The sequence below is a fragment of the Lynx canadensis genome, chromosome D4 (assembly GCF_007474595.2).
Source record: "Lynx canadensis isolate LIC74 chromosome D4, mLynCan4.pri.v2, whole genome shotgun sequence".
NCBI lineage: Eukaryota > Metazoa > Chordata > Mammalia > Carnivora > Felidae > Lynx > Lynx canadensis.
Window position 1 is genome coordinate 83778122 of NC_044315.2, and position 243209 is coordinate 84021330.

The following is a 243209-nucleotide window of genomic DNA, read 5'->3' on the forward strand; positions in this document are numbered from 1 at the left end:
CAGACTGCGTTGATCACCGGGAAAGCAAAACCTCAGATAAGGGATCTACGGTATAACACAAATCCAGGACCCTGCAGCCCACATTTGCAGAAGGCACAGCCATTCCAAGGACAGTGCAGCGTTTGCAACAAGTGACCACATACTGGGAAATAAAGCAAGGGGGTGAAATCATTCTGAGAGTGGTGTGACCACATGCATTCAATCTGGAAATAAAGAGACCCACTTGGGGCCTGGGGGAGGGCAGCCGCCTAGGCACCCCATCAGTCTTGGTTGTGGGAACAATGGGATGTGTGGCCATCTTGCCTCATTGTTGCTGAGTTGTTTTTCAAAGCCAGCATTTTTTGAGCATCTCCTGTGTGCCAGGTCTGTGCGCTCTCTTGTGACTTCCCTCCAGAATGTGGTAGGTCCCGTTATCATCTCCACTCCATAGAGGACAAAGTTGGGGTTAGAGAGCTCAAGCGACTTGCCCAAAATCACCCAAGTATAAAGCAGCCCAGGGCTGTAAGATTCCATGATTTTAATTACCTCTGAGGCTGGTAGAATTAATAACCCCATTTTTCAGATGACTAAACAGAGGCATATGGCACAAGGCCAATAAGGGATAGATTTAAACTGGGGATTAGAGCACAGGTGTAGAGTGTCAAGACTTTACAGAGTGGGAAACTGAGGCTGAGGGCTGCTGGGACTTGAATGGGAACACACAGATGGGGGTGGCAGGAGGCTGAGATTCAGGCCTGAGCTTCCAGAAAGGGAAACAAGTCTGAGAGGAAATGACCACAAATGCCTCCCACCCCCACCCAGACAGGAAGGGAAGGACAATGCCCCAGACAGACTGAAGGAGAGGGCTTCTCACCCCCCAGGCCCCAGACACAGGGGCCCCAAGGCTGACAGGCGTCCATTATCGTGAGGTCTCAGGGTTGGGGCAGCTGAGCAAACAGCAGTCCCCTGGCAACGACACAAAATGGCCATTGAGGAAGATCGGGGGCCTGGGGGAGGGGTGGGGCTGCTGTGACCAGCTCCCAAGTGGAGGAGGGAGGGGCTGCCTGCAGGGCATCCCAGTCACCAGCCCTCTCAACTGGAGGACAAGGAAGCTAAGACACTGGCCCCGGGATCACACGGCTGGTCAGTTCCACTGCTTCACTCTGGAGGGGGGTGGAGGGCTGGGTGGTTGCCCCATGAGGGTCGGTGCGCTCGCTGTTCCAGGCACGAAGAGACGAGCCCAGGAGGCCACAAGCTGCCTATAGTCAACACTAGAGCCCTAGCTCCAGGTGGCTCAGAGCAGCCCTAGCCCAAGGAGCTCAAGGTCACACAGCGAATGGGGGCCGCTGGTCTTTCCTTGCCCTGCTGGCTCCTGCTTGCTGGCAGGGGCTCTGTTTCCCACCCTACCCCTGTCTCCCATCCCCCATCTCCCAGCTGTCTCCCCGGAAGGCAGCACAAGGCCGGTCAGACTGCCACGGGGCATGTGGGTGCCAGGTGTGGCTGAGACAGCTGGGAGGGCAGGTGGGCAGAGAGGGCTGTAGCCGGACTGGACACCACAGCAGCTGCTCCAGGCTGCCCAAGGGGCCCGATGCTCTGTGGCCGACCGGCCCCTGGGGTGGCATCCTGACTCTGCCACTGAGGCTGGTTGGTGATACTGGTTTTGAGTCTCTTCCTCTGCCAGGCCCTCGATGTCCCCGGCTGCAGACGCATTTGCCTGGTGTGAAAATGTAATGTGGTCTGCAGAGCATGGCGCCTGCTCGCGCTGTGATGGTTGGGTTGTGACCATTGTCATTGCCTCCTGATGGCCTGAGGAAAAAAGATCAGGGGGCCAGAGGACCTCTGCACAAAGGCCTGGTGGGTCACTTGACTCCCGGAGTTCAGTTCTCCCTCTCCCGCAGTCAGCCTGGTTCCCAAAGCCCAATTTGGGCCATTCCCTTGTCCCTACTGAATACCCTTCCCAGCTCCCCATTGCTCACCCACAGTTTATGGCAGCATGGTCCATAAATGTGAGATTAGAGTCACTCTGCTGGAGCAGCACCAGAGGCCCAGAGTTCCACCCTTGGGTCTCTTCTTCCCACCCTTTTATTTGCCCCATCAAGGAATTCCAGGGTTCCTTCTTGCACCCTCCGGGTTCCATGACAGCTAGTTTGAGAGCCACCGTCCAGGGGAAGGGAGCCAAGCCCCTTACTCTGGCACTCAAGGCTTCCATTTCTGGAGCCTCTTTCTCAGCTTCCTATTCTTGTTTCCCACAGATGTCCCCCCAGGTGGCCCACACCCTATTCCTGCCTTTCAGATCTTCTCCCCGTTTTGCATCTGACAGATACCTCCTTAACTCCAGAAGCCTAGAACCCATAGTCTCCTCCCAGATGACCTCTCCGACTGTCCCAAAGGGACCCAGCCCCCTCCCTGAGCTCTCTCAGGTCCTGAGCTCAAGTGGCAGACTCACAGGGATTGAGGGGCAGGATTTGGCAAGAGCAGGAGAAAAGGATCTCACTCAGAGGAAGGCGATGTGGGTGGAGGACAGAAACAAAGGAAGAATGAAAAAGGGGGGGAAGGAAGAGAAGAGGCTGGTGTGGGGTCTGGCAGCGTGCCCATCGCCTCCCCCTTATTTCCCACTTTGCCCTGAAGCCAAGCCCATCGCCCCCAGCTCCAGTGGGATTCCAGAAGCCCCATTCAGGGCCCAAGGTGGATTAGCAGCCCAGGGACAAGGGGACTAACAGGGGATGAGCCACTACCCATCCTGGGGCTCTCGTCCCTCGGTCCTCTGGGTCGAGTGTCAGGCCAGGGCTGGTCCAGGTCCCACCTGGGGCCACACAGGGAGGACTCAATGAAGCAAGAAAGGGTTTAGTCCAACTCCATGAGCAGACCTGTGGCCATGGTTGTCTCTCTGATGCCGTTGGGTCAGCTAGGCTGGGTGCAACTGGTTCCATCTCTCAGGGCTCTGTTCCTAGATGATCTGTCCTCCTGGGTACATTCCAGGGTAGGGTCAAGTTCCCCCAAAAACCCAGGAGGTGAGGGGAAGGCCACCAGATGCTGACCTTGGTCTGCTACCTTTACAGATGCCCCAGAGTCTGGGCCAGACCTCATCCTTCTCCCCAACTCTTTTCCCCCAGAGCCAAGATGGACACACGGAGACCAAGGAGCCAGATGCCAGCTTCGTCTGGAACCTGCAGGATTCAGGGGAGGGTGAACCCAGCTAGGGTAGGGATAGGCATCCGGAGGACTTGGGCAAGTGTTCCAAGGTCTCACCATTTATTTGGTTCCAAAAAAACAAGTAATTCAGAACTTTTATCAGGGCATTCATGCAAGCATCTGGTGGTTCAATATCTCCTGAGCGCATGCTAGGCTCCAGAGGCTCCCGAGCTGGTGCTGGCACCATGGAGACAGCTGTGGGGACCAGTGGAAACAGTTCACCGTGGCTCTGAGTTCAGACAGTTGGGACTTGAGTTCTGGTTCTGTCTCCTTCTCATGCTAAGGCTAAAGCCTGGGGCAAATTGAATCTCAGTTTCCCCATCTGTGAAACGGGGGTGAAGCTTCCTGCCAGGTAGGGTCATTGTGAAAAAAAAATCATAGGAAATAAAGGATATGAAAGGGAGTAGAGATCAGAGCACCATATAATATACATAATGTAGCCACCGATTCATTTATTCATGCATCCAATCACTCAAAAAAGCATTGTCAAGACCTCCTCTGGGCCTGGGCTGAGCACAGGGATGAATGACTGATTTGCAGTCAGTGTGGCAGGGCAGGAAGAACGTGAGTTTGGGACTCAGGCCTGGCCTCCGTTCTGACTCTCCCGCCCACCCATCACTCTGGCTGGGGGAAGTTACCTCCCCACTCAGACTCTGGTCTCCCCATCTGTGCAAAATAAGATTGTAGTCAGGTGGCAGAATCGACTGAGATCAGTCACCCCAAGCAGGCCCTGGAGTGTTGTTTCACTCCCTTTCCTTCTTCCCTAATTTTTGTTGGCTTGGGGCTAATTTCTTCTGGATGCATTTAGAAGGCAGTGGGTGGTGCTTGGCCCCAGGTTGCAAGCTGGGGAGACTGATGGAGTGACTGAGGCCTGAGGGGGCACACCACTGGGAAACCAACAGCCATTTCCTGAGCACCTATTCTGTGCGAGGCCCCAGGCCAGGTTCTGTTAACTTTGTCTCATTTGACTAGGCAACCCCTCACCTCTGGGAGCCTCTTGGACCAAGCATCGCTGTTTCCACTTTACAGAGGGAAAACGGGGTTCAAAGGAGAAGTCACTGAAAGGTTGCTCCCCTATCCCTCACCGCCACTGTTCACAGTTGCCTCCTCTGGAGAGAGGCTAGAGGTATGGGGGAGTGAATGGCCACTTGTGTCTTTTATTTTTCAGACTTCTATATATACATATATATTTTTTGCAACCAGCATGTAATTTAAAATATTTTTTAAACTAAAAACTGGTTTGTGTGCTAGGAATAAAGCTGTGTAGAAATGTGAGAGCGTCCAGACTGAGGCATAGAGAAGTCAGAGAGACCCAGGTTCGATCCCCAAGGCGTGGACCCAACCCTTCCATCTCCACGAGAACCTCAGGGTCATGGCGGGGGTTGTGGAGGGGCCGGCAAGTGCTGTCTGAAATCATCAGAGATGCAGGCACAGACCTCATAGATCTGGAAAAACAGGTGACTGTCCCTCTGTCCTCAGACTGCTGTTTAACATCTTTGTGTCCAGGCTGTTTTGAGAATGTAAAAAATTAAATAAATATGCAAACTGGTGCAGCCACTCTGGGAAACAGTATGGAGTTTCCTCAAAAAGTTAAAAATAGAACTACCCTATGACCCAGCAATTGCACTACTAGGCATTTATCCAAGGGATACAGGTGTGCAGTTTCGAAGGGACACGTGCACCCCCATGTTTATAGCAGCGCTATTGACAATAGCCAAAGTATGGAAAGAGCCCAAATGTCCACCGACGGATGAATGGGTAAAGAAGATGTGGTATATATATATAATGGAGTATTACTCGGCAATCAAAAAGAAGGAAATCTTGCCATTTGCATCTATGTGGATGGAACTGGAGGGTATTATTCTAAGTGAAATAAGTCAGAGAAAGACAAATAGCAGATAGCTTCACTCATATGTGGAATTTAAGTTACAAAACAGATGAACATAAAGGAAGGGAAGTAAAAATAATATAAAAACAGGGAGGGAGACAAAACATAAGAGATTCTTAAATACAGAGAACAAGCTGAGGGTTGCTGGAGGGGTTGTGGTTGGGGGGGTGGGCTAAATAGGTAAGAGGCATTAAGGAGGACACTTGTTGGGATGAGCACTGGGTGTCATATGTAGGGGATGAATCACTGGGTTCTACTCCTGAAATCATTATTGCACTATATGCTAACGAACTTGGATGTAAATTAAAAACAAATAAATAAGAAACTTAAAAAAAATAAACTCATTTTTTACTGCAAAAAAAAAAAAATTACATATTAAATAAAATGCCATAAAAGTCCTCTCTGGCTAGGCTGTGGCCCCATTTCCACAAGTTGGATGGGCCTGTCACAGAGGCCCTGCCAGGGCACCCACCCCTGGCCCCCTCATTTGGTCCTAATCCGGTCCTGGCATCAGGAAGGTGGTATGTTCATGACCTTCGTGGTGCTTGTCCCACGGCCTAGGAGGTTTCTCTTTCTCTGTAAGCGTTACTGGAACGTGGGACTGGCTGAAGAGGGCTGTGGGGAAGAGTCCCTGAACCTGAGAGCTTGGAACACAGGCACGGGGCCACAGCCCACGCCGGGGACACTGGAGGGTGGGCAGGCCCCCTGAGCTTCTCAGGTTCCTTCTGGCGTCCGGGTCACTCTACCCAAACGGAAAGATGGTTTTAGAAAAGAACATGCTAAAAATATAATAAGATAAATAAATACAACCAAGTTTCTAGCTCTAGCAAATCATAGCCCAACAGAGCCAGAGTGGAAGGCGGAACTCTGACACCACAGAGCACTGCCAGAGGCCAGGGGCCAGGAGAGAAGAAAGCACTGCGGTCCTACTTTTCCAGAAAGGGTGAGTCCAGCAATCAAGGACTAGTTAGCACAACACTGATTGCCAAGCAGTCCTGGACAGATTATCCAGCCGTGATCTGAGAGTGCTCAGAAAAGGCCGTGCTCTACCAATGCCAATGGCGGTCATTGGGAAGTAAACCACTCTATGCTCTTGCCTGTCTCCTTTGCCAGCAGGGCAACAGTGCCCTATGCAGATACACCTACCTGAGTTTCTCTAAGACATGGGAGTTTATCTTCATATCTTTCGGGCTACACTAGAAAACTGTGGATTCACGATATAATACTTCAGTAACACAGCTGACCAACACAGAGCACTTACTGTGCACCAGACGCTGTTCTAAGCACTTTGCATGTATTAAAACTCAATCTTCAGAGCAGACCCTATGAGGTGAGTATTAATCATTATCCTAATTGTAGACACGAGGAAAAGGAAGCACAGAACAGTTAGACAACTTCCCGAGGTCACAGCGGATGGGTGGTAGAACCCAATTTGAATGCACCCCTCCGGCTCCTGACTCCAATGTGCACAGCAGGTACTAAGCCTAGAGATCCCTGATTGATTAGTAGAGGAGGGTGGAGGTCGAGGTAAAACCCCAGGTCATACCAGGATTGCCAATCAAGGTCCCCGCCCCTGGCGTGACCCATGCTGGACCAATCATATGGTCTTCAAGGATCCTGTGCTTGGGCATCGTAGTGGCTTAGCAGCCCTGCTTCCTGTACTTCCTGGGTGTTACTGCGTTGCCATCTTTAATTCCCACTCCCCCCCACCGCCCAGTCCCTTCCCATATGATCTCTTTTGGCCATAGGTGGGTTTGTGTTGTTTGCAATCAGAGAGCCATGGTGGAGGTAGGAGCTCATCACTCTCCTCCCCACCCAGACCCCGCTCCTAAGGGAGTGGACCCTCCTTCCCCTCACAATTAGTTCATGATCCTGATGGGTGCGGATGGGTGCAAAAGAAGGTGAAAATCAGTGGAAGTCTCTAGTGGTAGTCCCCATTGATCATCATTTTCACAATTTGGATTTAGAACACAGAAGGCCTGCTCATAAAATTCCCAGCTGCCACGGTGAGGAAATCAAAGTTCTATGCAATGGAAGCCACACTTACAATACTTTCAAGATTAGATGGGTGGATGGGATCCAGAAAATGACATTTAACCAGCATAGTGTAAGGTTTTGTGTGTTTCCAAAGAATCCATTGTGCAAGGACTCTATAGGGGAGGGAGAGTTGCCTGGACAGTAGTTTGTGGGAAAAAGCTCTCACTGCAGATTCATTGAGTCACCAGAATAACGTAGCTGTTGAAAAGACAAATGCCTCTAGCAATGCAGGCTGCATTGCTAGAGATTGAATGTCTAGAAAATTGGAGATGACAGTATCTTTCAACTTGGCATTTGTTGGCCCATACAGAGAGTATGTTTCCAGTTCCGGTCTCCACACTTTAGGAAGGACAATGACAACTACAGTGCATTCCAATAAAGGTGTTGATCACACTTGGGGAGCTAGGATCCCAGAATGCAAGCAGCTGCAGAGGAAGCAGAGGAAGCCCAGAGGAGAAGCCCGAGAGGCATAATCATAGGGGACCAGCTGTGAAAATTACAGAAATGTTTTAGTCAAAGCCCTTTGGGAGGCAAGTGAGCAAAAACACAAAAAGAGAGAAGAAAGCACTGCGGTCCTACTTTTCCAGAAAGGGTGAGTCCAGCTAGTTAGTACAACTAGTGGTTGTGGTTCAGTTGGTTAAGCATCCGATTCCTGATCTCGGCTGAGATCATGATCTCACGGTTTGTGAGTTTCAGCTCCGCATGGGGCTCCACACTGACAGTGCAGAGCCTACTTGGAATTCTCTCTCCCTTTCTCTCTGTCCCTACCCCACTCATGCTCTCTCTTTTTCTCTCTCTCAAAAATAAATAAACTTAAAAAAAAAAACATTTAAAAAACAAAAACCATCCTGGAGCCGACTCAGCAGAAGTAGGAAATAGGTGCAGTTTGGGATGACAGCTTCTAGGATCAGAGCTGGGAGCTAGAAAGCTGGTAGGAAGCAGGGCAGTCTGACTCTCCACCTTTCCTCTACCTGCTCTCTTGCTACAAGAGGGCTTTCCTTGTTTCTCGGGGTACCATCAGAAAGCACATCCTAGCCTTGGCATTTTATGATCCACTAACCTGCTCAGGACTGGGGGTGGTGGGCAGAAGGTGTGGAGGAAGGGGTGAGGAAGCCTGAAGCAGGCAGGAGAGGTGGGCAGGGGCCGGACAGGCAGGGCTGGTTATTAAAGAATAATCCACCGGGGCGCCTGGGTGGCGCAGTCGGTTAAGCGTCCGACTTCAGCCAGGTCACGATCTCGCGGTCCGTGAGTTCGAGCCCCGCGTCAGGCTCTGGGCTGATGGCTCAGAGCCTGGAGCCTGTTTCCGATTCTGTGTCTCCCTCTCTCTCTGCCCCTCCCCCGTTCATGCTCTGTCTCTCTCTGTCCCAAAAAAAAAAAAAAAAAAAAAAAAAAGAATAATCCACCAAATTATGGAAAGAGCCTAAATGTCCATCAACTGATGAATGGATAAAGAAATTGTGGTTTATATACACAATGGAGTACTACAGGGCAATGAGAAAGAACGAAATATGGCCCTTTGTAGCAACGTGGATGGAACTGGAGAGTGTGATGCTAAGTGAAATAAGCCATACAGAGAAAGACAGATACCATATGGTTTCACTCTTATGTGGATCCTGAGAAACTTAACAGAAACCCATGCGGGAGGGGAAGGAAAAAAAAAAAAAAAGAGGTGAGAGTGGGAGAGAGCCAAAGCATAAGAGATTCTTAAAAACTGAGAACTGAGGGTTGATGGGGGGTGGGAGGGAGGGGAGGGGGGGTGATGGGTATTGAGGAGGGCACCTTTTGGGATGAGCACTGGGTGTTGTATGGAAACCATTTTGACAATAAATTTCATATATTGAAAAAATAATTAAAAAAAAAAAAGAATAATCCAACAAACACCTGGATTCCCACTGCCCAGCTTTGAGCCAGAATATCACCAGGAGCAAGTACTACTGCAGGGCCCCTGTGTCCCCTCCCCTCCTCTCCCCATAGTTAACCACTCTGGTTATTTGAGAGTTTGTCACTCCCTGCTTTTTCTTCAAGTTTCAGTGCGTGCAGATGTATGCCTGAGTAATGGAGGGTTTGCCTTTGGCACGTCCTGACTTTTATATGAGGGGTTCTGGCCTATAGCATCTTTGGCCACATTGCTTTTTGTGGAGCATGTTTTGTGAGATGTTTGCATGTTGGTATGCAGAGCTGTATTCTGTCCATTTCCCTGGCTGGGTAGCTGTCATTGTTCAACTATGCAATCATGTATTTCTACAGTTTTTGCCTTTTTGAGTTGTTTCTAGCCTTTCAGAACTAGCTGGCTGTGACCCTGGAGTGGAGTTGCAGGGATGCAGGCTGGGCCCATTGTCCACTCTGCTGGACAGTACAGGGCAGATTCCAACTCATCCAGGACCTTCCAGTAATAGGAGTTTCTTACGATGGGATAGGCTGTCCTGAGGGGTAGTGAGGTCCCATTCACAGGGGTAAGATATGTTGGGAGGTGGGCAGGGGCTGATACCCCAACTTTCCCACGCTATATTGAAAGAATGTCTGGTACAAGCAATAAGCTGAAGTCTTTGGGGTTATTGGACATAGACTTGAATCTCAGGTTTCCTACTTTCTAGCTGTGTGACCTTGAGCAAGTCATTTCCTTCTCTGTTTCCTCTTTATTTTTATTTTTATTTATTTTATATTTATTTTATTTTTAAAAAGAGTTTTACTTTTGGGTGCCTGGGTGGCTCAGTCAGTTGAGTGTCCAACTCTTGATTTCGGCTCAGGTCATGATCCCAGGGTGTGGGGATAGAGCCCTGCATCAGGCTCCACGTTGGGTGTGGAGCCTGCTTGAGATTCTCTCTCTCCCCGACTCTGCCCCTCTCCCTTGCTTGTGCATTCTATCTCTCTAAAAATAAATTAAAAAAAAAAATTAAAAGATTTTTACTTTTAAGTAATCTCTACACCCAACATGGGGCTCGAACCCACAACCCTGAGAAATCAAGAGTTGCATGCTCTACCAATTGAGTCGGCCAGGCACCCCTCCAGTTTCCTCTTTAAAGTGACTGCATACCCATGGCAATTTCAGAGAGAACAAAGAGGCCCGGGAAGGCAGGTAATTTGGGATAGTGAAGAGGGGCAAGGCTGGTTCCAAGACCCTGGGTCACCTTCAAGAGATAGAGTGACAGTAGGAAAGGCCAGAAAAACAAAACTAAACAAAACACCTCCCCAGACAATCTGGGCTGGGGGAAGAGAGAAGGCGGTGGGCTCTCTGAGAAGGAATATAGTCAAGGGGTGGAAGACATCCTCTGAGGACCCTCTTGGAGAGGTAAGGATCTGTGTCCCCTAATCTCATGGGCAGAACCCCGGGCCAGTGAAATACTTCTGCTGCCAAGGTGACTGTGACCCATGTCCTCCCTTTCCCTGTGGACCGTGGACCATCCCTTGTTGCAGGTGCAGCCTCTGCCCAAATCCTCAGCCCCTGCTGAGCATGGAGACAGGCTACCCCCGACCACCAGGCCCTCTCTACATCATGAGGTATCCCTGGGTGGTGGGCCCCTTGGGTGAGCCTGGCAAAGGGCATTCAGAGCTTTGTGTCTAGATTTGAGGCTTGTGGATGTCACAGCCTCACCCCCACTTCTTTGCGTGCTTGCTGCACACCAGGTGCCCTCGATGGCACCATCTCACTGACTCCTCACAAGGCAACCGCTGTGAGTACACTCATTTTACACATGAGGAAACGAGGCACTGAGTGATCGGGTGACTTGCCCAAGATCGCAGAGCTGGTAGCTGGCAGGACTCAGGTTCAACCCAGACCGGTGGCTCTAATGCCCTATTTCTGGGGTAGGAGCTCTGACTTGTCTGGGGGATGGGCAAGGGAAGGCACCTCGGGGAAGTGATATTTGAGGTAGATCCCAAGGTAAGCAGGTAAGAGGATGGGGAACCCTGTGTGCACAGGCCCAGAGTGGGAGTGAAGGTGGAGGGGATGGAAAAAAGGGCCCTGTGGCTGAGTTCAGGGAGCAAGGTGGGGGTGGGAGAGCAGGAGGTCAAGGACAGGATGGCCCCCAAGGCCCCTAGAATTCATGGTGGGTAGTTCCAACCACCAGCTTTGGTGTCAAGCAAAAAGGTTTAAACTCAGTCAGCAGAGCATGCAACTCTTGATCTTGGGGGTGTGAGTAGTTCAAGCCCCATGTTGGGCATAGAGCTTACTTAGAAAAGAAAAGAAAAGATTTTAACCATAGCTCCACCTCTACCAGCTGAGTAGTCACCGGGCCTGGTGGACAAGGTCTGTTCACAGGGGTCTGGGAGTGATGGGCTGCACGAGGTTAGGTGGTTCTGGGCCCTCCAGGTAAAGCAAGAGCAGTCAGGTGGCTGGGGAGATGCGAGATGGGGCATGGACTGGGAGGGGGTTGCCTACGCAGAGGGAGTGGGGAGGGCCTGGGGGGCCAGATAGCTCTGAGGAACTGTGTTCGGCACCCATGTCCAGGGATGGGGTGGTGGCCTCACAGGCCCAACCCAGACGGGTCCTTGAGGAGCCAACTCAGTGACCTGGGCCCTCTTGGAGTTAGGATGGGGGTGGCGCCGCCTCAAAGCCACCATTGTCGCCCCCTCTCCCGCCTGACTGTCTGAGACCTAAAATAGAGAGCAGTGGATCTCGTGAGAAGAATCTGGGAAAGAGGTCTGGGGGGAGGGGTGTGAGTCACTGCTGGGAATCCTTGAGTTTGAGGCTCCCAAAGCGGCGCTCCCCCACCCCACCCCCAAGGAGACTGGAATCCATTGGACAGTGGCAGACAGGGTGTCTCTGTTCCACCCCTGTGCCTTGTTGGGGAGGGACTGAGTCCTGGCCCCAGCTCTGCCATAGAAGTACTGGATGACTGGGCCAAATCTGCCCTCTCAGGGCCTCAGTTTCCCAGATGTACCAGGAGTTAAGGACCTTGGCATCTGCTTGAGACCCCTGGAATTCATGGCAGATGGTCCTAATATAGGCCCTCAAAGTCAGACAGTCATGGGTTAAGTCCCAGTTCGTTTCCTACCGCCTGAGTGACCTCGGGGAAAGTCCCTCTACCTATGAGGCTTCTATTTCCTCATCTGCAAAATGAACATTGAAACCAAGTCCTGTTCCTGCCTGGTTTCAGCTTCAACTATCCAACAAGGAACTTGACACCTCCTGGGGCCTCCTACCATGGCCTCCACATCCTCCACATCCTCAGATGGCCACATTTTGTGCTGCCAGAATGTTAACGGGGACTCCACTTTCTAATGCCCTGTGCCTTACACACACTACCTCAGGCTCGCCCCATTCTGGAGGGCAGATAGCATCGTTTCCAGCCCCCTTCATGGGAACTTCTCAGCCTCAGTACTGGGCACTCCAGGAGGAAAGGGGTCTTGGAACCAGAGCGGGCTTTCCTGGGCACCTATAATGTGCCACCCCACTGCGCACATGGGGAAAGCGGCTCCTCTCAAAGGGGTCTGGGAGCTTGCACGCTCTGCAGCGGGGAGGCAGTGGCGGTGTGCGGGGCTGGCGTGCCCTCTAGCGGTCGCCGTGCTCGTGGCCTGGCCCCGAGGTCGGAGCTGCACAAGGTCTGGAAGCAGCGGCCAGGAGGGGAAGTAAGTACCTTCTCAGAGCCGCGGACGGTCCTGCCCGCCGCGGCCCCCCCCCTCCCCCCGGAGGCTGAGAACAGTCTCTCCCAACCTGTCTCTCCTCGTGGCTTCCCAGAGACCCCGCAGTGGCTGCGTGCTCCGCCCCGATTTCCATGGAGACCCCTTGTACACAGCTTCCTCCATCTACTCCACCTCAAGTGGGGCCGGCTGGCTGGACCAGCGCCCTGGGGCCCATGAACAGCGGGTCCGCAGGAAGGCTGGCCGTGGGGAGAGTGAAATTCTTCGGCCAGCACCGCGGGGAGGTAAGGTCCGGTTGGGCTCTGCTGACTCTAGGGTCCTGGCTCTGGGTCTAGAGTGGTTCCTTATTCTGTCTAGTGTTCTCTGGCCCCCACCCAGCTCCAGAATGGGCTACAGATTCTAAGCTCTTGGTTCTAGAGAGGGTGCAAACTCCTGGATGACACCAGTGTTTTGACTTTGGCTTTAAAATGAATTCGGGGCTTAGATTTTGAACTCCTAGTTCTGGGCTCCAGCTCTAGAATGGGCTCTTGGCTCTGGGGTGCCAGGCTCTGGTTCTAGAGAAGGCTCCAGCCTCTACCTTCAGTGAGGACTCTCGGGCTTCAGGCCCAGGTTTTACAGGATTCCAGAGAAGGCTCCAAGCTCTTGGCTCTGACTGCAAGGGTGGTTCCTGCATTCTGAGCTCTAGTTGTAGAGTGAGGCTTGAAGTCTAAGCTCCAACCCCAGGCCCGTGGGGCAGTGTTTGGGGCTGGCCCAGGAGTCTGGGGTCAGGCATGAGCAGACAGGTGTCTCTTGCCCCAGGATGGGACTACTTCTGTGCTCTCCTTCCAGGTCAACTCCTCAGCCTTCTCTCCCGACGGCCAGAGGCTGCTCACAGCCTCTGAGGATGGCTATGTGTACGGCTGGGAGACCCAGAGCGGGCGGCTGCTGTGGAGGCTGGGTGGCCATGCAGGTGGGGCTCCTGAGGCTGGATGTGGAGACCAAGGCCCACGGGTCTGCTGGCATTCTGCAGAGCCTATCACTCTGACATCTGAGCTGGGCATTCATGCCAGACAGCCTGGGCAGGGCTGGGGCAGGAGGGCAAGGACACAGGGCCTCTGACAGACCTGGACTCAGACCCTATTGCTGTTTTTTTTTTTTTTTTTAAGTTTTAATTAAAAATTGGTAGTCTCTACACCCAACATGGGACTCAAACTCACAACCAAGATCAAGAGTCACATGCTCTACTGGTTGAGAGTCAAGTCCCCATTCCTACTGTTAAAAATTGTTTAAAAATATATTTACCATCTTAACCATTTTTAAATGTTCAGTTAAGTATGTTCATTGTGCAGCTAGTCTCCTGAACTCATCTTGCAAAACGGAAACTCCATCTATACCCATTAAACTCCCCATTCATCCCTTCCTCCAGTCTGACAACCACCAATTTTTCTAGCTCAATGAATTAAGTACCTTCCTTTTCATGACTTACTTCACTTAGCAGAATGTTCAGCTGTTTAACCACTTTGTGATCGTTATGTCATCTCTCTGAGCCTCTATTTCCTTCTCTTTAGAATGGGGACAGTTGCTCCCCTGTGGGATGAGATAATGCAAAGTGCCTCGCGCCCAGTAAGAACTCAGTAGATAGAACTATTATAATTATTACTGAAACAAGAAAAAAAATCTGGTAATTACAGGGCAGATCGACTAATGTTAATAGGTAAAGTCCAGGGCTGGGGAGCTCAAAGGAGGCAACAAACCCAGGTTGGGCTCTCAAAAAGTTTCTGGAAGGTGCCTGCATTTGCTTTTGGCATTGATTTTACAAATGGGCAAAATAAAGTTGGGTGTTTCAGGTCAAGTCATGGAAGCTCAACTTGCTAGATGGCTGGAGGGTGAGAGAGTTAGGAGGGAGGAGGGTAGGTAGGCGATAAGGCTAGAGAGATTAGCAGGGGTTGGCCTGCAAGGTGGAAGGCAGCACCCCATTCCCTGACCATGCCTGCTTACCCAGGCCCCATCAAGTTCTGCCGCTTCTCCCCTGATGGCCACCTTTTTGCCACGACCTCTGGTGACTGTACCATCCGCCTGTGGGATGTAGCAGAAGCCAAGTGTCTGCATGTCCTGAAGGGTGAGTGCACTGGGTGGGACTAGGACCAAGCAGCCAGGCCTATGTTCCTTTCTAGACCCTGCCGTATCCTGTTCCACCAGGTCACCAGAGGAGCGTGGAGACGGTTAGCTTTAGCCCTGACTCAAAGCAGCTGGCATCGGGTGGCTGGGACAAGCGGGTGGTGCTCTGGGAGGTGCAGGTATGTGGAGGGGCGGCCAGAGCGAGACCTGGGACCTGGAGGAGACAACCCCCACCCCAGTGCCCCAGAAAGGTTGTTCCATTTTCCCCACTGCCCATGCCCACACCTGGCATCCAAGACCCCCTTACATCTGGCTGCAGCTACATCCCCAGCCACACCAGCCCTCTGTGCCTCAAGATCTCTGCCTGTGAGGGTCATGCGGCCTGGATTGCCCTCTCCTCCCCTCAAGGACCAGGTAACCTCCCCAGACCCTGTGTGATCACGTTACCCAGGCAGCCCTGCAAGGAGGGGAGGTCTGACCCCTCCTTGGTCTGACCCATTCCTGGTCTGATCCATCTGAGGCCTAGAACCTAGCACAAGGCTCTGGGCTACCCTCCAAAGCTCAGGGCTCTCTCCTGCAGTCTGGCCAGATGCTGCGCCACTTAGGAGGGCACCGAGACTCTGTCCAGAGCAGTGACTTCGCACCCAGCTCAGACTGCCTGGTGAGCCACATCCACTTACTTGCTTGGGGGCTGAGCAGTGGTCAGAATTTCAGACCTTAACTGGGTGACTCTGCTCTTCTGAGCCACTCCCCTTATCTATAAGATGGGGAATTCAGCAGGGCTCACAAACTGCCTGCTTCCTGAGCCTGGCCAGCCTAAGAACCACAAAGGTGGGCATGGGCTCGCTAGTTCATGCTCACAGCAGATGTCTGCAGGCCACTGGCTCCTGGGACTCTGCTATCTGCATCTGGGACCTGCGGACGGGGACCCCAGTGACCTCCCACCAAGAGCTGGAGGGCCACAGTGGCAACATCAGCTGCCTGTGCTACTCAGCATCTGGCCTCCTGGTGAGCTAGGTCGCCCTGGGTTCCAGGCTGGCCCTCTGCTGGCTCCAAACCCATGGGCTTAGAGCTGTTTGCTGTCCAGGCTTCCGGCTCCTGGGACAAGACCATCCACATCTGGAAGCCTTCCACCAGAAACCTGCTTGTTCAGCTCAAGGGCCATGTCACCTGGGTGAAGAGCATAGCTTTCTCCCCTGATGGGTCACAGCTAGCCAGCGCTGGCTACTCCCATATGGTAAGCCCACCACCCCCCGCCGCCCGCCCCAGGCCTGTCCTCCTGGTGAACTCCTAACCCAACATCCTCCTTTACCACAGCCCTCAGCATGGTCTAGAAAGGGCCACATCCTATTTGCCCTGAACAGGAAGGTGACAAGGACAGAACCCAGGTGCCCACCACTTCTGGGCACTAAGGTCTAAACTGGCCCAGAAGCTGCTAGTGACAATAACATTTCTAAGACACACCATAGCTTCAGGGAAAAGGAAACTGCACTGCGCTGAATTTTCGCATCAGATTTTTATGCTGGGCATGTTAAATACACCTCACAGACAACAAAACCCAGACCAGGAGGTAAAGAGGTTGGCTGGGACTCACTCCAAAGTGGTTTCAAGGATGCCAGACTTGTGGCGTGAGGCCTCCCTCCCTTCTGCTTATATGATTTTCCAGGTCAAAGTCTGGGACTGCAACACAGGAAAGTGCATGGAGACTCTGAAGGTAAGTAAGGTCCACGGATGTAGCACCCAAGGGTGTAGGAAAAGGCCTGCCAGGGGAGGTTGGGGGCAGGCAGGACTCGCGTTCCCAGAGCCCAGTGAAGTGCTTTCGGCAGGGAGTCCTGGATGTGGCCCACGCCTGTGCCTTCACCCCAGATGGGAAACTCTTAGTGTCTGGAGCTGCTGATCAGGCAAGATGCCAACTCCGATGCCCGATCAAATCACCCAGAGCCTCTCAGATATAACATCACCACAAATGGCTCTTTGATCTCAAGCCTGTCTCTCCCTGCCCAGGGCGCATGGGACCTGGCAGAACGAGCCCCTGAAAGGACAGTGAGGGCAGCTGCACGCCACAGGCCCAAAGTAACCTTAACAGAGCACCCAACAGATCCCTGTGACCAGGATTGGTCACGGTCCCGCGCCGGGGCTGCCAATAGCCGCAGGCAGGCCTGCCAAAGCCCCCAGGCCCCTAGTAACCACAACCAGGGCACGCCAGCCCACCTCTCCAGCACGGTTCGCTGAAACACCCGCAAACATGAAGCAATGCCAGCCAGTTTGTTTGTGTTTTATTGATGCCGGTGCTCAGGCCTTGACCGCATACTTCCGCAGTGGGTACAGCCGCTCCTTCCGCTGCTGCTTCTTGGTCTTCAGGTTTTCCTCGTGCTTGTTTAGCCGGCGGCGCATGGCACGTGTCTTCTTGGGCCGCAGATCCAGGGGCTTATACTTCTTACCCTGGGTGATGGGAGAGCGCGGGGAATCTGAGCACCAGGGTTTTGGAGCTACTGCGGCAGTTAACGAAGCCTCCGAGGCTGGAACTAAGTGGCTAGGGGGCACGGGGAAGATGCTGGAAGTGCCTGAAGGGGGCCACTGGGATGCGAAGGTTAACGTGTAGACCTGAGCATGAGGAGGTATAGGACCAGCCCAGTAGGGGACTGAGGCCCTGTGCTGGGTGCTACCATAGTGAAGAATCAGACCTGCTTAAGGAGCTCCCAGCCCAGTGGGTAAGACCGGGCAGCTAACAAGCGGCCCATCAGTGGGGAAGAGGAGAAAAGATAAAGGAAGCTTCCACCTAATGACTGGAAATAGCCTACAAAGCAAGCAATCGGAGCGAACACCAGTTCCAAGGGGGAGAAAACGGGGCGCACAAATACCCTGAAGAATGCCGGCTCAGGCGCTTTCTGGGAACTGCCAATAGTCCAGAGGCGGTACAGGCACAGGGCAGTGGTGTGAGAGCTAAGAGGGGGAACAGCCTCAGGGCAGAGAAGCGCAGAAACAGAAACGAGCTGCGCAGAGGAGGGTAAGCTCGAAGACGGGGGATTTGGAGGCATGAGTCTCTGTCCACCCATATCCATGTTATCCACAGCACAGGTCAGGGCCTCATCCATTTCAAGTTTCCTAAGCCCTCAGAGCTCTGCTGGCCAATACAGGCACTGGCCACGCGAGGCCTACGTTACAAATCCAGGCCTTCAGCCACCACAGCCACATGTGGCCATCTGTGACCATGCCGACAGCACTAACCTAGAGACAGAGACCTCACCTTGACCCTTCCCCCCACCACCCCTGGACTGAGTGGTGCCTGGCAGGGGGTGAACTCACTGGAAGACCACCCACCACCTCTGCCATGGTCCCTCTGGAGCCTGATCAAAGTTTCAAGCCTGGGGCGCCTGGGTGACTTAATCGGTTAAGTGTCCGACTCCGGCTCGGGACATGACCTCAGAGTTCATGAGTTTGAGCCCCGCGTCGGGCTCTGTGCTGACAGCTCAGAACCTGGAGCCTGCTTCCGATTCTGTGTCTCCCTCTCTGCCCCTGCCCCGCGGTCTCTCTCAAAAATAAAAAACATCAAAGTTTCAAGCCCAATTCTCAGAAAACATTCCCACACACACAACGTACACACATTCAGGGATGGCGGCACCCTTGCCTGTCCCCCCGCACGTGCTACTATCCCTGGGGGCAGCTAACCCAGGAACACATGGCGGCTTTCAGCTGAAAGGCTTTAAAGCAGGGCTGAGGATCTCCCCAAGAAATCCCACCGGAGGACAGGGGCTTCAACCTGTGTCATGTGAGTTCCGGCCTGCCCATGACCTTCTCTTCCTGATAGCCAGCCCTGCTGATTTTGGACTTATCAGCTAGCCCCCACGATCACATAAGCCAATTCTCTGTAATAAGTCAAGTGCATGTCTACACACACATGAAGTTTCCAACTGGTTCTGCTTCACAGCTTGAGCCCTGATAACCTTGCTCAGACTTACTCAGCTGGTGAGGCTAGATTCAAAACCCAAGGCTCCAGCCAGACTCTCACCACGCTGATTTCTTGACCAGTGCAGCCCCGAGGAAATGCAGACTAGTGCCAAGATGCTGGTTTGGAAGCGAAACCAGCTACAAGTTGGGAAGGCTCTGGAAAGCCTGCTGCCATGCACCCCAGCAGAAAAGAGCCTCTTCATACCACCCTTTTGGCCAAGGAAGAGCTGGAACTTTGCCCCTGCAGCTAAGCATCCCTCCAACTCCCCCCAGCCCAGACTCACCTTATAGAATTTCCTGAGGTTCTCTTTCTGAGTCTGGTTGATGACGGTGAGAACACGGGCGATGGATTTACGAACAACCCGGCTACAAAACAGAGACATCAGTGAAGATGGTGGAGAGATACAGTGCCCCGCCCCCCCTCAGGCATTTCATTCAGGACCCCAGATGTCCTAAGACAGGAGTGGTATTATTCCCCACCAGCTTGTCCATATTCACCCAAGAGGTGCCTAACCCAGCCCAGAAGGTGGTTCTGGGGGTGAGGTCTGAAGACTCTAGAAGATGGGTATCCCTTGAGTGGGGACAGGGAAGGGCTGGCATGCCCAGTGCTTCTGAGAAGCTGTGAAGTATTCATTCACTGAGCAGAAGCAGAAGGGAGATCAGGAAAGACCTTCCACCCCAGGCCATATATCCTGACAGCTACAAAGACCTAACCAAAGTCAAAGTCGACTATGGGAAATCATGCCACAAGCCAGGCAACAAGTATAAGGAGTCACAGGAAGAGCCACTTGGCGGGGAGCAACAAGACGTAGGCCATGGGGGGGAGAGGATGAACATAGGAAGAAGCTGGGAATAAGTGATTTGTGGTCAATGTTGAACACGAGGCATGCTGGGGGATGAAGGAGGGCCACTCAGTAGACAGCTGGTAAACAGTCTTGAGGGCTCAGCATGCAACTTGCTTGCGTGTTCCCCAACTCATCCAATCCCCTCCCAGCACTGCGAGTTGGTTGATGGGGGCCCATTTTACAGAAAAGCAAAACAAACAAAAACAACAAACCAACTCTGAGTGGTGAGTCAGCACACCCATCGGGTAGGATGTGGCAAAAGTGGAATCTGCGCCCAGTTCCACAGACTCCAAACCCATGTTCCTTTCACAAGTCCTGATTCTTGATTCATGTAACTAAGCTAACTCCAACTTAAGGGAGAGGTGGGCGCAAGGCACTGATCTACCAAGTGAGGGGGGAGGGCAGGGAGGACCAAGTGCTGGTGGGAGAAAAGGGTCCGGTTAGGCTTTTCAAGGCAGCGTTAAAATGGGGCTTCAGGGGGGCCCCTAGGTGGCTTAGTCCATTAACAATCTGACTTTGGCTCAGGTCATGATCTCACAGTTGCTGGGTTCAAGTCCTGCCTCTGGCTCTGTGCTAACAGCTCTGAGTCTGGAGCCTGCTTGGGATTCTGTGTCTCCCGCTTTCTCTGTCTCTCCCCTGCTCTCTCTCAAAAGTAAATAAACATTAAAAAGAGATTAAAAAAATAAAAAAGGGGCTTCGGGGACAACCTGTTCTTTCTTCAACCAGAGAAGCTGAGCAAGGGCACTCCAGGCAAAAGGACAAAATGGTCAAATGCAGAGAAGAAGAAAACCACACAGCGGGTCTCCCATGCGGCTGGGTGTGAGCAAGGTGAGCCTGGAAAGGCTGGTTAGGAAGGGCATGACATTCCAACCCACGGGTCCATGAAACGGACATTTCCTTTAGCCAGCTTCGAAAACTCTACAAATGCTTCCAACGCACAGGTGTCCCCCACACCCAGAAAACCGTGGTCCTGCCACCCCTCACTCACATCTTGGAGAGTTTGGAGGCCGCCCCGCCTGTCACTTTGGCGACGCGCAGCTGGGACAATTCCACCTTCAGGTCTTCCAGCTGTTTAAGCAGCTCCTCCTTCTTCTTGCCGCGAAGGTCTCGAGCCTTAATTTTGGCCTGTGCGCAATCAAGGGTTTGGGTCAAACACCCAGCAAGGCTGTCTCCCCTTCCCAGCGGCCATCCTCCCTTCCGCCTGCGTCGTGGCCAGCCCCCGGAGGACGCGCTGCGAGCCCAGCATCCCTCCCCTAGTCTGTGCCTTGGGCAAGGAAACTGAGGCCCCCGCAGGCGCGCCCTCGCCCAGGTCCCCTACGAGGCTGGGCCGCTGCTCCCATTCAGCAGACAGAAAGACGGAGGCGTCGGCAGCGCGGGCTCACCTCTCCAGGCCCAGGCCAACAAGGGAGAGGGCGGGAGACCTGCTGTGGCGGCGCTAGGCCACTCGACACGGCGCCTTACAGGCCCGGCTGACAGATGGAACCCCAGTGCTCACCTCGAGCTCCCCACCCCAGGCCCCGAGCCCCACAGCGCGGGGATGGCACCCGATTCCACCGCCCTCACCATGTCTACACAATCAGCCGCCGCGCCGATGGAAAGAGGCCGAAGGGAAGAGGAAGCGGGCGGGGCTGACCTCCACAACTACTGCCGGGTGGCGGTGGGCGCGGCCAATGGCTCCGCCCCTGACTCCAACCCCTACCCCGCCGCGGGGAGCGCCGAGGTACCGCCCGCCTAGTTTCGCCCCGAGGAGCCCCGCACCTGGGATTACTCAGGTCTTCCTGTCTCCGGAGCAGAGCAGTTGGGGAAACCGAGGCCCAGGGTGACTGGCAGCTTCCCGGAGATGGCACAGTGAGGACTCGAATTCGTCCATTCAGTCATTTACTCGTTCATTCATTCATTCAGTAGACCTTTGCAGGTCGCTCCATTTGTGCTGCTTTGATCTGGGCGCCAGTGTCCTGGGGTTGGAGGGGATGAGGGTTTCAAAGATGAATGAACCCGACTTCTGCCTTGAAGGAATTTAAAATCCGAAGAGGGCAGGGAGAGGCGGGATCAGACAGCTATACTCCCAACTCCATAAACGTTCCAGTGGAGGCAGCATGTGGCAAGGGAAAGCATTCAGGGCCCTTTTTTTTTTTTTTTTTTTTTTTTTTTTTTTTGTTCGCTGGGACTCTTGGCAGATCCCTTCCCCTTTCTGAGTCTCAGTTTTCTCACCTGTGAAATGGGTATTTTTTGAGGCTTACGAACACGAGAAACTCTTAGCACAAGATCTAATGCACAACAGTCGTTCAAAGTATCATTGACATTAATATTCCCTGTGGAATGAACACTTGAGTTGGACCCTGAAAGTTAAAGGAGAATTCACAAAGCGGGGAAGGTGCTCAGGCTTTCTGACCAGGCAGTTGCCCCAACCAGCAAACGTGAATCACTCCAGTGTCACTCCATTGCCATGTACAAATATGAACCAACACCTTTTAGAGCACTAGTTAAAGCCAGGTTGCCCCCTTGTTACTGTCAGGTTCCAGGGAGGCTTCTTCCATCCCTTTATTGGGTTCTAGCCATGAGCCTTAGCTTTTCACTAAATTAGTATATTATCTCCCTTTTGTGTCCCAAGCTTTCTGTTTTTGTTTTGTTGTAGTCGTTGTCTTCGTCGTCATTTAATTAATTAATTAATTAATTTTCTAGCAATTGTTAACCCAATGTGGAGCTTGAACTCACAACCCTGAGATCAAGAGTCATGCTCTTCCAACTGAGCCAGCCAAGTGCTTGATGTCCCAAGCGTTCTGTGCAATCCTTTATTTAGCCCCAAATATACTGAACTAAAATGTTTACAGGTCCAGGGGGTGTCAGGATGGCTCAGTCAGTTAAACGACCGTCTCTTGATTTCAACTGAGGCCATGATCTCAGGGTCCTGAGATTGAGCCCTGCCTCCGGTTCCATACTGAGATTCTCTCTCTCTCTCTCTCTCTCCCTCCCTCGCTCTCCCTCTGCCCCTCCCGTACTGGCGCACGCGCTTTCTCTCAAAAAAAAAAAAAAAAAAAAAAAAAGTTATAAGTCTGTCTCCACAACCAGCCTGTAAGTTTCCTCTGGGTAGAAACTTGGCTGACACTTGATTTAGTTTATCTAGTCTCCAGGCCCAGCACATGGATGCTTGTTGGATGAATGAATTAATAAGCCTTGCACAGACCACGGCTTCCAAGAAGTAGATGGGTATGAGGAAGAGAGGGCAGACGGAAGGCAATCTTGGCATGGATTAGTCTTGAAAGAAAGTTGAATGGTGCGAGGGGACTTTGCTGTCATATTTTCCAAATGCTTATAGGTCTTTTAGAAATAATGATTATGTGCATCTTTCTGAACTTGGAAGTCATCTGTTACTCCCTTGTTTCCTTTCATGCCACATCCAAACACCAGCAGATTCTGCAGCCTCTGCTTTCACAATAACCTAACATCTTCCCACGACTCTTATTGGCACCTGTCTGGCCTGAGCTAACCATTGCCTGTCACCTGGACCGTTGGTGTCACCTTTTTTTTTTTTTTTTTTTTTTATTATTTATTTTTGGGACAGAGAGAGACAGAGCATGAACGGGGGAGGGGCAGAGAGAGAGGGAGACACAGAATCGGAAACAGGCTCCAGGCTCTGAGCCATCAGCCCAGAGCCCGACGCGGGGCTCGAACTCACGGACCGCGAGATCGTGACCTGGCTGAAGTCGGACGCTTAACCGACTGCGCCACCCAGGCGCCCCCATTGGTGTCACCTTTTAAGTCACTTCTCTAGCTCTTATTCCCATATATTCTCAATACAGCTGTTAGAGGGACACTTTTCAAGCTTAAGTCAGATCACGTCACTGCCCATAATCTCTAGTGTTGTCCCATGACTTTGACCACGTCCTTCCCTCAGCCTACAAAACCTCTCCTGCTTCCGTCTCTTCTCACTCTTGTGCCCCAGTACGACCTGTTTCCGGAATATGCCACACCTGCCCTGTCTCTGGGCCTTTGCTTGGCTTCCTCCTTCACTTCCTTCAGGTCTCTGATGTGTCACCTCCTCAGAGAAATCTCTCCTGACCACTTTACCTAAGGTACTGTGAGGCCCTGCATGGTTTTATACCCTCAGCAGTCATCCCTGACATAGTATAGATTAAAAAAATTTTTTTAATGTTTATTCATTTTTTGAAAGCAAGAGAGACAGAGCGCAAGCAAGGAAGCAGCAGAGAGGGAGGGAGACACAGAATCTGAAGCAGGCTCCAGGATCTGAGCTGTCAGCACAGAGCTCCATGCGGTGATCAAACCCACAAACTGAGAGAACATGGCCTGAGCTGAAGTCAGCGGCTCAACCAACTGAACCACCCAGGTGCGCCAGGATAGTATAGATTTATTAAATTCTGACTCCCTGCCTGGGAGATCCAGTCATAAGCAGGGCCATTATTTCAGTCACCAGTTTATTTGGGGGCTATTTCCTTACATATAAATTAGGCATTTAAGAAAAGGTTTATTTATTTTTGAGAGAGAGAGTGCAAGGTGGGGAGGGGCAGAGAGAGAGGAAGGGAATCCAAAGCAGGTTCCAGCTGTCAGCATAGAGCCTGACTTGGGGCTTGATCTGATCTTACAGTTTGTGAGATCATGGCTTGAGCCCAAATCAAGAGCCAGATGCTTGACCGACTGAGCCACCCAGGCACCCCTAAAATGGGCATTTCTGGCTTAAAGTTCCTTCTCCCCAGGCTGTTCTGGGGATATGAATTTCTGCTGTCACGTGGCCTGCCTGGGTCACAAATATTCCTTTCAAGGTATGGAGCTGAAAGGCAGGAGGGCTTTGCCTGTTTCCAGGACCTCTGAGACTTTTATTCAGCACTTACTTCCCAGTGTAAGAGTCTGGATCTTTAGCACCTGAGATTAAGAAGTATCATAGTCTGGCAATATTTTTTTATCTATAGACACAGTTCAATGAAAAGCATTTGAAACAATAAACACGAGTCATACTTCTTGAACTATTGACCTTTATCAAAAACAGTGCAATTAGGGGTGCCTGGCTGGCTCTGTCAGTAGAGCATGCAACTCTTGATCTCCAGGTTCTAAGTTTCAGCCCCCCGCTGGGTATAGAGATTAATGTGGTTTGAAGTATTGGGTTTTGGAGCCCACAGCCAAGAAAGAATTCTTGAGATGTCTTCAGTGCAAAAAGGTGGTTTTATTAAAGCACAGGGACAGGACCTGCAGGCAGAGTTGCACTGGGATTGCGAGGAGTGACTGATTACACACTTGGGAGCTCGGGGAGGTAAAGGCGAGGGGAAGTTTTGGAAAGGATTTTCATATGCTAAGAGACTCACAGGATCCTGGAGACCTACCTGTGGTCAAGCTAAGGTTGTTTGACCCTCCAGCAAAGTATTAATTGGGTTTCTGGTAGAATGTAGTACTTTGCCTGCCTCAAGTATTTGTTAATGGGCTGCAAGTTATAAGGAAATTTAAATTTATCTACATTTCCTTTTGCCTGTTTCCCACATAAGAGATTACTTAAAATCTTAAACAACAACAAAAAAGTACAACTCTATGAAAACAAAGACCCAATTTAATCTAAGGTTAAGGCCTGTTAACAGAATCCCTCAGCCAACAGCCCACTCAATCTTGGCACCACAAAGTCATTCTTGACTCCGCACTACGTCCCCCTAGCCCCATCTTTCCCCATCTCTTACTCTGGGGATTCAGCTTTCCATCAGAATATGCCTTTCCAGCCAGGACCGGCTTCTCAGCCCCCAGGACCTCGCCCTTCCTGTCAGGATGGGGATCACAGGATCATGTCCCTCACCTCCCACCCACCAGGCCAATGTGACTGCTACACCCGAGGTTGCCTAGTCCAAATATTTTCATTGTCTTGTCTGCCTTCTGGATACACTTTAAACGTCTGTAAAGTCTCCCAATTAACAATAGAATCACTATGTACAAAGCAGAGGCGACTTCCTCCGAGCAAAGTGGTGGCGTTCAAGGCTCCTAAGATTGTAGAATTAGGATCCCCCTCCCCGCCTGCCCCCCCATTCCGTCACTTCCAGAGGTAGAACTACTACTCATCCCTCAGCTCGAAGGTTTTTTTCTCAAAGAAGCCTGCCCAGCACCGGACAGCCAGGAGCCTTATCCTCAGGGCCCCGTGCCGCAACCCCCTCCCCCCGCGTCCGCGACTATGCCGCGCAGGCCCCTTCCAAGGCCAGGGGCTCTTCGGATTCAGGAGAAGCCTTAGAAGGAGCGCAGTTATAGCGTCCACGATGTTGGGACCTGCGTGGGGACAGGGCGCCCACTCAGACAGCAGGACTGGGGCTCCCCGAAGATGAAAGTCCCGCTGAAGGCCGTGGGAACGACTATAAGGTGGATTCTCCAGCGCTTCCAGCCAGTCTCCTACAGGGCTCCGCCCCTCCCGCCCACCGGCACTTCCGGTTCCGGCGCGGCCCGGAAGTGGGCGGACAGCGGCGTCTGCGCGCGGAGGAGGTGGAGGAGGCGCCCGGCGGCCGCTTCCCGCCCCCGAGCCTCAGCCGGTGCCGAACGGAGTAGAGCCGAGGTCGGACCCGGAGAGGAGCCGGCTGAGCGGGCGCCGACTCCCCGCCATGGCCCGGAACACGCTGTCCTCGCGCTTCCGTCGGGTGGACATCGACGAGTTTGACGAGAACAAATTCGTGGACGAGCAGGAGGAGGCGGCGGCGGCGGCGGCCGAGCCAGGCCCGGACCCTAGCGAGGTGGACGGCCTTCTGCGGCAATATCCTTAACCGGCGCGGCGGGCCGCGCTCCCCTCAGGCGGGCCTCCCTACTCCTCTCACCCCGGGGCCCCTGAGGTCCGTCTCCCAAGTCCCTTCCGATGCGGCTCCCCTCGAACCGGGTTCCCTCAGCCCGGTATCCCCCACCGCCTTCCCTCCGACCCGGGCTCCGGCCCTCGGAGGTTCCCCCAGCAGCGTGGCCCCACGAGGCCCCTAGACCCTGGTGGACCCGCCGGCTCGCCAGGCTCCGAGGCACGCCCGACTCGCCTGCCGCCCGCAGGCCCCGCACTCCTCCGCGAGGCCTGCCCTCGTCTCCCCCGGTGTCCTCATCCCCTCTGACTGACCGTGGCTTGGGCTCCCTATCACTCCGTCCCTCCCTTGCAGGAAATGGGGCCATTCTCGAGCTTGATGGGAGGGAGGGGCAGAGGTGAGCCCCCGCTGAGTAATTGAGCAGCCTGGGTGGCTCCTGGGCACTGTCCTCTTGGGCCGGATTGCAGCACCACAGGAAAATAGGTGGGTGGATGGCTGTGGGGAAGAAGGGACCCAAGGGGGAGCGAAGGCTGCAGCCCTAGCCCAGCCCTGAGGTCAGAGATTGTCACCTCCGACCCCAGAATCAATCTGACCCTCCAGGTTAATGCCACTGTTTTGCACCTGTCCTCAGTTCCCTATGAACACCTTGAGCTGTGGACCTTGATGGTCTCAGCCACGTTCAACAAGTGAGTTTTGGCTTCCTACCCGCAATAGCCGCCTTGTGCAGGAAGCGGTGGGAAAAACTAGTAGTTTAGAGCTAAGAAAAACCAGACAGTATGAAGTGAAATGTAAAAGTAGAGCCTCATGACTGGAAATGACTATTCCTGTGACCACAGGGAGCAAGCATTTAGAAAACAAGATTAAAAATAGAGGTGGTTGTCACAGCCCGCTCGGTCCCTTAGCAGTTTGAGCACAGGAAACTGACTTATTCTCACAGGAAGGATTTTTCTTTATTCAAATGGTGTTACAGGAAGTGCCTGCCCCTCCCCCACACTTGCCAGGGCAGGGTTGGAGGCTCATGCTGTATATAAATCAGATTCTGAGTGTTTAATCAGTTGACTCAGCTTGGGAAGTCAGGCCCGTGGACTACCTTAGGGAGGAGTCCTGCAGTGTTCCTCCACCGTGCCTTTGAAACAAAAACCTTCAGACTTTCTTTGTTTGAACAGGAATGTGTTTTCAAAGGTGGGGATTCAAACTCGTATTTCCTGCCCCATCAGGATCACCCTGTTTACCCCACTGGTGAATCGGGGTCATGAGAAGGACCCCTCATGAGGGAAGATTGATTCTGCGTTCTGATGCAGAACCTGGCTCATGGGCAGGCAATGCCAAAAAGACTCCAGGGTCAGGCGTGTGGCCGAGAACTATCTACAGATGGGGAGAACAAGGTCTGGTTATCTGAGGTGTTGGTCCTGATGCTGCAGGGACTTGTTGAAAGTCCTCTCTTGCTATGCCCCTAATGATAGGTTTCTTGAGGCTGCTTGGAGGCCTAGGTTTAGCACATCCAGTGGGTGCAGTTTCTCCACTAGTGGCTGTGTCAGAAACCTTGTTACCATGGACAGTATACCTCTTGGGATTGGGGAAAGGGAGGTTAGCAATGAGAACTGAAATCCTGGCAAATGTGGGGCCCAGGGAAGGAGGAGGAAGGAGAACTAGTATTTACTGAGTCCCTATCATGTGCCAGATATTGGACTTATAGTGATATTACTGAGTTTAAACTATAGAACAGGCTTCTAATAGAAGAGTCTTAGAACAAAGTCCAGAGGAAGGGGTAGAGGTTGGTTGATTGGAGTGGGGAAATGTAGGGAGGAGGAGGAGGAGGCCTGTCCTACTGCTGCATAGGGAATTGAGTCATGGTAGGGAATCAGGCAGATGAAATAGAAAGAACATGGGTTGTGTATCAATGCAAACCTCACTCTGTCATGCTATAGCTATGTGACCTCGCACCTTCTCTGAACCTCAGCATCCTCTTCTGTGAAAAGGAGGGGAACCATGCTGGCCTTACAGGTTCCATGGGAGCATCACGGAACAACATTGCAAAAAACTTCACAGCACTGGGCACAAAGCGAGTGCCCTAGACGTGCAGCTTGGGTCTGTGGGTAGAGTGACAGCAGGGGATTAGAGAAAGAGCTTGGCTTTGGAGTTGGGCATCCTTGGGTTTGAAGGCCGGCTGGACAGCTTAACTTTGTGACCCTGGGCAGGTCATTTCCCTTTTCTGAGCTTCAAATCCATTGCCTTCCAAATGAGAATAATGATTCTTGTCACAGAGGGTTGATAGCAGTAATGAGAGGACATGTGAAAGCACCTGGTACAGGATAAGGATTTTAAAGTATTGCTTCCTTTTCTTCCTCACTGAAGAACTTTCTGGTCCTCAGGAACAGGTCCAAAGCAATGGTTTTGAGCAGTTTTGCACTCTTTCTTCCCCCTGAAGAAATTTGGCATTGTTTGGAGACACTTTGATTATCACAACTTGGAAATCCTGCTGGGATCTAGTGGGTAGCAGCCAGGGATGCTGCTAAATATCGTGTGATGCACAGGGCAGACCTCACATCAATCATGTGGTCTAGAATGTTAATGCTGTGGTTGAGGAGCCCTGATCTTTTTTTTAAAATTTTTTTTTTTTTCAACGTTTATTTATTTTTGGGACAGAGAGAGACAGAGCATGAACGGGCGAGGGGCAGAGAGAGAGGGAGACACAGAATGGGAAACAGGCTCCAGGCTCTGAGCCATCAGCCCAGAGCCTGACGCGGGGCTCGAACTCACGGACCGCGAGATCGTGACCTGGCTGAAGTCGGACGCTTAACCGACGGCGCCACCCAGGCGCCCCGAGGAGCCCTGATCTAAAGGAGACAAGGGGGCGCATTCCCCAGCCTGTTCTCTAAGCTGAGCCCTGAGGCCAGCTGGATAAATACTGTGCCCTCCCTCCTCCCCAGAACTCCCCAAGCTGCTAAAGGCCCTCCACCCATCAACATCTATAGCGAATGCTTGGTAGGTCGGCACTACAGAGGTAACTAAAGGGTGACTCTTTTTGTCCCTGGGGACTAGTTACCCTGCCCTTCCCCATCCATCTCCTGAGTGATTTTGTTTGCTAGCCATGCTGGTTAGCAAAGAGAGCCAGCCTACATTTCTTTAAGCTTCTGAGACTCTGCTCATTGTTCTGGGACGCCAAATCAGAACTGTTTTCTAAGGTAGAAGTTATCAGTGGCTGGTACCAGACTGGCCCTTGCTTGGCTGAGGGAAAGGAATTCCAAAGCCAACAGATATAGGGGGTGGGCCGTCTGTCCATTGTGGAAGGTGGATCAGGGCCCAGCAGGGGCCCGGGGAGCTCAGCCAGAGTGGCTCCTGAGTGGTGTGGGCCCAGCTCCGTCAAGATGGAGCCCACACTAGGGAAGATGGGACTAGGCGTTGCTCCGGAGTCTCTGTCTGTTCACACGTAGGTATCACTGCATGAACAGGAGTAGAGACCTGATTGGGTAGAAGCCATTCCTTGTTCTATTTTTGAAGCTTTTTGGCTGAAGCCAGTGTTTCAGATGAGGAAATGAAAGTTGGCTGATGTAATTCAGTTTAAAATAGGTGTCACCTTTGGGGACCTAACCCAGATTGTCATTTTCTTTTGAGTGTGGTATATTTGGAACTCAGCAAAGAAGGTGTCAGGATTGCAACTAAGGTTGCGGGGAGGGGAGAGGATCAACTGATATTTGGGGGAAAAGCTTCTTTTAGATTAATAAATCTCCCTCCTAGTAGCAGCTGGGACCTCACAGACCTAAGTAGGTCTTAGAAGATAGAAATTTTAGCACATCTTAATTTCTTTAGCAGTTTAACTGAGAAAACATTGGATTAAGAGGAGATCTCCGTTTGTGCCTTCATTCTTCTTTGAGAATGAGAAGATGAGAATGATAGCCGCGCACTGTTGTTGTCAGGACCCGATGGGGCAGACGTGGTGCCCAGGACCAAGCAGTTGTAAGCAAGCTCCGTCAGGTTTTGCTGCAGGTCACCCCAAGAGGGCACTTGTTTCCAGGGAGGGAAGGAGTGTCCAAATGTGTTTTAGGGGGCGGCAGAAGGAGGGGCTTGCACTGTTGGCAGAGGTGTCCTCTACTCTCTGTGGCTCAGGAAAGCCACAGGCTACTCTCTGAACGGGCTGTGGCCACCTGGAAGCTGCGGTGGGAGGTGGGTGAATGTGGATGTCTCTTGACTCCTCTCTTGAGCTGTTTTTGAAATGAGTTCATTAATAAAAGTGTGAACATGCTTGAGCCTAGCCATCCTTAACTGGTGGTGATGCACAGGGGACATGCTTCGGGCATTCCATGCAGCCTTGCGGAACTCTCCCGTCAACACCAAGAATCAGGCCGTGAAGGTAAAGGGGGCTCTGCTGCAGCTTTGCCGGGTGGTGTTGGGACCAGGGTTGTGGTTGTCCGTGTCCCCAGCTGAGCGTGACTTCCACGGGGCTTCAGACAGCATCTATTTAGTGTTAGCATCAGTGAGTATCTACTAAGGGAGTGGGTTGGCACTGGGCAGTGCTTCCATGGAAGCCTCCTGGCTGGCACTCCTGACATCAAAGCTGTCGGTGTTTATAGTAAAAGCTCCCCAAAGAAACATTCACTTCTCCCCAGAGCCTCATGGGGTGAGAAGTCGGCCCAGCCCTTGCTGCTTAGCAAAACTATAAATTAGCCTGCCACATGGGACTTAGCAGTTTCTGCTTTAAAGGTTATCGAATAGGCTTTATTTGCATAAGTATTTTCAGTGCTTTTAAAATTTCCTGCCTTTTAAAAACAAGGTGAGAAGATACATTTGTGTTTACTGCATCACAGCTGTTTAGAAGCTGTCTAAAATTTGGTCCAGGGAAAGGGGTCTCTCTCAAGCTGGCGTTTTGCTGTCTTGTCACAGCATCTTGATGTAATCAATGGCTACACCTCTCAGGCAGAGGGAAGTGGCTTCTGTGTTACTGGGGTGAACGCAGAGGGAAACTGCAGCCTAGTACACCTGTTCAGAAAGTAGATCTCCACAGTTAGGGTCTTGTGGAATCTGAGGCTTCGCAGGTATGCTTCTCTCTGACAAACCACTTACTCCCCCAAAATGAGTGGAATAACTTATTAGCATGAATAAGCGATGCTTGAAATTTAAATCAATAAAGGTATTTCAGCCCACTTAGTTTTTAACCATCCCAGACAAATTAGAAATTGGGCAGTGTTTCTAAGAGTTCTGACCACTCGGTTTGGTATTTCTGTGCCGGTCTTGGAGGACATGGATGTGCCTGGGCTGTGGCTCTGGGTGTCACTCCCTTTCTCTTTCCTTTATAGGAACGAGCCCAGGGCGTGGTGCTGAAAGTGCTTACAAATTTTAAGAGCAGTGAAATTGAGCAGGCTGTGCAGTCACTGGACAGAAATGGCATTGACTTGCTAATGAAGTACATTTATAAAGGGTTTGAGAAGCCCACAGAAAACAGCAGTGCGGTGTTACTCCAATGGCATGAAAAGGTAGGTGAACACACTGCTCATGCGGGCAGCTCACGGACTCGCCCCAGTTCTAGGGTTCAGATCCGCGGGCTAGAGTTCCCACAATAACATAGGACAGTCTGATTGTCATAATAATAAGGGGCCACGCCTAAAGCAACCTGGGACATCTGATCACTTCTCCCGTGGAAGCACTTGGTAGGGGTTCACTGTCTCTGGTAATTGCAATTACTTTAGCTGCTGATTTATGCCGGGCATGTCGTGGGGACAGGTGACTTGGCATGGGAAAAGGGACAGGGAGTCCCAGGTGGGAGGGAGGCAGGCTTGAAGCTGGAGCTTCATAAGACTTTAGTGGAGGCAGCTGCTTTGCATTGGCGGAGGTGGCGGTTGGGGGGCTCTTAAGGATGCAGGCTGAGCCCCTCGATAACTCTAGGGGCTTCCTGCTGTGCTGCAGCTTCGCTAGGCCAGAGAAGGCAGTGGCAGAAACCTGAATGTTTACTTAACAGGGCCTTCATCCACCTGAAGCATAAAAAGCTGTGCCTGTCCTTTGTTCAGGTCGTTAGAAGAGCAAGCCGTTTCATCTAGCCCGTGTCCTGCCTATGTACCAATGTCCCCCTGCCCTGTAGAGCTACAGGAAGCTCGCTTGTCAGTATAGGAGACCAGGCTATTACCAACACGGTATCTAAAACTCTCCATAAAAGTTTTGAGGGGTCAGCCACTTGGGCAGCCTTGGTGCTGTGCCGCGGTGGTGGCCTTTGGTCCTGCTGTGGGGTGTGCTGTGCCTGCTCCGTCGGGAGGTGAACTCCTGGGCTTGGTGGGGGTGGCTCTGGTACTCGGGAGCTGAGCAAGCCCTCTGTGTGGTGGGGAGGCCAGGCCCTTTGGTCCCTTTAAGGCAACTTGGTGCCGAGCCCTGCTGGCATTTCTAAGGAGGCCTCAGGGAGGCAGCTATAATGAGCTCGTGTCTATTTAAGCGTCTAGGGCAGTACCGGCAGGCCGGAAACAGCTTGTCAAAAAGGGAAACTTGGGGGGCTGTGCTGTGTATGTGCTTGGTAACAGTGTTCTCAAGCCCAGCTCTGCTGTCTCGAGCTAGCAGCTCTTCGGGACCCCTGGCTCCAGGACAGGGCTCCACGCCTAGAATGGGGGCTCTCTCGTCACCTCCTTAACTGTGCTGTTGCAGGAACCCTTTTTCGAGAGGGTCCGTGACGCGGTGGGACCTAGGTCTGGGAATGCTTGGTCCCTTCTTCCCTGGCAAGCCAGGCTTCCACGTGGCCAGCCATGTCTCATTTCACTCCTTTCCTTTTCCTGCCCCCACAGGCATTAGCAGTAGGAGGACTAGGCTCCATTATAAGAGTTCTTACAGCAAGAAAGACTGTTTAAAAAAAAAAAAAAAAAAGGACTCATGTTACCTTGAGAAGAATTTTGGATGCACAGGCTGATGAAGAAGGGATTGACAATGGACCATCTTCCTAGGAACTCCCAGCTAAACTATTTCAGGACATGCATCAGCTGAAGTGTATTTTATTTTCAAGGTGGAGGGAGAAATCGTCTGTTTCCTAAATCCTTTGCAGGATCTGATAGTCTATGCCTTTGTCCACAAGTAACACAGAACTGACATTGTAACTGTCTCCTGGAGTGGCTGGCCAGCGTTGGTCAGGTGTACCTGTGTGCTCTGCCTCTTTAAAATGGGGGAGGGACGACTTGGGCAGGTACAGATCCAAGGGCTGTGGTAAAAGGGAGAGCTTGTTTTTTTGAAGTAGTAAAAACTTCAAGGGTTTGTACAGACATCCCGTCTTCCCAGAGAAGACGGGCTCTCTTGGGTTCATTGTAAAGTGCCTGCTGCATCAATAAAGCTCTTGGCTTATTAGTATGTACTTTGCGGTGTGTTTCATGTATGTAAAATGAGTAATGAATGGGACGGAAACGAATGAGAACTGATGTGGAGGGGTGGGCGTGTCCCTGGGGCGCTGTCCCCAGGGAGTGAGCATGGCAGTCCAGCCCTCTTGCCACAGCAGGACCTCAGGCCTGGGCTCGGCACTGCTGGCTGCTGTGGAGAGAGATTTTGCCGAATAACTATTTATTGGTTTTACTCCTTTTGATTTGTATGTAATTTTGGAGCTTATTTAATTTAATAAAGTGCCGAACATTCAATAATTGGTCTAGGCTTCCAAAGTCTTTAGTTTGTGTGACTGCACTTGGAATCTTTTGGGAGCGCGCCCCAGAAAGGCCCGGTCACCATCTCCTGACTCTGACTTGGGCTGTGTGGCAGGAACACTCTTAAACAAGTTTTTTTGCTTTTATCCTTTTTGTTTTGTTTTGAGAGAGCGAGCGAGCAGTGGAGGGACAAAGAGAGGAGACAGGATCTGAAGTGGGCTCTGTGCTGACAGCAGAGAGCCAGATGTGGGGCTTCAACTCACAAACTGTGAGATCATGACCTGAGCTGAAGTCAGATGCCTAACTGAGCCACCCAGGCGCCCCATTAAACAGGTTCTTTTAAAGGATTAAAAGCCAGAAACAGGTAGCAATCAGTCTATACAAAAGGAACATTTTGTTCCCTATAACCACTAACAGCCAGCTTCTTTGAAGAGCAAAGATGTCTTTCTGGCCTTTTTAGCACGTGTAACTGCAGTCTGCATTCTATTAAAGGACCCCGTTGAGATTTCTGAAGCTCTTCCTGGTCCTGTGGGCCTCGTCGATAGACATTGACCAAAGTGACACAATCCTTTCAATTCCTCTGCAGAAGCTCCACTGTTCTGGGAGGTAGGACTAGGCTGCAGGTTTCATTACATATACTTAAACCTAATCTGGGGAGATTCTGAAAGAAAGGCTCTATAGCCATCCCCCCGCCCCCGCAGTCCCCTTCCCTTTTTTACTTACTAGGTTGCTGGTTTAGCATAAAAGGATATACTCAGAAACAGCCAGATGGAAGAGATGCATAGGGAACTTGGGAAAGGGCATGGAGCTTCCATGCTCTCTGAGCGTGCCATTCTCCCCACATCTCTGTGCTCACCAACACGGAAGCCACTCTCCCCACATCTCTGTGCTCCCACCTGGAAGCTCTGTACTGTAGTCTTCGAAGTTCGCCTTGAAGTATTAAATATGAGACACGATGTACTAAATTTCATTAGACTATCAAGTAAAACCCACTGTAGTTGCATCTGGATTAAAGAGCTTTAATCAAAAAGTGACACCACAAATGAATTTTCTACAGCAGTCTTAGATAATACAGTTCCTATTTACAACCGGAGAGAAATCCAAATCCAATGCTCATATAAAGGGCTATACATACTGTCTATCACAGAACTTTTTATACAAGTAAAAGTGCATTAAATCACTTAGAATATTTACTCCACTCTTCCTCTTAAAGCTGAAGGAAATTCAACATGCAGGAGGAAAGCCTAATCAGAATGAATCCTCCCGAGGCAAGTATAGGCCGAGTGATGGGTCCCACAACTACACCTAAAGCTGCCGGGGACGTGGCTGGGGCAGCGTGAGACCAGCTCAAGGGCTGGAGAGGCCACGGCAGAGTGGGACGGGGCTCCCGCTGCCGTGTGGTAGCCGTCTGGTGAGCCCTGGACCACCCAATCTTGGGGAGTCTCCTGGAAAAGCTAAGAAAAGTTACCTGTTCTCCAAATTACAGAACGGAAGGCATTCCTATTGTGTGTCCCCACCAGGTAAGTGGAAAATATATTCTCCACGAGGGAAAGCCATCTGCAGGGAGGAGCCACGGGAGGAGGTAGGTAACTGGAGAATGGGCCAGTGGGTGGCAGACAACCTGGCTGGGATGAGGGTGACGCTGCCCTTGCTTGGTACTTCCAGGTCTGTGGAAATGTACTAGGTTAACTCTGCAAATCCGTGTTTCGCCGTGAGATAGATATTATAGATTATAACCCTAAGCATTTTTGAGAAACACTGAATAACTGACAATAAATTTTAGGAGCTCCAGTTATTAACTTATTTTATTTAGCCGGTAAAACTTTTGTCAAACGAAATCAACAGTTTCTCTTTAGATTCCATAGAGTTTTTAAAGGTCCCTACCCGAGCCATCTGCACGCCATCAAGTACTGTAGCCGTCTGGGGCCGTCTGGATGCCATATATGGGTGTAGTGTCATCCTAAGTATACAGGGGCAGCGTTAGGGAGAGAGACGGTAGCTCCACGTACAAGGCAGACCGCTTCCCATGTTTTGGTCAAGAACCGGGAGGGGGGCGGGGGGCGGGGGCGGCTGCTGCTTCCTCCGAACGGAGCAGACTGTCCAGGCTGTCCTTAACCGTAGCGAACGTGTGATTAGCATTTGCTCCGTCTTACAACACGGAATTAAGAGCAAAGCAAATGAAATACCACCACTGCTTCAGAGGGAAGCAGAGACCACAGAATGCTGCGGTGAAATTAAAAAAGGGAAAGGATTCCCAATCTTAGAAATAATTTCCTCTTGATGCTCTGATTTGCCTTTAAGAACACCAGTTAAATGGATTTTATAATACAGAGACATGTTTATAATAGCGAAGAATCTTAGCTATAAAAAATAGTTTAAAATGGTTTACCAGCAACCTATCCAAGACAAGTACATTCATTAAAAAGGCAATTGAGTGTATTTGGTGCTAAGGATTTTTTTTTTTTTTTTTTTAATATATCTGCTAGTTTTCTTCAGGAAAATGAGATACTGTCAGAAAGTTGCATATTCATTAATCCACACTGGCCCCAGAGTACCTTAAAGATGTACACATCTGAAGTTCTGGGTGGTCTGACAAACAGGGTGAAATAATGTTTTCTTGAGAGGAAGGGTTAAAAAGCCTCGTCTAACTCATCTGAACCCAAACATGCTGACGGGGAAGGGGAATTTTTAAAAGCCACCCCCAACAAGCTGGCTGTCTGTGGCAGAAGCAGGTGGGTCTGGCCTGCCGGGCACCATTTCAAAGGGCTGTCTTTCCGTCCAGCGTCAGCACTCCGTGGTGGGCCGGTGCCTCCTCTCTGCCCGATGCCGCCGGCTTCAGCTTCAAGTGCTAACGTGAACAGTTAGAGGGTTCAGGTGCAGACGGGTGCTGGCCAGAGCTGGGAATGTAGCAGCACTGTGGAAACGCGGGTAGTGCCAGGACCCTCCCGTTTGGTGAGCACAATGACACAGGATCAGCCACCTCCTGAGCTTCAGATCAGTCTGTCGGGAAGGGGGCCTTAAGTCTTGTAAACAATGCTCTGACGCTTGTACAAAATACTGCGGTTACAGTGATTAAAAACCCACCCAGACTGGTGTGTCAGTGTTCTTTTCACAGAAAAAGTGTCATCGCATGGAGATCCATCTGCCGGATTTCCACCTAGGACCACGGGATCCGAGGGTTGGAGATGGACGGCCGGATGCTGCCCTTGGGAGCTGGCTTGGACCCAAACCACGACATCTGCGTTGGAAGCAGAGAGGGCTTCTGAGCATCGGGACTAGGCGCAGAGGAAGCTGAAAGCGCCCCCTCCCTGTCCCGCAAGCACCCAGCGAAGATGCTGGACGTGGCAACCCGTCTACGGGGCCCCGAGCCCATTCTAAGTATGGGAGGGAAGCAGGAGGAAACAGAGTTGACAAGAACAAGGTAGTGGAATTGTACCTAATTCTTCCAGAAAATATTTCTTTGTTCTATCAATTCTGAATATTTTATTTTTTAGTTTGTAAACTTTTTTGGTATTTATTATTTGTTTTTTGAGAGAGACAGAGTAAGAGCAGGGGTGGGGGGCAGAGAGAGGGAGACACAGACTCTGAAGCAGGCTCCAGGCTCTGAGCTGTCAGCACAGAGCCCGACATGGTGCTCAAACCCACAAACCGTGAGACCATGACCCGAGCCGAAGTTGGACACTCAACCGACTGAGCCACCCAGGTTTCTTTCTTCTCTTTTTCTTCCTCCCTCCCTCCCTTTCTTCCTTTCTTTTTTCTTTCTTTCTCTTTCTCTCTTTCTTTGAGAGCGAGCGAGCGAGCATGCAAGCGAGTGTGCACAGTGAAGGAGGGGCAGAGAGAAGGAGAGACGGAATCCCAAGCAGGCTCCACGCTGCCAGTGCAGAGCCTGATGTGGGGCTTGAACTCACGAACTGTGAGGTCATGACCTGAGCCAAGATCAAGAGTCGGACACTTAACCGACTGTGCCACCCAGGCACCCCTGAATATTTTATTTAAAAAAAAAATCTGGACGTTGGGCCAGACCTGGGGCTGTTGACGTTAATGACATCAGTGAAAGCGCGGTGGAAACATAAGGCCTGTCGGTGGGTACCGCGTAGACACGTGTGCACAAAGCACGTCCTCAGTAAATACGGCCCAACAGGAGTCCACTATCCCGCAGCACTTTCTCGGCGGATGATGCAGCTGTGGATGGGCTCACCCGCCAGTGCTGGGATTACTAGCTAGTTCCTAAGAACCAGACAGCAGGCCAGGGAACCCTACCTTATACTCCAGGGTTTCTTTGAGCATGTTCTCTTCCTCTTGTGAGAAGTTCAGCAACACTGACACAGCTTTTATAAGGTGGAAAGCCTGAAACAAAGTTGAGTTTCGCTGCCGTGGGCCCTGGGGTGGTGGACGGTGGGGGAGGATCAGGGGGCTTAACTGGAGCACTCCCTGGGTCTCTTCCCGGTGTGTGCTCCCCACGGGTTAGCAAGGACCACGTGGAGGGGGACGTTGGGCTTCCTCGGGTCTGACGACAGCGACAGACTTTTCTCCCCTCCATCTTTTCCTCTGGGAACCGGCAAGATCCCCAGGACATCCACGGCAGCCACCCTGCCCTTCAGCAGGATGCGGGAGTGCGGGGCAGACCGTTCCCGGACGGCAGCCTCAGCCTCCAACCCGCGCGGCCTCCCCGGAGTGGACTCCCTTCTTGGCCCCCACCTGCCGGCTGCACCGTCAGCAGGTCAGTGCCAGCTGGAGAAATAACCGTTACGTGTCCACACTGGTGGCCAAATGGGAACGCGGGAGAGGAAGAAAGCAATGTACTTGGTGGGAAGCCACACGAGGCTTGGACAAAGGAACCAGACGCTCAGGACCCAAAAGGCAACTCAGAAACCCTTTACCTCAGACTCTCGACAGGACATGAATTTTAAAACCACGTGTTTAAGGTACTCAAAGTTGATCTCGCGGGCATCAGTCAGGTCAGCATTATTCGTGACGGAAGGAGCCATGTTGGGCATCTCGGGGCCAGGCTTCTCTCGGACCTCAAAGAGCTCACTGTCGGGTCTGATTTTCTAAAAACCCAATGGAAAGATGCTGTGCCAAAGCCCTCAAGACAGGTCTGAAATCACCCGGAGAGTCACCCGGCTTGAGCTGTGCTCACCCGCCGTTCCTTGGCCTCACCTGCACCACAGTAGGGTGAAAGGGCCCCCACTGGGAAGGAAGTGCCTGAAGGAGGCTCAGCCACCCCCCCCCCCGCCCCATCCCGGCAGACGGGGCGGCCCGAGAGGAAGGAGGGGGTTGTCTGGGGAAGTTTGGACGATCCCCGTCCCGGTGTCAGGATGTCTGTGGGGCGGCGAGCACCCCAAACTGGGCAGAGGTGCCGCTCTCCTGTCTGGGCCTGGCGCTCTGCTGCTCACCTGGCGCACAGGTCGCTGACTTCTCAGCCCACAGAAGGGCTTGGAGAAGAACCGCACGTGCCCCGAGTCACACAGTTACTTTTCAGAGACAGGTTCGAGCTGGCAGGGCTACCGTCCCACCAGCCAACATCTGGCTTCCCAGGGACCTCTCGCAATCAACCAGTGGGGGGAGAGCATTGTCAAGCGGTGAGGGAACCCGGGAGGGCCAGAGAGCCAGGAAGGGCACAGGCAGTGGGGAGAAGAGGGGAACTTACCAGTTCCTTCTGGAGAGTCTTTTTGAGTTCCAGCATCCTCTGCTGCATCTGCTTTATGGTCTGAGACAAAACCCACCCCCCGCAAAAAGCCATCTGTTACATGCACATTCCACCATCTTTAAGGTGCCAAGGACAACAGAACAGCCAGCCACCCCCTTGGGACCCTATACACCTGTTATAAGACACTGTCCCGTCTCCTGAGGGGCTCGTGTTGTCACACCTGTGTGCCTCCTGCCCGGGGCCCTCTTCCCTCCTTCTCGCTGCTCTGCACGCACATGCTCTCCAGGCCCCACAAGGGCCACTGAAGCTGTCACATACCCTCTGTGGAGCGCTCGTGCCCCAGGGCTGCCCCGGCCTCCCCACGGGCTCAGCCCTCAGGACTGCTTCAGGTGCCTGCGTCTGGAAACACCTCTGTACAGCAGACTTGTCCTTCAGAATGAGATTTACGTGCTATGATCCCTCACCACTGCTCCGGAAATACCATTTTCTTTTTTTTTAATTTTTTTTTTTCAACGTTTTTTATTTATTTTTGGGACAGAGAGAGACAGAGCATGAACGGGGGAGGGGCAGAGAGAGAGGGAGACACAGAATCGGAAACAGGCTCCAGGCTCTGAGCCATCAGCCCAGAGCCCGACGCGGGGCTCGAACTCCCGGACCGCGAGATCGTGACCTGGCTGAAGTCGGACGCTTAACCGACTGCGCCACCCAGGCGCCCCATGGAAATACCATTTTCAATGCTTATGTGGAACAGTGTAAATGGTCATGGTTTTTCTGTACTTCTCTATTTTATTTTATTTTTAGTTTAATTAGCATTGAGCTTTAAGTGTAATTTATTACACACTCCGTTAATCACTAAAAAGGCTAATCTGTTTTCCCAATGAAAAAATTTACTGTATAATGAGCAATACAGGAAAAAACATTAAACATTTCTCCAAAGTCTCACAAACTTAGTCTTTCCTGTGACCTTCAGGTCTGAGTCACTGATCTTGCACCAAGTAGCTGGAATTGTGAATAGTGCGTGTTTTTCATTTATCACAGTTTTCATAGCTTTCCACGGTTTCCCTAACTTCTTTTTTTTTTTTTAAGTAGGCTCTGTGCCCAACGTGGGGCTTGAACTCATGACCCTGAGAGCAAGAGTCGTGTGCACCACCTACTGAGCCAACTAGGTGCCCCCTTAATTTTAACTTCTAATGTGACAGTAACTCGAGGGGATGGCCCATGCCTTAGGGCGGCGCTGAGCCTCCATTTTTGAACACGGCAGTAATAGCAGCTTCCCTTTCTCCAACGTGTGTCCAGTCTCTCCGCAGGACTGAGATGGCTCTACCACAGACCCAGCTCCCGTCAAGCACATTAAATGGCCTCCAACACATCCCATTTTATAAATGATAATGTGTTGTTTCAATCTGTATTCTCTTGGCTGACCACGAGGCTGGCATTCACCCAAAAGTACATTTGCTATTTTATGTATTTTAAATTTTACCTGATTTTCTAGGATTTTGGTTCACTGATTAACTCATCTAACAAATACTGATTAAATCCCTACTACAGGCAGACGCTGTCCTAGAGGCTGGGGAAAAGCAAGAAGCAAAAGAAGAAAAATGCTCAGGGGCACGTGGGTGGTTCAGTTGGTTAAGCATCCAACTCTTAATCTCTGCTCAGGTCATGATCTCACGGTTGTGAGATCGAGTCCCACGTCAGACTCCGCAATGAGCACAGAGCCCGCTTGGATTCTCTCTCCCCCTCCCCCGTGTGCTTGTTCTCTTTGTCTCTTGCTTTCTCTCAAAATAAATAAACATTAAGTTTAATTTTTTTAAATGTTTACTTCTATTTGAGAGAGACAGAGCATGAGTGGGGGAGGGGCAGAGAGAGGTGGAAACAGAATCCAAGGGGGCTCCAGGCTCTGAGCTGTCAGCACAGAGCCTGACATGAGGCCCAAACTCATGAGTCGTGAAATTGTGACCTGAGCCAAAGTCGGATGCTCAACCGACTGCGCCACCCAGGCACCCCAACAAATAAACATTTAAAAAAAAAAAAAAAGTGGGGCGCCTGGGTGGCGCAGTCGGTTAAGCGTCCGACTTCAGCCAGGTCACGATCTCGCGGTCCGGGAGTTCGAGCCCCGCGTCGGGCTCTGGGCTGATGGCTCAGAGCCTGGAGCCTGTTTCCGATTCTGTGTCTCCCTCTCTTTCTGCCCCTCCCCTGTTCATGCTCTGTCTCTCTCTGTCCCCCCAAAAAATAAATAAACGTTGAAAAAAAAAAAAGAAAGAAAAAAATGAAAAATATCTGCTCTCAGGAGGAGAAAATGTCAGTGACCGTACATTACATAAGAAGGTATTAAGAGGCCTGGTTAGGGGACAGGACGTTCTGGTGGTGATGGTGAGGGCTGCCAAGCATAGTGGGGAGGGGGGTGGGGAGGTGGAGGGGGGCCCTCCTTAACAAAATGACATCACAAAGGAAGTGAGGGGATTATAGGAAGGATATTCCAGACAGAAGGCTCAGCAAGTACAAAGGTCCTGCGGCGGGAGGGTGCTTGACAGTCACAGAAAGGCAAGGCCAATGTGGCTAAGAGGGGGTGCAGTACAAAGGTACTAAGGGGCCAAACCACACAGGGCTTTGTGGGCCACTGCAAGGATGTGGCTTATATTTACAGAGACAGGGGAAGTCATCAGAGGGCTGGTACAGAGGTGGTGACAGGGAAACCATTAGAAGCCCAACACCAGCCTGCAGGGAAGAAATGGTAACCCCACCTACGGTGGCAGCAGTGGTGGGGATGAGATGCAGCCCATTGGGGTATAGTCTGAAGGGAGAGCCAGAAGGATTTGTTAATGGTTTGGATGTTGCTTGTGTAAGAAACAAGGGCGTTGAGAATGATACTGAGATTTTTACTTTTTACGTTTACTGAGACAAGAGCAGACCCCATTAGGCAGCATGGTGAATGTGAAGTTGGGTTTTGGACAGTTTACGCAGATGCCTTGTAGACACTGCCACGGAGACAGACACAATCTAGAGCTCCAGGGAGCCGTCTGGCCTTGAGATAAGGATGTGGGCGCCCAAAGTGGGCAGTAGAGGCAGGACTCTGAGGGAGTGAATGCCACTTAGAGAGGAGGTCTGAGGGCTGGGTCCTGGGCACAGGGAGTTTGTGCGCTTTTCTGTAGTTTACATTTCACAGTAAGATTAAATGCACATGTGTAAGTGAGAATGAGCATTTTTTCCTTTTGTTATAGATTTAAAAAAATACACACCCACAATCACACTTTGGAGGCCAGAGCAGTGACCAGCCAGCACCCTTAACTTCCCAGCGCACTTGGAAACCAGGATCAAAGGAGACCCTGCACTTGCAGGTGCAGGGGCCTGAGGAGTGGTTGAATGGGGACATTTATTAAGCCTCTACCAAATACGCGAAATTTCACAGGACAGCTAACAAACTTTCATTTCATACCCCAATGCCCTCCCCTGCCAGTAAAACCGCTAGAAGACAGGCGTCACTGGGTCATTTCACAGCCATAGAAAGGAAGTGAGAGGTAAGGTGATGGGTCCAATATGACCCAGCTGGTGACAGCAGCACCTGTGACATCTGGCCTCACTACTGCCTGAGCGCAAATACTCTGGACATTATCTCAAGCGTGGGGGAGGTGTGAAAGGAAGACTGCACAGGTGGAAGTCCAGGAAGAAGCCCTTCTGGTGAAGAGGTAAGATCTCTCCCAAGAGGGGCCCGGGGGCATCAGCCAAACTCTCGGACAAGGGACCGAACGGTTTTAGGCCCAGAACAGGGAGAGGGCGGGGAGATCAACAGCTGAGGTAAAGTGCACTCTCACCTTGTTTTTCTCCACGAGTTGCTGCTCCAAGTCCTGTTTTTCCTTCTGCAGCTGCCCTAGGTCCACAGCCCCCACCTCACCATTTGGGATTCCCTCTGCAGCCGGAAGCTGGTACGCGGGGTCCTGCGTGGCCCTCGAGGCCGCCTACAGGATGGACAAGGCAATGGTCAAGCTAAGCCACAGGTCCATGGGGAAAGGGGCCCAGACTGGTTCCAAAGGTGCGGGCTGATGTGCCGGAACAGGCAGCTAGCTGGCCAGGAACCAAACCTGGGCTGTAGAGATCCTGTCCAGCGCCTTCCAGGGGGACAGGCAGCTTTCCGTGCAGCGAGCGTGCTTGGAAGGAAAGGGCTCTACTGAACACGGACACGTGGCGCCACATCCGACGGGCTCCTCAATACCCACGAGCTCCTAGTCAGGTAGGCACCCCTACTTTAAAGAAAGGGAGGTGACCTGCCCAACATCCCGCAGCTAGTGAGCGCCAGCTCTCCTCCCCTCTTCCCACCGCCTCCTACTGGCAAACTACGGCAGGCAGCCCCGTCCTGCTGCCGTCACACTGGCCTGCGGCTCAGATGGGGACTTACGTGAGGCTCGGGAACTGAGCGTGTCAACCCCTGCTCCGGGACGGCCAGTCTCAGCACGTCGTCGAACCCCGCGGCAGCCTCGGACTCCTCCGCCCTGAGGCTCTGCAGGGCTTCCAGCTCGCTCTGAAGCTGGTGCATTTGCAACAGGGCAGAGTCGTGACCTAGGCCGGGCAGAGGGGAGCACCAGTGACTCCTGCTGGCCACTTCAGGGCAGGGGTACTGGGTGGGAGCAGGTGAGAGGGCTCGGCAGGGGCGGACTCCTCACCTTTCTTCAGTTGGAAAATTTCCTGCTCTTTCTGGAGAATCACTTCAGCTTTTTCCTGCAGACTCTGTTCCTTCTCATCTACTACAGCTGTGAGGTTAGCAGCCTGGACAGAAAAGCCAACATAAGAGAAGGCCGGCAGCAGTAACCGCATCTCCCCCAAAAGAAATCTCCACTTTTCCGCTACCCAGGGTCCCCCAGGAATCCCTCCCTGAAGTCTATAGCCTCGAACAAACCATAGGCTACCCTCTACTCCTACGGACATAGCACAATTCTGGGGCCAGGGCCCTGCACAGGCCGCCCGCCCCCCACCCCCCCAGCCTACCACTAGCGGGCCTACCATAGATGTGGTTGTTCTGCCCAGCCTTCCCCAAGCTGTCATAACCATGACTTCCGTGTCCTGAGTACCTGTGACATGCCTAGGATTTGATACACATGACCTCATTATGATCTGAAAGGTGTAATTATCCTAAAGTTTTGCAGATGCAACTGAGACTGGAATTTATGTTTAGGACTCACCGAAGGCCTAGAGTCCATTCCCTACAAGGTCTGGGGCCCGATGCTGAGTCTGTCTTGAAAGGAAGCTTTGCCCACCCTTCTCGCTGAGGGCTCAGCTGTACTGCGTTCTCCGGGGCCTGTGGGCAGCGATGCCCCTCACAGAGTCAGAGCCCAGGAGGCACCTGGATGCGGGCTTTTCCCCAGGTAAGGTTTACAACAGTAACCGGCCATCAGACATCCAAAAAGGCCATCCCGTGGGGTGAGGATTTCTTTATGACGTTTTTCTCCCACCTTCCTAGAGACCTCAGGGTCATCAATCACACAGTTCCTGGCATTCCTGACACCTGTGTCCAGCCCCTGGAGGGGGACACACGGGGAGGCAGGCTGGTCCTGCCCGAGGCTGGAACACACCACCCTTTGGCCCGTGCCTCAGGGTCAAACGGGGCCTACCTGTTGCTGGAACTCTTCCCTCTGCTTCCGCACCTCCTCCAGGGCTTGAGCCATTGCGACACTCACAATTTCTCTTTGGCTCCACTCTTCCTACAATCCAGAAAATGGGTGGGACACTGAGCCCCCAAACGCCTCTCACGGGTGTTTCACTGCACGTTATGTGCCGCCCACTGGGGGAATGCCATCCTCCATCCTACAGATTTTCTTCCTGCTGCCCGAGGGCCCTGGACTGCCCTCTCGCTGCGGTGCCGTCTGTATGCCTCTGAGAGCTGTCCTGGTGTACGACCCACCGACCTCTCCGCACAAGGGCAAACCGCCGAGGCTCGGGGATCCCATGGGCACACCAGCCAGTCCTCGGGCCACGGTTAGGGGACCCAGAACTCCAAGAGAAGAGCTGGTCTGATGAAATCAACACAGAATAGGAAGGAAGATTCTCAGGCCATGTGAATGGACTAGTGGACCGGAACAACCCAATTATGGGAAAAATAATCAGCAATTACTGAATTAAATAGGGCAGGGCAAAATGCCACAGACTCATCAAAATTATCCATTTTATAAGAGAAAAATGCTCTGGTCCCACAGCTAGTAAGTGGCATTGCCAGGTCTGAAGCCAGCATCTGAGCTTAGAGCCAAGCCTCTGGATGTTAGGCTGTACCACCCAGAAAATTTTCTACATGGAGCCGGGCTGCCTCCCTGGCCTGCCCCACAGCACAGGAACCACCTCCTGACAGACAGACACATCGGTCCTCTTCCCGGAGAAGAATGCCGTGCTCACCGATCAACCCCTAGACTTCTCAGGTGCCTACATTCTGGTCAGGGACATCTGTGGTTTGTGTCTACCCCAGATCACACCGTTTTGGGGGATAAGAGCCTCATCACTGCTATTCCCCACTTCCACCCTGCAGTTCTGGAGGGCTGCCCATGTTGCGGCTACAAGGAGAAGCATGGGACTCAGGCCTGGCCAACTGAAGTACTGCAGCCCCCCCGGCCAAACTGATTTGTTCAAGGGGTGGCTCTGTCACCTAAGATGGACCAATCAGAATCCCTTCTTACATCAGAAGCCTTTTTGATAAGCCAAGGAGAAGCCCTCTTTCCTAAGCTGGCATGTCACCAGCTTGGAGCTGCTGCTGTGATGACCACCCGATTTGAAGGCCGCCATCTGTATCGTGGGGAAAAGCAAGGCCAAGCGTCTGGGTAACTGACAGGGCAAGAAACAGCATGATGCAGGAAGGAAAGAGACCTGAGGCGCCCCCCACCCCCAAGTTCCAGTCGGACAAGTCTTTCTGGTTCTGGGAGCTACTCAACTCCCCTATGACACCTTTCAATTTGTGTCCGTACAAGTGAGTTGATGGAAGGAGACGCCAGCCTCCTGGCCAGGGGAATTCTGGCTCCTACTGTGGAGTTGTCAGAATTGACCTTTCTTTGAGTCCATCTCTAGTAGAGATGAGGAAACCCAGCGTCTGAATTCAAAAGGCAGGAGCCCGCGCTGCGCCAGACAATACCCCTCATCGGGGGAGGCAGTGTTGATACAGGAGAAGCAGCTACGGAAACGTGGCCCTGTGAGTCCAAGCGGCAGGTGGCAGAAGGCTTTTCCGGGGAGGTTTAGAAGAGCTCGGACTGCTGGTGTCTAAGAGGACGGCCAGCAGACAGAGCGCGAGGCAGGAAAGCAGGTCAGGGCAGGAACCAGAGACTCAAAGCACCTCCATGCCAGGAACTGCATGGGATACTTTTTATCCACCGTCACGCTCGAGCCTCGGGGCAATCCTCTCGAGGTCAAGGGTTATTATCTTCACTTTTGAAAAAAGGGAAACTAGACTCCCTCAAGAGTCAGCCAGTGAGGGGCTAGGCTGGCACACAGAACGGGGTCTATGTGGCTCTGAAGTCTGCTACCGCCAGAGCCGCATGCAACCCAGGACTGTGGGATTCGAGGTTGCCCGGCACAGTCTGGGTTGGCCGCAGGAGCCACCAGGCTACCCACGTGTGGCAGCTCCCCGCACCTAGGAGTGTGTTCCCTGACAGCAGTCTAAATAGGTATGCACCTAAAAATAGTGCTTCAAAACACTTGAGGCAAAGACTGACAACCGGCAGGATTAAAGAGAGAGACAAATCTGTGATCACAGTTGAAGATTTAACACATCACTCTTACTAACTGATGGAACAAGGAGACAAAAAAGAAACATCAGAAAACATAAAAGATTTGGACAACACCATCACCCAACTTGATCTAATTAGCATTTACAGAATGCTTTCCCCTCACAGCAGCAGCGCACTGAAACATTTACCAAAATAGACTCTGTATGACAGGCTGGGCCATAAAACAAACCTCAGTAAACATCAAAGGGCTGAAATCATTTAGTGTATGATCTGATCATAATAGTATTAAACTAGAAATCCAAGATCGAGAACATTCTGCAAACACTTGAAAATTAACCACACTTCTAAACAGCCTGTGTGCGCCAGTTTTTATTCCCGCCTATCGGCCCCACTGCCCCTTTCATCCTCTGCTTTGCCACGATTCTACATCTGGTCTGAGGCTCTGCAAATGACATTTCTGCTCGTCCAGCTGGTTCCATGTGAGCCTCTGCCAACAGGAGGAGCTCGAGGCAGACTGGAAAGCAGGAGAACACAGCAAAAGCCTTGCTCCTTCCTGTCCGCTTCTGCGAGCAGTCTGCACTGCCCTGGCGGTGGCAAGAAGGCAATTTCTTCCCGCAGCCACATCTGCATCCGCTCTGCAGGTTCCTCAGCCCCCGGGGCTGATTTCACTGGCTGCCCTGTCCCCCAGCACACCAGCGCCCGCTCAACAGCATCCCCTGCTCAGAGGCCCAAGTGCCAGACCTGTGGGGCCCTTTGTCTTAATGCCTAAGTTTAATAATTCAACCTTCTTTGTTTTGTTCCCTTAGTTGTAGCTGTTTCTGCAGTGGCTACCTTCACAGTATCTTTTGCCTGTTTCAGCGCTGGACTAAAAACTTTACATGAGATCACGAATTCTCACTTCAATAAATGGGTCTGGTTCCTTTATCCTGACTGGACCGTGATGGACACACTGTAGGACAGATCTTCTGGTTCTTTTTGTGTACCTTTATTCTTTCTTATTGCCTTTTATCTTCTGTCCTCCTATCTAGAATCTTCCTCCACCTGAATGATGCTCTCTAGCACTTCCTTTAGGGCAAATCTGTTGGTGACTAATTCCTCGTTTCTGGGTGTTTTTTTTGTTTTTTTAATATGAAATTTATTGTCAATTGGTTTCCACTCCTCGTTTCTGTTTTATTGGTTTTTATAGTTCTACTACCATACTGTGTCTGGGTACAGACTTCAAAACTTATCTTGGGAGAGCCTGCCTGGCTCAGTTGGAAGAGTATGTGACTCTTGATCTTGGGGGGTCATGAATTTGAACCCTACATCAGGTGTAGAGATTACTAAAAAAAAATAAACTTAGGGGTGCCTGGGTGGCTTAGTCAGTTGAGCACCCGACTTGGGCCCAGGTTCATGAGTTCGAGCCCTGCGTTGGGCTCTGTGCTGACAGCTCAGAGCCTGGAGCCTGCTTCAGATCCTGTGTCTCCTTCTTCCTCTGCCCCTCCCCAGCTTGCATTCTGTCTGTCTGTCTGTCTCTCTCTCAAAAAAACAGAGAAAAAAAAAAACCAAAAAAAAAAAAAATAAAGAAAAAGGAAAAATAACATTTATCCCATTTGGATTTGTAAGAATTCTCACACCTGTACCTGTGAACTGACAGCTTTCAGCTATTTGGAAAATTCTCAGCTACTGTTGCTTCAATAATTGCTTCGACCTCACATTTGCATTCCCTTCTGGGCCTCCACTGACAGGTGATCAAACACCTTGCAGCATCCTGTCTTTTTTCATGTTTTCTCTGTATTTCATTCTGCCTTTTCTTCTGTCTCACTAATTCTCTTATGAGTGCTAATCTGTTGTTTAACATATTATTTTTTAAAACAACTTTCCTGAAGTATAACTGACACTATGCTGCACATATTTTAAGTGTGGAATGTGATGGCTTATGGTGAAACCATCACCATACTAACAACCGTGAAAATACTCATTACCCTCAAAAGTTTCCTTATGCCTTTAGGGTGCCTACTGCATTGGGGTCTCAGCTCTACACTTTCCAGCTCCCACACTCTAATTTGTTTCCCTTTTAAAACTGCTTCCATTTAGTACAGTTTCCAAATCTCTGCTGAAATTTGTGATTTTGTCTTTTATTCCTTTAAACATGGTAAACAATGTAATATCTGAGCCTCTGAACAGGACTTCCTGCTTCTGTACTTGCCTCCTTTCCAGAACATGCTCCACAAAGAACCAGAATAATGATTTTAAGACTTCTCCCATCACTTCTTTGCTTAAAACTCCCAAAGTCTGCTTGCCTGGCTCCTCTCCTCTTCTCCCTGAGCCCATTGAGCAGCAGCCACACTGGCCTTGGTGCTGTTTTCTGAACTAAGTGTTTTTTCTGCCTCAAAGTTTTTCTTTTGTTTTTTAATTTTTTTTAATGTTTATTTTTGAGAGAGACAGAGAGTGAGACAGAGTGCAAGTAGGGGAGGGGCAGAGAGAGAGGGAGACACAGAATCTGAAGCAGGCTCCAGGCTCTGAGCTGTCAGCACAGAGCCCGATGCAGGGCTCAAACCCATGAACCGTGAGATCATGACCTGAGCCAAAATCGGACACCCAACCAACTGAGCCACCCAGGCGTCCCTGCCTCAGAGCTTTTCTATTTGCTATTTCTTTCTTTTTTTTTTTAATTTTTAATTTTTTAAAATTTACATCCAAATTACTTAGCATATAGTGCAACAATGATTTCAGAAGTAGATTCCTTAGTGCCCTTTACCAGTTAGCCCATCCCCCCTCCCACAACCCCTCCCATAACCCTCAGTTTGTTCTCCATATTTAGGAGTCTCTTCTGTTTTGTCCCCTCTATTTGCTATTTCTTCTGGAATATTTCCTTCCCAAACATTCACATTGCTGGCCCCTTCTCATGACTCAGAGCTTTTGCTCAAATATCACGGGAGCCCTCCCTAACCTCCACCTTAGAGCCCTCTCCTCTCTCCTCTTTGTCCTTCACACTTGCTTTACTTTCTGCACTGCACTTACGACTATTTATCAGTTGTTCATTTTCTAGTTACAAGCACCACTGGAGGGAAATTTTGCCTGTTTTGCTCAATGCCACATGCCAGCACCTACACTAGAGCCCACAGGTACTCCACTGTTTGCTGAAGGAATGCATGAAAAAATATCTGCCACCAAAGTACACGTTTCCCATGATACAGCACTACATCATTAGCGCCTAACTTAGCAGAGACTATTACTGAAAGCTTACTTAATGCAGACCCACAGCTTTGGGTGTTCTCAGAGAAGGTCTCTGCCAAAAGACCCACAAGATCTTTGTGTCGTGACCAAGTTGGGCAAGTACTGCAATGATCCATCATCTAAGGGCTCTTACGAACGGGGCCAGAGGAGGCTGGAGGCCTGTAAGAAAGTGGCAGAAACTCTCTGCATCCAGTTACGTGCAGGGAGTGAAGGGGGCAACGTCTGATTAAAGAATCTGATTGAAGAATCAAGTTCTCAGAAGGGAAAGGGTAACAACCCAGCAGACTGTTTCTCATCTCTGCATGTGGTCTCCGACATAAACAGATGGGGTCCTACGACAAGTTAAGCCCTTGTTTTGCTAACCTCGCTGGAACGATCAACACCACCAGTGGTTTGACAGCACGACTTTCAGGAAGCTGCTGACGATGACACAGAGGAAGGGCTGGATGCATGAAGTCAGACCAGCACCACCTGGAACTAACTGTGGAACTCAGACGAATTACTTATACGTGGAGCCTCAATGACGTTAATTGCACAGTGAGCATAATTCCTCCTCCCACCCTGGATCACGACAGGGCTTAATGAGGTGAGATTTCTAACAAATGTTTAAGGGACTGTTGAACAAATGCCAGTTCACGCCTTCTCCACTCTGAGTACAGGACTTTCACTGGCTTGCTCCCAATACACGTATAAAAGATGGGCCACTGCTGTGACACATGGACGCCGTTAGATAAATACCTTGAGCTTCTTTAGTTCAAGTTGGTGGTGTTGCAACGAACGTTCACACTCATTCTTACTTTCTTTAAGGGCTGCATTTTCTTGCTCCAGTTCTCTCTGCAAATTAAGAAAAGTATACATAAAACGGAAAGGGCGTTTCCCTATTTCCCCTGGGCATAGTCCTACAGACATGGAACCTTTACGAATGCACCCCACCTCCTGTGTCCCTGCAGGGGTGGGAGAGGAGAATGGAAAATTCTCAGCTACCCTCCTTACGAGAAGAAATATGGCACTTGACTCTGACGGTGAGGAATGAGAGAGAGGGAGAAGCCATGAGGGAGGAACAAGAACACTGCAGAAAGAGGGGAGGAGGCTGACAGGATTGGTCAGGAAGCACAAGTCCTTGCGCAGCCCAGAAGAAAAGAAAACCCATCTGTTTGGGGTTTTATAAAAAGCAGCCTTTTTACATCCATTCTCATGAGCAGGTGTCTCGATGGAAAGATAAAAACTGCTCCAAAAAGTGGTTCTCTGTTGAGAGGGAGGCTGGTCTTCTTCCTGTCAACAACCCGGCAGCCAAGCAACGTGTGAACCCGGTGCTCACAAAGCTCACTCCTTTCCTCACGTACCACCTCCCGCTCTGCGGCGGTCTGGTCGGCCACCCGGGCACTCTCCAGGGCAGCGAGCTGGGTCTCCAGTGTGTGGACGCGCTCCATGCACTGCCGTTCCAGGGCGAGGACCTGCTGCTGTGCCTGGCTGCTCTCCTTGTTTGCGGCGGCCTGCAGAGGACAGTATTCATGGTGACAGTGAGGACCTCATCCGTTCTGTCCCTCGGTGACCCAAAGATGGGTGTCCAGTGGAAACAACTCTCCTTCCTGCTCTCTGGCCTGGGCGCTGCTGAGGTCTCCACCTGCAGCCCTGCCGGGCACCCCTGGCCTATTCAGGAGCTAGAGTCTGGGACTGGTCTTGGTGCTGGGAGGACAGCTTAGGGCACCAGTCAGTCCTAAGACACAGCCCTCCTTCACCCTACTTGGTACTGCCCTCTATGGCTGAGGCTTTTCTTGGGGAGGCAATATGTATCTTCCTCAATTTACGATGGGGTTACAACCCGACAATCTCACTGTAAGTTGAAGGTATTAAGTCAAAACAAGCATCATAGCTCAGCCTAGCCTACTTTACTTTTTAAAGATTTTATTTTTAAGTAATGTCCACACCCAACGTAGAGCTTGAACTCACAACCCTAAGATCACGAGTTGCATGCTCTGCGGCCTGAGCCAGCCAGGTACCCCAGTTCTGAGCATTTAGAGTAGGCTAGGCCACGGGCGCCTGAGTGGCTCAGTTGGTTGAATGACTGATTTCAGCTTGGTCATGATCTCACGATTTGTGAGTCTGAGCCCCACATCGGGCTTTGCACTGATAGCACGGAGCCTGCTTTGGATTCTCTGTCTCCTTCTTTCTCTGCCCCTCCCCTGCTCACGTGCATTTTCTAAGATAAATAGATAAAATTAACAAATTAATAAAGTAGTCTAGGCTACTTAAAAAAAAAAAAGAGGGCCACCTGGCTGGCTCAGTTGGTGGAGCACGTGACTCTTGATCTCAGGGTTGTGAGTACAAGCCCCATGCTGGATGTAGGGATTACTATAAAATAAAATAAAATAAAATAAAATAAAATAAAATAAAATAAAATAAAATAAAATAAAATAAAAAAATAAAATAAAATAAAATAAAATAAATAAAATAAAATAAAATAAAATAAAAAATAAAATAAAATAAAATAAAATAAAATAAAATAAATGCATGCTCAGTACACTTACATTAGCCTACAATTGGGCTAAGTCTGTTTTATATTAAAGTGTTGGATATCTCCTGTAATTTACTGAATACTGCACTGAAAGTGACAAACAGAAAGTCTGCCCAGGGGCTGCGGCTCCCCACCACAGTCTGGTATCGAGGAAGAATATTGTATCGCACACCTTTAGTCCAGGAGAAGCTCAAACTTCACAATTTGAAGTATGGTTTCTACTCAGTGCGTACTGATTTCTCATCTCATAAAGCTGAAAATCCTTAAGTTGAGCCATTATAAATCATGGACGGTCTGTATAGTACAGTGATGACGAACAAGGGCTCTGACTGAAGAAAGATGCGGGTTCTGCCATTTACCAGCAGGGAGACCATGACCACTGGGTTAGTGACCCAGTCTTTCTGAACCAGCTTCCTCTAGGGAATGAGAATAGTACATACTTCTTAGGTCTATAGCAAGGACTAAATATAACACGTGCAGAATACTTAGCACAGTGACTGGCACGGCCCACATACAATAAATAATGCTTTCGTTTCTCTAGCTCCTAACTCAACACCCCACCTGGGGCTGCAATGGTTGGCCAAACCCCTTGCCAAGTTCTCCTCAGTCCTGGCCGCAAGCTGAGGTCTGATGGCCGGCAGAGTTACCGCCTCTAATGGTCCCAGAACTAGGCCGGGCCCCACGGCCAGCCATCAGATGGCAATTAGCCAGTCCCTCCCTCCTTGGGTAACTCAGATCCTTCAGTACGTAGTGCGTCCGGACTCCCTCTACCACAGTTGCCCTCCTGCTCACACCCAGTTCAACAAGCGTATCTGAGGTCAGGTCCTAGCGCCTCACCGGAGTGAGTCTGGGGTGACTGCAAAGGCGTAAAGGGCAAGCAAGCATCAAGGGCCTAGAGCCCAGCAGCCACAACCACCACTTACAAGCTCCCGAATCTGAGCTTCCTGAGCCGCCACAACGTCACCACTGTGCTTCAGCTTCTCCTCAGAAGCCTGCAAGCTGTGCTCGAGCTCTTGCACCTGAGGGGGAAAGGGAGCGTCTTCATTCAGAAGAAGGCACAGGGTGGGAACAAATGGCTTTAAAAATCAAATCCGTTTAAATATCATTACCACTATTCTACCATTCTTTTCCTCCAGTCTGTTTTTGTGACTTTTTAAAAAAAAATAATTCTAGGCAAACTTTGTATTTTTCCTCTTCACTCAAGTTTCCTTTTGTGTTTCAATGTAGCCTTGAGAACCTGGATTATTTCCTTAAGGGATGTTTCACAATCTACTGACCCACTGCCTCCTGTGCTGGCGCTCACGTTGTTTCCCGCTTTCCTGTCTGAGACAGTTAACGTCTTCACTCGACAGTTTTTGACCTGGTTTGAGCCACTTCCTTACGACAGATTCCAGGAAGTGGGATGACTGCTCACCGTACAAACTTTCACTCATTCCACAGACGTCAACCGAGTCTGACTGTGTACCCGGCACCGCACTAGGACGCTAGGCCGGCCCCGCAGATGGGACGACACCCTGTCCGCAGAGCCAGATCTTCCAACGGGCCATTTTTATCTGATTTGAGCTGTCTTTGCCAATTTCCCTTATAAAGTCCTCTTGTTCGCTGAATAACATTTGACCTTGAGGAAGCTTATCGTGAAAACAAACACAAGGAAGGTTGCAGCTTTGTCACGGAGAGGTAGGTACCCCATGGGTGGAGGACATTTTTAGGTCTCACGGCTCCTTATACATATTCACATGTAAGATTTAACTGCAACAACTCCCTGAGAACAGCATTATTTCCACAGATGAGAATAGCGTTACTTGTCCAATATCACAAATTTTATTAATGGTAGAGCCAGAACTGAAACCTAGCTTTTTAAACTCCTGAATTCAGAAAGGATCTACTCAGGTCCCAATTTAGAGGCAGAGCTCCAGAAAGATTCAGATCCACAAGAGGTTCAGCACAGAGTTATCATATGACCTGGGAATCCCACTCCTAGACAGAAACCCAACAGAAATCAAAGTAAAAGCTCACACAAAAACCTTGTTCACAGCACTACACTAATGTTCATTATTCACAATAGCCAAAAGGTGGAAATAACCCAAATGTCCGTCGACAAATGAATAGATAAACAAAATGTGGTACAGACATAAAAAAGAATGAAAGCCTTTTTTAAAAAGGCTTATTCAGCCTCAGGGCACCTGGCTGGCTCAGGCAGGAGGGCATGTGACTCTTGATCTTGGGGTCATGAGTTTGAGCCTCCATGGCATGGAGTTTACTTAAAATAAAAAAACTGAAAACAAAACAAAACAAAACCCTGGCTTATTTGGCCTCAAAAAGGAATGAAATTCAGACACATGCTACAACATGAATGAACCTTGAGGCCATATGTTAAATGAAATTAGCCAGACACAAAAGGACAAATATCGTAAGATTCCACTACTATGAGGTTTCTACAACCTCAAATTTATAGGGATAGAAAGTAGAATGGTGGCTGCCAGGGACTGGGGGTGGGAGAGAATGGGAAGTTAGTATTCAATGCAGACAGAATTTCAGTTTGAGACGATGCAAAAGTTCTGGACACGGATGGTGGTGGTGGATTCACAATAGACTGAATGTGCTTAATGCCACTAATTGTACACTAGAAACTATATTGAAATGGTAAATTTTATGTCACGTACTTTATTGCAATAAAAAATAGAAATTCAGAAATAGAAATGAATTCTAATAAAGCAAACAAAGCTGTGCTGACAAAAATAAACCTTTGAATATTTTTATCAGGAAATAAGATTTTTATTTTTTTTTAATTGTTTTTTTTTCAACTTTTATTTATTTTTGGGACAGAGAGAGACAGAGCATGAACGGGGGAGGGGCAGAGAGAGAGGGAGACACAGAATCGGAAACAGGCTCCAGGCTCTGAGCCACCAGCCCAGAGCCTGACGCGGGGCTCGAACTCACGGACCGCGAGATCGTGACCTGGCTGAAGTCGGACGCTTAACCGACTGCGCAGGAAATAAGATTTTTAAAATGAGCTAAGCAGGCGCCTGGGTGGCTCAGTCAGTTGAGCATCCCACTTCAGCTCAGGTCACGATCTCATGGCTCGTGAGTTTGAGCCCCGCATCAGGCTCTGTGTTGGCAGCTCAGAGCCTGGAGCCTGCTTCAGATTCTGTGTCTCCCTCTCTCTCTGCCCTCCCCCAGCTTGTATTCTATCTCTGTCTGTGTCTCTCAAAAATAATAAACATTAAAAAAAATTTTTTTTAAATGAGCTAAGCATTTGTGATAGTCTGAATGTTTGTGTCCCCCAAATTCATGTTGAAAATCTAATGTCTGATGTGATGGAGACAGGAGGTGATGATGCCTTTGGGAGGTGAGGTGTTCAGGTGATGCCTTTGGGAGGTGAGGCGCTCAAGTCCTGAGGGTTCCGCCCTCAGGATGGGATTAGTGCCCTTAAGAAAGAGGCTCCACGGAGATCCCTTACCCTTTCCACCATTTCGCACGCCATTAAACTGGCAAAATAAACACATAAATAAATGGCTGGAAAAGACAGCAAAGCAGGTATAGGACCCCTTCAAGCATGCTGGGGGAGTAGAGCCAAGCGCAGCCCTTGTAGGAACATTCTTGTCCTACTTAGTCACATTAGGTCATATGCATTCTCTACCCTCAAGGCGACAAGGACAGAGCTATTTGCTGCCATGTATTCTGTGGTGACAGGAAGAAGGTGGCAATCTGGACGTCCAGCGCCTGGCAGATGACTGCAATGTGGTGTAGTGAGCGCAATCCAGTGGACACAGCCAGAAGATGGGGCGGGTGAAAGGAACAGTGGATGTGGAACTACATCACTCACATAAATTAACACACATGCACACAAAACAAGGTCACCAATTTTAAGGTAACCCAACAACAAAAGGATCTCTATTAACCACATTAGAATGGCTTCCTGTGGGAAGGAAGGGACTGGGGATAAAAGGGAATGAACAAACGAGAACAATTTTGTGTGGAACAACGGTGGCAATGTGGCAAGAATGAAGAAAATGACTAACTCAACCATGTGTAAGTAAGATCCAAAACAGTCCCTTTAAAAGAAAACTTTTGGGGTGCTTGGGTGCCTCAGTCAGTTGAGCGTCTGACTTCCACTCGGGTCATGACCTTGTGGTTCATGGGTTTGAACCCCGTGTCGGGCTCTGTGCTCACAGCTCAGAGCCTGAAGCCTGCTTCAGATTCTGTGTCTCCCTCTCTCTCTGCCCCTCCTTGCTCATACTCTCTCTATCAAAAATAAACATTACAAAAGAAAAGAAAAGAAAACCTCTGACCCCAGGGGATTCTCCCACAACCACGTCATCCAACCAGGTTACCACCCAGACATGGGAATCACTAAGAGTCAGGTTAGTACCCGAGTCTCCAGGATGTCCATGGCCTTGGCCTGGCTGCTTCTGGCTGCCAAGAGCTGCTGTCTGGTATCCTCCAAATTCTGCTCAGCAACTGTTTTCTGTAAGTTGAAGGAAGAGTATAAGAAAATAGTCATTTTCCCACTGAATAAATACTCACCGATACCTACAATATACTGTGATTTGTGCAAGACACAAAGGACACAAATGCATTAACAAAAATAAGGGCTGATTGAGATAAATTTCACATTACATAAAGTATACACAGAGGGGCGCCTGGGTGGCTCAGTTAAGCATCCGACTTTGGCCTAGGTCATGATCTCGCTGTTCCCGAGTTCAAGCCCTGTGTCGAGCTCTGTGCTGACAGCTCAGAGCCTGGAGCCTGCTTCGGATTTTGTGTCTCCCTCTCTCTCTCTCTCTCTCTCTGCCCCTCTCCGGCTCATGCTCTCTCTCTCTCTCTCTCTCTCTCAAAAATAAATAAGTATTAAAATTTAATAAAAAAATATGCAATAAATTTGACACAGTCCTTAGTCCTTGAGGCTGGGGCAAAAGACTAACAAAAAGATTACAGAGTGCAGTAAGTACCCACAGAGGTGTCCTATGCAGGACACTCGCCGCCTCAGGAAAGTGGGTGGCTTCCTAATTCACAGGTGGCCAGGGGTGGGAGGGAGCACCCAGGCAGAGGGAAGGTCAGTGGAGTCATGAAATAGCCTGGGACACTCAGGGAACTACAACTTCCAAAAAGCTAAAGCAATGGTGGATTCAGGTCAAGAAACAAAACGAGAAAGTCAGGCAAAGGACCAGATCATGAGAAGCTTTTTATGCTGCAGAAAGGAGACTGAATTTAATTTTGCAGGCAATGTATTTTTTTTTAAGTGTATTTATGTATTTTAAGAGAGAACGAGCTGCAGAGGGGCAGAGAGGGGGACACAGGATCCGAAGCAGGCTCTGTGCTGACAGCAGAGAGCCCAATGTGGGGCTCAAACTCACAAACCATGAGATCGTGACCTGAGCTGAAGTCAGATGCTTAACCAACCTTGAGCCACCCAGGCACCCCTGTAGGCAATACATTTTAAAGTGGGGCTGTCCAAACACTGGCATTAGACTAACTTGATTGGCGGAGGGGTACCTGGCTGTTAAACTTGGAGGTCTACACCTGGCCTACTGAAAACAGGCTATCTGTGGGCAGGAATATACACTTTAAAAAAACTCCCCTTGGGGCGCCTGGGTGGCGCAGTCGGTTAAGCGTCCGACTTCAGCCAGGTCACGATCTCACGGTCCGTGAGTTCGAGCCCCGTGTCAGGCTCTGGGCTGATGGCTCAGAGCCTGGAGCCTGCTTCCGATTCTGTGTCTCCCTCTCTCTCTGCCCCTCCCCCATTCATGCTCTGTCTCTCTCTGTCTTAAAAATAAATAAACGTTGGAAAAAAAAAATTTAAAAACAAAAACAAAAAAAAACTCCCCAAGTTACTCCTATGCACACTAAGCTTTATAATGATGATGATGGCACAATAATGATTATAATATTACCAGCTGAAATACATTGAGACTTATGTTCTAGAGCTTCATTCTGAGCACTTCACATACTGTAACTCCTTGAAACCTGACAACAATTCTATTTGTTTGGTACAATTATCAACTCTATTTCAAAGAGGAGAAAACAAACACAAAGAGATTAAGTTACTCGCTCTAAGTCACAAACTGGTAAGTAGAACAGGCAAGACACAAACCTATGCAGTCTGATTCTAGAAATCAATACACTCCAGAACCCAGGGTATACACACTTGTAGACTGTAGGGGAGCTGGGGAAAATGGTTAAGGGAATGAGGCAGTCAGGAATATCAGCTAGGCAGGGAGCGTAGAAGATTGTCAGGGGCGAAGGACAGACTTATTTTGGGTAGGGCAGGCTGGAGACTTCCGATATGAACTCAGCTAGAGCAACTGGAAGCCCTGAAGGACGACGGTGGCAGTGGAGATGGAGACACTTAGTTGAAACTAAGTGCAGACAGACAGGGAGGGTCTAATCTGGGCCCAAGGTCTTGGCCGTGCCACCTTTGTCATGGTGAGGCCAGTCACTGGGATACAAAGGGAAGGAGGGATAGGATATGGGCAGACAGTGGGCTCAGGCCTGATGAGAAAGTGAGTTCACCTACACCACTGGGCAAAAGGCCAGTCCGCTCAACAGCCTCCCTCAGCGAAGGAGAGTCCCCTCACTGCTGAAGGCCATTCTTGTTCACACCACAGGCAGATGGTAAAAATTTTCCTTGGCCACCGGAAAGTGCAAAAGGGTGGAAGAGAACAGGGCGGTAAGATAAGATAGCCCAAGTGGCATATATCACCGGTGGAGTTTATTGGCGATTGGGAGGGATGCTGTTCATTCACAAGCATCTCTGAATGAAGCATGGTACACATGGGTGACAGGGCTGTTTTTGCTGGAAGCAGGACAATCAAAAGTTGGAGGGAGTGCTCTCCCACCCGGCTGCTTGTGGACTCTGGCCCTGCAGCTCTGTGACTGCATGAAATCTCCCGGTGTTACCATTCCCTTCCCAGCAGTGGCTGCCCTAACAGAGCCAGCTACCTCTTTTAGGAGCTCGTGCACGTGTTCTTCTCCTGACAGGTTCTGCTCTAGTCTCTTCTCCAAGGATGAGACTTTCTCCTGCAAGTGTGTGATGAGTTTTTCTTTTTCTTGAGTATCAGCAGTGGCCTGCAAGTGAAAGCAGAGATTACGTTACTCTATGACCCCTCTCCCACTTCCTGTATCCTCTTGGATCATTACGTTTCCCCGAAATTCTGTTCTCAACTGCCTCTCAGAAGAACAAACAGCCAAGATATCTTCCTTGAAAAGGGACACAGAAGATGCAAGATCAGGAGCCAGCACCACCCAGGCACTGGTTCAGACTGAGCACCGCAAGAGGTAATCAATCGTTCATACAACGTAAGCAACTGACAATGCGGGAAGGAACAAGGCTATTCCCTTAGTGGAATGCACCCAGGACGCTGAGAAGATGCGCCTCCTTTTTAAGACAATCAGATTATATTGTCATGATGTACAACCTTTTACTCTCATCAAGCACACGTTTAATCCTATTAATCTAGAGTCCAACAGGGCCCACAACAACTTTAGCTCACACGCCAAACTTGGCAGAACTAATCCCACTCAAGAAGGACCCCATAAGCTCTACAAACGACCAAAGAGAACAATGTTTCTGGACACATGGGGCTGGATGAAGGAGTAATGATGCCAACATAGCTGCCTTAATGAAGGCCTAAGAGAGAACTTCTAAAACAGGATGACATTCACCCTGGCCTCCCAGCACAGGGACCAGGGCAGATACACTGTGCATCTCACACCCTAGCCCCAAACCAACAGCTATCCCCTTTTCAGTCTATCCCTTTAGCAATGATGGTAGTTAGTGGTGGTGGCAACGGGTTGGGACTTGGTTCAACAGAGGATCCAGGGAACTTTGAACACACAAGTTCTTAGATCCCTAGTGGTCCTTGTATTCACTGAGGTTGCCCATTCTCCTCTCTTCAAAAAAAGTTCGTACAGCATCAACATCTTACTATGAAGACTTGTACATCCTCACGGATACTCTGCTTCCTCAAAATCCCCTACTTAATGCTTCTGTTGCTCCATTTCAAGCTACAGACTTTCATGTTCAGCTTGGAACCCAGTCAATCTCTCCTCAGAATAAAATGTAGCAACTTGGGCTTAGGGTTTTAGGAAGAAACACTTGCCATTCTACATTCTCACAGGGGTGATGGCATAGGTAGTAGAGGAGAAGTTTGAAGCATGGATTCAAGGTTCCATAGTTCAATAAACTTTTATCAAGTCTATACCGTATGTTGCCTTCTGAGGATACAACCAGACACAGTTCCTGATCCACAGATGGTGGCTGGTGGTGAAGACACATACACATGCAATCAATTATAAAACAATACAATCATACTGCAACAGAGGGACATATAAGGTGCTAGAGATATCAAAGAAAGGAGGGATTAACGGGGGAAATCACATCAGGCGTATCCAGATCAGGTAGAAGGGGGATGAAAGAGAACAAGCATTCTGGGTAAAGAACAGCACATGCAAAGAGGTGCCGGACACGTTCAGCATGACCATAAAGCCGGGAAAAGAGGTAAAGACAACTCCCACGTCTGTGACTCAGATGTCTGGCCAGAGGGAGAGAGAGAAAGAAAACAGTTTGGCCATGACGACCAATCATGAGGGGTCTCTTACTAATAATGCAATGATCAGAAAGTATAGCAGAGTGTAGCAGTGGCAGCTATAGTCTGCAGAACATGAGTAAGCACTTCCCATCATCCCTGGTCCTTTATGACCACCCTTCACTGTGTCCATTTATAAGGAAACTGAAGCTTAGAAAATAGCCCAAAAGCGCACACCTTATTGTGAAATTAAAGATTCAAACTCAGGTCTTCTGCAGCCAAAACCTGTACTCATTCTACTACATATCAATATGAACTTGAGATATATAGCTGACTCTTTATAGAGAAAACCAAAGACCAAACAAGTTTTGGTGTTAGGCAAAATTAGGGACACAAAAAGAATCAGTTACAATTTCTGTTTAGTCTTCCTGTGTGCCATATCCTACATGGATCCTCCCCTCCACTCCGGCTGCTTTATTTCAGGCCCCCAACACCTTATATGTTACAGCTAACATTATACTTAATGATGAGAAACTCAAAGCTTTTCCACTAATATCAGGTATAAGGCAAGGATGTCCCCTCTCATTAGTCCTTTCCAACATTGTATTAGAAGTCCTTGCTAATGTTAAAAAAAAAAAAAAAAAAGTCCTTGCTAATGTAATAAGGCAAGAAGAGGAAATATAAGTACATACATTAGTAAGGAAAACAAAACTGTCTTTGTTAGTAGACGACATGATCATTAATGTAGAAAATCCAAATAAACTGGCAAAAAAAAAAACCCTCCCAGAAATAACAAGTGATTATAGAATGGTTGCAGGATACAAGGCTGTTATACAAAAGTCAACTGCTTTTCTATGTACCAACAATAAAAAAGTGGAATCTGAAATTAAAAACACAATACCATTTACATTAGCACCCTAAAATGAAATACTCAGGTATAAGTCTAATAAAATATGTACAAGACCTATATGAGAAAAACTACAAAACTTTGATGAAATAAAAAAACAAAACAGAACTAAATAAATGGAATGAGAGTTCATTTTAATGGATAGGAAGACTCAATATTGTTAAGATATCAGTTCTTCCCAACTTGACCTATAGATTCAATGCAATACCAACCAAAATCCCAGCAAGTTATTTTATGGATATCAACAAAATGATTTTATATGGAGATCCAAAAGACCCACAATAGAGCCAACACAATACTGAAGGAGAAGAACGAAGTTGGAAGACTGATGCTACCCGACTTCAAGACTTACTATGAAACTACAATAATCAAGACAGGATGATATTGATAAAAGAACAAATTGGGGCGCCTGGGTGGCTCAGTTGGTTAAGCGTCCGACTTCAGCTCAGGTCATGATCTCACAGCCCGTGAGTTCGAGCCCCGTGTCGGGCTCTGTGCTGACAGCTCGGAGCCTGGAGCCTGCTTCAGATTCTGTGTCTCTCTCTCTCTGCCCCTCCCCTGCTCATGCTCTGTCTCTCTGTGTCTCAAAAATAAATAAAAACATTTTTAAAAAAATTAAAAAAAAAAAAGAATAGATCAATGAAACAGAATAGAGAGCCCAGAAATAGATGCCCATAAATAACTTGACTGATCTTTGACAAAGAAGCAAAGGCAATACAATAAAGCAAAGACAGCCTCTTCAGCAAATGGTGCTGGAACAAATGGGACATCCATATGAAAAAAAAAGAATCTAGACATAGAAACCTTACAACCTTCATAAAAATTAACTCAAATTGTATCACAGATATAAATGTCAAACTTAAAACTATAAAACTCATAGAAGATAACACAAGGAGAAAACCTCGATGACCATGGGGATAGCAATTATTTGTTAAATATACCACCAAGGGTGTGATGCATGAAAGAAATCATTGATAAACAGACTTCATCAACATTAGAAATGTCTACTCTGCTAAAGACAATGTCAAGAGAATAAGAAATCAAGCCACAGACTAGAGAAAATATTTGCAAAAGACACATCTGATAAAGAAGTGCTATCCAAAAGGTAAAAGAAACTCTTACAATTCAACAATAAGAAAACAAATAACAGAGTAAGACAAAGAAATAAAAGGTATAAGAATTTGAAACAAACAAAACCATCATTATTCACAGATGACTGCTATTTAAGAAACTAAAAAACATCTGTACGTTAGTTATTAAGCTTAATAAGAGCTAATAAGTTGTACAAAACAATATACAAAAATAATATCATTTCTATAGGCCAGCAACAAATACAAAAAGTAATTTTTTAAAAAATATTTTTAAGTTTATTTTGAGAGAGAGAGACAGACAGAGAGAGAGAGAGAGAGAGAGGGAGAGAGAGAGAGAGGGAGAGAGTAGGGAGCTAGAGGGAGTGGGAGAGGGGAGGTGTAGGGGAGTGTGGATAGGAGGGGAGAATAGGAGAGAGAGAACAAGGAGGGGAGGACCAAAGAGAGAGGGAGAGAATCCCAAGCAGGCTCTGCGCTGTCAGCACAGATTCTGATGAGGAGCTTGAACTCACGAACTGTGAGACCATGACCTGAGCTGAAGTCGAATGCTTAACCAACTGAGTTACCCAGATGTCCCTTAAGAGGTCCCATAATCTCTACACCCAATATGTGGCATGTTCCACTGACTGAGCCAGCCAAAAACCCCCAAACTTTCCATATCTTAAATATGCCCTAGAATAACCTGCACAGGTGGATGAAAGCTCATAGCAGCCTTGTATATAAGAGCAAAAGACCAGAAATACCCCAATGTTGACTGTCAATAAGATGGATAAATTTTGGTAACTTCATAATATGTAGCTGAGAAAAGAACAAGTTATAGCAGCATGTACCCATATGAAAGTTTTTTAGGAATACAATGTTGAGCACAAAAAACAAGATTTAGAATACCTACACCATGATTTATATAATTTTAACATGCATGAGAAACAAAAGAAGATATATACTGTTTAGGGATAAAATAATGGTAAAATTACAAAACAAAATGGAAGTTTCTTCCATTGTTTTATAAAACAAATGGAAGTTTCTAGATAGTGTTTACTTAGAAAAAGGAGGGGTGCCTGGATGGTTCAGTTGGTTAAGCGTCCTACTCTTGATCTTGGCTTAGGTCATGATCTCACAGTTTGTGGGTTCAAGCCCCACATCAGTCTCAGCACTGACAGCGCAGAGCCTGCTTGGGGTTCTGTCTCTTCCTCTTTCTGCCCTCCCTTCCTCACTCTGTCTCTGTCTCTCAAAATAAATAAGTAAACTTAAAAAAAATTAAAAAAAACTTAAAAAAAAAAAGAAAAAGGAATGGGATGGAACAGTGAATAGCACATGGGGAACCTCAAAGATAAACATATTACTCTTTTTTTTTTTATTAAAAAATTTTTTTTTAAACGTTTATTTATTTTTGGGACAGAGAGAGACAGAGCATGAACGGGGGAGGGGCAGAGAGAGAGGGAGACACAGAATCGGAAACAGGCTCCAGGCTCTGAGCCATCAGCCCAGAGCCCGACACGGGGCTCGAACTCACGGACCGCGAGATCGTGACCTGGCTGAAGTCGGACGCTTAACCGACTGCGCCACCCAGGCGCCCCATCATATTACTCTTTTTAACCCGGGGGTTAGCTACATAGGAGTTCACTGACTTGTTATACTCTCTACCTTACTTATCTTTGTAAATGTTACATCTATTCAATAATGATAAACAAAACAATGGACTCCAAACTCATGATCTTCATGATAAAACTGTCCTTCCTCTGGTGCTCTTAGCCCAATGATTGACACTATCAGCCACTCAGTCGATCACTCCAGAAACCCGAAACCATCACCAAAACTTTTCTCTTGCTCCTCTTCTACATCCATTGCAGTAGCAAGTAGGTCAGTGTCTTCACTGTTTCATAAAATGTCTAGTCCATTCTCTTCACCACCACTCTTGTCAAAGCCACCATGTTATGCCTGAACAGGTGTAAGAGCTTCCTAAATGGACGCCCACTCAACATTTCCTCCTAAATCAATCCATTCTCCTCTGTGTTCTTTCTTCCAGTTCCCTGAATGTGCTAATCCTTTTCCTGCCTCAAGGTTTCTGGGTTTCTGGTTCATACTGCTCCTTGCTTAAAATTCTCTCCCACTGTCTCTCCCCCTCCACAGCTGAAGTGTTACTTCCTCAAAGGAAATACTTGTTTGACCCCCAAGGCTAATCTGATGCCATTAAAAGATGCCACAATATCCTGTAGTTTTGCTTCACTGCATGCATCAGGGTTTGTAATTATATATTTATGTATATATTACCGATTAACATCTGACTTCCCCTCTAGACTAGAAGTTCCACAAAGGCAAGTGCGGTATCTGTCTTGCTCACCACGGTGTTTCTTTTTTTAAAGATTTTATTTTTAAGTAATCTCTACACCCACCGCGTGGCTTGAACCCACAACCTGAGATCAAGAGCCACACATTCCACTGACTGAGCCAGTCAGGCGCCCCTGTTCATCACAGTTTCTAACACTCAGCACAGAGCACTGAACCTGGCACACAGTAAGGCTCAAATCATATTTTTAGAATGAATGAGAGAACTTATTAGTATAACCACAATCTAAAAAATTAGTTTTTCCAATTATGAAATGGATGGATTTTTTTCAATGTTTGTTTATTTTTGAGAGAGAGAGAGAGAGAGAGAGGGAGAGAGAGAGAGGGACAGTGCAAGTGGGGGAGGAGAAGAGAGATGCAAAATCCTAAGCAGGCTCCAGTCTCTAAGCTGTCAGCACAGAGCCCGATGTGGCACCTAAGCTCAATGTGAGATCACGACCTTAGCCGAAGTCAGACGCTCAACCAACTGAGTCACCCAGCCGCCCCTGAAATGGACAGACGGTTCTAATTGATATCAAAGTGTCTCTTGAGTCCCAAAATTTGTGTGTTATCTCCGGTACTCCCATATGTTCTGTGCCCTTCTGCTTTCTCTGCCTCCTGCTGTACTACCCATCTTTGAAATTCCAGTTCCTCCAGGCAGAGTTCCTTGACTCCTGTGCTGGAAACACATACTCTCCCTATGGCCTATCTTTTGCAATGGAAAACCTATGTCACTTATTTGGGACTTGCTGAGTTGAGAATTTCTTTTCTTGTGGTCACAGGAGGTTTGAGTTCTATAATGAAACTGTAAGTTCCTGACAGAAAACACTAAGTCTCCAGATTTTCAGTTCACTGAGGGTAGAGACCTTATATCACACTCATTCATTTATGTAAGGTCTGTTTACTGGGTGAGGCAACAAAGTCCAGTAGCACAAGCATGAGTTTTGGAGTAAGACTTGGGTTAGAATCCAGCTTTGTCACTTATTGTGACTTAGTTTTAAATTCTTGAACAAAGTATATAACCTCTCTCAGGTTCCATTTGGGTATCTGTAGGTATGCGAAGACTCCTATTTACACAAATAGATGCTGTTAAGTCTTTTGTTGCACTTGAGATTAGCAGTTCTCAAGGGATGAGGGTAGAGTCTGTGGTACCACCTGCCAGGGGATGTTCTGTCATATGATGGGAAGGGCTGGATTGTCAATGCCTGAAGGATGCTGCTGGCATTAAGAACCCAGGGGCCAGAAAGCTAAATGTCCTGCAATGCAAGGGACAATCATACAATACAATTATTCTATTCAAAATGATGAGAAGAAACATACCACTGAGAAACACTACTCTATAGTCAATAATAATATTTTTTATTCTTCTTCTTTATAGTCTCAAGCTTAGCACACGCCTGTAATAGGAAGGCAATAAGTGTTGGCCAAATGAACAAATGAAGTGTAATGACTATCATTCTGAACAAACTGCATTAGGCCCCATCATCCATGATGGTTACATCTTCTTATGCTTGAGGTCCACCATGGAGTACTTTAGAACAAACGTGAGCAGATCAAATTGTGTGCTTTGAGAGTTCCTGCCAGTACAATACTGACCTCTTCTGTTAAGCAACCTTTGTTCAGCCATGTGGCCACTTACATGGGAATGTACCCTGGCTAGACCAGGAAGTAGGGCAGTGCAGACAGCATGAGAAATAGAAGTTTCAGCAGCCACCCTGAGACTGAAATTTCTGACAGATTCAGTTTCTACCCCATTCATGAATCCTAGCAACCTGGATCCGCTCCTAGTACTCTACTTACCTTCTGCAAATCCATGGAAAGCTGCTGAATGGATACTTGGAGCTCTTGTTCCTTTTGCTCCAGGGCTGCGATCTTATTTTCTGCACCTGTTTTTGAAGCTGTCACATGATCCCTTCATTGAAAGAAAGCAGACAATAAACACATTTGGAAATCTCATCTAAAGGACACTTTCTGACAGGAAAAATACAGATGGCTCTTTATATGTCAGGGCTGCAAACGTTAGCCACGTGAAGATTATCAATGGAGAAGACTCCTTGGCTCTTTCTGAAGTAGAAGACCAAAGAGAAAAATCCCACCCAGGTTTAAGCAAAAAATCCCAGTCTGCCTTTGGTTACTCAATAGCTTAGAAACAAAAACATACTTAATTGCTTGGTAGGCTTGGAAGCTGAGCTTAGGCAGGTGAAGGGGAATAAAGGTTTAGGGTGGGGGAGGTAGAGGGTCCTGAGCCCTGGGCTGGTAAGGACAATCCAGAAGCCTTTGCCAGAACTGAGATCAGAAAGTGTTGCAATGAACAGTGGGGAAAGGCAGGCGAGCTATAGCCAGAGCTACACTAACACCGCTTCCCATGGGCCCCACAGACCAAGCAAGAACCTCTGTTCTTCCAGCGCTGAGTAGCGTCTCTGCAATTCTTCTAGCTTCTGGCTTAAGTCTGAAGACATCTGATTGGAGGTCATCAACTCTTCCTGGATGTGAGTAAGTTCTCTGGTTCGCGCCTCCAACTCTTTTTCCATTTTCCCCAGACTTTCCTCTTTTTTCAAAAGCTGATACAAAGATACAAAGTTTCATTAGGCCACTATGAAGAAATACTACTAAGACATATTTTTAAAAATAGGGATCAACAAGCCAAACTTTTATAACATTTTTGTGAGCTTATAAGGGGACTTAAATGCCCAGTAGTAAAAAAAGAAAGAGAAAGGGAACGCATTTCAAACAGAACCTTCCCATTATAATAAATTGAAAAACATACAACTATGATTAATATCAAAGACTACTAGGGTATGTTTCTCAGTCATTAGAGAGTGAGGACTAGTAAAACCAGAGTAATTAATCATCTATTCAGTATTTAGCTATGAAAACAAAAATGCGTACCATGTGCTTTACTTTACTTAGTTCCTGCTGCTGGAACCCCTCTAATTCATCCATTTCATCCCTCCTTTGGAAAAGATTCAAACTCTGGTTCTTCATTTCCTGTAATTGAGCTGTCAGAAACCTTTTCTCCTATTTAGAGGAAGAAGACATCATCTCAGGCAATTAAGACACCAGAAATCCATATTATATAAGCAGATTTTTTTTTTAATCTACACAATGTTTTAATTTTTATTCGGGAGATTTTTTCCCCCTAAGATTTTAAGTATTCTCTATACCCAACATGGAGCTTAAATTTGTGACTCCGAGATAAAGAGTCACACCCTCCTCCGACTGAGCTGGCCAAGTACCCCCAGCAAAATCCTTAATAAATAAACACCATTAAAAAAATCTCTTGTCAGTAGACAATTTTAGATAATGGTAAGCTTTACAGTGATAGGACCAAAATGGCCTTATCTACAAATTTAAGTTAAAAATAAATATGTTTTTAAATTTTTTTTTTCAACGTTTATTTATTTTTGGGACAGAGAGAGACAGAGCATGAACGGGGGAGGGTCAGAGAGAGAGGGAGACACAGAATCGGAAACAGGCTCCAGGCTCTGAGCCATCAGCCCAGAGCCTGACACGGGGCTCGAACTCACGGACCGCGAGATCGTGACCTGGCTGAAGTCGGACGCTTAACCGACTGCGCCACCCAGGCGCCCCAATAAATATGTTTTTTAAAAAAAATTCTTCTTTTTTTAAGTAAACTTTACAGCCAGTATGGGGCTCAAACTCATGACCCTGAGATCCAGAGTTACACGCTCTAAGCCAGCCAGGTGCCCTCCAAAAACAAATGTTTTAAATGACACCTGTGAATAAAGGGAACAAGAGCAACCATTACTTAACACTTTAAAGTTCTTAAGTTTGATCAGGAATTACAGAGGGGCACCTGGGTGGCTCAGTCGGTTAAGCGTCCGACTTCGGTTCAGGTCATGATCTCTCGGTCCATGAGTTCGATCCCCGTGTCGGGCTGTGTGCTGACTGCTCAGAGCCTGGAGCCTGTTTCAGATTCTGTGTCTCCCTCTCTCTCTGACCCTCCCCCGTTCATGCTCTGTCTGTCTCTGTCTCAAAAAAAAAAAGTTAACAAAATAAAAAAAAAAAAAAGAAATTACAGATATCCATGTTACACATCTATTTTCAAGTGACATAGTGAACTGGCTGAATGGTGTGAATCACTATAGAGTAAGGCTGAATACTCTGAAAAAATGAGATGCATTTAAGTAGAACTGGTATCAGTTAGCAATTTCAGTTAGGACATCAACAAAAGTTAGACATGACTGTGACTGGTGTCAGCAGGTTACAATCTACTAAATAACAGCTTCCCAAGATAGATTCTCTTAAGGACAAACCCTGCCGCTGCAGTTTCCAATTCCTGATTGAAAAGAAATCAAAACAGTCTAAAAATAACATTTCCAAAAATTACAGGCTTCAAAGACCTACATAGATGTCTCATTGCTCTTTCTGGGTCTAAAATATTTCTCAATCCCTCCTTGGGCGGGGGAGTAGTGGGGGTAGGGGCTCGCCCCAGTGAGCGGAAGTAGGTTTTATTTAGTTCAGTCCTACATGTATCTCCCTGTACCATAATTTAAAAAGAAATCAATGAGAATTTCAATTGCTACAATCTTTGGAGTTTAGAACACTTGAACCTAACCCATACCTCCATATTTAAGAAGACTATCATTCATACCACGTTCAGATTTTTTTTTAATACATATTTTTGAGAAAGAGACAGAGTGTGAGAGGGGAAGGGGTAGAGGGAGGGAGACAGAATCTGAAGCAGGCTCCAGGCTCTGAGCTGTCAGCACAGAGCCTAACTCGGGGCTCAAACCCATGAACTGTGAGATCATGACCTGAGCCCAAGTCGGAAGCTTAACTGACTGAGCCACCCAGGCATTCTGGTCAAGCATTTTTTAACTGATAGCTTGATAATCAGATTTCTACAGAACAGACACACGAAATTGCTGGTTTAACTCGGTGTTTTCTCCCGAGAATGTAGCAACAATAAAACTCACCTGTTTAATAAAATAAACAGTAAATATATTGTGCAACTGAATCAATCAGTCTAAGAAATAATTTTTCTACCACGAAGAGTAACTTAGGAGTATTCAATGAAAACAAAAAAGTGAATTAGGTAGCGGCATATAATTTGGGCTGAGGGGGCTGATTTTGAAATTAAAATGTTTTTCTAACTGTAGGCTTGAAGCTTCATCTTCTGTTCATGTCTGGGAGCCAGGAATACATTACGTTAAGCACCTACACAGTGTTACACAAGCTATGGTGCTAAAGTAATCAATTTTCCTCATCGTGTTTAGTCAAGAAGTGCTCTTATCTACTTAACGCTGAGCCTTGAAAAATGCCCTCCTTCTCATTGCCTCTTCAAAAAGAATTCCTAATGTTACCACAGTGCCAATTAGGGCCCCAGTCGGAAACAGATGGCAGTCGCAAATGGAGTATTTTGAGAGGAGTTTAATAAAGGGACTTTTCAAAGCTGTGGGTGGGATAAGAAAACCCAAAGAGATAATGCGCTTGTAACAGTTGGGCATGAAGGGGCAAAGGGACGAGGAGATTCCAAGAGACCCCGGGATATCCAACTGAAGCTGTGACCTTTGGTCATGGGATGCAACCAACCTGGATGGATCCCACATGGAGAAGGCTGGAGGAATAAAAGCCTTCCGACCACACTCTTCTTCTGCCCGTCAGTCTTTTGGAGTTCCCCACTGGCAGAACCCAATCGGAAGCCAGAGGGCAAAGGAACCCTGCTGATGCAGTTTCTAACAGCCTTCAGGTACACAGAGAAAGGTAAGAGAGGGGTGGAGCGGATATTGCGAGGGGAAAACAAAAGGTATCTAGCATGCCCATCCAGAAAGGAGAACGCATGAGCTTTTCAAGTTAGTGTCTAATTATCCAGGACCTTGAGTCCAAGAGGTGGTAGAGCAATCTGTACACTGGGTACTGGAGAAACCATTTTCTAAGCCCCAAGAAGCCAACATTCATAGTGAGACAAAAATAAAAGATGAACTAACCTTTTCAAGCTGATCCATTTTTTCTGACCATTCCTAAAACAAAACAACAAAAAAAGTACAGTTTCCAGGGAAGACTATCAGTAACAAAGATTTTCAGAAAGCAAAACCACCTAATTGCCCCTGAAAAACAAGCAAGCAACCAACCAAAACAGCCAATTAAAAAAAAATCCCATAAAGTTGGCTTAGTATTAAGAAAGCCAAGAGTCCTAAAAGGAGAAGAAAATGAATTTTATAAAAAATTCTAGAACACAAATACAAGCCTGCAGATTTTTACTAAGTAGAGCACCAAACAAAGCTGTAATGTGGTGTTCTGGTGCAGCTTTTCAGTTTATTCCTACGTGTTTTTCCATGAGTATTGTTATTATTTCTTGGGAGTGGGTAGCTGGGACCAGCTGAGTTGGTAACTCTATAACTGATGTTTAGAAATTAATTTACTGAAGTTCAGGGGGACAGTCTTCACCAGCCCCTAATCATTATTTTCCTTCTTATCTTGATTTTACCAGTATGTTTTATGGTGTTTGGTATAAGGCATAAGTTAAAGGTAAAAGGATTATGCCCCTTATTCACAAATCAGAGAACAGGAGTAAAAATCACCATTTGTATAAAAAGCCATATTCCAACTGTCTACAATCAGAATCCACCAATTTTAGATGATTTCTTCATTTATATACATTCATACCATAGTTATCCACTAAGTATTGGGAATGAGGTCTTTTTCTGGCTAGCAAATGTCCCAGATGATGGATACTCACTTTAAAACCAACCAACAAGCCAACCACCCACCTACTGTAGATGAATTATATATTTTCTTAAGTGAAACATCATAAATTGACCCTGTCTTAATAAATCAAGATTATCATAATATCTTGATGTTTATCTTAAAATGCCACTAAATTAAATACTCTTCATAATTATTGTAACAGTTAGTAATAGTAATATTTTCCTTTCTTATTCCAGCCTCTGTCAATGAATGGTTCTAGTGAGATTACAGGAGTTCTTTTCTGTCTAGCTCACTGGGGTTGAAGAAACTGGGGAAGAGAGGTTGTTAAGAACTATGTACATCATAGAAGCTGGCTAGCTTGATAGCATTTTCCACGATTTATCATATTTGGGGACTAGGCTTTGAGACAGGTTTTTAGAGGACAGAGACCGTTTTCCTTCTCTTGGGATATGCCACCAGATTAGGACACATGATTTCCCTCTCCCTTTTACAAAGCTACACAGAATGATAGAATGATATTCTGGATGCATTCTCACATTCTGGATGCATTTCATGATTACAACTTCTCTCCTAGACTATAAATATTTTCTACCAGGTTTATTTCATGATTTTTGAAATCATGTCACGAAGTGAAATCTTTCCACCAGTCTTGGGCGTCACATATAAAATACCTGGTCCTTTCTGGCTAATGCCAAAGCCAGTCCTTCTGCCATTTTGGCTCTGTTGGCTTGGAATGTCTCATTCTGCTCTTGAAATTTCCGCATGGAAGCTGTTAACAAAGAGGCTCTATTTGAGATATGGAAATATTTCAGAAACGGCATGACAAATAGCCCAGTGATTACAATTGTCACCTAACAAAAAAGATCTAGGTCACGTAAGTGAATAACGAGACTGGGAAAAACCTGATCCATCTCAACTTTCCCAGAATCTTTTGGACCACAGTTGTTGTTTTTGTTGCTGGCATTATTATTATTATTATTATTATTATTATTATTATTTGCTTTCCATTGTTTTGTTTTTGTACTAAGCACATATATACATTTAGGAAGATGCCAAAAGGTAACTTTTTCAATGGCACAATGACAGAACATGATTTGAGTAGGTTGCCAGAAAACAATAATGCCTTTGCTAAGTGCTGATTACTACCACTTTCTCAGAATTAAAAAACTTAGCAAAACGAAGAAAACCTTCTTTCACTTTGTTTTCCTTTAAAAATTTTTTAGTATATATTACATCAACAGAAAATAACTTTCTATTTCTGTTAGCATCTTTCTTGGCTTGAATCCAAAGGAGAACATATAAGTTAGGATAGACTAAACAATATGTACCATTGTTGGAGGAGTGATGACAGCTTAAGATATCCCCCCATTACTGAATGCAGCAGCATGAAGCTACAGCTCAAACCAGTCTCCTAATCTAGGCCGAAGGGCCAGGCACACTATTTTACTAAAATCTAAGGGCAGCCAATATGCTGGATGAAGACAAGCTGATACACACGATGACCTTCTCCTAAGAAGCATGCCCATCATGTAACATAAATAGGAACTGTATGTTTATAAATATCAGACAAATGTTATATCAACCTGATTAAGAAGTACACTTACAAAGATTGGAGTTATGACGAAGGACAAACTTATCCATATGCTACTGTCTCATTTAAAAAAATATATAAACCCTAAGAAGATTGAAAAAAAAGCAGGAAAAAAATACGTACAATCCTGGTGTTTTTCTAACGCAATTTCAAGCTTCTCTTTTATCTTCTGCAAGTTTCGGACCTGTTCAGCATAGTCTTGGGTGAGGAGGGTGACGCACATACCAGGAATGGACAAACATCAGGAAAGGAAGTTAATTAAACAAAAAAATGAGTGAAAATGATGATGATTTTCTCAACCTGAAAACCATTGCTGTTAAGGAAAGCTAGGCAGACAGCCTCCCGTTAACAATGAACAACACAGGCAAACAGGTATAGTACAAACTATCCACGGTGTTAATGGTGCGTACAAACAGGCAGATTTGTTCAGCCTGGATAGGGAACAAGAACTGGGCCTGGACTGGTCATCAGAAATGCACTGCTCATTATTTAATTTCCAATCTCAGTTTTCATTTCCCCCTCCAGTATTAGCAATAGGAGAGGTCAAAGGGAACTCACTAGCTCACAGTCCATACACTGAGTAACAATGGTTAGGGCGATAGCAAACACCTTACCACAGTATGGTCTTTACCATGAAAGTACTTAATTCTCTAGAAAAGTCAGCTTCTTTTCTACACAGAAACTGAGCTTCCTATGCCATATTAAAGGTGAAAGTCAGAATTAATTACCTGGGTGGCCAAAGAAGATAGTATGGAATAGTGGAAAAGTAGGCAAGCTTTAGGTTCAAATCCCAACTCTGTCAGTCCTTAGCTGAGACCTTAAGCAAATTATTGAAGCAAATTATTTAACTCGGGACACAACTGGGCTAAGTGTCTGTTCTCTTCCCTGTCCCTCCTCTAACTTAAGTCAAGCCTAAACCATTCTTCCTTCTATATTAGGGAAGGCACATGGTATTTTACAGCTTTCTCCCCAACATTAAGCAAATGTGACGTTATTTCACCTCTGTTACTGATACTACTTACAGGTACGCATAACAGGATAGTCACAACTGAATTTAAGGAAGACTGTAGTTAAGAGCATGGACTCTAGCAAGCAAATCTGGGTCTGGATCTCAGCTCTACCACCTACTATTACTTGTGTGACCTTAACCTCGTTCAGCTTAATAAGGCTACAGTGAGGACAAAATGAGATAATGGATCAACTGGGAGCTGGGAGTTGTGCTACGGACCTTTGGTAACTCACACACACAAATACTTCACATACGATTTGGCGAATTCTGTAGTCTACTGCTTTCACTCCAAAAAAATGTGGATAAGGCCAAGGGACAAAAAGAAACACAGAAGCCATTGACCACTTCACAGGATGAAACTTTCAAAATGTATCCACTGGCAGAAACCAAAATAAGAACTCACAACTCTATCACAAACATGCCCTGTCAGGCAAGGATATGACGGAAGTTGTGTTAACTGTAAACTGCACACAAAAGACATAATGAGAGTTACAGCTTCTATACAGGTGTTGAATATCATTGAAAAGTGGCCTAAAGACCCAGAATGACATTTACACAGGTGATATGTAGCTGTAGCAGTGACCACATAGCACCAAACCTTCTTTGGTGCTGAAGAATCCACCTATTGGCCATTCCCTATAAATACTATTCCCTACCCCTCTCCATCTGAAAGTAGGCTATGCTAACGGGTAAAAAATGGTCATAGCTAGCCTATATACACTTTTAACACCTTTGATATCCATGGCTAGAAACCTCAGGAGCAGAAAAACCTAAGTTGTTGGGTTTGTTTGTTTGTTTTTTAACTTTAAAACTCAGTTTTGAATTTACACTATTCGGTACACTAATAAAAGGAGGGAACAAAAAGGGTACAAATTGCTCCAATGTGACTAAGAAATATATCAAAATATGTCAACATAACTATAAGGTTATACTACATGGCTATTTTATAAAAAGAGAGAGTTAACCAAGGCAAGTTTTCTTTGCTTGCTTTTTATGAGTTCTTTGACATACCAGAAAGTCTGGCTTCCAATTTCCGTATCTGTTCATTTCTTCTCAAAAGCTGAGATGAAAGATCTTCTCTGGAGCTGCTTCCGTCGGAAGCCTGTTGAAATTGACACAAGAAGAGGTCATATTCATACTTGGGTTTTCTGCAGTGTGAGACCCAGCACTGAACCAGAAAGCAGTAAGTCTTATGTTAGGTTTGGTTATACTTTGACTGTGATCATTGAAGAGCCTCTTAACGTACCCGGGCCCTAGTCTATCTACTTGTAAAGAAGAAGCAACACTAAAAGGAGATAGATGCTAAACAGATAGATTATGTTTGTGTGTGTGTATGCGGTACTGTGATAAGCAGTGATAAACAAATCCATTGTGGTCATATCACACCAAGTACATAAAATACAAAGAATATATTTTCAGTGATAAAAAAGAAAATCACTTTATTTTTTCCAAGGTAAAGTCCTGGGATAAAATGGAGAAGGTTCTTTAGCAAGGGAGCAAAGACTGGTAAAGAACTGATCACAGACGTTGAAAAAGTTTCAGTATAGGGGCTCCTGGGTGGCTCAGTCGGTTAAGCGTCCGACTTCGGCTCAGGTCATGATCTCACAGTCCATGAGTTCGAGCCCCGCGTCGGGGCTCTGTGCTGACAGCTCAGAGCCTGGAGCCTGTTTCAGATTCTGTGTCTCCCTCTCTCTTTGCCCCTCCCCTGTTCATGCTCTGTCTCTCTCTGTCTCAAAAAAAAATAAACGTTAAAAAAAAAAAAAAAAAAAAAGTTTCAGTATCTTTACCTAAAATGCATCAAGAACTTTAGTAGGTAGTATGGATTCAAGAATCAATATATTAATGAGACATCAATTTTCCCCAACAATCTATTTTAAAATATGTGAATATTCCTATTACTTTGAATACTGCTTACTATTGCTAATAAGTAACTTTTTTCTTTCAGTTATAAAAATTTTTATTTTTAAAAATACAGAAGACTAGGGAAAATGGTTTCATGAATGTTCTCCACCTACTTTAATAATTGCTAAAATTTCCCCATATTTCCTTCATTAAGTTTTATTTTACTGAGGTACTATAAATAAGATATGACATTTCATCCTAAATACTTTGAAAACCATTTCTAAAATTTAAGGTCATTTTCCTTTATAACCACAGTACCATTATCATGCTTAACAAAATTTAAAATATTACCTAACATCTAGTCTTTAGTCATGTTTCCCCATCTTATACTTTAAAGGTGGTTGAAAAATTCACTTTAAATATCCATTTATTTAGAATATTTAGACACTTGCCCAATCCAACATTGATTGAGACCTGGTAAAGTTTATAGCAGTCTCTGGAGGTGGAAGGCCTGGGTTAAAGTCCCGTCTTCACCACTTATTAAACAAGAACCTGGGCCAATTAGTCACTTTCTCTGTGCACTGATTTCCTCGTATGTAAACTATGACCACAAACAGGATCAATCTCACAGAGCTCTGATGAAGGTTAAATAAATCAAAACTTGTCAAGTCCCTAAACAGAGACTGGCACATAATTAGTTTTAAGACATATCACCTATTATTAGTAGCAGAAATTATGATTATTACTGTTAGTGAGACATCCTATTCCCAGCACTGTGCTAAGCACTGGGAACAGAGGTGAGACAGAGAGTCCCTACCCAAAACAGCAGCAGCTGAAGCAGCTACTATTATGAAATGCCTGTTAAGAGCCAGGCATTATGCTAAGTGTTTTATTCACTAGGCAGATAAGAGCTAACATTGCAGGCCTGCAATCACAATCCTTAACAAGGTCTGCTTGTAAGGCTGGCCCTGGACTGGCCTATGGGAACTTAACACTTAAAAGGGTTCCCACCACCCGACAAGAATGGTTCACTGTACCTGTGTTTGTTTAAAAAATATGGTTTATGCCGAACACCCATTTTCCTTCTGGGAGTCTGGAATTTTGGTAAATGGTTGGCAGTAGGTGCCTATGTGAAGGGCCTCCAATAAAATCCCTGGGCACTGAGTCTCTAATGAGCTTCCCTAAGAGACAATATTTTACATGTGCTGTCACAACTCATTGCTGGGGGAATTAAGTGTGTCCTATGTAACTATAGGGGGAGACGACTCTTAGAAGTTTGCACATGGTTTTCTCCAGACTTTGCCCCACGCACCTTTTCCTTTTGCTGATTATGCTTTGTATCCTTTCACTATAATAAATGACAGCAGTGAGTAAAACCATGCAGAGTCCTGTGAGCCCTCCTAGTAAATAACTGAATCTAGGGGTGAACCTTGGGGACCCCGACACATACATTTTAATAAAGACAGGTACAGTTCCTAAAGATGTGAAACTAAGACACAGAAATAAAATATAGGACCTTGCCTCAAGTCACATAATAACGATGCAGCTGGGAATCAAATCCAGGTCTAACTCCTTAAGCTGACCTTTTTTTTTTTTAAAGTAGGCTTCGTGTCCAGTGCAAAGCCCAACATGGGGTCTGAACTCATGACCCTGAGATCAAGACCAGAGCTGGGATCAAGACACTTAACTGAGTCACCCAGGCACCCCGTGACCTGAGTTTCTAACTGCTTCTCTCTACTGCCCTTCATAAGGCTCCCAATTTACTGAGAGACAAGCAAATCACCAACAATGCAATAGGTGCTATTACAGAGGTAAGTAGGAGACAAGGGACTAAACTCAGCTAGGAGGGATAAAGGGTAGAGGGGGTGACAAGGGCAGGTTGGGTCAAGGGGGCTTCCTGGAAGTAACATGTAAGCAAAGTTTTGAAAGATGCACAAGTCTGTCAGAGGAACTCAAGAGTGAAAGGAAGAGACAAGAGACATTCCAGAGAGAGGAAAGAGCAAGTGCAAAAATCTGTAGGCATGAAGGAATGTTGTCCATTCCAGAAATGCAGCAATTTCAACATGGATGGTGGACAGGTAAGCTGTGCCAAGACCATGAAAGTTTACTACTGCACCATGAGTTTGCACTTCATTGTGAAGGTGATGGGGAAACCACTGAGGAGCTGGACAGACATGAACACACAAGCAATGGAGAGACATGAACACATTTGCATTGGGGAGTTATTGGAGGCAAAGAGCCCAGACAAGCTACTGCATTTTTCCAAGAAAGAAAGACAGCTTGAAATAAAATGGAAGTAAATGTACTATTAGCAATGGAGTCAAGAGAGAAAGTTTGAGACATTTAGAAGACGGAAGCCACAATATTTGTTGACTGGACGCCAAGAAATGGAGGAAAGAGTCTAAAATGCTTCCAAAATTTCGTACTGGTGACTTAGGGGATGGAAGTGCACACCTGGAGATGGAGTTAACGAATTTGATTTGGTTCGTTTTAGAATTTGAGACACTAGGGGGCGCTTGGGTGGCTCAGTTGGTTAAGCCACTGACTCTGGCTCAGGTCATGATACCGTGGTTCTAGAGTTCCAGCTCCATGTCGGCCTCCAGGCTGACACCTCAGGGCCTGGAGCCTGCTTCAGATTCTGGGTCACTCTCTCTGTCCCTCCCCTGCTCACACTGTGTCTATCTCTCTCAAAAAAAGAAGTAAACATTAAAAAAATTTTTTTTAGAGTTTGAGACACTAGGGGCACCTGTATGGCTCAGTCGGTTCAGTGTCCAATTCTTGATTTTGCCCCAGGTCATGATCCCAGGGTTGTGGGACCAAGTATGGCATTGAGCGCCTCACTGACCATGGAGCCTGCTTGAGATTCTCTCTTTCTCCCTCTGCCCCTTCCCCGCATCTATACACGCTCTCTCTTAAAAAAAAAAAAAAAAAAGAATTTGAGACACTAGAGGAAAAACATCTCGTTGGAGAAATGTATGCAGTGGGATACACAGGCCTGGAGATAGGGAGTGAAGATCAAAATGCGCACACAGTCAGGACTCCTGGGTGGCTTACTTAGTTAAGCATCTGACTCCAGCTCAGGTCATGATCTCATGGTTCCGGAGTTCAAGTCTCACATCAGACTCTCTGCTGTCAGCACAGAGCCCACTTCAGATCCTCTGCCCCCTTTTCTCTGCCCCTCCCCAACTTGTATGTTCTCTCTCAAAAAAAAAAAAAAAAAAAAAATTAAAAAATGTATACACACTAATTTCAAATAGATTATTTAGAAGTCTCAAAGGAAAGTATTTCCTGAATTCAGACCAATATCTATAACTGGTATACCTTCAAGATGAAAGACTTCATTTAGCATGTTACCATGAAGGTAAAGCAGGTACTTCTGCCACAGAACTCAGCACTGGAACTATATCCTTCAGCCCGGGGATCAAATGTGCATAATATTTCCTGGTAAATATAGCAGCCAACAATTTCGATATGGTAATCTTATTGTTCCATCCCAATAACCTAATAGCTTTTGCCATGTAATCTGAGCCAGGACAGGTCGTATAAGAAAGGAGAAAGAAGACTCATATGACCATGGAAACAACTCAAGTGTCTATAATCAGGAAAAGACAGATAAATTGTGGCCTTGTCAAATGCTGAGTCTCAAACAAAATGAATCACAGCTTCATGGAACACAGCTTCACTGGAAACAAGGTGAATTTAAAAAAAAAAAAGTAAGTTCAAGAAGACTAAGGCATACTAGTTTTATAAAGTTCACAAATATGCAATATTAAACAAACTATTTATAAATATGTACATATAAAAAAATATATAAATATGTACATATCCTGGAGGACATTTTAAAAGTCAAGAGAATGATATATACAAAATTTAGGATGGGGTTATCTGGAGCGCAGGAAGGAAGAAAGGGAACTGGGAAGGAGCATACAAGTGGCTTCAACAGTATCCATAATGTTCTATTTCTTTGGATAGGTGGCAACTTAACAAGCATTCATTTTATTTTTATGTTTTATACTTTACATTTATATTACATACATTCTTTTACATATATGTCAAGCATTATAAATAATTTTTAAAGAAGTTATTTGACTTAAAGAGGATCCTATCATATGCCAAAAACACACTTCCAGTCCTAAGGCTTGACATCTACCTAACACAAGAGCATCTTCATTTTTTTGAAATCTTTCCAAAAACAAAGACACTTTACAAATAAGGGACATACTGCAGTCATCGGTGTCATCTTTTCATCAACTTTCCCCATAAAATAGTGCACTCTGGCTAACTCCACACCGTAACTCACAAACCATGTTAAGCAACAATGACTTAAAGGATATCTGTCTGCGGTGACAATAAGCCAAGTCTTTTTGAGAAATAAAATATAAAACAAGATGCACAAGGTATAAAAAGAGTATAAGAGGACGTTGTAGAGAATACGAAAAGGGACTTGAAAAAATTAGGAAAAAAGAAATAGAAAGCACCTTAGAGTAAGAAGAATCAGATATAAACCATACATAATCTTGCAATTTTAAAAAAAATATTTAAAAGAACATCCAGGTGTCCTGAGGATTCTCTGAATTATTTAAAAATGTATCAAGACTGTGCCAAATATTAGGAACTAGAGAAGATACTTACAAAGTCATCTCCTGAGTCGGCTCCCATAGAGGCAACCGATTCCTTGCTCACTGACCGTGGGATCCGAGTAGCACCTCCCGGCCTCTGGGCCACAGCAGTCTCTTCCGCTATTTTCTTCTTTAGCTTTGCAAACATTTTTGCTGTGTGGCTATCCTGCACTGATGACCAGCTTTTGAAACCACCACAGTAGTCTAGTCCTTAGGCCAGCAACCAGGACTTCAGAGACTGGTGCCTAAAAAGTTCCAGACATCCGAGATAGCTGCATTCCCACTTAAATGTGGGCCAACGGCTTACAGAACACAGTATCTAGAAATCAGATGAAGGAGAGATCTAAGTTAAACACAGGAGAGATTTCACAACTGACTTGCTATGTTAAGCTTCAGGTTTCAAAATTAAGTTTCCTAATTTTACATGTACATTTAACAGAACACAATTGCTAAACATTGAAAAAGCACTCGGGTACTTCATATGCATAAACAGGTAAGGAAATCCAGTCTTGAGAAGATGAGGTAATCTGCCAAAGAGTGTGTGGTTAAGTGGAAGGGCTGGTATTTGAACCAAGGACTCTGACTCACAAGTCCTTACTCTTTCTTTATTACACCACGTTGGCTATGGCATATAACACACTTTAGTAAAATTTCCCAGAGTACACATTAACATCACATCATGGCTTGGAATCCTTCCCCCAATATTAAGTTTAACTACAGTTTACTTTTTTTTTTTAAGATGAAGACAAAAATATGTAACTCAATATGGGGATAAAGGTGGAACATTCTAATGTTCTAAGATGGTTTGCAATCAGCTGTTCACTAGAAAAAGCCGACAACCTAGAAAAAAAACCCCGCAAGCCAGACAACTATACTATAAAGCACCAGATACCTTTACACATTTCCGGGAAATGCTGCACGGTTCTCTTTAAGGGTGATTAAAATGACCTGAAATCAGGGGCGCCTGGGTGGCTCAGTCGGTTGAACGTCCGACTTTGGCTCAGGTCATGATCTCACGGTTTGTGAGTTTGAGCCCCGCGTCGGGCTCTGTGCTGACAGCTCAGAGCCTGGAGCCTGCTTTAGATTCTGTGTCTCCCTGTCTCTGACCCTCCCACGTTCATGCTCTGTCTCTCTCTGTCTCAACAATAAATTTTAAAAAACATTTAAAAAAATTTTTAAAAGTTTGTTAAAAAAAAATTAATAAAAAAGGGGGGGGAGGCTGGGTGGTTCAGTCGGTTAAGTGTCCGACTTCAGCTCAGGTCATGATCTTGTGGTCCCTGAGTTCGAGCCCCACACTGGGCTCTGTGCTGACAGCTCAGAGCCTGGAGCCTGCTTCAGATTTTGTGTCCCCCTCTCTCTCTGCCCCTCCCTGCCCCTGCACACACTCTGCTTTCTCTCTCTATCAAAAATAAATAAACATTAAAAAAAATGACCTGAAATCGGTTTCTTCTTAAGAATGTTTTACATGAGATTCAAATGTTTTTTCCTCCCGGTGTTGTATAAAACACTAATATTCCGGTTCCAACCTTGACTTATATCCATGTTTTGTGGAGGATACCTAAGCTCTGCTCTAAGGTCTACAAATGACTTCTGAGCACTTCAGATTATCCATTTAAGTCTGTACAACTCTTCAATGTCTGTAAACCACCTACTCACCTGGCTTATCTGCCAGATTTAAAACAGCTTGGAGGTCAAAGCATTCTGTCCTGCATGAAAACAAAGATAAAACGCATTGGGTATTTCAAGTGTAAGGCCAAAATGTTGGGGGGGAAGTGGAAGAAGAGAGAGGGAGGATTAACCAGGGGACAGAAGGGAGAATCTGTCACTGCAACAATCCTCAGTGGGCGACCTTCCTTCACCCTGGTCTCCTTTGCATTTGTGATCTTTCCAAGACCTGCACTAACAGGCACAAAGAATAGAATCTCTCACTGGTGCCTAAATTCACTTCACCTTGGGAGCCCTAAGCAAAACCAACTTGAATGAAAGAAATTAAGGTTCCCCAGGGTATTTATTTCTCAGTTGATTCTGGCAGTCACACATTGTTTACCTGGCCACACCGGGGGCTGTCCAGTCACAGAGACTTGACTCACACTAAAAAGTCGCTGAGAAAAAGAATGGCTAAATTGGGTAAAAGACAGCTGCCTAACGCCCAGGGAGGCAGGCAGGTAACTTGCTAAGGGAGTCTGGATCCCACTCATTCAGGCTCCTTCGAGAACCTGCGTTTGGACTGTCAGAGAAAAGAGGGACCCAAACGTCTCTCCCATTTGACAGCAAGGAAACTGAGACCCAGAGAGGAGTGACTTGTCCAAGGTCGCTCAGGGGGGAATCCTGAAACTTATAGGTTCCAGACTCCCAGGCCCGGCAGCCCCTGTGCCCCCACCCCCGCCCTTTCAGAACCCTGGCACCGCCCCCCGCCTTGGGTCTTGGGCAACCCCGTCCGGGCCGCTCTGGGGGCAGACCGGGGCCACCGGGAAAATGAGGGGTCTGCTGGCATTTCCAGCCCCCGCCCGCGCACCTGCCGCTCTCTGGGCAGCCGGCAGAGCCCCGCCTCCGGGACCTCTCGCGAACGCCGGCCCGCGTCACCAGCCCCCACGGCCGGCCGGCTAGCAAGGCAGCGACCCGGAACCGCACCTCCACCAGCGCTCCGGAAGTGGCTGCGTGCGGGGCGGGCCTGCCGTGCGCATGCGCCCGCTCGCGGTCTCCGCGAACGACTTCCAGATCTTTGGGGCGGCGGTTGGGACGGAGCCGCTGGAGGGCGCGGGCGCGAGGCCGGGCGCTCCTTGAGGCCGGCCTGCCACGTCAGCCAGAGGACCGACATGTGAACGATGACTGGGTGGCCAAAGCCTTTCTTGTTGTTGTTGTTGTTGTTTTAAGGGGGCGGTGCGGAGCGGGGGGAGTGGGAGGAGCCTGTTGGTAGAAGGGGAATCCCCCAATTGGTGCCGTGGGGCCAGCGTGTGCTGTGAGGTTTAGAAACCCCGAAGCCGTGACTGCGCTCAGCCGACTGGGAGTTTCCGTTCCGCTCTCCGCATCCCAATCCCACTGCACCGTACACGGCCCTCTTGTCACTTTGTAGTAATCCCTGCAAGCCTGTGGCTCCAGAAACTAGAACTCGGTCTTCGCGCCTCATGACTGAGTGTTGTAACGTTTGTGCCTATGACCTACTGCAAGTTATACGATTTATATCGCAACCCAGGACACACATAATGTACCATTGATAGAAGCGCTTCCAGAATCAGGCCCTTACATAATGCACTTCGATATATTGCATTTCACTAATAAACAAGCTGGTGGCAGCCCACTACGTTCATTTCGGATCTGCTAATGGGCCTCCAACTTTCGACAGTTGAGCAAAGTCCAGAGAGGCAAAACTGCCTCGTTCAAAGTTACCCTGCAAATTGGTAGCGTACGTCGGGTCTCTGGACTCCTCAGTGCCAACCAAGACAGACATTCTACACTTAAGTCGCTCTTGTTCTCGACCAAGACCCAAAACCAGCCGGAAAGTCAGCAGCTTCCACCCTCCACCTCCCAAACAATCTTCCCTCCGCGTGTCTCAGTTTTGACCACCGCAAGCAGGGCGGTGGAACAAACCAAGACTAGGACTCCAAAGAAAAATTTATCAACTAGAAGATTAAACATTGAACCTACGGACTTCAAGACAGTCTGAAGTGTCTGAGGTGTTACCTGAAAGAAGCAAACCCTAATAGTTGAGCACGTATGTTGTTAACAATCCTGAAGAAGGACCAAAAATTTTAAGCAAATAATGTTTATTTTTATATTGATGATACACTTAATATACACGTGGATTCAAGATACAAAATTAATTTACAAGAGTTCACACCTGATGAATGTAGTCACATTCCTAAAGAACATTTATCAATGCAAAAATGTTTTCAATACACTGACAACAAAAATCAAATATTCTGTAATCTTATTTTTCAATAAACATCAAAACAACAATGTTTAACTTTCCATCCTCTAGCGTTTAAGTGCCCTTAAGGTGGCAGGCACTGTAACAGAAGAAAACATTGGAAAGACAAGGGCCTACTGAATCCACTCTGCAGAATCACAGTGTTTACTCTGAAATTCATTTAGTGAAGTAGTTAGTGAAAGGCTTGCTATCCTTTATGACAAATCACATATCATACAAGAGTCAAAAGTGATGAACTCAAGGAAATAACATGTTTCAGTAACTTCTCAGTTTCTAAAATCTATGAAGTACTAATCATAACAGACACAGCAGTAAAAGGCTACTGAAAAGGAACACAACAGGAAAACATCTTTAGGAGTATGTATGTATGGCTTAAGCAATTCAGAAACACAACAAATAAGACTTTCACAATACCACAAATGCTCAAGTCAAATGATAATTGACGATATAATTTTCCCCCTTAGTCATTGGTAGTAAACAGCCCCTTCAAAATTTATTCTACTGGTAACATATAAAACTAATGTATCCAAATGGTTTGCTGTCTCACAGAGCTGAGTTGATGAATTTTGATCTAAAATATTAACCCACAATACTAAAAATTTAATACAAATGAGCAACAAGACTATGTCTCAAGGATTACAGTGATTTATCAATAGCTAGATAGGCAACCGAATAGCTTCGTTATTTGCACACGGATTAGCAGCACTTGGATAAGAACTGTTACATGAAAATTATTGTGCTTCAATCTCTTGAGGAGAGCTAATAGATATAACTCTATAATCCCTATAGTGTTACAATTCTATAACATTTCAGTTACAGACAAGCACAATTTTTAAAAAGTATTTCACACTACCACAAAATCAAGTAATTGTATTCTCCAAATGTAATTTCTGCTATGATTGAAACAAGGGCATTTATGCCTGATATCCATAAGCTAGATAGTAGGTTCACCGTTATTTTCAGGGAAAAAGATCAAACACAACTTATTTTAACTCCTATTTGATTAGCTTAACTTTTAGTGATGATTTGAATAAAGAAAAAGGATATATTCAACTTGACAATGGAAACTGATCAGAGAAAATAACAATGTGGACTGAAATGACAATAATCTTTAAAGTAAGAAATGATTTATAACTGCTTCATCTGATTCAATGATTAATAAAACCACTATTTGTACTGGTGCTACACATGAAGATAACCTATTTGGATAATTTCCTTGACTTGTAAGCTCTACCTACTGTGAAAATGTTAGGGCATTGTATCTGCCTAAGTCCTGTCTACCTCAACTGGGAGAAGTGTCCAAAATATAAGACTCTCTGATTGTTAAACAGCAAGGTTTATTAAAAACAAACAAAAAAATCATTGGAGAACTAGCCATATGGTCTATGTGGCAAAAGGAATGTATCCAGAGAACTAGAAAAAGCTACAAAGTCCTCAAATATTTTACTGAACCGTTAAATTTATTTTTAATAAGATACTAAGAGCTAAAAAAAAAAAAAAAACACACACACACACACTCTCATTCTTCAGGAAATAATAAAAATTCTTATTGCCCTAAACATTCTAAGTAATTTTTTTTCTGCAGATCTTTAATACATCACAACACATAATTTAGGAGGAAGTCATGACATGCAAAGGAGGGCAGGAATAAAAAATTTTTAAATGCAGTGGTTATTTTTCTATGGTTTGGAAGTATTTACTTTGGGATTATCATAATATCATTTCACATTTTATAGTAGTTGATCATACTGATTTGATGTTTGAGAAAACAAATTTTAATGTTCACAAACCTTAATTTTCATCACAGACAAGTGTACATTCACAACAGCTTCAGAAAAGAATGCTAGTGATAAAAAAAATTTAAATACTGTTTACTTCAGACCTGTAGGAAGGCTAGCTATAATTCCTGATCTCATTCTGAAAGTGATAAAATCACTCCACTCTATTAACTTTCATTCCATAAGCCTATCAGAAAAGTAAAAGTCTGAACCCTGAAATTACCAGTATCTCAATAAACAATACTATGCCCAAAAAGATGATTGTCTAGGAAAATATTCCTAACATGTAGTATGTTTTACGATCAATTTCAGGCTTAAGTGAATCTGGAGTGCAGAATTAATAAGATATACTTCAAACTATTAAAAAACTCGGAATCTAACTGTTTGAATAATGTTTTTAAAAAATCACACTGCTGACAGTAGTTTGAGAAGTAATAACTTTTAAAGAAAACACAAAAGAAATTAACAAAAATATTTTAAAATTAAGAAATGGGGTTTCAGTGATTAATAACAATGTTATACAGAAATGGAATTCTCAAAAGCTACACCAACCTAATAAGTGAAAAATACCAATTTTAGCTTAAGAAAACATTTCATATTTACAGACTTCTATTTCTATGGCACCAACAAATTAGTTTAATTTAATGCATGTATCTTTGATCAATTTAAGGGTATGTCCCCCTACGTTATCCTGACATCCTTCCCTTCGATAGGTGATTGATTCCATTCACACATCAATTATTTTTCCCTAAACACAAGGCATGCTTAATTAGTCTGCTCAAAAACTCAGTGAAGCTGGAACACAGTGTAATAGAGTGTTTTGAAATTTTAGTTTGAGGAAGATGAATTGCCTTTTTTTTTAAAGGCAAAGTGGTCACGTTATCGAGGAAACACTGGGAGGTTCAGCATGAATAGGAATAGCATATCAATGTCTAAGAGCACAGAATGGGGGAAAGGGCTTGGCTTCCTAAGCATTCTTACCTTATTTAACTGCCAAGCAACTGGCTTTACGACTGTTAAAGACAGAGGTCATAGTCACAATGTCAATCTCATCTACTGCACTTTTTGTTGCTGCTCCTTTCCTCAAATTAACGTCCATACTGCGCCTGAGTCAGTTCTGTGAATTTTAAATAGCATAACATCTGCTCTGCTACTCCAACTGCAATAAATGATTTGGTTACTAAAACAACAGAATGTTAGACACTATGGACATTTTTCACTGATTTTTCAGAAATAGCACATTACCAAATTTTAAGATTTACTCAAGAAAAAGGCAATTATAACTTTATTTTAAATTTAATACTGTAATTGAGAAGTGTTATGAATAGTTGGGATTTTTATTACAAAATATAGTGAAGAGGCAAATGTGACATTTGTTGGGTGGTAAAACTAACTTCTCTATTTAAGAAAGTTTAATATTATATCAGATTCAGTCTCTGAAAAATAATGGAGCAAACAGTTGTTTTGCAGTTATATTTTATCATGCAAAAATAACCTCTACTTAATTTTTGCGGTGAATGTATTCAAGTGTGTATTAAACATCTCCCACACTCTTCCATGCAAATATACATGCCAGGTGAAGACAGGAGTAACTGAGAATCGATGCTCTATGATATTCCATAGGTTCACATGTTGGCACTGCACATATTTACTATCGTCTAAGAGGATATCCCCCCGCCCCCCCCCACCCCCATCATCCTTGGTAGCGGTTTGGAGGCCCGGATTTTATAGCACGCCATGCATCTAATATTAAGACTCCTATTTCATGTGTGAATATATCATCAATTTGCAGAACACAAGTGGTCTCATAGAGACAAAGAAATACGACTGGAGGCATTTTATTCACTGAAAGCCATTTCCTCAGATGAGCATACTCATCTCTGATATGCAACTCCGATAAGAAAAATCTAGAGTAGGAAATGCCAAGACAGGACTAAATTAATCACAGCTGCTGCAAATATACAGATTAATACTCTCCTGTTCCTTATTAAATCCCACCCCACCGAGGTAAAGCCTTCCCCTTGCTAATAATGCCCCTTTCTCTGCCTCACAGAGACAGATATAAAATGAGACACATTGGTGAAAAAACTGTTCCAAAATTAAAATTTAGCATCAGGTATGGGCATGGCAACTATAAAACAAATCTCTCAATTTAAAGGACAGTTTCCTATCTATCTTGAAATGTGATCAAAGTCATTTTTCCACAGCCCCTTAATTCTTAATATAAATACTACTCAGTAATAATACTCAACTATGGGTCAAGAAAATAAAGGACTAATATAGCTTAAGAACCTGCTGGTGTCTCCATTTCACACACTAAGGTTTTTCAGGTTTATATCACTAATTTGTCATCAGTTTAAATGGAAATTGGCAGATGATTTAAAGCTAAGAATATCCTGCTTTCTTTTAAGGTTTTCATATCCTAATTCCAACTCCAAATTAGCCAATTTTACCCAAACACAAGCCCCTCAAAATAGAGGCTCATGAATGAGATACAGCCACAACCTAATTACAGCAGCATGAACAATGCCACTATGATGTCCTCACAGAACTTAAATAAATTCAGCCCACAATGGGTATGGGTATATAATATACACATACTGTATCACTGCATACCAATATATTTACAAATATGTACATATATACAAAAAAGTATACACAGAGATTGCATTTAGCATCACAAAAATATACACATGCGATTACAAATAAAATAGGATTTTCAAATAAATAAGGTCAACAAAAGAGCCCTCAATGTAAATACCCTTTATACTCTCCAAACACACACAGCAACATACACACCCAAAATATCACCAGGAGATTCATACCATTCATATTCGTATCAAATCTTTTTACTCACTTAGGGTAGGGAGGTGGTTCTGAATCACTGGCACTAGCCAAGTCTACACACCTTGGCACCTTACTCTATTTCCAGTCCAGAATGTTCTGTATATATCAGGCTGATTACAAGTCCCCGTGGATTACTACAAGATTTTTCAACCGAGTCCAAATCCCTTCTAAGAGACAAAGTTACGAAGTCATACTGGTCAGAGATTCAAGTTGGAGAAGAAAGCTAAAGAAAACCCCACAATTGCTATATGAATCAGATTGGATGCTTTTTCCTCAATGAAACTCAGTACAATTACCACCTAATCTGTTTCAGAGAAATCTATTACAAGAAGAAAATAAGGGGCAGTAGCCACAAGTAAGGAAAAAAAGAAAACCCAGATCCTGTATCAGGAAAATTTCAGCCACGACTAGATTGCACTTTGCTTCTATAATCTCAAAACATTTCAACTTGGTAAAAATATAAGGGGTACAATAAATTCTATGTGCTTTGAGAGGTTTTGAGAGCACCACTTCCTAGGAGGAAAACACACACACACACATACAAAAAATATATCCTGGCTAGAATCAAGACTAAATTGTTTGGCTTGGGGATTTCTTATAATTAATAAAAATTTGCTAGGGATGACTGATTTCCTGGTTTCAATATTTGATATAATTTTAAAATACCATAACCTTTTGTGCCAAAATATAAATCTCTGATTATTCTTTTCTTGTTCATTATAGAAATCAACCTGAGCTACTAGTAAGACTGGGCTGAGGTTAGGAGATTTGAGTTTCAGCTCTAGCTCTGCCACTATGAATAAACCTATAGTTTTTTGGGGTCTCAGATTTCTCTTCTGAGAAAGAGATAAATTAGCTGCTTTACCAACTTCAGAAATACATAATTAATGAAAGAGAAAATAATTCCGTTGTGCTTAACATTGTTTTGTATGTAAGTGACTTCTCGCAATCTCACGCTTTGTTTCGTTTGCAGTGATTCTTAAGGGAGGTGAGAGACTATCAGAATCTCCAGGGGGAATTTGTGCAATTTGAAAACAAAGAAGTGCTTTTTCCCATTGCTTTGCTTTGTTCTTAGTTCCAATGTTTAAATTTCTATGAATTCTAAAATGAAATAAATAAAAGGCTTAATATTTTTATATTTATAAAGGGGAGCAGTATGCATTGAAAAAGAGATTATTTGCCATCGTCTATAGGTGATTGTCCTTTTATATTTCTTTTTCCTTGATTAAAGTAATGTCTTAAAATGTAGAAGCTGGGTGATGGGTATAAAACAATTTGCTAAATTCTAAGTTTGCCTAAAGTTTTCACAATAAAAAGTGTAAAAAAAAAAAAAAAACCATGAAGTGTTTGCACAAATGTAATCTCAATAAGGCCTACCCTGATCACTCAGACACTGTTCGTCCAGAAACAATTGAATCGTTTCCCTTACCATGCTCAAATTTTCCTCATACTATTTATAACTGTCTAATATAAATTTACTTACTTATTATGTTTATTGCCTGGCTTCTCCTCCTAAAATGTAAGCTTCATGAAGACAAGGAATTTTAAACCTAATTTGTTTGCTTTCCCAATGCCTAGACCAAAATCTGGAGTCTAGCTGTTGTTCAGTACCATGTTCTTTTGAAGGCATGAATGAAACAACAGTTTAGAATTTTCTAGCACAGTTTTCCTCTCTTGAAGATTCAAGATCACTTTGGCTCACTTTAGATTTTTAACTACCAATAGGAAATTACTATCAGCTCAAGAAACAATGTCATCATCTAAACTTGTGATTTCTAAGACCCCTTGTTCTTGGACAAACATGTTTCTAATTGCAAAAGCTCTAATTTCTTCAAGAGATTAGTTTTTACGTTAACTGAGACCCAAATACTTTCATGAATAAAGACAAGTTAAATATGACTTAGAAAAGAAAATATTTATGCTAAAATCACGGAAACTAGTTTTCCAGGTGGCAGGGGTAGAGAAATGAATTATTTGGAATCCAAATTTTAATTACAGAACCAGAGAACTGAATAGGACCTTGGGTCAATGTCTTTGCTTTATAGATGAGAATACTATAAAACAGAAACATGAAGACACTTGTCAAAAGGCATAAAGCTAGTTACCAAGAAAGCCAGGACAAGAACTCAGGTCTCCTAGTTCTCAGATCAGTGTTCTTTCTGCTGAAAACAGGTAAGAATAAAGCTCAGGAGGATAAATACTATTTTAAGCATCAGAAGTCAGAAAAGTACGTGTTGTTAGGTATGTCACTGGCACAGAACTTCAGGGGAATTGAAACAAGAGGTCAGTCTATTGCTGTAATCCAGGTGAACACTGTTATGGAAGGAAAGCTATTAAGTTTATTAAGGTACTGAAAAATGGGAAAAACAGTCTTTATCTGATAAAGAAAAACAACCCAATGGGCAAAGGAAATCTCCCTCCAGGATAAGTTTTCTAAAGCGTTCTGAAATAATGTTTAAAAGAACAAACAAAAATAATGAGAAAAAATTAATGAAATACCACAAAGTCCCCAAACCTAAGAACAACGATTTCAAGATTTCAGATGAAAAAAAATCATCAAATTGGAACAGGTATATGAATAAGTTAGACCCAAATAATTTCCTATGCCTGAAATGAAAACCAAGCTAAAAATATTACAGTAAAATTTCCCTAAGGACACAGGAAAGAGGCACCAAAAGCAATCACCTTATGTCCCCTGGAACTGCCAGAGGTAGCATGTGAGCCTGAAGAGAAAATTAGGTAGAAGGGCTTTTGATTCATAGATTTCGGAACTTGAATGCTGTCGAGTCAAAAGAAGGGGGAAAAAATCCAAAACATCATAGCTAATGCGTACGAAATTATGAAGGGGATGACAGAGAAGAAAGAACAAAAAATCTTTATATTATATACGGAGTCCTATTTAAAATAATAAAAAAAACTTGTGCATGAATATAAAATATAAAATATTAAATATAAGGAGTTCTTAAAAATCTTATTTCCAAATTGTCAATGCAAAAGTTACTTCCATTTTAAGTTAAACAATTCAGTTGCCCCCAACTAAAATTACTGACATCTCTGACTTTGAAGTTTCATAAATGTGAACTAGGCAAAAAGATTATAAACTCTGTACTATATGCCACAGCCTTCAATCTGGATAATCTTTAAACCTGATATCGTGAATTAAGAGTTTAAATAGAATTCCTCATGGAAAAATCGTATTATGAAACCAACAATCTGATTTTCTGACTGAAATACTTTTCGTCATTTCCAGTATTCAGATTATAAAGAAAACAAAATATGCCAGCATAGCTCATGATAACACAGGGATCACACATTCCAAGTGATATTTATCATCTTAAGACTCCAATTAAAAATTTAAGATGCAAATCGATCCTATACAGTTTCTGAAATTGTGACAGTATTTAATGAATTAAATGATTTCAAAAATTGCCTCGATTATTCTTCAAAGAATCATACATTTGACTACCCTACTAAGTTGGAATGAAAAGAAATATTATGGAAAGACTCTGTTCTTGATTTTTAATAGTCCATGCTGGCTAGTTTCATCTTTGTGAACAATGAGATATTTCCTAAATCCACACATTTAAGGTCCAAGTACAAGAGCTGGATTTTCCTCATTATATAAAAATAAATGATTTACTCTTCTGAGGGTGAGAACAGTGACTGTTTGTGTGTAGGGTTAAATGTTGGAGGTAAGCAGCTGTACCTCAAAACTGAAAAGTAAAAATTCCAAGATTAATTGAGTTTTTTAAAAGACTTGAAAGACTGTATTTTAAAACGGTTACCCTAAAAGTTTGACCAATTTTTTGTTTGTTTTTAAAATGGTGGCCTTAAATTAAAAAAATTAAAACTAAGTAACACCACTATGTGTCTGTCATCACATTATAAAACTGCACCATGTAAAATCTGTGGCAAATGAAAAACTGTTTCAACAAGAGGGTTTTTGTTTTAATAGTCATCTATGGTACTCTCGAGGAACACGTTTCGAACATCCAGAATGGACGCTAATTCCAGAATGTGCTTCTGGAGATGAGGGTTTTCCACTGTTTCATCCCTCGGCAGTTGTGGGTATGATTCTGGATAATTTCGCGTTTCCTGGTAGGCAAGGAAGAGAAAAGTCAAGTTTTACAGTTTAATGAAAGAAGTTATATACAACATTAACAAGTATTTCTAAGTATTAAGAAATAACTTAGTATGTATTTCTTTCCTTCATATTAGTATGATTCTTTTTTTTTTCTTTTTTTTAATTTTTTTTTCAACGTTTATTTATTTTTGGGACAGAGAGAGACACAGCATGAACGGGGGAGGGGCAGAGAGAGAGGGAGACACAGAATCGGAAACAGGCTCCAGGCTCTGAGCCATCAGCCCAGAGCCCGACGCGGGGCTCGAACTCACGGACCGTGAGATCGTGACCTGGCTGAAGTCGGACGCTTAACCGACTGCGCCACCCAGGCGCCCCTAGTATGATTCTTGATAGTAGTGTATCTGTTGGACATTTGAAATTGCTGACATTTGGCCACTGTGACCTTAAAAAATGACAGTTTCATATAGTTCAACCTAATATATTCATTTAGTGAGTCATTTCACAAGTACTTATTGGGTCCTATCATTTCTGAGCATTCTGTTATCTTGTAGAAATCATATAATTCCTACTTGTTATGGAAAAAGTCCCTGCACATACAGGATTTTAACAAGTAATGGTTAAATGAATGAATAAATAGATGTTACAGCAGAACTCAGAATGAGAGGAAAGACATGAGAAGCACTGAAAAAGGCAAATTAATGAGGCTTGGAAATTAATTATATGACGGAGGTGTCAAAGATGGCTGACTGTAAGGCTTTAGGAACAGGTGACATAAGACAAGAGCCGGGATCCACTGAGAGAAAAAGAGAAGAGAGGAAATAATTTGGAGAGAGTATAAAGCTTCAGGTTTTTGGTATATTTATTTGAAGTAATAGGGTAATACAAATTCCCTCAACAGGAATTCGAAAATTCAAGTCTGCATCTCGGAAGACAGGTGTGAGCAGTATATGTAAACACGCATATAATCCGCATGGAGATAAATATTAAACCAAGAAAATGGATGAGATGTCTAAGAATATTAGCAAAGAGAGTGATGAAAGAAAAAAAAGAGTCCCTAGAAAGGGAGAAGAAATAATAGCAGGAAAAAAAAAAAAGGAATAGTCAAAGAAAAAGTGAAAAAAACCAACTTTTTGTAATTGCATGGAAGCAAAAGAAAGAGAATTTTAAATATCAGGTTGTTCTTACTTGGAAATTCTTCTTTACTTGGTAATTTCTATATATTATAATTTTGCCACTCATTTAAAATTCCCTGGAGAAATAAGTCACTACTTTTCTATGCATCCCACATGACAGTTCATATACTCAAATGTCACTTTTATCTCTTTCAGCTTGCAGACTTTACTCATTACAATTATAAAGACCACATTTTTGTATTACCACACTAAATATTATGAGGAGAGACAAAAAAAGAAATGTTCTAAACCCCTAAAAGAAGAAAAAAACAAAAAACAAGAACTACTGGTGGACTATTGTAAGGTGAACAATTCTCTCAGCTCACACAGGGCTGAGAGATGTTTGAGTTCTGACCAAACACCTCCTAGAGTAGAGGAGATTTATCTGTGGAAACAGAGGACATATGAAAGACATCCCAGAAACATCATCCCTTGTCGTATATTGATAAGCTAACATTACTCTAAAAGCTACCTTAAAAAGCTTGAAAACAAGCCATGAAAAGTCAAAGAGGGGTGCTTGGGTGGCTCAGTTGGTTAAGGATCTGAGTTCAGCTCAGGTCATGATCTCATGGTTTGTTAGAATCCCATATGGGGTGAGTTCATGTCCCACTTTGGGTGAGCTTATGCCCTTCTTCAGGTGAGCTACAGCCCCACTTCAGGTGACCACAAGTAGTACCACATGGGGTGAACAAGAGCCCTGCTTTGGGTGAACATGAGTCCCACTTCAGGTGAGCCCTGCTTCTCTCTGTTTCTCTCCCTCTCTCTCTCTGCCCCTCATGGGAAGAATCCCTCTCTCTCTCTCCTTCTCCCTCTCTCCCTGCCCTTCATTCACTTGTGACCTCTCAAAAAAACAACAAAACAAAACAAAACAAGTCAAAGAAATATGCAAGTGATTTAACTCCTGCTAGAATAAAGTCCAACATTCTTTAAAGAAAGACAACAAAGTCTAGAATTCAACATCATAAAACCCACAATGCACACACTCTAAGAAAAATTACTAAACATACAAAAAATTAGTAATACAAAACCCCTAACCAGTAGGAAAAATCATAAAAACAAAGCTGTAAATGATAGAGAATATAGTATTAGCAGACAAGGACTTTAGCTCTTACACATACATTTAAGGGCACAAAGAAAACAAAATGAGAAGAGAAATGGAAAATATTAAAAGAATCAAACAGAACTTCTAGGAATGAGAAAAATGTAATTCCTGAAACGAAAAACTAAATGGAAAGGATTAACAGCATATTAGATGCTGTGGAAGAAAACATCAGTGAACTTGAAGACACAGCAATAGAAACTGAAACAGAAAGAGACTTTTTTTTAATGAGGAGCAAATGAAGTGATCTGAAGGTTAGTAACAGGTTGTCTAATATATATGTAACTAAGTTCTGGAGACAATGGAGGAAGAGAGAAAAATATTTGAATAAATCAAGTATTCTAAAATATTCCAAAACTATTCTATATATCCAAGATGCTCAAGGAACCCCAAGAAAAAAAGAAAGAATGAAAACCCTATCAAGGTACACAATTACCAAATTGTAGGAAATCAATATGAAGAGAAAAATCTTAAAATTACTCAGAGAAAAAAGAAAACACGAATTACAAATCACAGTAATTAATAGAACGGCATTCAGAAAATCAGTAACAATACAAAAACTGTGAACTACATTATAACAGATATTTACAGAACTCTTCATCTGACAATATGACAGTAGCAGCATGTATGTTTATTTCAAGTGCCCAGAGAACATTTACCATAATAGATGACAATCTGGATGATAAAGCAAGTCTCAGTAACTTAAAAGGACTCAAACCATAGTAGGTATATTACCTGACCACAAAGGAATTAACAGAGAAATCAGTAAGATAATGATAACTTGAATATTTAGATACAAAACAACATATTCCTACATAACCCATGGTTAAAAAAAAATCAAGAGTAACATAAGGACTGTTTCAGAGAAATAAATAATGAAAGAACTAATCACCACCAGAACTGCACTATAAGAAGTGATAAAAGGGGTGCCTGGGTAACTCAGTCAGTTGAGCATCCAACTTTGGCTCATGTCATGATCTCACGGTTCATGGGTTCAAGCCCCACATCAGGATCAGTGCTGATAGCTCAGAGCCTGGAGTCTGTTTCAGATTCTGTGTCTCCCTTTCCCTCTCTCTGTCCCTCCCCTGCTTGTGCTTACACTCTCTCTCAAAAATAAATAAATAAACATTAAAAAAAAAAAAGAAATGATAAAGAAATTCTATAGTAAGAAAAATGATATCAGATGGAAAATCGAGTACAGAAAGAAATAAAATAAGAAATAAATAAACACACACACAAAAAAGTAAAACAACAGAGATAAATCATTAGTGATGTTAACATAAAATTCTAAGACAAAAACCAAACCAAACCTCAATTAATTCAAATGAAGATAAAGGCAGCAGAGAAAGAAAAAAGGTACAAACCACAGTTAGGACAAATAGATAACAAATAATAACATATTTAAATTTTTTTTTTAATGTTTATTCTTGAGAGAGTGAGTGAGACAGAGCATGAGTAGGGGAGGGACAGAGAGAGGGGGGGACACAGAATCTGAAGCAGGCTCCAGGCTCCGAACTGTCACTACAGAGGCCGATGAAGGGCTCGAACTCACGAACCATGAGATCATGACCTGAGCCAAAGTCAGATGTTCAATTGACTGAGCCACATAGGCGCCCCTAAATAACAGCATTTATTTAAGTCAAGCTATGTTAAAAATTACATTTATTTATTTATTTAATGTTTATTTATTTTTGAGAGAGAGACAGAGTGCAAGTGGGGGAGGGGCAGACAGAGAGGGAGACACAGAATCTGAAGCAGGCTCCAGGCTCCAAGCTGTCAGCACAGAGCCCGACGTGGGGCTCGAACTCACAAACCGTGAGATCATGACCTGAGCTGAAGTTGAATGCTTAACTGACTGAGCCACCCCGGTGCCCCTAAAAATTACATTTAATATAAACATAATTCAAAACTAAAAAATGTCAAAGGAAAGGTAGAGATTGTCAAACTAGAAAAAAAAGCAAGACCTAACTAATGCTATTGAAAAGAAATCCACTTCAAATAAATATAAAGAGAGCCATAGGTTAAAGGATGAAAAAAGATTGGTCATGCAAACACAAACCAGGAGAAAACAGGTATGGTCATATTAATATAAACCAAATAGACTACAGATCAAGGAATACTGCCACACATAACAACAGACATTGCATAAATGAAGGGGTAATTTCAACAAGAAGATATAACAACCCTACATATGTATGAACTCAACTTCAGGGGCGCCTGGGTGGCTCAGTCAGTTAAGCGTCCAACTCATGGTTTCGGCTCAGGTCATGATCTCATTGTTCGCAAGCTCGAGCTCCACGTTGGGCTCTGCACTGTCAGCGCAGAGCCTGCTTGGGATACTCTCTCCCTCTCTCTCTGACCCTCCCGCACTTGTACTCTCTCTCCCAAAATAAATAAACATAAAACAAATAAAAATAAAAACAGCTTCAAAATGCACAAACAAAAAACAAAAGCAAAATGAGAAACCAACCAATTCACAATGATAATTAGAGGTTTAGATAGTCCCCTGTTAGGCATAGAACAAGCAGACAGAAAATCAGTGAGAATACAGAGGACTTAACACTGCTTCAAATAGTTCAATAACAAATTGAATGAACTGACATTTATATATAACTCCATCTAATAACAGAATACCCATTCTTTTCAAGCACAGATAGAACCTTCATCAAAATAATTCATATGCGGAGTCATAAACAAGTCTCAATGAACTTAAAATTATTTAATAACCGTATTTTTTATTTTTTTAATGTTTATTTTTGAGAGAGAGAGAGAGACTGAGCACGAATAGGGGGGTAGGGCAGAGAGAGAGGAAGACACAGAGTCTGAAGCAGGCTCCAGGCTCTGAGCTGTTAGCACAGAGCCTGACGTGGGGCTTGAACTCACAAACCACGGGATCATGACCTGAGCTGAAGTTGGACGTTTAACCCACTGAGCCAGCCAGGCGCCCCTAAACTTAAAATTATTTAAATCATACAACTAAAGCAGTGCTTTAAAGGTAAGTACTTGTATTAGAAGAGAAAAAAGGTTTCAGATCTAAGATAAAAAATACAGAAATTAAAAGGGCAACTTAAAATGAATGTACAGTTGGGGCACTTGGGTAGCTCACTCAGTTGAGCAGCCGATTTCGGCTCAGGTCATGATCTCCTGGTTTGTGAGTTCAAGCCCTGCATAGGGCTCTGTGCTGACAGCTCAGAGCCTGGAGTCTGCTTCAGATTCTGTGTCTCCCTCTTTCTCTGCCCCTCCCCTGCTGGTGCTCTGTCTCTCAAAGACAAACATTAAAAAAAATTTTTTTAAAAAGAAGAGAGAAAAGTTTTCAGATCTGAGCTTAAAAATATAGAAATTAAAAGAGGAACTTAAAATGAAAGTACAGTTGAGGCACTTGGGCAGCTCAGTGAGTTGAGTGCCCGACTTTGGCTCAGGTCATGATCTCATGGTTTGTGAGTTTGAGACCCACATTGGGCTCAATGCTGTCACTGTCAGTGCACAGCCTGCTTTGGATCCTCTGTCCCCTACTCTGTGCCCCTCCCCTGCTTGTGCTCTCCCAAAAGTAAATATTAAAAATAAATAAATAAATAAATAAATAAATAAATAAATAAATGTCAAAGTTATGACGGTCATTAAAAAAAAAAAGATAGATAAACCATAAAATACCTAGGAATAAATCTAACCAAAGAGGTGAAAAATCTATACACTGAAAACTATAGAAAGCTTATGAAAGAAATTGAAGAAGACACAAAGAAATGGAAAAAGATTCCATGCTCATGGATAGGAAGAACAAATATTGTTAAAATGTCGACATTACCCAAAGCAATCTACATATTCAACGCAATCCCTATCAAAGTAACACCAGCATTCTTCACAGAGCTAGAACAAATAATCCTAAAATTTGTATGGAATCAGAAAAGACCCCGAATAGCCAAAGCGATCTTGAAAAAGAAAACCAAAGCAGGAGGCATCACAATCCCAGACTTCAAGCTATACTACAAAGCTGTAATCATCAAGAAAGTATGGTACTGGCACAAGAACAGACACTCAGATCAATGGAATAGAATAGAGAACCCAGAAATGGACCCACAAACGTATGGGCAACTAATCTTTGACAAAGCAGGAAAGAATATCCAATGGAATAAAGACAGTCTCTTTAGCAAGTGGTGCTGGGAAAACTGGACAGCAACATGCAGAAGAATGAACCTGGACCACTTTCTTACACCATACACAAAAATAAACTCAAAGTGGATGAAAGACCTCAACGTAAGACAGGAAGCCATCAAAATCCTCGAAGAGAAAGCAGGCAAAAACCTCTTTGATCTTGCCCGCAGCAATTTCTTACTCAACACGTCTCCAGAGGCAAGGGAAACAAAAGCAAAAATGAACTCCTGGGACCTCATCAAAATAAAAAGCTTCTGCACAGTGAAGGAAACAATCAGCAAAACTAAAAGACAACCGACAGAATGGGAGAAGATATTTGCAAATGACGTATCAGATAAATGGTTAGTATCCAAAATCTATAAAGAACTTATCAAACTCAACACCCAAAAAACAAATAATCCAGTGAAGAAATGGGCAAAAGACATGAATGGACACTTCTCCAAAGAAGACATCCAGGTGGCCAACCGACACATGAAAAAAATGCTCAACAACACTCATCATCAGGGAAATACAAATCAAAACCACAATGAGATACCACTTTACACCTGTCAGAATGGCTAACATTAACAACTCAGGCAACAACAGATGTTGGCAAGGATGTGGAGAAAGAGGGTCTCTCTTGCATTGTTGGTGGGAATGCAAGCTGGTGCAGTCACTCTGGAAAGTAGTATGGAGGTTCCTCAAAAAACTAAAAATAGAACTACCCTACAACCCAGCAATTGCACTACTAGGCATTTATCCAAGGGATACAGGTATGCTGTTTCGAAGGGACACATGCACCCCCATGTTTATAGCAGCACTATCGACAATAGCCAAAGGATGGAAAGAGCCCATATGTCCATCGATGGATGAATGGATAAAGAAAATGTGGTATATATATACAATGGAGTATTACTTGGCAATCAAAAAGAATAAAATCTTGCCATTTGCAACTACGTGGATGGAACTGGAGGGTATTATGCTAAGAGAAATTAGTCATAGAAAGACAAAAATCATATGACTTCACTCATATGAGGACTTTAAGAGACAAAACAGATGAACATAAGGGAAGGGAAACAAAAATAATATAAAAACAGGGAGGGGGACAAAACAAGAGACTCATAAATATGGAGAACAAACTGAGGGTTGCTGGAGGGGTTGTGGGAGGGGGGATGGGCTAAATGGGTAAGGGGCATTAAGGAATCTACTCCTGAAATCATTGCTTCACTATATACTAATTTGGATGTAAATTTTAAAAAATAAAAAATAAAGTTAAATTAAAAAAAAGATAGCTGAATAAATAAATAAAATGAAAGTACAGTTGACTTTTTTTTTTAACAGTAAGTACCCAATTTAATCACTTTGCATCCATACACAGACCCACATATCTTCACTTACATATTTCATCACATAAAGGGTCCACAATTCTCTGCCTTGCTGAAATAGATGTCTCCTGCAAGGGTTTGTAGGTGATTTTCTTACTTATTTTCTGGTCGGTTAAATTCAGTGCTCATATTTCTGCTGTTTGCTTTATTTTTTTTAATATTTTATTTTTTATTTAATTAAAAAAATTTTTTTATAATTTACATCCAAATTAGTTAGCATACAGTTGACTCTTGAACAATGCTGGGGTTAGGAGTGTCAATGCCAGCATAGTTGAAAATTCATGTATAACTTTACAGGGTGCCTGGTTGGCTCAGTTAGAGCATGCAACTCTTTTTTTTTTTTTTTTTTTTGGATTTCGGAGTTGAAAGTTCGAGCTCCACACCGGATGTAGATATAACTTGAAAAATAAAATCTTAAAAAAAAGGAAAAAAAGAAATCCATGTACAATTTTAGAGTCCCTAAAATTAACCAATAAGAAAAACAGGGGAGCGTGGGTGGTTCATTTGGTTGATCATCCATCCGACTCTTGATTTTGGCTCAGGTTGTGATCTCATGGTTAGTGAGTTCAGAGCCCCACATGAGACTGTGCTGACAGCACGGAGTCTGCTTGAGATTCTGTCTCCCTCTCTCTCTCAAAAATAATTAAATAGGAGTGCCTGGGTGGCTCAGTTGGTTAAGCACCTGACTTCGGCTCAGGTCATGATCTCGTGGTCCGAGAGTTCAAGCCCTGCGTCGGGCTCTGTGCTGAAAGCTCAGAGTCTGGAGCCTGTTTCAGATTCTGTGTCTCCCTCTCTGCCCCTCCCCCACTCACATCTGTCTCTCTCTTTCTCAAAATAATAAATAAACATTAAAAACTTAAAAAGAAAACATTAAAAACAAAACTGGGGTGCCTGGGTGGCTCAGTCGATTAAGTGGCCAATTTCGGCTCAGGTCATGATGTCACAGTTTGTGAGTTTGAGCCCCCGTGTCAGGCTCTGTGCTGACAGTTCAGAGCCTGGAGCCTGCTTCAGATTCTGTGTCTCCCTCTGTCTCTGCCTCTCCCCTGCTTGTGCTCTATCTCTCTCTGTCTCTCAACAAATGAACAAATGTTAAAAAAAAAAAAAATTGAAAAAAAAAAAACAACTAAGAAAAACAGAAAACATGAACAGCTTTTGAAATTGAATTCATTAATTTAAAACCTTCCACAAAAGAAAACCCCAGGTCCAGATGGCTTCACTGATAAATGCTATCATCAATCTTTCAAGGAAGAAATAATATCAATCCTAAAGAAGCTTTAAGAAAGAGAGAAAAATGAAACACATCCCAACTCATTTTATTTATTTTTATTTTTTTAGTGTTTATTTATTTTTGAGAGAGAGAGAGACAGATTACGAGCAGGGGAGGAGCAGAGAGAGAGGGAGACACAGATTGGAAACGAAGAAGTAAAACTGTTCTTGGTTGGGGTGTGTGGGTGGCTCAGTTGGTTAGGCATTCAACTTCGGCTCAGGTCATGATCTAGTGGTTCATGAGATCGAGCCCTGCATTGGGTTCTGTGCTGACAGCTCAGAGCCCGGAGTCTGCTTCAGATTGTGGTCTCCCTCTCTCTTTGCCCCTCTCTGGCTCATACTCTATCTCCCTCTCAAAATAAATAAACATTAAAAAAATTTTTTTTAAACTGTTTTTACTTGATGGTGAGAGGATCATGTACATATGAAATCTTAACGAATGTATAAAAAAGCTAACGGAACTAATATTTCAATTCAGCAAGACTGCAAGGAAACAACAGTGTTAAAAACAGCAGTATTTCTATATATTAGCAAAAAATAATTCAAAATGAAATAAAAATACAATTCTATTTACAGTACATCACTAAACTTGAAATACTCTGGAATAAATTTATTTATTTATTTATTTATTTATTTAATTTTTTTTAATGTTTATTTATTTTTGAGACAGAGAGAGAGACAGAGCATGAACGGGGGAGGGTCAGAGAGACAGGGAGACACAGAATCCGAAGCAGGCTCCAGGCTCTGAGCTGTCAGCACAGAGCCCGACGCGGGGCTCGAACCCACGAACCGTGAGATCATGACCTGAGCCGAAGTCGGACGCCCAACCGACTGAGCCACCCCAGGCACCCCTGGAATAAATTTATTAAGATACATGTAAGACCTGTAAGACGAGAACCACAAAACGCTGCTGAGAGAAACTAAAGACCTAAATAAATGGGGCAATATACCACAGTCATTGACTGGAAGACTCAATATTATGAAAATACAATTCACCACAGATTGGTTAGAAAGATTAAATACAGTCCCATTCAAAATGTGAAGCTGATGCTAAATTTCAAATAGATATGCAAAGGAACCAGAACAACCAAAAGGCTTAAACTTTAGGGGGTTCACATATAGGATTTTAAGAATTAGTATAAAACTAGAATAACCAAGGCAGTAGTGTATTGCAGAAAAATGCTATAGGTCAATGGAACAGAATTTAGAGTCCAGAAATATCTCTATACATACATGGTTGACAGATTTTCAAAAATGTTACACCAGTAACTCAATGCAAAAAGGATAATCTTTTCAACAAACTATACTAAAATAGTTCATATCCATATGAAAGAAAGTACCATTAACCTTTACCTCACACTGTAAACTAAAGTAACTCAAATAGATCACAGACCTAAATGTAAACACTAAAGCTATTAAAACTAGAAGCACACTTAGAAAAAATCTTTGTGACTTTGGAATAGGCGAGCATTTCTTGGATAAAACAAGCCACAAAAAAAGAAAAAAAAATTGGTTAGTTGAAACTTCATCACAAATTTAAAAGTTTAGTCTTCAAAAGCCACTGTTAAGAAAAGAAAAAGGCAACCAGTGAATACAGCAAAATATAGCTGATAAGTACATGAAAAGATGTCTAATATCACATTATTAATGAATATCACATTATTCAGTGAAATGCAAATTGCAACTACAATGAGAAAACACTATAAATCCACAAAAATGGTTGAAATTTAAGACTGGCAACACCAAATGCTGGCAAGGATATAAAGAAACTTTTGTTATATACTGTTGCTGGAAATATAAAATGGTACAAATACTCTAAGAAGAAGTCTGGCAGTTTCTTACAAAAGTAAACACATACATACTCTATGACGAAGAAAATTCAAAACATATGTCTGAGCAGACTTGTACAAGAATGTTCATAGCCACTTTATTTATAGTAGTCAAAAATTTATTTATTTATTTATTTATTTATTTATTTTTTTTTTTTTTAAATTTTTTTTTTCAACGTTTATTTATTTTTGGGACAGAGAGAGGCAGAGCATGAACGGGGGAGGGGCAGAGAGAGAGGGAGACACAGAATCGGAAACCGGCTCCAGGCTCTGAGCCATCAGCCCAGAGCCTGACGCGGGGCTCGAACTCACGGACCGCGAGATCGTGACCTGGCTGAAGTCGGACGCTTAACCGACTGCGCCACCCAGGCGCCCCTATAGTAGTCAAAAATTTAAAACTGCCCAGGTATTCATCAAAGGGAGAAGGCCTAAATAAACTGTGGTATTTTCAGACAATGGATTACTACTCAGTAGTAAAGAGGAACGAGCTACTTATACATGAAACATGGATTAATCTCAAGAACAACATGTTTGGTCAAAGAAGGTTTACACAAAAGAATCTATACTGTATAATTCAACTTTATGAATAGGTAAAACTAAGTTAGAGTGAACATAATAAAAATAGCATTGCCTCTGGGGTAATGGGTACTGGACTGATTGGAAAAGGGTGTAGAGAGAATTATCTGGACTGGTGCTTGGTTTGAGTTACACAGGTATATGTATTTGTCAAAATGCACCTCATAGCACAGGTTAGTTTTGTGCACTTCAATGTATATGAACTTTACATTAAAGAAAGAATAGGGGTGCCCGAGTGGGTCAATCGGTTAAGTGTCCAACTTCGGCTCAGGTCATGATCTCATGGTTTGTGGGTTCAAGCCCCTTGTCGGGCTCTCTGCTGACAGCTTGGAGCCTGGAGCCTGCTTCAGATTCTTTGTCCCCCCAAGTCTCTCTACTCCTCCCCTGCTTGCACTCTGTCTCTGTCTCTCTGTTTCAAAAAATGAATAAGTATTACAAAAAAAAAAAAAGAATATATAGGGGCACCTGGGTGGTTCGGTTAGTTAACCATCCGACTCTTGATTTTGTCTCAGGTCATGATCCCACGGTTCATGAGTTCGAGCCCCACATTTGGCTCTTTGCTGACAGTGTGGAATTTGCTAGGGATTCTCTCTCTCCCTCTCTCTATCTGCCCCTCCTCTGCTTACTCTCTCTCAAAGTAAATAAATAAATTTAAAAAATTAAAAAGAAAGAGTATATATATGTCATTTACTTAATATTTTTTAATGTTTATTTATTCTTGAGAGAGACAGAGCATGAGCAGGGGAGGGGCAGAGTGAGAGAGGGACACTGAATCTGAAGCAGGCTCCTGGCTCTGTCAGCACAGAGCCTAATGCAGGGCTCAAACTCACGAGCTGTGAGATCATGACCTGAGCCGAAGTCAGACGCTTAATCTTAACTGACTGAGCCACCCAGGCACCCCTATGTCAGTTATTCATATGCATGATGAAGTGTTTGGAGGTAAAGGCTATTGATGTCTACCATTTATTTCAAAATGCATCAAAAAATGAGATAAACTGATGAATGGAAAGGGGAATCGGTAAATGGACAAATATTCCAAAGCAAATATACCAAAATGTTTAGCTGAAGAATCTAGCTAGTGTACATATATGGACATTCACTGTACAATTTTTTTCATGTTTAAAATCACCATAATAAAATGGAAAAAAATCAACATATTTTAAAACTAAAAGTTACAAGAGACTTAAAAATGTTCAGGCATATCTGAAAAAAACCCAAATGTTACTTATAGAAATGAAAAGTATAATGGCTAAAATTTTAAAAAAGTCAATGAACAGTGTTATGTTGTTACACGAATTCACAGAAAAAAAACCAAACCACTTAATAGCAAAATGGACCAAAGATCTGAACACACTCTTTACAAACAAGAACACAGAGGGGCACCTGGGTGGATCAGTCGGTTGAGCGTCCTACTTCAGCTCAGGTCATGACTGGTTTGTGAGTTTGAGCCCCGCATCAGGCTCAGAACCTGGAGCCTGCTTCGGATTCTGTGTCTACCTCTTTCTCTGTTCCTCCCCTGCTCACACTTTGTCTCTCACTCTCTCTCAAAAATAAACGAACACTGGGGCACCTGCGTGGCTCAGTCGGTTAAACGTCCGACTTCAGCTCAGGTCATGATCTCACACTCTGTGAGTTCGAGCCCCGCATCGGGCTCTGTGCTGGCAGCTCAGAGCCTAGAGCCTGCTTCGGATTCTGTGTCTCCCTCTCTCTCTGCCCCTCCCCTGCTCATGCTCTGTCTCTCTCTGTCTCAAAAATAAATAAAAACATTAAAAAAATAAAATAAATGAACATTAAAAAAAATTAAAGAAAAAGAACACAGAACAATATGTGAAAAGTTGCTCAACCTCAAAGCAATCTCAGAAATAAAAATTAAAGCCACAGTGAGCTATGACTTTATACCCATTAGGCATACATGATATAAAGTAAGACCGCAACCCGGGCTGGAGAGGACTAGAGCAACAATAACTCTTACATACTGCTGCTGAGCATAAACTGAGATGACCACTTTGCAAAACCGTCTGGCATCACCTAGTAAAGTTGAAGATACTTACATCATCTGACCTCATATTCCACTGTAGGTATAGTCCCCATAGAAAGTCTTACATGTGTGTACCAGGGAACTGATAGAAGGTTTTACAGTGGCATTGTTTACAATAATAAAAAACTGGAAACAACCTAAATGTCCATCATCAGTAGAATAGATGAGAAATTTATGATATACAGTCAAACAATGGAATCCTATAGGGCAGTGAAAACAAATGAATGAAAGCTACAGTTGTCATCAACTTGGCTCAGTCTCAGGAATAAAATAGCAGGTGAAAAAAGAGCAAGCTGTAGAAGAATACATACAACGTGGATCCATCCATATGCTGTGCAGGAATCCAAACACATGTGGCAAAACCATAAAGATGAATGCTAAGTATAAAGTTCAGGATTTTAATTTCATTTGAGAGAGAGAGAGGACCTGGAAAGGGCCTAAAAGGTAATGAAAATGTTCTACTTCTTAAACTGGATGTTGAGTTTTCAGATATATCTTATATTGGTCATCATCATATGTTACATATTCATTTGTAAAATGCCTTTGCATCTATTCAAATTGTATTTAATATAACATATTTAATAAAATATAATACATGATTCTTAAATTCCTAAAATGGTAAAATTGGTCATTAATAATATTCTTTGCCTACCCGAAAAATCTTGTGCATCCTCATGGTGGCTGAACAAAAGATAAATCTTGTGAGGAGCAAGCGAAGAAACTCATCTCCAAAAAACTGGAGAAATGCCTGATCTGCAAAAAGGAGAAAGATGACAGTAAAAAGATGCTTAAAAGGAAAACACATTTCAAGGGGAAGAAAGATCAGGAAAACCTTCTCAACTTTCCTGCCTTCAACAAATACCTTTAAAAATTCAAACAATTTCAAAAATTTAAGAACCGTTATAGTATGTTAAGTGTGCAGTTAGATTAGTAGGGTACCTATTGAACGTGAATGGGTCAGTAGCTGGGCAATATCGCGGTTGATTTTTCGAAGATATTCTTGACACTTTTCCCATAGGCCTCTGCGCATGCTTGACAATCCAGAGACAAATAGGAAGGCCATTAGAGGATTGTTCAAAAAGAGAGTGAAGAGGCTACCTCGTTGAGATTGATCTGTAATAACAAACATGTTATATATAGAGACAACAGTTTTGCAAAAAATAAGAGATGCATTTGAGGAGTAATTTAATATAGTGACAATGTATTAAATTTATATCATTAAATCACAACAAAGTAGATTCTGCATGTAACTACAAAAACATCCCAGGCACACTACTTTCTGCTGAACAAACTTACGATAGAGCCTAGTATAAACTTAAGAGAAATGGAAAAGGTACATATTCCTTTGCCTTTTTCACTCCAACTAACAAATTTCATCCAAATACGGCAAGTACGTGGGCACTTCATGATAGCATTCTCTGAGTACTAGAATTGGCAATCTTTTTCATTCTCCTTTAGTAGTTGCTCTTTCTCTGCCTATCCCTTAAATATCAGTATTTTCTTTCTTTCCCCCTACACAATGCTGATCTCACCTACTCCCATAATTTCAGTTATCACACGCCAACTAATTCCCAGTTCTCTTATCTGCAGCCTAGATTGAGCTTGCTAGGTCTAGGACTGCATTGTTCTGCTGTAGCTACTGGGCACTTAAAATGTGTCCAAACTGAGGTGCACCGTGAAGTATAAAATATATGTGGGATTTCAAAGCCTCAGTACAAAAAGATATATTAATGTTAATTTCGCCTGTTTCTTTCTACTTTTTTTGAAATGTGGCTACTAGAAAACTTAAAATTATAAGTGAATTACATTGTCTTTCTATTGAACAGAATTGCTCAAGACTACAATACTCAACCTAGGTCTCAAAGGTAACCTCCAACCCAACATGTCAGAAACTGAAAGCAAATTCTTCCCTCTTTTGTTCTCTACAAATCTGCTTCTTACCATCATTTCTACCAGCATCTCAGCCAGAAACCCGGAAGTCCATCCCTGCCTCCTTCCTCTCCCTTATTCTCTCATATCTAGTCCATCGCCAAATCCTGTTGGCTCTCTGGGTTTAGTATCTTTTGAAGCCACCACCATCTCCCTATTTCCATCAATGTTCTTCTCCAATTCATTCTCCACAAGGTGGCCTGAATGCTCTTCCAGGCTACTCTTCTGTTCACAATCTTTTGATGATACCCCACTGTCCTCCAGTTAAATTTCTTCACAAATCCTAAAAGGTTTTCCATGATTCGGCCACACAATCCCACACCCTACCCTTCCGCTAGCAGGAAGTACTTATATTTCTCTAAATATTTCATAAACTGGGGTGCCTGGCTGGCTCAGTCGGGAGAGCGTGTGACTCTTGATCTCAAGGTTGTAAGTTCGAACCCCACGTTGCGTGTAGAGATGACTTAAAAATAAAATCTTAAAAAAAAATGTTCCATAAGTTCTCATCACAGTGGTCTTATGTCGGGGCCCACACACTATTGCTCTGCTAGAACAAGCTTAATATAATTCAATATATCCTTCAACTTTAACATCTTTTTATCCACTTTCTTCACCTTCAAGGGCCAGTTAGGAGTTCCTCTATGTGTTCCATGTGCTTGCTCCTATGAAACACCTGCAAGAAATGCATCTTTGGTGTGATATTTGGCTGTGTGAGGAGCATACTGTGTTGTGTGGGTTAGAGTGTTATCCCCAGTGCCCAGCACAGGACCTCATAAATAAATGCTGAGTAAAGGTTTGTTGATAAATCATGCAACTCATGGTTACGGAGAGAACTCTACACTGTATTATTATTTTATTTATTTTTTATTGTTTATTTATTTTTGAGAGACAGAGCATGAATGGGAGAGGGCAGAGAGAGAGGGGGACAGAGAACTTCAAGCAGGCTCCAGGCTCTGAACTGTCAGCACAGAACCCGATGTGGGGCTTGGACTCATGAACCATGAGATCATGACCTGAGCCAAAGTCAGACACTTAACCGACTGAGCCACCCAGATGCCCCAGAACTGTATACTTTAGATACCCGAGGGGCACTAATCTAATTAGACCTTCCAAATACTTAGGTATCCGCTAGTTTTGTGTCCCAATAGGCCAAATTTGAGGGATTAAAGGTCTGAGCTTTCTAGCACAAAGATACGATACTAAACTAAAAACTGTTAAGGACATACACCACAACTGAGCAGAGTAGTAAGCATTAAGAATAATGATAGTTTAAAATGATAGTACATCCTGTATACTTACTATATATCCAGAATTATTTAACAAGGAGGTACTATTATTATCTCCATTTGATAGGAAAGAAACTGAGGCACAGAATGGCTAAGTAACTTCCCAAGGTCACATAGCGAGTAAGTGGTTAAGTTGGGATTTAAATTCAGTTTGCCTCCAGAGCCTGGTGTTTTTACCCTCTATACAGTAAAGCCTTTTGGACCAAATAATCTTGGTATTAACACATTAGATCATGCAATTTTAAACAAAGCTGCATCTTGATAGGACAAATTGGTAGGGAAACGCACTCTTAAATAACTGGAAAAGGTTATATTTCTCCAGAAATGATAACAAACACGTTAACAAAGTCCTCAAAGCAGGAGAATTTTACCGTTGTTTGAAGGTAAGTTTTATCCCTTAGTAATTTGGCTTTTGGATACATGAACTTAATATTTCTACATGTTCTTCCCTGTTAAATAGCAAAACTTACCTTAAAACAACGGTGAAAAGTCTCCAGCTTCTCTCAGGCTTTCAAATGCTGACCATCACTTCCTGTGTCAAACTATGTCAGCAGACAGGACTTCTGGCTGGGAAGTAGCAGTAAAATGCCATCTCCCACAGAGAGACATCAGCACTATTCGCAGTCAGGGAGATAGTGAAACAGTGACAAGAACTGCTAAAACAGTGTTAGGTTTGTTTAGTTTTTACCTAGCTTAATGACTGGGAGTTAGAACTCGATTTTAGTGTTGTTTATCGAGGATAAATTATTATTTTTTTTTTTAATTTTTTTTTTCAACATTTATTTTATTTTTGGGACAGAGAGAGACAGAGCATGAACGGGGGAGGGGCAGAGAGAGAGGGAGACACAGAATCGGAAACAGGCTCCAGGCTCCGAGCCATCAGCCCAGAGCCTGACGCGGGGCTCGAACTCACGGACCGCGAGATCGTGACCTGGCTGAAGTCGGACGCTTAACCGACTGCGCCACCCAGGCGCCCCGAGGATAAATTATTAAAGACAAAGTCTTTCATTTCTCAGCCATCTGAGAAACAGCCAAAACACTGGCACACTGTCTCCCTGGCACACTGAAAAGAGGTTCTTTTATTTCAAAAATACAACAAGGTAAAAATGTGAATAAAAGAAACCCTTAAGTTGTGCCAGGTGGGTTCTCCGAACTCTTAGGCAGAGGCTGAGAAGTTTTCTAGACCAGAAATCTCATGGTCTTAGAAGATGCCTAAATTAGGTAGCCAGAGATATAGGAAATCATGCTATATGAATGATGACAGGCAGACCAGAACAAAAAAAAAAACAAAACAATACCTGCCAAACAAACTGTAAAATTCACAAATCATGAATTCCCCAACAGTAAGGGACCACAAACCATATTTTTCTCAGGGATGATTTATCATTTCTTTCAGAATTATCTCAAGATCTAATGGTAGCACATTAAAGAAGTCTAGTCGTTGGCAAGACTTCTGGGTGTATTTCAGATTGAAAGCTGCCACATGAAATACTATAAAGCCACATGTGATCATTATAGGTTGGGAAGACAGAGATCAGTATTATTCAAAATGTACACAGTAGTTATCTGCAACCTACTGATATAACAGGTAACGACAACGTACCTTGTAAAGCCTTTGGATATGCTGTAGGAGAAAGCAAGCAGACTAGTGGCTGTCCAAATAAGTTTGTGAAATTCTGTAACATAAGAATTTAAAACTTTCATTAAAGATTTGGCCAAAGATAGTTACTTTTTGTAACAAAGATAGTAGTTTTTCAAAGTACATCGTTAGTGTACAGATAGGGCCCTTTTACTCATAGACAGTTGCAGAAACATCAGTAACAGCTGAAGAGACTGCCATCCGTGTATAACTACCGTGCAAAATAGGCTTTCTTTCTTTCTTTTGTTAACATTTATTTTTGAGAGACAGAGAGAGGCAGAGCATGAGCAGGGGAGAGGGAGAGAGAGACACACACAGAATCCGAAGCAGGCTCCAGGCTCTGAGCTGTTTGTTAGCACAGAGCCTGACACAGGGCTTGAACTCATGAACTGCAAGACCAGGACCTTGAGCCAAAGTCGGACGCTCAACCAACTGAGCCACCCAGGCGCCCCCAAAATAGGCTTTCTTAAAATAGTGCAGTTTACTAAGGAAACTACTGATTTTTAAAATTAAGGCATATACATGGTTGCAGTGTTACTGGGAGAGGTCATCTGGCTATCTACCAAGAGGCCACGTCATTGGGCAATATACACAAGCATGGATTTTCCAAGCTCTAGGATCTGGCTCTCAGCCTCACAGGCTCTAAAACCTGACTTACTGAGAAGTAATCAGGGAAGACTTGCAACCACTTCTCATTGTGAATCAAATCACTGCTCACACAGAATGACCTATAAAACCAGAATGTCAGTATGTTAATTTACAGTGGGAATGAAAGCTGATACTCAAACTAGACCACTCTTCGCTTAAGGATATGCTTTCTTTAAAGGATGTTCTTAGAGAGAAACCCATTCTAAAGATATCATTCCACTCATTTTTAAAATTTGAACCAACCTCAATAAAAATGGCCAGATATTTTTTCCTGCAACTGAAAAAAACAATTCTAAAGTTCATATGGAAAAAGTAGATTAGCCAGGAAAACTCTGAAAAAGAAGAACAAAGAGAGGCAACTAGACTCATGAGATACTGAAACATACTTTTAAGCCTCTGCAATTAAAAATATGTGGCACTGGCATAAGAGTGGGCAGAAGACCAATGGAAGAGAGCAAAGAGTCCAAAATTAGACCCCAAAACAGATAGGACTTGAGTATATATGATAAAGATGATAGTTCAAATTAGGAAGTAGAAGGGGCTCCTGGGTGGTTCGGTGGGTTACATGTCCGACTCTTGATTTTGGCTCAGGTCCTGATCTCATGGTTATCAGATCGAGCCTCGTGTCAGGCTCTGTGCTGGGTGTGGAGCCTGCTTAAGAGTCTTTCTCTGCTCCTCCCCCACTAGTTCTAGTTGTCTCTTTCCCTCCCCCTCTTTCCCTCCCTCCCTCTCTCAAAAGAAAAAAAAAAAAAGAATCAAATTATGAAGTAGGAAAATTTGGGGCACCTAGCTGGCTCAGTCGGAAGAGCATGTGTCTCTTGATCTCAGGGTCATGCGTTTGAGCCCATGTTGGGTATAGAGATTACTTAAAATAAATAATTAAAAATTGGGGAAAAAAAAAAAAAAGGAAGTAGGAAAATTTGATGGCTAGCTGGCTACCCAGTAGGAAAAAATTAAGATAGCCATCCAGAGAAAAGTTGGCTGTATACTTTGCACCACATATTTGGATAAATTCCTGATATATCAAAGATTTAAATATAAAATAAATAAATAAATAAATAAATAAATAAATAAAAGTGCAGAAAGAAAATGTAAGAAAATAAGGATGATTTTTATAACTTAGAAGATCATCCTAACTACTATGATCAAGATTAATAAACCCAGGGGCGCCTGGCTGGCTCAGTTGGAGGAGCATGTGACACTTGACCTTGGGGTTGTGAATTTGAGCCCCATGTTGAGCCCCATCTGGGTACACAGATTACTAAAAAATAAATAAATCAACTTAAAAAGATTAATAAGCCCAGTTACAAAACCAAAGGCTTGTGCATAGTAAAATACAGCATAAACTAAATCAAAAGCGAAATGATAAACTGGGGAAAATATCTGCAAGGCACATTACAAAGATTAATCTCAATATAGAAAGAGCTTCTCCAAATCCCTAAGTAAAAGACCACTGACCCAACAGAAAAATGGGTGGAAGATCACAGAAAATTCACAGAAAAGGGAACACAACTGGCTCAAAAACATGAAAAGAAGCTCAACCTTGCTGCTAATAAGAGCAATAAAACCAAAGCTATGCTGCAATATCATTTTTTAACCTACCAGTGTAGCAAAATTTACCAAAGCTTGAGAATATGCACTATTGGCAAGACTATAGGAAAACAAATACTCATATGTAGATGGTAGGAGTATACATTGGTACAAACTCGTTAGAAGACAATTTGGCAGTATCTATTAAATTCAGATGTATATTCCATTAGCAGCAATCCCACAACTAAAAATTGATGTTACTAATATATTCTCAAACCTATAATAACTTTGAGTCCCAAGTTACTCCTTGCAGTACTGTTAGCAATAGTAAAGGACTAAAAACAACCAAATGACCAGCAACAAGGGATTGGAAAAATAAATTATGGCACAACAATACAATGGAATACTATGCACATATAAAAAAGGAACAAAGAAGTTCTTTATGAAGGGATACGGAAAGATCACCAACATTTCTTTTTTTTTTTTTATGTTTTATTTATTTTTGAGACAGAAAGACAGAGCATAAGTGGAAGAGGGGCAGAGAGAGAGTAAGACACAGAATCTGAAGCAGGCTCCAGGCTCTGAGCTTCAGCACAGAGCCTGACGCGGGGCTCGAACCCATGTACTGTGTGATCATGACGTGAGCTGAAGTCAGACGCTTAACCAACAGAACCACCCAGGTGCCCCCACCAACATTTCTTACTAAGTGAAAACAAAGTAAGCTATAGAGACTTTGTGTATAGTATGTTAGTATTATTTATACAGCCAAGAAGACTAAAGACTATGTATTTGTTTTGGCTTATACATGCATTTTTTAAAAATTTCTAGAAAGGTAAACAAGAAACAGACAATAGTAATTCCCCATAGAGAGAGTAACTGAGTCAATTGGGAGTGGGAGAGCTAAAGAGATATCATAATAAAGCTTTTTTGAAATTTTTGATTTTGTGACTTTGTGAATATAGTAGCAATATAAAAAAAATTAAACAAATAAATTAGCAATTTCTTGCAATCAAAACAAAGGGAGTAAGATGAATGATATTAAGGAGCATTCTTCAGATAAGGCAGCTGGAGATATTTATCCACACTGCAGGAATGGCCTACTGGATCTTTGGCCATGATGCTCTTGATCTTGGATAGTGTTAAAATGCACATGGCTGTTATTTATGTCCCAAGGTCTCTCTTCTCTTTGTTTCTCTTGTTGACCAACCTTTCTCTTCTTTTTTTCTTTAAATATCGTGTGCAAAGAGTTAGTCATTTTTTCATTAAAGCCTGACAGCAATCCTTTGAAAGGCCTGCTTAAGAAAGTTGGTCGCAGGCTGGCTTCTGGGGACTTAGATTTGGGGAGGGTTCCCAACATTAGCAGAACTGGTAAGAGCAGCTCACTTTATCTAGACTGTAAACAAGATGGTTTATGCTGAGCACCTGCTTTCCTTCTAGGAGAATGGCATTTTGGAAGTGCCAGGCAGAAGGTGTCTACACAATGAGTCCCTAATAAAAACCCTGGGCACCGAGTTCCTAGTGAGCTTTCCTGGTAAACATTTCACCTGCATCGTCTCACTTGTTGCTACAGAAACTGAGGGCATCCACTGTGACTTTACTGGAGAGGGCTCTTGGAAGTTTGTGCCTGCTGTTCTCTAGACTTCATTACATGTGCCTTCTTACTTTGAGACTTTTACTGTGAGAAATCTCAGTACTGAGTGTGACTATAGGCTGAGAATTACCAGTCCTTGTGAACTGCTGAGCCTGGGGGTGACCTTGGGGACCTCTGATTCCCTTCAATCAGATTATATTTAAATTTTAGGCCTGGAAAACTGTTTCTTTAAAGATACCTCACATGTCTCTGGTTCTAACCCATTTGGTAATTAATTTTAGTTTAACTCCCTTATGATTCTTATTTTCTTTATTTGCAAGTTTTTGGGAATGTCTCATAATTGCCCCCATGTAGGGATTATATGATTTAATGCTATTATATCTAAGAAAAATTATGGCAAATGTATGTAAATAGAACATATGTTGAAGAAATTTTAACTTGCTATAGCTCATATATAACACTACTATTTATTTTTGTATATTCATCCCATATCTAACTACTTTGCTGGATCTATATGCATATTAAGTTGTTTTGTGATTCCTTAGGATTTTCTAAATATAAAATTGTATCATCTATAATTGAAGATTTTTATTTCTGGGGTGCCTGGGTGGCTCAGTCGGTTGAGCATCCGACTTCGGCTCAGATCATGATCTCATGGTCTGTGGGTTCGAGCCCCGCGTCAGGCTCTGTGCTGACAGCTCGGAGCCTGGAGTCTGCTTCAGATTTTGTGTCTCCCTTTCTCTCCCTCTGACCCTGCCCCGCTCATGCCCTGTCTCTCTCTGTCTCTCAAAAATAAATAAACATTAAAAAAAATTTTTTTTTAAAGATTTTTATTTCTTTCTTTTCAATATTTACACCTCTTATTAGTCTGGACAACCTTTTTCATTCTTTTATTTGGGGAATGTTAAACAATTCTGGTTAGGACTAAAACAAAATCAATCACAAAAATGACAGCAGGCATTCTCTTTTTCTCATTTTAACTAAGAATACTTTTAATGTTTCTCACTCAAAGTCCAAAATTGGCTACTTAATATAGAGGCTTTTCACATAAGCTGAGTTTTGTTTTTTTTTTCCATTAAGAATGGGTACTGAATTTTATTAGATTTCACAAAATGACCCCTGAGACAAGCATGTGATTTTTCTTACTTATCCTATTGGCATAGGATACAATATTGATTGATTTTCACAAAATACATACATGATTCAGATAAACTCTTTTGTTAGATTATTCTATTAATAAATAAGTCTATTTCCTAGTATTTTATTTAAAATTTTCTAATCTATAATGATTAACTAATCTGGGGTAGGGTTTTCTTTTGTGTGTATTATTTGTGCCTTGAAAGAGTCATCATCATAATAATTTCTATAATTTACTGAATGCTAATACTGCCTTTTAGGGATCATCCTAGACTTCTTAGATCCTAACTTGTAATCTTAACAATACTGTAAGATCAGTATTGCCAACTTATTTTGCAGAGAAAGAAAAAGTGGCACAGGTAAAACCAAGAACGTGCTCAAGGTCATACAAGCATCTTGTGACCTAATTGCTATAGAACGGATAGTTCTTTTTAATAATTTTATATATTTTAAAATGTTTATTTATTTTTGAGAGAGAGACAGAGTGCGAGCAGGGGAGGGGCAGAGAGAGAGGGAGACACAGAATCCAAAGCAATGTCCAGGCTCTGAGCTGTCAGCAGAGTCCGACGCGGGGCTCGAATTCATGGACTGTGAGGTTATGACCTGAGCTGAAGTTGGACGCTCAACCAGCTGAGCCACCCAGGCGCTCCTAGAATGGATAGTTCTGAACTTCATTGCTCTGGAATTGTGTATTTGATTCTAAAAGTTGAAAAATATTTACTGGTGGCAGCGCCTGGGTGGCTCAATCGGTTAAACGTCTGACTCTTGATTTCGGCTCAGGGCATGATCTCATGGTTCATGGGTTCGAGCCGTAGGTTGGGCTCTGCACTGACCGCGTGGAGCCTGCTTGGGATTCTCTGTCTCTCCCTCTCTATGCCCCCATACCCCGATGTGTGCTCTCTCTCTCTCTCAAAAATAAATGAAATAAAACATAACAAACAAACAAACAAATAAAAAGTATTTACTAGTGGGGCACCTAGCTGGCTCAGTTGGAGAATGTTCCTCTTGATTTCGAGGTCATGAGTTTGAGCCCCACATGGGATATAGAGATTACTAAAATAAATTTTAAAACTTAAAATATAATAACAGGGGCGCCTGGGTGGCTCAGTCGGTTAAGCGTCCAACTTCAGCTCAGGTCATGACCTCACAGTCCATGAATTCGAGCCCCGCGTCGGACTCTGCTGACAGCTCAGAGCCTGGACATTGCTTTGGATTCTGTGTCTCCCTCTCTCTCTGCTCCTCCCCTGCTCATGCTCTGTCTCTCTCTGTCTCAAAAATAAATAAAAACATTTTTAAAAATTAAAAAAATATATAATAAAAGTATTTACTGGTAAACCCCAAAGGGCTAGATTTTCTTGTGGGGAAAAAGGAGATAACTTTGATCATTTGCCTCTATCTCATACCCTATGATTATAATTTTCTGATTTCTTTTTTTAAGTTTATTTATTTATTTTAGAGAAAGAACAAGAGCAGAGGAAAGGCAGAGAGAGAGAGAGAGAGAGAGAGAGAGAGAGAGAGAGAGAGAGGAAGAGTGAGAGAATCCCAAGCTGACTCCATGCTCAACGCAGAGCCTGATGCGGGGCTGGATCTCAAAATCGTGAGATCATGACCTGAGCCAAAATTAAAAGAGTCGGACGCTCAACAGAGGGAGCCACCCAGGCACCGCTCTGATTTCCTTCTTATAGACAATAGCTCTTTTTCTCCCATAAAATTATCTATTTAATGATACTTTAAAACATCTCTGTAACTTTAAAATAGTACATAGTGTCCTTTTTAAAGATCTCTTTTCTTTAACAAATACTCCTTAAACCCACTGACTATACACTGTTCTAGGTGCTAGGAAGACAGCAGTAAACAAAACAGATTTTTTCTTTGAATCTTGTTTTCCAGGAGCTGGCATTTAGACAGGGTGGAGGTGGCCAGTAGAGACCCACAGTAAACCAAGTTGTTACACAATATCATAGAAGGTGGCAACTGCTACAAATGGAAAGACAGCAGAGTATGGTTAGCAGCCCAGACTTTACAATCAGATTGTTTAAATCCCAACTCAGCCACCTATCGTGTGTGTGACCTCGGGCAAATTACTGAACCTTTCTGTGCAGTGGTTTTCTTATCAGTAAAAAAATAGGAATAATAAAAGTAACACCTTGGGTTGTTGAGGATTAAACATTTTTTTTAAACTGATAAAGTGCTGGGTGCCTGGGTGGCTCAGTCGGTTAAGCATCAACTTTGGTTCAGGTCATGATCTTGCGGTGTATGAGTTCAAGCCCCACACTGGCTGTCTGCTGTCAGCACAGAGCCCGCTTTGGATCCTCTGTCCCGTCTCTGTCACTCCCCGTCTCTCTCTGTTCCTCCCCTGCTCTCTCTCAAAAATAAGTAAACACTTAAAAAATATCTTTGTAAAGTGCTTAGAATGGTGGATAGCACTATAAAGAAGCTGTCATGATAATTAAGAAAAAATAAAGAGGTGTATAAAGAATGCAAGGGTGCATATGATTTTATTTTTTATCTTATTTTTTAAAATATTTATTTATTTTTGGGGAGCGCACAAGCAGGGGAGGGGCAGAAAATCTGAAGTGGGCTCTGTGCTGACCGGCTAACATCAGTGAGCCTGATGTGGGGCTCGGACTCACGAGCTGCAAGATCATGACCTGAGCCGAAGTTGGACACTCAACTGACGAGTCACCCAGGCACCCTGGCATATGATTTTAAATTGGGCAATTAGGGGGGCACCTGGGTGACTCAGTCGGTTGAGCATCCAACTTTAGCTCAGGTCATGATCTCACGGTTCTTGAGTTCAAGCCCCACACTGGGCTTCTGCTGTCAGCACAGAGCCTGCTTCGGATCCTCTGTTCCCCTCTCTCTGCCCCTCACCTGCTCGTGCTCATCCAAAAACAAATAAATCTTTTCTTTTTAATTTTTTAAAATGTTTATTTATTTCTGAGACAGAGCATGAGTGGGGGAGGGGCGGAGAGAGAGGAAGACACAGAATCCAAAGCAGGCTCCAGGCTCTGAGCTGTCAGCACAGAGCCCGACGCAGGGCTCGAACTCACAAACCGTGAGATCGTGGCCTGAGCCAAAGTTGGTCGCTCAACCGACTGAGCCACCCAGGTGTCCCAAAATAAATAAATCTTTTAAAAAATAATAAAAATAATGCATAGGGCAATTAGGGAAGACTCTATGGAGAGGCTTCAATTTATCAAACACCTGAAGAACAACGTGGGTGTCTTTGGAAGAGGATTCAAGGCAGGGGGAATAGACACAAAGATCCAAAGCAGCAGACTGCCAGGTAAGTTAGAGGAATAGCAAGGTCAGTGTGGCTGAAGAGAACTGAACGATAGGGAGACGGGCAAGAGAAAAGGTCAGAGATGCATCTGAGGGGAGCGAGGAGGTGTGTGAGGGCAGATCACATGAAGCCTCCACTCTGAGTGAGATGAGGCGTCTCTGGAAATTCTGAGTAGAGAAGTGACGTCCTCTGACTTATAGACACACTTTGTAAGGAAGCAAGGACAGAAGGAGGAAGACTTGTTAAGGAAGCTCCTGTAAGAATTCAAGGGCCACACGATGATGGCATGGGTCAGGGTGATGGCAGTGGAGGTGGGACAATTCTGGATATATCATTTGCAGCCAAGAGGATTTCCTGAAATGGATGTGGGATGTGAGGGAAGGAGGAGGCAAGTATGAAACCAAGGATTTGGGCTGCGGCAACTGTCAAAGTATAGTAACAGTCATTAACTGCATTAACTGATCTGGGGAAAGCTGGAGGAGGAAGAGGTCTTAGGGATTTTGTCTTGGGCATGTGAAATTTGTGATCTTTATTGGAATCACCAATTAGATATGGAGCAGGTAGATTATACTTAAGTCTGGAGTAACAGAGAGAGGTCTGGCCAGAGGCAGGAATTCAGAAATTGTCAGCATAGAGATTGTAATTAAAGTCATGAAACTAAATGAGGGCTTCGGGGTGTCTGGTTGGCTCAGTCAGTGGAGCATGCGACGCTTGATCTTGGGCTTGTGATTCAAGGTCCGTGGTGAGTGCAGAGATTACTTAAATTAAAACAAAACAAAACCCAAATGTTAAATAAGGGCATCAAGAGAGTGAGTTGTAGCTGGAAAAGAAGAGGAAAAAGACAGAGCCCAGGGTACACCAATGATAAGACGTCACAGAAATGTGGAAAAACCAGTAGAAGAAACTGAGAAAATAAGTTGACTCCAGACATCTTTAGCCCCGAGGCAATCGAACAACGTGAATTCAGGTTTTAAAGGTCCTATCCAGAGAGGAGGACACAAGTCAGAGCTCAGGGTCTGCCTAAGACGGGAGTCTAACAGGAAACCAGCCCTGTTAAGCTGGGCTCCACCCTTAGTGTAAGGATGAACCCAAACCAAACTTTACCATCCTTCCCCCATGACCACTCCTCAAGGGGCCTGCAGGGAAGTTTCTCAGTACTGAACAGAACAGAGACAAACAAAACACAACAGTGCCTGAGTGTTCTAACTCTAAGCTACCCCTTTCACATGTTTGCAGCCCAAATTCATACCAGGGAGGTAATGGTAAAAACATGGTCACAGCTTGGTAGTGCCTCCAAGTGTTTAGCAGAAGCAAATGCAGACCCTCTCTGGATGAAAGTATCTTCATTCCAGGCCTCAGTCCATTTCCCATAAATAGTTTTAAGGATAACGAGAAGAAACTAGTCAAAGATCATCAAGCATATAAGAATACAAAAATACCAAAGGGTATCTTTCAGCAGCAAAAGCAGATTTCAGGTATAAGCCTAATCAGCTAGATAATAAAGAGTAAAATGAGTATGCTTATTAAGTTTAAAGAAATAAAGAACAAACCTGAAAATAGAAAAGAAGAAGCTATAAAAAAGGAAATGGAGAGGCACCTGAGTGGCTTAGTGGGTTAAGTGTCCAACTTTGGCTCAGGTCATGATTTCATGGTTCATGAGTTTGAGCCTCACATCAGGCTCTCTGCTGTCAGTGCAGAGCCCACTTCAGATTCTCTGTCTCCCTCTCACTGCCCCTCCCTTGCTCATGCACACACTCTCTCTCTCATAAAATAAATAAGGACTTTAAAAATTAAAAATTAAAAAGGCAATGGATTATTTGAAAAAGAACCAAACAGAATGTCTAGAAATGAAACACAACCAATATAAAACTCAACAAATGGGTTTAAAGGCAAGTTAATCGCAGCTAAAGTAAGAATTTAACTGAAAAACAGATCAGAAAAAATTATCCAAATCTCAACCAGATACACAAAAAGATGGAAAATGTAGAAGAGAAGTCAAGAGATGTGGAAGACACAGTGCAAATGCTAGGCTATTAAATATACATATATAATCAGAGTTTCAGAAGGGGATGAGAGAGAAGCTAGGGTACAGCAAATATCTGAAGAGATAATGGCTAGGAATTTTCCAGCAATAATGAAACACTCCAACGTACCAATTCAAGAAATCCAACAAATCCCAGTAAGTTAAATATAAAGAAACAAATCCTAGACATATCACGGTATAACTGCAGAAGGCCAAAAACAAAGAGATGGTCTTTCAAAGTAGCAAAAAAGAAATGGAATGAGTGCAACTGGCTGGCAGAAGAGTTCTCACATGCCCTGGTTAGGAAGGTGAACGTCTCGACAGCCTGCGGCAATCTGCATCCATCAGTCAAACGCTTTAGGATGGGGCTGTTTACATAAATATGACTGTTTTGACAAATGTGTAAGTTATGTTCACTGGCAGAGATCCAGCTCTGTCACAAATATTTAAATACTCAAAGGATTTTCTTCTTCCAAAGAAAAGAAAGCAGAACTGAAAAACGTGTTACCCAACATGACTGAGGGATTTTATTTTACTCTGTTAGTACTATGTGACCATAGATAGAAAACCACTTCAACCCGCCCATTCCCTAATGACAATTTGAGAGTGGAAGTTTGGGCCATACTTCCCATGTATATCTTGGTGTTTCAATCACTGTCCTCTGAAATGAGGTTAGGACTGGCATGCAAAACTCTTTTCCTAAATACGGACAGCGCTTGGGCTTTGGAATAACAAAGACTGGTGGAATCAATTAGGCAAAATACCTAACCTCCATTGGCGAAGTTTCTTCAACTACAAAATAAAGATAATAATGTGCACCTTCATTTAATCATTCAACATGCATTATTAAGAATATTTTAAGTGTAAGACAATGGAGACATAAAGATATATGTATATACAAATATAAACACACACACAGACTTTAGGGGAAACAAAGCATAGCACTGATAATCACATCCTGGTGCATCTGAGCAGACCATGAAAAAAGACCTAAAGATGCTGACATCAGAGGTTACCCAGCTAAATGGTCCAGCTAAACCATCACACTGAGCATGTCAGTGTGACAAGCCCTGCCCACAATCGCAGAGATTCCAATCACTGTGCTAGCTTCCTCTCTCAAACCTGAGCAGACAAGCAAGCATTATGATACTCTGAGAAAAGTCTCTAATAAGAAATATACAGACAAAACCAAAGAGAAACAAATCAACATGGAGGAAAAAGATAGCATGCAGGGAGAATTTTTTAAATGATCAAGTGGTATTTTCAAAGGTAAGAGAAGATATTTCAAACAAGATCAAAACCAAGACGATTGTATACATGTCCGCATATTTGTTGTATATACATACACGTATATTTATTTCTTTATGAAAGAAACATCTAGAAAACAAATAAGAAATCTCATAGGTTAGAAGTTAAAGGCAAGGGAATCTCCTAAACAGCAAGAGGAACAAAATATGGAAAACGAAGGGCAAGAAAACAGAGGACTAGACTAGAAGGTCCAATACAGGAATGACAGAAATTCCCGAAATACAGAACAGAGAAAATGGGGAGAGGAGATCAATGAGCAACTCAAGTAAATGGGCAGAGTTTCCACATTGAAAAAACTCAGGAAGTACATGCCATGTACCATGAAGTAAACCCAGACTGGGGCACACCGTAATGAAGGTGAAAACACTGGGGACAAACTGACAATCCCACACGTTTCCAGAGACTGAAAACAGGTCACAAAAAGAACCCAGAATGAGAATGCTTTTCTACTTCTTAAGAAGCATTGGAAGCTAGAAAGCAATATTAACAATCCCTTCCAAATTCTGAAGGGAAATAATTTCCAGTCTCTACCAAAACCATCATCAAAAGGTGAGGGTAGGGGCGCCTGGGTGGCGCAGTTGGTTAAGCGTCCGACTTCAGCCAGGTCACGATCTCACGGTCCGTGAGTTCGAGCCCCGCGTCAGGCTCTGGGCTGATGGCTCAGAGCCTGGAGCCTGTTCCGATTCTGTGTCTCCCTCTCTCTCTGCCCCTCCCCCGTTCATGCTCTGTCTCTCTCTGTCCCAAAAATAAATAAAAACGTTAAAAAAAATTTTTTTAAAAAGGTGAGAGTAAATTAAAGAACAATTGAAGGAGTGCAAGACCTCAGATATTTTACCTCCTGCTCAGCCTTTCTAGGAAGCTGCTCCTGGAGATGCTGCACCAAAGTGAGAGAGTACGTGAGAGTCCAAGAGGAAGACATGGGATTCAGGAAACAAAGGAGAGATAATGAATTCTCCGGATAACAATGAAGTGGAGTTCTGGGATGAGGGTTCTGCAGAGGGCACCAGTTCAGAGGCTCTGAGGGGTAATTCAGCACAAAGAAAAAATGAAGAGACAGATGAATCCCAACAACCTACAAGACGTAGGTGCCTGGTGAGAAGACCGGGGTTGAATCAGTGTGACATTCAGACAAAAACAAGGAACAAAGTCACATAATTATTTGCCCCAGGAAAAGCAGGAAGTTGCATGGGAAAGAAGAAGTTTACTATATGGCTTAACTGTTAGATGCATTTTACAGCCATCATAATATAAGCATGAAATATTCAGCGAACCAAAAATCATGATAGAAGAAATCTACTGTGGGGAGAAAAGGAGGTAAAAGGTATAAATGTGAGCAGAGGATAAGAAGAGGAAAGAGCTGAATTTCTCTTTCGCAATGGGACATCAGTACATAATGCCTGAAAATGAAGAACCAAGAAGTATCAACACGAGCATGTTATTTAGACAAATAATCAGCTACAAAAGATGTGACTGGTGGCCTCTGGGAAAAGGCAAACAGGGGTTTGGCAGGGGTATGGCAACCGCCGTTTCTGGTAACACCTTGCTGACTGAGTCGTCCCCACCCTGACAACACACTGGAATTGTACTGATACCTGAGACCGGCCCCAAGTCAAGTGATGCAGAGTCACAGGAGCTGGGGCCCAGGTACAAATGGTTTCGAGAAGGACTCAAATGTTTATGATACACAGAAAGAGTTGTGAGCGACAGTTTTAAGCTATATGCAGGAGCTTAATTCTCACAAAAATAAAAAAGTAATATTTAAATGAAGAAGTATACATGAAATGTTTGTATTTATATGAAAAAACATTAGCAAACATGCTCATGAAACATTCATATATGTGAAACATACACAGTAAAGTTGATCCTCAAGAAACAATGTATCAATCACACAGTTCTTTTTCACTACAAATATGTTAAATGGTTAAATTTAAGACTCTTCACACATGCTTTGTGGGAAAAGTAAATATCAGACACTTTCACATGTCAATACAGATGACTGCATACTTGATTTAGAGGTACCGAATAGTATTAATTTTTTTTTAATTTTTTTTTTTAACGTTTATTTATTTTGGAGATAGGGGGAGACAGCATGAACGGGGGAGGGTCAGAGAGAGAGGGAGACACAGAATCTGAAACAGGCTCCAGGCTCTGAGCTGTCAGCACAGAGCCTGACGCGGGGCTCAAACTCACGGACCGCGAGATCATGACCCGAGCTGAAGTCGGATGCTTAACCGACTGAGCCACCCAGGTGCCCCTAGTATTAATTTTTAAAAAGAACAAACTGGTCTTTGCCATGCTCTGACTTGCCTAATGCATATGTAGATAAGTATGTTCTGGACAATTTAATTTTTTAAAGGAGTGACATTGCATGTGCCATCAAGAGCAAATGAATAAACAAGAAAAGCTTTCTATTAGTCCACTGTCATTCTGGGTATCAGAATATTGAAATCTCAAATTAAATCATGATATATAATTAGGGAAATACATCTCCAACTATGCACAACAGTGTTTTTAAAAATCAGCATTCAAGGGGCGCTTGGTGGCTCAGTCGATTAAGTGTCCGACTTTGGCTCAGGTGATCATCTCACGGTTCCTGAGTTCAAGCCCCACGTTGGGCTCTGTGCTGACAGTTCAGAGCCTGGAGCCTATTTAGGATTCTATGCCTCCCTTTCCCTGTCCCTCCCCCACTCATGATGTCTCTCTCTCTCTCTCTCTCTCTCTCTCTCTCTCTCTCAAAAATAAATAAGCATTAAAAAAAATAAAATAACAAAAAAATAAAAATCAGCATTCAATACCCATTCTGTACCCAAACAGCACTTTGGAAATAGCAGGCACATACAATGAATGATATTCTTGAGATTATAAAAGGGGGTATCAAATATCCAATCAAACTGAGGGAAATTAATAGATTGCTAAAATACTCTAAACGCATGCTAGATCATATTCAGTAATACACTGGACCTAGTACATCAACATATTGTCACATCATTAAACTGTAGCAAATGATTCCTTGTCATTGACAAGGTCACAGAATGCTTCCTTTGAATTCTGTCAAGGCACAAAACTCTTCTGGTTTTATAGATTTGAATGAGGTAGTCAATAAACCTTTTCTTTCCTTCAGCAGCTTCCCATCCCTTCAAAGATTAAAAGCAACAACACACACATGATTTAATAAAGTTGACAGCTAATTTTCCTAAACATCAAGAGTTGTGAAACTTGACAAAATGGGTAGCAGGATATATGCTGAAAAATGTAGGGTGGATTGGATACTCTTGAAATTCAGACACTAACTCTGAAAAGTGAAACTAAACATAAAAATTAGATAGAAAACATATGTTTGGAGTCATCTCTTGGCTAGCAGACATTTTTTCCCTCGTTCTCCTAAAATAAATCTACTAATATTTGCTTCTCTATCTAATTGTACGAACACCCACAACAGAAATAGTTTTAATTGGCAGATCTGTGTTCCTAGCATATTTTTGAACATATTGTTGACTAATGAAATATTCCAACCACATACAAAGGACTCTAAAGATTCTGTTTTCATTTTCCTGTAAATTACTGTAGTTTGAATTCTAATATCCAACTTTAAAGTGTTTCACTATAGACATTCTTTGTACAGTCATTGAAACCCATTGCTTCAAGAGCAAAATATAAAACCACAAGTTTTTCACTTTAGTTCCCTGTTACTTATTTCAGCATTCAGGGCCATCTTTTTTTACTTAGTGTCACAAATTAAAAAAAAAAAAAAAAAAGTGCATCTAAAACAATTTATGTTGATATTCAGACTGTGACTATGTAAGATGGAATAGAAATTTCATTTAAACTATAGCAGCTCAGTGTGGAAAAGGAGAAACGTTTGAAAACTAGAAAATAAAACTTTCCTATATACTCCTACTCCTATAAAAGAAAATTACTCTGGGTTATATAACAAAAATAAACCTCCCACCAGAGATCTTGGAAATCTTGAATTTTTTTTTTCCTGCAGGAAGATTTATTATTTTCCACTGAGTGTCCATTCATGCGTTTTCTTCTTGTTTCTATTCATAGCACCAGATCCTGACTAGCATGCACAACCTCAAAAGAAAAGAAAGACTAAATACAAACTGCTAAAATGTAAAAAAATAAAGCAAAATAAAAAGGCACATGTTAAGACTGGTTACCTTGGAGTGGTGCCATAATGTCTAACATGCACAATGGTGCTGATGGAACTCACCTTGTATGCAACGCTGTTGGATGAATCCACGATAATAAACAGTGGCTTCCTTGTGAAAGGATAGAGGTCTCCAGGATGAAGGCTGGGAAAACAAAACAATGGTAACGATGAATAACTGTACAACTAAACTGGCCAAGTTTCAGAAATCTTATTCTTCAGTTTGGTCTGCTCACATCTCCTTTTCATCATGGCACTGAGCAAAAAACAAAGATTAACTCAGCAAGAGACAAAACACGTCTCTATTTACTGGGATAGACACGTTAGCAGTTTTATCTAGAAAAATGTTCAGAGATCATTATTATACAGGAATATTCAAGCTAAGAGAAGTCAACAGATATACAGATGGACAAAACATACAATAGGAAAATCCCACAAGTCAGCATTTAGGTGCTGGGTTAGTATTTAAAAGCTCCTTTTAAGAAAATGTTCTGAAAACAGGATATACTAACACAACCAGATTTGTATTTCAATGTATTTATTTTAAAGATATTTAATATTTCAAGCTATATCTTAACATTGCAGTAATAAGCACAGGCTCTCCTTTTACTATTCTTTACATTTCCTCTGTACCTCTGCATCAGAATCGGATGGGGTGCTTGTTAAACGTATAGATTCACTGGCCCACAGAAGACCTATGGCACCCAAAGGCTGAAGTCCCACAATATGCGTTTGGGAGCCAGTGCATAGGAAAAGATAACAATTTTGTGCATGCTCTCTTATCTGTAGCTTACTAGACAATGGGTGTATGTGTAAAAATATTAATGCAAATGTAAACATAAATATATAAAATGATGTGTCAATGAGTAACATCATCAAACCAATATGTTTCAAATGTAAGTTTTTCTTTGAAATAATACAGGTTTTTAAAAAAAGTTTATTTACTTTGAGGGAGAGAGAAACAGAGAGCTGGGGAGGGACAGAGACAGAGAGAGAGAGAGAGAGAGAGAGAGAGAGAGAGAAGGAATTCTAAGCAAGCTCTACACTGTCAGTGTGGAGCCCGATGTGAGACTCGAACTCACGAACCGCTAGATCGCGACTTGAACCGAAATCGAGAGTCGGACACTTAACCGACTAAGTCACCCAGGTGCCCCAAACATAAGTTTTTCTAATATAAATCATCTACAACTAAGGTCAATGACAGCACGAACATATGGCTTGGAGGAATCTTAGTTACTATACACATAATTTGAAATACCTCCCTCTCCGTCTTCCCTTTCTCATTAATATGAACAGCTATAACATTTTTGTGTAAAATGCGATTAGAAATGCAGTTTCAGAGAAGTCCAGTCTCCTTTGTAACAAGAAATTGCTATCTCTCAGCTAGAAAAATTCTAGAGCCAATAATGGCCCAAGCAGTGAATGTGTTGTACTTAGAAAAAGAGTGAACATTCATGGGTGAAATTTCTTTAAAATCATACACCTAAGTTCATTTATACTGTATCTAAACAACAGACTCTTATATTAAGAAAGCTTCTTGCATGGATGTTAACATGTATCATGTCTTGACATATTATTTATGTATACACGTAAAATTTCCTCCAACTTGAATGTTAATTTTGTTCGCTGACATATCCCCATGACTGAATAGTGCCTGACATATAATACTGAATGAAAAATTTAAAAACAAAGAACAGCCAAAAATTCTAATTTCCTAGGATAGTCAGAGCCTGAAATATTGCTAGAACCCAAATATGTGTTATACTGAGGGAATATTTCTAGTACTAAAAAAAGTCCCCATTCACTTAATGTTTTCTACAACAGACGTTTACTTTTATAATAAGGAGAGACACCAGAATACATACCAGTGCATCTCCTTGTGGGACTGATTTCGTTTGTGGATGGCATCTCCATTTATAATATCCCGGTTACTATTAGTAAGTACTCCGCCAAAATCATAAGGACCTATAAAAACAAGGGAAGAATCCTAGACTTCAGCTGGAGAATAACATTGATCTGATGCTCAAAATTCAAAGGTCTTGTGTGAATCTCTGATTGATACAAGTGGAAGATAATCACAAAACATTTTAAACATTTTAAAATTTAACATCCTAGTTTAATGCAATATTTAAATGATTTCAGCATGTTGCCTGTTTCAACATTTAAAAAAATCATTTAATTATTTGTCAGTTCTTCAAACAGAAGATAATGAGAAACAAAACAAGAATCTACTGCACCCCCTCATTCTGGGTAGTAAAAAGGATGGAGGGCTGGGATGTTCAAAATGATCTTTACATTTCAAGCAAAATCAAAATCTCACATTCAACCAAATTATCTAAGTGAGAAAGTTGCAGAAAGAAGACCTAATAATTTCTTAAATATAATTTTAAGTGAGCCACCAATTATAAAATTTAGGGAAAAACTTTGAGTGGGACTTGAAAATTCTCATTGATAAACACTTCATTTTTAGAAAAGGAATGCCAAATTTCTGTGTGTGAAAAAATCTGTTATTATCACTATTATGTCAGCCACTGTACTTTCGGTTTTAAAGTTAGCCTTTCCTACTGATCACATTGGTTAGTTGAACTCTTGTCTAAATGGAACAGCTATGGGATGTTAGGAATCATCTCTCCCAAAGGACCATTTAGTTAGTACCTCTTGTACTTTAAAAAAAGGAAGAGGTCAATATGTTAAATGGGAGCTCAGAAAACCTGATTCAACAGTTTATGTTATAAAACATGGAAAAAGGGGCACTGTGGTGGTTCAGTCGGTTAAGTGTCCGACTCTTGGTTTTAGCTCAGGTCATGATCTCATAGTTTGTGAGCTCGAGCCCACAATGGGCTCTGTGTTGAGAGCGCAGAGCTTGCCTGCGATTCTCTCTCCTCTCCTCTCCCTGCTGCTCCCCTGCTCGCTCACTCTCTCTCTCAAAATAAATAAATAAACTTAAAAAAATTACAAAATTTCCATTTATTTAAAAATAAAATTACTAGCTTTATTATAAAAAACTTCAAAGTAGTTTATGATTGTGTGTAACTTTTAATGTTGTATTATATTTTGCCCCTTAAAAATCACTTCAATGAAAAGACATTGAGATTTATTTTGTTTTGTTTTCATTTTAACACTTTAAGAGGACCTGTACGTCATGCAAGGAAGATGGCAGGGACATGCATTGTATAAAGGAATGCAAATTTCAACAAACAGATGAAGAGGAAAATGTTAAGGATGTTAAGAAAAAAAAATTTTTTTTGTCCAGACAAAGATCTAATTGCCTAATTTACATTCAAGTTACTCATCTATTCTGACCAATTTCATATATTCTGGACTCATATATTCTGAATAGTTTTAAAAAGTTTTCATTCTGAAATAGCATCCCAATATTCTTCAGGTTGAATCCATAAAACGAAATAAAGGACAGAAACAAAATCATGACAAGGACTTGAACTTTCACAGTTACAGCAATGCACTGATTTCTACAAAGACTTTCAGCCACAATGAAGCCGCTGACCAGATTCCCTGACACATTAACGGCCCAGAAAAATTCAATGATGTGAAGCAGAAAATTAGGCTCAGTTATTCCATACATATACAAATATATATGTGCCTTTGGCAAATTTGATAATGAGGCATGCATTCAGTATATGAATTGCTGATGATTCGTGGACTTCAAAGTATAATATTTCAGCAAATAAAGTAGACTGGGGTATCTACAAGATTGTCAATTCAACAAAGAGACCAGGCTTTAAATCTGGAAGCCTCTCTGGAAAGCTTGGGATGGTCTGTGGGCTATGGGCCATCATCTTGTAGAAAATAAAGAGAATTCAAGCCCTGCTCACGACAGGGAGCATTCCTTTATTGTACCTTCACTATCAGAACGACCTGTGGGGAAAACGCCAGTGGCTGACAGGTAAATCAGAAGTACACTATTGGCAGGCAGCTCCTGAAATTAAAGAAAATCACATATACAAAACAAAAAACAGTTTTATTCAAAGTTTCTGACATTTTAAAGTTGCAGGGACAAGAACCTAATGTAAGGTATCACTGTCTTCTCCAAGAGGACAGTCACTCTTGCTGGTTTCAACTCATAACTGTTTATACAACAAAGAGTCAATATGAATCAATAATCTATAACTATTGCCCAAAGTTTTGAAGACATTTTCTGCCTTAAAAATTTCATCATTTAGAGAATGTTCTTGGCAAACCTTGAAATGGTGAAGTAAAGATCCTGACTATGGGTCTACAAGATAAACTCCTGCCCATGGCTTCCTCTACATAAACTTTGGGAGGAATTCACTACTTCTCATGGTTCTTTCAGATGACCACAGGGCTTCCCAGAGCTGCCTAAATACATAACATGCCTGTGCAATCTGACTGTTATATCTACAGTAGGTTAGTAATAAAAACCTGGAGAAAGAAGAATGATAATTAATCAATACTCTCGTTAATTAATGGTAAGGAACATTCGTAACAACATAAGCAATTTCCATTCCTAAAATAGTTGTGATTAGGTATACTGAATGCAGATTTCATTTTCATATTTTATCTACATTCTTGACTCAAATATTCAAAGAAAAGAGTGACTCTCAGATTCTATTTAGGGCACACTTCCCCCCATACAATAAAAAGTATTGGATCATATATACCTTAAAAGATGCTGCTAAGAACGTGTAGAGTTGGCTGAAGGTTGGTTTGTAGAGCAGATACTTGTGGGGGTTTTCTCGTCTGGTAGGTTTATCAGCTGATTCCTATATTCACACACAGAAAACAAGACACATACAGGCTGATTTTGACAGATGAATTATCAATGCCTATTTTTACTATACTCTTCATCAAATATCTTTTTATTACTCCATGTTACTGTTATTGTGCTTATCTCTCCTGTGCCTCATCGAGAGAGTTCTTTATTCGCATGCATGGCATTTGTTGAATAACAGCATTCCATGAGGAGCAGAAGCAATGATGGTGTTACCAAAATTGCAAATGTGGAGAGAAGATCACCTGCATTCCTGGTTTATTCATCTGGGAAGCTAAATTCATTGGCTCCCTTTCCAGGGCTTGTAACATCCGGAACATGTCGACAGTCAGCTCACTAAACTTAACCTGCATGCAAAACAAACTTACCATTAATACAGTATACAGACCTAGAAGTCTCTGATCATAATATTACTCCTGACATTCATGTGTACTTAATGACACTGGGTAATTTATTCCCCAGTGTTTTATTATAAAAAATTTCAAAAGACAGAAAATTAAAAGAATTATATACATTGTATCATCTAAATTCTATACCATTAAAATTTTTTGTATTTGCTTTATCATGTATCTTTCCATTTATTTATATCTTTATCCATCAATTTCCTCGGGTATTTTTAAAAACATAAAAAGTAGTCATGAAAAACAACAAGACCTATATTAGCATCCTTAAAAAAAATGCTAAAAAAACAAAAACAAAAACAACTTTTTTTGGCAAGGCAGCCTGCTGAAATATGGCTATAGCCCGTATTTCATAACCTCTTCAGTACATTTTGGCCTTATACAATGTTTAAGACTGCATCCTTTTCTGTTTTGAATAATACTTGTATAGAACTTCAGGTAGGCAATGTTTATTATTACTATTATTATTATTATTAATCATGATTTATGCTTTAATCCCCATCATCTATTTCACCCTTCTCCCTACCCACCTCCCCTCTGGTAACCATCAGTTTCTTCTCTATAGTTAAGTGTCTTTTTTTTGGTTTGTCTCTCTCTCTTTTTTCCCTTTTATCATTTGTTTCGTTTCTTAAATTCCATATAAGAGTGAAATCAAATGGTATTTGTCTTTCCTTGACTTCCTTACTTCACTTAGCATTACACTCTCTAGCTCCATTCATGTTGTTGCAAATGGCAAGATTTCATTCTGTTTTAGGGGTGAAGAAAATTCCATTGTATATATATACCACCTCTTTTTTATACATTTATCTATTGATCAACACTTGGGCTGCTTCCACAGTGTGGCTATTGTAAATAAGGCTGCAAAAAATATAGGGGTGCATGTATCCCTTTGAAAATATGTTTTTGTATTCTTTGAGTAAATACCCAGTAATGCAATTACTGGACCATAGTGTAGTTCTATTTTGTAATTTTGTAAGGAACCTCCATACTGTTTTTCAAAGCGGCTGTACCAGTTTGCATTCCCAACAACAGTGCAAGAGGCTTCCTTTTTTTCCACATCCTTACCAACACTTGTGTCTTATGCTTTTGATTTTAGCCATTTTGATAGGTGTGAGGTGATATCTCATTGTAGTTTTGATTTGCATTTCCCTGATGATGAGTGATGTTGAGAATCTTTTCTTGTGTCTGTTGGCCATCTGTATGTCTTTGGAGAAATGTCTGTTCTGTCTTCTGCCCATAGGCAGGCAATGTTTTAATTTAAATTAAATTTGCAAACCAATGGCTTTTAACAGCTAAAACTGGAGAAGTACTAGAAAAAGTTAACGGTAACAAAAATGAAAAGTGTAAGAGAAGGATACAAAATTAAAACTTGTGTAAATAATGCATACAGAAAAATGTATTCATTCAAAGCGCCTGTGTGGTTTAGTCGGTTAAGCGTCTGACTTTGGCTCAGGTGATGATCTCACGGTTCGTGAGTTCGAGCCCCGCATTGGGCTCTGTGCTGACAGCTCAGAGCCTGGAGCCTGCTTCAGATTCTGTGTCTCCCTCTCTCACTCCGCATCTCCCACACTCATGCTGTCTCTCAAGAACGAATAAACATTAAAAAAAAAAAATTAAAAAAAAAAGAAAAATGTATTCACTTGACACTTTTCTGATATCCCATAATTTCCAGTAAATTTACATTTCTAGTACATTAAATCCTCATCATCATGGAATTATTCTGTCACCAAAAAAATCTGAAATTTGCTATGACAAATATGCTTAAAAATAATTCTTTTTTTTTTTTTGCCTGACCGTAAAAGTAATATACAGATTTAGAAAGTTGTAAAGAAGAAAATAAAAATTACTTATAATTCTGCTATTCAGAGATAAACCTTTTATGATAGTGGTAAATTTCTTCCTAGTCCTTTTGCCTGTGCATATATGTATACAGACATTTTAACATATATGAAATAATTCTGTTTACATATCTCCATACCAAGTTTACTTTTACTCACTATATCATGACTATATCTTCCTCTGTGATTACAAATTCTTTCTAAACCTTTAAATGCCTGTAATACAGCCCATATGTGGACACTGTGTTATTTAATCAAACATTTCCTCACAAATGGATTTAGGATATTTACAAGGAAACAGTAATTACGTGATGTTAATCTGTAATTCTGTAATAATAAGCACTATTTTTTAAATTGAATTTTAAGCACAATTCCTTCACGATTCTTTACCTGGTTATTACAATTACCAATAATGAGCGCATCAGCCAGAGACAACTGTCCCACAATCATGCCCTGTTCCAGCAATGGTGCTCCTGTCTCCGCAAGGCGATTAGATGTGATAACAATGGTATTATCATCATTCAATACCATTACGGGGTCCGCCTGGAGAAAAAAAGGAGTAGTTGATGGCCAAGGCAAAACGTCAACATGATAAATTATTCCTTCTTATTGACATATACACACAATAAAAACATATGCCACATAGGCATTTACTTCTCCATAATTATGACAATCTCTCTTGTCAAAAACTGACCTCAATGAAAGCTGCCACTTCTTGAAGCACCAAGTTCCATTCCACTTGATCTTCCGTATTAAAGCGGTGAGTATAATCTTCAATTTCATCTGACAATTCCTGATTTTAAATTTTTCACAAAGAAAAACAGTTATGGGGAAAATACACATATTTGCTATATTGTACCAAATTCTTGACAGAAATTGATAGAGTTAAGCCTGATTATTATTAAAAAAAGAAGCTTGATTATTATCAATATATGGTCCCAATTATAGCCCAAAATGAAGAAAACTACTTTATTTTGCTTTAAAATAAAAGACTCCAGAATGATACACATCAACAAGATCTTCATAAAGATCCAGAACAACTCATATCTACTCAATTCTACATCAGCAATTAATTTATTGAAGGTAAAACCCCAAGCTTTTAATGCTTAAAAACAAAGACTGTCTAGATGATTTTCTTTGGATTCATATCATACTGTGTTTTGGAAACAGTCTTATTAGTAACTAGAGGTGGAGGAAGACAGAGAAGGACTTGTCAAAACTAACATGTGATACTTGAGTACCAAAATTTAAGAGGTATCTTGTGGAAACAGCTGGCTGACTGCAGAGTGCAACCAGAACGGGGTGTGAATAATTAGAGACATTAAGTGAACCCACCTCTAATTTACCTGAGGTAACAAAGGACAGCGATGCAGACACAGTAAAAGGATGGAAAAACCCAAACTCATTCGCAATACCTTTGTAAAACATTAAATGTTTATTCTTGACCCAACCTTTCAATTATTTCCTCTTAAACCGGTTATTTTAACTTTTGTTTGCATTTTGCAACCATCCATTGATGTGTGGTGAGATGTAAAACACGCTTACGGGACAAAAACAAAGAATTAAGAGAAGTGTCTCTTGCTAGTGTGTATCTGAAATATGAAGAGGGCAGGAATATTCTTTTAGATTACCCTTGTCCGAAGTCACCACACTTTTGAATGTTTTAGATATAGATATACTAAATTTAGATATGCTAAAATTATTTTTATCTTAAATCTATTTTTAAAAAAGCAAAATTATCCATACACAATTACAGAGTAGGACTTTAATAATTTTATTTATTTATTTTTAAAATAATGATTTCTTTTTATTTTATTTTGAGTGAGAGAAACAGAGTATACATGGGAAGTGCACATGAGCACGTGTGCACACACACGTGGGGGAGGGGTAGAGAGATAGACAATCCCAAGGAGGCACCACATTGTCAGTAAAGAACCTGATGTAGGGCTTGATTTCCCAAACTGTGAGATCATGACCTGAGCCGAAATCAAGAGTCAGATGCTTAAATGACTGAGCCACCCAGGCACCCCAGGATTTTAATAATTTTAAAGTACATTTACCTTCACCAAATCCTTCACAACATCCATTTTGTTGAGAAGAAGACAAACTACAATAAATCTTGCATAGTATCGAAGCTTCTTAACGACCAACTCAGGTCTACGGCAGATAAATGGGAAATTACTCATTAGATTAAAAAAGAAAACATGCTCTTTGATTTTTCCAACTTTCTGACAGCTTTTAAACTTTTTTAGATCCTATTTTGCACAGTAACAAACATTTCTGCATATAGCCTACAGCTGCATTTAGCACATTTCTTACTCACAGATTCATTATGTTCATTCACAAATTCATTCATTGAACAAATACCCACTGAGAACTTAGATGCATCAAGCACCCTGGTTAAGTGCTAGAGAAATGATTAAATATAGACACAGCCTCTTCTTCATAGATCTCAAAGACAGGAAACTACCTAAAATGTACCGGAGACAGACAGACACTTAAAACACAGTGGAATAAGTACACTGAGAGGAGAAAGGATGCTATTTGAGCTCACAGAGAAGGCTTCCTAAAGAGAGCGATGTTTAAGGTGAGATGATAAAGAGTAGAAGACAACAGGCAGGAAAATACGAGGTGAAAAGAGTTCCAGGACAAACATTCTTTGTTTTGGAAACTTACTTTCTGATATTAATACAATCAAACCAGTTTTCCTAAGCTTACTGTCTGTATACCCTGTCTTTTTCTATTCCTTTACTTTCAAGTTCCTGTGACTTTTCACTTTGACCCATTTTCTCTTAATGTTTATTTATTTACTTTTGAGAGACAGAGAGAGACAGAGTGTGAGCAGGGGAGGGGCAGAGAAAGGGATACAGAATCCAAAGCAGGCTCCAGGCTCTAGGCTGTCAGTACAGAGCCTGATGTGGGGCTCGAACTCACAAACTGTGAGATGATGACCTTAGTTGAAACCAAGAGTCGAATGCTTAACTGACTGAGCCACCCAGATGCCCTGACCCATTTTTTGCAGACAATGTAGAGTTAGCTTTTTAATCCACTTTGACAGTGTCTGCCTCATAGACTCGGGTACTTGGACCATTTACATTTTATCTTACTGTTGCTTTGGCTAAGGGTTTGCATCTCTTACCGTGCTTTATGTTTTGTTTTGTTTTGTTTACAGAAAGAGAGCACAAGTGGGGGAGAGGGGCAGAGAGAGAGAGAGAGAGAGAGAGAGAGAGAGAGAGAGAGAGAGACAGGCTTAAGCACGCTGCCGGCTGAGCATGGAGGCTGGGGGCTAGATCCCACAACGCTGGGATCATGACCTGAGTCAAAAGTAAGTCAGATGCTAAACCAACTAAGCCACCCAGGTGCCTCTGTGCTGTTTTCTTTCTTTCTTTCTTTTTTTTTTTTTTAATGTTTATTTATTTTTGAGAGAGAGAGAGAGAGAGAGAGAGAGACAGAGTGTGAGCCAGGGAGGGGCAGAGAGAGAGGGAGACACAGAATCCAAAGCAGGGTCCAGGCTCTGAGCTGTCAGCACAGAGCCCGACGCGGGGCTCGAACCCATGAACTGTGAGATCATGACCTGAGCCGAAGTCAGACGCTTAACCGACTGAGCCACCCAGGCACCCCATCTTTTTTTTTTTTAATGTTTATTTATTTTTGGGAGTAACAGAGTAAAGCAGGGGAGGGGCAGAGAGAGAGGGAGACACCAAATCCAAAGCAGGCTCCAGGCTCTGAGCTGTCGACAAGGAGCCCGACACAGGGCTCGAACCCACCAACCGCGAGACCATGACCTGAGCTGAAGTCAGATGCTCAACTGACTGAGCCACCCTGTGCTGTTTGTTTTCCATTTGCCCCTTCTGCATCTGTGTTTTCTAGTGCTCTTTTCAGTTAATTATATTTTAGTATTCTACTTTATATATTCTATCAGTTTCTTACTTATACTTCTTCCTTATTATTCTTTTAGTGGTTGCTAGGAGTAGCAACCCATACTCTTAACTTATCAAAGGCTATTTACAATCAATATTGTAGCTCTTCACACCTGAACCTGTATACTCATCCCTATGAGGGATATCAAACCTGATATTTCTAATTTCCACAGCCTACATTACAATTATAATAACCCTACAACAGTATATTTTTTTATAGATGTTTGACATTTTCCATAATAAAATTTTAAAAAATTCCTCTTTGACCCAGGAGTTATTTAGAAATATGTCTACTAATTGATAGATTTATTGATTTTTTAGACAACTATGTTGTCATTCTTAATTTTTCATGGCACTGCACCATGGTTAGATATCATACACTTGAAAATAATTGAAACCTGTTTTGTGTCAGGTATAAGTCAATTTCACAAAAGTCCCATATAAGCTTGAAAATTATGTGCATTTGCTTATTGTTGTAGGCAGTTTTAAGCACATTAGAACAAGTTTTTAATTATGTTACATAAATCTCATTTCGTGTCTTCTCATTCATAAATATAGTACATTAAAAATCTCCTTATATATTGGACCATTTATCAATTTCTCCCAGAAAATAAGCTAATTTTTGTTATTTATTATAATGTTACATTACTGGGCATATAAAAAAGTTTAGAATTTATATATATACATATTTTTTTTAAAGGTTTTTTTTATCTTTGTTTTTGAGAGACAGAGTGTGAGCGGTGGAGGGGCAGAAAGAGAGGGATACACAGAATCTGAAGCAGGCTCCAGGCTCTGAGCTGTCAGCACAGAGCCCAACGCAGGGCTCAAACTCACGAACCGCATGTTCGTGACCTGAACGGAAGTCAGATGCTCAACTGACTGAGCCACCCAGGTGCCCCATAGAATTTTTATATTTTTTGAGTTGTTCCTTTTACCATTATGAAATAAACCTCTATCCTTAATAATGCTCTCTTGCCTTAAATACAGTGGCATTTCGGGATGCCTAGGTAGCTCAGTTGAGCATCTGTCTCTTGATTTCAACTCGTGTCATGATTTCACGGATTGTTCATGGCTCGTACCCCGTGTGGGGCTCCGTGCTGATGATGTGGAGGCTGCTTGGAATTCTCTCTCTCTCTCTTTCTCTCTGACCCTCCCCTACTCACTCTCTCTCTCAAAATAATAAGTAAACTTAAATATATCTCTATCTATCTATCTATCTATCTATCTATCTATCGTGGCATTTCTTCCCTTGGTATCTACTTTATCTTTTTCTGTGTACCTTGTATCTCTGGAAAATCTTTTGTAAACACTAGATTACTGGATTTTCTTTTAAAAGGCATACTCATGAGGGGGTGGTGGGAGGAGAAAAAAAGGCATACTGATAATCTCTGACTTCTACCTAGGAAGTTTAGACCACTTTCACTTACTATGATTACCAGTGTACTTGGATTTATTCCTACTTTGTTTTTTGTGTTAACTATACTTTTTTTTTTTAGTACACATTCCTTCCCTAACTTTTATTGTAATGATCATAATTTTATTATTCACTTTCTTCCCCCTTCTACCTGTTTAGAAATTACACATTCTCATTATGTTATTTAAAAATATTTTTCTTACTATTTTAAAAAGCAAACTTTACTTACTCTAAGCTTCTTCTGAACAATAAATGGATCTTATTGGTATGATTTAATTCTTGACTTTCTTTCTTCTTTCATGTTATTATTATCCAGAATTTGGCCCCATTTTATCTTGATAACCTCAATTAGTCATCCTTAAAATTACTGTCTTATGAAGTCCGTGATTTTTAGGAAACAAAGGGATAACTTTTTTCTTACCAATCCTTATATATCACCCCTTCCTTCCGGTTTCAATTTTCCTCTTCCTAAAGAAAACCTTACTAGCTCTTTCACATCACCAAAACCAAACACTCTCTTGTAAGGTTGTCACAGCACTGGTCACAGGGTTGATAATCTGAGGATTCTCCTTACTTTCTTGACAGCTAAACTGTCCATTTAGAAGGACAGGTGAGGGGCGCCTGGGTGGCTCAGTCGGTTGGGCGTCCGACTTCGGCTCAGGTCATGATCTCGCGGTCTGTGAGTTCGAGCCCCGCGTCGGGCTCTGTGCTGACAGCTCAGAGCCTGGAGCCTGTTTCGGATTCTGTGTCTCCCTCTCTCTCTGACCCTCCCCTGCTCATGCTCTGTCTCTCTGTCTCAAAAATAAATAAATGTAAAAAAAAAAAATAATAATAAAATAAAAGGACAGGGGATCTGTTCAGTCAGCATCTCTAGGTGTTTGGGGAACAGTATTTTAGATTATCCAGCCTGCCACATTGTCAGAAGTGGAATTCAAAACAGGAGGAAAATTTGTAGGAGGAAAATTTGTAGGATGATGTCAATTCACAGTTGAAATACTAATAAGACAACTCCTTTAATGTTTTGCTAAAATAAAATAGGTTCTATGAATCTATATCATAGATGATACAACTATGTAATGCAGATTACACAAACATACTGAACCAGGGATTAGCAAACTTTTGTAAATGGCCAGACAGTAAATGTTTTAGGCTCTGCAGGCCCATATGGCGTCTGTAGCATATTTTTCTGTTTTCGTAACACTTTAAAAATATAAAAAGGATTCTAAGCTACCAGACAGTTCAGAAACAGGCCACAGCGTGCCAACCCCTGTATTAAATAAACATACAGAAGTAGGTGGATGTATTCTATTTTGGAAACCACTGTGTTGGACTGCAGCAAAGCACAGATAAAAAAGTCAGTGCTGTCCACTTTATACACACGAGAGGTTGTCCCAGACAGGCCCACAGCCCACTGCCTGATAACACATGAAACTGTAGAAGAAAAAAATCATCCAATGAATCACACTGGAAAGGTCCACATCACATCCTCCCAATAAACACTACTAGGAAGCGCCAAGGTTCTCAAGTTTAGATTCACGTTTCCCACAATGTAAAACTTCCAACACTGTCACCGCTGAAGCTGACATCACGATCTTTTGACAAAGTTATTCTGGCACTCCAGAACTGTAGCTCTGTCCAGCCTGCCAGGCCCACTAGTTCTAAAACACTGACTCTTTATATGTTTGCCTGAGACACTATTTTCCGAGGTGGCTAACTGCAATGTGTCCCCAGGCTTCTGGGTACTCAGAAACTTCACCATCCCCACATCTAACTCCGACCAGGTTGAGCCTTAGCCATTTGCAATACTAGTCAGGGTTTGTGGCTCCTAGGACAAGTGATTATGTGGCAACGTCTCCTCTGCTAAATAGGACGGGCCCTTGGAATGAGCATTTGTTTATGCTTAGTGACAGGCAGTCACTTTGGTGACTGCTGAAATGTACCATGATTTCTGGCTTTAACACAGTCCTTAGGTACTGAGACAGTGCAGAGAGCAGTTGCCCTTTGAGGAGAGATTTTTGCTTTTAAAGCAATTGTGAAATTGTGCAATACTGTTACTTCTTAGTTTTAATCAACCAGCTGTTGATTTTAGCAGCTGTCACTAATAGCTACCCTGTCTCCCTGCTCTGTATGAACTAAGAAACAAACAACCCTACCAACTGAGTAAAGTCCTTCCTAAGGTACAGCGAACAAGGGCAAGATTTTGCACACAGGATTGTCCTTTGATTCTAATTTAGTGGCCTAAGGCAAGAGATTTTGTCATCCTGGTTCCAAATAATCCTGCCTCTGTTCATCTGCCTTGCTCTAGGAGGCAGCACAGGAAAACCATTCATATGTGGCATTTGCTATTAGGACAGAAAGTGATTTTCATAAATGAAACTGCTGGATTTGAAGCCAAGGGGCCCAAGGCCAAGTTCCCTTTGAGTGAATTAGAAAATGCAGAAATGTGAATTATACAAGGTGTTTCACTGTTGCTTAAAATAGTTCTTTCCTTATACGTCTTTTTCATACTGAGAAGATATCATATAGCCCTTCTGTGTATTTTTAGAAGTAAAACTTATCTCACCAAGAATTCAGACAAATTGTACAACATGAATAGAAAGAAAACGGGTGGGAGTCTGACGAAATGTAACTGTAGTGAAAATACGTGAAGGAAACCATAAGAAAATCTGAAGGAGAGGTGACTAACGGATCTTCCGATGGAAGAGTGAAGCACGGTGACGACTTCGGGGGGAAATGGAGTGTGTGCCTTTCTTGTATCAAGCAACCTCCTCTGGACAAGCCTGAACAGGATCTGCTAGGGAATGAAGGGGATTTACAAGAGTGGGGCTTTCCAAAACATGTTGCTGTTTAGCTGGAAGGCTTATGATAGCCAAACCACAAAGTGTTCTCTAGAAAAATATGTCAAAATTATGTTCTCTTCTACTGCTAAGAGAATATAATCTTTTCACTGTATAACAACTGTGAGTTCTGTTGCCGGTAGTAGGGAGAACATTCAGATCTACTACGCCTGAACTTTCTCTTCTAACAATTCCGGGAATACGAGTCACAAAGGTTCTCCAGCAGAACCCTGACTTGTTCAGCAATTCCGTCTTCATCTGGAATTAACATCACAGTCTACCTGGGCCCCAAATATGTCTGTAACTCCCATGAGAAGATAATCCTCTGAAAGGAAAAGAGAACACCTGTATACCTTCTTTTCTTTCTTCTTCTCCCACCCAAGCATCTACCACACTGCCAGATATGTAAGTGCTCAATAGATTATTATTTGGAATGAATGATTTCTATCTGATTTTTTTTTCCTACAGCTATGCAACTGTAACATAACGGGTTTATCAAATACAACGTAAACTGCACCGGCAGCCTTTTCTTTAGTCCCACGGACAGCTGTCAACAGGCTTCTGAATGCGTACGAATTCAAATTACCCAGGCTAAAAAGGACAAAGGTTATCAGCGAAGCCTCACTTTGGAGTTGTTTCTTTTCTATGAGAATTTGTGTGGCCTTAATCTTTCATATAGAAACAATCAGCCCCTTCTTTGTGCTCTGACTCCACTCTGGTACTGTGACATCTGCTAAACATATAACATTTATTGCTTTTAGGTAACATACCTCTGTATGCTTACGAAGGCCTAGTACATTGTAAGGCACTCAATAAAGCCCATTCAAGTGAATAAAAGTTATAAACAAATGTGTGTTTCTCTGCATAATTTCCACACAGACTAAAAATTCTGAGTGTTTTATCTCTTTCTAAAAACATAGTAGGGGCGTACCTGTCCTCTTTATTGACTTGAGAATAATATGATCTCTGTCTGATTGCCGAATAGAAGGAGAAAGCCTCATTCAGATAGCTGGTCTCAGATGTGCGTAGGCTATGGAAAAAAAAAATGTTCATATTTGACAGTGTCTCAAACCATTTATGATGAATACTTGTTTCATTCCTCTGCTATTCCTCTACACGAGGGGATGGGAATGACTAAACTAAATTTGAATCAGCAAAGCAATCATCACATCACCCTTACAATGTGTAAAAATAATGGTAATTAAAAAAAAAAAAAAAACCTCCCCACTGCTCCCAAGCCTTTTTTGATGGCAATCCAAAGTACATATTATTTTCGTTCTTTGAAGGGATTCTCCAAACAGCATTCCACCCAGTTACATCTTTCATGACCTTCCCCAAATCCATACACAGTCATTTGTCCTTTGGTTCATTTCTTCAGTTTTTTTTCTCACAGGACTCAGAAATGCGCTAATCAATGTGAACCTTCAGAGGGCGATGTATTCAGTTCTCTAACATCTTTAGTTTTACAAGGGACTTCTTAAGAAAATATTCTACCCGAAAGAGTGATTTTAACAGGGGAATGATGGATGGTATCTCAAAAGACAGGAAGAGGAAGAAGTTCTATATAGTCCAAGCTTTTTATGGTATAACTGATATTACTTTCTGAGACCTAGATTCCTAAAAGGAATGCTCTTCCTTGCTTGACTCATCACTAAGGATATAATCAAGATTATCTTTATCTGCTTCACAAAACCTTTTAGATATATCTTACAAGTGTGAGTTTTAAAGTATTCCCCCCAAAACCACTCATTCAAACATACAAGTTATGTATTAACATTTAAGTGAAGCGTTTATCTAAAACGGAGATCATAATCATTTAAGTTATAAATGCGTCTGCCCAAATAAACTGTTTGGAAGGTAAGCCTTTTAAGCAAATAATGTTACTTGGATTATGGAAGATCATTTCATAAGACTGTTTTGATTACTATGATCTGGGGTTTCATTTGTACCTCCTTAGTTTTCCCTCCTACCAAGTAAGTATACTTCTGCATGCTGTGTTTAAACCAGGATAACGCTTTATTTTTTTCCATATGCAATTCACTTACTAATAATGGTAGTATAGCTGCCCAATCTTAGAAGCAATTTCCCCTATTTGCCACCGCTTCAAGCCATACCGATTATCCAAGACTTGTCTGTTTTACATAGGAGATAAGAAAATAGAAATAAGAGACTATAAATTCCAAAAATAACCAAATCTGTAAATTTAATAGGATAAAATACCACCCAATTCAGAATTCAAATTCATGAATTTTTCATGAGATTTCAACATCATCATTCAATTAAATTCAAAAAGCAGTATTAAATGTCTATTTAAAGTAAGTTGAAATATGAAAAGAAACCGTTCTGAGCTAAGCTCATGAAAATTAAAAGCAACACCGCCAAATAGCTTTGACCAATAAACAATGCCTACATTAGAATGAAACCATGAATCAGCCTACCTATGTCACAGTTAATCTGAACCATTTAAGATATGACACTGTCTTTAAAAATCAGATGAGAACATTACATTTTAAAACCTTAAATAAAAAGGAAAAAAATCAATTCATTTTCATTTGCATCATGAAGAGGAAATATATTAAAATGCACCAAGAGATAAAAAGGTCAAAAGTGGGACTAATATAAAATGGACCTTCACTCTCCTGTAACTATAAAATTCCTTTACCGATGCTGCTGCTGGAACTTCCAGAGTTTGGTGTAAACATCAAAAGTTCTTCCAAAATAGGACTGCCACTGCTTCTGCCCATATTGTGGCAAATCTCTGTAATACAAACAAACATGTATTAAATCAATTTCTTATGCTATTTGGAAATTAGGTCTTGTGATGGTACAAACTGGATATATTTAAAACATTTGCATTCAGGCTTTCTTTTACTTAAGTTTATTCATCATTGAGAGACAGAGACAGAGACAGAGCACAAGCAGGGGAGGGTCAGAGAGAGGGAGACACAGAATCTGAAGCAGATTCCAGGCTCCAAGCTCTGACCTGTCAGCACAGAACCCGACGTGGAGCTTGAACCCGCAAAGCGTGAGATCATGACCTGAGCCAAAGTCGGACACTCACCCAACTGAGCCACCCAGGCACCCCCAGTCTTTCTTTTAAAAAAAAGTAACAATTTTGGGAGTGGAAATGGTTCTATAACAAGAGCTCAGGACATGTTCTTTCCTATTCTTCCCTCCTACCTCTGTTCATCCTTAGTCTCCTTTGTAGATGCCTGTTCCACGAGGTTTCTAGCACTCTCTTCCCTCTCCCTGGCTGATATTATTCACAGTCACTTATAGACTGATAATTCCAAATGTTTATTATCTTCATAGAAGAACTCAGCACTTTGAAAAACACTCCACTATCTAGAAGTGGATGTGCAGGTGGTATAGTTGTCCTCAATTCTTCTATCCTCTCCCTATGGGTGACATTATACATCCCTGTTCTTGGCCCTGGTGACTCACCGTCCACCCCTTAGAGAAAAACTCTTCCCTGTCATAAGGAACATGGGCCTGGCCTTAAGACTTGCTTTGGCCAGTGAAATACAATGGCAAGTTACCCACACCATGTCTGAGAAGATGACGTAAGAGATACTACATAGTTCAGCATTTTTACTTCCCAACAACCTAAGACCAAGATAGGGCTGTTCCTCAGCCTGGAACACAGAGTAAGACACACTTAATGGAGCCTCAGAACTGAAGACATCTTATAGCTAACATGGGAGCTAGAAATAAGTCTCTACTGTACTAACGCACTAAAATGTTGAAGTTGTTACGGCAGCCTTATTGAGAAAAAGCCGGTACAGAAATGGATACCAGGAATGGGCTATTTCCATAACAAATACACAACATATGCAACACTGGCATTGGAATTTAGCAGCACCAAACCGTTACTGAAGGCTGGAAAATGATGACACATAGAATACAGCGGCAAAACAGCATCTGCCTGCAATCACTTGGAAAGGAGATGAAGTGACTAACGAACTTACAGATTTATACAAAGAAACCGGGAAAAGTATGTTACTAGCCCTGGATGCTATTAGCTGCACTTAACAAAACATGAGAAAGATGAACTCAGAAAAGAACTAGCTACAAGCAGGGTTGAAAGGAAAAGGGATAGCCCACGAGTTCCAGAACTTTCAGAATTGAAAGATAACAACAATTTCTAATGCATACAAGTAAAAGATACAATTGAGAGATGCTGGCTATAAATGCCACTTACAACTGAGTCTCACTCTCAGGGCAAAACCTCTTCATTAAAGCCCAAGAATAAATCCATGAGGGATACCTGGGTGGTTCAGTCTGTTAAGCCTCCTACTTCAGCTCAGGGCATGATCTCACAGTTCGTGGGTTCGAGCCCCACGTCAGACTCTGTGCTGACAGCTCAGAGCCTGGATCCTGCTTCAGAGTCTGTGCCTCCCTCTCTCTCCCTGCCCCTCCCCAACTCACGCTCTGTCTCTCAAAAATGAACAAACATTAAAAAAATTTTTAATTAAAAATGTCATTTTTTTAATTAAAAAAATAAATCATTTGACTTGACTAATATGACAGAACTAGAATTGCAGTCATCAATTTTCCCTTATTCTTGAGACTCGGCTCTATTCTATTGGTTTTTCTATTTCCTTATTAACATTCTGTTAATTACTACAGCTTTATAAAAAGTGTGGCATCTTTCTTCTTTTTAAGGAACACCACGGCTGTTCTTGATTCCCTGTACTTGCCCATGACCTTTAACATTAGCTTATGAAAGTTCTACCAAAAAAAAAAAAAAAAAGTCCTAATGGGTTCTAATGAGACCTCAATGAATCTAGACATCCATTTGGAGAAATGCCATATTAAAAATAATTTTTAGTGTTGGGGCACCCGGGTGGCTCAGTCGGTTAAGCATCTGACTCTTGATTTCCACTCAGGTTACGATCTCACGTGCGGAGCCTACTTGGGATTTTCTCTCTCTTTCCCTCTCACCCTGCCCCTCCCTTGCTCACACTTGCACTCTCTCTCAAAATAAATAAATAAACATTAAAAAAAAATAACACAATTAAAAGAAGTAACTTTTAGTGTCAGTAGTATCTCTTTCCATTTATGTTGAAAATAATCACTAAATTTTACAATGCTTTGCACAAAGGTCTAATATTTAGTTCACATTACTACAATGTCTCATATTTTTATTGATTTGTGAAAAGTATCTGTATTTTTTAAGTTATGTCTTTAAATTATTTTTTGATGGTGGAAAGTTTCAGACATATACAAAAATAGAGAATAGTACAATGAATCCCCATATACCATCCCAAGCTTCAGAGATAATAAATTTGGGGCTGATCCCTTCTACCTGCGGTTGTCAGATAAAGTGTTTTTGTTTGGGGGCCCTCCACTCCTTTTCATTAATCTACCTGTCTGTGGTAATATAACTTTGTCTAAATCAATACCCCTCTGATCACCACTAGCACTATTTTCAATTAAGAAAAGGGCAGGCTATATTTTAGAATGATCCCTATAATCCAAATGTCTACTAAAATACTTAAAATAGAGAAACACTGAAATGTCCCATAGTAAAAGGAGAGACCTTTAAATACAAATTCTCTCATTTAACCTAAGTTCAACTTGTATAAAAGAAATCCTTTATTATTATTTTTTTAATGTTTATTATTTTTTTGAGAGAGAGCAAGTGAGCGAGCAGGGGAGGGGCAGAGAGAGGAGAGAGAGAGGAGAGAGAGAGAGAGAGAGAGAGAGAGAGAGAATCCCAAGCAGTCTCCGTGCTGTGAGCACAGAGCCCAACACAGGGCTCAGTCTCACAAATCGTGAGATCATGACTGGGGCTTTAATCAAGAATGCAACGCTCAACTGACTGAGCCACTCAGGCATCCCAGAAACCCTTTATTTATCTCACATAAGTAAGTAAGCTGAATGTTCTTGGTAAACTATACTAATATATAGAAATTTGAGGTAGTATTTTATTGTTTGGTTGTTAGGGGGTGGAGGGAGAAATCCTTCCAGATTTCATACATACACAGTATTTGTGTATACAGGCACAGTATTTATCTTGTTTTGTAATGTCAACTTTTTCACTTAATATACAATTAACACTTTTTCATGTTTAATATAAACATATGTAGCACGGTGTATAATACACATACGTATTTGAGATTAGAAGAAAGAGACCCCCCCACACACACACTCACACACAAAGCTGCTATATATTTTTTAATTTACTTAACAAAGGATACATAATTTCATGGAAATAAGACAGCTACAGAGCAGAAACAGATATAGCTTATGTTTGTAAAGCATTTCTCTTTTTTTAAATTTTTTTTTTAATTTTTTTTTTTCTTTTCCAACGTTTTTATTTATTCTTGGGACAGAGAGAGACAGAACATGAACGGGGGAGGGGCAGAGAAAGAGGGAGACACAGAATCGGAAACAGGCTCCAAGCTCTGAGCCATCAGCCCAGAGCCTGACGCGGGGCTCGAACTCCCGGACCGCGAGATCGTGACCTGGCTGAAGTCGGACGCTTAACCGACTGCGCCACCCAGGCGCCCCTTTTTTTAAATTTTTTAAAATTTATTTCTTTTGGGAGAGAGAGTGAGAGCACAGGGAAGGAAGAGAAAGAGAGGGGAGAGAGAATCGCAAGCAAGCTCTGTGCTGTCAGCACAGAGCCTGACGTGGGGCTCAAATCCACAAACTGTGAGATCATGACCTGAGCCGAAACCAAGAGTCGGGGGCTTAACCAGCTGAGCCACCCAGGCACCCCTGTATAGCATTTCTCCTGTCCCAGTCAGGTATCTTGCTATTGGTGACACTTGCCCTGCAATTAGACAAGGTATAATTACTACATATAATTCTACCAAGTGCTAAGAACTACAAAGGCCAGAGAATGTGATGTGAAATATGATTTCTACAATCAAAGAGCTTATTATTTAGTTAAATGGAAAAGACTAACACATGTACAGAAAAAGAAAAAATAGCACATAAGTATTAACTTATATGGTACTGAATAAAAATAACAGAAGACTGTAGAAAAGAGATATATTGGAGGGCTTGAGGAGTCAGGGAAAGCTGCTTAAAGAGAGAGATATGGATACGCAAAAGAGAAAGAAGAGATAATCAAAGAGAGAGAGAGAGAGAGAGAGAGAGAGAGAGAACTAAGATAATATGTAAGAGGAACAAAGGCAATTATCAGCTAATAAAACCGTAGCCAGACCTCATTCATGCAACTGTGGACAGCTAGTGGTGGATGGCCTCCCTCAGACATCTCACCGTTGCCTGGCTGGCAGCAAGGGTGCTGGGTCATGTGTTTCTCATCCAATAGGCTAGCTCAGTTTCCATGAGGTTGGTTGCAAGGATCCCAAAAGCAGCAAAAGAGAGGGCGGCTCTAATGTGCATCGTTCTTTTTTGATTCTTTGCATCATGTTTGCACCACCTCATTGGCTAAAGGAATCGTCATGGCCAAGCCCAGAGTCAGTGTGGGAGGGGATGACTCAGGGGCATGGATACGAGGAAGGGAATGATTTTTATAGGCAATCTACCACAGAGATCTTATATTTTTTTCTTTCTTTTTCAATTTTGAAAATAATAGAAGTCTCTTTTAAAACAAAAATGCTAGGGGCGCCTGGGTGGCGCAGTCGGTTGGGCGTCCGACTTCAGCCAGGTCACGATCTCGCGGTCCGTGAGTTCGAGCCCCGCGTCAGGCTCTGGGCTGATGGCTCAGAGCCTGGAGCCTGTTTCAGATTCTGTGTCTCCCTCTCTCTCTGCCCCTCCCCCGTTCATGCTCTGTCTCTCTCTGTCCCAAAAAAAAATAAAATTTGAAAAAAAAAAAAAAATTTAAAACAAAAATGCTAGACAGTATATAGAGTAAGAAGTAAAAAATACCCTATTGTTTTCCCCCTCAATTCTAGCCCCCAGAAATAACCACCATTAAGGATGCATTTTCTATGTACATTTAAGTAAATATGTGAGTTTTTCTATTATTTTACATAAATGGGATCAAACTACATATAATGTTCTATAACACGCCTTTTCACATGTCTTTTAAATTTAATAATATGTCAGGGTTTTTAAATACACACATAATTATATCAACATTTACTGTATACAATAAACAAACTATTTAACCAATCCCTTCTTAACATTTATATTGCCTCTAGTTTTTCCCTGTTATAAAAATGCTGCAGGGGCGCCTGGGTGGCTCAGTCGGTTGAGCATCCGACTTCGGATCAGGTCATGATCTCACAGTCTATGAGTTCGAGCCCCGTGTCGGGCTCTGTGCTGACAGCTCAGAGCCTGGAGCCTGCTTCAGATTCTGTGTCTCCCTCTCTCTCTCTCTCTCTCTCTGCCCCTCCTCCACTTGTGCTCTGTGTCTCTTTCTCTCTCTCTCAAAAATAAATAAACATTAAAAAAAGAAACGATAGCCAAGTTACGGAAGCAGCCCAAGTGTCCACGACTGATGAATGGATAAAAAACATACACTATGGAGGGGCGCCTGGGTGGTTCAGTCGGTTGGGCGGCCGACTTCGGCTCAGGTCATGATCTCACGGTCCGTGAGTTCGAGCCCCGCGTCGGGCTCTGTGCTGACAGCTCGACAGGCTTGGAGCCTGCTTCAGATTCTGTGTCTCCCTCTCTCTGACCCTCCCCCGTTCATGCTCTGTCTCTCTCTGTCTCAAAAATAAATAAACATTAAAAACAAATTTTTTTAAATGCTGCAATGAACACCTTCATACTAATAATTTTGAATAGTTATGTGATAACGAGTAAAAGGTAAATTCTGTAAGTAGAGTTAATAAGTGAAAGAAGATATGCATTTCTCTACCAGATGTTAAGACAACAAATAAAAAAGCAAAAGGTTTCCCTACATGAAATTTTCAGGTATACGTAACACGAATGAGCTCCTGACTGCATTTTAAAATCCATTTCCATTATCCTTATGATAAGGAGAAAGTCATTTCAGATTATAGAAATAGGTTAACTACAGACACCAGTTTCCACATTTATTGCAAGTTTTCCTCTTTTTTAACGTCTCCATGTACCTCCAGCGAGAAAGAGCTAATCAGATATTTTAAAATTGAAGTTGCCGCCAGAATCTTTAAGACTCTTATCACGTAGCTGCTGCTAGGAAGACTGTGTTATTACATAACAGCATTAAGTTGCAACATCACCATCACCTGCACGGGAACTGACAACTCTTGGGTGCTTCTTTACCGATACTGTGTGAAGTCTTTAGGCAAATTTTCAAGGAAGCATGTGCTTCCAAGTTCTTCCGAGTTTCCCAACTGACAGATTTAATAAACCTCAGTAATACATTCTGTTACGAGAGAAAACAGAACTAGATACAACTCGGTGCTTTGTGTCATGACTATGTATATAATTTCAAGTGTTCAGCGTAAAGGGCTTTAAGGAAGGGAATTTTGTATGAGGGCTGAAAGCACATAATTGGTGATCCAAAAGGCCAAAACAAGTAAGTTGTAGTATACAAATATTTCCTGATATAGCTATGAACAATGCTGGCCAAATTCTATAGTATTTTCCTCAAAATAATTTAGAACATCTGCCACCCCAGCCATAGGGGCACCTGGGGTGGCTCAGTCAGCTGAGTGCCAGACTCTGGATTTCGGCTCAGGTCATGATTCCAGGGTCGTGGGATTGGGCCCCACGTTGGGCTTTGCAGTGGGCATGAACTCTACTTAAGATTCTCTCTCTCTCTGCCACTCACCCCACTTGCATGCTCTCTCTCTAAAAATAAACAAACAAATAAATACATACATAAAAATAAAAACAAAAACTCAGGGGCACCTGGTTGGCTCAGTCGGTTAAGAGTCCAACTCTTGATTTCAGCTCATCCCATGATCTCGCTGTTACTGAGTTTGAGCACCTGCACTGTAAGTGCAGAGCCTGCTTGGGATTCTCTCTCTTTCTCTCTCTCTCTCTCTCTCTCTCTCTCTCCCTCTCCCTCTCTCCCTCTCTCCCTCTCTCCCTCTCTCCCTCTCTCCCTAACCCCACGCTCGCTCAAGCATGCACATCCTCTCTCTCTCTCTCTAAATAAACTTTAAAAAAAGTAATAATTAGAGGCACCTGAGTGGCTCAGTTGGTTAAGCATCCAACTTTGGCTCAGGTCATGATCTCCTGGTTTGTGAGTTCAAGTCGTACATCAGGCTCTCTGCTGTCAGTGCAGAGCCTGCTTAAATCCTGTCTCCCTCTCTCTCTCTCTGCCCCTCCCCTGCACATTCTCTCTCTCTCAAAATTAAGTAAACAAATATAAAAAAATAAAAAATAAAAAAATAGTAATAAAAAAATTAAAACGCAGCTATACAGACAGGAATTTCTTTTTCTTTTTTTTATTTAAAAAAAAATTTTTTAACGTTTATTTATTTTTGGGACAGAGAGAGACAGAGCATGAACTGGGAAGGGGCAGAGAGAGAGGGAGACACAGAATCGGAAGCAGGCTCCAGGCTCTGAGCCATCAGCCCAGAGCCCGACGCGGGGCTCGAACTCACGGACCGTGAGATCGTGACCTGAGCCGAAGTCGGACGCTTAACCGACTGAGCCACCCAGGCGCCCCAGGAATTTCTTTTTCAACACAGAGTTAAATTTTTGTTTAACTTCCTAAAGGCTAAGTCCTGTGACCACCCCTTCTCTAATAAGACCTATCACAGAAGCTAATATACATACCACTATAATTTGATTAGAGTCTAAAACTAACTAAGGTATTTTATAAAGAGGTTTAGACAAATTCCTCTGCTATTCAGAGCTTGACTATGGTTTTAAACTCTGAATACATCATTTGGTTATTAATACTGATGTCAGAGATGGGAAATTAATGGTCCATAGAATTAAATTAAATGGGGCTCTGTGAATTATCCTGTAAGCTAAATGACCTGATATTTCACTTTTTGCAAAGGCACCTATGTTATAAATTGACTGCTCATATTCTTCTTCCAAAGCGTTAGTAGAAATTGAAAGTATGACACTTATCTCGCTCCTTTTTTTTAAATCCTCAACTCTACCAACGAAAGTTCAGAGACTACAGTAGCAAAAAGTGTCGTGCAAATGATTAAACCTGGTTCTTATCTCAGAGATGTTTCCAATGTAACGCTGAGATGTCAAAACTTAGGAAACTTCTTCTGGGTTTCTATAAATCAACCATCCTAACTAAGCGAAATTAGCTAAGATGGCTGACACCCACCCACACCTGACATCCCAACCCGATAGCCACCCTTCCATCCTCACGTCTGTCCTCCCTGTGGCGTGCTGCTGTGCACCATGTCCACCATCTTGTAATTCTCTCCTTTCTGTCCTTCCTGTTCTCTTCTATTGGCTTCTCTTTCCTTAGTCCCATAGTTAAATGCTTGGCTTCTCTAGGGCATATATGTGTGTATGTAAACACATTTACACACACACACACACACACACACACACACACACACACAATAAGGATCAAGGACCTTAAGCGAGTTGTCTGGGAACTCATGACCAGTAAATTGTTGAACTACGATTCAAATTCAAACCTTCTAACCCCTAATCTAATGTTCTCTTCTTTGCACCATAAGGGAAAACAATTTAGATTTTGATTCTACATTAGTAATTTCTTCTCTGTGAGCTCATTCTGCTCCCCAGGTCATGGGATGCAATTGACCTCCAACAAAGCTATGACCAAAGCTCTAGTCAAAGGCATAACTCAACTCCTCTGAACAAGGTTTTCAGTCAAGGAGCACAGTGTCCCATCACACATTCTTGTTTACACGGAGAAGACTGTATTACATACAGTGACATCTTTGTTCTAATCCATGCCTCTGTGTTCATTTATACGCCAGACAAAATTGTGTTCAGGACTTGCAAGGCCAATCAGCAATTCCTTGTTTTAACACCGGTATGTTTGTTTTTTTTTAACCAACTGGCATACCTGGTTTCCAAATTTAGGTTTAAGAATCGATCTGTGAGTTGGAAGGTGTTGGGGGTATCCACAGGTCTAGACTGTTAAGGCTGAGTGTTTCCTTTGGGGAGGATATCTTAATGATACCACTATATCAACTTTTTAAAATTTTATTTATTTTTGAGAGTGAGAAAGAGTGCACACACGTGAGCACATGTGGGAGAGGGGCAGAGAGAGAGAGAGACAGAGAGAGAGACAGAGAATCCAAGCAGGCTCTGCACTGTCAGCACAGAACTCGACGTGGGGCTCAGTCTCACTAACCGAGAGCTTAATTGACTGAGCCACCCAGGCATCCCAACTCTTTTGTTTACTGAAGAGGGAGAAAAGCTTTTTTTGAATGAGAGATTGAGAAGAAATGCACAAGAGTGCTTGATTAGGTAGAAGGTGGACATTCCCTTTATCTCTGCATCCCGCTCCCATCGCTAGCCCTGTACCTAGAATGGTGTGGGCACACAGAAAGCACTTAGTACCTTGTTCCATTCCTAAGGATGGTTTATGAATTTGAATAACTTTGAATAATCACCCTTAGTTTGAATTTAGAAATGCCAAGCCAAATAAAGCTACGGAATGCTGTCTTCTCCTCCTGTGAACCAGCTCCAGGGGAAGTATACAAAATCTTACACTTAGAAATACATTTATTTTCCACTGGTCCCTTGCGCATAGAAAAAAAAGGTTGTCAAGTTTTGAAGTCCTCTAAGGTGTTGCTGCCTTGTCCCTCCAAAGGTCTGTGACTATTTTGTAGGTATGATGTTACCCAAAGGAGTTCTACAGATGTGGATTTCTCAGAGAACCAAGAAGATGAGTGCAAGAAGCCAGGAACTGCGTCATTCCTACATCATTAGAGTATTCTCCTGTGTCACCTCCAGAGAAGAGGCTATCAGAGCTTCCCTGTAAGTTTTGGGATCCTTACTCCTACACTAAGGAAAAACTTCTCTGAGGTAGCACTTCCCAAATTAGAACCCATTGTATTAACATAAGCTATTGCTTATCTGCCGAAGTTTTGTTTTTCTCATTTATGAGCCAAGAAAATAGGTGCTAATGAGGTTGTTTTGAGGATTTAGTGAAATCTATTATTCTTAAAATCTTTCCTTTTTCTCTTTACACTACTCCTGGAAGATCTTAGAAGATCACACACAAAAAGACAAAAACAAAACAAAACAAAAAAAGTAAACACAAATACCTTCCCCCTTACCAATCCCTGGTCTAACCCACTAGCAATTATAAAGGTGAAGATGTGTCGGGGCGCCTGGGTGGCTCAGCCGGTTAAGCTGAGACTTCGGCTCAGGTCACGATCTCACGGTTCATGAGCTCAAGCCCCGAGTCAGGCTCTGTGCTGACAGCTTGGAGCCTGGAGCCTGCTTCGGATTATCTGTCTTCCTCTCTCTCCGCCCCTCTCCTGCTCATGATCTGTCTCTCCAAAATAAATAAAAACTAAAAAAAAAAAAAAAGGTGAAGATGTGTATTTTTGTTCCTAGCCAGGCCTGACAATTAAGATCTCAGAAAACGGTAACTTTTTAGGTCAGGTTATACTGAACTTTGATAGTCAAAAAGAACTCATTAGAAATATACTCATCTATTTTAGTGTTTAAAATTTTGGTATATCATTTAAATAGCTGATTTTCTGGATTCTAGGGAAAGGACAGCAGCATAGTTTCAGCTACTCAGGTACATTCCAAAAACAGACAGAAACATTAGATAACAAAACCAAAACCCCAAACAACATCTTCAGCAAAAGTAAGTGTTATGTCACTTCAAAATTCATATGTTGAAGTCCTAACCCCCAGTACCTCGGAATGTGCATTTGGACATGGGACCTTTAAACAAATATAGTAATTAAATTGAGACAAGGCCTTTTGGGTGGGCACTAATATAATCTGACTTGTGTCCTATAAGGAGGAGATAAGGACACACACAGAGACACCAGGGATGCGCACGTATGGAGGGATGACTAGATTTAAGTACACAGTGAGAAAACAGCCATCTCCAAGCCAAGGAGTGAGGCCTCAGAAAGAGCCAACCTTGCTAGTACCTTGATCTGGGACTTTTAGCCTCCAGAACGGTGAGATAATAAATTTCTGTTGTTTAAGCAACCCAATCTGTGATATGTTGTTATGATAGTCCTAGCAAACTAAGAGTAAGTAATAAAGTATCCTTCAAATCCCCAGATACAGGTGGGTAGGGACAAATCACCAACAGCCAAAAGACCTGCAGGCTATTGGCATCTGTACAGGAAGAGACAGAAGAAACAAACAGGGACATCTGATGGACCTGTGAAGAAGAGAACCCCAAAACAGCCAGTATATATTCTCCAGAAAGCACAGTGGATCATTTTGTGAACAGAAGCTAAAAGTGGGAGGAATTGTGCCTGAGTCAATACCCATACATGGGAACTGAGTACCTGAAAAGTGGCTCATCTGAACTCAAATGTATGTTAAGTTTATATAAAATATTCAGGGGGCACCTTAGTGGCTCAGTTGGTTGAGCATCTGCCTTCAGCTCAGATCATGATCTTGTGATTCATGAGTTTAGGCCCCTCATGAGGCTGTCTGCTGTCAGCATGGAGCCTGCTTCGGGTCCTCTGTTCTCTCCTCCCTTCTCTCTGCTCCTTCCCCACTCATGTTTTTTCTCTCTCTCTCAAAAATAAAAAAATAAGCATTAAAAAAGTTAATAAAATATTCAGTGTACTTCAAGGACTAAGTATGAAAAAAAAGAATGCAAAAGATCTCAATAATTTTTCTATATTGATGACATGTTGAAATAAAGTATTTTAGATATATTAGATCAAACAAATTATTAACATTAATTTCATTTTTGCCTTTTTACATTTTTTAAGATCTGGCTACTAGACAATTAAAATCACATTTGTGGTTCATATTAAATTTTTATTAGTCCACACTTCTCTACATCATGTGACCAAGATATCCACTGCACTCTGGTGGCAGTCTACCTCAAATGCATGTGCAATTCTTTTGAGCAATAAGCCACAGAAAACCAAAATATTTATTACAAGCTTGTACAGCTACTTTAAGCATCATCTTTGAAATAACATATACTCTACTATGTTTTTAAACTTTTTAAAAATGTTTTTATTTATTTTTGAAAGACAGAGAGAGACAGAGGATGGGTGGGGGAGGGGCAGAGAGAGAGGGAGACACAGAATCTGAAGCAGGCTCCAGGGTCCGAGCTGTCAGCACAGAGCCCAAAGTGGGGCTCGAACTCACGAACCGTGAGATCATGACCTGAGCCAAAGTTGGATGCTCAACTGACTGAGCCACCCAGGCGCCCCACAGATACCCTACTATTACTGGTGTGCAGAGCTTTTGGGATACCAAGGAAGGTATGAATTTTTTGAGGAAAGAAGAGAAGGAAGAGGGAGGGGCAGAAAAAGAAGGAAGAAAGAGGAAGGAAGGGTTGCAGGAGGGGAGGAAAGGGACAAGGGAACAGACCGTTCATCTCCCAGTTACCCTTTCCTACTTAGGAACCGGGGCATCCTAAAAATAGGCTCTTCAAGGAAGTATTGTGGGGGATTTCTTCTTTAATTTGAAATATTAGAAGCCTATTTAATCAAAACAATTTCTGCAGTTATTTTTATTTAAGACCATTATACTTCACTTTGGCACACTTCTCTGTCAATGTATATTTGTGGCCTCCAGTGCTTATTTTGGCTATGTGTATTTGCTCTTCCAGAGTCAAATAATCAGTGATTTGGAGGCCTCTGCTGTCTCAAAGCACCAACAGTCATGGATATCACTGGCAGGGACAGCTGTGTATCTCAAATACATGTCTCAAGATGCTGTCTTATATAATCCCAGCAAGTATTCCATTCTGCTCCGGCAGTCTTAGTCACCATGGTAACTGGAACCCTGCAAGCACTGGGGCTTTTGATCATTTTCTGACAGTATTCAAAGATATTTCTAACATTATTCTCACTTCATTACTACTGTAACTAAATGCAAGAGCTATTAAAGGAAAAACACCATTCATTTTATCTATTTCTCACTCTCTTGGTCTATGTTTTCTTACACAGTGAGTGGAAACAGCTTATTTATTATGCACATAATATAAGGAGATATTTTCAGGCAAGAAAAACACTTCGTTAAGATATTCACATCTAGGGGCACCTGGGTGGCTCAGTCAGCTAAGCATCTGACTTCGGCTCAGGTCATGATCTCGTGGGTCGTGAGTTCGAGCCTCCCACAGGGCTTGCTGCTGTCAAAGCAGAGCCCGCTTCGGATCATCTGTCCTCCTCTCTCTCTCTCTCTCTCTCTCTCTCTCTCTGCCCCTCCCCCACTCACTCTTTCTCTCAAAAATAAAATAAACGTTATAAAAAATATTCATGCCTAGGAAAATTAAAAGGTTCTGAGAACTTAGATGAACGACATAATATAAGGTGGAAAGACACACCTTCAAGGGCAAAAAGGGAATTTATTACATCTAAGTAAGACATTATATAGAAACTCTGAAGCCTTTCATGAACTGAAATGCACTTTTTTGCTCATAAGGAGTTTAAAAGTCCAAGTGAGAGGGAACACAGGGGGTTGCTGAGGTGCTAAATGTTCTGTTGGTTTTTTTTTTTTTATGTTTACTTATCTATTTTGAGAGAAAAAGAGAGGGCGAGCAAGTAGGGGAGGGGCAGAGAGAGGGAGAGAGAGAATCTCAAGCAGGCTTTGCACTGTCAGCACAGAGCCCCGTGCAGGACTTGATCCCATGACCTTGAGATCATGACCTGAGCCAAAATCAAGAGTCAGACACTCAACCGTCTGAGCCACCCAGGCACCCCATATGTTCTATTTCTTTATCCAAGTACAAGCCACATGGATATGCTCCATTTGTAAAAAATACATTCATAATCTTTGTACTTTTCTGCAAGTCTATTACACTGCATTGTAAGTTTAATAATTAGTTTGTGAACTCAAGAAAAATAGAGAAAGCATGAAGGAAAGCTAGTCAAAATTGATAAACACTAACAGTGAGAGGAATGTCGGGAAGGAAGGGCCCCATGTTTAAGGCTATGCTACTCTAGCTGGGTCCCCACTTTCCCATTTCCCCAAGTCCCAAAACTGGTCCAGACCACCATCAATGTATTTCTTCTTCTCTATAAGCACTATGATCCTGTTTTCTATTCAGACCAACATAGATATAAAGAGGGAAAACAACCAAAAAAATTTTCTTTTCATTTTTCCCAAAGAAATCCTCTCTATTTCAAAAGAAATGCACTAAAACTGTATCACCCCTTGAAAAGCAGAGAAGTTTTTAATTCGCATAACTCAAAGAGCTACTTTGGAGAGGGAATGGGAGAGCAGGGTGGAGAAGAATGCCACACACCCCACAACCACCACCATGGGGAACTCAAACACAACCTACAGAACTGATAAATAGAGGCCTTTCCAACCAAGGCCTAATACTGAACAAAGCATTTTCATTTAGATAAACAAGCAGAGAAAATACACACCTCCATATGTACCAGACATTTTGAGAAAATCAACCCCCAAATATATTTGGTCTTTGGTTAGGGACCAAACTGGGCGGTAAAAGCAAACAGTCCCCGCTAAGAGCTACTAGGGTATACAGAACATCAATTTAATATAGAATTTTTGATAAATCAAGATCATGAAGAACATACTGTTTTTGTAATTCACTCTTTTTCATTTATTTATCCACCAAATCTTTTTAATAATTCTATATCATTCTGTTTGTGTGTGTGTATGTGTGTAAAACAGATGTTCTTAAAAAGTGAAAAAAAGGAAGAGAATCAAAGTACTAATCTCTCAGGAAACTTCACACTTGCACTGCCATTAGCTACATCTCTCTCAAACAGCAACCCAAAAGCATTCAGAGAATATATATATTCACCATATTCATTACAGAAATAATTAAGGCTGTTTAAAATAAAGAGGGCCCTGGGCGCACCTGGGTAGCTCAGTCGGTTAAGTGTTCAACTCTTGATTTCGGCTCAGGTCATGATCTCACAGTTCATGGGATTGAGCCCTGCATCAGGCTCTGTGCTGACACTGTAGAGCCTGCTTATGATTCATTCTCTCTCTCTCTCTCTCTCACTCTCTCTCTCTCTCTCTCTCTCTCTCTCCCTCTCTCTCTGTCTCTATCCCTCCCCTGATTCTGTGTTCTCTCTCTCTCTCAAAATAAATAAATATTTAAAAAAAAATAAAAAAAAATTTTTTTAAAGAGGGCCCTGTACACAAAACACTGAAAATAAATCCCTGATGAATTTGCTTATCCATTCCTCTAGGCCAAAATTTATTATTATTATTTTCAAATTTTATTTTATTTTATTTTTTAAATATTAATTTAAATGACTTATTTGATTTCTTTTTGGGAGAGTGCAAGCAGGGGAGGTGCAGAGAGAGGGGGGCAGAGGATCAGAAGCAGGCTCTGCACTGACAGGCTGACAGCAGGGAGCCTGATGTGGGGCTTGAACCCATGAACTGCAAGATCATGACCTGAGCTGATGTTGGACGCTCAACCGACTGAGCCACCCAGGCACCCCACGATTCTCAAATTTTAAAAATAGCACTTTGGGGAAGTACTACTCCACATCTGGGAGGCAATCAATATATTAATATAGAAAATACTGCTTTCAGGGATGTTTGGGCAGCTCAGTAGGTTGTGTCCAACTCTTGATTTTGGCTCAGGTCATTATCTTGCAGTTCATGGGATCAAGCTCTGCACTGGGCTCTGCTTGAGATTCTCTCTCTCCCTCTCTGCCCTTTCCCCGCTTGCACGTGTGTGGGCGTTCTCTCTCTAAATAAATAAATAAACATAAAAGAAAGAAAGAAAGAAAGAAAAAAAGAAAGAAAGAAAGAAAGAAAGCAAGCAAGCTGTGGCCACAGTGCCAGAGTGATATAATGTAAGTTAAGAAAAAAAAAATAGTGCTTTCTGGGTAGCAATTTATGGTATCTGCAAGTTACACATGTATACTGACAAAATTATTGACTTAACAAATGAAGAAGGGAAATTTCAAACTGGTGAAATTATGTACTGAATATTTCAGAAAACAAAGTCAAAAGGATTAATTCTTTATTTCTTTTTAAATGTTTATTTATTTATTTTTTTTAATTTTTTTTTCAACGTTTATTTATTTTTGGGACAGAGAGAGACAGAGCATGAACGGGGGAGGGGCAGAGAGAGAGGGAGACACAGAATCGGAAGCAGGCTCCAGGCTCTGAGCCATCAGCCCAGAGCCTGACGCGGGGCTCGAACTCACGGACCGCGAGATCGTGACCTGGCTGAAGTCGGACGCTTAACCGACTGCGCCACCCAGGCGCCCCTAAATGTTTATTTTTGAGAGAGAGAGACAGAGCACAAGCAGGGGAGGGGCAGAGAGAGAGCGAGACACAGAATCTGAAGCAGGATCCAGGCTCTGAGCTGTCAGCACAGAGCCCAAAGTGGGGCTCGAACTCCTGAACCATGAGATCATGACCTGAGCTGAAGTTGGAGCCACCCAGGTGCCCAGAAGGATTAATTCTTGGACCCGATACAGTTTCAAGAGCTCAAGAACTAAACTGAAATAGGTATCACAAGCATATTATAATAAATTTCTGTAACAATAAACAGTCCTAAAGATTAGATCTCGTGTAACCTCTCCATGTATTAGGTTTTCCTACCATCCCCACAGACACAATTTTACTCTGCAATTACTTTAAAACTAAATAAAATCAAAAATTCAAAAATAAAAACAAAATCAGTGTGATCATTAAAATGGCACTTAAAAAAAGATCAAAATGAGACACATTTGAGCTGTTAAATTGATCTGCACAACAAATTTAAATTTAAAATTTGCACATTTAAAAAGAGGGTAAGATAAAACAATCAACTCTAGTTACATGTTTTGTACTATATACTGTCATCGTGTGGCTTAAAGATGAAGACGTACTTTAAAGCGATTTACAAACTGTAGAATGCTGTGTGGAAATGTGTTACTGTTACTGTTGTAGTTACAGAGTGATTTTAGCCAGATGGAGAGTCTCTAGCAAGAGATTACTTGAGCTTTAAGGATTCATTTATGATCCAGAATCAGATTAGGAAAATAATTCCTTTTTAAGAAGGGAGATGCCACTAAATTCAATATGCTTCTCAAACATACTCAGTGAAAGACATACTCATACTATACTCATTCTTATATTCAAATACGAATATATAGAGAAGCTAGTAAACTTTGGGTCAAAATGTAGTATCTAGGGCTTTTTATTAAGCAGTATAGCAAAAAATGCTGATATGAAATGACAAGATGACATACATCCCATAAAGAGTAAATGAATACAAAAAAAGAGTATGTCTGGCATATGGTGGACAAATTTCAGAGACATTTTCTGAAAACGAAATGATGTAAAAGAGAAGAGAGATGAAAATCAAGAGTAGGTCATTACAGAGGACCTGAGTTGGATGTTCACTCTAGGCATTACAAGTATAAAAAGGAGGGAGGACAAGGGACAAGAAAAAATATGCAAGAAATGCAATAATCAGTTGAAAAAATGTTTTCTTTTTTAAATTTTATTTATTTATTTTGAGGGATAGAGAGAGAGATCAGAGGGAGGGGCGGGGGGGGGGGGAGAGAGAGAGAATCTCAAGCAGCCTCCATGCTTATCAGCGCAGAGCCGAACATAGGAACTGATCTCACAAACCATGAGATCATGACCTGAGCAGAAACCAAGAGTCAGATGGTCAATAAACTGAGCCACCCAGGTGCCTCAGAAAATAATTCTTTTTTATTTATTTATTTATTTATTTATTTATTTATTTATTTATTTATTTTTTAATGTTTATTTATTATTGAGAGACAGAGAGAGACAGCATGAGCATGGGAGGGGCAGAGAGAGAGGGAGACACAGAATCCGAAGCAGGTTCCAGGCTCTGAGTTGTCAGCACAGAGCCTAAGGCAGGGCTTGAACTCACGAACCGCAAGATCATGACCTGAGCCAAAGTCGGACACTTAAGGTTAAACTGAACCACTCAGACCCCAGAAAATAATTCTTTAAAAAGTTGCAATTAATCTGATTATTACCAGAAGCTGATCTCAAAGATTCTTCTCTGGCACAAAATAGAAAGCAGCAGAGTACAGAAGTTAAGAAACCTGCCTTTGGAATCCTTCATTTAATAAATGTTTATGAAGCATCTGCAATGGGCCAGACCCTGGCCATTATGTACAGAGAAACCGTGACAAACAGGGTCCTATTCTTGGGAATACTAGTTTTATGTAGGAAGACATTATAGGCAAATTAATAAGATTGCTCAAGACAGTCATCAGTTTTATTAAAAAATTAAATGAATATAGGGATAAAGTGACTGAAAGTATAACTTTAGATACAGTGGTCATGGAATATTATCAAATGAATATTTGATAATCTTATAATTATCTTTATAATTGTAAATGTTTTCTTAAAAGATACATTAACTTCAATACTCCAATGTGTAAAATCAGATGTAAATAGGGTATGATGTGGGGGCACCTGGGTGGCTCAGTCGTTTGGGCGCTGACTTCGACTCAGGTCAATGATCTCACAGTTCGTGAGTTCTAGCCCCGCGTCGGGCTCTGTGCTGACAGCTCAGAGCCTGGAGCCCGCTTCAGGTTCTGGGTCTCCCTCTCTCTCTGCTCCTTCCCCACTAGTGCTCTGTCTCTCTCTGTCTCTCAAAAATAAAAACAAACATTAAAAATAAATAAATAAATAGGGTATGATGTGGAATACTGTATACAAAACCATCTAACAAAACTGCTCGCCTCGACTTGAAGGAAACAGTATTCCTCTTTCCTATTGTCTTCTCATCTGAAAATGAAGAGGGTCAAAACAGCATGATCACCTGACCTCTAATACAGGTATTTATAAAACATTCTATCCATAACTTTCAGAAACTTACCACACACCAGCCATAGGGAAAAAAACACAGAACTAGAGAAAAGTTTAAGGCATCAAGAGTCCACTAACCTTAATCCGTTGAACAGTTGCTTAGATTTATCCAGAAGGTAACAAAAATCTGTAACTGTTTTCCTCTCTCCCTGTGGGATATCATCTTCAGCACCTCCAGAGGACATGATTTCTTTAAGAGCAAATTCAGTCCTGTAAGAAAACATATGTCCATTTATCCGGTAGATAAGAATAAAATGAGGAACATACCTTAATTATATTATTTGATAGCATTTTTTTCTTTTTTTTTTTTCTTTTTTTTTTCTTTTTATTTTTTCAACGTTTTATTTTTATTTTTGGGACAGAGAGAGACAGCATGAACGGGGGAGGGGCAGAGAGAGAGGGAGACACAGAATCGGAAACAGGCTCCAGGCTCTGAGCCATCAGCCCAGAGCCCGACGCGGGGCTCGAACTCACGGACCGCGAGATCGTGACCTGGCTGAAGTCGGACGCTTAACCGACTGCGCCACCCAGGCGCCCCTGATAGCATTTTTTTCAAGATACAGAACTCTTCTGATCACAGTCAAATCATCAAAATAACCTAAGTGCACGATGGTGTGGGAAAACACTCTCATATTGTCAGTAGGAATGCAAGTTGGTACATCATATTGGAAATACTATTTGAATGCCTTTTGACCTACTCCTCTATTTGTTCCATTCTGTAAATCCATCCTTGAAAATGATCTGTAAATGTAAAACACTTTATCCATAAAGATATTTATTTCAGTATCATCATACAGTATTTAAAAACTGGTAACAACCTAAAGAATCAAAGAGGACAATTATCAAGTGCTTCACAGAACAATGACAACTACACTCTACCCTATCACTAACTTACATTTAAGATAAGGTAATTATATGAAGACACCTCAGTGTAAAAGGGATATAAAAACTATACATACACATATATTAAAGCTATCTTTGATTGAAACCAAACTACCTTCATATGTAATCAATCATGTTAATCAGCCATTTTAATTTTTTTATTTTTTATTTTGAGATAGAGAGCACGGAAGTGGGGGAGAGGGGCAGAGAGAGAAAGAAAGAATCTGAAGCAGGCTCCGTAATCCCACAACCCTGAGATCATGACCTGAGACAAAATCAAGAAAGAGGACGCTCAACTGACTGAGCCACCCAGGGGCCCCTAATCAGCCATTTTAAAAACAGCAAGTTGCTGGGCACCTGGGTGGCTCAGTTGGTTAAGCATCTGACTTTGGCCCAGGTCATGATCTCCTGGTTTGTGAGCTCAAGCCCTACATCGGGCTCTCTGCTGTCAGCACAGAGCCTGCTTCAGATACTCTGTCCCTCTCTCTCTCTGCCCCTCCCCTGCACCATCTTGCTCTGTCTCAAAAGTAAATAAACATTTAAAAAAAAAAAAAACTCTTTTAAAAAATAAAATGCTGGACAGCATGTGAAGTATGAACCTATACTCAACAAAAAAATTAATTTGTGTTTACATACAGACAGAAATCCCTGGAACAACATAGGGAAATCTGGTCCTAATGTAGGGTGAAAATGCAAGCAGAGCAGACCAGAGCCAGACACCAGAGATGAGAGTTAGGGTGTGGTGCAGTTATTTCGGTAAATATTTTTCTCTCCAACATTTTACTGAGTAGGCAGTTGCAGTTACAGGGCAGAAAGACTGTCGGCAAGCCTGAAACCATCAAGGGGCTGCAGAGTAACAATTGGGTGCCATGGGGCCAGCTGGTGGGGATATGCACGGACGGCAGTGGGTGGTCCCTGTATGTGCATGGCTCCCTTTTCCCACCACTGCTTTCTGTACTTTGTGGGCTAGAAGTTTCTAACAGATGGAAACAGACCTTAAAAAGTGCTGAGCCTTAGAAGGGGTTTCACACTGTATGATGACGGTGGGTAAGTCCTCTCCCTGGACCCCTACCACCTCCATTCTCTAAACCCAGGAGAGGCACAAACTAGGCATCAAAGCTGACTGTAGCTTTCTTCACCACACCTCAGATACATCATGAACCAAGGTGACTAATATCCCCAGGACACAGGAGAAAAGACAGAAAATAAATGTTTAAAAATAAACAAACTGGGGCACCTGGCTAGCTCAGTCGGTAAAGCACGCGACTCTTGATCTTGGGGTTGCAAGTTCGAGCCCCTGCTGGGTGTAGAGATTACTTAAAATCAGGGCACCCGGGTGGCTCATGTGCTTAAGCATCTGATTTCAGCTCAGGTCACAATCTCACAGTTTGTGGGATCGAACCCCGTGTCAAGCTCTGCACTGACAGTGTGGAGCCTGCTTCGGATTCTGTGTCTCCCTCTCTCTCTCCCCCTCCCCTGCTCACTCGTGTGTGCGCCCTCTTTCTCTCAAAAATAAACATTAAAAAAAATATACATATATATATAATCTTAAAAATAAATAAACTTTCAAACTTAATAAGGAAGGATATTAGAAATAAAGCAGGAAGGGGGTGCCTGGGTTGCCCAGCTGATTAAGTGTCAGACTCCTGATCTCTTGGCTCAGGTCATGACCTCACAGTTCATGAGATCAAGCGCCAGCCATGTAGGGCCCTGCACTGACAGTGCGGAACCTGCTTGGGATTCTCTCTGCCCCTTCCTTGCCCACATGCACATGTGGGCGTGCTCTTTTTCTCTCTCTCAAGATAAATAAATAAACATTAAAAAACAATAATAAAGCCGGAAGAAAATGTCATAATGAAGCAAATAAGAATACTGGGCATGAAAAATATAATCACTGAAATAAATTGAATGGATAAATGTATTAAAGAGCAGAAAGGAGAGCATTGAACAAATTAATAAGCTAAAATATCAGGCTTTGCCTGACATCAGGAAAAGGTAAAATACATAAAAGAAAAATCAAGAGATATAGAATAGAGAAATGAAGGAAATCAACATCCACATGACAGTATATATAGAAGAGAAAAAATATGCAGAGATGATGAAAAATATTTTCAGGAAGAAACTTCCATTAACCTTCTCAGACTCAGGGAAAGTACGAGGCCTCAAACCAAAAGGGCTCAAAAAAAAAAAAAAAAAAAAAAAGATAAAGATAAAGAAATAACCCCACAGCTAGAAACATTCAGGTGAAACAAGAATTCCCAGGAAGCCCTCGCCCCTTCCTGAGCAATCCAGTCTGACAGCCATTAGGTGGGGCAGAGCATAGTAGGTGTCCATGCACAGGGCACAAACTGTGAAGAGACTATCCACATGCACACAAAGGGCCGGTCTGCACGGGAGGTTGAACCCTGAGTGAGGTGACCCTGAGTATTTCCACATGGAACGGTTCAGAGGCCACAAGAAGAGATTTTTCATATATGGGAGGATTCATCAAATAAGAAAATCAACTGGGGTGCCTGGGTGCCTCAGTCAGTTAAGCATCCGACTTCAGCTCAGGTCATGATCTTCCGGTTTGTGGGTTCAAGCCCCATGTCGGGCTCTGTGCTGACAGCTCAGAGCCTGGAGCCTGCTTCCAATTCTGCATCTCCCTCTCTCTCTGTCCCTCCCCTGCTCATGCTCTGTCTCTCTCTCTGTCTCTCATTAATAATAAATAAACATTAAAAAAAATTAAAAAGGGGCACCTGGATGGCTCAGTCGGTTGAGCGTCTGACTTCGGCTCAGGTCACGATCTCATGGTTCGTGGGTTTGAGCCCCGCGTCGGGCTCTGCTGACAGCTCAGGGCCTGGAGTCTGCTTCTGATTCTGTGTCTCCCTCCCCTCAGCTCCTCCCCTGCTCACACTCTGTCTCTCTCTCAAAATAAAGATTAAAAAAAAATTTTTTTTTTTTAAATTTTTTTTTATTAAAAACAATTTTTTTTTTAAATAAGAAAATCAACCAAGGACAATGGGACCCAGAATTCTCTTTATAAGAGAAGAGAGATACAAATATGAAAAGAGAAAGGTTAGAATAAACCCTGTGGAAGGTCTGGGTGAACTAATGGATCTTTTAGAATATAGACATAGGAGCATCTGGGTGGCTCAGTCATTTGAGAGTCCAGCTTCAGCTCAGGTCATGATCTCACAGTTCATGGGTTCAAGCTCCATGTCAGGCTCGCTGCTGTTGGCACAAAGCCAGCTTCAGATCCTCCCTCCCCTCTCTCTCCGCCCCTCCCCTGCTCACACTCTCTCAAAAATAAATAAACATTAAAAAAAAGAATATAGACATAAATGTGTATAGGGTATGTATGTCTCTGTGTGTATACATAAGCATACACACATACATACTCCCTAGCTCTGTAAATCTATGTACTGAGAGGGCCTTGGAGCAGTGACCACCTCCACTTGGTATGAACATACCTAGTCTCTACATCTCTACCATTCTCCGATAAAGGGAACCAGGTACATATATACATGTATCTCCAAGGGAACCTATATATAACATACATATAAAACAACATGGATGGGCCTTGAGTGCATTATGGTAAGTGAGATAAGTCAGATAGAGAAAGACAAATACTGTATAATCTCACTTATATGTAGAATCTAAAAAAAAAAAAAAAAAAAAAACCAAACTCATAGAAAGAGAATAGATTGGTGGTTGCTGGAGGTGTGGGTAGGGTAGAGGAAATGAGTGAAGGTGGTCAAAGGGTACAAACTTTCAGTTCTGGAGATACATATACAGCATGGTGACTATAGTTAACAAGAATGAACTGTGTATCTGAAAGATGCTAAGAGTAAATCTTAAAAGTTCTTATAATAAGAAAAAAATACGTGAGGTGATAGATGTTAACTAAACTTAACTGTGGTAATCATTTCACAATATATACATACACCTTAAACTAGTACAATGTTATATATCAATGCTCCTCAATAAAACTGGAAAAATAAATTAATAAAATAAAAAAATAAGGGGCACCTGGCTGGCTCAGTCAGTACAGAATTCTACTTTTGATCTTGGGGTCGTGAGTTCAAGCCCCATGGTGAGGGTAGAGTTTACTTAAAAAATAAAAATAAAAAATAAAAATAAAAATAAATAAAATAAAGCATTTAAGAAAAGAAGGAGGAGGATCCAGCTTGAAAAACCTCCTACTGGCCAAACTGGGGATAATTTCAGCATCAAAACAAATAATGACAATAATGGATTATAACCTATTGAATAAAGTAAGAAACCATGAAGCAATGCTGATATAAATAAATGACTGAATAAATGGAAAGTGTGGGAGAGTTTCAGAGTACTTCTCCATAAAACACACATAAATTCCAAAATACAGAAGTGATACCTGACAGACTCTACCTTGATCAAATGATCAAAGTGAATATTAATAATTGGACTAATCAAAGTCCTATACCACTTGGTAAGATACAATGAGAAGTAATGTTCCTGCCAATTCAATTAGATGCTGGATCTTGAATCTAATCATGAGGAAACAAACAAAACCAAATTGGGAGGCTTTCTACAACATAATCTACCTGTAATCTTCAAAAATGCCAAGGTAAAATATGTCAAGAAAATGCCTTTTCCTCCAAAGAAAAGGAAGACTGAGGTGCAAAGCCTGATCCGGAACTGGATCTTTCTGCTGCAAAGGATATAATTGGGACAACTAGAAAACCCTGAATGGAATCTGAGAACTAGAAGGTAGTAATGTATCACTGTTAAACTTTACCAGTAATCAACAAAATATAAACCCGTAGAGCCACTCCGGAGAACAGTATGGAGGTTCCTCAGAAAGTTAAAAATAGAACTATCCTACAATCCAGCAATTGCATTATTAGATATTTACCCAAAGGATACAAAAATACAGATTCAAAGGGGTACATGCACCCCAATGTTTATAGCAACCTTATCAATAGTTAAACTATGGATAGGACCTAACTGTCCACTGACGGATGAATGGATAAAGAAGATGTGATGTGTGTGTGTGTGTGTGTGTGTGTGTGTGTGTATACATACATAATAATGGAATATTACTCAGCCATCAAAAAGAATGAAATCTTGCCATTTGCAACAACACGGATGGAGCTAGAGTGTATTATGCTAAGCAAAATACGTCAGTCAGAGAAAGACAAATACCATGTGATTTCATTCATATGTGGAATTTAAGAAACAAAACAGATGAACATAGGGGAAGGAGGGAAAAAAAGAGGGAAAGAAACCAGAAGAGGCTCTTAATGATAGAGAACAAAATGAGGGTTGATGGAGGGAGGGAGGTGGGGGGTGGCCTAGATGGGTGATGGGCATTAAGGAGGGCACTTGTTATGATGAGCACTGGGTGTTGTACGTAAGTGATGATTCACGGAATTCTACTCCTGAAGCCGATATTGAACTGTATCTTAACTAACTAGAATTTAAATAAAAACAAAACCAAAAAACCCAAAATACGAACTTAATACAACAGTTAACCCATTACAGATACAGTACACTAATTATTGCAGTTGACTATGCACTGAAACCAGCATATTTTCTAGGGGCAGAAAAATTCGTTCAGACCCCGAGATTCACCGTATGTGCTGGGGTATATACGTATTTTATTAGGCCCAGCAATTACACTTTTGAAAATTTATCTTACTTTATCTATTTGGAACATGTGAACTACCATTACTAATAAATTACTCATAACACAGGGAACTGGGGAAGAACTGCTAGCCAGTCAGCCACCACTCTCGCAGTGTGACCTCTTCTCCGCCCACAGCAAAGTATGTGCAAGGCTCTGAACGAATTCTACTCTAATATAACATCACAATTTTATGTTATTCTCTTTGCCCATTTTGTTCACCTGGCAAATTTATATTCATAGTTCAAGACATTCAAATGACACCTTTTCAGTGTAACCTTCCTTGAAAATTCAATCTCTCCTTGGCACTTATATATAATCAAGACAGTAGAAGCCCCATCAGTGACTCCATTAAAAGTTATACATAAAAAAGCTATATATATAACATTTGCTTAAAAAAAAGTTTGCCTCATTCTCTAAACCTATGCTGTAGTCATTAGCCAAACTTGGCTACTAAGTACTTGAAACATGGCTACTCTAAATTGAGATGTGTCGTAAATGTAAAATACACCAAATTTAGAAGATTAAGTATGAAAAAGCATGTAAAAATCTCATTAATAATTTTTACCTTGTTACATGTTGAAATCATATTTTGGTATTTTAGTTGAATAAAATATACTATTAAAATTAATTTCACCTTTTTAATGTGGCTAGAAAATTTAAAATCACACATGACTCAATTATATTTTTATCAAATAAATATAAAGTTGTCATTATTTGTAGATGATATGAACCTTTCCATAGAAATTTCAAAAGGACCTGCAGATAAGTTATCAGAATTAACCACTGAGTTTTAGCACAGTTGCTGGATATAAGGTGAATATAAAAAGGCCAATAGTATTTCTATATCCCAAAGAACAAATAATTATTACATGAAACTTTAAAAAGATATATCAGGGGCGCCTGGGTGGCGCAGTCGGTTAAGCGTCCAACTTCAGCCAGGTCACGATCTCGCGGTCCGGGAGTTCGAGCCCCGCGTCAGGCTCTGGGCTGATGGCTCAGAGCTTGGAGCCTGTTTCCGATTCTGTGTCTCCCTCTCTCTCTGCCCCTCCCCCGTTCATGCTCTGTCTCTCTCTGTCCCACAAATAAATAAACGTTGAAAAAAAATTAAAAAAAAAAGATATATCATTTACAATTGCATCAGGTAATATCAAATAACTAAGAATAAATAAATGCAGATGCGTAAGACTTCATCATAGAAAACTATAAAAATCTGACAGCTTGAGAGCTAAATTAAAGATGAGTTACAGGGGGCGACCAGGTGACTCAGTTAAGTGTCTGACCTCTGCTCAGGTAACGATCTCACAGTACATGAGTTCAAGCCACACGTCGGGCTGTCTGGTGACAGCTCAGAGTCTGGAGCCTGCTTCGTATTTTGTGTCTCCCTCTCTCTCGCCCCTCCCCACTCACACTCTGTCTCTGTCTCTGTCTCTCTCTGTCTCTCAAAAAAAACTTAAAAAAAAATTTTTTTTTTTAAAATGACTTACAGAAAATTCAGAATATGCCATCTTTTATACTAGAAGCCTCAAAAGTATAAGGACATCAGTTCTCCCTAGATTGGTCTGCAGATCAGTGCAAATACCAATGAAAATATCAGTAGATTTGTTTGGACAAATGGACAAGTTGATCTTATAATCTATACAGAAATGCAAAGAGTCAAGAGCAGCTAAAATAATCTTGATGAAGAACAAATGGAAGGACTGATTCCACTGGATACCAAGGCTTTTGAAAAGCAGGACTGAAGACTGTGGTACTGGTACCAGAAGAGCAAAACGGAGTAGAGTTGAGAGATAACACACATGCACACGGACATTTGATTTATGACAAAAGCGGCATTTTGTAAAGCAATGAGAAAAAATAAGTTTTGTCCAAAAAATTAAGAAAAAGAGCCAGTATTGGGTCAACTAGATATCTAAATTGAAAGAAAAAACATGAATCTTGATTCACACAAAAATTCACACAATTACAAATGAAAATCAATTCTAGGCAGACTGTGGATATAAATGTAAAAGGTAAAATTGAATAAATAATAATACGGGAGGTTATCTTCATGACAGTGAGGTTAAAAAAAAAAGATTATTTAAATAGCTCACCAAAAAGCATTCTTCACTAAGGAAAAATTAGACCATTCTGAAAACCAAGAATTGTATTCAATAAAAGACACCATTAGAAAAATGAAAAAACAAGTTGACCCCTGTGCAGTTGAAAATCCATGTATAATTTTGACCCACTCCCCCAAACTTAACTAATAGCCTACTGTTGCCTGGAAGCCTTATAACATCAATAGTTGATTAACATACATTTTGTATATTACATGTATCATATACCATATTCTTACAATAAAGTAAGCTAGAAAAAAATGCCATTAAGAAAACCATTAGGAATAGAAAATACATTTACAGTACTATACTGTACTTATTGATATCGTCAGTGTATGTGATTATTGAAAAAAACCCACGTGTAAGAAGGCCAGCACAGTTCAAACCTGTGTTGTTCAAGGGTCAACTGTAGTGCGTTTGCAGATGTAATTAAGGTGTAAATTAACATGAGGTCGTACTGGAACAGGGTATTAATCCAATGCGACCGTGTCCTTATAAGCTGAGGAGACAGGCATTCACAGTGAGCAGAACGCCATATGCAGACACAGACACAGAGGGAAGACAGCCATATGAAGAAGGAGACAGAGACTCGAATTATGCAGCTGCAAAGCCAAGGAACAGCAATGATCGCTGGCAACCACTAGAAGCCAGGGAAGAGAAATGGAACAGTCTCCCTCTGAACTTCTAAAAAGGACCAGTTCTGCCAACACTTTGATTTTGGATTTCTGGCCTCCTGAAGTGTGAGAGCACAAATTTCTGTTGCTTTAAACCACCCACTTAGTGGCAATTTGTTACTGAGGCCCCAGGAAACCGATCTATATACAACAGTCCTGACAGAGATTACAAAATAGACACACAGCAGAAGAGCAGTAAGTAGGGACAACTTCAAAGACTTGCTCTGCTAAATACAGAGCATCTGGCAAATTATTGGCCTGTCTTGTTGACAACTTCTTTTTATAGGAAGTCTTCTGACAAAACAAGAGAAACTGCTACTCTGGGTTGAATTCTGAATAAGTGGTTGGCAATATGAAAGTATGAAAGAAACCTGGTTAAGTGTGCATTACATCATGCGAGGGAGCACAACGCAGGGTCCTAACAGCAGCGGAAAGTGCCCGATGTTAGGCCAGAAGCCGGAGTATTCCTGTTCCTAACACTTCCTAGTTATGTGACTGTAAACAAACAAACAAAAACTTGAGCGAACACTGTGAGTCGCAAGGTTTTAATTCACAAAAGTAAGCAATTTGCACTTGCTCTGTGTATCTCAAATAACTGTTGTGAAGATAGAACAAGGTTATTTAGGTGTGAAAGAAGTCTGAAAACAGTATATAATGTATAATACCACCATAGTTATCACTCTGCAGTTTACTGAGGTTTAAAAAAAATAGAGAATTACCCTGTGCTAAGACCTAAAAGGGAAGCAGGTCAAGGAATGAATGAAAGTATGTAGAAACTGAAACTGATTCTGATAAAAGAGAGTATATTTATAGAAATCACAAGGTAGGAAAGAGATCATCTTGTTATACACTCAGATTTTTAAAAAAACATATATAAAGAGATGGAATGGCTGTATAATTAAGCATTAACATAAGAGAGTATCAAAATTATGTTTTCTCAGCTATAAAAATGGGATACAACTAATGGCTACCTCACCGCAGCAACTTGTTATTCAACATGTCTCCAGAGGCAAGGGAAACAAAAGCAAAAATGAATTACTGGGACCTCATCAAGATAAAAAGCTTCTGCACAGTGAAGGAAACAATCAGCAAAACTAAAAGGCAACCTACATAATGCAAGAAGATACTTGCAAACGACATATCAGATAAAGGGTTAGTATCCAAAATCTATAAAGAACTTATCAAACTCAACATCCAAAAAACAAATAATCCAGTGAAGAAATGGACAAAAGACATGAATAGTCACTTCTCCAAAGAAGACATCCAGATGGCTAACAGACACATGAAAAAATGCTCAACATCACTCATCATCAGGGAAATACCAATCAAAACCACAATGAGATACCACCTCACGCCAGTCAGAATGGCTAAAATTAACTCAGGCAACGAAAGCTGTTGGCGAGGATGCGGAGAAAGAAGAACCCTTTTGCACTGCTAGTGGGAATGCAAACTGGTGCGGCCACTCTGGAAAACAGTATGGAGGTTTCTCAAAAAATTAAAAAAAGAACTAACCTACGACCCAGCAATTGTATTTATCCAAGGTATTCAGCTGTGCTGTTTCGAAGGGGCACATCACCACCCCAATGTTTACAGCAGTGCTATTGACAATAGCCAAAGTATTGGAAAGAGCACAAATGTCCATCAACAGATGAATGGATAAAGAAGATATGGTATAAATATACAATGGAGACGGGAGCCTGGGTGGCTCAGTTGGTTGGGCATCTGACTTCGGCTCAGGTCATGATCTCACGGCTCGTGGGTTTGAGCCCCCATGTTGAGCCTCTGTGCTGACACCTCAGAGCCTGGAGCCTGCTTCAGATTCTGTGTCTCCCTCTCTCTCTACCCCTCCCCCCTCATGCTCTTTCTCTGTCTCAAAAATAAACATTAAAAAATTAAAAAATACACACACACACACACACACACACAATGGAGTATTATTCAGTAATCAAAAAGAATCAAATCTTGCCATCTGCAACAACGTGCATGGACCTAAAATGTATTATGCTAAGTGAAATTAGCCAGAGAAAGACAAATATCATATGACTTCACTGATATGTGGAATTTAAGATACAAAACAGATGACATAAGGGAAGGGAAGCAAAAATAATATAAAATCAGGGAGGGGGACAAAACATAAGAGACTCTTAAATATAGAGAACAAATTGAGGGTTGCTGGAGGGGTTGTGGGTGGGGGGAGGGGCTAAATGAGGAAGAGGCATTAAGGAAGACACTTGTTGGGACGAGCACTGGGTGTTATATGTAGGGGATGAATCACTGGATTCTACTCCTGAAATCACTGCACTATATGCTAACGAACGTGGATGTAAATTTAAAAAATAGTAATAATAGGGGCGCCTGGGTGGCGCAGTCGGTTAAGCGTCCGACTTCAGCCAGGTCACGATCTCGCGGTCCGTGAGTTCGAGCCCCGCGTCGGGCTCTGTGCTGACTGCTCAGAGCCTGGAGCCTGTTTCCGATTCTGTGTCTCCCTCTCTCTCTGCCCCTCCCCCGTTCATGCTCTGTCTCTCTCTGTCCCAAAAATAAATAAACGTTGAAAAAAAAAATAGTAATAATAATGGCTATCCCATAAGGCTGTTGGACACTGCAATGAACTAATGGATATAAAACTGATCTGTAAATTATAATGTACTTTAAAATTATTTGTTGTAAAACTGTCATAAGTGTACTCAAAATAGAGCATAAATTGAATAATACCAAGTCCAAAAAAATTTTGAACGTGTGTGTGTATGTAAGGGGTGATGATGATGGTTTGAACATACTCATTGTAAAAGGAACGAGAAGCTACTGCTTGGTGCAGGTGGTATTCCTGTAATAAGAACAACGCTGGTCCTTACCAGAATGGGAAGCATCTCCAATGTATCAAAGATGGCATAAAACTATCATGAATTATATACAAGTTATTTTCTGAAAACAATGTTTCGGACTTATTTCCACATGGAAGTTAAGTTACATGCTATGAGAACAACTGTAAGAGAAATGCATAGGTACCAAACTGCTCATTGCTCCATGTTGAGAGAAACTGAATGAACTGAGGACAAAGAGAGTTTCAGAAAAGGAAGCCAGGGGCGCCTGGGTGGCTCAGTCGGTTAAGCATTCGACTCCGGCTCAGGTCATGATCTCTCAGTCCGCGTCGGGCTCTGTACTGACAGCTCAGAGCCTGGAGCCTGTTTCAGATTCTGTGTCTCCCTCTCTCTCTGACCCTCCCCTGTTCATGCTCTGTCTCTCTCTTGTCTCAAAAATAAATAAACGTTAAAATAAAAAAATTAAAAGAAAAGAAAAGAAAAAGAAAAGGAAGCCAGGGGCACCTGAGCGACTCAGTTGGTAAAGCGTCTGACTCTTTTTTTTTTTTTTAATTTTTTTTCAACGTTTATTTATTTTTGGGACAGAGAGAGACAGAGCATGAACGGGGGAGGGGCAGAGAGAGAGGGAGACACAGAATCGGAAACAGGCTCCAGGCTCCGAGCCATCAGCCCAGAGCCTGACACGGGGCTCGAACTCACAGACCGCGAGATCGTGACCTGGCTGAAGTCGGACGCTTAACCGACTGCGCCACCCAGGCGCCCCAAAGCGTCTGACTCTTGATCTCACCTCAGGTCATGATCTTGTGGTCCATGAGTTTGAGCCCCGAACTGGGCTCCATGCTGGCAGCATGGAGCCTGCTTGGGATTTTCTCTCTCTCCCTCTCTCTTTTCCCTTCCCCTGCTTGTGCTGTCTCAAAATAAATAAATAAACTTTTCAAAAAATTTTAAAAAGAACTGTTAAGAAAAGAAAAGGAAGCCAAAGGAGTTAGGCCATGGGGCAGCAGTGGTGTATACACGGCCAGAATGCCATTTGTGAGCTACTGTGCATGAGACTATAAAGATATCATCTTGGGGGCGCCTGGGTGGCTCAGTCGGTTAAGAGTCAGACTTCGGCTCAGGTCACGATCTCGTGGTTTGTGGGTTTGAGCCCCGCATCGGGCTCTGTGCTGACAGCTCGGAGCCTGGAGCCTGCTTCGGATTCTGGGTCTCCCCCTCTCTCTGGCCCTCCCCTGCTCGCACTGTCTCTGTCTCTCAAATAAAAAAAAATTAAAATGTTAGAAAAAAATTTAAAAACAAAAGATATCATTTTGCCTACCAAATGTGGGAAAGGAGAGGTGTTAATCTAACATGCACAAATATGCAAAGTCCGGTACTTTGTTGATGGAGACCTACCCTAACAGCACTGCGCTGAAAGGAAGGGCAGGCAGGCAGGCATCTAAAAACAATGACTATCAACCAGACCCATGCAAGGACTATTTATGAAGCTAATGGGGCAAGAAACACAAAAATATACAAAACGAAAGACAGCATCAAAAACAGGTACCCTGGAGAATAATGTGAGAAAACATCATCTGAAGCAGCCTAAGGCTAACAATTCATGAAAACTGTCTCCAGTGGGGAAACCCACAGAGGCAGCAGTCAAATACAGTCTAGTTCAATTGAAGTAGCCATTTATTCACAACACAAAAACTCAAGAGGGAACAAGAAGTTCAGGCAAGAATCTCAATCACCGGGGCGCCTGGGTGGCGCAGTCGGTTAAGCGTCTGACTTCAGCCAGGTCACGATCTCGCGGTCCGGGAGTTCGAGCCCCGCGTCAGGCTCTGGGCTGATGGCTCAGAGCCTGGAGCCTGTTTCCGATGCTGTGTCTCCCTCTCTCTCTGCCCCTCCCCCGTTCATGCTCTGTCTCTCTCTGTCCCAAAAAAATAAATAAACGTTGGAAAATGAAAATCCTGAGATTTAAAAAAAAAAAAAAAGAATCTCAATCACCAACCAACAAGACGTTACTCCTATTCGGTGTATGAAGAAGTACAGGCCACACAGATTTTTCTTCTTAATCACATACAAAGATGACTCTGGCAGCAGCCAAAAGTCTGTGTCTATAGCACACTAAAAACAGGCAACATGAAAAACATTTGGAGCCACCCAAAACCAACATCTCGGCATACTCCGAGAGAAGGCTGTAGGCACACAGATCAACAAATCATGCTGATTTGTGTTAAACGGGGGAAAAATAACCATTAAAAGACACTTATGATCTATACACCATGACAATTTTGTTTTCCTAAATTGCAGGTTTTGTGTGTAATAAGTTGGAAGCAAAAGTAAGAAAAAAATAAACTTTTCATCAAAAGAGAAATAAAACTGTTTTTTTAGCAGTAATACTTGATTATATGTCTATGTATCAATATTTTTATATAGAGTAACATAATAGCTCTATTGAAGTATGATTCACATACGATACAATTTACCTACTTAAGTGTACAAGTCAATGGTTTTTAATACATTCATAGGTATGCAGCCATCACCACAATGAACTTTAGAACATTTTTTTGGAGAATGTTTTTTAAGTTTGTTTATTTTGAGAGAGAAAGAGCACGTAGCAGGGGAGGGGCAGAGAGAGGAGAGAGGAGACAGAGAGAGAGAGAGGAGAGACAGAATCCCAAGCAGGCTCTGCACCTTCAGCGCGGAGCCCAATTTGGGGCTCGAACTAAAAAACCATGAGATCATGAACTGAGCTGAAACCAAGAGTCAGACACTTAACTGACTGAGTCACCCGGGTGCTCCTAACTTTAGAACATTTTTATCACCCAAAAAAGAAACTTCATGTTCATTAGCAGTCATGCCCCATTTCCCCTAAAACACCTCTCTTCTCAGCCTTAGTCTACTCTCTGTTTCCATGGATTTGACATCTGGACGGGCACATAAATGGAATCATACAAAATGTGGCTTTTGTAATTGGCTTCCTTCGCTTAAAATGTTTTCAAGGGTCATTCATGTTTAGCATATATCAGTACTTCATTCTGTTTAGTTTTTTTTAAACATTTATTTATTTTTGAAAGGTGTGGAAGGGGCAGGAAGAGGGAGACAGAGGATCTGAAGCAGGCTCTTCATCGTGAGCGCAGAGCCCAATGAGGGGCTCAAAGTCACAAACTCCACGAGATCATGACCTGACCCAAAACGAAGAGTAGGCACTTAGCTAACTGAGCCACCCAGGGGCCCCAGTGCTTCATTCTTTTTAATGGCTCAATAATATTCCATCGTATCTATAGATACCACTGTTTATCCATTCTTCAGCCAATGGACAGTTAGATTGTTTTCACTTTGGGGCTATTACGAATAATGCCGCTATGAACATTTGCATATGAGTTTTTGTGTGGACATGTGTTTTCACTTTTTTTAGGTACACAGCTGGGAGTAGAGTTGCTGGGTCAGATGGTAATGCTATGTTTAAGCTTTTCAGGAACAACCAGACTGTTTTCCAAAGTGACTGCACCAGTTTACAGCTGCAGCAATGTATGAGAGATCTTATCTCTCTACAACCTCGCCAATACTTACGATCTGCCTTTTTTATTCTAGGCATCCTAGGGGATGTGAAACACTATCTGGTTGTGGTTTAGATTTACATTTCTGATGGCTAATGATGTTAAGCGTCATTTCACATGCTTACTGGCCCCTTAATATATCATCTTTGAAGAAATGGTTCCTCAGATCCTTTGCCTATTTTAATAAGTTACTTGGGTTCTTTATCATTGGGTTGGAAGAGTATACTGTATATTCTAGACACAAGTACCTTACCAGAGATAAGGATTTGCAAACATTTTCTCCCTTTCTTGGGTTGTTTTTTTCACTTTCTTAGATTGTTATATTTCTACTTTTTCTCTTGCCCTTTTAGCCCTTATTTTAAAAATCAAAATAGGGGTGCCTGGGTGGCTCAGTCGGTTAGGCATCCGACTTCGGCTCAGGTCATGGTCTCGCGGTCCGTGAGTTCGAGCCCCACGTCGGGCTCTGTGCTGACCGCTCAGAGCCTGGAGCCTGTTTCAGATTCTGTGTCTCCCTCTCTCTCTGACCCTCCCCCGTTCATGCTCTGTCTCTGTCTCAAAAATAAATAATAAAAAAATGTTAAAAAAAATTTAAAAATCAAAATAATATACACATAATTAACCATTCAATAATACCCAATAAGACTTAAGTGAAGAGCAGTAGTTCACTGCCTCACCCTTACTCCACTAACATCAACAACTTTCACCTCTTGTGGCTGTTTCATCTGATAGTGTCCCCTACGGTCCTACATAAAAATCATTTCTTGCAATTGCCTGATTCATCCATTTTTGACATTACAGATTTTCTGTAATGACAAATAAGGAATTAGTTCTCTTATACTCCCAGAGTCCCTTCCAATATAGTTATATCATTATTTGGGGTTAAATCAGTTAGTCTTTAAATCATACACCTTCCAGCTAAATCCATAATTAATGCTTAAATAATGAACCCTTTTTAATGCTTTATTATACAGCATATAATAGGGTATTAAGAGAAGAGAAGATCAGCATGCAATTGGGAAGGACCCCCAGATATCTTTAACCGGAAGTTGGTTGTACTTCCGTTAACTTGTTTCCCATTTCTCAGTGAATAATTTTTCAGTTAGAAATTAAATGCTGTACTGTTTAATTTCAGAGAAAGAGCCTAAAAATTCCTGGGTTTTCACCTACCTCAATTACTCATTGGTTCAGGAAACCCTATTTTCTGAGTCTGTACATGACACTACTCTTGTGGGGACATGGTGACTATTATAGAAATTCTAAGATGCTACTTAAATTCTAGTAGGCATCTAAACCTACAGTGTTAGCAAACACGTCAACGACTTAAAATAACCTGGTATTTCATGGAACATGGAGAGAAGGATGTGAGAAACAAGGAGGGCTTCCCAGCTAGTGATACAGTTTTTATGAACATTCAATTACAAAAGCAGGAATCGGACCCAAAGATTTGTGAAAACAGTATGTGCACAACACTTATAAACAAAGTCCATGGGGACACCTTGGTGGCTTAGTCGGTTGAGCATCCACCTCTTGATTTCAGCTCAGGTCATGATCTCACGGTTCATGGGATGGAGCCCCATGTCAGGCTCTGCGCTGACAGTGCAGGACCTGCTTGGGATTCTCTCTCTCTCTCTCTCTCTCTCTCTCTCTCTCTCTCTCTCTCTGCCCCTTCCCCACTCACACACTCTCTCTCTCAAAATATATAAACTGAAAAAAGTAAAAATAAACAAAGACCCTGAGTTACTCCCTGAGTTGCAATAACAATATAACATGCAAATTATAAAAGGTACCTTGATTGCCTACATACTACCAGAAAACAGTTTAACATATAGGATTACTTATCTGGAGGGAAGTTATCAAGAAGAGAAATCACCCTGAAGAGGGCTCAAACAACTTGGATTTCTAGTCTCTTGCAGGTGAAGGGAGAAAGAAAAGGGGACAGGAGAAATCAAGCTCCCAAGCTCAAAAAACTAGGCCAGGCATTTCATCTTCATACCCCATATGGTAGACACTCTTACTCGACTTTAGAGATGAAAAAATTGCTCAGATAAGTTATATAGCCAGACTTACACAGCTGGAAAAGGACTCCAAAGTCATGTTCTTCTTCCCAAAGGACCCTCAAGGTGAACACCCTTAGATAAGAATGCAAGATTACAAAGGAGAGTTGTCTGATCTCCAGTATCCCAAAGCTTCAAATCCCAAGGGCCTTACCTCCTCTTTCCCTTAAAACATAGCTGACAGTGTTTTTAAGGTTTCTCCCCCACCCACCCCCAACCAGTAATTGGAAATCCCTCTTTCAAAAAAGCCATAAGACCTAAAGAATCACTGAAACAATGTTTTTAAGTGAACTTTGATTATCAAAACTACCTGTCAAGGGAATGACTCTAACGATTAGATATTTGACTTTGGGCATGTCATTTAACTCTTCTAAGTTTTGGTATATTTCTTCAACTCTAAAATAAGAACTACATTATTTTCCCCTCACACTGCTATTGTGACGGTTCAGTTAGACAAAATTCGTAACATCATAGTCCAGAAAGCGTACAAATAGAGTCAGCAGAAGTAGTAAATATTAAAATTGGTCATTGATATCATCAATCGCAATACGAACAGTCCAATGTGTGTTCATTCATTCAACAAATGCTGACTGAGAGCTCCCCACTGCCAGGCATTGTTCTAGTTGCTGGAACAGAGCAGTGAACAACATAGGCAAAACCCCTACTTTCACGAAGTGCACTTTCTAGTGGAGAGACAAAAGCAAAACAAAACACACACGAATTTACTTATCCCAGGTGGTAAGAAGTATAATGAAGAAGCTATGGCAAGAAGGCGCAGCGTGCCTGGAGGTGGTATTCCAGGCAGAGGAGGTGAGGGGACGTTTGGTAAGGGAAGATTTAAGGGGAGCCCTGGATGAAGTGAAGGGGTGAGCCATGTAATATCAGGGAGGTTCGGGGTCCGGGTGGAACAAACAAGTACAGGTACTGAGGGAGGTATACACGCTGCATACTGAGGAAAAGCAACAGGTGCGCTCTGTAAACACAACCCTAAAGAAGCCTCAGCGCCTCATAAATAAATTAAACAGGATCCCCGGCTGCTGTTTTCTGAGTGCTACATAAAAGCCAGTGTAGACATGAAAATCCAGACACTTACTTCCCAAGGCCAGCACCCTGGTGTGGGCTGAACATGCCCCAAGGGGAGATGCCTTCTTCTGACTGACCCAAACCCTCTGGAGAGACTGTTTTACCAATCTGCACAGAGGTAGCGTGTAGGCCACCTGCAGCCTCCAAGGGACTTCCCTTTCAGTACAATTTATGGGATCTGTACTCATCAAAACAAATAGGCCTGTTGACTCAGAAACGGAAACAGACTGATTAGGTTGAACCAGGTTCTATAATGACATTCATTTAAAAAGGAGCTAAAATGTAAGATAATCACAACTTTCAATGTTCCTTTTTATCTGGATATTGGTAAAAATTTTTTAATCTGTTAAGTTAAATGAGACCACGTGATATACACTGGCTCTCGATTCTGAAGACCCAAGGAGAAGTCCCATTTTTGCCGTTTTCACCCAAATCACATAGCTTACTTACAGTGTAACCGAACTTCAATTTCCTCATTTGTAAAGTGAGGATAATGAATACTGCTCTATCTCATCAGGGTACTGTGATAAATTCTAATTAATCATTTTTTGTTGTTGTTGTTATTTAGATAGTCAAGTAAAAAAGTAAGGGACACCTGGCTGGCTCAGTCAATAGAGTATAAGACTCTTGATCTTAGGGTTGTGAGTTTGGGCCCCATGTTGGGTATAGAGATTAGATAAAAATAAAATCCTAAAAAAAAATAAAAAGTAAAAAAGGTCAATGCAATTACACTTGATGCTGAACAACGTGGGTTTGAACTGTGGAGTCCACATATATACAAATTTCTTCTGGTAAATACGGCACAGTACTGTAAATGTATTTTCTCTTCCTTATAACTTTCTTAATAACATTTTCTTTTCTCTAGCTTACTTGATCGTAAGGATACAGTATATAATACATAGAGGAGATACATGTTAATCATCTGTTTGTGTTATTGATAAGGCTTCCAGTCAACAGGTTATCAGTAGTTAAGTTTTGGGAGAGTCAAAAGGTACATGCAGATTTCAAACAGTGCAGGGAGCTGAGACCCCTAATCCCATGTTTCTCAAGGGTCAACTGTATAAGAAAAATAGACAATGTTTTTATTAGGGAAAAAGACCTTGCGTATATCAAAAGACTTTAAACCAAAAAAGTTAAAATTTTTTCAAATAAATAGGCTTCCACATTAAAAGGAAATAAAATTCCTTGCCCCTGAGAAGTTCCATCTGTTCCTGCTGCTTATAACCCACCTAGAAGGTCAACATGTGCCATGACGATAATGATACCGTAAAAACAGAGCAATCCTGCGACTGAGGGTTTCTCACAAGGGCACCAAGTATCAACTTGACTGGAGTCCTCCTCTCCTCTGGGAGATGTAAGTAATCACATCTTACTTGTGATTCTGTCAGGCCTCTACTCTTCGCAGACTTAAGCCCTGTCCTTAGCACAAGAAAGTAGTTCTTCTGCGCCCGATTTAGGAAATCATTAAACGGACTTAAGTGTGTCCACCTTCACATAATGTTTCTGGATCAACCCTGTCAGAAACGATTTGTGTTCCTCTGAACTCTAAATTACTCTGCTCCTATAGATCAGCTGCTCTGTGTCATGGTTATTTGTGAACGGTCATCATCCCCTTACTAGATTGTAAGCTACTTGAAAGCAGTAGCTTTCTCGAATATCCTTCGTCAAAGCACTTTATGCCAGGGCCTTGAATACTGTTCCCAGACAACTCCAAAATATGAACTGACCATTAAAGGTAGTTTATGGCAGGCACTGTTGTAGGTGCTAGAGACACTGTGTGTGTGTGTGTGTGTGTGTGTGTGTGTGTGTGTGTGTGTGAATGTGTGTGTGTGTGTGTGTGTGTGTGTGTGAATTTAAAACACCAATGATGGCCAGAAGCAAGGAAAAGTGACTGTGGCAGGGACCTGACAATCTACGGAAGCTGAGGATATACATCACTTGAGCATCTGGAAGGGAATGTCAGGGGCGCCTAGGTGGTTCAGTCGGTTGAACATCAGACTTTAGCTCTGTCGGCGCAGAGCCTGCTTTGGATCCTCTGTCCCTCTCTCTCTCTCCCCCTCCCCTGCTCATGCGTGCATTCTCTCTCTTCCTCAAGAATAAACATTAAAAAAAAAGAGTTAGAAAGGAATGCCAAATAGCTGCCATTAAGAGAATGAAAAAAGGTACATGCTCAATCTTCAGAGAAAGACGCCTCTATCAGATTGGCATGGTGGTACGTGAGGAAACGACAAGTATTTTGTGAAGATAAGGAAACCACTCAAATTCCCAAAGGCTTCGCCAGCCTTTTGATCTACAAAGATGCAGGTTAAGTATGAGGAGACTCCTCGTGGGTCGATAGGTATTCTACAAAGATCTCCTTGGGGCCAGTCTGGGTGCAACGCAGCAGAGTGGTGAAGGTCGCTGGCACCCAACTGCCTGCACTCAAATCCTGGCTTTGCCACTTACTATTCGAACTCCGCCTTGTGGTATCAGCCAGCTAGTTGACCTCTCTGTGCCCCCAACCTGCCCATTTGTAAAATAGGGATAATAATGGGCTCTGCTTCTCAGGGTTGTCACGAAGATCAAATGAGAATGTATGTAAAGTGTCTGGAAAAAAGCCTGGCACACATTAAATGTGGTATGAGTCCCATCTAAACTGGGACAATTCTGTGAAAGGAAAGAGACACTATTAATACTTCATCAAGACTGTGTAGAAATGGAGACTGTACTAGGCAAACCAGGACATGTGGTCACCCTGTAAGTGTCAGAAGAAACAAGAGGATGTGATCAGAGAGAATTCCCTGTTTCATGACTTTATATGGAGACTGCCCACAGGTACCATACAGGGACCAAATGTTAGCATCTGAATAATATTCTCTTGCATGCACATGTTAGACTATGTTATTATTGTAAATCAATGGTTTTAATTACTATACCAATCAATATTGGCAGGCTTTCCTCAAGATTAATAACAAGCATCCGACAAATACTGAAGACATGTCAGGAAGAAAGATGGTAAAACTTGCTCCTGTCCTCAAGAAGCAAACCACCAGTTAGATGACTCCTGCAGGTACTTTCCTGCTAACAGTCGTCAGAGGTCATTGCTGTAAGCAAATACATCAAAGCAGGGAGATACCTCAAAGAAATACTGGAAAAGATAAAACAGGCATCTTGAAAAATGAACAGAGCAAAGAAGAGAAATAAAGTATTTCATTATTTTACACAGCACTGCCAAACAGATGAAGACATTCTAGAAAGAAAAAACGAAATTCGCAAAAAGTATTTGCAGTAGATAGCTTTGGTTTGGCCTGTGCGGCATCCATTTCCCTTTCTTTGTGGAATTCTGCTGTTTCATTTACATTTTGTGCAACCTCAGTAGGAAAAAATATCCTTCCATTTGGAAGAAAACATAATTCAAGGGAAGGAAAGAGGGGGGAAGGAGGGAGGGAATGAATCAATCAGAAAAATTATTAATTGTATGTGTGTGATTAATAGCTCAAAGAAAGAGATCTCAAGTTTTATAGATAGGCATTAAAATGCTTACAGATGAAATGATGTCATGTCTGAGATGTGTTTCAAAATACTATGGGTCAGGTGAGTGGGTACAGATGTGGATGTATATAAAATCAGATTGGCTCTGTATTGATAACTGCTGAAGTTCAGTGATGAGTAGAGTACATGGGGTTAATAATTCTATTTAGTTTTCTTTAGATTTAAATTTTTTCATAATGGTTATTTTTGGTTCATCTACAGTATGGTCCCAATTTTATATAAGCATTTCTCTCTATTCTTCTATCTATACACATGCATGGAAAGATATCTAAGATTAATGTTCAGCTGGTATTTATGATGGGTATGTCTGTGTGGTAAGATGTGGATTAGCTTCATTATTTTCATCCCTGAACTTTCCACATTATTTGAATTCAAAATTGCAATCATGTTATTTTCTCAAAAATAATGGAGTGAGGGACACATGAGAGGCTCAGTCAGTTAAGTGTCTGACTTCAGCTCAGGTCATGATCTCACGGTTCATAAATTCAATCCCCACATCACAGGCTCTCTGCCGTCAGCGCAGTGCCCACTCCGGAAATTCTGTAGCCCTCTATCTCCGCCCCTTCCCCGCTCTCTCTCTCTCTCTCTCTCTCAAAAATAAACATTTAAAAATATAATGGAGTGATATTTCTTAAACAAAAAGGTTACAATCAAGCATGACAAAATTGTTAACAGGTTGAATTTGGTAGGAATATGAATGATTGCTTCCTGTATTATTTTTATTTTGTATATATTGTTTAAGTTTACTTATTTTGAGAGAAAGAGAGAGAGTGTGGGGGGGGGAGAGGGGCAGAGAAAGAGAGGGAGAAAGAGAATCCCAAGCAGGCTCCGTGCTGTCAGCGCAGAACCTCCCGTGGGGCTCAATCCCATGAACCGTGAGACCGTGACCTGAGGTGAAATCAAAACTTGGACACCTAACTGACTGAGCCACCCAGGAGCCCCTCTGCATTACTTTTAATTTAAAAGTTAATAAAGAGGCCCCTGGGTGGCTCAGTTGGCTAAGTGTCTGACTCTTGATCTTGGCTCAGGTCGTGATCTCACGGTTTGTGAGCTGGAGTCCTGCACTGAGCTCTTTGCTGACAGCCTGGCACCTGCTTGGGATTCTCTCTCTCCCTGCCACTCCCCTACTCTTTGTCTCTCAAAATAAATAAATAAATTAACATGCAAAACAATTTTTGATTCAAAAATATTTTTAAAATACTTGTGAAAATTCTCTAACGTAAGTTTTCTCGATCTTGGGACTATTTGCATATTAGGCCAAGTAACTCTCTATTGCGAGGGGCTGTCCTGCGTACCAGAGAGTGTTTCCCTGCATCCCTGGCTTCCACCCACTGACACTAAGAGCACTACCACCATCCTGCTATCATGACAACTAAAAATGTCTCCAGGTATTTATCAAATGTGTTCCTGGGAGATAAAAATCCCCCACTCCCCGCTAAGAATCCACTGATCTAACATGTATCTTTTTTTTTTTCTTAATGTTTATTTGTCTACTGGGAGAGAGAGAGAGAAAACCCCAAGCAGGCCCCACAGTGTCTGTGCAGAGCCCAACACGGGGCTCGATCCCACAAACCATGAGATCATGACCTGAGCCGAAATGAAGAGTCGGATGCTCAACAGACTGAGCCACCCAGGCGCCCCTAACATTTATCTTATCCAAAGTGGTCTCAATTCTGCACAACACAGATTCCCCAATCCGTAGGTATATCCTGCATATCTACTAATAATGTCCAACCTTGTATCACTTTCTTTCATATTCTGGATTCAGTTAATAATACGCTACTTGTAGTTCAGACTACTTCAAGTATATAAACCCAATTTTTCTGCCACAGATTTAATGATTCAATAAAAAGTATACTGCTTCTGACATTTCCTTTATTCAGTTCCAAAGCCTGAAACTAAAACCTTAGGCTATATATAGTACTATAACCTTCAAGATTATGGGAAAAAGCAATAAAGGTTATATAATCCAATCTTCCTAAAATATACTACTAACCTTTGGTCAAACTAAACAAGTCCCAAAACATGCCTCAAAGCGGAGTAACTCATACAAAGATGAAAGCTCAAAGGATAATACAATTGTCCTCAGCCTCTTACTACTCATTTGTCCTCAGCCTCTTACTACTCAAAATGAGATCTGCTGACCAGCAGCATCAGCATTACCCCAGCTTGTTTAGAAATGCAGAAGCTCAGGCACCACTCCAGACCTACTAAATCATAATGCGCAATTTAATAAGCTCTCCAGGTGATTTGTATTCACACTAAGCTTATGGAGCAGTGATCCAGCTGTTTTTTAATACAGACTTGCTTGAAGTTGAAGTTTAGGGAGCTATATTCTTGTAATATAGAGATTAAGTTTCTTTTATTTTTGGAGACGAAATAAATACTGTATAGTTACAAAATAGCCACAGGGCAAGAGAAAAATTAATGGAATCCACCTCTACCACCACCACCCCCCCCCGAAAACTATCTATAATCTTATGAAAACAATCTCAAAGATGAGACAAATGTCATATTTTAAAATCAAGCTGAGAAAACCAAACAGTTATATAATGGATCATTCCCATTTAGAAAAATTTATTTCTATTTATTTATTTATTTAGAGTGTGTGTGTGCATGCAAGTCAGGGAGGAGCAGAGGGAGAGAGAGAGAGAGAAAGAGAAGGAGAAAATCTTAAGTAGGCTCCATGTTTGGGCACCTGGGTGGCTCAGTCGGTTGAGCGCCCAACTCTTGATTTTGGCTCAGGTTGTGATCTCATGGTTTGTGAGTTCAAGCTCCACATTGGGCTCTGTGCTGACAGAGCAGAGCCTGCTTGGGATTCTCTCTCTCTCCCCCCCACCTCCCCTGTGTGCGCTCTCTCTCTCAAAAATATATAAATAAATGTAAAAAAAAAAAAAAAAAGCAGGCTCCATGCTCAGCACAGAACCCAACGTGGGGCTCGATCTCACGACCCTGGGATCACGATCTAAGCCAAAATCAAGAGTTCGATGCTTAAACAACTGAGCCACCCAGGCGCCCTGAAAAAAAATTTAATTAATTCTCTTGGCCAAGAGCAAAGCTAGTCTCAACAGCATAAAGCTATAGTTCCCAAACCCAGCAGATTATCCTGAATATTTATTTTTTCTTTTAATAAAGATTTCTGAGACCTACTTCCAGATGTTATGATTCAGGAGGGCTGGGACGCTCTATTTTTAAAGACCATTTTAGCCATTTCTGATGATTGGTTTTATTTGAAAATCGCTGTCTTAAGAGGATAAAAAAAATACCATTTTCTTTCTCATTAATTTTTTTTTTATAATAATTTTTTTTTCAACGTTTCTTTATTTTTGGGACAGAGAGAGACAGAGCATGAACGGGCGAGGGGCAGAGAGAGAGGGAGACACAGAATTGGAAACAGGCTCTAGGCTCTGAGCCATCAGCCCAGAGCCCGACGCGGGGCTCGAACTCACGGACCGCGAGATCGTGACCTGGCTGAAGTCGGACGCTTCACCGACTGCGCCACCCAGGCGCCCCATCTCATTAATTTTTAAAATAATGGATACACATTTGGCCTATAACTGATATGTAAAAGATTAAAATAAGGGACTAATCAGTCCTGGAGAAAAAAGTTTAGAAGGGAGATCATGTGGTTTCAAATTATCCACACCTAGAAAAGGGTGATCTGCGTCAGCAATCATGAAGTGCCCTGGAAGAAAAGAACCATTTCTGAGCGTCTAAACTTGAATTCTATTTATTTATTTATTTATTTATTTATTTATTTATTTATTTATTTAAAAAAAATTTTTTTAATTTATTTTTGAGAGAGAGAGAGAGGAGAGACACACAGAGTGTGAGCAGGAGAGGGTCAGAGAGAGAGGGAAACACAGAATTGGAAGCAGGCTCCAGGCTCTGAGCTGTCAGCACAGAGCCTGACATGGGGCTCGAACTCACAAACGGTGAGATCAGACCTGAACCGAAGTCAGATGCTTAACCGACTGAGCCACCCAGGGGCCCTTTGAACTCCATTTAGAATGAATACAACTAGCAACCTCCTTTAGCACCACAGAGTACACAACAGGAACTCAGAAATATTTCTTCAATGAGCAAATAATGAACACTGTGAGATTTTATGAAATATAAGTTAGATAAGTTACACTGCCGTGTGCAAGATAGGATCTACAACAAGGCCTCTAGGAAGGTTTAGATTTCAAGAAGGAATAATGAGGAAGAGAAATAGGAGAAGAGGAAGGACAGGAAGAGAATTAGGAGGAGGATGAAGAAGAAAAAGAATTTTTCCAAGAATTTTAGTGGCAACCTAATGGGCTGTTTCATGAATCTGTCCATTCTTTTTGACTCCATTGTCATTATCCTAATATAAGTTAATATCACTACATTGGAGCCTCATGACTGGCTCCCCCCACTTCTACTACCGAACCCCTTAAATCATTCTTGACATAGCAGCCAGAGTAATCTTTTTAAATGTCTTTGAGATAGAGAGACTGACTCAAATAAGAAATGGTAAGTTCAAAAAAAAAAAAAAAGAAAGAAAAGAAATGGCAAGTTCAGAAGTCAGGCCTCCAACAGATGCAACATCAGCGGTCAGAAATGGCAGCGACAGCATCTGTCTTAGTCTACTCTGGCTGCTATAACAAAACACCACAGACTGGTATTTTGGCTTATAAACACAGAAATTTATTTCTCACCGTTCTGGAGCCTGGAAGTCTGAGATCAGAGTGTCAGCATGTTCAGGCCAGGGCTCTCTTCTGTATCCTCACACAGGGCACAGGGGTTAAAGGATCTCTCTGGAGCGTCTTTTATTTATTTATTTTTTTTAATGTTTATTTCTGAGACAGAGAGAGACAGAGCATGAGTGGGGGAGGGGCAGAGAGAGAGGGAGACACAGAATCCAAAGCAGGCTCCAGGCTCCGAGCTGTCAGCACAGAGCCCGACATGGGGCTCGAACTCACAAACTGTGAGATCATGACCTGAGCCAAAGTCAGCCGCTCAACCGACTGAGCCACCCAGGCGCCCCTGGAGCGTCTTTTAAAAGGCAGTAATCTCATGAGGCTCCACCCTCATGTCTTAAACACACCCAAAAGGCTTCATCTACTAAGACCACTGATTTCAACATATGAATTTGGGGGGGAACACAAACATTCAGCATCCTTAACCAGACATCCTTAACCAAGGTCTTCCAGGGGTGTGATCTTGGTAGTAATTCCAGATCTTTTGATTCCCTTGGTTCCCGCCTGCTTTCTAAACCATTAAACCAGTCTTTCTATCAGTGCATAAGGTACTTGAAAACCTTCCAGTAAATTCCTCTTCTGCTTATGTTGGCTAGAATTAGGGCTGATAATTCTCAGCCAAGAACCTTTCCTGCCTCCTCCCCCCACCATCCCCTTTTAATGACCTGTCACTCACTGAGTTTATTTCAGCCTTCCAAAAATGGGTATAATTAAAAAGCAAAAATTCTAAATATGATTTACATCACCAAACATGCCAATACACTACACACTCCTGCCACTGGGTTGTCTTGGAATGTCCTATAATCTAAGCTTATTATGCTCATCCCCAAAAGGGTGCCTGGGTGGCTTGGTCAATTAAGTGTCCAACTCTTGGTTTTGGCTCAGGTCATGATCTCACAGTTTGTGGATTCAAGCCCTACATAGGGCTGCACGCTGAGAGTGCAGGGGCCTGCTTGGGATTCTCTCTGCCCCTCCTCTGCTTGCACGCGCTCTCTCTCTCTCTCTCTCTCAAAATAAAAAAATTAACTTAAAAAAAAATACCTGCATAGCTAGTTCATCATCTCACTCTTATCTCTGGTCAAATCACCTTATCAGAGAAGCCTTCTCTGACTACTGTAAATAAAAGAAAGATCCTTCCTTATACTATGTTATTTTTCTCCAAAGTTATTATCACCATCTGACATATCATGAATTTACTTATTTATTTATTGTCTATCTTCAGATGTAATATAAACTCCACAAAGGGAGGGACTTTGTTTTGTCATTTCTCTATCTTTAGTGCCTACAACAAAGCCTGGCACATAGTAGCTGCTCAACAAACTCTGTGGAAGAAATGATTAAGTAAATTTTAGCTTTTTTTTATTATAAAAATTTATTTCAAAAACTAGACATCATGATGAGCACTGAGTAATGTACAAAAATGTCAAATCACTATGTTGTACACCTGAAACTAATATAACATTGTCCACTATACTTCAATAAAAACTTGAAAAGTAAAACATAAGTGGATACATAAACATGTATTAATTACTTTCTCTCACACACACACACACACACACACACACACACACACACACACACATATTGTGACAGACATAGATATGTGCCACCTAGCTCTCCCTTTAAAGAAGGACTTGGTGTCCCATTTTCTAGGAGTGCTGTCACCCCTGAAAGATCACCTCTGCAGAGCTGCCTTGCCCAAGGTCATGTTCCTCCCAAGGTAGCCCACATTCAGTGACTGATGGAGCTGAGGGTATAATGGTGCAGCCACTTCAACCCAGTGCAGGACAACTTAAAAAGGCCATTTTAGCTCTAGGCTCCCTGTAGGGTCAGCTAAGACTACTGTTCAGGACAGCATCATAACTCAACTTCTTCCCCTGCCAAATCCTGCCTCTTTCCCATCCCTCCCACAGAGATGGACAGAAGGGCACTTCTTAACATCCTGTACACTAAACTATCTCAACTTCTGCCTCCAGGAGACCCCAGCCTGTGACACGCTTATTGTTAAAACTAAAAACCAAACAAACCAACAAACTACATCCCGATAAAGTAGAAAATTAATACCCTTATAACAGATTGTCCTACAATATTGCGTTCTCTCCTTCTACAGAAATGGTTACGTAATAAAAGAGTCCCCTGTTTTTAACTAGGCATAAGGCCAACCAGTAAAAACTATTCTTCTGTGTATCCAGGTGTGGCCATGTAACTAAGTTCTGGCCAATGAGATTTGAGCTTAAGTGATGTGTATAACTTCCAGAACTTGCTCTTAGAGGAATTAATGTGCCCTCTTCCCTCTGACCTTTCCCCTTTTTTTGAAAGGGAATATGGACATAATATTGAGTATCTCAGATTATGCAGATATGGGTAACCAAACAGAAGGAGGCTGGAACCCTGTGGAGCCACCATACCAGCCTTGGGCTGCTCAAACAAGATCATCACGTGAGAAAGAGCCAACCCTCTATCTTGTTAAACCCCTGTGTCACCTGGGTGACAGCTACAATGGCTTTCGGTGCTCTGTCCCTCCCCAACCCTATGCACTCTCTCACTCACCACAGCCAGCAAATGTAGGTCTTTATGGGAAGGCTATTCTCAGGCTGCCAGCACTTCCGGTCACTTATGCACCCCTCCCCATGGACAGCAGTCCTTATGCAATGACTGATGGGGCCAGGAGTATTACAAAGGCTTTACCTTCTTATCTTGTTCTTGATTGTGATAGCTGTTAGGAATAAGCTCCAGAACTCCCCTGCAGGACTGAGTCAACAGTGTCCTCCCCGAGATCTTGCGTGATCCTTGCTGCACCCTTGCTTGGCCTCCAGTCCCCTTCCCTCTTCTCAGACCCACTTCCTCACCCCTACCAAGTTTCCCTGAAATTCTTCCTAGTAAGTCACTGCCCCCATGAAATCTCATCCCGTGTTCTATTTCCAGGGACCCAAACCTGAGATAGGATATATCTCACTGGATATATCCAACGAGCACCATCCCATTCCCTAGGGTTCCTCACAGTTATCACACCTGTACACCCTGCCAAACCTTGCCCTGTGCAAAATCAAATAGACGGTGACTCTCTTAAATCAAAATGGAATTCTAGTGTATACCACATACCTCACCTTTTTCACTTAAAACAGTTCATGGACCATATTCCACGACTGTAGAATATACATACACCTCATTATTATTCAGGATATATGGTTGCCTATAATTTGAAGTCTAAATAAACATCAAAAACATTTGGTGGACGCCTGGATGGCTCAGTCAGAGGAGCATGTGACTCCTGATCTTGGGGTCATGAGTTTGAGCCCCATGTTGGGTGTAGAGATTAAACAAACAAACAAACAAACAAACAAACTTTAAACATTTTTGGAGGAGAGAAGGGAAGAAGGAATTTACAAAGAAGAGAAACTTCTTTGGTTCATACCTGTAGTTCTGTTCATCAATGAGAAAAAAGATTATATATACACATTGACTTCTAGGAATACCAAACAGAAGCAAGGCAGAATTTACTAAAAATAGCTAAATTATATCTTCTTGATTCTGTATCATTAACCTCCTGAAAGAGATTAAAGTCCTGAAAAAAACTAATATATCATAGTTTATATATACGACAGGCTACATATATATAGCCTTCAATATATTAACACTAAAACAAATATAAATATATTTAAGATACATATAAAATTCATGTAAAAAGTTAGGATGTTCTTCTTTACAGTCTTGTGATCTAAGGAGGCAGGCAGAAGATAAAGAAGAATTATATGATATGTATGTGTATTGTTAGTCTAATGCTCTTTGAAGTTTGGTGTTTCCAAAAAATACCCTTTTGTTACTGGCAAAATATATTCTGGATATTGCAGAAGCGTATGTTGCTTGAATTATACCTACATTTCAAGGAAGAAGAGTTTATAGATGTTTCATGAACCTCCAAGAATTATAACAACAGTCAAAACAAGCAACAGAAACCTCAATATTTTAACACCAACATTATATAAGATTATAAACATATTTAGAACATAATTGAAAATATAACAGTAAGGGTGCATGGGTGGCTCAGTCAGTTAAGCCTCCTACTCTTGATTTTGGCTCAGGTCATGATCTCACAGGTTGTAAGATTGAGCCCCACGTCAGGCTCTGCGCTGACAGCACAAAGCTTGGTCAGGATTCTCTCTCTCTCTCCTTCCCTCCCCTGCTTGAGCACTGCTCTCTCTCTCACTTTCTCTCTCTCTCTCTCTCTCTCTCTCTCTCTCTCTCTCAAAGTAAATAAACAAACTTAAAAAGAATAAGAAAATATGATCTCTTATTGGATACTAAATCTAGATTACAAGTGTAAAAGGGATTTAAGAAAGCAATATAACATTTATTTTCCATAAGATGACTATACTTTGTGCATAAAATCAAACAGAAGCCTTTAAAAGACAACCCTATGAATGACAAGATTGTTTTGTACTCATTTGTAACTGTTCAGTGTTAACATATCAAAAACTTTGGTGGGCTAATAATCTGTAACATTACAATTTAAGAATGTTAAGATGAGGCATGGCAGTGAAATGCAGTTGCATTGCTGGTAAGTTAAGAAACAGGAGGGTCAGATGTGAGAGAAAACTTCCATGGTGGTGTTTTTCCTATTTGTGCACTGCAAAGGGAAATCTCCAATCTAGTGATTAAACGTTCAGTCTGTCGGAGGTAATAGCTATTATGCCGAAAGCAATTACACAGACTAGTGCTGAAGATCTGAGGGTTTTGTTGTTGTTTTAGCAGAAGTAAGATAATTCCTGGGTTTGTGTCTATATGCTCTTATCCCTTAATCAGCAAGAACATCCACAATATCAAAACCTTCACTCCTTTTTCCATTTCTTCTCGATTGGAAAAATCACAGATTAAAACAACAACAACATTACCCTAGATAAGCATGCCCCATATTGCCTTTGACAAACATTTTTAGACAATTTTTAAAAACAGATTTACTTGTAGGAGATTTTCTTGAGATGTAGGGAAGTGACTGCAGTTCCATAGAGGTTCTTTCTCATACTGCTAGCTACATTCTGAACATTCTTTAAGAATACATATAAAAATCTTGGAGAAAGTATATATGCAGATACTCCCCCAAATTAAACTAACCATGATGTTAATTCTTAGAGAATTATAAAAAGAATCACTTTTTTTCTCTAAATAAATACACACCTTTTATTTGAATGAAACATAAGAATCATCACTATTAACCCTGGACCTGAAAATTCAAAAGTTTTGTGTAGTAATGAAAATGAGAAAATTATGTGCATGTCAGTAGGGGTGTTAAATATATTTAATGATCTAATAAATAAACGTATTTTTTGTTTATGTCTGTTCTGCCCCATTAGAACAGTATCAATGGTTTAAAACTGATCTCTGTTGACCTTTGTGAAGCTTTGGGAGAGGGGCAAATCCTAACCACTAAACCACCAGGGAACTTCTTGACTGCTTTGTGGTGGTTGCTAAATATTCTAACATGAGATGGGGAGGGGGGTTTAAAATATTCATAACATAAAATTCACCATTTTAACCATTTTGAAGTATACAGTTCAGTGGCATTAAGTACATCCACACTGTTGTGCAGTCATCACATGTCCGGGATTTTTCACCTTCCCAAACTGTAACTCTGTACCCACGGACCAACTATTCCCCCTCCTGGAAACCACCATTCTAGTTGCTGTCTCTGAATTTGACTACTCTCGGTACCTCATATACGTAGAAGCATACAATACTTGTCCTTTTGTGTCTGGCTTATTTCACTTAGCATAATGTCTTCAAAGTCATCCTTGTACCATTAGCCAGAATTTCGTTCCTTTTATGGTTGAATAATATTATGTTTTATATACATACATAAAACACACTTTGTTTATCCATCCATCCATGGATGGACATTTGGACTGTTTCCCCCTTTTGGTTATTGTGAATAGTGCTGCTGCTGTGAACAGATACATGCACATATCTGTTCAAGTCCTTGCTTTCAATTCTTTTGGGTATACACCCAGAAGTGGAACTGTTGGATCATGTAGTAATTCTAAGTTTAAGTCTTTGGGGAACCACCATACTCCAATGTTAGATTTTAAAGCACAAATATCAGTAGATTTTACAGATCTATGAGAAGAATCTCTTGTCTTTTGTGTTGATGGTTCACACTGACTACCTAAACCTTAAAACTGCAATCTGTGGGGCACCTGGGTGGCTTAGTCAGTTAAGCATCTGACTCTTGGTTTCGGCTCAGGTCATGATCTCACGCTTCATGAGTTCAAGACCCATGTCAGGCTCTGCACTCATAGTATGGAACCTGCTTGGGATTCTCTGTCTCCTTCTCTCTCAGCCCCTTCCCCTCTTGTACACCCTTATGTGTGCGCTCTCTCTTTCTCTCTCTCTCTCTCAAAATAAATAAACTTTAAAAATAAATAAATGAAATTACAACTCATAACACATACCAGAAATGGCCTAGGATTTCACAGTTGGAAAGGAGAAAATAGTAATAATAGAAACTATCATTTATTGATGGTTTACTAAATGCCAGATTCTGAACTAAGAGCTTCACATAGAAGGATGAAAATACAATACCAGCCAGCCAAGAAATCAAATGTACAATCTTTTCCTGAATGAATTTCCCAGAGTGTTAACACTTGTTATGAAAGGAAGAGAAACAGTTAATTGGTTAAATAGTTTAGATTTTCTCCTAAGGATTTTTCAGACTTCCAAAAATATGTAATGTGACTTTCTAAGAGGGGATATATGAAGCCATTGTCTAGATTGGTTGGCTTTTGTTGAAGATCCTGATGGAGGTATGTTCTGATCTAGGGCAAGTTCTCAACTGCAGCACTACTGGCATTTGGAACCGGATCATTCTTTGATGGGGGAAGCTGTTAGGTGTTAGGTCATTCACCAGCATCACCAGCATCCCTGTCCTCCACACAGTAGATGCCGGTAGGGCATCCCACAACTTATGACAATCAAAAACTTCTTCAGACACTGCCAAATATATCCTGGGAGGCAAAAATCATCCTCAGTTGAGGACTGCTGGGGTCTGTTATTATCTCAGGAAGTTCACTATCCATTTCCCCACGTAGATAGAAGTCATGAGACATAAATTTCTTCGTTGTCCCCTCCTGTCTCAAGCTTGCTGGTCTTCCTCCTTCCCTTCCCTAAAACAACAGCTGCTCATCTCAGCCTCTACCTGTGACTGGATTCTACTCCCACTTGCCTCATACCACAACCTGCCCATCAATGATCTGGTTATATGTTTAATTTCTCCCTCATACTCCACAAACATGCTCATTTTTTTCTTTCCTAAACAAAGCTAACAAACCCCAATCCTTTCTCCACCTCCTTAGGTTTATCTCTCTCCTTCTCTATACAACTAAATTTTCCTAAGAGTCCTTCTTATACTCATGGCCTTCACTTTCCTCACCTCATACTGACTTCTCTGTCCAATAAAATCTGGGTCTACAGCCATTTCTCTATTCTCTCAAAGATCAAGACCTCCTATCTGCCCAGTTCAATGGTTTCCTCAGGGCACTACCTGACGCCACCTAGTGTTTAAAATATTTTGAGTAGGGGCACCTGGGTGACTCAGTCAGTTAAGTGTCCGACTTTGGCTCAGGTCATGATCTCACGGTTCGTGAGTTCAAGCCCTGTGTTGGGCTCTGTGCTGACAGCTCAGAGCCTGGAGCCTGCTTCGGATTCTGTGTCTCCCTCTCTCTCTGTTCCTCCCCCACTCACACTCTGTCTGTCTCTCTCCAAAAAATAAAGAAAGAATTTTAAAAAATTTAATATTTTGAATAAGCTTCTTCCGTTTGTTTTTTGTTGTTGTTTTAGTAAACTTCTGAAGAAAATATGTGACCTGGTGAGCAACCTATGTCTTGAATTCCATGACATCACTCTCCCAGTTGTCCTCTCACCTCAATGATAGTGTTCTGTATTTCCCGGTGTCTTCCGAAACCCCCAAATGTAAGCAGTCCTTTAGGTGTGACTTTCAGTACTCTTCTAAATGATTTCCATCACTCCAAGTACCCCCAGGGATTCTCTGTTTATCTCTGACTCCATTATACCCTGAGCTCCACAGTAAGATCTTTTAATAGCAAGATGGCAGAATTTGGGGGTGGGGGGTGGGGGGTGGGGGGTGGGAAACAGAACCACAATTGATGTTTATTACAATACAATAAACAATAGTAACTACCACCACCAAAAAACGCCTTCTACATGCCAGGCACTGAAGAAAGCACTTTACAAACGTTAACTAATTTAACTTATTCACCATTATAAATGAGGTTACAGTCTCAGAGGAATTAAATAATTCTCTCATATAGTTAGTAAACTGTAAATATAAGATTGGAACTAGCTTTTACTTCAAAGCCAATTTTCTTAATCAAGTGATACTGTCTCATCTTATTTCTCCTAAAAATTCAATTCTCTTAGGTTTTCCTGGTAGTAATAAACTTACAGGATCATTTAAGATCAACACTGTAAGCTGTACATTCTTGGCCTTCTGTATTAAAGAAGATATTATTTTTCTAAGAATTCTAGGGGTAAAAGAAAGTCAACGTTATATAGTTCATTTCCAAGCCTGTAGGCAGAATTGTATCTAAACCATTCCAGACAGATGGGTATCTTCTATTTTTAATGACATCTAGGAAAGGAGATTCTCGCCTACTAAATTTAGATTGTGAGCCAAAGGCAGGAAGCATATCTGATTTTATGCTCCATATAGCTACACCTTCACGTACAGCTGGTAATATGCATCCCAACAGGATTATTACCACAAGTGGAAATGGACACATAGAAAATGCAATAAAAAAAAAAAAAAAAAGCCAGTCACTAAAGAGGGATTCAACCGGACTCTTCAAGTAGACAAGAGAACAAAATCATTCTAGTCCAAAGTACAAAAGAGCTGACATCATATTTTTCTTAGTATTTTAAAACCCATCTGGCAGAAGTAACTGGAAAAATGACAAAGGAGTTTCTAGTATGAGGTACACACATTACAGGCTGTAACTACTTTCAAAGAGCTAGCTCCAAATCTTAATGGAGAAGAGTCTTGAATGGATCTGAGGTTATTAGCATTTTGAGGTTTATAGTTCTACTCCTGCCATCACTTCCTCTAGGCTCTAGGCTTTAGAATCCAACCACATCACCACCACCCCCAAAAGAGTGCAGTCTAATTCTGCCTGTCAGATCAAATTTGCCAGCTCTTAACACTTTAAACGAAGAACCAACAAATCAAAAAATTCACAAATGCTCCAAAATAGTTTCTAGCAGTATACTTTACAGAAATTCTTTGCACTACTTGTTACAACAGAAATCTAAGATCACTTTAACATCATTATCTCGAAGAAGCTACTGGCTAGAGCTGACACAAATGGTTAGTTGGCCCTCAGTCAAATACTTTCCCAAATGAACCAGTTGAGCGTGCATCCTCACAAAGTTAGGAGAGCTTTAGCATTACTTCAAATAACATAACCCCTTGGCTCAAATCATACTGTAAAATTACATCTTTTTTTCTAATGATTAAAGGAAATTGTAGAATGGCTAATCACATGAATAGAACTTATGACCTCCATTATCACATTAAAACCCAGCACAGACTAGCAATAAATGAATGTTGATAAAGCAAGGGATATGTTTGTATAAAATTACCATAGTAGTGTTTTGGTACAATTCCAAAAACTCAGGTCATGGCTCAACTATTTTTTAAAACAAATATTCATCCAAAATAGCAAATGACAAGTGTAAGATGAAAATACTGACCTAAGCCGATGGGGCAAAAATGCTAAATACCTTCTTGAAAGTAATTCATGTTTCCCAAAAGAGAGCATCTGTTTCTATCTAAGCAATAACGAAGGAACACATTTACGGCCAAAATGGTTCTTTCTTCTGTCTGTTTAATGAATGAATTGACAGTGGACTGGAATTAAAGGGACAGTTTTTATTTTCTCACGTTCTCATTGTACAATCATTGTTTTAACCCACCTAAGTAAAAACCTGTTACAAGAACAAAACACACATTTCAAGCTAACAACCATCTTCAAATTTATATCACAATGTCCTATCCCAAAAAAATCTAGCCTAAACAACAAAAATGTTACCTTATGTTTGGCCATACAGGAGCTACTATATAAATGCCAAGTTTTACTTGGTGTCTGCCGAAGGCTTATGCAATTTTTTCTCAACTGCTTCTCAGTCATCACCCAATCTGGAGGTGGTTAATTGCTTTATGATTCCAATTCATATTTTATCACAAAACAATCTCTTATTAGTCATTAAAGTAAGCCATTCATAACATTTAGGGTTTTTTTTCTTTTAATAACAGTTAACTGAGATATAACTCACATGCCATGAAGGGTATAACCTCTTTAAAGTTTATAACTCAGTGGGGCGCCTGGGTGGCGCAGTCGGTTAAGCGTCCGACTTCAGCCAGGTCACGATCTCGCGGTCCGTGAGTTCGAGCCCCGCGTCGGGCTCTGGGCTGATGGCTCAGAGCCTGGAGCCTGGAGCCTGTTTCCGATTCTGTGTCTCCCTCTCTCTCTGCCCCTCCCCCGTTCATGCTCTGTCTCTCTCTGTCCCAAAAATAAATAAACGTTGAAAAAATAAATAAATAAATAAAGTTTATAACTCAGGGATTTTTAGCATATTCACAAAAATTCTACATCAATCACCACTATCTAAATTCCAGAACATTTTCATCACCCCAAAAAGAAATCTCATATCCATTAGCAGTCACTCCCCATTTTCCCCTACCATGGCAACCATTGATCAGTGTTGTCTCCATGGATTTGTCTATACAGGATATTTCATATAAATGGAATCCTACAACAATATTTGGACTTTTGTGACTCGCTTCTTTTACTTAACATAATGTTTTGAAAATTCATCAATGGTGTAGCATGTATCAGTACTTTTATAATTGCATAATATTTCATTGTATGGATATACCACATCATATTTACCCATTCATCAGGTGATAAACAACTGGGTTGTTTCTATTTTTTGACTATTATGAATAACACTGCCTTGAAAATCTGTGTGCAACTTTTTGCATGAACGTACATTTTCGTTTTCTTGCGTATATTCTTAGAAGTGGAATTGCTGGGTCACATGGTTATTTTTTGCTCTTAACTTTTTTTTTTTTTTTTTTTAATTTTTTTTTTTCAACGTTTATTTATTTTTGGGACAGAGAGAGACAGAGCATGAACAGGGGAGGGGCAGAGAGAGAGGGAGACACAGAATCGGAAACAGGCTCCAGGCTCTGAGCCATCAGCCCAGAGCCCGACGCGGGGCTCGAACTCACGGACCGCGAGATCGTGACCTGGCTGAAGTCGGACGCTTAACCGACTGCGCCACCCAGGCGCCCCTTAACTTTTTTTTTTAAACATTTATTTATTTTTGAGAGACAGAGAGAGATAGAGCACAAGCAGGGGAGGAAGAGAGACAGAGGGAGACACAGACTCTGAAGCAGGCTCCAGGCCCTGGGCTGTCAGCACAGAGCCCAACGCGGGGCTTGAACTCACAGACCACGAGATCCTGACCCAAGCTGAAGTCAGCTGCTTAACCGACTGAGCCACCCAGGCGCCCCTGCTCTTAACTTTTTAAGGAACTGACAAACTGTTTGCCACAGCGAGCACCTCATTTAACAATCCATCCTCACCAAAACTTGTCTTTCTCTTTTATTACAATGAAGCAGTATCTCCTTGTTTTGATCTGCATTTCCCTAATAACTAATGATGTTGAGCATCTTTTTATATGCTTATTGGCCATTTATGTATCTTCCTTGGAGAAATGTCTATTTAAATCCTTTGGTCATTCAGGGATGCCCACTCTCACCGCTGTTGTTTAACATAGTGTTGGAAGTTCTAGCATCAGCAATCAGACAACAAAAGGAAATCAAAGGCATCAACATTGGCAAAGATGAAGTCAAGCTTTCACTTTTTGCAGATGACATGATATTATACATGGAAAATCCGATAGACTCCACCAAAAGTCTGCTAGAACTGATACATGAATTCAGCAAAGTTGCAGGATACAAAATCAATGTACAGAAATCAGTTGCATTCTTATACACTAACAATGAAGCAACAGAAAGACAAATAAAGAAACTGATCCCATTCACGATTGCACCAAGAAGCATAAAATACCTAGGAATAAATCTAACCAAAGATGTAAAAGATCTGTATGCTGAAAACTATAGAAAGCTTATGAAGGTAATTGAAGAAGATATAAAGAAATGGAAAGACACTCCCTGCTCATGGATTGGAAGAATACATATTGCCAAAATGTCAATACTACCCAAAGCTATCTACACATTCAATGCAATCCCAATCAAAATTGCACCAGCATTCTTCTCGAAACTAGAACAAGCAATCCTAAAATTCATATGGAACCACAAAAGGCCCCGAATAGCCAAAGTAATTTTGAAGAAGAAGACCAAAGCAGGAGGCATCACAATCCCAGACTTTAGCCTCTACTACAAAGCTGTAATCATCAAGACAGCATGGTATTGGCACAAAAACAGACACATACACCAATGGAATAGAATAGAAACCCCAGAACTAGACCCACAAACATATGGCCAACTAATCTTTGACAAAGCAGGAAAGAACATCCAATGGAAAAAAGACAGTCTCTTTAACAAATGGTGCTGGGAGAACTGGACAGCAACGTGCAGAAGGTTGAAACTAGACCACTTTCTCACACCATTCACAAAAATAAACTCAAAATGGATAAAAGACCTGAATGTGAGACAGGAAACCATCAAAACCCTAGAGGAGAAAGCAGGAAAAGACCTCTCTGACCTCAGCCGTAGCAATCTCTTACTCGACACATCCCCAAAGGCAAGGGAATTAAAAGCAAAAATGAACTACTGGGACCTTATGAAGATAAAAAGCTTCTGCACAGCAAAGGAAACAACTAACAAAACTAAAAGGCAACCAACGGAATGGGAAAAGATATTTGCAAATGACATATCAGACAAACAGCTAGTATCCAAAATCTATAAAGAGCTCACCAAACTCCACACCCGAAAAACAAATAACCCAGTGAAGAAATGGGCAGAAGACATGAATAGACACTTCTCTAAAGAAGACATCCAGATGGCCAACAGGCACATGAAAAGATGCTCAACGTCGCTCCTTATCAGGGAAATACAAATCAAAACCACACTCAGATATCACCTCACGCCAGTCAGAGTGGCCAAAATGAACAAATCAGGAGACTACAGATGCTGGAGAGGATGTGGAGAAATGGGAACCCTCTTGCACTGTTGGTGGGAATGCAAACTGGTGCAGCCACTCTGGAAAACAGTGTGGAGGTTCCTCAGAAAATTAAAAATAGACCTACCCTATGACCCAGCAATAGCACTGCTAGGAATTTACCCAAGGGATACAGGAGTACTGATGCATAGGGGCACTTGTACCCCAATGTTTATAGCAGCACTCTCAACAATAGCCAAATTATGGAAAGAGCTTAAATGTCCAACAACTGATGAATGGATAAAGAAATTGTGGTTTATATACACAATGGAGTACTACATGGCAATGAGAAAGAACGAAATATGGCCCTTTGTAGCAACGTGGATGGAACTGGAGAGTGTGATGCTAAGTGAAATAAGCCATACAGAGAAAGACAGACACCATATGTTTTCACTCTTATGTGGATCCTGAGAAACTTAACAGAAACTCATGGGGGAGGGGAAGAAAAAAAAAAAAAAAAGAGTGAGAGTGGGAGAGAGCCAAAGCATAAGAGACTCTTAAAAACTGAAAACAAACTAAGGGTTGATGGGGGGTGGGAGGGAGGGGAGGGGGGGTGATGGGTATTGAGGAGGGCACCTTTTGGGATGAGCACTGGGTGTTGTATGGAAACCAACTTGACAATAAATTTCATATATTGAAAAAAATAAAATAAAATAAAATGAAAAAAAATCCTTTGGTCATTTAATTGTTTTTAATGTTTGTTTCTTTTTGAGAGACGAGAGACAGAGAGAGACAGAGACAGAGACAGAGACAGAGTGTGAGTGGAAGAGGGGCAGAGAGAGAGGGAGACACAGAATCTGAAGCAGGCTCCAGGCTCAGACTCACAGACCACAAGATCACGACCTGAGCCAAAGTCAGATGCTCAACCAACTGAGCCACTGAGGCGCCCCTCCTTTTGTCATTGATAAATTGGGTTATTTGCCTTTTTATAGTTGAACTGTAGGAATCTTTTTTTATGTATCTTGAATTGAAGTCCCTTATCAGATATGGTATTTGCACACCAGTTCTCCCATTCTGTGGGATATCTTTTCAGTTTCTTGAGGGTGTCCTTTGAAGCAGTAAGTTTTTCACTTTGATATAGTTCAATTTTGCCACTTGTGTTTTTGGTGTCATGTCTAAGAAATCATTGCCTAATCCAAGGTCACAAAGACTTACTTCTCTGTTTTCTTCTAAGAGTTTTAGTTTTAGCTCTTATATTTAGGTGTGTGATCCATTTTAAGTTAATTTTCATATATGATGTGAGGTGAAGGGTCCAACTTCATTCTGTTGCATGTGGATATCCAGTTATCCCAGGACCATTTATTGAAAAGACTATTATTTCACCATTGACTTCTTTCAGTACCCCTACTGAAAATCAATTGACCACAGATGTACACTTTTTTATTTCAGGACTTTCAATTCTACTCCATTGATCTGTGTGTCTACCACACTGCCTTGATTACTGTAGCTTTGTAATAAGTTTTGAACACTTAGGATTTTAAGGAAAAAATCAAGAATATTTTTAGACTCAGAAACTCCAGTTACAAGAATACTCCAACATTTAAGAGACTGCCATTCCAAAACTTCATTTTCCAGCCAACTGTTCAAAAACCTAGAGCTTTCTCTTTCCCTAGTGTTTATACATGGCCTGTATTCTTATTTACACTATTATCTATATCTCTAGCTTTAAGTTTTCAAAAATGTTCCATCACACATGTATCAATTTTATTCCTAATGCTCTATCATATATCCTATTACTTGTCCCAAGTAAAATCTGTTATTTTACCCTGGACACCTCTTTCCCATTACATTCCATTTTTGAACACACTGGATTGATTGTTCTCAGATCTGCTCTATACTGGGTCATCCTGGAACTTCCCTTTTACTGTTCTCCTACATTGAAGCTATTGTTTCCTGAAGCCCATTATCATCATCTTTCATGGAATACCTCCCTACTTTGCCAAAGAGTACCCTTCAGTAGTCTTAAGAAAGGACACATGAAAGATAAAATTTCCAAATCCCTGATGACCAAAACATGATACTGAATGATACTGCTAACAATTGATAATTTGGCCAGGTATCAAATTCAGGTTGAAAATAATTTTTTCAACAGAATTTTTCAAGCACTATTCCATTGTCTTTTAGCCTCTAGAGTTGCAAATGAGAAATTGGATGCTACACTTGTTCTTTCTCTATTTGTTAAAAGTGATGTGAGGGTGTGTGTGTGTGTGTGTGTGTGTGTGTGTGTGTGTGTCTGCGTGCGCGCGCAAGTTTTCAATACCTTTATTTTATCCTTTTAAAGGATGATCGTCAAATTCTACATACCTTACTTCATTCTTTTTTCATCCACTGTGCTAGCCACTCAGAGGCTTTTCATTCTGGAAACATCAGTTCTAGACAATTTTCTTATTTTTTGTTTTATAAGATTTTCCTCTTGTCTCTCCTTATACAGCTTATATTAGTCTGTCATTGAACCTCCTCACTTAATTTTGTAAGCCTCTCATCTTTTCTTTTTTTAAACAATTGATAATCTATTTATCAAAAATGTTGATTGGAGCATCTGCAATGGTGACTTCAACCTGGACAAGGGCTCAATACTGATGGAAGTAATCTATTTAACAATCTCAGTAACCTGTTTAACAATCTCAGAAGGAGTGCAAATCAATGAGTCCTTTCCACATCCTCATCTGAAAAGGATCTGAGTCTTAGAACCTTCAGCACAAGGAGTTTTTCTTGTAGTGATTCTCAGTCTTGGTAGGCATCTGAACTGATCCTTTCACATTCTTTTCCTTGCGCCTCTGATCAAGTCAGTACATATCTTCTTCAAAGGTTTTATGTGATGGCTGATCAGATTAATTCTAATTCTGTGAATCGCTACCTCGTGGTTCCACGGGTATGTTCCCAGTGTTTTTAAAAGTTGGGGCCATGGCACAGCTTCCTGACCTTGTTCCTCCAGGACAGCAAAGAGTGGAGAGGCAGGGGCAGGAGTGGCCGGATGAGGCACGACTATAGCTGTGACCCTGTCTTCCTCAAAGAGCATCTTTTCTCCCTTACTTCCCACCACTTCACTATCTTTCCTTCTAGTTTCTGGGAGACTTCTTCAACTTCACCTGGTTTCCAAAAATGTTCTTTTTTAAATTTGAGCTGCTATAGTTACATATATCCAAAAGATCTTTTTTATTCCTGAATTGTTCTTTCCTCAACGAATCCAGTCCTTATTTTATAAATCTGTATCTCTATGACATTATCAGCTAGAGAAGTTTTATTTTGGTTTGGTGGGATTTTTTTTTTTCATTTTACAGTTTGACTCTGAGCCCTGCCTTACCTTTGTTTCCATCAGATCCTTTCTGCAATGTGTTTTTTTGGTCTCTGTTGTTCATGTTGAAGGCTTTTTCTTATGTCTCATAGATCCTTAGTAGCTGTCTGTTCCTATTTAAGAATGAGGCCCTGAGGGGCGCCTGGGTGGCTCAGTCGGTCAAGCATCCGACTTCCACTCAGGTCATGAACTCACGGTTTGTGAGTTCGAGCCCCGCGTCGGGCTCTGTGCTGACAGCTCGGAGCCTGGAGCCTGCTTCGGATTCTGTGTCTCCTTCTCTCTCTGCCCCTCCCCCACTTGTGCTCTGTCTCTCAAAAATAAATAAATGTAAAAAAAAAAAAAAAAAAAAAAAAGAAAGAGGCCCTGAAAGATTTGTATACAGACAGGGTTTTCTCTATTTTTTTTTTAAACATATTTGAATCTTTGATTTTTTTTTAGATTTCATTTTATTTATTTATTTATTTATTTATTTATTTATTTATGCTTTAGAGAGAGAGAGAGAGAGAGAGAGACAGAGAGGAGTAGGGGAGAGGGGCAGAGGGAGAGAGACAGAGAATCTTAAGCAGGCTCCATGCTCAGTGTGGAGCCCGATGTGGAGCTCGATCCCACAAACCTGGGATCACAACCTGAGCTGAAATCAAGTCAGATGCTCACCCAAATGAGCCACCCAGAAGCCCTCAGACAGGGTTTTCAACCAGACAGCTTCCCTAAAGGAAACAGCTCTTTTATTAGAGACCCCCAAATGTCAGCATGAGAAAGAATTTTGAGTCTTCTTCAGTTTCTCTGAAAAAGATCCCTTCAGTCTCCCAAATGAGCCATAGAAGTCTGGTGGCCAGTGGTCAGGAGCCAGAGTGTGTTTGGGAGATGAGGTAAGACGTTGTAGGTTCACCGTTCCGTACGCAGAGAAGCCCCATTTTCTGTCCCGTGAGTCACTCCATCCTGAAATGTCTCCAATTTAAAGAGATCGCAGCCCCTGGTCACATTTGATTTCTGAATAATTGAGGGGTAGAGGGCAGGTAGTCGTCTGGCTGCATGGCGTAAGGCAGAGGACCTGGAGATTCAGCCCTTCAGTAAACAGACTTTGAACCAATGACCCATTTTCGGTTCAATGTCTCACTCCCACCTCTGAAGTAGCTGCTGCCTCTTGAGAAATTTGTGAAGTGAATCAGTGTGCTTCCTGTAGGAACCATTCTTCAGGTCCTAAAGGTAATACCTAGAAGGTAATAACATCTCTCTATCCTACTATGTCAATTACTTTTCCCTTTATCGAGTTTCTATCATCAAAAAAACCTTTTTTTTAAGACTTGAGCATTTATTTTGAGAAGGGGACAAACAGACAGACAGAGAACACAGGCAGGGGAGGGGCAGAGAGAGAAAATCCCAAGCAGGCTTCATGCTGACAACATGGAGCCCGATGCGGGGCTCCAACCAAAGAACCGTGAGATCATAACCTCAGCTGAAACCGAGAGTCGGACACAACCAGCTGAGCCACGCAGACGCCCCTCTGTCATCAAAAATTTTATTAAATCTCTCATCAGCTATTCTGTTCTCAATCACTTTCCTTCCTTTTATAGTCTTTTCTGCTTTTTTAATATCAAAAGAAAAATGTAAATTCATATGGAAATACATCATTTTTAAGCAAAAGTTAATCTAAATTTATAATAACACTTGGAAGGAAGATCTTATGAAGTGCCTTTTAAAAATAAGAAAACTAAGTCTCAAATGATTAAGTAAAATGCTGAAAGTCAAAAAAGGTGCAAGTGACAGAAATCGAATTTAAATCTACGTCTATTAAAAGAAGAATGGAGCGTTAGGTTAGAGACCAATATAAAATTATGTAAAATATAAAAATAGGCTAACAAATATAATATTCAATATACAGATGAAGAGTACATTCCATGCACATTTCTTCTCATTCCTGGAATAAATCAAGAAAATTCAGAATGAACTCCATGAACCAAGAACTTAAAGATAAAAGACAAAAGGATAAGATTAAAAGGAAAACAACAGATCCAAGGAAAGAAAATTACCAAAATATATATATATATATATATATATACTTCATATCAGAACTTAAAATAGTGCCAGAAACAGCAAATGCAGAAGCAAAAGGAGAAGGAGAGGACAAGGAAGACAAAGGGATTAAAAGGTGAGAGAAGGAAGAGGGGGGAAGAGGAGAATTTCCTGCAGTCATGCCCTCCCTGACCCACCCCTGAATGCCGGGGATGGGGTAGGAGCTCAGAGAGAACTGCATTAGTAAGTGATGTGGAGACCATATCAGGTCTGACATAGAGAAACTATCACAAGAGCCAGGACCTTCAGCCTGGTGCTGATTAGATGGGACTTTTGGGTTGTCTCTGGGGAGCAGGAATGCATAAAGTCCTAAAATTTACAAGCCTAAGAAAGGGAAGGAAATATTTATGGCTAAAAGAGTGGGTTGCAAAATACTGAATTACTGCTCTACACTTTGGGAAGTGCTACTTTAAACCATCTAATTTACTTCAAGACCCTAAAGCCTGTTACATACTAACTAAAAATGCCTAACATCAAGAGCTAACATTTACCGAATACCTAGGAAGCCAAATTCTAAGAGCTTCACATGTTATAATAGTAATAATAATAGCTAACATTTGCAGAGTGCTTACCATGTTAAGCACTATTCTGAGCACTTCACAAGCATTCATGTAATCCTCAAAACAAAGTACCTGAGGTACATACTATTATTATTCCCATTTTACAGTTGAAGAAACCGAGATACATGTAAGTGAAGTACCTTGCTCAACAGTCCAGAGCTAGCAAAGGGCAAAGCCCAGCTCTTAACCACGATCCGACACTTGCATCTGCTGGACAGGCTATAATGTAGCTGCAGCCTGAGCTCAAAATAAAACTTTTCTGTAAAAAGAAATTTTTCTCACATTAAGCAGAAAAAAAAAGTTTTGCTTCTTCAAAAAGTTCTTTAATGCTGTTAAAACAGCATACATTTTTAAAATAATTAATATCAACATCCTACAGTTCAGAAGTAAACCAGACTGATTTTAAGTCTTGCCCTAGAGAAGATTTTAACGTAGATCAGTTACAATGACCGCTTATAACCGAAATTGCAGGGCCATCTCTATTCCTTTTAGTGTTTTGTAACATCAGTTTAAAACCCATCTGTGAACTTCAAGGGGCGCTCATAATGGAATAGAGTGTGTCATCGATGCAGAAGCGGCCGAGAAAGCTTATAAATAATTTCTTAATAACCTCTCAATTCTAAGAACCTAAACCTATTCTTATTTTATATAAAGGATCAACATCGTTTTTGTTTCCTGAATATAAATGGTTTTCAAAGGGGCTTGGCAGTTTTCACTGTTACTGGCAGGGAACTAAAAGCTGACACTCCAACATTTAGAAGCCATGAGGTGGTAAGAAAACCAATGCCATCACCATACATTTGAAATTTCCAGTAACTCACTAAACCAACAGTAATTAAGGGAAGGCTCTATTTTCCCAAGTGCTACAAGTGTTCCTACTCCCTTCATGACACTGGGCAAATTAAGTTACTCTTATCTCAGCTGTACCTGCCTTGTTTCTCTTCCCCACAAAATAAAGGAATCCAAATAGATATTCCTTAAAAGTCCTTTAGGCTCAAAATTTCTGTAATTCTGTATAGTCTATATCTGAATGTATAGAGACGGGAAATGTTTATTTTAGAAACAAAAAGAACCACAGCTAAATACTTTGGCATGATTACTTACTTTACATTTTCTACATTTCCATTTTGGGCACAGAAAAGGAAACCGTTTACTTATATTTTATTCCCAAGAACTTAAAGCCTCTCTCCTAATACTTTTTCTAAACCTCATCTCAGAGAATAAACAGTATGTAGGAAAAAGATATAAATAAGTTAATATTTATTCAACATAATCTTAGAAAAATTCTTGGGGCGCCTGGGTGGCTCAGTAGGTTGAGCATCTGACTTCGGCTCAGGTCATGATCTCAGTTTGTGAGTTCGAGCCCCACATCAGGCTCTGTGCTAATAGTTCAGAGCCTGGAGCCTGCTTGGGATTCTTTGTCTCCCTCTCTCTCTGCCCCTCCCCCACTCGTGCTCTGCTCTCTCAAAAATAAGATAAAAACATTAAAATACACATAATCTTAGAAAAATTCTTAAATTTGGGGTTAAATTTTTTAAACAGTTTAAATTACCTAACTATAATTCTGACTGTTCAACATAAAAGCGTGATAAAAAATATAAGCATTGGAAGATTTATTTCCAATGGCCTAGCCATCCAGTAACATTTTTTAGCATTGTAAGCTTTATTTCCTGCCTGACATCCTCAGGGATCTAGTTTGACAGCTCCCCTGTACAATTTCTACTACGAGACTTTCCTGGCCTCTCTTGGCACATGTAAACTGCTGCTAGGTAATATTTCTTTTGGCAACAGACTACATACTTTATAGAAACAGACCTTCAATTGAACCCTCTCCACTCAAACACACATTCTTCACTAACATGTAAATCTTTTTCTTTTTTTTTTCTTAGAGAGAGAGAAAGAGAGCACGGAGAGAGGGGGAGAAAGAGAGAGAGACACAGAGACAGACAGAGAGAGAGAGAGAGAGACAGAGAAAATCCCAAGCAGGCTCCATACTCAGTGCAGAGCCCAACACAGGCCTCAATCCCATGACCCGATCCTATAACCTTGGGATCATGACCTGAGCTGAAATCAAGAGTCAGATGTTCAACCAGCTGAGTCACCCAGGCACCCCTAACATGTGAATCTTAAACTAAGTCTACTACACCAAGATGGGCACATTTAAGGTATTGAAAGGTGATTCACTAAATTTTCTACAATAATAGAATCTTAGTTACAATCTCTCCTGAATGGATATAAAAAATCATTTTGTAAATCATATTCTGAATTAGAATTATTTTTCTTTTTTCAATTGCCCTAGAATTATAAACAGATATCTGATCTACTAAATTTTAGGAAATAAAGACACAATTGAGCGAAATCTAGAAAAATAAATACAACAATATAAACGGTACATCTAAATCATAAGAACTATACTATTCCCATTTTTTAATTTAATAATTCTAGCCAACAATAGCCCATTACCAAAGAACTAAAATGTACCTTTAGAGACTGAAAGAGCCCAAATGAAGTTCTATAACAACTACTTAAATAACCGTCTCTCCTTTTAAAATCTCAATACAAATCCCATGTATGCCTTAATTTAACTTTAATATCTATTTGCAATTTAAGTATCTGCTTGGCCATAAGCTTCCAGTGACATTTTTATCAGAGATAGAACCTGCCTGCTAGTTTATAATCTACTGCAGAAGATAAAAGAGTATACAAATTTAAAACTATACATTATGCTGGTATGACAAAGTTTGAAAAAGCACAGGATTGGAAGATTTATTCATTATTAGATGTATGACCTTGAACAGATCATTTGTCTTCTTAGAAAATCAGCTGACCAAAACTTAAATGTAAACAAATGAAAAATATGAATGGTCCTGTATCTATTAAAAAATAAGCTGTAATTAAACAGTTTCCCTAATGAAATCACCACAAAAAAAAAAAGAAAGAAAAAAAAAAAAAAGAAATCACCACATGGCTTCACCAGAGAATTTTTCTAACCATTCATGGAAGAAAAAGCACCAGTATTAACAGAACTTTTCTAGAGAAGAAGAATAAATGTTTCCCAACCCATTTTATAAACCGGGATAGCCCTGATGTCAAAACCCGAAGAAGGGCAGTATATGAACATAAACACAGATTCAAAAACTCTAAAAAATATACCAATAAATTGAAATATAGCAATATATAAAAAAAGATAATGCATCACGACTAAGTATGGTTCATTCCAGAAATGGAAGGTTGATTTAAAACATCAGAAAAAGGGGCGCCTGGGTGGCGCAGTCGGTTAAGCGTCCGACTTCAGCCAGGTCACGATCTTGCGGTCTGTGAGTTCGAGCCCCGCGTCGGGCTCTGGGCTGATGGCTCGGAGCCTGGAGCCTGTTTCCGATTCTGTGTCTCCCTCTCTCTCTGCCCCTCCCCTGTTCATGCTCTGTCTCTCTCTGTCCCAAATAAATAAATAAACGTTGAAAAAAAATTTTTTAAAAAAAAACATCAGAAAAAAATCAATTAATGTAATTCAACACATATTAATAGAAAAAAAAAAAGGGAAAAAAATCATATGATCATCTCAATAGACACAGAAAAAAAGCATTTGACAAAATTAAACACCTTTCAGGATTTTAAAAAAGATCTCAAAGGGGCACCTGGGTGGCTCAGTCGGTTAAGCGTCTGACTTTGGCTCAGGTCATGATCTCACAGCTCTTGAGTTCAAGCCCTGCATCGGGCTCTGTACTGACAACTCAGAGCCTGGAGTCTGCTTTGGATTCTGTCTCCCTCTCTCTCTGCCCCACCCCAGCTTGCGCTCTCTCTCAAAAATGAATAAACGTTAAAAATTTTTTTTTTTTACAACGAGCTCAAAGACTTCCACTTCTGGCCAAGATGTAGTAACAAGGACCAGATTTACCCCCTTAAAACAACCAAAAGAAAGCAGATGAAATAGTTTAGATAACAAACAATAGTTTTCAAGACACTGTACATCATCAGGCAACAAAAAACAGTGATCTCTGAGGACAAAAAGTGAATCCTACAATTGCCCCAGTTCACCAACCTCGAGAGCATTTCCAGGGTGTGACAGGGAAGAGGAGCCCAGGCAGAGCCCAAGGAATATCCTAAATTGAAAAGATAGAGCTTAGAGTCCAGGGAGACATGGCAGCTAGAGTTCACAGGGCAGAATATTGTAGAGGAAAAAGCTAAACAGAGAGAAAATACTGGAGATTTGTGGGCAGTTCCTCTAAAGTATTCTACTAAAGTATGCACCAGTCCATGCATGCAAGAAAACTATCAAAGACAGAGGAAAAAAATCATCCGAGAGGATTAGAGGCAACAGTGCCTAGAGTTTACAAAGGCCAGTACTAGTGCCTGTTTCCACTAGCCAGCCTTAGAAAGCCTTATAATTTCCTGGTAGAGTATTCCAAAGGATCTTGCCACAGTAGTAAAGAATGATAAGCCCTAATGATGATAGCCCTAAATGTTGCTCTGGTCCCACCGTTGCTTAAAAACCTTAAAACCAAAAGGATCAAAATATTTCTAAATAATTTAACTGCAAGCCAGGAAAATCTCCAGAAATGTAGAAGAAAGAAAGAACAAAACAAAACTCCAGTCCCCCCACCCAATCAATGTCTGGCATCCAAACAAAAATTGCAAGATATGCAAAGAAACAGGAAAATATGGCCAGCGATGATGAGAAAAATCAACCAATCAAAATCAACCCAGAACTGACATTAAAATAGTTATCATAACTATAGGTGTGAGCAACCTTTTTCTGTAAAGGGCCAGATAGTAAATTAGTAAATATTTTAGACTTTGTGAGCCAGACAGTCTCTGTCACACCTATTCAACTCTGCTGTTGGACAAAATTTTGCCACATGAAAAACAGGATATACCAAAAACAAACAAACAAAAAACCAAACAACAAAAAACAACCAAGAAACATATATAAAGGTACTTGCTTTCATTAATCATCAGAGGAATGCTAAGTGACACAACATTGTACCCCAGTAGCAACAAGCACACTCAACATCTAGATTTTGATTGATTGATTGATCTTTAATTTTTTTTTTTTTTTTTTTAGTAGGCTTCATGCCCAACATGGTGCTTACACTCATGACCCTGAGATCAAGAGTTACATGTTTGGGTCACCTGGGTGGCTCAGTAGTCTGAGCATCCAACTTCAGCTCAGGTCATGATTTCATGGTTCATGAGTTCGAGCCCCACATCGGGCTCAGTGCTAACAGCTCAGAGCCTGGAGCCTACTTCGAATTCTGTGTCTCTCTCTTTGCCCCTCCCCCCCCAAATAAATAAACATTAGAAAATTAAGAAAAATAAATAAATGTAATGTAAATGTCCATGTGCAGAACAGAAAACTAGGTAAAAACTTAAAAAAGCAAAATAAAGTATGGATGTCAGTTAATAATTTCTTTTAAAAATAGTACATATATATATTTTTTTCTCTGACCTCTCTTAAATGCTATATGATCATTATAAAAGAAATGTGGGGGCACCTGGCTGCTCACTAGGTAGAGCATGGGACTCTGGACCTCAGGATCGTGAGTTTAAGCCCTGTGCTGGGGGTAGAGTTTACTTAAAAATAGTAATAAATTTTTTTCAAAACAGGAAACGTTGGGGGCACCTGGGTGGCTCATCAGTTAAGCATCTAACTTCAGCTCAGGTCATAATCTCATGGTTCATGGGTTCAAGCCCTGTGTCAGGCTCTCTGCTGTCCACGCAGAGCCTGCTTTAGATCCTCTGTCCTCCTCTCTCTGCACTTCCCCAGCTCATGCGCACGCTCTCCCTCTCTCTCAAAAATAAACATTAAAAAATTTAAAGAAAAAGAGGAAATGTGAAAAACCCAGAAAATATACAAATAAATAAAAATTCTACTCCTTTGGGGTACCTGGCTGGCTCAGTCAATAGAGCATATGACTCAATCTCAGCATTGCGAGTCAGAGCCCCCACACTGGGTGTAGAGATTACTTAAAAAAAAAAAAATCTTGGGGCGCCTGGGTGGCGCAGTCGGTTAAGCGTCCGACTTCAGCCAGGTCACGATCTCGCGGTCCGTGAGTTCGAGCCCCGCGTCGGGCTCTGGGCTGATGGCTCAGAGCCTGGAGCCTGATTCCGATTCTGTGTCTCCCTCTCTCTCTGCCCCTCCCCCATTCATGCTCTGTCTCTCGCTGTCCCAAAAATAAATAAACGTTGAAAAAAAAAAAATTTAAAAAAAAAAAAAAAAAATCTTAAGGGCGCCTGGGTGGCTCAGTCGGTTAGGCAACTGACTTCAGCTCAGGTCATGATCTCGGTCCATGAGTTTGAGCCCCACGTGGGCTCTGTGCTGACAGCTCAGAGCCTGGAGCCTGCTTCAGATTCTGGGTCTCCCTCTCTCTCTCTGCCCCTCCCCACTCACGCTCTGTCTCTCTCTGTCTCTGTCTCTCAGAAATAAATAAACATTTAAAAAAAATTGAGGGTGCCTGGGTGGCTCAGTTGGTTAAGCCTCCAACTTTGCCTCAGGTCATTATCTTGAGGTCCATGAGTTCAAGCCCTGCATTGGGCTCTATGCTGACAGCTCAGAGCCTGGAGCCTGTTTGGGATTCTGTGTCTCCCTCTCTCTGCTCCTCCCCTGCTCACACTCTGTCTCCCTCTCTCTCTCAAAAATAAATAAATGTTAAAAAAAAATTTTAATTAAAAAAATAAAATAAAAATCATAAAAAAAAAAACAAACCTCTACTCCTTGAAGATAACCATGATTAATACTCCAAGGCTGTGGTTCCCAAACTGTGTGTTCAGGCACCCAGGTCACCACAGCAAATTTACAAGCATACTGCAGGACATATTACACTTTCAAGGGAAACACAGTGACATCTGTCGGATACCACACAAACTACAAGTTCTAGGTAGTTGAGTTCTAACATTAGGGAACTTTATATTCCTTTCAATAATGTCATATCTTGTGAAGCTGGTTTTTCAGCTGTTGTTGTCATAAAAAGAAAATATCTGTGAAAATCATATGGTATGGGAGGCGAGATGAGGTATCCAATATGATCCCATGGTTTGAGAAGTAAAGGGCCCAAATGACAGTAGTTATTTAAGAATGAAAGTTTAAATGTTTTCTTAAAAAAAAAAAAAAAAGATCCAGGGGCACCTGGGTGGCTCAGTCGGTTAAGCGTCTGACTTCAGCTCAGGTCACGATCTCACGGTCTGTGAGTTCGAGCCCCGCGTCGGGCTCTGGGCTGATGGCTCAGAGCCTGGAGCCTGCTTCCGATTCTGTGTCTCCCTCTCTCTCTGCCCCTCCCCCATTCATGCTCTGTCTCTCTCTGTCTCAAAAATAAATAAACGTTAAAAAAAAAATTAAAAAAAAAAGATCCATAATAGTATTATCATTCACCTACCACAATGGCTCAAATTTTAAAATACCAAGTGCCAGCAAGAAAGTAAGAAACTGAAATTCTCACAGAAGTAGCTGGTGGGAGTTTACAATAGTACAACCACTTTAGGAATCAATGTCAATATTTACTTGACAATGCCCATTTTATATGACCCTGAAAGTCTTCAGACATATATCCTAACAAACTCTTGCACATGTACAGGAGGTGCTTTAAGAAAATGTCTGTGGTTGTTTGTAATTGAGAGACAATTCAATCGCTCAGATAAGACAATGGATAAACTGCGAGACCATCATCACGGAACCGTGAAAACGAACGGCACACGTGTATGTGCGTCAACGTGAATAGATCTCAGCCCTAATGTTGACTAAAACAAACCAAAGAAGAAATCCAGTATGATGTCATGTATTTAAAGCTTAACAAATCTAGAACCAAACAATATATGTACAGTTAAACCCATATGTTGTAAAACCATGAAAGAAAATACAAGGGAATAGAAACAATTTCAACATAGTGCTTTCCTCTAACAGGAGAGGGGAGGAAGTGAATGCCATACAAGAGAGGCATAGGAGGAACTTCCAAAGTATTGATATTGTACTAATTTTAAAGCTGGACAGTGGGAACAAAGATACTAATTTTATTATTCTTCTTTAAAGTATATATATGTTGGGGCAGTTCTCGCGGTTTGTGGGTTTGAGCCCTACATCAGGCTCTCTGCTGTCAGTGCAGAGCCCGCTTGGGATCCTCTGTCTCCCTCTCTCTGCCCCTCCCACACATGTGTCTTGTGCTCTCTCTCTCTCAAAAATAAACATTAAAAAATTTTTTAATAAAGTATACATATGTCATATGTGCTTTTTTTGTATACATGTTAGATTTCATTTTAAAATAATTAATTAAACATGATTTATTCAACAAAATATTTCTTAAAAACCCACTGCGTTCCAGGCATTTTCTGTGCTTTACAAAGAAACAGCCCTGCCCTCATAGAGTTTACATTCTAGTAGAGGAAGAAGACAGAAAGCAACACTCAGATTAAATGAATGAAAAAAAAAAAAACCCACAAAGCCCAACACTTTTTTAACTAAAAAAATTAAAAGTAGGGGGACCTGGGGGGCTCAGTCAGTTAAGTGTCTGATTTTGGCTCAGGTCATGGTCTCATAGTTCGTGAGTTCAAGCCCCATGTCGGGCTCTGTGCTGACGGCTCGGAGCCTGGAGCCTGCTTCGGATTCTGTGTCTCCCTCTCTCTCTGCCCCTCCCTCACTCATGCTCTGTCTCTGTTTCAAAATAAATAAACATTAAAAAAAATTTTTTTTAATTAAAAGTAGAGCAGAGAAAGAGATACCAGGAGCACAGGGCAGATTGTCATATGAAATACTGAATTTAACTTGAGATGTTTAAAATTTTTATTACAAGTAAAATTGTATTATAAATAAAAACTTTTAGATGTTTAACAGTTTGTAAGATACTAGGAAAAATTTAAAAGGTCAAACCCATCAACAATATATTAAGAGAAAACCATCAATATATTAAGAGAATCCCAATCAAGTAAATTGTCCATTAAAAGTCCTCAGAATATTTTTTAAAAATACTAAGCATGTCTAGATACTTTTAGAATACCTGTTAAACAAATGATTGCCTGTACATGAAATGTCTTAATTACATTTTCAGAGCTATCATTTTCCATAAAATAAAATTTTTAAAGAATTTCTGAAAATGAATGGCTCAATTCCCATTTACCCTTCACCTATTATATTTATTTCTTTATGTAGTGTCAATTTTCAAGTAGAACACACACACACACACACACACACACACACACACACACACACCAGAACATGCTGCCAAGGATAAAACAGTCTAAAATATGAGAGAAGAAAGAAAAATGTGAGGCCTTCAGGAATACGATGCTGACTGAATCAAAGACTGCATTCCTGCACCTGAAGATGTTTCCACTCGGTAACATTTCAAATTACTTGTCCACCATCTAGTTTCCGGCATGAGGCTGTTTGTTATCCAGGAAAATCAAGTGACATCACTTACATCTCTGCCTTTAAATATTCTATCTAAGAGACACTTGAGCTCTCTCAATAGCATGAGCTTTCTGGAAACAGAATTGTTTTCATTCTTAATGGTCTTTATTTTCTTGACTACTTAAAAGTAAAGTTGCACTACATTATCCCAAACAACTACTTTTACCTAATAACCACTAGAGAGGATAAATTACACTATGTCAATTATAGAAATTGGTAAAATAAAAAATAATGGTTTTAGAAGCTTGAGGAAGTTTGAAATTTGAAACCAGAAGACATGTATATCAAAGAACTGTTTTCATTTTACTTATGGGACTTTAATAAAGCCTCATAGGAAATTATCTCCACCAAAACTTAAAAAAAAAAAAAAAAGCCAATACACTATTTTAGTCTGTAACAGTAAAAATATTATAGAGACAGACAAAGACTATGTTTGTCTTGCCTGAGCCACTTCCTAGTTGTGTTATTCTGGGTAAATCACTTCACTTTCCCGAGTCTCAGTTTCTCTATTTGTAAATGGGAGCAATACCATCTGTCTTCTAATGAAGAAACAAATACAAATCCAAACTGCTTATAAGCACCAACCAGCACTCTGGGAATTAAGTAATTCTCTCTCAGACCCCTCCTCCTATTTAGTTCATTAACTCTACTCTGTAATCAACCTGAATGCTAAACAAGTAAGAATTGATAAAAACAAACAGTGAACTCAATACCTAAGATCTATACATTTTATTGCATTAAAGTATTCATTAATAAAGTTAAAAGGTTTGTTAAAAAACATATTTGAGAAACCACTGGCTAATACATCAATAAATGCCAGTCATTATCAAGAAGCCCATGGAGCAAAAAAGAAGAAGAAGAAGAAGAAGAAGAAGAAGAAGAAGAAGAAGTCGTCCCTGGAGTGCCTGGGTGGCTCAGTCGGTTGAGCATCGGACTCTTGATTTCAGCAGCTCAGGTCATGATCCCAGGGTTGTGGGATAGAGCCCTACATTGGGCTCAGTATTAAATGTAGAGCTTGCTTGAGATTCTCTTCCTCTCTCTGCCCCTCTCCCCCACTCACAGTGTCTCTCTCTTTCTTGAAAATAAAAAAAATAATAATGATAAAAACAAATAAATTAAAAAAAAATAGAAGTCTAAAAACCAGCATGCTTATTCTGAAATTTCTTCATCACTTTCTCCCTAATCTTTTTTCCCAAAGGAGTCCTTCTGGTCTTCACTTCTTTTTTTTTTTTTATTAATTAATTTTTTTTTTAATTTTATTTGAGAGAGAGAGAAAGAGAGAGAGTAGCAGAGAGGGGCAGAGGCAAAGAGAGAGAATCCCAAGCAGGCTCCATGCTCAGTTGAGAGCCCGACACAGATCTCAATCCCATGACCCGATCCCATGACCCTGGGATCCCAACCTGAGCTGAAATCAGGAGTCAGATGCTCAACCAACAGAGCCACCCAGGCACCCCTGGTCTTCACCTCTTAAGTGAAGCCTTAAGCCTTAAAAAAAAAAAAACTAAAACAATTAATTTAGTCCTTTTAGACTTCTGAGCATCCCTCTGTCCCTAACTTCTTAGGAATATTTACTCCATCATTTCAGATTGCAACCTTTTTGCTGGTTATCCTTCCCCTCCCTTGTCTAAAAATAATAATGCCAATAATAGTGATAGTGACCAGCAGTGGTAAGAAGAGCCAACATTTTGTGACAGGCACTATCTTAACACTTTGTATGTATGTATCACTGAAGGCTCACCACAACCCTATGAAGTAGATACCATTTTATTTAAGAAACTATGCTACAGAGAAGAGGTCACTTTCCAAGGTCACATACCTCACCTGAATCTTTCTAAAGTCACTGCTCATTACTAACATGCACACAACCTTCTATATTAGAAGGACATAAGAATGGAGTTATATGGGCAGGGATATTACTGTCCAATTTTTGCTGTTTTGTACTACTCTTAATTAAAAAGACCCAGAGGTACCTGGGTGGCTCAGTCAGCTAAGCATCCGACTTCGGCTCAGGCCATAATCTCACAGTTTGTGAGTTCAAGCCCCAAGGAGGGCTCTGTGCTAAGAGCTCGGAGCCTGGAGCCTGCTTCAGATTCTGTCTCCCTCTCTCTCTGCCCTTCCTCCTCCCTCCCTCCCTCTCTCTCTCTCTTTCTCAAAAATAAACATTAAAAAAAGACACATAATTTAATAAATACAGAAAGTGAAAACCTATGAGATAAAAATCTATAAGGGAATAGGACACAGAATCTATTTTTTTTTCTTTTATGATACAGACAGTGGTCCTGAAGGTAGAAACACATCTTGCTTGTAAGTTGAAGCAGTTTGATATATGCAGGGTCTCTTCTCTCAGCTTTGGCAAAATGGAATACCAATTCAGTGATCTTCTGTTGTCTAACTTAGTGGCTTAAAACAACAGCCTTTAATTGTCCGCGGGAATTTGCAATTGGGTAGGGCTTGGCAGGGACAGCTCTTCTCTGCCCTAAGTGGGCACCCACAGGGGCAGTATGATGGGGATCTGGAGGATTAGGATCTGCTTTTAGAATGGCTCACTCACATGGCTGGCGAGCTGAGGCTAGATGTCAGCTGGGAGCTCAGCTGGGGCTGAGGGCCAGGAGCTTCGGTTTCTCTCACACAGGCCTCCCACTTGAGCCCTCATAGCACAGCCTGGGAACTCGGTTCCAAAAGTGAATACCCCAAGAGAGGAAGGCAGCAGCACACAGCATCTCTATGACCCAGCCTATAAGTCACAGAGGTTTGCCTGAGCCATGCTCTATTGGTGGCAGTTACAAAGGCCTGCTCTGATTAAGAGATGGGGACACAGATCTCAACACTAGATGGGAGGAGCGTCAAGGTCACAATGTAAGTAGAACATGTGTAATGAACGATGCTATTGCAGATATCGTTGGAAAATACAGTCTATCACATCAATGGAAGGTTACGTGTCCGTATATATCGAAGTTGATTTTTTTTTAACACTATTTTTTGGGTTCTATTAAGTAGACTTTTCCTGTAAGGGGTGAAGAGACTGAAAACTAACCTGGAGCTTCTCCTCCTCTGTGATGAAATGACTTCAGTGGCCTACAAGTAATTATCTTCAGGGCCAAACAATAGAGAAGAAAAAATGGTTAGGTACTAGTTAGCAACTACTAGAAAACTGAGCTTTTATTCATTTACCCTTCAATGAAGGTTTGGCAAACATCTTGCTTTTAATAAAACTCTAAATTCTCAAATGCATAAATTTTTATTCATTCATTTCATTGCCTATTGTTACTGGCAGTAGAAACCCCTGAAAATGAAAAAGCCATCGGGGCTCCTGGGTGGCTCAGTCGGTTAAGCGTCCAACTTCAGCTCAGGTCATGATCTCATGGTTCATGGGTTTGAGCCCCACGTTGAGCTCTGTGCTGACAGCTCAGAGCCTGGAGCCCGCTTCATATTCTGTGTCTCCCTCTCTCTCTGCCCCTCCACTGCTCACACTCTGTCTCTCTCTCAAAAATAAACATTAAAAAAAATTTTTTTTTAATGAAAAAGCATCAAATAGTTTCAGAGTTAACAAAGTAAGGGAAAAAGCTGAGGCACCTGCATTCTCTTTCAAAGAAGGGTTTATGGGCAGAGAGAACAAGAGATTACCAAATGAATGTTGGGGGAAAAAGATGAATCAAACCCCTAGGGCACGTGGGAAAAAAAAGAAAAAGGAGTGACTAAGAAACCAGCCAAAGCCCTGGGGATTTCACCGGCATGTTCTGTGATGCTCTTTACACACGCCCTTACAGACTCCATCCTTAAGCTACGGTCCCTTTCCCACCTATCAGAGCTAGAAATAGATCCAAAAATATCTAAATCCATTAGTTTCCAATGTCTTCAAGTATAAGACCCTCTTTTTAAGAGTAAAAATTCTGTGACCACCTATATGACAATTGCTGTGGTTTTATTATCTGATTATTAAGAAAAATCAGTAATGACAGAAGTACTTTGAATTCACTATAACCTCTACTAGATGCCATTGGTATTTTGTACAAGGGCATATAAAATATGTAATAGCAGGTACATGAGATATTTAATTTAGATAAAATTCTTAGGAAATACCAAATACATATCAATTACTAGTAAACATGTAAGTAAGCCATATCTGAAAAGACCGAGACTGAGGAATTTTAAAGGACTTCCTTTTCTGTTACGTTACGTAGGATTTCTCCTACTGTGCCTACGGCTGGATTCAATAACTAATTTTTCCAGTACCCATTCTATAATTCTCTTATAAATTATGAAGAGCATTCCCCTTCTTTTCAGCTTGTATCTTAATAACTTAAAACTGGTTTAAGACAATACAGATGCATATTCCTATTTTATAAAAAAGTAAGAATCCTCTTACTCATTGAAGACAATTTCTCATCACCAGCCAGGAGTCACCACAATAGATAAATGACTTGCTTATCTATCGTTGGAAAGACAGGCTAATGGCAACTGTTCTAAATCTAAAATCTTTATTTTCAGCAGCTGTTCTCTAAAAACATATAGATAATGCTAGAGTTTGGAAATTATCACAATAATTTAAACATTCTGGGACACCTGGCTGGCTCAGTCAGAAGAGCATATGACTCTTGTTCTCAGGGTCATGAGTTCAAGCCCTACACTGGGCATAGAGATTACTTTATAAATAAATAAATAAACAAACAAACAAATAAAACTTTAAAAGTTCTGATTGCCACTTTGCACACTTTTGGGAAACCATGTGGGAACACTCTCATCATGGGTTCCTTCATCCAGGAAGAACTTCTAGAATACTGCCAAACAGGTACATATGCTTCTGAGGCCCACAGAATATATGGAGAGAGCCTGGAAAAAGAAACCCAACTGCAAAATAAGAATATAAAGAAATGATGCGCAGGGGCACCTGGGTGGCTCAGTTGGTTAAATGTCCAACTTCAGCTCAGGTCATGATCTCACAGTTAATGGGTTTGAGCCTCGCGTTGGGCTCTGTGCTGACAGCTCAGAGCCTGGAGCCTGCTTCAGATTCTGTGTCTCCCTTTCTGTCCCTCCCCCACTCACACTCTGTCTCTTTCAAAAATAAACATTAAAAAAAATACTAAAAAAGAAAAAAAAAAAAAAGAATGATGCCTAGCCTTAGTGTGAAATGTTTCCAAAACAACTGCCAAGTTTACAAAAACACAAGCATTTCTTTTGCTGAGCTTGTGGTGAAGATGGCCATTTACAGCAGACTGCATCCATGAAGAGAACCCACAGCTCATTGTGCAGAAGCTATGACAAGTTTAGGAGCACTCTGGCAAACCAGGGATGAGACAAAAGAAGGCCATAAAAAAAGACAAGGCTTGGGGCGCCTGGATGGCTCAGTTGGTTAAGAGTTTGACTCTTGATCTCAGCTCAGGTCTTGATCTCAGGTGAGTTCAAGCCCCTCATTGGGATCTATGCTGGGTGTGAAGCCTACTTTATTTTTTTTTAATATTTTTTTTTCAACGTTTATTTTTGGGACAGAGAGAGACAGAGCATGAACGGGGGAGGGGCAGAGAGAGAGGGTGACACAGAATCGGAAACAGGCTCCAGGCTCTGAGCCATCAGCCCAGAGCCTGACGCGGGGCTCGAACTCACGGACTGCGAGATCGTGACCTGGCTGAAGTCGGATGCTTAACCGACTGCGCCACCCAGGCGCCCCTGTGAAGCCTACTTTAAAAAAATAATAAAAATTTAAAAAATTAAAAAGATGAGGCTTATATACTAGAGTTCTCCTGAGAAACAGAACCAACAGGATGTGTAATTGTGTGTGTCTACATAGAGAGACTGGATAATAACTGGATTATGCAATTATGGAGGCCAAAAAGTCCCAAGATCCGCAGTCAACAAGCTGAGACCCAGGAGAGCCAATAGTGTAGTATTGGTTGGAGTCTGAAAGCCTCAGAACCAGGAAAGTTTATGGTGTAAGTTCCAGTCTGAGAGCCAGCAGGCTCGGGACCCAAGAAGAGCAAGGTTTCAGCTTGAATCCAAAGGCAAGAGAAGACTGATATCCCAACTCAAGCAGTCTGACAGGAAGAGTTCCCCCTTATTCAGCCTTTTTGTTCTTCTCAGGTCTTCAACTGATTGAATGAGGCCAACCCATCTCGGGGAGGGCAAGCTACCTTACTCAGTCCACAAATTCAAATGTTACTCTCACCCAAAAACATCCTGACATACAGCCAAAATAATATTTGACCAAATGTCTAGGCACCCCGTGACCGAGTCAAGTTGATACATAAAATTAACCATCAGTAGCTTACCTAAGTGTGTGTGATCTGCCCACTCTTCCCAGACAGCCAAGAAGGGGTAGGAAAAAAGTTCAAAACCTGGTGACAGATACCAGGCAGAGGAAAAGTGAATTTCACTGGGCAACGACCTTCTGGCTCTTGCCTTAATAAGAGTGAACATGAGCATGGGACTACCTCCCAATCTGTGGGACAAAAGACCAGGGACTCCGAAGAGAAAAGCAAATGGGTAGAGATTCAGCTATTACAACAGGCACACATCACTGCCTGAAAGTAAACGGTCCTGCAATGCCTTTAATCAAAAGACAGCTGCTTCCAAAACACATATACAGACACACAGGCACACAGTGCCCATCAGAGACCTATCCAGAAGGAGAGAAAGCTTAGCCAGAGATTCATCCCTTGGGTACAATAGAGCCAGTGTGGAAAGAAAAGAGACTACCTCCCTCCCCCGCCAAAAAAAATCACAGGCTCATATAACTCAGCCCTTGAAAGCCAGGATAGTAAGTCAAGCTTTTGGCCAGGGCGGTAGTCATCTCAAGGCTCAACTAATTCAGGATCCCTTTCCAAGCTCACTCATGTGGTTGGTGGCTGGCAGTCTCTCTTCCTTACCATGTGGCCCTCGCCATTGACTGCCTGTCCCCACAACGTGGCAAGTGACTCTTGTCTGTCCAGGGCCGTCTCACATCATGGCAGCCAGCCTCCTTCAGAGGGAGTGATGAGAGACAGAAGGAAAGAAACAAACCAAAGTCTCCTGACGACCTGATTTGGGAAGTGAGGTCTCATCACTTCCACGGCACAAAGTCCAGCCCACACTCAAGGAGACGAGAATTAAGCTCCATCTTTTAAAGAAAGGAGAATCAAAGAATTTGTGGACAGTCTTTAAAACCACTACAGAGACTAAAAGAATTGTTGAACGTAAAAAAAAGGAGCTGGATAGTTATTAAGACATCAATGGACGTTTTGTTTTCACTGTATTCCCCAGACCCCAAGAAGACGGTCCTTGCCTCAAGGGAGGTTCGTTTTTGTTTTCTGAAAATGTGAGTTCCTTGAGGAGATGATGCTGTGGGGAGGGGGGAACTACAATACCTTTGAGGGCACGAAGGTAGAAAAACGAGAAGAAAAAAGGAGTGAACTGTCTGGTAAGGGGAAGGAATTCTTTGGGACCCACAAAAAGAAGAGGCCTGCAAGCCCACTTCCTGCCAGGGCTCTAGATAAATGACAGGTCCTCAGAGGGAGATGGGTGTGTGCTGTACCCAGGAAAGCTGACACTTCTACACCAGAATCCCCACACCTAGTAAAAATCCGTGTGCCTAAAGTTGGCCCTAACTGTTAGAGCCACCGAACTTCAAGGAACCATATCCTCTTACACAACATGCTTACCAGTCACAGCCATTATGGACTGAAAACGAACCTTTCACCCTTTGCCTGGTTCCTCACAAGCCTCTCAGATTCCTGTACAACCCTAAGGAGGGATGGATACCCATTCTTAATCACTGAGATTGAATTTTTCTCATCAGTTTGGTGGATTAGGGGTGGGGGGAGCACATGTCCCAAGGTTGGATTTAATTTCATTTGAAGGAATTAAAATATTGTAACACTTCTTGGTTACCTGATTTTGTTAAATGTAATTTGTATCTACTATATGGTCAACTAACTTACTAACTTATGGATATCTTTTTAACTTATCCACCTTGGTAGTTTTAAAAAAAGTTACAAGGGGCGCCTGGGTGGTTCAGTCACTTAAGCATCCGACTTTGGTTCAGGTCATGATCTCACGGTTCTGAGTTCAAGCCCCACGTCGGGCTCTGTACTGACAGCTCAGAGCCTGGTGCCTGCTTCAGATTCTTTGTCTCCCTCTCTCTCTGCTCCTCCCCTGGTTCACACTCTGTCTCTGTCTCTCTCTCTCTCTCAAAATAAATAAACATTAAAAAAAATAAAGTTCTGAACAGGTTGCTCCATGAAAACACTAAGATTTTTCCATTAGTAATATATATTTTTAAATTTTTTTATATGTTTATTTATTTTTGACAGAGAGAGAGAGAGAGAGAGAGACAGAGCATGAGTGGGGGAGGGGCAGAGAGCGAGGGAGACACAGAACCCGAAGCAGGCCCCAGGTTCCGAGCTGTCAGCACAGAGCCCGACACGGGGCTTGAATTCATGGACTGCGAGATCATGACCTGAGCTGAAGTCGGACACTCAACCGACTGAGCCACCCAGGCGCCCCTCCATTAGTAATCTATTACCCACAATTTTTTCTAGGCTATTCTCTCCTATAGAAAGTATATAGTAGCTTTGGGGAGCCTGGGTGGCTCAGTCGGTTGAGCATCCAACATCGGCTCAGGTCATGATCTCGTGGTTCGTGGGTTCAAGCCTCAGAGCCTGGAGCCTGCTTCAGATTCTGTGTCTCCCTCTCTCTCTGCCCCTCCCCTGCTCACAGTCTGTCTCTGTCTGTCAATAATAAATAAATGTTAAAAAAAAATTTTTTTTTAATTCAGATTGTGGGAAACTCTTAATAATGAACATGGTTCCTTCAACAAATAAACAGCATGGGGGAAAACAGAGTGGGAAAACTACAGATTTAAAAAACTGTGAAGGGCGCCCGGATGGCTCAGTGGGGTGAGCATCTGACTCTTGATTTCACCTCAAGTCATGATCCCAGGGTGATGGGATCAAGCCCCACATCAGGCTCCATGCTCAGCCTGAAGACTCTCTATCCCTCTCCTTCTCACTCTCTTGTTCTCTCTCTCAAATAAAAGAAAATAAAATAAAATTTAAGTAAATAAATGTGAGATCTAATCAAAAGATTGCAAGTTACAAACCTGATCTGAATCTTTGAACAAACACATATTTTAAAAAATGATTAGCCAAATGTAGAAATCTGAACACTGATATTTGATAACACTAAGGGAATGTTTTTAAGTTATTGTAAATAGTATTGTGGTAATGTGTTTTAAAAGAGTCCTTGATCTTTCAACAACACATACTAACACATTTACAGATGAAAACTATGTATAGCATATGCTTCAGGTAGAGTAGGAAGGTATACAGATGAAACGGGATTTAGTTTATAATCATTGAAGCTGGGTGAACAATTTAAGTTCACTGTAGCATTCCGATATTGTCTGTATCTGAAATTTTCCATATTAAAAATACATACACATATAAAGTAGATGTGGATACTTACAGGCTAGACTGTTTAACTTTCTTCTGCCTACTTCTGACATCCTGCCTTCCAAGGAGTCCTCGAATTAGTCCCAATGAACCTTTGGGCTCATTTTTTTAACACCCTTAAAAATCACTGCTTGGGGCGCCTGGGTGGCTCAGTCGGTTGAGCATCCGACTTCGGCTCAGGTCATGGTCTCACAGTTCGTGAGTTCGAGCCCCACGTCGGGCTCTGTGCTAACAAACAGCTCAGAGCCTGGAGCCTGTTTCGGATTCTGTGTCTCCCTCTCTCTCTCTCTCCCCCTCCACTGCTCATGCTCTGTCTCTCTCTCTGTCTCTCAAAAATAAATAAATGTTTAAAAACTAATAATAAATAAATAAATAAATAAATAAATAATCACTGCGTTAGCCTGTCTAAGTTTTACTCGAGTACAGTATTACCATGAAAATGCTGACCACTTTGACTGTACCATCTTGGGCTCCTGCAGAATCTGTTTTTACAGAACCGAATTTTGGTGTTATGTCCGTAGGTTTTCACTGACACGGGCTGGAAGAAACAGCTTTACCAACACCACTGCATTTCTGTAGGGACATTGCTAAGGCAAACACTATCACACAGAAACACTCTAAGTAGAGGACATTCCTGTGTTTCGGTGTAAATTGCAAAGTGTTCATCTAGTTTTCAACATAACTCCCTCCAGAATCTCAGTTTCTCACCAGAGTACAGAGATCTATCTCCCAGAGATAAACACTATTTGTTTGAGGACTACATACAGAAAGACTGCAAAGGACAGACAATACTGCAAAGATAGAACATCCAAAAGACAGAAAGCAGTCTGGTCTATTTCCACAGCCTGTTTTTAGGACACTCTACTCTTCACATTTCACTCGAAGTGGTCCCGCTCTGTTATTCCATTCCATGACCGGGATAACTAAGTATTTACTGATGACTTCCAAGTCTATACCTGAAGCCCTACTCTCTCTCTTCTCAGCTCTAGACCCATGTTTTCACCTGCCTGACGAGAGACAGTGTTCTCTGAAGCACTTTACACTGTTTATGGTCAAAATAAACTCATAATCTTACCCTTCCAAACTTGCTCCTGTCTCTGTTGTCTCAATTACAAATGTTCCCATCCAACCTATTATTCAAGCTAAAAGCTCAAGATACTGTGAAGAAAAGGAAAAGGCAAGCCATAGACCGGGGAAAAACATCTGCACAACATAGATCTGATAAATACTTTATTCCCAGAATACATAAAGGAACCCTTTTAACTATATACATAGACAAACAACTGATTTTTAAAAAACGGGCAAAAGATTTGAAAAGAAAACTCACAGAAGTTTTATGAATGGCAAATTAATACATGAAAAGATACTCAACAAGATTAGTAATTAGGGAAAGGCAAATTAAAAACATAATGATATGTATCACCATACACCCCTAGAACAGCCAACAATGGCGATGGCTTTAAGGGTATATACATGTATATACACGATTTCAAGGGTATACACATGTGTCAAAACTTAGGGGTACCTAGATTGCTCAGTGGGTTGAGCATCCGACTTTGTCTCAGGTCATGACCTCAGTGTAGAGCCTGCTTCGGATTCTCTGTCCCCTCCCAATTGTGCGCATATGCACACACTCTCTCTCTCAGGCTAAATTAAAAAAACATTTTTTAGGGGAGCCTGGGTGGCTCAGTCGGTTAAGCGTCCAACTTCGGCTCAGGTCATGATTTTGCGGGCCCGTGAGTTCAAGCCCCACGTTGGGCTCTGTGCTGACAGCTCAGAGCCTGGAGCCTGCTTCAGATTCTGTGTCCCCCTCTCTCTCCACCCCACCCCTGCTTGTGCTCTGTCTCTCTCTGTCTTTCAAAAATGAATAAACATTAAAAAAAGTTTTTTAATGCTTTTTAACTGTACACTTTAAATATGTGAGTCTTACTGTATGGCATTATACCTCGACAAAGATGTTTAAAAGAAAAAGAAAGACAATACCAAATACTGGCAAGAATATGGAGCATATGGAATCCCAAACATTGCTGGTAGGAATGCAAAATGGTGCCGTCACTTTGGAAAACAGTATGGCAACTTCTTAAGAAGTTAAACATTCACTTACCATAAGACCCAGCAAGTATACTCACAGGCATTTACTCAAGAGAAATGAAAACATATCTGCCCAAAGTCTTAACTCAAATGTTCATTAACAGTTGTATTCATATTAGAAACCAGAAACGAGCCAAATGTCTGCCAACTGGCAAATGCGTAAATAAATTGTGGTAAAATCATACAACGGAATGTTCCTCAGCAATAAGAAGTTACCTACAGTTACAAACAAGAACGTGAATGAATCTCAACAGTGTTATACCAAGTGGACACAAGACTATCTAATGAATGATTTACTTATATGAAATTTCAGAAAAGATAAAGGTATAACAATAGAGAAAAAAGATCAGTGGTTTCGGGAGGGCAGCAATGGTGATGTTCAAAATCGTGATTACACAGCTGAATACACTTGTCCAAAGTCATCAAACTGCATACTTAAAATTGGCATACTTTTTTAAAACATAAATAATACCTCAATAAAGATGTTCTTAAAAAGGCTAGAAGGAAAGGCAAAATAAAAATATATAAACTAATGATAGTTAACAGGTATCATTTATTGAATCTTTAACATGTCAGGTAATTTATCAAGTACTTTACATTCATTACACCATTAAATCTATTTTTTAAATAGACAAAAATCTCTGCACTCACATGGTCTATATGCTATTAGAGGAGGCTAGTAACCCTACAAAGTAAGTACTGTCAATACCTGCACTTTGTAAAAGTTGGGCAAACAGGTTCAGAAAGATTAAATCCATAATTTGTTCTAGAGCCCAAAGCTAGTATTTGGAAGAGCTGAGATTAGACCCTAATCCAGGATTTCTCAGCTTCAACATGACTGACAATTTGGGCTGGATAATTCTTCAATGTGGGAGGCTATTCTATATATTGTAAGGTGTTCAGCAGCACTTCTGGCCTCTACCCACCAGATGCCCTTAGTTGTAACAAGCAAGAATGTCTCCAGCATTGCCAAATGGCTCCGGGAGGCAAAGTTACCTTTGTTGGGAACCACTGCTTAATCTCTAAAAATTGACACCACAGCACAGAACTCTGAAAAGCACCTTCCTTTCCATACCTGACACTGACCTGGTTTAGGTCCTGAGTTCAGCTCACTTAAGTCCTCAGCATTAGTCCATCTATATCCAGGGTCTACTCTGTCATTTCAATAGTCACACTACCACCAAAGTAACCTCCTGAAAACCTCCAAGGCTTAGATGAAATGTCTGTCGAAAGTGCCCTGACTACCAGTATGCAGAATTACTAAAACCCTTTGTATACATACAAAGTCATTACACTTTCCCATTGTTTGGGTCTGCCTTCTCTACTATACGAGATTTACCCAGCAGGGACCAAACCTTAATCATGTCTATATCCTTGGTACCCAGGAGTAGAAAGCATTTAAATGTTTTTATTTATTTTTTTTTAATTTTTTTTAACACTTATTTATTTTTGAGACAGAGAGAGACAGAGCATGAACACGGGAGGGTCAGAGAGAGGGAGACACAGAATCTGAAGCAGGCTCCAGGCTCTGAGCTGTCAGCACAGAGCCCGACGCGGGGCTCGAACTCACGGACCATGAGATCATGACCTGAGCCGAAGTCGGCCGCTTAACTGACTGAGCCACCCAGGCGCCCCAGCATTTAAATGTTTTTAAAGGGGCACCTGGGTGGCCCAATTGGTTAAACATCCAACTCTTGATATCGGTTCAGGTCATGATCTCACAGTTCGGTTTGTGAGATCGAGCCCCATGTGGGGCTCTGCACTGACAGCACAGAGTCTGCTTGGGATTCTCTCTCTCCCTCTCTCTTTGCCCCTCCCCTGCTCACATGTTCTCTCTCTAAAAATAAATAAACGTTACTTTAAAAAATAAAATAAAGTTTTTAGAATTCAAATGTAATGCAGACAAATTACATATCCCATCAAAATGTTTACATCTCTTTGCTTTAATCACTAAAAAAAAAAAAAAAAAAAGCCCCCAAATCACACAGTAAAGCTTTAATCAACATGAATCATATCCAAACAAATGGGTCTTATTCCTAATAGGATCTGGAAGATGCCCTAACTCATAACCCAAACATTACGAAGCAACAGGTTGAAGTTTTCACAATTTTCCAAAACCAGAGAGATCAAGTTTCCTAATCTTAAAACTCCTCTTGGTCTAGTACAGTTTATCAGGGTCCTTAAATAGTGTCACAGTATTTTGAACCACTAAAGCCTCATCCTACACGAACTCCTTCTTGCTACTAATTCATTTATTGTTCTGCTATAGTTTTATTGAGCACCCACTCAGTGCTAGGGATACAAAGATGAACTAAGATAAAGAAATAAAAGTTTTAGTGAGGAAAGAAATACACACGAAATTAGTAACAGTAGCATATGAAATGCTTATCTCATATTACCTTAGTTTTTTAAAAAACATCCTTATAGTTTGGTGTACACCAGGAATGTTCTCAAAAGATGACGTGGAGGAGAAAAAAAAAAAAAGATGACGTGGAGGGATGTGGGTGGGGGATGGGTGAAACAGATGATGGGGATTAAGGAGGGTAACTTGTTGTGGTGAGCACTGGGTGATGTACAGAAGTGTTGAATCACTAAATTGTACGCCTGAAACTAATATTACACTATATGTTAACTAACTGAAACTTAAATAAAAACTTAAGGGAAAAAAAAAAAACCTCAGTCACTATGACTTAAGAGCAAGTATCCAAAAATAAAAATGATACTTTCGGCAACTGTTTTCCAAACATTAATAGGATATATGGTATAATAGTCAACAACTCTACACAGCAGTCCAACTCAAAGGGATGCTTAAGACCAAATTCAACAATTAATTCATCTGGAAATGTTCATTACAAAGTCATTTCATTTGATACCGAGAATTTTTATGACCACGGTATGCAACTGATAACACCAGCTATAAAAAAAAAAAAAAAAAATCTGGCTATGACCATTACATCTTTTCCCTATAATCCATCTTTAGGGCCTTAACTGGCCATTTTGTTTGCTATTTTTAGAGCAATCTCAGGACTGTTTTCTGAGGAAAATCTTGTCTTGCCCATAGGATCTCTTCATAGATTTATGTTGGCTGTCCATTCAGGTCAAAACCCTGACTTGATCACAGGCTCTGACCTTAATCAGACATGCAAAATACATGTTCTCATGATTCTTCACTGAGAATATAAGATAAAACTCATCGTTGCCTGATGTTGATCAAAACTTAGTTACAAGAAACAATATTCAGGCAGCCCACACTGGGGACTCCTGGTGGTAACAATTCTGGACCCTTAAATGTCAAACACCCAAAGGAAGGAAAGGTGCGTCTAGGAGGGACGTAGTGTTAAAAGAGCATCCCAAGAATTAAGAGTTAAGGAAAATTTAATCTTTCTTATGTATGATACATTCTCTCATACAGCTCTCAAGCTTTTTGGTCGCAGAGCCCCTTAACACTCTTGAAAACTCTGTGGGTATATCTATCGATATTTATATTTCAAAATGAAAATTTTATATATAATAATACAGAAGCACGCATTCCATGAGCCTTCAGAGCAAAAATGAAATCACTCCTAATTGTAGCCTCAGAAAATTACACCATGAATGAGAGAGAATCAGGATAAAGGCAAGTAATGTCTCAGTATTATTAAGAAAATAGATTTGGGGTGCCTGACTCAGAAGAGCACATGATTCTTGATCTCAGGATTGTGAGTACGAGCCCCACGTTGGGTGTAGGGATTACTAAAAAAATAAAAGTAAAAAAATTTTTTAATTAAAAAAATAATATTCATAGAGAAGTATTAAGGACACATTCATTCAATAATTCAACCAACTTTTTCTAAGTGCCAGACACAAGTCTAGATGCTGGGAATAAACAGAATCCCTGGAGCTTATTCATCCCTGTTTATCTCTAAACCAAGCCAAGCAAGCCACCAGTGAGCTGTATACTTAAACACTGCTTTGGCTCTTTGGAGAATGTTCACTGGCATCATATGAACCTGGATTAAGAAGCATTACAAGAAGTTGGGCCGCCTGGGTGGCTCAGTTGGTTAAGCGTCCGACTTCGGCTCAGGTCATGATCTCACGGTTCATGGGCTCGAGCCCTGCGTCGGGCTCTGTGCTGACAGCTCAGAGCCTGGAGCCTGCTTCAGATTCTGTGTCTCCCTCTCTCTCTGCCCCTCCCCCACTCATGCTCTGTCTCCCTCTGTCTCAAAAATAAATAAAACATTAAAAAAAATTTTTTTAAAGCATTATAAGAAGCAATCTTTAAAAACTCACCACTATGTTTATCACAGGGATTCTGCCCCTTACAAAACCAGTGTCCCCACTATGAAGACCCCTGAGAAAAATTTCTCTCAAACTAACACTCAAAAAAAGTTGTGTTTCTCTTAAACAACATGTGTTTGGTTTTATAAACACCATGGATCTGGAAGTTGAGCTTTATTTTCTTCTTTGCTTTGCTTGAGGAAACTCAGAGCCAAATATGGAACCCACCTTTAGTGACTGTGCAGTATTTTCTAGTCTATATACCAACTTTGCCACTGGTTTAAAATAGTTTTTTGCCACTGGTTTAATTGTATTATTCTTTTCTCATTTCTTCTTTACCTCAATACCTTATTTTTAATCCTTTAGCCTGTATATATTTAGAAAAGGGGTGGGAAATAAAGGTATTCGATGGCTGCTTTTTCATATAAAATTTACTGTGTATTTTCAATGTGCCAGACGCTGTACTAAGCACTTTACAACCCCTTGAAGGTTGGACTATTTCTTTCTTAATTATTCTTTAAATATTTTATTTATTTTTTTAATGTCTATTCATGTTTGAGAGACACAGAAAGAGCACAAGCGGGGGAGAGACAGAGAGAGAGGGAGACACAGGATCCGAAGCAGGCTCCAGGCTCTGAGCTGTCAGCATAGAGCCCAACACGGGCCTGAACCCACGAACCATGAGATCATGACCTGAGCCAAAGTCAGACATTTAACCAAGTGAGCCACCCAGGCGCCCCTAAAAATTTTATTTTTTTTCCTATGCCCAATGTGGGACTTGAACTCACAGCCCTGAGATCAAGAGATCAAGAGTTGCATGCTCTACCGACTGAGCCAGCCAGGAGCCCCTGGTTTGAACTTTTATTATTTCCACATACAGATGAGGAAACTGAGGCTCAAGGAGGTTTATTAACTTATATATGATCTCATAACTTGTACTTGACAGAGCTAGGATTCAAATGCAGCCCAAACCATTACCCTTAGGTGTATGTACAAGCTATTATGGGAGCAAATAAGGTGAAGGAGAGGTTGGGAAAGTCTGCACACAGGATGTGACATATGAGCTAAGTCTTAGAGGGAGCCTGCCAAGGAGCAAGGAGAAAGTAATCCAGAGAGAAAGAGAAATCATGTGCAAAAACCCAAAGCAAAGAGAGTATATAAGTTCTGGGAATGGCAAACAGAACACAGAGTTACATTCAGCAATTAATTCATAGTACAGAATTCAGCAGAAAGTTAAGTCACTTAATAGTAGATATTTAATAGATCCATTATTGAGAATTTCCATGGCCACAGTATTCAACTGTGGAAGACAGGGAGAGGAGAAAGGCAGTCTCTTTTTATGAGTAGGCTCAAAAGTCTGAATTATGTTAAATAAGCAATGGGGAACCACAGAAGGATTTAAACAGGGGAATTACAAGATCAACTTGTAATGAATGAATTACAGATTTAAGGTAGAGAACGCAGTCAGGAGGCCACTGCAAGAGACTGGAAGTGGGGTAATGAGAGCTAAAGTCTGTCCAAAAGAAATTTAATGTAAGCCGTATATATAGCTTTTAAGTTTTGAATAGCCATGTTAGAAAAAGTTAAAGAGGGGCGCCTGGGTGGCGCAGTCGGTTGAGCGTCCGACTTCAGCCAGGTCACGATCTCGCGGTCCGGGAGTTCGAGCCCCGCGTCAGGCTCTGGGCTGATGGCTCAGAGCCTGGAGCCTGTTTCCGATTCTGTGTCTCCCTCTCTCTCTGCCCCTCCCCCGTTCATGCTCTGTCTCTCTCTGTCCCAAAAATAAATAAACGTTGAAAAAAGAAAAAGTTAAAGAAAAAAGTGAAAATAATTTTAGTAATACTTTTATTTACCCACTAGACCTAAAATGATTTCATCATCTAATCACTACAAAAATTAGTAAATAAGAAATTTCACATTCATTTTTTCATATTCACCTGAAATCTGATGTGCATTTTTACTTCAAGCACATCTTGTTTCGGACATTAAATTTTCACTGGAAATACGGGACTTGTATACAGATTTCATAAAACTTCCAGATGAAAAAGTAGATTCCCATACCCAAATTGTTCCAAACACACCTTCCAGTGAGTCAAGTACCACTTTCTGAATTTAAATTAATTATAATTAATAAAATTTAAAATGCAGGGGCACCTGATTGGCTCAGTCAGTTAAGCATCTGACTTGATCTCAAGGCTTATGATCTCAGAGTCTGTGAGTTTGAGCCCTGCATCAGACTCTGTGCTGACAGCTCGGAGCCTGGAGTCTGCTTTGGATTCTGTCTCCCTCTCTCTCTGCCCCTCCCCCAATCTTTCTCTCTCTCTCAAAAATAAATAAACATTAAAAATGATAGGGGCACCTGGGTGGCGCAGTCGGTTAAGCGTCCGACTTCAGCCAGGTCACGATCTCGCGGTCCGTGAGTTCGAGCCCCGCGTCAGGCTCTGGGCTGATGGCTCGGAGCCTGGAGCCTGTTTCCGATTCTGTGTCTCCCTCTCTCTCTGCCCCTCCCCCATTCATGCTCTGTCTCTCTCTGTCCCAAAATAAATAAAAAACATTGAAAAAAAAAAAATTAAAAAAAAAAAATGATAATAATAAAATTTAAAATTCAGTTCCTCAGTAATGTGAGCCGCATTTCAAGTGTTTTATGGCCGCACATAGCTACCATATTGAACAGCACAGGCCTGGAGTGACAAAGGAACTTTAACTGACAGCATTTCCACCGTTACTTCATTATCTACTTACTGTTGAGGTTTTCTGTGTACTAACATCAGTAACTTACCAAGTATTAACTATGACAGGCGTCCTACTGGTCCCATCCTCACTACTGTAGCTTATTTTCTCTCTAGGCCTGTATCTGTGAAAAAGAACCCTTCTAATGACCACACAGAACTGCTACATAGTATCTGACATGCGGAATGCACACAAAAAAGTTTGTGGGATGGATGCATGCTCTTCTTCATTAGTCAAGGAATAATTCAGTTGTTTGTGGACTCCTTAAGCCCCCTGTTTCTATTTCCCTATGGTTTGATTGTTTATTAGACTCTGCATACTATGTACAATGATAAAAGAAAGAAGCAGTAAGAAAATCTATTTTCAATTGTATGTTTATTAGAGGCAGTATAGTATAATGGGTAAGAGCTTAAGCTCTGGAGCCAGATCGCCTGGATTCAGATCTGGTTTCTATCATTTATTAGATGAGTGAGTGATCTTGGCCTCTCTGTGCCTCAGTTCCCTCTGCTGCAAAACAGTGATAACTTATGATACATACTTCCTTGGGGTGTTTCAAGATTACAGAAGATATGGGGCTCCTGGGTGGCTCAGTCGGTTAAGCATCTGACTTCGGCTCAGGTCATGATCTTGCAGTTCATGAGTTTGGGTCCCACATCGAGATCTCTGCTGTCAGCGCAGAACCTGCTTCAGATCCTCTGTCTCTGTCTCCCTCTCTTTCTGCCCCTCCCCCACTCATGCTCTTCCTTTCTCTCAAAAATAAACATTAAAAAAAAAAGATTACAGAAGATAATACATATAAAGCACTTGCACATAATACTCAGCACACAGTAGATGCTCAATAACTTTTTAAATATATTTTATTTATTTTTTTATAAGTAAGCTCTATGCTTAAGGTGGGGCCCGAACTCAGGACTCCAAGATCAAGAGTAGCACACTCTACAGACTGAGTCAGCCAGGCGCCCCAAACGTTAGCATTTTAAACAGAGCTGGTGGAGAGGGTGAAATTACAGCTAAAGAAAAAAACTCAGGGAGTGCCTGGGGGGCTCAGTCAGTTAAGCAAGGGACTCCTGATTTCAGCTCAGCTCATGGGTTTGTGAGATTGAGCCCCATATGGGGCTCTGTGCTGACAGTGCAGAGCCTGCTTGGGATCCTCTCTCTCCCTCTCTCTCTGCCCCTCACCTGTTCACGTGTGTGCTGTCTTCTCTCTCTCTCTCTCAAAATAAATAAACTTAAAAAAATAAAGTAAAACCTAAGATTTCTCAATTACCCATGTCTCTTTCCCATATAATCTTACATACATACACACAAATGGTACAGGGTAGTACTTTGAACTCCTCAAAAAGAAAGACCTTGAATGCAGTTATATTCGTTAAGGAAAGGAGCTAAATAAAAAACTTCATCTACCAACCGTGTGTAACTATGCAGTATGGCATAGGTGAAGCCAAGCAAATGGAAAAACACGAAGCAAAATAGGAAGGCATTTTGCCTTACCTGCTTTTCCGTTTTCGAGGTGGTTTCTCCACCGTGCCAGTCAGTCTACAGACCAAACAAATAAGATGGTAACTAAAAGTAATATACAAGAACACATCTCCTGGCCCTACTGTGCCAGTCAAGAACTGAACGTACCACCACCCTCTAGGGGCATAGGCTCGCTAGGCTCATACCTGACCTTACAAATGCCTTATGCTCTCTGTTTCCCCTATTTACCAAGACCAAGCAATCCTGGGACCCACAGTTCCCCTAATGTCTGCTCTGCCCAAACCCTGCTCTCCCTTCTAGTCCCTCACTCCATTCTCAGCTCCTATTCGTCACAGCCCCGCTCCCCAAAACCACCCACCTCCACCTACTCATTGTCTGCCTCGTCACCCCCGCAAGCCCCTCCGGCCTCCCCTCTCCCGTGCCCACCCCCTCCCGAGCGTGCACTGCCCCCCTGAGCCCCGCCCCTCCAGGCCCCGCGCCCCCCGCATTCCACGGCCCTTCCACGGGGCGCGCACGCCCTGCCCCTCCCTGCCCGGCGCCCCCAGCCTCACCCCTCCGCGACCCTTCCCTCACACGCCCCTCTCGTCCGGCCTCGAGGATGCGATCGCCGCCCCGCCCGCTCCGCCGCTCCTGGGCGCCCCCCGGACCCCCCCTTCAGCCTGAACCCCCCTCCCCTCCCGGAGCCCCGAATGCTTCACGGCCCCGAGCCGCTGCCCGTGGGCCCGCTCCCGCGCCCCCACCCCATCCCTAACCCCGACCTCGACTCAGCCCCCGCCCCACCTGGGGGCCAGGCGACTCCTCGGCTGCTGGGGCTGCCGGGCTCCTCTGACCATCCGGCTCCTGCTCCGCCGCGGGAGCTGCTCCGGCGGCCGCAGGGCTCGCTCGGGAAGCTGAGGCGGCGGAGGCTGGAGTAGGCGGAGAGGCGGGAGGAGGGCCTCGCGCCTCTGCCTGGCATGCCGCGGGGCCCGCCTCCTCCGCGCCTCTCCTCGGCTCCCATTGGCTAGAACTGTAGTGTAGCCGAAAGCCTGGCGGTCGATTGGACGCTCGGGCCGTCACATCCCGCCACCTAGAGTTTGGTTGAGACTGCAGGTGGCGGCGGAGGTGCCTTAGAGACTGCTAGCAGCGCCGGGGAGACCTAAGCGCCACCGTGCGCTGGAAAGTCGAAACTGCATCTCCGGCGCCAGACACCTGCCGGCAGGTTCTCCTGGCTCTGCGTCCTGCATTCCACACACCTGCTGGCGCCCCCCAACACTGCACCACGCCAGGACCAACAGCCAAGCACTGCAATTTCCCAAACTCCTCTGGCAGGTGCGACGGTGAGGTAACTCCAAAACGAGCTTCATTTTGAACCACCTCAATGCGGTCCCTGACTCTACATCATGCTGAAATGGTCTCACAGCTCACAGATACCCTTCATTGAGGATCCAGCAAGAAAACTGTAAGAGTCTACCAAAATAAAGCATGTTTCAGATGCTCAGTCCTCTGCAGAAAAGATCACAAGCTTGGGTGCTGGCTTCCAAGAAAGCAAGAGATTTTAAAAATTACCATGAAAGAAAAATCATCACTGCAAACAGAATTGATGCCATAACTAAAAGCAGTATGTTCCATTTTGGAAGGGCTAAATAGAATTGATCCTTGAGTGTGTGCTAACCGTCGTGTGACACTGCAGATGATTGTAAATTCAATGCCAGCTAATCAATTTAAAAATAAATTTCACTGCATTTGTCGACAGACCTAAGCATGCAAGACTACCAGCACATAAGCACAGTATGTTACTGTTCATCTTCTACATTAATAAGATCATCCTTGAAAATAAGACATAACTCGTTAACATTTTATAAAATTGTTCCCTTTAATTAAATGTATTCTACAGCCTCTCTACATTCCATGTGAACAGGTTTTTGTTGTTGTTGTTGTTGTTATTGATAGATCCCTGGCATCTATTTGGAGCTGGGAGGAGGCATAAAACTTTCTCTTTTGCTATTTCCTATTTATTAGAACATGTTTTATGCATCAATAATGTGACAGCCTAGAGTAGATCACACCACCAGTTTGGGGACAAATCTCTCACAGACCCTCACAAATGGCAAAAATTAGGAGACTGGTTTTTCACAAAACCAAATTTATTTGACATAAAGGGCATTTTTATTCTGAGATGGCCCTTTTTTTTTTAACATTTCATGTTAAAAATAATATTCCTTCTACAAAACAATGATGGTAAATCGTAGGGGGGTCGGTTAAAATGGCTTTGACAAGAAAAACATGTCGAACATCTGTTGGTTTCCCCAAATTAATATTTTATGTAATCCCCAAATCAACAAACTACAGTCTCAATGTCAACCAAACCAGAAAGGGAAGGGGGAAAAACCAGAAATATTTTTCAGATAAGACTGTGGCAGGTGGGGTCTGATTCCAGGTAGGATAACCAACTCACCAGAAG

The 243209-nt window shown here is 42.2% G+C and overlaps 5 protein-coding genes across 7 annotated transcripts; 2 read left to right on the plus strand and 3 right to left on the minus strand.

Annotated features, from left to right (window-relative positions):
* Positions 1 to 12649: 12649 nt before the first annotated feature.
* On the plus strand, positions 12650 to 17005 carry WDR38 (WD repeat domain 38). The gene is made up of 9 exons (XM_032595527.1): positions 12650 to 12960; positions 13505 to 13625; positions 14658 to 14774; positions 14855 to 14952; positions 15354 to 15434; positions 15650 to 15781; positions 15861 to 16010; positions 16440 to 16487; positions 16778 to 17005. The coding sequence occupies exons 1-9, from the start codon at positions 12811 to 12813 to the stop codon at positions 17003 to 17005; spliced, it is 1125 nt and encodes a 374-aa protein (XP_032451418.1). The 5' UTR covers positions 12650 to 12810.
* Positions 17006 to 17032: 27 nt separating this feature from the next.
* RPL35 (ribosomal protein L35) lies at positions 17033 to 21212 on the minus strand. Its single transcript, XM_030293784.1, has 4 exons — positions 21130 to 21212; positions 20555 to 20691; positions 19006 to 19087; positions 17033 to 17215 (listed from the first exon to the last, which is right to left on the minus strand). The coding sequence occupies exons 1-4, from the start codon at positions 21130 to 21132 to the stop codon at positions 17066 to 17068; spliced, it is 372 nt and encodes a 123-aa protein (XP_030149644.1). The 5' UTR covers positions 21133 to 21212; the 3' UTR covers positions 17033 to 17065.
* Positions 21213 to 26018: 4806 nt separating this feature from the next.
* On the plus strand, positions 26019 to 33639 carry ARPC5L (actin related protein 2/3 complex subunit 5 like). Its single transcript, XM_030293521.1, has 4 exons — positions 26019 to 26293; positions 30600 to 30672; positions 31616 to 31792; positions 33083 to 33639. The coding sequence occupies exons 1-4, from the start codon at positions 26145 to 26147 to the stop codon at positions 33143 to 33145; spliced, it is 462 nt and encodes a 153-aa protein (XP_030149381.1). The 5' UTR covers positions 26019 to 26144; the 3' UTR covers positions 33146 to 33639.
* A 1285-nt stretch (positions 33640 to 34924) lies between these two features.
* On the minus strand, positions 34925 to 84228 carry GOLGA1 (golgin A1). 2 transcript variants are annotated; one of them, XR_003964058.1, is made up of 24 exons: positions 84097 to 84201; positions 83238 to 83287; positions 81595 to 81900; positions 76132 to 76222; positions 74235 to 74309; positions 73192 to 73289; positions 71800 to 71832; positions 68738 to 68866; positions 68240 to 68409; positions 67649 to 67760; positions 59943 to 60068; positions 57373 to 57468; positions 53924 to 54019; positions 51829 to 51978; positions 51224 to 51319; positions 45173 to 45262; positions 44228 to 44330; positions 43963 to 44123; positions 43382 to 43525; positions 39570 to 39629; positions 38800 to 38970; positions 38180 to 38266; positions 37004 to 37157; positions 34925 to 36919 (listed from the first exon to the last, which is right to left on the minus strand). XR_003964058.1 is itself a non-coding variant. In XM_030292745.2 (23 exons), exons 3-23 carry the CDS (start codon positions 81727 to 81729, stop codon positions 37077 to 37079), a joined length of 2304 nt encoding a protein of 767 aa, XP_030148605.1. In that variant the 5' UTR covers positions 81730 to 81900; positions 83238 to 83287; positions 84097 to 84228; the 3' UTR covers positions 34925 to 37076. The 2 variants fall into 2 exon arrangements, 1 of the variants encoding a protein (XP_030148605.1); XM_030292745.2 differs by having other exon boundaries at positions 34925 to 37157; positions 84097 to 84228.
* Positions 84229 to 93037: 8809 nt separating this feature from the next.
* Positions 93038 to 241674, minus strand: SCAI (suppressor of cancer cell invasion). 2 transcript variants are annotated; one of them, XM_030292746.1, is made up of 18 exons: positions 241550 to 241674; positions 240782 to 240826; positions 165239 to 165370; positions 146064 to 146159; positions 145447 to 145533; positions 144333 to 144431; positions 137291 to 137387; positions 135925 to 136023; positions 135621 to 135773; positions 133237 to 133338; positions 132882 to 132983; positions 132100 to 132178; positions 130107 to 130206; positions 128305 to 128386; positions 112530 to 112602; positions 108651 to 108824; positions 108364 to 108464; positions 93038 to 94229 (listed from the first exon to the last, which is right to left on the minus strand). In XM_030292746.1, the coding sequence occupies exons 1-18, from the start codon at positions 241600 to 241602 to the stop codon at positions 94083 to 94085; spliced, it is 1821 nt and encodes a 606-aa protein (XP_030148606.1). In that variant the 5' UTR covers positions 241603 to 241674; the 3' UTR covers positions 93038 to 94082. The 2 variants fall into 2 exon arrangements, with proteins under 2 accessions (XP_030148606.1, XP_030148607.1); XM_030292747.1 differs by lacking the exons at positions 240782 to 240826; positions 241550 to 241674 and adding an exon at positions 192174 to 192308.
* Between the last annotated feature and the right edge of the window lie 1535 nt (positions 241675 to 243209).

Bases quoted from the DNA above. Each gene is read 5' to 3' on its own strand.
- WDR38 (XM_032595527.1), top strand. From the start codon at position 12,811: ATGGAGACCCCTTGTACACAGCTTCCTCCATCTACTCCACCTCAAGTG. The intron at 14,953-15,353 runs GTATGTGGAGGG...TCTCTCCTGCAG, and splicing joins TGGTGCTCTGGGAGGTGCAG to TCTGGCCAGATGCTGCGCCA. The intron at 15,435-15,649 runs GTGAGCCACATC...AGATGTCTGCAG, and splicing joins CACCCAGCTCAGACTGCCTG to GCCACTGGCTCCTGGGACTC.
- RPL35 (XM_030293784.1), bottom strand. The intron at 19,088-20,554 runs GTGAGTGAGGGG...TCTGTTTTGTAG, and splicing joins GCCTCCAAACTCTCCAAGAT to CCGGGTTGTTCGTAAATCCA. The intron at 17,216-19,005 runs GTGAGTCTGGGC...CCCATCACCCAG, and splicing joins ACCTCAGGAAATTCTATAAG to GGTAAGAAGTATAAGCCCCT.
- ARPC5L (XM_030293521.1), top strand. From the start codon at position 26,145: ATGGCCCGGAACACGCTGTCCTCGCGCTTCCGTCGGGTGGACATCGAC. The intron at 26,294-30,599 runs ATATCCTTAACC...GTGGTGATGCAC, and splicing joins GTGGACGGCCTTCTGCGGCA to AGGGGACATGCTTCGGGCAT. The intron at 30,673-31,615 runs GTAAAGGGGGCT...TTTCCTTTATAG, and splicing joins CCAAGAATCAGGCCGTGAAG to GAACGAGCCCAGGGCGTGGT.
- GOLGA1 (XM_030292745.2), bottom strand. From the start codon at position 81,729: ATGTTTGCAAAGCTAAAGAAGAAAATAGCGGAAGAGACTGCTGTGGCC. The intron at 60,069-67,648 runs GTAAGTAGAGTA...TTTCACTTGCAG, and splicing joins TTTCCATGGATTTGCAGAAG to GCCACTGCTGATACTCAAGA. The intron at 44,124-44,227 runs GTGAGGAGTCCG...TGCCCGGCCTAG, and splicing joins AATTTTCCAACTGAAGAAAG to GTCACGACTCTGCCCTGTTG.
- SCAI (XM_030292746.1), bottom strand. From the start codon at position 241,602: ATGGTCAGAGGAGCCCGGCAGCCCCAGCAGCCGAGGAGTCGCCTGGCC. The intron at 240,827-241,549 runs GTGGGGCGGGGG...TTTGGTCTGTAG, and splicing joins AGGAGTCGCCTGGCCCCCAG to ACTGACTGGCACGGTGGAGA. The intron at 145,534-146,063 runs GTAAAGGAATTT...TATGTAAAACAG, and splicing joins AAGTTCCAGCAGCAGCATCG to ACAAGTCTTGGATAATCGGT.